Source organism: Sciurus carolinensis, chromosome 8, assembly GCF_902686445.1.
Source record: "Sciurus carolinensis chromosome 8, mSciCar1.2, whole genome shotgun sequence".
Lineage (NCBI taxonomy): Eukaryota > Metazoa > Chordata > Mammalia > Rodentia > Sciuridae > Sciurus > Sciurus carolinensis.
In genome coordinates this window covers 107,351,937-107,640,294 of record NC_062220.1, presented here as the reverse complement: position 1 = coordinate 107,640,294, position 288,358 = coordinate 107,351,937, and the positions used below count along the sequence as shown (strand labels likewise).

General features: G+C 36.1%; 2 protein-coding genes across 5 annotated transcripts in view; one reads left to right on the top strand and one right to left on the bottom strand.

Annotated features, from left to right (window-relative positions):
• Zpbp (zona pellucida binding protein) overlaps positions 1-101,395 on the top strand; it is a 103,924-nt gene extending 2,529 nt beyond the window's left edge. Inside the window, exons 3-9 of one of the 3 annotated variants that reach the window (XR_007109868.1) lie at positions 9,672-9,797; positions 17,383-17,532; positions 34,016-34,234; positions 44,159-44,235; positions 60,155-60,332; positions 68,188-68,302; positions 98,751-98,868. Coding sequence is in view for 2 of the 3 variants with exons in the window: in XM_047561760.1 (XP_047417716.1) it covers positions 9,672-9,797; positions 17,383-17,532; positions 34,016-34,234; positions 44,159-44,235; positions 60,155-60,332; positions 98,751-98,845 (845 nt within the window). In the remaining variant the exon portion in view is untranslated. Of the gene's footprint in view, positions 1-9,671; positions 9,798-17,382; positions 17,533-34,015; positions 34,235-44,158; positions 44,236-60,154; positions 60,333-68,187; positions 68,303-98,750 lie in introns of all 3 variants that reach the window. The other 2 variants (XM_047561760.1, XM_047561759.1) reach the window with 2 other exon arrangements.
• Positions 101,396-117,078: 15,683 nt separating this feature from the next.
• Vwc2 (von Willebrand factor C domain containing 2) lies at positions 117,079-287,806 on the bottom strand. Of its 2 annotated transcripts, XM_047561833.1 has the most exons (4): positions 287,408-287,806; positions 285,350-286,148; positions 259,173-259,302; positions 117,079-118,502 (listed from the first exon to the last, which is right to left on the bottom strand). In XM_047561833.1, the coding sequence occupies exons 2-4, from the start codon at positions 286,043-286,045 to the stop codon at positions 118,351-118,353; spliced, it is 978 nt and encodes a 325-aa protein (XP_047417789.1). In that variant the 5' UTR covers positions 286,046-286,148; positions 287,408-287,806; the 3' UTR covers positions 117,079-118,350. The 2 variants fall into 2 exon arrangements, with proteins under 2 accessions (XP_047417789.1, XP_047417790.1); XM_047561834.1 differs by lacking the exon at positions 287,408-287,806 and having other exon boundaries at positions 285,350-286,694.
• Between the last annotated feature and the right edge of the window lie 552 nt (positions 287,807-288,358).

Below are 288,358 nucleotides of genomic sequence, written 5' to 3'. Positions count from 1 at the left end.
ATTTTGGATTTACAAGACCTTAAAAAAAGTCACGAGACATAGAAAACACAACTTCGGTTTTTGCATTTTTATTAGGGTATAAATCCGTTTTCCGTAAAATTGGTGGGTTGACAAGGTTAGACAACATCCTCCCTATCTTATATCACATTTTCATCACTTTCAATAAAAAACACTATATTCATTAAGCCATCACTTTCCAGCCCCTGGAAACAAATTGCCTTTCTGTTTATATAGATGTGCCTATTCTAGACATAAGTGGAATTACACACTATGTAGCCTTTTGTGTATGACTTCTTTCACTTAGTTTAAGGTCTTTAAGGCTTATCATGTTATACAATATGTAAGCAGTTCTTTCCTTTTTGCAGCTGAATAATATTTTATTTTATATGTTTGTTTTCCCTTCTCTTGGGCATATACCTAGGAGATTTGCTGGAAAACAGATGATCCTATTTTTAACATTTTGAAAAGCTGCCAAACTAATTTTCAAAGAGCCTGAACTAACTTATTTTCACAATCCTTTTTAGAGGGTTCAAACTTTCTAACAACCTCATCAATACTTGTTACTGTCTCTCTTTTTTGTTTACAGCTATCCTAATGTGTGTGAAATGGAATCTTGGGACTTTTATTTGTAATCCCTAATAGCTAATGATATTGTTTGTGGTCACATGGATATCTTTTTGCAGAAATGACAATTCAGATTCTTTGTTGGGTTTTTGAAATTTTTTGGTTGTCTTTGAATTGTAGAGTTTATATATTTTGAATGCTGGACTCATATACAAATGATTTACAAATGTTTTCTCCTATTACGTGGATTGTATTTTAACTTTCTTAATGTGTCTTTTGAAATTCACATTTTAAAGTTTGATAAAGTCTAATTTCTATTTCTTTTATGGTACTTCAGAAATTATCACCTAACCAGTTGTGATTATTAATGGAGCAATAATTTACTCATTTGTTTCTTTATTTGAGTTTCATTGGTTTAGCTCTTATATTAGGTCTTTGATTCATTTTGAGTTAATTTTTGTTTATGATGCAAGAGAAAAGTCAAACTCCTTCTTTAGCATATGGTTGTACCTAATTGTACCTAGCACCATTTTTGAAGACACTATTCTCTCTGTATTGAATGTCTTGGCACCCTTATTAAAAAATGATTATCCATAGTTGTATGAGTTTATTTATGAGATCCATTGATATATATTAATTTCTTTTCTTGATGTTTTGTAGTTTTCAGTATAAGGGTTTTACATTTCTTTTGCTAAATTTATTTCTAATTATTTTATTATTTTGAGGCTGTTGTAAATGGAATAATTCTAGTTAGTTTGTGGATTGTTCATTGCTAGATTATCCTTAATGTCAATACCTTGCTGTCTTGGTTATTGTTGCTTTATAGTAAGTTTTCAAACCATGAAGTGTGAGTCTTTAAAATTTGTTCCTTTACAGATTGTTATGGCTACTCTGGGTCCCTTGCATTTCCATATTAATTCTGGAATTAGTGTCAGTTTCTGCAAGAAACACCTTGGACTTACGTAGGAATTGTATTGAATCTGTAGATCCATTTTTGATATCTGAACAATTTTAAGTCTTTCAATCCATGAATGTGCACTGCCTTTCCACTTATATAAGTTTTCTTTTATTTCCCTTCATGATGTTTTGTAGTGTTCAGTGTGCTTGCAAGTTTTTCTTTTGTTAAATTTAATCCTAAATATTTTATTATTTTTAATGCTGTTATAAATAGGAGGATTTTATTTAGGTTTTGGGTTGTTCATTGACAAATTATAGTAATACAGTTGATATTTTGGTCATATCCTGCCACCTTACTTAATTCATTAATTAGCTCTATTTTTTAGGGGAGGGTTTTTCCTTACAATTTTATTTGACATCTGCAAATGGAGATAATTATATTTTCTTCCTTTTTTTTTAAATTCATTTTTATTGTAAACAAATGGGATGCATCTTGTTTCTCTGTTTGTACATGAAGTAGAGGCATACCGTTTTTGTAATCATACATTTACCTAGGGTAATAGTTTTTTACTCATTCTGTTAGTTTTTGTCTTTCCCCCCACCCCTCTTATCCCTGTATACAGTCCCTCATTCCTCCATTCTTGCCCCCCTCCCACTCCCCACTATGTGTCATCATCTACTTATCAGCGAGAGCATTCGTCCTTTAGTTTTCTGAGATTGGTTTATCTCACTTAGCATGATATTCTCCAATTTCATCCATTTGCCTGCAAATGCCATAATTTTATTATTTTTTGTGGTTGAGTAATATTCCATTGTATATATATACACCACAGTTTCTTTATCCATTCATCCATTGACGGGCATCTAAGTTGGTTCCACAATCTGGCTATTGTGAATTGAGCAGCAATGAACATTGTTGTGGCTATATCTCTGTAGTATGCTGATTTTTAAGTCCTTTGGGTATAGGCCAAGGAGTGGGATAGCTGGGTCAAATGGTGGTTCCTTTCCAAGTTTTCTAAGGAATCTCCACACTGCTTTCCAGAGCAGCTGCACTAATTTGCAGCCTACCAGCAATGTGTGAGTGTACCTTTTCCCCCACATCCTCACCAATGCCTATTGTTGCTAGTATTCTTGATAATCGCCATTCTAATTGGGGTGAGATGGAATCTTAGGGTAGTTTTGATATGCATTTCTCTTATTACTAAAGATGTTGAACATTTTTTCATATGTCTGTTGATTGCTTGTAGATCTTCTTCTGTGAAGTGTCCATTTCCTTAGCCCATTTGTTGATTGGGTTATTTGTATTCTTGGTGTAGAGTTTTTTGAGTTCTTTATATATTCTGGAAATTAGTGCTCTATCTGAAGTATTTGTGGCAAAGATTTTCTCCCACTCTGTAGGCTCAGTCTTCACCATTACTGATAGTTTCCTTTGCTGAGAGAAAGCTATTTAGTTTGAATTCGCTTTTCTTCCTTTTCAATCTGAATGCCTTTTTTTTTTCATGCCAAATTCTTTTAGAATGTCCATTTCAATATTGATGATAGCAAATATCTTTGTCTTGCTACTGATCTTAGGGAAGGGAAAGGTTTCAGTGTTTATCATTAAGTTTGATGGTAGGTATGAGTTTTTTTTTTTAAATAGATGTTCTTAAATTAGGCTGAGGAAGTTCCCTCTGCTCATAGTTAATAATTGAGTTTGTGTGTGGGGGGGGTGGGATTTTGTCAAATCTTTCTACATCTATGGAAATGGTCATTTGGTTTTTAATCCCTACTTCTATTAACATGTTCCATTATATTGATAACTTTTTGTATTTTGAACCAGCATTGCATTCATGAAATAAATCTTAGTTGACTGTGATATATAGTCTCTCTTTTTTTTAGTGCTGCCAGATTTGGTTGCTAGTATTTTGATGATTTTTATACTATATTCATAAGGGAAATTGGTCTGTAGTTTTCTTGTGATATCTTCATTTGATTTTGGTTTTACAGTAATACTGACTTTGTAGAACAAGTTGGGATGTTTTCCCTCCTTTTCTATTTTTTTTTTTTTTTTTTTTTTTTTTTTTTTTTTTTTTTGCGGTGCTGGGATGGAACCCAGGGCCTTGTGCTTGTGAGGCGAGCACTCTACCAACTGAGTTATCTTCCCAGCCTGATCTTCTGTTTTTTCGAAAAAGTTTGTGAAGGATTTTGTTAATAGTGCTTTTGTCTTTTGGTAGAATCCACCAGTGAATCCATCTGGTACTGGGTTTTTCTTTGTGAAAGTTTTTTGAATACTAATTTAATCACTTTAGTTGTTTCAGGTCTGTTCAGATTTTCTGTTTCATTTTGTCTTCTAATGAGAAATAAGCTAGTAATTGAGGACCACTTGTATGTTACTAGTTCCTTCCTTTGTTGCTACCAGTATTATATCTTTGTTTATGGACTTAATTACATATCTGTGTATAAATTTCTTTGGGTTGATTGGAGTTCATTGAGCTTCTTGGATTTGTAGATTCATACTATTCATCCTTTTTGGGAAGGGTTTATCATTATTTTTATAAATATCTTTTGTGTCTCTTTCTACCCACTCTTCATTATTATGTATATGCCAGTAAAGCTTGATGATTTCTCTCATGTCTCAATTCTTTATTCATTTATCCTTATTCCTTTTTTTCCTCAGACTGAAAAACCTCAAGATCTTAAAATTCACTGATTCATCTGTTGATTCCTTTTAGAGAATTTTTTCATTTCAATTGTATTTTTAATGGTTCTTTTATAATTTATCTCTTTGTTGATATTCTTTATTTAGAGAGATATCAGCTCATGCTTTTCTTTATTTCTTTAGACATTGTTTTCTAGTACTATATTTAAAATAGCTAATGTATTTATGCAGTAAGCCCAATATTTGGTGTTAATTTTAGGGTCAGTTTCAGTTGGCTGCTTTTTTTCATTCTGTGTATATGATCATACTTTCCTGGTTTTTATTTTTTTGCATGTTTATGTTTTTAGTTGAGAACTGGAAATATTAATAAGATAACAAAACAACTCTAAGATTCTTTCTTCTTCTCAGAATATGTTGTTTGCCTATCTTGTCTATTTGTTTAGTGACTTTTCTGAAAAAATTATTCAGAAAAAATTATTCTTTATCATGCATAACCACTAAACTCTCTGGAGTTACTTTTGACTAATGACTATACAAAACTCTAAACAACTGGAATAGGTTAGTCCTTCAGTCTTCCTTGAGATCTATGTTTACATGTTGTGGTATATCCTTAATTTTTAGCCAGGTATTTGACAGTTCTACCTTAGAATTCACAGTATGCTATGCAGAATCTCAATTTCAGCCAGAGGTGAGAACATGAGGCTTCTTTGTATTTACTGAGAGGGCACACTGTCGTTTGCATATATACAACGTGGAGCATACATGTGGCCTTCTATTTTCTTAGGAATATGTCAGTTTTCTTAGTTCCTATGGAAATGTTACTCCCCAGATTTTTCTCTTAAGCTTTTTGGTTAACTTATTACTTTCCCTAACTATTCCTCACCATATCAGCTAGTCAGTCACAAAGTCAAGGGAAGACAGCTTGTGAGTGGGGTCTTTCAAGAAACTGCTAGACAAGTCCAATAATGACAGTGACAGTTCCCTGGGAAGGAAGTTTGGGAGGTACTCTGATCTTCTTTGCCCCTTCGGGTGGTTGCTGACCTGATGGTTCTCACTATGATTTAAGACAATTGTCAAGGATACTGCAGGACTAGGGGGAGGGGATAGGAAGAGGGCAAGTTAAAATGCTATTAAGATCACCATTTTTTCACAGGTATCTTATTTTGCTAGAGCTGCAGTAACAAAGCACCACAGACTGAACAGCTTCCACAGCAGAAGTAATCTCACAGTTCTGGAGTATAGAAGTCCACAATCAGTTGCTGTCAGGGTTGGTTTCTCTGAGCACTGTGAGGGCAAGATCTGTTCCTTGCGTTATATGTGGCCATCTCCTGATGTCTCCTCACATTGCCTTCCCTCTATATATGTGTATGTCCAAATTTTTCCTTTTATAATATCATCAGTCATTCTGGATTTGGACCCGGGCATAAGATTTTATTTTTATTTCCTTTGTAGATGCTATCTCCAAAAAAAATTCACATTCTCAGGAACTGGGGATTAAGACTTCAGCATAGGAATCTGAAGTGATAAAAGGAGAACAGTTCAACCCATGACACTGAGATTCAATTGTTTTTCTTGTATAAATCTTTCCTACCTTGCTTAAAGTTTTTCATTAATTTCCAGAGTTCTGAAAATGCTTATTACTTTTATGAAAAAAAAAATGTTTGGAGTTCTTTACCCTGCCATGTTTGTTGATTTTACTAGCTATAACTTTTAAATCTAGATCATAAATAGTTATTTATAACTGATATCCTTATTACTTCTTTTATTGAATAATACTAAATTTGTTCTTTGAATGAATTAATATTAAAATTCAGCAGATAGTGTTTTTATCAGAAGTAGACTATTTTTAGTTTTTTTAGACTGCATTTTTCTAGTAGTGGCTCCATACTATGCTGACTGCCTGGAATTTCTTCAGTGTCTTTTATTGTGCAAGGTCTTAGCATTTGTTTGTGTTGGCCATTTTACTGTTCTATGATCCTTTCTTTAACTTGTTCACATTTTACTTGTTCTATTAATGTCAGTTAGTTTTCTGTTTTTATTTACTCATGTATCTATTTGTTCAGCGAGCATTTTTTAAAATTTTTGTTGCATTTTCAGTTAATTTCATTTCTTGGTACATATGATGAACACCATCATATATATATATATATATTTTTTTTGTACTTGTTCAAAAGTTTTCTGGGCCTATTATATTCAGGAGTAGTTGATAAGCCTCATAGGACCTGAGCATTCTCCATTTCACTAAGATATAGCTCTTCAAAGTGGTTGCACTAGTTCACATCTCCTCCAGCAGAGTTCAGGGGATTCCATTTTCTCTCATACTCTCCAGCATAAAAATATTACCCAATTTTTCTTTTATTTGCTAAGCAAAAGGTTAAGCTGCCTCCATTCATTCTTTTTCTGGCTGTTTTCAAACAAGTTATTTCATATCATTTATATTCCATTTATAAATCCATCTTTGATTTTCTTTGTTGGAATATCTTCTTCCCAAGGTCAAATCTGTTAAGTTTACTTATGTCATATAGGATTGAACAGAAATTTTTACTATTCTCTGAACTTAGTATTTTTATGTTTGTGCTTTTGGCATGAAAATAATTTTTCTATAATGTTAAGTCATATAGGTATTATTTTAACCTTTTATTTAAGTAATTTAACATTTGAACATTTTATTTAACATTTTATTTAAATAATAATTTGTGTTCAGGTTTTTAGTTAACCTGGAATTTATTTGTATTTGGCATAAGGTATAAATCTAAGTTCATATTTGCATATGTCTATATATGTGAATTTTTGCTATTATTTATTAATGACCATATTCTCTGTAGTGACTAGATACCTCTTCTATCAGATGTTTTTATACTTCTCTTTTTTCCCTAGACAATTATTTGTTCATATATGATACTACTGTTTTATTTAGTGTAACCTTATATCTTACTAATTTTTATTGTTAGTCTTTCCTCTTCACTTTTATAGAATTATGTTAGCAATTTATGAAACTTTAATCTTTCAAGTACTCTGTGTGTGTGTGCATGCGCGTGTGTGTTGTGGATTGAACCCAGGCCCTTGAACATGGTAGGCCAATGCTCTATCACTGAGTTACAATCCCAGATCCCAAATATATTTTAGAATCAGTGTTCAAGAATTTCTGGAAACATTTCTGAATTTTTGCTTAAAGTTATGGTGATTATATCATACACACACATATTATGTCAATAAGTTGGCATTTAAAAAATTATGTGTATACTCCCATAATTTTTTTTTAGTAACTTTGTCTTTTGCTAGAATCTGAAAATCTTCCTTGCAGAGGTCTTATTTGATTAGAGAATAGTTTCAATATATCATTCTCTGTTATCTCCCTTCTCATAACATGGTTTAATGTATTATTTTTGATACTCAGCAATATTATTTATTTTGGTATGTTGACATTGCATTGGGAACCTATTTTGGATTCACCTATAGGTGCTGTGATTGAAATATTTACAGGAGTTTTAGTGGGGGTTAGTGGAAAGACACAGTAATGGCATGGGTACTATCAAAAAAGCCAAAGTGGAAAGCACACACTTGTGCTGAGTTTCCAAAGATGATTAGGTAATTACATGAATAAAATCACAAAGGAGTGATATTCAGTACTGCTTTGGTCTGATTAAGGCAGAGGATGTGAAAGGATGTGTGGTGAGATACATGTGAAAAATTAGGTCATGAGGAAGAGAGAAGCCAGTATGTGATGTCCAGGAGTGAAAATTTATGGGGTGAGTTTTTATTGAAGATTAGAAAAGAGAAAAGAAGTTTCAACAGAGAAACATAGGACTGAAATAAGAAAAAAAGAGCAGAAATTAAAGAGACCACAGAAGTGTGATACAGAGGTTAATGGAATCAATAACTGTCTTTGGAAATGTTAATAGATACATTTTTCATAAGTGTTTTATGAGAAAATAATGAAAGTAGAAAAAAGTGTTGCAAATGAAGATGGTGAAATAAAAAATCATTACAGTCTGAATAATTTTATTCTAGTAACTTGAATAACTATTAAAATATAAATTTCTAAAATAGCTTTGATTAAATTACTTAGTAGACTTGTAACCAAATTCAACCTTAATAATGCAAAATTTGTTTTCCTACCCTATTGTGGGAAAAAAAAGTATCATAGAAACAAATTACATATTCCCAAAGGAAAATTTACAGAAAGAAATCTGTCCAGTTCATTTCATGTGGCCATTTTAACCTTAGATGTCTGATGTCTACCCTGATTATAATAAATACCGAATAATGAATATTAAATATGTCATAATAAATGCTTAAAATGGTAAAATAACTAGAAGTATAAAGAAATTATAGAGATTCCTATTTATGAACATATTCGCAAAGATCCTAAGAAAATGTTTGCAAATCATATCCAACAATAAGTAAAATAGCACTACCAATTAGATTTATTTCAGGAAGGTAAACTATTAATGTGAAGCATTCAATTAAATTTTTTCAAGAAGGGAAAAGCTATATGATCACTTCAAACATATAAAATGTTAAAATTCAATACCAGTTTATGATAAACTAAATGACTTAGAAGTTTTCATAACCTGTGAAGGGATATACATATGTGACAGTACTCTCAAGAAACATGTTCTATGGCAAAATATTGAAGGCAGTCTCTTTAAAGTTAAGAAGAATTTTCATTTTCAGAAACAATTTTTAATTTGTTTTATTTATGTATTTTAAATTTTTATCTAGAGACAGGATCTTGCTGAATTACTTAAAGCCTTGCTAAATTGCTGAGGCTGACTTTGAACTCATTATCCTGCCTCAGCCTCCCAAGCTGCTGGGATTACAGGTGTGCACCACTGCACCCAGATAACAATTTTTATTTTAAGGGATCACAAAAATTTGTATATGGTGAATCAGTGAAGAGTTGGCATTTTCTAAAACCCTACTTATGAGTGAATGCAAAACAATTGAATCTTTACAGTGTTCTTTTGTATCCACGAAAGAATACAATTTTTGCTTGTCACGATTCTTTAAATTTTAAAGCAGAATGGGACATAGTGCTTAATTTTTAAACTTAAAAGTATGTATTTGTTAACTTTTATGGGTTAGAGATAGTGCCTGTGGATTGTTTAATCTAATACATTGTGCTGTATCATTGTGAATAATGTATTATTCCTCTAATCTGAACAATTTATATTTAACCTCTGCTCATGTTTTAATGTCTTTGTAATACATATCAAGTCTAGATAAAGAAGCATCTTAATTTCATGTAATGTAAATTATACTCCGAGGATATAGTCAATATATGCGAGCTCTGAATAAAATGTACCAGTGCATTATGTTTATGTTGAGGACACGTGCACACGTGTTCACTAACACACATGTGCCAACACATATACACAAAATATATTATATCGTTTTAATGTCAGTTACATAGTTGCAGTGAAATTCAGCTCTTACCATCAAGTAATAGAAGAAAATAATCCAAAGACATATTGCAAGAGAATATAACCCAATCTATAAAAATATAAGGTATTATACAGAAAGAAAGAACATAAAATATATTTGGAACATTTTATTATTTTATTTTCAGTGAAAGTATATGTCATGCTCCATCAAAAGAGTCCACATGTGCTATGTGTAACCCAACGACTGAGAAATTCCGAACTGATAGATCCGTCATTCCAATGGCATGGGCCAAAAGGAAAAATTGTTTCAGGTAGGATTTTATTTCAGCTATCATAATTAAAGAGAAGTATCTGAAGTGTACTCAGAGTTTAAAAAAACAATGCTTATTTCTCACCTATTTCCTAAGCTATTTTCTTTGTAATTTCTTTCTGGGTAGGTCTACATTAGATGGTGTTACTGTATTTTACTTTCCTTTATTCAACAGAGAGACATACCACAAGATTGAACTCTTTGGAGAGTTCTCAAAACATCTCTGTTCCAAAAAATGTTTTTTCCCCCCACACAGAAATTAATTTATATATCTGAGTTTGCCATTTTGTCTATTTACCTTCATATTTTAGTTTGAAATGAATATTTTACTTGTATTCTGTTTCTAATTTGATAAAAGCTTATATATTTTATAGTGTACCTAAAAACATATAAATCACCTTAGATGGTTTTATTTATACCTTTGCTAGCAGTATGGACTAATGAATTTAATACTAAAGATATGTTCAATGAAGTGCTTAATCATTATTACATATCCTTAGAGGAAAGGTTTTTTTTTTTTTTTTTTTTTTTAATTTACCGGGTTTCCTTGTCTTTCCTTTTTAAAACCATTTATGGATTAGAGATAATACCTGTGGATTAAAATCTGCAGAGTTACATTACTTATCATGGATGAAGGAAAGAAAATTATTATTGAGTCTTCCTAACGAGACTTTTATAGGAAATATTTATTTTTAACATGTTTTAATTCAGATTTTATTTAGTTGAGGGATGTGAGTTTTTATAATACTAATATTCATTCATAGTCCAAACTTTAAAAGAATCAGTCTGCTCTCTAGGTGAGGTGGAGGTTCTTTGAAAGTGAGTTGTCTAGTATTCGTTAGTCAATGACTACTTGGTAGATGCTATTGTTCTAGGTTTTGTGGGAGATAAAAACGTGAGATATAACTTCTGCTTCACTACAGTAACATAGTAGGAACAGTTGTACTGTGTATTCATGGAATTGGAAGGGGTCAGTAAAAGAAATCCTAAGAGGTGTGGTAGCTTGTTTAAATCAGCAAAATGATTAAGGTGTAAAAACACTTGATACTAAAAATATAATAAATTATATTTTTGTTGTTCCCTGATATTAGCATATAATGTAATACAGAAATATAATTTAAATACATTCTGTGTTATATTGAAACTGAAATTAAAAAATGGAAACATTTAAGTGTCAAATTTTTCTGTGTGTTTGTTAGTCCTTTGAATCAGAAATTGAAATTTGAAACATTTTTTTCTCTAAGTTGGCATGCCAGATTTTGTTTGCAGTTTATACTACAAAGTTTAGTATGTAATTCAATTTATCCTTTAAGTAGTATATAATTCAATTTTTCCTTTAAGTAGGAGTAGCAATTTATTTTATTTACTTTCATAATGGAAAAATAGATTCTCAGAAATGTAATTATTTCCAGATAAGGATAAAATCACATTAATACAATGTTTTTTATGTATAAAATCTATTGTCAGGGAATTCTGATATTCTAACTTCATTATTGTGACATCATATGGTTCATTGTCTATCAACTTTTAAAGTTTATTAATAATGCTTGTCACTTTTTATTTCAGAAAGAATTGCTAAATCTCTAATTTTCTTAAAGTTTGTAAAAGAGGAGTGCTTTGGACTGTAGCTTAAAGTACACTGTACTTTAGTTATTTATAGAATATTCTAAAGATAGTTTGACTAAAATTGAGCCAAAGAAATCATATGATTATGTAATTACTTGTACATTCCTTTGGGAAAATATATTCAATTGTTTAGATATGTTATGAAATATAGTGGACAATTCTTAGATTTGTTCAATCTCTCTTATTCAAGTATTTATTTACAGAGGTATTACGCATCTTGTGAAAAGTTGTACTTCCTACTCTAACCCTTATAGTACCAGAGTTATCTCTTTTTGATGCATGAGTTTTCCCACTTTTCTTAATGTTTATACAAATATATATATATAAGCATATATACACTTATGTGTTTTGGTTTTTCCCTATAATCTACCCTTATCATGCTTAAAAATAATATCATAGATTATTATACCTTAATTTTCTATTTTGAAATATATATATATATATATATATATATATATATATATACAAATGTTTATAAGATATATGGAAGTTTTCAAGCACAGTAACACAAACATCCTTGAACCTAAAAGCTAACATTATACTATTACCAAGACTGAACTTCCCAATAAGTTGCTTTAAAATCTCTTTCCTATATTTTCAAACCCCACCAGGTAAACACTGTCCTGAATATTTGCAATTTTATTCTTTTCCTTTTCTTTGTACATTTACCATATAAATTTATACATATGTACATTCTTTTATATATTCTAAAAGTGTATATTTTGACTTGGTTATTGTGAAATTTTTTCACATTTTTCTTTCACCTCCTCTGCCAGTGTTCTTATTAATAATGAATAAAAATATATATATATTTAAGGTATACATGTGATATGTTGATATAGGTACATGTAGTGAAATAATTGCCACAATCATGCTATTAACAGCGATCATTCATGATTGCCTTTTTTTTCTAGTGAGAACACTTAAGATCTTTACTCTATTAGCAGAATTCAAGTATATAATATATTATTGTGAACTGTAGTCATGATGATATACATCATTTCCAGAAATTATTTATCTTATGATTGAAAGTTCATGCCCTTGCACCAACAACTGGTAGTTTATCCCATCTCTTACCCTAATAATGACCCTTCTCTTCTGTTTGTATAGTTTGGCTTTTTTAGATTCCACACATAAGTAACATCATGTATATATGTCTTTCAGTGTCTCATTTATTTCACTTAATAATGAATTTTATAAAATAATATCACTATATAATTGTTACTATGTATGAGATAGTATTCTAAGCAATTTACACATATTTTTTATTTAATTTCCACAATAAGCTTTTCTAGTAAGTACAGCAACTTTCTTTCTCCATTTTATATATGGGAAAACAAAGGTATTGAGTGAATAAGGTATATTCCTAAAGTCAAATGTCTTTGCAGTCTGACTTCAGAGTTTATAGATACAGTCTCAATGAGGAAGGAATAGGATCATCACCAGTTTATGAATTTTGGTAGTTTGCATCTTCAAGGAAGTCATCCAGCTTGTTGGAATTTTTAGCTTGTTGACTTTATGTGTACAAAGTTGTATTAGAAAAGTAGTTGTAATATTTTCTTATCTTTTTAATATATTCAGGATATATGGCAATATGGCCCTATTTCTCCTGATTGTGTTATCTTTGTTTTTGTTCTCTCTGGCTATATGTTCAAAATTGTATCACCTTTTTGAAGGACTGGTTTTTGGTTACATTGATTTTCTCTTGTTATTTTTCTGTTTTCAAAATACTGATTTGTTTTATCTGTATTATTTCATTTTGTTTCCTTTGTGTTTAATTTGCAAGTCTTTTGCTGGCTTTAGAATTCTGGATTGGCAGTTTTTTTTTTTTTCTTTCAACATTCTAAAGATGACACTTATTTTTGCTAGCATGATTTCTAATTGGAAGTCTGCTGTATTTCTTATCTTTGTCCTTCTATAATCGCTGTACCATCTTTTTCTAATATCATTGACTTTTCATTTTTGGTGATTTAATTGTATTTTCTTTCTTTTTGGTATTGGTGATTGAACTTAATCATCACTGAGCTGTATCCCCAGCCCTTTTTATTTTTTTATTTTTGTCTTCAAATACCTTTTTGCCACTCCATCTTCTAAAATTCCTTGATATTCTATCATGCTTACACAGTCCTTTTTTAATATAGTTCTGTAGATCTCATATTTTCCTTTTTTCTTCTTATGTTTCAGGTTGAGTAATTTCATATTTTTTTAGTATTTCTGTTAGATCATTTCTGTAGTTTGAATTTCTCTTCTAAAATTGCTTAACTGATATTGCGTGTTGTCTATTTTCTAGTATATCTTTTATCACACTAATTATTTTAAATTAATCATTGATAATTTTGATACCTATGCCATAAAAGAGTCTTGTCCTCAGCATTCCTTGTTATCTTGTGAATGTGCCGTTTTTTTGCCTTTTCATATGCCAATTTTTTTATTGAAGGTGGACATCTTGAATAGGACAATGGATGTTTTTCTGCTTTGAGATAAACATTCTTTAGTGTTGAGGTTTGTGTTAATTTAGTAAAAACTTTTCAGTCTTTGATATTGGTTGTTGCTATGACTATATTCAGTGCATTGAAAGCTTCAAATACTCTTAACATGTTTCAACTACATTGTGATTCATTAGAAATTTTTTCCAGTGTGTAATCTTTCCTTGGTTTTCTAATTTTGAACTGTCACTCAGAAACTTTCTTGCAGCTCTGCCAGCTTTATTCCATTCCTGGATTTTTTTTTTTTAGTTAAATCCTTGTTAGTGATTGGTAATTCAGAGGGAGGTACATTCTCTGAGCTGATTTAGTTTTAATCTTTGGCAAGCATAGGGTCTTAGTTTCTTGGGAATTTGGCCTTCATGATTGCTGCAGTTCTTCCTCCAGCTTAATCTGACCTAGCACTTCTTCCTGACTTTTTTCAAGGATGAAACATTTCTCCTGTTTCCTGTTTCTTAAGCTGCAACAAGTTTCTGTAGAACTGTAGGTGACAGTTTCTGTCTTCTCTCTCTGTATTAAAACTTTGTTCCATTGGGAGGTGTGGGAAAAATGGGAATAGGTAGAGTTTTGGCAAGGCTTACATTACTCTAGCCAGTCCATATGGAAAACTTGCTCAAGTTTCCCCTGATGTTTCCTGTTAGCACTTGGAGGAGTATGTGAATCAAAAACCTGTAACATTGCACAACTTCCTACTCTGTGATCCCCAGAGGGTTAATATGCTCACATTGGTCTTCACTTGGGTTTTAACAATTCATCAAAAGTTTTTGGCTGAATCTTCTTATCATGTTAGTTAAATTTCTGTTGCTGTAACAAAATGCCTGACACAAACAGCTTAAAAGGAAGAAGGATGTATTTTGATCCCTAGTGTTGGAGGTTTCAGTTCATAATCTATTGGCCTGTTTGTAGACCTTTGGTGAGGCAGGGCATCATGGCCAGGACATGTGGTGGAACAAAGCTGTGCACTGTATGGCAGCTATGAAGCTGAGTGTCACTTTCGTAACCAAATTACTCTCTCCCAAAATATGTTAAACTGTGAATATATAAATGAATTAATTCATTGAGGTCAAAGTCCCCATGACACTGTCATCTCCCAAAGATCCCATTTCTGAACCCTGCTGCACACTGGGGACCAAGTCCTTAACTATGAGTTTTTGGGGGATATTTTGGATCCAAACCATAGCAACTACTTATGTAGAAGCTGAAGCAAATGCTCAGATCCTCCTTCTTCCTTTAGGCCTTCTCTATTCTCAGTTATGCCCTGCCACCTCAATTCCATTATAGATCAAGAAAAATTATTAATTGGCAGGGATTTTTTAGGTTTTTCCTATTATAATCATGTGTTTGATACTCTTACATTCATTTTCCTTTTCTGAGCTGAAACCAGAAGTATAAACCTATTTCAAACATAATTAGCTGTAATTAAGTTACACTTAAATTTTGTTAATTTTAGAATTTCAAGACATGGACTTCTAGAGATCTGGTTCAATTTTTTTAGATAAGCTGGAAAGGAAGAAGTACTAACTTTAATGAAACATTTATTGAATATCTGTTGTTGCATAAGTTCTTAAACTATCTTGTTATCAATGTCAATTACATAGCCCTTAGCTTCATAAATTTCCATTTAGACTTAGTCACTTAAGGATCTATGAAATGATCACTGACAAGCAATATTGAAGAATTGAGTTCTTCTGTGGGATATGACATTCTCTGGATTCCTTGTAAATGGGTGGTTTAAAATTTTTTTTTTATAGTCAGATGACATTTTATTATAGTTTTAATGCTACTCAGTTTTCTGACCTCATAATATTTACATTTGGAGTAGATATTTAAATAGATATTTTGACACATTTATTGATACTTTTCCAGTGGCAAACTTCCATTTCAAAAATTACTGCTAGGAAATATATGACTTCATTGATAATTTATTTAAAATTTACAGGCATTTTTGTTGTATTACTGTGAGGCATTTGTTTCTGTTGAGATAGATGGCAGGCACTTACAAGCTCTTAGTCTATTTTAGAAGCCTTAACATGTTAAAATTAATATGTAATCTTTCTTAAGAGATATTCATGGAAAAAGGTATTACAATAGAAGTGTATTCTAAATTTATATCATGTTTTCAGCTTCATTTAGAATATATAAATGGGAGTTCTCCAGGCATATTGCTCTATGTAAATTGCTTGAGGGTGGATATATCCATCATTTATCCTTCAGTATCTGAAGCAGGGTTTTACATGTACTAGTAACTCAATCAATATTTATAAAACAAATTAATAATGAAAATTTCAGCATTAAGAATACTCATCTTTATCTTAGTTTGAAGAAATTTTTCTACTTAAAATTTACAAATATTTAAACATTTACTTAAAATAGGAAAAGGTAGACAATCATTTCCTGAGGTAATGCAATTCTGATGAATGCAATATTAATTATTAGGTAAATTTTAATGTATGGAAAGTCTCTGAAACAAAACTGTAGTTATGAACTTTCAGAATAAAACCTTATTTGCATAATAATATATAGACTTTGCAAGTACCTTCACCTTTAGTATAACTGTTACATAGAACAATTCTGTATGAAGTAGACTGTCAAATGTCATGATTCTTCATTGTACAAATAAAAGAGCTGTACTTCAAAAAGATCAAGTGATTAACAAAGGTTACACCGTTTCTGAGAAGTGAAAGGTAGTTCTCAAATTCAGGGCTTAATGCCTCAAAGGCAGATTTATTTATTTTCTATTTTACAACATAGCTTTATTCTTGTGTGATTCTTTATAAGACATGTTGAAGCAAAATGCGAATTTATGTCCAAATCTAACTCCCAACATTGCACCTCTGTTATTGTGTGACCTTGGGCAAGTCAGATAATCTAATATCCTATATGTTTTTCTTTTTCACCCCTCAAAGTTATAGTTCAAATTTTGCTTTATATCTGTGTAGTGACAGAAATCTCTGTTAATGATAGTATTCTGTTAGCCTTTGTTCTACTGTTTTATCAATTTCATATGCAGTTTGTAAGCTTATTGAAGTCATACATAATTCATCATTAAAAAACATGTAATATTTTATATAGTATATATATCTTTATGTATTTTGTATATATATTTATTTTATAATATAACATGTATAATACATATGTGTATGCACATATATGTATATATATTTGTGTTTATATGTACTATATTTCTGATAGTGCTCTGCTCAATGCAAAGAGTAAATTAGGGAGCTCATTATATTCATTCCATTGTTAAATTTCTTAACCACACAGTTGATGAACTTTGATTAGTGAAAATCTGACACTAAGAAGGTCATCCTGACACCCACTGTCAACTAGTACTAGAAGCAATATAAACATTGCCCCCCAACTCATTCTAAAGACTATGTAGATAAATTTTGATGGTTTGAATCTGCTTAAAAATTGTTTTGTATTTTACCTGTTTTATGTAATTTAAGCAACTCTATCTTATTGCTTTATTAGAAAACAGCACTGCACAAGTAACATCCACAGGAAGCCTTATATTTCAGAACTTCGAGGAGGCTATGAGTGGAGTTTACACATGTTTCCTCGAGTATAAACCTACTGTGGAAGAAATTGTTAAAAATCTTCAACTAAAATATCTTGTATATGGTAAGAAATGAATTTAATTTTATATCATTTCTTCTCCTTTTTTATTTTTTATTTTTTTGGTACTGAGGATTTAACCTAGAGACAGTCTACCAGTAGCTATATTCCCAGCCTTTTAATTTTTTTAAATTTTGAGACAGGGTCTCACTAAGTGACTTAGGGCCTCCCTAAGTTGGTGAGGCGTACCTGGAATTTGTGATCCTCTTGCCTCAGTCTCCTGAGTTGGTGGGATCACAGGCATGTGCAGCCATACCTGGATTAGTATTTCTTAATGTTTTAAAATACTTTAATAGTTTAAGTTTTGTTTTAAAGGAAATTTGCTATTTTAGTCTTTTTTTATTATTATTGTATACAAATGGGATACATGTTGTTTCTCTATTTGTACATGGAGTCAAGGCATACCATTTGTGTAATCATACGTTTACATAGGGCAATGATGTTTGATTCATTATTTTTTTCCCTTCCCCCCCACCCCTCCCACCCCTCTTTTCCCTCTATACAGTCCTTCTTTCCTTCATTCTTACCACACTCCTTATCCCTAACCCTAAACCTAACCCTAAACCTAATGCTAACCCCTCCCACCCCCCATTATATGTCCTCATCCGCTTATCAGCGAGATCATTCGTCCTTTAGTTTTTTGAGATTGGCTTATCTCACTTAGCATGATATTCTCCAATTTCATCCATTTGCCTACAAATTCCATAATTTTATCATTCTTTATGGCTGAGTAATATTCCATTGTATATATATGCCACAGTTTCTTTATCCATTCATCAATTGAAGGGCATCTAGGTTGGTTCCACAATCTGGCTATGGTGAATTGAGCAGCAATGAACATTGATGTGGCTGTATCTCTGTAGTATGCTGATTTTAAGTCCTTTGGGTATAGGCCAAGGAGTGGGATAGCTGGGTCAAATGGTGTTTCCATTCCAAGCTTTTTGAGGAATCTCCATACTGCTTTCCAGAGTGGCTGCACTAATTTGCAACCCCACCAGCAATGTATGAGTGTTCCTTTTTCACCACATCCTTGCCAACACCTATTGTTGCTTGTGTTCTTGATGATCGCCATTCTAATTGGGGTGAGATGAAATCTTAGGGTAGTTTTGATTTGCATTTCCCTTATTACTAGGGATGTTGAACATTTTTTCATATATCTGTTGATTGCTTGTACATCTTCTTCTGTGAAGTGTCTGTTCATTTCCTTAGCCCATTTGTTGATTGGATTATTTGTATTCTTGGTGTAGAGTTTTTTGAGTTCTTTATAGATTCTGAAGTATGGTTGGCAAAGATATTCTCCCACTCTGTAGGCTCTCTCTTCACATTGCTGATAGTTTCCTTTGCTGAGAGAAAGTTTTTTAGTTTGAATCTATCCCAGTTGTTGATTCTTGCTTTTATTTCTTGTGCTATGGGAGTTCTGTTAAGGAAGTCTGATCCTAAGCCAACAAGTTGAAGGTTTGGACATACTTTTTTTTCTATAAGATGCAGGGTCTCTGATCTGATTCTGAGGTCCTTGATCCATTTTGAGTTGAGTTTTGTGTAGGGTGAGAGATAGGGGTTTAATTTCATTCTGTTGTATATGGTTTTCCAGTTTTCCCAGCACCATTTGTTGAAGAGGCTATCTTTTCTCCATTGCATATTTTTGGCCCCTTTGTCTAGTATGAGAAAATTGTATTTATTTGGGTTTGTGTCCGTGTCCTCTATTCTGTACCATTGATCTACCTGTCTATTTTGGTACCAATACCATGCCGTTTTTGTTACTATTGCTTTGTAATAGAGTTGAAGATCTGGTATTGCAATACCCCCTGCTTCGTTCTTGCTACTGAGGATTGCTTTAGCTATTCTAGGTTTTTTATTCTTCCAGGTGAATTTCAAAATTGCTTGCTCTATTTCTGCAAGGTACATCATTGGGATTTTAATTGGAATTGCATTGAATCTGTATAGCACTTTAGGTAGTATGGCCATTTTGACAATATTAATTCTTCCTATCCAGGAACATGGGAGTTCTTTCCATCTTCTAAGGTTTTCTTTAATTTCTTTCTTTAGTGTTCTGTAGTTCTCATTGTAGAGGTCTTTCACCTCTTTTGTGAGATTGAAATCTACTATGTGTATTTTACTTTGTGCAGTTTATTGGGGTTAGGGCACAGAATAGTTAACAGGGCCTAGAATTTTTTTGTTGTTGTTTTTTAGGGGAATGTCCCCATGTATACAGATATATTTGAGTGCATTAATGAAAGTAGGGGCTGTATAAATCATGTTTCCTATGATGATGATGTTGATTTAGTGTGTATTGCTTTTAAATTCTAAGTACCATGTTAATAGTACACTGCCATTTCCCAAATGAGGAAAAGGTAGCACATTGTACATTCCTTTCCTAAACGTTTGATAATTAATGCATAGAATTGGGAAAGAAATGCACTTGATTTTAGCTTAGAAAGACTCAGTTTAGATTTCTGCTTTCTAGAACTGTAAGATAATAAATGTGCTATTTAGGCAATAAAATTTGTGGTTATGCGTTGCAGTAGTGTTGTGATTTGGATATGAAGTGTTCTTCAAAAGCTCGTGTATGAGACAATACAAGGTTTAGAGGAGAAATGATTGGGTTATGAGAGTGAATTAATCCCTCGATGGGGATTAACTGATTGGTAATTGAAGGAGAGTAGGGTGTGACTGGAGGAGGTGGGCATTAGGGACATGGCTTTGGAGTTTATATTTTGTACCTGGAGAATGTAGTCTTTCTCTCTGCTTCCTAATTACCATGTGAGCTGCTTTCCTCTTTCACATTCTTCCACCATGATGTTATGCCTCACCTTGAGCCCCAAGGAATGAGCCAGCTATGAATTGAGACCTCTGCCTCTCCTGGAGATAATCCTCCAGCTGGGCGCTAAGGTCAGAGATAGCCCTGTGATCTCTTTATCAGTCTGGCGTGGAGTCTTCATCTCTTCTGCTGTGCTGAGAGAAAGAGAGGGAATAGTTTTTGGCACAAATACTTGGTTCATATACTTATTGTTCTTTCTGACTTTTGTTAGATTTTCTTGAATAAATGTTTATTCACTCTATGTTCTTTAAAAATTTATATCAGTTTTGTTGAAGAACAGGTTCATAGAGCTTCTCTAGCTATCATGTCAGGAAATCTGTCTCCTATAGTTACTTTTTAATATAGTTATTGTATTATTTGATTTGCCCTTTATTCTTGTATACATTGTAGAGATTCATATTCTTCTAGAGAGAATTTAATCCAACTCTCCAAATTAATTGACATGAAGATATTTATTGTGTTTTATGTAATTGTGTCTTTTAAAATTGTTTAGTTTTTTAATCATCAGTGTGTAGATTTTATTATCTAAATTAGATTTCTGAAAATATTTCCCTAGTTCATCCTTCTCTTATCTTTTTCTGTTCTTTTCCTTATCTTCTTTCCTTGTGTTGCCATCTCTAACTCGAGTTGAACAGTTGTCTCATTAGGGCGAGTGTATGAAAGATGATGGAATGAGACAAACATCATTACCCTGTGTACATGTATGATTCCATGAATGGTATGAATCTACATTGTGAAAAACCATAGAAATGAAAAGTTGTGGGGCTGGGGAGATAGCTCAGCTGGTAGAGTGCTTGCCTCACAAGCACAAGGCCCTGAATTTGATCCCCAGTACCGCCAAAAAAAAAAAAAAAAAAAAAAAGAAATGAAAAGTTGTACCCCATTTGTGTACAGTGAATCAAAATGCAGTCTGTAAAAATAAAAAAAAATTATAAAAATATTCTTTTTTCCTTTATGTTAATTATAATTCAGGCTATACATTTACTTTCCATTACTATTTTAACTTCATCCCACTATTTTTGTTACATTAATTATTATCATTTCTAAATATTTGGTTGTATCTACTGTGACTTCATTTCTAACCCATTTGTTACTTATTGTTTTATTTGTTTAAAAATTTTTGAGAGATTTTTGCCTGGAACAGTGGTGCATGTCTATAATCCCATTGGCTTGGAAAACTGAGGCAGGAGGATCACAAATCCAAAACCAACCTCAGCAACTTAGCAAGACCCTGTCTCAAAGAAAGAAAAAAGCAGGTGGGGTAGTTCAGTGGCTAAAGTGATTCAATCCTTGGTACAAAACAAAATTGAGAGATATTAATTGTTGCTTTTGTATTTTTACTTCACTGTGTCAGAAAATGTGATTGAACTAAATATTGGATTTTGGGATTTTGATTTGTTGACTTTTCCCCAGTGGAGGACTCTCTTCTTAACATTTCAATTTATTTTTATTATGGTACACTAATTAAATGTATTTGCAGTATTAGGGCTCCTTAATTTATCATCCATGTTTTTAAATTTGTCTTTTATATATTAAATCTCTTTAAACATGATGTGTTTTAGGTACTCTTGTGCAGTTTACGGAAACTTTATTTAGGTATGTTATGTCTGAAATTTAATTTGTCCTGTTCACTTAAATTGTTTACTTTTTAACATTGATGACTTTTTTCTTTTGTATTTCAGTGACTATATTTTCTGTTGTCTTCACTTGTTATTGTTATAATAGTATCTGTTTTTGTTTTATAAATTCTTATTTTTAATTCTTTCCTTTCTTTAACATTTACAGGATTTATTTTTTAAACTTTTTATTACATTTTCATGATGTACATAAACTTGTGTTTATCCTTATTACCAATGCAATAGTTTTACTGTATAGTGGATGTAAAATGTTGTATTACTCATAGTTTGCATTTTTTAATGCTATTAACTCTGAATATATCTCTGAAAATATGTTCACTTTTCCTTATGATATTTTTCTTTTCACATATTTTGTCTGTTTTCCTAAGTTGTAGTGTTCTTGCTTGTTTCTAATTCCACTAAGAATTTAATAGATAAGTTATTTTCAGACAACTTTTAAGGGGTTAGGAAGTTGAAAACTAAGGTTATAAATATTTTCCACTTGTATTATATTGGTAGTTGTACTTATGGTGGGTAAACTATGGACACTTTATCAGAAAGCAAGTTTTTGGTACTGAAATTTACAAATACGCAATGTTTTCTTCACTGAAAAGCAAGCACAGTTTTAAAAAAACCTGTTTTTATACAAAATATCCCATAAACACAGTTTCACTTAGGAGTACCTTTAAAAATGGAGCATGAATACATGTCTCTTGAATACACATATTTTTCATAGTCTGCGAAGAAATGGAAGGTACAAAGTAAGTCTTCATATTACAGTATGATGTAATCTTAAGGAAAACTCTTATGTAATTATATGAAATACACATCACTTTTTTTAGCATAGAACCATATGTAGTGTAAGAACAACTGACAACTTGGTGGTAATTGTTAATAGTGATAACACTGAACTGTTTAAGTGGAAATTAGAATTTTGGAAACCCTGTCCCTATCATCATGAGCTTGATGGCTTCCTCATACCTGAAGACAGCTGAGTTTGATAATAATAAATCACTTGTTTTGACATTGTTTAATGGAATTGGTCAGTATTTGGAAGCTTTATGTATAGTGAACCAACAGTGTTTGAATGACTTGAACATAATATTAAAATCCCTACATGGGCAGAAAATACTCATTCAAAGTGCTAGAGACTTAAGCCATAAAGAAACATAAAATTATGGCATTGCAGGTAAATGGATGGAGTTGGAGAATATCATGCTAAGTGAAATAAGCCAATCCCAAAAAACCAAAGACCAAATGTTTTCTCTGACAAGTGGATGATGATACATAATGCAGCAGGGGGCGGGTAAGGGAAGAATGAAGGAAGGATGGATTGTGTAGAGGGAAATGAGGGGTGCAGAGGAGACGGGGGAAGGAAAGATAATGGAATGAGACATAGATCATTACCCTTTGTACATGTATGATTATACAACCAGAGAAATGAAAAGTTGTACCGCATTTGTATACAATGAATCAAAACATTTAAAACAAATGCTAGAGACTAATGGATGGACGCTTCATTAATATAGTTTCAGATTACACCACACAACAAATTTTTAAGGAATTCCTCACTTGTTGCATTTGTTGTAATGTCAGAAAAGAACCTTCACAGTTATCTGAGAAGACTCTTGAAATGCTTTCTTTCCTGTTACATACCTATGTGAGAAAATATTTTCTTTATGTTCTTCAAATAAATACATTACATCAGCTTGAATGCAGAAAGGAGTGTAAGAATATAGTGGGATTTTATGAAACCAGGCCTTTAAAAAATGGCAAAATACAAAGCAATACTATTTTCTCTTTGATTGTTTTTGAAAAGATATTGTTCCTAAATCGTTTTTATGTTATTTAGTAGATTTATTTTTATTTTTAATGAGTATTTATTTTAAAAGTGTTTCTGTTTTAATTTCTAGTACTGCATATATTGTATATATAATCCAAATGGAAGTTCTTTTGTGATACTCAGTAATTTTTTAAAAATGTAAAGGGAACCTAAGACCAAGAGTTTAGAGGATACCTGCTATAGAATTTAATCACTTGTCATCTATTTAAGATATTGCTTCTTTGACTTATATAATTTCTCTGTTGACTTTATGTCATTTTTATCATTCTAATTTTTTCTAGACTCACCTTTTTTTCTTTCTAAGTTTCTGATTTTAATTAGAGAATTTTAGTGTATAAGCTGTTGGAGGGGTCTCTGCATGTTAGTTGATTCCTTATGATGATGTAGGGGACATAGCATATAGTTGTATCATAGGTGAGGTGAAAGATAAACAGCAGGATCAGCAAGGGCAAAGAGGCATAGGCAGGAGGCAGGAGAAATCTTTGTATAAGATCCTTATACTTTCCTTCACAGGGGAATCACATAGAACCTTCTCCTTTCTCCAGCAGTGAAAATCCAGTAATGAGCCATGTTTCTGCCCAGGGATGCAGTGGAATCTCAGTAGCCAGTGTTAATAAGGAACTAGTCATGTGCCTAGGCATCTTTGGCCTGCCAACTATAAAAAATCAAGTCTCTGAGAAGACAAACAGGTGTTCAGTGCCTCAAGTGAGGAACAGTTTTATGATGAGGGGGAAAAATCCCATCTGTTTAGGGAAATGTTTACTAGCCAAAAGTCAACCCTACAGCCTCTGTTTTGCTATGTTAACTGTTACATGCATGAGTTTATCCTGTAATGTTGTGTGTGTCTGTGTATACTTCGACTGGGCATTCAGAAGAGGGTACTTTTGAGACAGAGTGTTTTGGCAGGATTTTGTCTTATATTCAGACTTCTGCCTCCAGTAATAACTTGATATGCAGCAAATTTCTGGAGAGGAAAAGTTGCTCCTTTAAGTCCACAGACTGAGAGGCATTTGCTTTGTCTCCCTTCATATGAGACTTACTTTATTTTCCAGCTCTGAATCCTTGTGCTCAATTATTTTATGTGATATTTGTACATATTACGTATCTTTGATATTATGAATCATGATGTAGTTTATGGATATATATGATAAATGTGTGCTTTATTTATTATGTGCTATAGTTGAATCAGTAAGCACATGGCAGATTTATAAGATTTATGTCTAGGTGTGATCCTTGTTTTCAGTATTGTTTATTCTTTGATGAACCTCTTTCACATAGTGACATCTTTCTTTTTTTTTTTTCTTTTTATAGAATATTTTTCTTATTTGTCCCTTGGTTAACTTCACTGTTTATTCTCTCCTTCTGCAACTCTTTTTGTTTGGTATTGGTTATCTTGGATCTCTTTTCCTTGTTTTATGTTGCTCTCATAGTTGTGTTTCTTTTTTATTATATGCTATTTGAGACCACTGTATGGTGTGTAAAAGTATAATCATGTTTTGCCTTGTTTTTATTAATTAAATTAAGTTTTTCAGTTGAGTAGTTTAATTTTCAAGGATAATTTTATTATTTACCAATCATTTTTCTTCTATAATAATTTTATGAGTTTTTGTATATATTTTTTATTTACTATTTAGAATTTTAAAAACATTTACTTCTTTGAGGTACATCATTGGGATTTTAACTGGATTGCATTGAATTTGTATAGCACTTTTCGTGGTATGGCCATTTTGACAATATTAATTCTAGCTATCCAAGAACATGGGACAGGTTTTCTTTAATTTCTTTCTTTAGTGTTCTGTAGTTCTCATTGTAGAGGTCTTTACTTCTTTCATTAGATTGATTCCCAAATTTTTTTTTGAGGTTATTGTGAATGGGGTAGTATTCCTAATTTCTCTTTCAGAGGATTCATCACTTACGAATAAAAATGCATTAGATTTATGAGCACTGATTTTACATCCTGCTACTTTAGTGAATTCATTTATGAGTTATAGAAGTTTTCTGGTGGAATTTTTCAGCTCCTCTAAATATAGAATCATGTCATCGGCAAATAGGGATAGTTTGAGTTCTTTTCCTATTTGTATCTCTTTAATTTCGTTGGTCTGTCCATTCATTCTGGCTAGAGTTTCAAGGACAATGTTGAATAGAAATGATGAGCAAGCAATAAAGAGATTCATTTGAAAGAATAAGAGACCCAGAATAGCTAAAGCAATCCATAGCAGGAAGAGTGAAGCAGGGGTAATCACAATACCAGAACTTCAACCATACTACAGAGCAATAGTAACAAAAAAGGCATGGTATTGGCACCAAAATAGACAGGTACATCCTTGGTACAGAATAGAGGACAAAGAGACAAACCCACATAAATACAGTCACATCATACTAGACAAAGGTGCCAAAAACATACAATGGAGAAGAGATAGCCTCTTCAACAAATGGTGCTGGGAAAACTGGAAATTCATATGCAGCAAAATAAAACTAAACCCCTATCTCTCGCCCTGCACAAAACTCAACTCAAAATGTATCAAGGACCTCAGAATCAGACCAGAGACCCTGCACCTTATAGAAGAAAAAGTAGGTCCAAATCTTCATCATGTCAGTTCAGGACCAGACTTCCTTAACATGACTCCCAAAGCACAAGAAATAAAAGCAGGAATCAATAATTGAGATAGATTCAAACTAAAAAGCTTTTTCTCAGCAAAAGAAACAACAATGTGAAGAGAGAGCCTACAGAGTGGGAGAAAATCTTTGCCACACATACTTCAGGTAGAGCACTAATCTCCAGAATCTATAAAGAATTCAAAAAACATCACACTGAGAATACAAATAACCCAATCAACAAATGGGCTAAGGAAATGAGCAGACACTTCACAAAAGAAGATCTACAAGCAGTCAACAGATATATGAAAAAAATGTTCAACATCTTTAGTAATAAGAGAAATGCAAATCAAAACTACCCTAAGATTCCATATCACCCCAATTAGAATTGTAATTATCAAGAATACTAGCAACAATAGGCATTAGTGAGGATGTGGGGAAAAAGGTATACTCATATATTGCTGGTGTGGTTGCAAATTAGTGCAGTCACCCTGGAAAATGATGTGGAGATTCCTTAGAAAACTTGGAATGGAACCACCATTTGACCCAGCTATCCTACTCCTTGGCCTATACCCAAAGGACTTAAAATCAGCATACTACAGAGATACAGCCACATCAATGTTCATAGCTGCTCAATTCACAATAGCTAGATTATGGAACCAACCTAGATGCCCTTCAATGGATGAATGGATGAAGAAACTGTGATACACACACACACACACACACACACACACACAATGGAATATTATTCAGCCATAAAGAATAAAATTATGGCACTTACAGGTAAAGGGATGCAGTTGGAGAATATCATGCCAAGTGAGATAAGCCAATCCCATAAAACCAAAGGTGGAATGATCTTTCTGATAAGCAGATGATGATACTAATGGGGTGGGTGGGAGGGAGTCAAGAATGGAGGAAGGATGAATTGTGTAGAGGAAAAAGAGGGGTGGGGAGGGGTTGGGGGGAAGGAAAAATAACAGAATGAGACAAACATCATTACCCTATGTACAAGTATGATTACACAAATGGTGTGACTTTACTTTGTGTACAACCAGAGAAACAACAATCATATCCCATTTGTGTACAATGAATCAAATAAATTTTAAAAAATAATTAAATTTAACTAAAAAAAATTATCTAATGCTCACTACATTGACTTCTTTTAGGTACTTTTTCCTTGCTTTTTGTTTAATTTTACTTGGCAATCTTGGATTTCCCCAAAGTTGGAAATGGGTGTCTATGTTTCTCATTTATGGTCATAAATGAAACCAGTAGGTATTTCTTCAGCAGTTAGAAACTGTCTACTGTTTACCTAAAGATCAGAAGTAACTAAGAGAGCAGATAGAATCTTAGTTTTGATAGTGTAGCTTAAAAGAGTAGGTAGGAGCTGGGTGCAGTGGCCCATGTAATCTCAGAAGTTCCAGATACTGAGGCAGGAGGATTGTGAGTTCACAGCCAGTCTCAGCAATTTAACAATTCCCTAAGCAACTCAGTGAGACCATGAATCTAAGAAAAATCCAAAAAGGAACCTGGAAGTGTGCCTCAGGGGTTTAGTGCCACTAAGTTCAATCTCAGTACCAAAAAAAAAAAAAAGAAAAAGTAGTAAAGTGAACAATAGTGGCAACATTCATTTCATTGTGAGTTCCTCAGCAGTGTAAACCAGGAGCAGGTAGGGACGCCCCTCTGGTTGACTGAAGAGCATCAGTGCTCTCTATCTTTGAGGTGAACTTTTTTGATCTCTGGGATTGTTATGGATTTCTTGTCACTTTTATATTTCTTGTATCTATTCAGTGAGATTTGGGATAGGCTTGAAAAAAAATTGTAATTTTATAACTTTAATTTGTTTGAAGATGAATACTTAGAGTAGTATTAGATGTAATCTTAGCATCACATTATAATGGTTAAGAACACAGACTCTGGGACCAGACTCCCTAGATTATATTCTTAATTTTTTTATTGGTTCTTGTTAGATATACATGACAGTAGATTGTATATTGACTTGTTATACATGCATAGAATATAACTTCTTGTGGTTGTACAGATGTGTAGTTTCAATGATGGTATATTCATATATGAACATAGAACACTGGAGAGTTATGTCCAATTTATTCTGCTGTATTTCCTATCCCTTCCCTTTATTCCCCTTTGTCTACTCCAGTGAATGTCTATCCACACCCCCTATTGTGTATTAACATCCGTATATCAGAGAGAATATTTGGCCATTGGTTTTTTGGAATTGACTTATTTCACTGAGCATGATATTCTCCAGCTCGACCCATTTACTGGCAAATGCCAATTTCATTCTTCTTTAAGGCTGAGTTATATTCCATTGTGTATATATACCACAGTTTCTTTATCCATTCATCTATCAAAGGGCATCTAGGTTGGCTCCATAGTTTAGCTATGGTGAATTGAACTGCTATAAACATTGATGTGGCTGTGTCACTATAGTATGCTGATTTTAAGTTCATTGGGAATAAAACAAGGAGTGGGATAGCTGGGATAAATGGTGGTTCCACTCCACGTTTTCTGAGGACTCTCCTCCATACTGCTTTCCATGGTGGTTGAACCAATTCCCAACAGCAATGTGTAAGTGCACCTTTTCTCCCATATCCTTGCTAACATTTATTGTTACTTGTATTCTTGATAATTGCCATTCTGATTTGAGTGTGATGGAATCTCAGTGTAGTTTTAATTTGCAATTTCTCTGATTGCTAGAGATTTTGAACATATTTTCATATAGTTCTTGGCTATTTATAGTTCTTGCTCTGTGAAGTGCCTGTTTAGTTCCTTTGCCCATTATTGATTGGGTTATTTCAGGGGAATTTTTTGGTATTAAGTTTCTTGAAGTGTTTATAGATCCTGGAGATTAACACTCTATCTGAGGTGCATGTGGTAAAGATTTTCTCCCTTTCTGTAGGCTCTCTTTTCACAATCTATTGTTTCCTTTGCTGTGAAGAAGTTTTTAGTTTGAATTCATCCCATTTTTTGATTCTGGATTTTACTTCTTGTGCTTTAGGAATGTCGTTAAGGAAGCTGGTTCCTAAGCCAACATGATGGAGAGTTGGTCCTGCTTTTTTTTCTAGTAGGTATAGGGTCTCAGTCTAATGGCTAGGTTGTTGATCCAGTTTGGGTTGAGTTTTGTGCAGGGTGAGAGACAGGGATTCAATTTCATTGTGCTACATATGAATTTCCAGTTTTCCCTGCACCATTTGTCAAAGAGGCTGTCTTTTCTCCAGTGTGTTTATGGGGCCTTTATCTAGTATGAGAGAATTGTATTCATGTGGATTTATTTCTGTCTTCTATTCTGTACCATTAGTTTTCATGTCTGTTTTCGGGCCAATACCATGATGTTTTTGTTCCTGTAGCTCTGTAGCATAATTTAAGGTCTGGTATTGTGAAGTCTCCTGCTTCACTTTTTTTCACTAAGTATTGCATTGGCAATGCTGGGCCTCTTATTTTTCCAATTGAATTTCATGATTTTTTCTGTTTCTATGAATAATATCATTTAAATTTTAATAGGAATTGCATTAAATCTGTATAGTACTTTTGGTCATATGGGCATTTTGACAATATTAATTCTGCCTATCCAAGACATGGTAGGTCTTTCCATCTTCTATGGTTTTCTTCAGTGCTCTTTAGTTTTCATTGTGGAGGTCTTTCCCCTCTTTTGTTAGATTGATTACAAAATATTTCAATTTTTTTTGAGGCTATTGTGTATGGGATAGTTTTCCTAATTTCTCTTTCAGTTGATTCATCACTGTCATAAAGGAACACAACTGATTTAATGGAGTTAATTTTATATCCTATTAATTTGCCGAATTTGTTTGAGTTCTAGAAGTTTTCTCATGTAGTTTTTTGGGTCTTCTAAATATAGAATCCTGTTGTCAGCAAATAGGGATAGTTTGAGCTCTTCTTTTCCTATTTGTATCTCTTTAATTTCTTTCTTTCTTTTTTTTTTTTTCCTAATTGCTCTGGCTAGAGTTTCAAGGAGTATGTTGAGTAGAAGTGGTGAAAGAGGGTACCTTGTATTATTCCAGATTTTAGAGGGAATGATTTGCATTTTTCTCTTTTTAAAATGATGTTGTCCTTGGGTTTAGCATATATAGCTTTTACAATATTGAAGTATGTTCCTACTATCCCTAGTTTTTCTGGTGTCTTGAATATGAATGGATACTGTATTTTGTCCAATGCTTTTTCTGCATCTATTGAGATAATCATATGATTCTTGTTTTTTAGTCTATTGATATGGTGACTTATTGATATTGTATGTTGAACAAACCTTGTATTCCTGGGATGAAACTCACTCGATCATGCTGAAGTATCTTTTTAAAATGTTTTCATATGCAATTTGGCAATATTTTATTAAAAATTTTTATATGTATGTTTGTCAAGGATATTGGTTTGAACTTTTCATTCTTTGATGTCTTTGTCTGGTTTTGGTATCAGAGTGATAGTAGCTTCATACACTGAGTTTGAAAGGGTTCTCTCCTTTTCTGTTTCATGGAATAATTTGAGGAGTTTTGGTGTTAGTTCTTCTTTGAAGGTCTTGTTGAACACACCTGAGAATCCATCTGGTTCTGGACTTTTCTATGTTGGTAGGCTTTTGATTGTGTCTTAAATTTTATTGCTTGAATGTTTCTGTTTAAATGTTCTATTTCATCCTGATTCAATTTGTGTAGGTCATATACTTCTAGAAATATGTCGATGTCTCAAGATTTTCCATTTTATTAGAGTATAAATTTTCAAAGTACTTTCTGATTATCATCTTTATTTCAGTAGTGTCTGTGTTTATATTTCCTTTTTTATCACAAATTTTGGTAATTTGAGTCTTTTCCCTCTTACTCTTGGTTAACTTGGGTAAGAGTTTATCAATATTATTTTTTTTCAAGCAACCAACATTTTGATTTTTAGATTATTTTTGTTGTAGTTATTTCAATTTCATTGATTTTAGCTCTTGATTTTATTTATTATCTATCTTCTACTACTTCTGGTGTTGATTTGTTCTTTTTTCCTAGGCATTCGAGACATAAAGTTAGGTTACGTCTCTGATGACTTTCTATTGTTTTGAGAACAAGTTCAAACTTTCCTCTTAGAATTGCTTTAATAGTATTTTACAGGTTTTGATTTTTTGTGTTCCTATTCTCATTTATCTCTAAGTATTTTTTTCACTCCTGATTTCTCTGCTCTCTATCATTCAATAGCATATTATTTAGTCTCCATATGTTAGATTAACTTTGATATTTTAATTTTATCATTGATTTCTAATTTCATTCCATTGTGATCTGATAGAATGCAGGGTATTTTCATTATTTGTTTGTATTTTCTAAGAGTTGTTTTTGGCCTCAGATATAGTTATTTTAGAAAATGACATGTATGCTGCTGATAAGAAAGTGTCTTTAGTCATTGGATGAAATATATTCTATATATATCTGTTATATCTAAATTATTAATTATATTTTTTAGTTCTATAGCTACTTTATTTAGTTTTTGTTTGGAGGATCTGTCTAGTGATGAGAGTAGTATGTGAAAATCATCAAGTATTACTGTGTCATGGTTTATTTGATTCTTGAAATTATAAAGGATTTGTTTGATGAATGTAGATGCTCCATCATTTCGGGCATAAATATTTACAATTGTTATATCTTGTTGATGTATAATTCATTTAAGCAGTATGAAATATCCTTCTTTGTCCCTTCTGATTAACTTTGGCTTGAAGTCTTCTTTATCCTATATAAGGATAGAAACCCTTGCTTGTTCACAAGATTCATGTGAATGATATGCTTTTTTCCCCCATCCTTTAACCTTCAGTCTGTGAATGTTTTTGCCTATGAGGTGAGTCTCTTAGAGACAGAATATTGTTGTGTCTTGTTTTTAATCCAGTGTGCCAATCTATGTCTTTTGATTGATGAGTTTAGGCCATTTACATTCAGTGTTATGATTGAGAAATTATTACTTTTATTCCCTGTCATTTTGATTTATTTCTGGTTTTTAATTTGAATTAATTTCATCTTTGATTTTTCCTCTAGTGTAATTCCTTTCTTCGCTGATTTTCATTTTTATTTTTCATTTCTTCTTGAAGTATTTTATTGAGTTTGTTTTTTTAGTGCACATTTTCTAGTTGTGAATTCTTAACTTTTACTTATAATGGAAGTTTATTATTTCATCATCAATGCTGAAGCTTAATTTTGCTGGTATAATATTCTTGCTGGCATCCATTTTCTTTCAGAGCTTGGGATATATTATTCTAAGACCTCCTAGCTTTGAGAGTCTGAATTGAGAAATCATCTGAGATCCAGTTTGATTTCCCTTTAAATGTGACCTATCTCTTTTCTCTGGCAGCCTTTAAAGTTCTATCCTTATTCTGTATGTTAGAAATTTTCTTAATAATGTGCCTTGGCGTGAGTCTGTTAGAATTTTGTATATCTGGTGTCCCGTAAGCCTCCTGTATTTGATTTTCTATTTCATTCTTAAGTTTGGGGAAATTTTCTAAGATTATTTCATTGAAAAGATTGAAAATTCCTTTACTTTGTATCTCAGCCTTCGTTTATCCTGATGAATCTTAAATTTGATCTTTTCATATTATCCCATATTTCTTGGAAGTTCTGTTCATGGTCCCTTAACATCTTTCTTCCATGTACAACTTTATTTTCAAGATTATATGTATTTTATCTTCATTGCCTGAAGCTGTCTTCCAAGTGGTCTAGTCTGCTGATGATGCTTTCCATTGAATTCTTTATTTAGTTTATTGATTCCTTCATTTTGAGGATTTCTGCTTGACGTTTTCCTCCAGAGTCTCTCTTTATTGAAGTGATCTTTCACTTCCTGTATTTTCTCTCTGATTTTACTCCTTACATCATCCTCACCTTGCAGATCAGTTTAACTATGAACATTCTAAACTCCTTTTCTGACATTTCTTCCACCATGTTGTCTATGAATTCTGTTCCTGAAGTATTTTGTTTGTTTGGGGTGATTTGTTCCCTTGGTTTTTCATGCTGTTTTTGCATCAAACCATCTAAAAGTACGGATCTGAGACAGTAAAGTTTTGACCCTGTGTACGTAGTGTCCCTGAAGGTTTCAGAGTTTAGGGGCAGACAAATAATAATAACCAATGCAAACAATATATAGCATTAAACCAAATAGTTCCTGCTATGGCATCTACATTGTTAATTATCACAATAAACAGAACAAGTGTGATCATAATTTGCCCTCAGTAAAAACAGAAAGTTTGCCAAAGGGTTCACAATTTCAACTGGTGAATAGGAATACAATAGAAGCAATTTAGGATGTGATAATTATCAGGTGAGAGGAGAGAAAATTGAAGTAAAAAATTAGTCATGTGACGTAATCTCTCAATGTGCCTCATTTGATTCATTATGGATATTATTATAATCTCAGTTTTATATGATGTTAAAAGATTTAATTGAGTCACTATTTGCAAAGTTACTATAAAAGTATTTGGTATTTAATAACTGCTAGGTAAGTATTAAGTAAAAATGAATGTAGCTTTATATGAGATCATGTGCTGAGTTTATTCCAAATCATGAATGGTTGCAATATGTGTTTGAATTATTTAAATAATCATGTTTGTTTCTTTCTCTGCTTAATTTTCTACAGCATATCGTGAACCTCATTATTATTACCAGTTCACAGCTCGTTATCATGCAGCTCCCTGCAATAGTATCTATAATATTTCCTTTGAAAAGAAACTTCTTCAGATTTTAAGCAAATTGGTTCTTGATCTTTCATGTGAAATTTCCTTACTGAAGTCTGAATGCCATCGTGTTAAAATGCAAAGAGCTGGTTTGCAAAATGAATTGTTCTTTACATTTTCGGGTAAGTGTAAAAAAGTCTTAAAAAAAATTAAAACCAATTTTAAACACTTTATGAATTATCAGCAGTATTTTTGGAATGTAAATGTTCTAAATTAAATATATTTCCTGTTCTGTGCTTTCATTTTGGTACTAATAACCCCCAAATAAAATCCTAATTTATATAATGAAAAGTTTGCTCTTTCAAATAACTTAAACCTTCCTGTGATAATTTACTATAGAATGGAACTCAGCACAAGGATCTATTGTGATATTTAGTTACAATGATTTAATTTGTGAAAGCATCTAATAAGGAGGTTGGTTAACATTGTAGACCAGAAGAACCATTTAGCTTCCTCTGCTTTTCATAATCTAAAGCGGAAGCCTAACGACAAAAAAATCGACTTTATTTGTAAGGATTTTAGATTTATAAGTGGTATAAGAATTCTTTCTTAAGAATAACCATCCATGTGTTTTTTTTTTCTTCCTTTAAAAAAAAATAATGTTTTTCATAGTGGGGATTGAACCCCCAGGCATGTTACCACTGAACTACATCCTCAACCCTTTTATTTTTGATTTTGACACCAGTTCTTACTAAGTTGTGATCCTCCTGCTTCAGCCTCTGTGTTACAGGCATGTACCACAGCACTCCACTGAGCTCATTTATATGTTTTATAGGATACTTCCCTTCCCATTTTATATCAAAAGCTATTGCTTGCTATATTCCTTTCATATTCCATCTTTTCCCTTGATTTCTCTGTTATTAGTATTTGATTATACCTACCTACTTCTCTAACTCACCCTCTGTTTCTTTTTCTTTTCTCTGTTATTTACATTTTGGTCACCTAGAATAGAATATCAATTGAAAGACACAATTGAGAGGTATGACATTTCGATTTAAAAGCAAAGGACATGAGATGTTCAAACTAATTTTTAATCTTTTATCTTCCTTGCCACATTTTTCCTCAGAAAATTCCAAAAAACCAATATTGAAATTTTTCTCTAATTCCTAAAACAAAGGACCAGAGGCAGACTGTTTATTTAGATTTTTAAGAACTCAAAGATTTTGTAACTTTTCAGTGTTTTTATGACAGCTTGATGTTGATTACAATTACTTATAAATTTTACTATTTGCTTCTCTAGTTTTGCCAAAAAGTCATTGGAGTTTTGCTAGGGATTGCATTAAAATCTGTACATAGGTTTGGGTATTATTGTCAACTTATAATATTGTCTGTCAGTGCATGAACACAGACTATCTGTCCATTAATTTAAGACTTCTTTCAGAATGTTTCATAGTTTTCAGTATAGAAAACTTAAAGTTTAGTTTTTTTATTGCTATATTATACTATAGTGAATTCATTGTGGCATATTGAATTATTGTTTATGTACATAACATAATTCAGTTTCATTCCTCAGTACCTTTTCTGTCCCTCTTCTTCCTCCCTTCAGTCTCCACCCTTCTGTTTTCAGGAATATCTGCATTTCACCTTCTTGCATTTTTCCTTCTAGCTCCCACATATAAGTCATAAGACTTTCTGAGTCTGGCTTATTTCGTTTAACATGATGTTGTACACTTCCATACATTTACCTGCAAATCATATAATTTTGCTCTTTATGCTTTCATAAAACTCCATTGTGTATATATACCACATTTTGTCTGTTCATTGGTTGATTGAAACTTCAGCTGGTTCCATAACTTGGTTATTGTAAATTGTGCTATTATACCATGCATGTGCATGTGTAACTATAGTATGATGTCTTCAATTCTTCTAGAAAACACTGAGTTCATACATTGGTTCCCATTCCTACTCTTTTGAGGAATCTCCATACTTATTTCTATAATGGTTGCACTAATTTACAGTCCCAACAACAGTGTTTAAGTGTTCCTTTTTCTTCATCCTCACCAGCATTTATTATTATTATTTGTGTTCTTGATGATTGCTATTTTAACTGAGTAAGATGTAAATGCAGTGTTGTTTTGATTTGTATTTTCCTGATTGCTAATTTTTTTTCATACATTTTATTGCCATTTGTATTTCTTCTTTTGAGAAATGTCTGTTTAGATCCTTTGCCCATTTATTAAATGAGATATTTGGTTTTTCAGTGCTAAGATTTTTTTTTTTGGTTCTTTATGTATTTTAGATATTAATTCTGTGTCAAAAGAGTAACTGACAAAAATCTTATATTCTATTTGCTTTCTTTTCACAAAATTGATTCTTTTGCTGTGTAGAAGGTTTTTAATCTAATGTCATTCTATTTATTATAATTACTTTCTAAATTTTAGGGGTCATATTGAGGAAGTTACTGCCTGCCACCTACGTGTTGAACCCTGTGTTTTCTTCAAGCAGATACAAAATTTCTTGTACAATTACTAGGTCTTTGATCTGCTTTAATGTTTATGCAGGGAACAACATTGGGCTCTACATTCAGTCTTTTACATATGGATATCAAGTTTCATCCAGTTCCATTTATTAAAAGACTGTCTTTTCTGCAGTGTATGCTTTTGATACTGTGTGAAGAATCAGATAACTTTACATATATTTGTCTGTGTCCTCTATTCTATTCCATTGATATTTATGTCTGTTTTGCTGCCACTGCCATGCTATATGGCTTTATCTGTGTATTGAGTTCTGCTCTGTTGGTCTGCATGTTTGTTTTTATGTGGTACCAAGCTGTTTAGTTACTGTGTCTCTGTAATATAATTTGGAATCTGGCATTGTAATGCTTCTAGCATTACTCTTTTTCATTAGAATTGTTTTGGTTATTCTGGATTTTTTACTGTTCATAAAGTTGCAGGAGTCTTTTTTGAAAAATGTTACTGGGTGTTTTGATGGGGATCACATTATATTTGTAGATAACTTTTGTTAATATGGTCTTTTTTTTACAATATTAATTCTACCTTTCCAAGAATATGTGCAGTCTTTCAATCTTGTAGTGTCTTCTTTGATTTCTTTTTTCCATATTTTATAATTTTATTTGTTGATATTTTTCAGCTCCTTGGTTAGATCTAGTCATAGTTTTTTTTAGGCTATTATCAATCAAGTTTTTTTATACATTTTTTAGCAGATTCATATTAGCATATAGAAAGGCTTTTGATTTTTTTTGGTTTTGTATTCCACTTTGCTGAATTTATTTATGAACTCTGGAAGTCTTCTGGTGGAGTTTTTAAAGTCTTTTTTAAGTGTAGGATTATATCATCTAGAAACACTGATAAGTTGACTTCTTCCTATAATACTTTTATCCTTTTTTATTTCCTTTGCTTGACTAATTGTTCTGGCTAAAATTTCAAGTACTGTATTGAATAGGTGAGTTCAGAATGGATATTTTTGTCTCATTCCTAATTTTAGAGATGATTTCAGTTTTTCCTTATTCGATATGATGCTGACTTTGAGTTTTTCATATATAGCTTTATGAGGTTGTGGTAAGTTCATTCTACCCCTAGTTTCTTCAGTGTTTTTATCATGAATGGGTCTTCAGTTTTGTCAAAGGCTTTTTCTGCATCTATTGAGATGGTCATGTAATTTTTTCCAGAATTCTACTTATATGATGAATAATATTTATTGATTTGCATATGTTCAGGCAACCTTGCATCCTTGGGATAAGAGCAACTTGATCCTAATGTAAAATCTTCTTAATGTGTTTGAATACAAATTACTAAGATTATTTAAAGGATTTTTTTTAACCTATGTTCATCAGGTATATTGGTTTGTAGTTTTTTTTTTTTTTTCCTTGACATATCCTTATCTGGTTTTGGTATCATGATAAAACTGGCTTCATAAAATAAATATAAGTGTTCTCTCCACCTTCCATTTCATGGAATAATTTAAGGAGCATTGGTTATAGTTTCTCTTTAAAGGTCTGATAAAATGCAGCTGGGAAAACATTTGTTCCTGGGCTTTACATTGTTGGAGAGATTTTCATTTTGCTGTGTTTTATATTGTTTTTTAAATTGCAGCTTTAATCTCATTGCTTATTATCAATTTGTTTAGATATTCTCTATCTTTGGTTCAATTTTGTTTGGGTCATATATGTCCAGAAATCTGTCCATTTATTCTAGTTTTTCCAATTTATTGGAAAGTAAGATTTCAAACTAGTCACCTATTAGTCTCTTGATATCAGAAATGTCTTTGGCAATACCTTCTTTTCCCTCTCTACTTTTATTAATTTGAGTCTTTACTTTGGTTAATTTGGTTAAAGGTTTATCAGTATTGTTATCCTTCAAAAGATCCAACTCTTTGTTTCATTGATCCTTTGTATTGTTCTTTCATTGTCTATTTTATTAATTTAAGCCACGAATTAATTATTTTCTTCTACTTTGGAATTGGTTTGTATTTATTTATCTAGGACCTTGAGACATGTGCTAGTAGTTTATTTAGAATCTTTATGATATTCACACATAGGCACTTATAGTTGTAAACTTTCCTCTTTGATTCCTCATAGTGTCCCAGAGATTCTGGTATGTTGTATATATATTCTTCTTTGCTTCTAAGAATTTTAAAATTTCTCCCCTAATTTCATCTCTGATCTATTCATCATTCAAAGGTATATTGTTCAGTCTCCATGTATTTATGTAGTTTTCATTGTTTTTCTTACTAGTGATTTCTAATTTCATTTTGTTGTGACCTGATTAGTGCAAGGAATTAGATTGATTTTATAAATGTTTTCTGAGACTCGCTTGGTGACATAAGATGTGGTCTATTTTAAAGAGTTTCTATGAGAGTCTTAGAAGAGTTTGAATTCAGGTGTTATTGGATGAAATCTAATATCGATATCTGTTAGATCCAGATAAATATTATTTTTTGATAAATATTATTTGATAAATATTATTTTGATAAATATTATTTTTTAGGTCTCTCCAAATAATTTTTTATTAGTTTTATATTTGGATGGTCTATCTCTTAATTAAAAAGATGTATTGAAATCTTGTAGTAGTATTATATTGGGATCTGAGTGTTTGAATGTTGAATAGTGTTTATTTTATGTAATTAGGGACATGGTAATTTTGGGGCATAAATATTTACTGTCATTTTATCTTCCTAATGTATTCTTCCCTTTAGTATGAAGTAACCTTCTTTGTCTCTTATTAATTTTGTCTTGAAGTCTGTCTTATCCAAAATTAGAATAATTATTCCTGCTTGCTTTAGAGCTCCATTTGCTTGGGATATCATTTTCCTTTCTTTCCCTTCAGCTTAAGTGTCTTTGCCTGTAAGTAGGTAACATATTATTGGGTCTTGTTTTTTAATTCTGTTTACCAGTTCATGTTTTTTAATTTGAGTGTTGAGATGATTTATATTGTGTTAGTACACCTACTTTCTGCCATTTTGATTCATTTCTAATGTTTAATTCAATGCTAATACTCATTTTGCTTAGCTATTTTTCTAATGAGATTCATCTGTTCACAAGCTCAGGGATTTCTCCTTTCTTCTTTAAAAAAAAAAACTTTCTAAGTGTAGTATTTCTTTACGTATTTTATAATGCTGGCTTAGTACTCCTGAATTCTTTTAGTTGGTGTTTTTCTTGGAAGGTTTTTATTTCTTCAGTGATTCTGAAGAATAACTTTGCTTTCATTTATTTATTTTCCTTAATAGAAGCTTTGATTATTGCATTTTTATCTTCTCCAATATATATTTACTTTGTTATAAATTTCTCTGTAATCACTGTATGCCACAAATTTAAATAAGTTGTGTTTTTACCTTTATATAGTTTGAAATATGTGATTTTTTTTAGCAAATCATAAATTATATATTAGTGTTTTAAATTTCCAAGTTCTTTGGATTTTCCAGCTATTTTCTGTTATGGATTTGTAGTTTAATTCTTTTGTGGGCTGAATGCATATACTAAATTGTTTCTATTCTTTTAAATTTCTTAATGTGTTTAATATGGCCCCAAATGTGGTTTCTATTAGTGTGGGCTTCGTGTGATTACCTCTTGTTGGATGAAGTATTTTCTGAACGTCAGTTGAGTACAGTTGATGGGTGGTACTTTTCAGGTCAATTGTGTTATTTTTAATATTTACTTTTTAGATTTTTCAGTTACTAATAGAGAGGTGTTGATGTCTCCACATGTAGTTGTTTCTTATATTTTTCCTTGCAGTTTTATTCGTATTTTGCCTCAAGTATCTGTGCTCTCTAGTGTTAGATACACACATTAGGGATTCTTGTGTCTTTGTGGACAATTGATTTATTCTTAATAATTACTTATTCCTTCATCTGTCTTCTCTGAAATTAATATTGTTACTCTAGCATTTTTAAAATTCATATAAGCATTACATATTTTTCTCCAGCTCCTTGCTTTTTATCTATCCATGTCTTCATATTTTAAAAAGGTTCCTTATGAAAAATATACACTTCCCTCCATGTTTTTTAATGAGAAATCTTATGTTGATCTTATTATAGACTCCTTATATGTGACAAATTACTTCTTACGTGCAGCATTTGAGATTGTCTCTTTCTGTTTCACATGTGAGAGTTTGATTATAATGTGACACAGTGTGGAACTCATTGCATTTCCCCTTGGACTTATTTGGATTCCTCTGATCCTCTTATGTATGCAAATTGATATCTTTTATCAAATTTGGAAAATTTTTGTCATTTATTATTTAGATAGTCATTCTTTTTTTCTTTTTCTTTTCTCTTTTCTTAACTCCCATTTTATGTATATATGATACACTTGATGTTATCCCACAGGTCTCCCTAACTTCATTTTTTATGTTCTTCACTTACTAATTTCAAAGACTGTCTTCAAGTTGGTTGATTCTTTCTTCTGACTGCTCAGTCTGTTGTTAAAAATCTTTTGTGAATTCCTTTCATTTGTTGTAATTTTGTGTTCTAGGATTTTTATTAGTTTCCTTTTTATAGCTTCTTTAACTTTTTTGATATTCTGTGTTTTGTAAGACAGCATTTCCCTGATTTTTTGGGGGGATTCTTTGTCCATAATTTTCTCCAGCTCCTTGAACATAGGGGAGATAGCTGATTCAGAGATTTTATCTAGTAAATAGGCATTGAACTTTTTTAGGTGTTCTGTGGACTCTAATGTAGGGGAAATATTACTAACGAGATGGATGATTAAGAACTTCCATCAAATATTCTTAGTGTTTTGAAAGAATTGTACAGAAAACAAACAATGTATGTATATGGATAGCATAGTATGTATTTTGGAGAATTCTATAATAGCTAATGGGATATGTGGAGAATCAAATTGTCATGATGGCTAGTGACCAAATTATTAATAGCTTTGTTGGTCCAAAGTACTTATGATTTTAATCATAGTCATACAGATTTTAAGGAATAGAAAAAATCACATCATTCAGTCTATCCTTTTTTTAATAATTTACTTAATTTGATTCATTGTATACAAATGGGGTACAACTGTTGTTTCTGTGGTTGTACATGAAGTAGAGTCATACCATTTGTATAATCATACATGTACATAGGGTAATGATGTTTGTCTCATTCTGTTATTTTTCCTTCCCCCCACCCCTTTCACCCCTTTTTGTTCCTCTATACAATCCATCCTTCCTCCATTCTTGCCTCCCTTCCACCCCCTGTTATGTATCATCATCCACTTATCAGAGAGGTCATTCGGCCTTTTTTTAGGGGGGATTGGCTTATCTCACTTAACATGATATTCTCCAGCTGCATCCATTTACCTGAAAATGCCATAATTTTATTCTTCTTTATGGCTGAATAATATTCCATTGTGATATATACCACAGTTTCTTTATCCATTCATCAATTGAAGGGCATCTAGGTTGGTTCCATAATGTAGCTATTGTGAATTGAGCAGCTATGAACATTGATGTGGCTGCATCACTGTAGTATACTGATTTTAAGTCCTTTGGGTATAGGCCAAGGAGTGAGATAGCTGGGTCAAGTGGTTCCATTCCAAATTTTCTAAGAAATATCCACACCACTTTCCAGAGTGGCAGCACTAATTTGCAACTGCACCAGCAATATATGAGTGTACCTTTTCCCCCACATTCTCAGCAACACCTATTGTTACTTATATTCTTGATAATCACCATTCTAATTGGGATGATATGGAATCTTAGTGTAGTTTTGATTTGCATTTCTCTTATTTCTAAAGATGTTGAACATTTTTTTCATATATCTGTTGATTGCTTGTAGATCTTCTTTTGTGAAGTGTCAGCTCATTTCCTTAGCCCATTCATTGATTGAGTTATTTGTATTCTCAGTGTAAAGTTGTTGAGTTCTTTATAGATTCTGGAGATTAGTGCTGTATCTGAAGTATGTGTGGCAAAGATTTTCTCCCACTCTGTAGCCTCTCTCTTCACGTTGTTGATTGTTTCCTTTGCTGAGAAAAAGCCTTTTAGTTAGAATCTATCTCAATTATTGATTCCTGCTTTTATTTCTTGTGCTTTGGGAGTCATGTTAAGGAAGTCTGGTCCTGAACTGACATGATGAAGATTTGGACCTACTTTTTCTTCTATAAGGTGCAGGGTCTCTGGTCTGATTCTGAGGTCCTTGATACATTTTGAGTTGAGTTTTGTGCAGGGCGAGAGATAGGGGTTTAGTTTCATTTTGTTGCATATGAATTTCCAGTTTTCCCAGCACTATTTGTTGAAGAGGCTATCTTTTCTCCATTGTATGTTTTTGGCACCTTTGTCTAGTATGAGGTGACTGTATTTATGTAGGTTTGTCTCTGTGTCCTCTGTTCTGTACCAATGATCTACCTGTCTGTTTTGGTGCCAATATCATGCCGTTTTTGTTACTATTGCTCTGTAGTATATGTCAAGTTCTGATACTGTGATACTCCCTGCTTCACTCTTCCTGCTAAGAATTGCTTTAGCTATTCTGGGTCTCTTATTCTTCAAAGTATATTTCATGATTGCTTGCTTTGTTTCTATGAGGGTACATCATTGGAATTTTAATTGGAATTGCCTTGAGTTTGTATAGCACTTTTGGTAGTATGGCCATTTTGACAATATTAATTCTGCCTATCCAAGAACATAGGAGGTCTTTGCATCTTTTACGGTTTCCTTCAGTTTATTTCTTTAGTGTTCTGTAGTTCTCATTGTAGAGGTCTTTCACCTCTCAGCCTGTTCTTTTGTAGTGTAAAATCATAAGAACTTAAATAATGTGCCTGTGTTTATTAACAGTAGATCTAGGGCTCAAAATAAGATTTCCTTCTATGTATTTAATGAATAGTTGAGAGAAACTAAAGGTTTTTGATCTTTGATGAGGCAAGGAGATTGATGGTATGATTAATAAAGATTATTAATGGAAATCTTTTGTTTCTTATGCCTTCTTTCAGTTTTAAGTCTTAGAGTAGGAATTTTTTTCAGGTGATCTTGCAAAGATATTACTCATTTGCACATTGCTAAATCTGTAGCATTTTCTTGATTTTGTTTACTTATTTATCCCAAATACATAGAGTAATAACTGGCATATTGTTGGTTCCTGGTTGTTATTTGATAAATAAGGACATAATGTATGAGTATGTTTATCATTTCAGTTACCATGGTCACTACTGTAATCCAATCTCATTCTCTTTCCAGTATTGTTAGCATAGTTCATTTTACCTCTTATCATGTCATAGGAAGACATTAAGAATTGAGTTAGGCTAGTGACACACATTATAATATATGGTCAGAGTTAAATAGAGAACTGAATGAATACACACCCACACTTATGCATACATATGCTATACAAGTTGAAATAAATATATCATTAAAATTTTATAGAATCAGAATAGCCAAGCATTATCAAGAAATTTAATTGTTTATTATAGAAGTGAGGTTTTCTTGATTTATATAAAACAAATATTTGGCTTAGGTTCATTCTGAATAGTTATGTAATATTAGAAAAAATTGCTTAAATTTTTAATGGAAGAGGAGTATTAGACAAATGATCTTCATTTTTCAAAATCCAATTTAAATATTGTGATATAGTACATTAGACCCTTGATAAAATATAATATATTTTCTCAGTTTCATCTCTAGACACTGAAAAAGGACCCAAGCCATGTACAGATCATAATTGTGAATCTTCTAAAAGACTATCTAAGGTATGTTATGTGACGCTGGAAAAAGAAAAAAAAAGTTGAATGAACATGCTCAGTGTGTAAGTAAGCATTTAGCTATTTATAAAATCATCTAACCCCCACAGTTAGGAATTTCAACAATAAAAATAAAACTTCATTCAATAATAAAAATAATATAATTTATATTTTATAGAATATTTTCAAATTTAATATTTTGTAACTGATTATATAAAAAGAATGCTTTTCCATTTATTTGGCCATATTTGCCATTGTTAATCAATATATAATTATTATTTATAACATCACATCTTCTAAGGAGGCTCAGTAAGAAGGATCACAAGTTTGAGGTCAGTTGGGGCAACTAAGTGAGACTCTTGTCTTGAAATAAAGTAAAAAGACTGGGAATGCAACTCTGTGCTTGCCTGGCGTGTGGTAGGCCCTCCTTGGTTCAATCCTCAGTACTGGAAAAACAAAAAAAGAACAAATTGCAGTTGTAATTTTCCTTAATTGTTTCAATTTCCAGTAGGCATTTGCATATATTATCCTTATATCATGCCACTTTCTAAATTCACTTGTTACAGTATTTTATAGATTACTTAGGATTTTTGTAATCCATCATGTAATCTCCAAATGGACACATTGTTACTTCTTTCTAGCGTTTATACCTTCTATCTCTTTGTCTGATCTTGTTTTAATGTTAGAATATACAGTACAACATTGAACAGATGTGTTGAGCATTGACATCTTTTTCTTGTCCTAGTCCTTGGGGAAAGCATTTAATCTTTCCCCACTGAGTGTGGTGTTAACTCTAGTTTTCATAGATGTCTTTTATCAGAATGAGGAAGTGCCTTTCTATTCCTATTTACTGGAGTATATTATAAATGGATATTAAATTTTGTCCAATATTTTTTTCTGATTTTATTGAAAAAAACCTCAACATGTCTGCATTATATTTATTAGTACTTTATTTAGGATTTATCCATCTTTGTTTTATTTTTTCCTCTTTCCTACTCTCTTCTCTGAGATAGAATCTGTGGCCATGTTTTAAGACTACTATAAGAACAGTTAAAAAAAGACATTAATACATCAATCATTTCAGCATTTTTAATTGAAGAGTAAGGAGATAATTTTAGATTGATACATAGTTTCAAGAAAAATTCAGAGAGATTCCTTATGCTTATGGTACAGTACCATAATTACAGATATTGACAGTGACTTTTTATAATGCTTTCATATAGTTTTTTCCAGTTTACTTAAATTCATTTGTGTGTGTCAAGTTTATATAGAGAATAGTTCAATACCACCAGAATTCCTTGTGTTGCCTTTTTATAACATCTCCCACCTTCCTGACTCTCTCCTACCTACCTCCCTAAAGCCTGACAGTGATTATCCTGTTCTCCATTTCTAAAGTTTCAATATTTGTAAAACTTCCTAAAGATTCATACAAGATAGTACATACATCAATAGTTTGTCCCTTTATATTTGTATTTCATTATGTACATATCATCATTCATTGTACCATTAACCTGTTGAAGGACCAGTTTTTGACTTTTTCATTTAAAGCTGTAGAATTTTATATATAGGTTTTCATGTGAGAATAAATTGACATTTGGGACATTAATTTTGACTAATTCTGAGTTGTACTCTGGTCAGTTTGTTTCCTACCAGTAATGAATGAATGAAGTTTTTTTCCACATCTTTTTTGCCACTTGGATTTATTTGTATTGTATATGTTATCCATTCTAGTTGTGTCCTAATATCCCATTATGGTTTTAATTTGCATTTCTCTAATGGTTTATTATGTTAACCCTATTTTCATGTTTATTTTCCACCTATAAAATCTTAGGTAAAATATCTGTTAATTGTTTTTGCTCATTTTTTTATTGTATTGTTTGTTTTTTAAAATCGATGCATTAGATAGTTCTTCATATCTTCTTGGTAATGATACTCTTTGCAATTTTTTTCTTTGAAATTTTTTTACACTGTAAACTGTGTAATCCTCATATTCACGTGAATTATTACCAAGAAGAAGTTTTTAATTTTTATGAGGTCTGTCATTATGATTGATTTGCATATATTGACCAACCTTGTATCCCTGAAATGAAACCTACTCGATAATGTGTATTATCTTAATAGGTTTTTTTAGTTTGCCAATATTTTGTTGAGAATTTTTTATGTATGTTTATCATGGGTATTGGTGTATTGTTTTCTTGCCTAGATGTGTCTTTGTCTGATTTTGATATCAGGGTTATACTAGCTTCTTAGAATTAATTTCAGAATGTTCCTTCACTTTCAATTTCATGGAATAATTTGAGGAAGACTGGTGTTAGTTCTTTAAATATCTGGTAGAACTCAGACAAGAATTCATCTGGTTCAGGGCTTTTCTTTGTTGGTAGTCTTTTAATTACTGTTTCAAGTGTATTTCTGATTATTGGTCTGTTTTGGTTTTCTGTATCTTTCTGGACAGGTCATTTGTGTCTAGAAATTTGTTATTGTCTTCCAGATTTTTCAGTTGAGTGTAACTCCAAAAATCAACAAAATTAGATATGAAAAAGGAGATAATACCTTAGACACTTCTGAAATTCAGAAGATCATTAGAAACTATTTTGAAAATTTATACTCCTGTAAACTGTTGGGAGGTTTTTGGTTACTAACTCAATTTCCTTTCTAGTTGTATACTAAGTCTTAATAATGGTTAGTTATTCATCTCACTGTATATGTGTTTTTCAACACTGTTTTAGCTATCTTAGGATCAATGCCTCTGTATACATTTTGAATATGGTTGTAGTTGTCTGAAAAATATTTTCTGGGATTTCAGAAGGGATTACATTAAACCTATTTGACTTAATTAACATACATATTGATTTTTTTCAATCTCAAGACATGACGTCTCTGCATCTTAGGTCTTCTGATACATCTTGTATTAGTATTTTGCATTTTCAGCATACAGATCAAAACATGTTTCAGGAAGTTTGTATCTAAGTATTTCCATTTGTCATGATGTTGTTTTTGGGTTTTTCATGTATTGCATTTATAATGTTGAAACTATCCCTAGTTTCTCCAGTGTTTTTTAACATAAATAGTTGCTGTATTTTATCCAAGGTCTTTCCTGCCTTGAGATGATCATTTGATTCTTGTTCTTAGTTCTGTTTCTCTGATGAGTTACATTATACATATAGGTTCCCCCTTCTCTCAGTTAATTTGGCTAAAGATTTATCAATATTATTTATCTTTTGGAAGAATGAACTATGTTGTATTGATCCTGTGTATTTTTTTAAATTCTCAATTTATTAATTTCAACTCTCATTTTATTACTTCCTGGTCTTCTACTGATTTTGGAATTAGTTTGCTCTTCTTTTTAAGACCTTGAAGTCAACATAAGTTTATTTATTTGCAATCTATTTTTTTAAGATAGGCACCCAATGCAATAAATTTTCCTCTTAGTACTGCTTTCATCCAGTCCCAGGGATTTTGATATGTTGTATCTCTGTCTTCATTTGTTTTTAAGAATTTCTTGATTTATTCTCTCATTTTTTCTTTGATTCATTCTTCATTTTAGATATTGTTTAATCTCCATGAGTTTGTGTGGTATTTTTCTTGCTGTTGAATTCTAGTTTCTTTCCATTGTGATCCAATATGATGTATGGGATTATAATCAGTTTTTTTTTTGTATTTTCTAAGTTTTACATTGTAATCTAGAATATGGTTTGTTAGAGAAGATTCCCTCAACTGCTGAGAAGAAAATAAATTCTGCTATTTTGGGGTGGAATATTCTAATATTTGGTCCATTTGATTTATAGTATTACTTTAGTTAGATACATCTTTATTGACTTTATGCTTTGATGATATGTCTATTGGTGACAGTATTTGTTGTAATCTCCCAGTATTATTGTATTGTGGTCTATCTGGGATTTAATGACAAGGAGTATTTTTTTAATGTAATTGGGGGGTGCATTGACATTTGTTGCCTATATATTATCATTATTTCTTCTCTTTGTATGGATTACCTTTACCAGGATAAAATGGCCCTCCTTGTCTCATCTTTTCTGATTAATTTTTGCTTAAAATCAACTTTACCAGATATGAGAATGGCTATTCTGGGCTTGTTTTCATATTCTGTTTGTATCGAATATTTTTCTCCAATCTTACACCTTCAGCCTGTGAGTGTCCCTACCTATGAGATGAATATATTGCAAAAAGCATAAGGTTGGATCTTTTTTTTTATCAATTTTGTTTATTTAAGAAATATATATTTTGTTTTTTTAGATATACATGATGTAGAGTGTATTTTGATATATACATATGGAATATAATATATTCTAATTAGGAACTCTTTCTTGTTGTTTTACATGATGTTGAGTTTCACTTTCATGTATTCATATGTGGACTTGGGAAAGTTATGTCAAATTCATTCTACTGTCTTTCCTAGTCCCATATCCCACCCTTCCTTTTATTCCCCTTTGTCTAATCCAATGAACTGTTTCCCCCAACCTCCACGCTTATTGTGTGTTAGTGTCCACCTATCAGGGAGAACATTGGGTCTTTGGTTTTTTGGAATTGGCTTATTTCACTTAGCATGATAGTCTCCAGTTCCATCCATTTACCAGCAAATGTCATAATTTCATTCTTTTTTATGACTGAGTAATATTCCATTACTGATCTATTATGTTAATCTCTGTTTTTTAATTGGAAAATTGATACCATTTGTATTTGTTGTTGTTATGGGTGCTGTCAGAGAATGACAGACTAGCTGCTTTAATTTCACTGCTCAGACATGAAAAGGACTAACAAGGGCACTGTGCAGGTAAGGAGGAACCTAGGAGATTTACTCCAGACAGCCCCAAAAACAAAGATGAACCCAGTACCCTAATCAGTTCCGAGGCTTTTTAAAGTTATTGGCAAATGTTGTGAGAAACGTTGCAGTTAGCATTGAACTTCTGGAGCCTGATTGTTTGCAAATTGGAGTTGGCATCCACCCTGATCTGGGTGGGTGGGGATGAGATTGCTGTCACATCATGTGCCTTTCTCTTCCCTTGCCAGAGCAGGGCACATCCCATCTCTGGGCAGCATGAAGGATCTTTAGAAAATCATGTTCTATGTTTCAAGCTGTCTTTCTGTAGTACTTGTGTTTTGGACAGGTCTTGGCCATTTCACTGTGGATTTAGAAGACTGTTTAGTAGGGAAATCTTGACTTTATGAGTATCTTGCATTTTTTCAGGAAATAGTTTATAGTCATATACATGTGTTTATGCTTTGGCCCCCATTAGGGGACACAGCAGGACTGACTTATGAATTGGAAACCTTTGTTTATAAATGTTTAAAAAGAACAAAACTTCCTGCTGGTGATGTCTGTCTGACCTAGTTTGGTGATAAGTAAGAAGTAATGAAGTATTCTGAAGCACTTCTCTTGATGACCACAATCACTGAAAATAGAATGAATCCAGAATATTATCTCAAAGTTTTGTGTAATTGATAGCACCAGTGCTTTGCTTCCATGATCTCTTTTTGTGTTGTGTGTAAGTTAGGAAGATTCATGTCCTGGTTAATGGGAGAAGTGGGAGCACTAAGCTAGGATTTTGTTTGCCAAATTAGATTCTTTGGTCAAGAATAAGTTTGGGAGCTGGGCATTGTGCCATTTACCTTTGGTCCCAGGTACCCAGGAGCCTGAAGCAGGAGTATTATTTTGAATCCATAAGTTGAAGGCCAGCCTTGACAACAAATTGAGATCATGCCTCAAAAAAATAAAATAAAAAGAAGTTTGGGTTTTGGCAGAATTATATCAGGAAAATTATAAGACCCCAGTGTGGCAAGGTCTCAGTTGTAGTATTAGTCTTTTCTGGTATCATGAAGGGGCTAAGCTCTCACAGAGGGGGTGATGGGCTTGGTTTCTGGGGACTTTGTTGATACCTGTCCTTCTTTCTTTAGCACTGCCCCCAACCTCTGGCTATCCTTGGGGACCGTGAACCTCACCAATTTCCCTTTTATTTCCTATTGAATGCAGTGTTTACCCACTCAGAGAGAAAGTATCATTGCTTATGCTTGACTCCTGGTTTTGTTGTTTTTCAATTTTGTTTTGCTTTTGCTTTTGATAATTGGAATTTTGTATTTAAGAGGTTCAATTTTATCAGATTATGAATGGGCCACTTTGCTGCTTGCCTGTTTATGTGCTGCTGGCCTCAGGGGAGTCCCTGTTTGCCTGCCTGTTGTTCACTTGCTTTGTAAATATTTTGGTCCCAGGTTTTGAGATAATTGCTGTGTAAAATAGGAAGAAAAAATCACGATGGGTACTCTTTGTGAAAAGAACTTTCTGAGTGCTTTTACCAAAAACTGTGGAGCCTGCAGTTGAATTGTTCTCACTGATGAATGACAACAATTTTGCCCTGCAAAGATATTATGGTAGTTGCCTCCTATTATAGTAAAGTCATTCTGCAAACATATCATTGAATCATTGAATTCCAAAATGAATTATGACTCTATTTGGGTTTAATGAAATTTCTGATGTTGCTGAAATTTGCATATTTGTATGTTTTCCTTTTCCAAAGCAAGATCTGCTGGTGAGTAGAAATGGTAGTCTGTATTTATTATGGTTTATAAATTAATAAATGGGATATTTAATTCTGTATATAAATTTATAGCAAGTACATACCCTGGAATCAATGAGACAAGCATGTTAGATCAACTTGTCAATCAAAAGACAAAAACAGACTTTCAAGTCTTGATGATACCTTGTAGACATTGGGTCTTCTCGAGGCCATTGCCCTCACCTACTGCTGCTTTGTCACATCAGTAGCTCTGTTGACCTCTCACCCTCTTCACTTTGAGGTTGTACTATTTCACCTGTCAATGATATAGTCTGGCCTGTGACACTAACACTTGTCCAACTCCGTCATTTTAAAAAAGGAGAAACTGAGACTTAGAGGGCATTTTTGAATAGTGTTTAACTATTATGACTTGGTATGGAATTTTTAAGTACCTTATTTTAAGTCATTCATTCTAGGGGAAGTAAGACGCTTATGACAAAGAAGATAAGCCAGGTGACATTCAAATGAGAAACTACTTAATAGTTTCTGACTTTTGCTATGTATCTAGTCGACAGCATTCATTAGATCCTTTATTACCTCTGGGACATAACTAGACCTGAATACCTTACAACCTTAGTTTCTTACAACCTTAGGGATCCAGAATGTTAATTTATTAGACCTGAAAATTCTTAGGGGGACGAAAAAGATTTTCTTCCATGTTGGCTCCAAATATAGCTTTCATATTAAGTTCTGTGAGCCATAGAAAAGTCAGTGTTTGTGTATGTTGTAAAGAAGGGTTGAGGTTAATTTTTATACTGTGAATTTTGGATTGGTGTAGTACCATTGGTTTAAAGTTTGTTCTTTTCTCATTGACTTACTTCTCATTGCACAATTTTGTCACAATAAACTGAGCTTATGTATCTATTTCTGAACCGTCTTCTGTTCCTTTACCACTATATCATCATTGTTCTACTACTAAACTTTTGATTATTGTAACAGTATTACACCAAGTTAATCTTTGGCTTTGGGTCCTCCTGGAGGTGCTGGCACAGGAGTTACATTACTGGTTGCTTTGAGTATCTCACCACCCAGTTCTTGTATGTCAACCCAAGGGCCTGAGATTGCATGTTCAGAGGGTGGTGTATTGCATTTACTGGATGTTTCTATTGGGTCCAGGAGCACAGGATGCTGAGTGCAGGGCCATCTCTCTGACTGCTGTGGGATGCTATGCATTGGTTCCCCTCCAGAATCTTCTTTAAAGTGGCACAGAACCTGTGACCATTTGAATGCATGGAACTTGTGATTGTTGGCTCTCTGTAGTGATCTGTGATGCAGAAGCATCACCCCCTGCCCTGCTGCAAAGATAGGTTGCTGGGGTGCTATTATTCTGACTCTCTCTTTTTCAGCTGTTCTTTCACTGCTTCCTTAATGGGCTGTGGAGGGGTTGGGGATTCCTACCTAGATCTTGTCTGCCATTGTCAGACTCCGGTTGCTTGCTTGTTTACTTACTTGCATTATTTTATTTAATTTATTATTATTTTTTTGTACAGGGGATTGAACCCAGGAGTGCTTAATCACTAAGCCTTTTATTTTATTTTTTATTTAGAGACAGTGTCTTGCTAAGTTGCTTAGGGCCTTGCTAAGCTGCTGAGACTGATTGAACTTGTGTTCTTCCTGCCTCAGCCTCCCAAGCTGCAGGAATTACAAGTGTGTGCCACTGTACCCTGTTCAGTTGCTTATTTTTATAAGTCATATTTATTGCTCCATGTGGAATGGTTTTTACTATTTTATTACATATCATTTACTCTGGTTTTCTGTTCTTTGTGTTAATTATTTTTGTTTGAATTGATCTGAAATAAATTTTTCCCTTATCATCTGTTTTCCTTTTTTTTTTCATTTTTACTCTTTAAATGGTTTGACTTTGTTTTAACAAATAAACTCGACAGTAGTGCTGTTAGTGTATTTTTTCCTCCTAATAAATTTAAGGGACTTAAATACCTTTTTAAACTTCTGATCCGATTTCTTCTTTAATTATTTTGTTTTACTGTATTTTAGTTCTATTGTATTGATTTTTCTACTTGATATCAAAGTTATTTCAGAATGTCCTTGAATCCTTATATTAACCCACAATTTCTTGTGTTTATTTGCTTTCCTTTCCTTCTTGCATTCAGGTTCTTTCTTTTCTAGTCATCCTCTTCTAGAATTTATCATGACTCCTGTTTCTGCAGAAACTTTCTCTCTTCAGGAAAAAATTCAGCCAGAGTTCTTTTTAAATTACCTTTTCACCATTTGCCTTTCTGGAATTTCTTTTTTTTTTTTAATTTCTTTTCTTATTTTTTACAGACTGCATTTTGATTTATTGTATACAAATGGGATGCATCATTTCATTTCTGTGGTTGTACATGATGAGGATTCATACCATTCATGTAATCATAGATGTATATAGGGTAATGTTGTCTGTCTCATTTCACAATTTTTCATACCCCCTCCCTCTCATTTCCTTCTACATAACCTAATGTTCCTCAATATTTTTCTCACTCACCCCCCCACCCCCATCCTCCACTCATCAGGGAAAACATTCAACCTTTGGTTTTGTGGGATTGGCTTATTTCACTTAGCATGATATTCTACAGTTCCATCCATTTATCTGCAAATGCCATAATATTATTCTTTATGGCTGAATAATATTCCATTGTGTATATATACCAGAGTTTCTTTATCCATTCATCTGTTGAAGGACATCTAGGTTGGTTCCACAATCTAGCTATTGTGATTTCAGCTGCTATAAGCATTAATGTGTGACTGCTTTATTGTAGTATGCTAATTTTAAGTCCCTTGGGTATAAACTGAGGAATGGGATAACTAGGTCAAAAGGTGGGTTCATTCCAAGTTTTCTGAGGATTCTCCACACTGCTTTCCATAGTGGCTGCACCAATTTGCAACTCCACCAGCAATGTAAAAGTGTGCCTTTTCCCTCACATCCACACCGACATCTATTATTGTTTGTGTTCTTGAAAATAGCCATTCTAATTGTAAGTGAAATCTTAGAGTTGTTTTAATTTGCATTTCTCTAATTACTGGAGATGTTGAACACTTTTTCATATATTTATTAATCACCTGTATGTTTTCTTCTGTAAAGTGTCTGTCTAGTTCCTTGGCCCGTTTATTGATTGGGTTCTTTGTATTTTTGGTATAAAGTTTTGTAAGTTCTTTATAAATTTTGGAGATAAGTGTACTATCTGAAGTATGTTAAAAAGATTTTCTCCCACTCTGTAGGCTCTCTTTTTACATTATTGATTGCATCCTTTGCTGAGAAAAAGCTTTTTAGTTTGAGTCTATTCTACTTATTGATTCTTGCTTTGATTTCTTGTGCTTTGGGAGTCTTGTCAAGGAAGTCTGATCCTAAGCCAATGTGATGAAGATCTGGGTCTACTTTGTCTTCTGTTTGGTGTAGGGTCTCTGGTCTAATTCCTAAGTCCTTGATTCATTTTGAGTGGAGTTTTGTGCAGGGTGAGAGATAGGGGTTTAGTTTCAGTTTGCAGCATATGAATTTCCAGTTTTCTCAGCACTGTTTGTTGGACAGGCTATCTTTTCTCCATTGTATGTTTTTGGCTCTTTTTTCTAGTATGAGTTGACTGTATTTATGTGGTTTCATCTTTGTGTCTTCTATCCTGTACCATTGGTCTGCCTGTGTATTTTGGTGCCAATACTATGCTGTTTTTGTTACTATTGCTCTGTAGTATAGTTTAAGATCTGGTATTGTGATACTTCCTGCTTCACTTTTCCTGCTCAGGATTGTTTTGGCTATTCAAGGTCTCTTATTCTTCCAGATTATGTTCATGATTGCTTTCTGTATTTCTATGTGGAATGTCATTGAGATTTTAATTGGAATTTCATTGGCTCTGTAGAGCACCTTTGGTAGAATGACCATTTTGACATTGTTAATTCTGCCTATCCAAGAACATCGGAGATCTTTCCATCTTCTAAGGTTTTCTTCAGTTTCTTTCTTTAGTGTTCTGTAGTTTGCATTGTAGAGGTTTTTCACCTCTTTTATTAGATTGATTCCCCAATTTTTTTTTTTGAGGCTGCATGAATGGAGTGGTTTTCCTAATTTCTCTTTCAGAGGATTCATCACTTATGAATGGAAATGCATTAGATTTATGAGCATTGATTTTATATCCTGTGACTTTGCTGAATTCATTTTATTAGTTCTAGAAGTTTTCTATTGGAGTTTTTTGGATCCTCTAAATATAAAATCATGTCATTGGCAAATATTGACAGCTTGAGTTCTTTTCTTATTTGTATCCCTTTAATTTCTTTGGTCTAATTGCTCTGGTTAGTGTTTCAAGGATGATGTTGAATAAAAGTGGTGAAAGAGAGCATCCCTGTTTTGTTCCAGTTTTTAGAGGGAATGCTTTCAGTTTTTCTCCATTAAGAATGATGTTGGCCGGGGGCATAGCATAGATAGCCTTTAAAATGTTTCTACTATTTCTATTTTTTTCTAGTGTTTTAAGCATGAATGGGTGCTGTATTTTATCAAATACTTTCTCAGCTTCTATTGAAATATTCATATGATTCTTAACTTTAAGTCTATTGATGTAATGAATTACATTTATTGATTTCCAGATGTTGAAGCAACCTTCCATCCCTGAGATAAGCCCCACTTGATCATGGTGCACTATCTTTTTCATATGTTTTTGTATGCGATTTGCCAGAATTTTGTTAAGAATTTTTGCATCTGTGTTTATCAGGGATATTGGTCTAAAGTTGTCTTTCCTTGATGAGTCTTTGTCTTATTTTGGTATCAGAGTGATACTTGCCTCATAGAATTAGTTTAGAAGGGTTCCCTCCTTTTCTATTTCCTGTAGTACTTTGAGGAGTATTGGTATTAGTTCTTCTTTAAAGGTCTTGTAGAATTCGACTGAAAATCCATCTGGTCCTGACTTTTCTTGGTTGGTAGGCTTTTGATGTCTTCTTCTGTTTCAGTGCTTGAAATTGATCTGTTTAAATCGTGTATTTCTAATCAGTATATTTTGAATGTTCTCATTGATTTCTGCATCTCTCTTACACTATTCTGTTTTTTCTTCCTAGTTATGTTTTGCATTCTGAGAAATTTTTTCAAATATTTGTTGTATTTTATTATTTTAGCTTATTTGGGCCTAGTTCTGTTTAGTCTGTCCATTGAATTTTTTAAAGAATTTTCTTCAGGTAAACGTCATGATTTTAGAATTTTTATTTTTTATTTGTTATTAAGATCATTTTTGATGTATTATAATTATCTATAGTGGCATTTGTTGTTACATATTCATTATTCATGTACCTAACATAATTTGTTCAGTTTTGTTTGCCAGTATCTCCCTTTTTTTTTCCCCCTCCAGCCAGTGATGAAAGTAAAAGAGTGACTATTAAGGTGTTCATTCAATTTTTAATTTCATTCCATTCATTATTTGTAGTTCGAACATGTTATTTTTCACATATGCTTTTTCTCTCATGGTATAACTTTCCTTTTTCTTGTTTTCTTTCCATTTTTATGTCTCTATATTTGAAACATGCTCTATATCATTTTTATATAACTGATATTCCATTATCTTGGTTTAATCTTGCTGATTGTTGTCTGATTATTTCTTCATTTTATCATGTTCTTCATAATTCGGGTTGATGAAATCATGAGAGTTAGGCCTTTATTGCTAGATAACTGGTTTGGTCTAGGCATGGGTATGTTTCTTTACAGTTTCATAAAGTGTCCAGGTTTCCTTTTCCCTAGTGCTCCAGGGTTTTTTGCAAGCAAAGACAATTTTTATGTAAATTTTTGGCCTGGAATTTCTTGTACAACACAGAATATTCTATAAAAACTTCAAACCCACTTGAAAGCAGACAATTATGTACGACTTCACAGAGGTTTTTTTTGGTCCCCCTACCCCTCTATTCTCCATCTTTCCCCCACCTCATCCTTCTCCATCGTATACCCCAGCTGACACACAGAAGCTTTCCTGTTTTTTTTTTCCAAGTTTGTAACTGAAAAATTTTCTGTGTCCACTGTTTTACTTAGAGTCTTACTCTCTTTTTACAGGCTTAAGGCTTTTCTCCGGTTTTCTTTAGGCTGATAAAATTGTAACACCTTGGAATACTGAGATTGACATCAAATGAATTAGGGACACAGCTACCATTAGGTTTGTAGTTTTCTTCTCATTTATAGCTCTTATCTCCCTTATTTTACCCCCTTTGTCTTGCTTTCCATTTCTTTCTCCCTGCCTCACTCCCTTTCTTTCTCCCTTCCTGCCTTTTTGTCTTCTGCCTCTTTTCCTCTTTCTTTATAGAAATATGTCTATGCAAGATTGTTCTATTGTGTTCAAATAGGTCATTCTTAGCATGAGGATTTCTCAAAATACACACGGTACACCACCTGGTTAGAAATGGAAATAATTTCCTGTATTTTAAAATATTTTTTCTCCATGTCCACTCCTTATCTTTTTTGGTGAGAAATATACTACTAAAAAAAGTTCATATGTCAGTTTAGATCTCTAATAATTTTAAAATATAAATTATAATTTTTCTTTAATCTTTCTTCTTAAGTGCCTTTTTTAAAATGCAAGTTTCAGTTCATGTGCAACAACCACCACTTCAGTGGTGAAGAAGGGATTTTGTTTTTTTGCTTCAGGCTTGTAGTAGTTTCCACATTATAAAGTGGAAGTTTTCTTTTCTGAAATCCTGTAGTACTCATTATACTTTCTAGGAGTAGATTCTAACTTTCATAAAATTAAAATTGTTTCATAATCCTTTATTTTCTTCATCAAATATTTGGTTCTGCTTTCAAACTTAGCTCTGTCTTATAAATCTCTACCCGATTCACTCATAATTGAGTACATTATCCCTATTCTGTTGTTCCTGACATGAGAGGGACAGTTTTTACTTTTTATGATTATTTTTTTCACAGTTCTCCATTGGGATATTCTATAAAATCTGGACACATTACCTCTCATTCATTTCCTGAGAATCAAGATCATTTGTTTTATTTTTATGAAAATCCATGTTTCTTTTTTATTCATAGAAGACACCTTTAAGCTTCCTCTCCTTTTTGCTTTTTAATATTAATTCCAATCACACTTGGTGACTTTAATCATTTCTCCCCAGAGATTCCCAAATATAGGAATTATGCAAAGGTGTCCAAAAGACTCTGTCATGTAGGTTTACTGTCTGTAAATCTTGTTTACATTAGTTCTCCCTTAGTGGAATTACAACTCATTAGACTCTGATCTTATATAATGTATATTTGTTCCCTACCTAGAACTAGTTAATTCTGTTTACTACCTATACTTGGTATGGCCAGTGGAAGGGATTATGACATTTAAAATAAGTTGTTCAACTTCTCCATATTGTTACCTCATGTATGTATATAACTACATGACCAATGTGATCCTACAGTATGTATGTACAATCATAAAAATGAGAGATTACACTCCATTTATGTACGATCTGTCAAAATGTATAAATGTATTCTACTGTCATGTACAATACATTAGAACAAATAAAAAATAAAAAGAATATACATGTTACACTTAAGAAAAAGCACATATATTTTACATGTTGCTCACTTTTGAAATAGAAATAGTTATTTCTGATCATTGACCAGTTGTTGTAGAACATATTTCTTCCATATATGCTTCTATAAAGTTTCTTGGGGGTAGGAAGAGGAATAGAGTGGACTGGGAAATCTGTTGTGTATTTAGTCATACTCATTATCACTTAAACAAGATTACTAGTTTATGGAGAGTTTTTTTTAAATTATGATTATTCTTAAATCATCCAGATTGGTTTAGAAAGTTTACTTTTATATTTGTAATCCTTACCCAACTCACAGACTTCTTTAACTGTATTGCTTATTAACCCTGTGTCCTAATAATTTCTGGTCCTAATTATTAACCCACTCAATATAAAAATGTTGAGTTAGTGATTCATAAAATTTCTTACCTTCTTTCTTTTTATTTATATTAGGAGATCTGTCCTCCTTTTCCTTTTAGAGGGAAAGTAGGGAACAATACTCTGATTTTTTTTGCTTACCAGATTTTCTCAGGTCTAATTTCATTGTTTTATTTTGTTTTTGTACTGGGACTTGAACCCAGGAATGCTTCATCACTGAGCTACATGCCTAGTCCTTCTTATTTTTAAATTTTTTGATAGGGCCTTTTTAAGTTGCTGAGGGTCTTGCTAAGTTGTAGAGGCTGGCCTTGAACTTGTTGTCTTCCTACCTCGGCCTCTCAAGTTGCTGGAGTGCTGAGATTCCAGGGTTACACTACAACACCTAGCAGTTCATTGGTGTTTTTTTGTTTCCTTTTTCTTTTCTTTAATTTTTTTCTTTTTCTTTTTTTATAGGATTTTAGGAAGCTGAATGATTTATGAATGTGTCTCCTTGAAACTTACAATTGTATTTTCACATTTAAATATATTTAGTTAAATACACATTCACATCTAATTCTTAACTATTTATTTAAATAAAATTTGTGTTTGATGAAGTGAAAAGCAACAGATTCCCCCAAATTTATCAGAACAAAAATAACATTTAAATAGTGAAAAGCTATAAAGTAATTGAGTAATAAAATAAGACTTGTGTATTTATAATCAGTTCAGTATATTGAAAAGCTGTTTGTTATTATAGAAGTTTTCATAGAAGGATGTACTTTACACAATATTTGAAGAACTCAGAAAAGTTGAAATCATCTTTAGTGGTTATAAATGAACCCATTCATCTGTACTTCTGATGGGCTGCAAGTGAAAGAAAATTAGTGTGGCAGAATGGAGCAGAAATAACTGTAGAGGTTTTGAATCATAACCATGCTTCATTTTTTTTTTTGCACAGATCTTATCACTCATAGAAAAGTATAATCTTTTTGTTGATTTAGGAGTCAAGCTAGAATATATTACAAACATAAAGGTAATTATAGAACAGAATGATCTTCTAATAGTAAACTTATTTTTTAGAACGCAGACCTAAATATTGTAACAGATGTTGTATTTTCTCTTTTTTTTAAACCTAATTTTCTTTCTGAAAAGAGTGGAGAGGTGTCTGAGAATATGCTTCTTAATGATTCTTAAACTATATTCCTTTATGTTTAATTTCATAGAACATTCAGTTTTAGGGCACTGTATTGATTTTGTTCTCATGCTTTTTATATACTACTGAAAATTCAAAGGGAACAAAGTGTTTGGTTGTATATCCAGTGGTTTCTTTGTGTTAAGAAAATACCTTTGGAAATACTGGAGGCATATAGATAACATCTTTGTAGTTTTACATGTGTTATTATTGTATTCATGACTTATGAATGCAAGATAGACCTGAGACTGTTTTTTCTTGCCTCTGTTTTCTCTGTTCTAAAATGACATTTATTTTGTGACTAATTTTTTTTCAAATTCTATTTTTATTTTAGGCTAAAAATCTCATAGAGAGATTTTTTAATCAACAAGTAGAAGTTCTGGGCAGACGTTCAGATCCATTGCCTGAAATATACTATATTGAAGGTACTCTCCAGATGGTTTGGATTAATCGCTGCTTTCCAGGGTATGGAATGAATGTCCTGAAACATCCAAAATGTCCTGAATGCTGTGGTATGTAATGAACTATGATTTCATGTTGTCTATTGATGAAAATTCACTTACTTCATTACGCCTAAGTGAAAGTCTTATCAGTTTTTTATTGTTAACTGTATATTGCTTTAAGTTATTTAAGGTAGTATGTTTGAGGAGACTGTGTAAATCTAAGAAATAAAGGAAAAAACTGGCTTAATTTTGATCTTGATATTACTATTACAGCAAAGGTTCAGGGACATTAGACAGTTGTCTAGGAAGAAACAAAGATAATAGTTATAAGTAACTTAAGAGTTATTTACCCTAAAAAGAACCAAATGATGTATCTTTTAGAAACTGTTATCAATTTTGTATAGTATAGATAGGTATCTGTGTGTTTTATTTCCTTTTAGAAATAAGCATTTGAATTATTTTATTACGAATTATTTTCTCTAACTTTTGATACTAGCACTAAAGGATCTTAGTCACTCTGACATTCATCTGATCTTCATCTTTATTATAGAAGAGTTCTATAAAAAAGTGGTTACCTTTGGATTCAAAGACTTTGCATTTTTGTTATCAAGAAATGAACCGAGTGGGTCAGTTCATTTCTAGCCTTAAAAACTTCCTGTTATTAATATCACTAAGTCAGTACTATTTTTGTTTTATCTTTTTAAATTCGTTCTTCTCCTTCTCCACGTTAGATTAAAAATCTTTCCATATATTAGAGCACCAAGTATTTTTTTTTTGCTTTAATTTGGTTAGATTTTGCTTTATAATGTTTTTCTTTTTTTTTTGTCTAAATATATGGAATTCGACAAAACTTATTAGAAAGTTATCTTAGAAAATACAATACAAATGTAATCAATAAAATAACTTCCAAATGGAAACTTTGTAACTTTTTTTGACAATAGTAGCTATGTGTATCAATGTAGCATAGAAAAGGATAAAGAAAAGGCTAGAAATAAGAAGGATTGAAAGCAGAACATAGTAGTTTAGCTTTCTTTTTATATGCATTTCTATTTATATTCAGTAAAGACTTTAATGATAAATTAAAATTATTCAAATATTTACATCTTATGAGGAATTTTTAGTTTTTTAAATTTTATTTTCTTTCTACATTATTCATTGGTACGTTATAGTTTTACATAATGGTGGGACTCATTATGTATTGATATATACACACAATGTAACAATATAATTTGGCCAGTATCACACTCCTCAGCACTTCCTTACTCCTTCTCCTCCTCCCACACCCCCTTTCCTCTATTATAGTGTTATGTATAACTAAAAAGAACCAATAAAAATTTAAGAAATTATTGGCTAATGTGAAAAAAAAGATAATCCCAGAGAATGGAAGAAATATTCATAATGGATTTGACTCCCCAAAATTAGTACCCAGAACATATAAGAATGTATAAGAGAATATTTTAAAAAACACAGAACCAAAATAAAGGGCAAAAGATTTGAATAAGTACTTTGCAAAAGAGTTAATTCCCAATGACCAAAGAATATCTGAAAATAATGTTTAACCTTATTTTAAGCAAGTACAATGGAAGAGGGTAGATAAGGGTGAAAAATGGGACATGTTAGGAATTCAGATGGGGAAAACCCTTCCTAGAGAGTAACTAGGTTGAGGTTACGGCTTCATTAATTGGATTGTCAAGAAAGGAGTAGATTATACTGAGAATGTGGACTGAATTTTCTTGGCAGAAAACACACACACACACACACACACACACACACACACACACACACACAAGCAGTACTAAGAACTGATTACTGCCCATAGCAATGGACAGAAAAAATATAACAGAATAAGCAAATGTGATTTGTATGGTTAGGCCTGAGTATGTGGTATATATTGAGATTCAGTTTTTTTTTGTTATATAAAGTTGTAGTCTATTTTATTGGAATACTCAGTTGTCTCAGTGCCATTTGTTGAAAACATTATCCTTTAACCAGTGTTTCATTTAAATTTTGATATAGGTAGATGTGTTTATGGACATCCCTTATTTCATTAAGTTACTGATCTATCCCTATACCAATTGTGAAACTTTTTAATAGGATTCAGTCTCTGGTAAGGCACATTCTTATTCATTACTGAGGTCCTTTGCCTCTTCATTAAAATTTTTGAATGTTTGTCACATTCTGTAAAGATGTCTGTTGTATTTTCTTCATGACTCCATTGAATATATAAATCTTTTTGAGATAATTGACACCTATCAGTATTGAGTCTGCCAATTCATGAACGTGTGTGTGTATATATATATATATACATATACACATACGTATATATATGTGTGTGTGTGTTTGTGTTTATACATCTTCATTTAAACTTATCTCAGTTAAAATACTATATTTACAGAGGTCTTATAGATATTTTACTTAGCTTTATGTTTAGGCACCTGATTAAACTTTCTATTTTGAAATAGTTTTTAAATTCAGAGAAATTGCAAAAGTTGTAAAGATAATTCCTATATACCCTTCATTACACATATCCTAATGTCAGCACCTTGATAACATTATTATTATTATTAAATTAGGATATTAACATTAATATAGTACAACTAATTAGCTTATAGAACTTACTCAGATTTTGCCAGTATTTCTGGTAATGTCCTTTGAGGACCAAGATTCAGTATAAGATATCACATTTATTTTACATTGTCTGTGACCTTGACACACAAGGAGACTTATTCTGTAAGGTGTCTCCCAATTTGAATTGCATTTGTAGTTTTCCCATGGTCAGGTTCAAATTTATGCATTTTGGGCAAGAATACCTCACAAATGATGACCTGTTCTTTTCCAAATGTCTTATCAAGAGATACATATTATTTAAACACCTTATTATGATGTTCACTTTGATCAGTGAGTTAAGGTCATATCTTGCAAGTTTCTCCACTGTGGGTTACTTTTTATCCTTTTTCTAAATGTCTCACTGGGAAACTCTTTGAGACTATGAAAACATATACATATTCATCATACTCAGTCCACTAATTTTAGGATCTATTGATGTTTCCCACCTATGACAATTGTTTATGTTTTATTTACCCTAATGGTAATTGTTAGTCAACTTTCCATCACTCTATATGAATTAAATAATAAGTAGATTCCCCATTTTCTTACCTGCTGTTAATAGCTATTCTACTTTCTGCTTTTGTCAATTTTCTGCTCTACCTAACTGATATAAATGGAATCTTATAGTATTTGTGCTATGAATCTGGTTTATTTCAGCCAAAATGCTTTCAGGGTTCCTCCATTTAGTAGAATGTGTTTGAAATTAATTCCTTTTTAAGATTGAACAAGTATATGCCACACTTTGTTTATCCATTCATCTGTTGATGGATATTTGAGTCATTCCCATCTTTTGGCTCTTGTGAATAATGCTGTTATGAACTATGGTATACAATTTCCTTTCCTAGTCCCTACTTACAAATCTTTGCCTTTATACCTAAAAGTGGATTTACTGGATCACATGGTAATTTTACAGTAGCTGTATGTACTATTTTATATTACCATGAGTAATACATAGCAGTTCCAATTTTTCCATTTCCTTACTAATGCTATGTTATTGTTTGTTTTTAAAACTATCCTAATGAATGGGAAGTGTTATACATTGTGATTTTTATTTATATTTCCATAATTATTGACTAATACTAAGCATCTTTCTGTGTTCTTATTGTACTTTATCTCCTTTGGAGAAATTTCATTTCAAATCTTTTTCCTGTTTTTATTTTTGAGTTTTATGAGTTCTGTATAAGGCCCTATCAAATGTATCACTTGCAAGTATTTTCTCTGATTCTTTGTTTAAACTCTCTTGATTATACTTTAAACCTTGAAATGCACTAAATTATAAATTTTGTTGAAGTCCAATGCATTTTTTTGTTGTTGCCTATTCTTTTGGTATCATACCCAAGAAATCAATGCCAAATCTAACGTCATGAAACTTTGTTCTTATGCTAATAGTTTTAAAGCTTGAGCTTGAATGTTAGGTCTGTTACTCATTTTGAGTTAATTTCTGTATATGATATAGGTAAAGGTACAACTTTATTTGCATATGGATATCCACTTTATTGCAGCACCTTTTGTTGAAAAGATTATCCTTTACCCATGGCCTCTTTGTTAAAAATCAGTTGAAATTATGTGAAGGGTTTGATTTTGAGCTCTCTGTTCTGTTCTACTGGTTTGTCCATATTTACAGTCTTGATTACTGTAGCATTGTAGTAAATTTTGAAATCAAGATGCGGGAGTCCTAACTAACTTGTTCTTTGTCAAGATTAGTCTGGCTATTTTAGGATCTCATCAGATTCCATATGAATTTTAGAGTGGGCTTTTCTGTTTCTGCAAAAAGCCTGATGGTATCTGATAGGAATTGAATTAGATCTGTAGATCGCTTTGGATAATATTTTCTTTTTAAAATTTATTCTTTTAATCCATAAATACAGGATAACTTTTTAGTTATTTGTGTTTTCTGCAGTGTGTTGTAGCATTCAGTGTATAGGTCTTTGCTTGTTTGGTAAAAATTAATTCCTAAGCATTTCATTATTTTTAATGCCATTGTAAATAGAATTTTTTTCTTCTTTTATTTTTTATTGATTCTTTTGAATCAGTAGTTATACATAACATCAGGATTCATTTTAACACAATTATTAAAAAACATGGAATATAATATGTTCTAATTCAGTCTCTAGTACTTCCCGTTTCTTTTGCTCCTCCTTTCCCTCATTTCCTTCCCTCTACTCTATTGTTCTTTCTGCTATTTACTTACAGATTTTTAAAAAATTAGTGTCTTGTGGATATACATAATGGTGAGATTCACTATGGTATATTCATATATGTACATAAGAAAGTTAGGTCAGATTCATTCCACTGTTCTTCCCTTATCCCATCCCTCATTCCTCCCCCTCAATCCCCTATTTCAATTATCTTACTTTGGTTTTGATGGAATCCCACCCTTTAATTTTTTCCCTTGTTTTGGATGAACTTCTGCATATGAGAGAAAATATTGAAATTTTATCTTACTCCAAACAAAATGGCAGTTAACGAGATTATAAATAATACTAAGTGTTGACAAGGATGTGAAGAAAAAGGTACTCTCATATGTTGTTGGTGGGACTACAAATTAGTGCAACCACTCTGGAAAGCAGTATGGAGATTGCTCACAAAACTAGGAATGTAAGCACCATATGACCCAGTTATCCCACTCTTCTATATATATCTAAAAACTCTAATATCAGTATACTGTAGGGATGCAGCCACATTAATGTTTATAACAGCACAATTCACATTAGCAAGCTGTGAAACTAATCTAGGTGCCCTTCAACAGATGAATTAATAAAGAAAATGTGGTATATATATACACAGTGGAGTATTACTCAGCCATAAAGAACTATGAAATTATGGCATTTGCTGGTAAATAGATGGAACTGAAGACTATCATGTTAAGTGAAACTGTTTTCTTAATTTCCTATTGGGTATGAATTTTTAATGTATAGAAATGTCACTATTTTTATATGTTGATTTTGTCTCCTACAGCTTTGCTAAACTTATATCCTAAAGGTTTTTTGAAAATGTTTTAGAATCTTGAGGATTTTCTACGCATAAAATCATGTCATTTGTTAACAGAAATTGTACTTATTTTCCTACAGTTTGATGCCATTTTTTTTTTCTTGTCAGATTGTTCTAGTTAGAACTTCCAATAATAAGTAGCAAAAGAGATTATCCTTGTCATCTTATTCTTGATTCTAGGGGAAAAGCTTTGATTCTTTAATTAATGAGTATGATAGTACCTACTAGTTTTTCAAGTAAAATCTTTACCATGGTAGGAAATTTTTAAAATGTAGTTTGTTTAATATTTTTAATCATAAGTGGGTGCTACTACTGGAAAAAATTGGGTGTTTGTGTGTGTGTGTGTGTGTGTTTGGCATGGGTTTACATAATCATGAGTTTTTCCTAGTTATTTGTTATTGGGATCTATTGTTGATTGACTTTTTTTCTTTCTTTTTTTGTTGAACAATCCTGACATTATAGAAGCAAAATCATCTTAGTCATGGTACCCAATTCCTACATAATATGTTGATGAATTTAGTTTGCTAATATTTGGTTGATGAATTTTGTATCAGTGTTCATAAAGAATATTGATGTGCAGTTTTCTTGTAATTTTATCTTGTTTTGGTGTCATTATCTTTCTGAGCTCATTATAAATTAAGAAATTACTTTTATGAGTTTGAACAGAATTTGTTTTACTTACTCATTAAGGTTTGATGGAATTCCCTACAGAAATCACCTGGACTGTTACTGATTCAAACATGATACTTGTTACAGGTTTATTCAGATTTCCTCTTTTTTTATGAGTAATTGTTGGTATATTGTATGCTTCTAAAAATAGTTCATTTTGTTTAGGTTATATGATTTGTTGACATGATTGTTTTTAGTATTCTTTTTATATTTTGTGTACTAATGCTATTACTTTTGCTTATATTGAGATTTTAGTCATTTGAATTCTCTTTTTTCCTTAGGCTCATTAAAGTCTGGTCAGTTTTGTTGGTCCTGTCAAAGATCTTTTTGTTGATCTCTCTCCACTTTGATTTTGTTGATTTTCTCTACCATTCTTTCTATTTCCTATTTTATTTATCTACACATTTTTTTATTTCCTTGATTTTGCTGACTTTGTTTAGTTTTCTCTAGTTTTCATAGATCCTTAAACTCCAAGTCAGTTTATTAATTAAAGATCTTCCTTTTTGATGTGTCTTTTTCCTCATTGCACCACCAGTTTTAGACTTTTTGTACATTAATCAGTTTGATGAAGGAAATTCTCTTCTATTCCCTATTTTTATTTTTAATCATAAATGAGGTTGAATTTATTTAAATGTCTTTTACACATCAGTTGAGATGATCATATTTTTAAATCTTTTATTATGTTTTTTGAGGTATCAACTGATATACAAATGCTAAAACAATCTTACATGTACTGTAAGCTACAGATGATTAGTTTTGTGTGTGTGTATCTGTATGTGTGCACTAGTGTCATGCTGAAAATAGAACAAAGGACCTCATGCATATTAGGTAAGCACTCTACCACTGGGAAACATCTTTAGCCCAACATAATCATTTTTTATCCCCCTTACATATTGCTTAACTGGATATGCTAATACTGTTAAATTTTTATGTCTACAATCATGAGGGACTTTGGTTTATAGTGTTTCCTTGAAAACAATGTGAAAATTTTAATACTAGGGCACTACTGTTTCAAAAATGAATTGCTATTTTCCTCTTCTTGGTTTTTCTTAAATGGCTAATATAAAATTTAAATAATTCTCCTCTCAAATATTTAATTCTTTCATTGTTTTCCCCATCATAGGTTGGTGATTTTTTTAATCCTATTTCACACATTTGAAATTTTTAACATTTATGCAGATAAATAGTAATTGTTTTGCATGATAATCTGTCAATAAATAAGATTTTACCTGAACTGACTCCTGCAACTGTCTTTGTTGCTCAGCATTGACATACAATTAATTGCACATTGAACTTACACAGTTTAATTGCTTCGAGATATATATGCTGATGAATCAATTACTGTGGCCAAGAAATGTATTATGCCCTGAGTTTTGCTCATGCTTTTTTCATGAACTCTTCCTTAACATTCAGTCCCAGACAAGTATTCATATACTTTGTATCACTTTATGTTTGCATACATTCCTAAATTTTTCTATAAATGGAGTCATGCTATTCTTTGTCTGAATTTGTTCACTCAGCATGATTATTAGATTCATTCATATTGTTACATATGTTAATAGTCCCTCTTTTGCTGAGTAGTATCTCATTGTATGGAGATACCACATTTTATTTATTTATCCATTCACCTGATGATAGACATTTGGGTTGTTTCCAGTTTTAGGCCATTACAAATAGAGCTGCTATGAACATTCCTGTACCAGTCTTTGTGTGGACATATGTTTTCAGTTCTCCTGGGAAAATACCTATGACTGTGATTGCTGGGTCATACGGTAAGTGTATGTTTAACTTCATTTAAAAAAGCCAAATCGTTTTTTAATGTGGCCATAAATTTCAATTAAGTCAGCAATACTTGGGAGTTTTGGTTGCTCAAGATCTTTTCCAAAGCATTAGATTATTGTCAGTCTTCTTAATTTTGGCAGTTCTCGTGTGTATTTGTTACAGTAGTTTACTGTGGTTTTAATTTTCGTTTTCCTGACTATAAGATATTTTGAGCACCTTAAGTTTCTCATGACTCTTGATACTTCTTTTGCACTGTCTCTGTTCAAATAGCTTTCCAATTTTTTAAAAAGTTGATGGTCATATAATTATCAACTTGTAAGAGTTCTTAATATAATATGGGAAAATTCTTTTCTAAAACATGCTATGAGTATTTTCCCCAGATTATTGCTTGCATTTTTGTTTTCAAAAGAAAAAGTTTGAGAAGTCCATTTCATTAATTCCTTATTTTGTAATGGTGTGTTTATGTTCTAATAAATCTTTTCCTACTCTACAATCAGAAGGACTTTCTCCAGTATTTTTGAGTAGTATTTTTGGATTGTACATTTTATTCTGTGACCAAGTTTGATTTAATTTTTGTTTGTCTTAAGAGTCGATGGTGTTTTTTTTAACCATAAAAGTCATCATGTCTTAATTATCTAGCACCATTTATTGAGCAAACTTTCCTTTCTCCATTAAAATGCTGTATTACATCTGTCAGAAATGTAGCTGACCATATTTGTATGTTTTTAATTCAGCTATACTCATCTATATGCCTACCATTTCACAAATACCTGTTTTGATTATTATAGCTTTATATAGTAGCTGTTGAAATCACATAGGTAAATCTTTCAACTTTGTTCTTATTTTAAAAATTTCTTTTGTTACTCTGTACTTTTAATTACTATATACATTTTAGAAACAGCATGTCAATTTCTAATTTGATATCATTAACTCCGGATACAAAATTAATTGTATTTGTCATCTCAGCACATTTAGTCTTCTAACATTGAATATGGTGATCCTCCAGTTTTGTAAATTCTTTGAAATTGATTTCAAGGACATTTTGTAGTTTTCAGTGTGCAATTTTAACAAATCCATTTCTTAGATTTCCTCATAAGGATGTTATATTTTATTTTCTGTACTATAGATGGAATTGTTTTAATGATTTAATTTTCCAGTTAGCTTATAAGAATAGAGTTGAGTTTTTAGTACTAACCTGGATATTATGGCACTGCTTATCAATGATTAAAGCTCATAGTTATTTTTTTTACATAAATAAACCTATCATCTATTGACAGTCTTATTCATTTTTATTACCCATGCCTTTTATTTCTTTTACTTGCTTTATTGTAATGACTATTTCTCTAGTATAGTGTTATACAGAAATAGGAAAAGAAGCCACTCTTGCCCTGTTCCAGTATTGGAGATAAAACAATTCTTTCACTCTTAATCATGATATTAGCTGTAGAATTTTCTTAGATGTTCTTTGTCAGTTCAAAGCAGTTCCCTACTGCTACTCTTTTTCGTAAATATTTATCATGAATAGCAAATTTCCCAGTGCTTTTTCTGTATCTCTTGAAATACATGTTTTGTATCTTTTTTACTATATTAGTATTATGTGCTTTGATTGATTTTTCTAATGTTGAATCAACCTTTCTTTCTGGGCTAAACCCTACATGCTATTGATTATTTTATTTATTGTTTGATTTGACTTGTTAATATTTACAACTTTCTCAAGAGAGTATTTAATTTTTTATAATGTCTTATTCAAGTTTTTCGGATTAAGGTTATATTGACCTTACAAAATGAGTTGGGCATTGTTTCCTCCTTCTGTACTATCTCAAAGTGTTTCTGTAGCATTGGTATTATTTTGTCCTTCTGTACATGTTGCAATTAACCAGTTTAGAAGTCTGTTCCATTGATCTACGTGTGATGCCTTCACTAACAACACACTGTCTTTATTACTATACCTATTAAGTCTTAAAATTAGTGGACTGATCTTTCCCAGTTTTTTTTCTCTTATAGTGCTGTTTCATGTTTCAGCTTCTAATCCCTTTGCTTATAGAAAATTTAAAATAAGCATATCTGTATTCATAAAAAAAGTTCCTTCTGATATTATGATAGGATGTATATTAATAGATCAATTTAGGATTTTTGAAATTTTTATCATTTTACTATCTTAAATCTTCTAATCCTTGAATATAGTGTCTGTCCATTTATTTAGGTGTTCTTTCATTTCTTTCATTAGTGGTTTATAGTTACCATATGTATGTTATAGATTCATATCTAGTTAATTTTACTTTGTACATAGCTGCTTTAAGTTGTGTTGTGGTTTTAATTTTGGTTTGCAATTGCTCAAAGTTATCATTTAGAAATTTTGTTGCTTTAGTTAATTGTCCTTGCCTCTTGCTACTTCGCAAAACTCATGGAAATTTTTGTGTATTTCTTTGAATTTTGTATGTGTACTGACTTTTAAATCTTCCTTTTTAAAATAAAATTCACATTGTAATCATTAAATTTATTTTAAATGTTGTTTTTATATTCATCCCATAATTGCACTGTTATATTTTCACTGTAGTAAAATTGAAAATATTTTCACATATTAAAGGTTATCTAAAATGTTTGAAAACAGAAGTGTTTTGGACTTCAGATTTTTTTTTTAAATTTTGGAATTGTCATGTATACCAGAATGAGATGTCTTTAAGAAGGGATCCAAGTCTAAACACAAAATGTATTTATGCTTCATATGCATTTTGCACACAAGGCCTCAAGTTGATTTTTTGCATTATTTTTGGCGTATTTGTGTTTTAACTGCAACTTGTCATATAAGGTCAAGTGTGGAATTTTCCACTATGGCTTCACATACATGCTCAAGAGATGTTCAGCCTGTATCTCATTATTCTTGATATTTATAATCATAGGATATTTAATTAGATTGGTTTTGTAACCCATCACATATGGTTTATGTTGGTGAAGATACCATAACTGATCCGAAAAAAATGGGTATTTTGTAGTTATTGAATGTAGTGTTTTATAAATATAAGCAGATGAAAGTGATTACTAGTGTAAAATATGTTTACTGATAGTGTACTTATCTACTTAAAACTTTAATTGGATCAGTTTTCACTTCTTCCATTTTAAAAATGTTATTAGGCACATAGAGATTTAACTCTTTAAATTCTCCTGAAAATTGCTCATTTTGACAATATGACAAATTGTTCTTTTACTTGAGTTTTTTAAATATTATTATAGCAGTTCCCAAATTCTTATTCTTATTATTTGCATGATAAGACTTTTCTTACTTTCGTTTACTTTTAGCCTATTTGTATATATTGTAGGCAGAGTGTATTTGCGTCTTGCTTTTTTAAAATTGAACTTTGAAGTGTTTATATTATTTTTGTTATTTTCTATTTGTCTCTTTGTTCTTTGGTTCTCCGTTGCTGCTTTTTAAATATTTTTGAATATTTTTAATATTATAGTTAGTATATTTAATTGCATTTCAGTTATATTTAATCTATTTAATTTTCACTTATATTTTTATATATTTATATAAATTACAGCATACTATAATTTTATTGTCTACTTAGGATTAATATTATACTTCACATAAAAGTAGAAAACTTAGAATCATTGATGTGCCTCTACCCTTTCACTGTTTGTTTTGTCATGTGCATTTCATGTAATGCTTAAAAATCTTCCAAAGAGTATTGTATTTTGGATTTAAAGAGTCTTACTATTTTAAAGGACTTAAGAAGAAAAACAAATAGCCTTCTTTAATTATTCAAAAGTTCACTAGTACTTATGCTCTTCTTTTTTTCCTGAAGATTTTCCCTCTTTTATTTTGTTTTATCTAAAAGAATTTCCATTAGCAGTTATTGTGGAGAAGGTATGCTGGTGGCAAATTGTTTTGTTTTCCTGATACCTCAAGATGACTTCTATTTTTGTGTGTGTTCTTCATTTCTTGAAATATAGTTTTACTGAGTATACTATTCAGGGTTTGATTTTGTGTTTGTTTTTCTCATCCCTTCAAAGTTCTATTCTGTCTTCTGACCAACATAGATTTTGCTAAAACATTCCCAGTGATTTGAATTGTTTTTTTTCCTTGTATATAATTTGTTATTTTCCTGTACCAAATTTCCAAATTTTTATTGTACTCACATTTCAATTATAATGTTTCGAAGTATGGTTTTCTTTAAATTTATCTTTTTTGAGGCTCCCTGAGATTCTTCAATCTTTAAATTTATGGTTTTCACCACATGACATGTTATCATATGTTTGCTACCTTATCTATTGCCCCTCTCCCATCTTTTCAAATTTCCCTTTTGTGAAGACAATTTTACCCATTGGTTATATCTGTTAATAGTATAAGTGCCCAAGACTTGATCTTCTCTGTCCCTATTATTTTTTTAATTTTTTACTCTTAAGTTTGATAAATTAATCAGTCTGTCTTAAAGTGTTTCTTTCTCCTGTTCTTCATTCTTCTATTAATTTTACCAGTAAAGTTTTATTGCAGATATTCTGTATTTAAATTTTGAATTTTTATTTTTTATCGCTTCTGTTTATCTGCTAAGATTTACTATCTTTTCTTTTATTTCAGGTGTTCTTTAATATTTTTCTTGGAATTTATTATAGTTGCTTCAAAGTCATTGTCTGATATTTCAAATATTTGTCCTCTTGAGGTTTGCTATTAGTCTTTTCTCTTGATAATATATATCATTTTCTTCAATTTTTCTGAGGTGGTTTAGTTTGCATTATAACTTGCATCCATGAATGTTACATTATGCATCCTCTGAGTTCTGCTATAATTTTTGAGAGAAAGTGAACATTTTAATTTTAGCAGGAAATATATACATTTATATTTAGTTCATGAATTCTTTTATTCTGTTTACTATAATTAAAATATCCTGTTCAATTCTCAAAGACTTTACTATGCAGGCCTTTCTTGTATACATATGTTCAAGGGTTAGCATGAGACTTATATGGTTTCAAATTTCAGTTCAGTTTTCTGAGTATTTTAATACTGATTTGGATACCTCCTATGTAAATGTAGTTGAAGAAGTTGACTGAGCCTAATCTAGAGTCATACACAGAATAAGTACAGGCGTTTCTTAGTATTTTGTCCAATATTTTGGCTTCATCTGATCATGTCCTCAGGCTTCATTCCTTGGTTCCATTGTCCAGAAAGCTGTCTAACATAGTTTCATGTACCTGCATCATGTTGCTATGAACACAATCCACCTCATGGTTTCTCTGTGAAAGAAAAAAATTTGAACAAATAGGAAACTCTTCCCTTTGTTAGTTTCTTCTTCAACTACCCTTTTAAATTCCCTTAATTTCCTTTGCTTTTTTTCATGTTTTAGTGATATTATAAACATAATGATGGGATTCATTTTTACATATTTGAGCATAAGCACAATGGAACAATATAATCTGGCCAGTATTATCCTCAGTATTTCCCCTTTCCCAGCCCCATGTAAATATTTCATTTTGGTCTGATTTCATAATTATAAATATTTCATTTTTGGACTGATTTCATAATTGTCATCAGTGGAATAAATGGGTATTGGGGGACTAGACCACAATAGCAACATTATAACTCCCAGTGGGAAGAACTTTAATGACAAGTCAATGATTAATCACAGTAGAACTTTTCAGATTTTATGATCCTATTTTGATAACTTGTGCCCATTTTGATGTTCAAATTTATTCTGAAAATTGATCGAAGTATTCTTTTCTCTCTAATGGGTCATAAGATCTATAGTGATATTTTCTTATTCCTAATATCACTCATTTATCTCCCAATAAATTTTATTAATCTTTTCAGAGAACCATCATATAGTTTTTCCCTTATTTGTCTGTTTTCTGTTTCATTAATTTTGGCTCATACCTTTAGCATTTTCTAAACTGGTTTCTTTCATTCTTATCTGGAAATTAATATGTTCCAGTGCAGCATAGAACTTTGATTTGATACTTTTCTTTTTTCCTTATATAAGTATCTAAAGCTACATAGTTTTCTCTAATGTCATTTTAACTGTATCACACTATTTGTATTTTTTTTTTTGGTATTTCAAGTTTTCAGTCAGTCCAAATATTTTTTGTAATTTCTTTTGACCCAGGTCATATTCAGCAGTTTTTTTAAAAAAAATTCCCATATATCTGAAAATTTCCAATATATATATGTGTTTATTTACAACTAAATTTCTTCTGTTTATAATTTTTATTCTGTATTGCTTTAACTCTTTTGAGTGGTTTTGAATTGTTTTGTGGCTCAAAATGTAACATTTCTTGATGGATGTTCATGTTTACTAAAGTTAAATCTTCTGTATTCCTCTTCTTTTTGTTTAGTTTTGTGATTCAGGGTATTGAGCCTAGGGCCTTGCACATGTTAGGCAAGTTAGGCAAGTGCTGTGCCACTGAGCTATATACTCAGTCTTTTAAAATTTTATTTTGAAGGAAGGTATCTTGAAGTTGCTCAGGTTGGTCTCTGATTTGAAAGTCTTCTATGGAAGCCTCCACGTAGCTGGGATTATAGGTGTGTGCCACCATGCACAGCTTCCCTATTGTTTATATTTTCAATTTCTTATATCAGTTTGTGAGAGTTCAGTGTTTGAAGCTTCCAGCTATAGTTGTGAATTTATCCATTGCTACTAAACTACTTGTAGTAGTTCTCTATATTTTTAAATTCAGTAATTAGATAAATAGACATTTAGGATTGATTTTCATGCATGTGATTTGACCGTCTGTTACCAAGAGCTCAGTCCTTGTCCCCAGTGCCAGTTCATGCCAATTTAATAAGGAAGGTGTTGAGAAAATGGAAAAAGAAGATTTATTGCTTTGCTAGCAAAGGAGAAGCACAGGGGACACATGTCCCAAAGCCTGTGGTTCTGCCCATCAGGGAAAGCAGAAGACTTTTAAAGAAGGTCTTCCAAGTCTGTATTCCAGGTGTGTCCAGACTGTGGATTGTGATTCACTTGTTAATTTCAGAGGTAACCATTCCTTAGATCTTCTGACCCATCCCCCAATTATGAATTTCTTGGTTCCTGTGGTGGGTGTGTACTCAAAGACAGATAACTCAGCCTAGGATGGGAAAAGTTAATCTTGTTTCCAGGCCCCAGGTAAGGGAGGGGCAGGTGGAGAAGAGGGAATGAAAAGGAAAACCGTGTTCCTTTTCAAATAAGTCTGAGAACAGGAAGGACTATCATAAGAAAACTGGAGTGACTATATTAATAGCTAACAAAACAGATTTTGTGGACCTCTGTTACACCTCCATCATTGTATAATATGCCTATATGTACCTTATAATATTCCTTGCATTAAAATTTACTTTGTTTGATATTAATATAATCACTCTAGTTTTCTTATGATTAGGACTTACATGTTGTGCTGGTTAGACATAGACCCTATAAACATTTCTACTTTTCCATTTGCACTTTGTTATACACATGTTTTTAGTTTTAATGATTTCCAAATTATCTTTTTCTTTTGTTCCTTGATGTTTTTTGATCATAGCAAAGAATCTATTGCCTTATCCTAAGTTATCAAGTTTTTTCTTTGTGTTTTCCCCCCTAGGAATTTTAAGATTTTAGCTCTTGTTTATGACATAGATCCAGTTTGAGTTAGTAAGGGTATATGATGTGAGGTGCGGGGTTCATTTTTTCCTTCCACATGTGGAATACTAATTGTCCCTGCATTATTTGTTGAAAACACAATTATTTACATAACTAATGTACTTGGAACCCTTATCTGTAATCAGTTCATCATAGTTGAACTAATTTCTGTTTCACTGGTTTATATGACTGTCCTTATGGCAGTATCACACTGTTTTTATTGCCGTAGCTTTATAGTAATTTTTGAAATAATAAGAGATTCGTACTATGACTTTGTTCTATTCAACAATTATTTTGTCTATTCCATATGAATTTGAGGATTGCCATTTCTATTTCTTCAAAAAGGGATATTGACATTCCAAAAGGATTGCATTGCATCCACAGATTACTTTAGGTAATATTAATAGCTTAATAATATTGTCTTCCTATTCATGAATACATAATGTTTATTTAGGTTGTTTTCAGTTTTTTTCAATAATGCTTTGTGTATTTTTCAGTGCCCAATTATTTGATCATCTTGGTTCTAATCTGATTCTGATTATTTGATTATCCTCATTATGGCTTATATTCTCCTGCCTGTATTAGTCAGCTTTCAGTTGCTGTGACCAAAATATGTCACAAGAAAAATTTTAAGGAGGAAGAATTTATTTTAGTTCATGGTTTCAGAAGTATAGTCCATGTTCTGCTAAGTCCATTGCTATGGGCCCAAGGTAAGACAGAACATCATGGTGGAAGGGAGTGGTGAAGGAGTGCAACTTATCTCATGGCAGCCAAGAAGGAGAGAGAAAAAAGGGAAGGGATCATAGGAAATATGAACCATTCCAAGGCATGCTTCCAGTGACTACCTCCACCAGCCATGCTCAAACTGCCTATAATTACCATCTAATTAGTCCAACTAGGATGAACTGATTATGTTACAGTTTTCACAGTCTAATCATTTCATCTTTAAACATTCCTGCATAAACACAGTAGCTTTTGGGTGTGCCTCATATCCAAACCATAATATTTTCCCCCTGACCCACAGAAGCTCAGTTTCATCCCCCAAAGCAAAATCCATCTCCAAGTCTCCATAGTCTTAATGGTTCCAGAATGTCCAGAGATCTCAAGCTCATCGGAAACTCAAGGCAAACTCTTGACTCTGATCTTCATGAAGATCAAAAGTAAGTTATATATATACAATATACAGTGGCACAGAGTAAGCATTCCCATTCCAAAAGGGAGAATAAGGGCATAGGGTGAAGGGATGGAGCCAAAACACTATCAGAACTCAGCTGTGCAAACAAGTCCCATAGCCACATTTGCTACCTAGTGCACATTGTCATGAGATGTTCTCTCCAAAGAACTTAGACAGCCCACCCCTTTGGACTTGCTGGTTGCAGCCATGTGACCTTGCTTTTAGACTGGTGTAATCTTCAGTTAACAGCTTTCCTTAGCAGACAACATTCATGGATTCTTTTAATTCCTGGAGTATCCATTCCAATTTTAGCTTCATCTTTTCAACTTCACACATCACCCTTTTAGGGGCTGCTCCCAGGGATTACAACCCTGCCATACTTTGCCTGACTCCCAGGCCTTACTTTGTAATCTCATGGGAGGCCTCAATGACCCCCTTACTCTTGCACCTTGTATTTCTGCAAAACCAGCACCATGTGGATGATGCCAGGATCTTCTGCTAGCTCTGGGAATCATGACTGCTGCAGCCTCTGAGTGTGGAGGTGACTGAGCACAGGGGAACCACATCCCAGGTTCCCCTGTGCATTGGAATTTTCCCTTCTAAACCTTTGAGCATTCAAAGTATGTAGTCTTGCAAATTTCTAAATTGCCCTCAGGCATCTTTCCTATTGTCTGTACAAAGTACTTAGCATCACTTTAGTTGCTGTAATTTCCTCAAAAAACATGCTTAGAAAATCCAAGATGGCAGACTAGAGGGAGGCTGCATTCCTTATCACTCTGTAACTCAAGTTTCAAGCAGAGGAAAGTCTGTTTCTCTGTGAGGCAGTCTCTGCTGCTCATCAATCCCCTGCTTACCACATTTGTCCACTGCGATCACCCACTGTCTGCCAGCATATCGTGTACTTTTTGAGTGCAGATTGTTCACTGCTGCCTATCATCCACTATTTGCCTGCCTCTTGCCTACCTATCACCTGCATTTCACTTACCCATCACCCACCATGCAAGGTCCGCCTGCCAATCATGCACCATTAGCCTATAGGCCACCTGTGGACCACCAGTGGACCACCTACTGACCGCCGTTGCCTGGAAGTCCATTGTCACAGTACCTGCAGGTTTGTTTATACTTGGCTGCTGCCATTTTGGGACAACAGCCAGGACCTGAGGACCCCGACCCAACAGACCTCACTGCACCTTCTGGACCCATACCATGCACTGCAGCTCCCCATTTGCCAACATGTTTGGAAGGCAGTGCAGCCATCTTGGACTATCTTGGAAGCAGAAGTTACCATCTTTAGAAGGAGCAAATCCTATTCTGAGATGCCTGCTGGAGACTGGAAGCTCATTGTGAGGTACCTCTCATGCATTAGGCTATTGAAGACTGAGAGGTTTGAAGAGTATTGACTGTTGTAGTGTAAATTTTTTTAATCCTTTTCGAAAATTCTAATTTTTTTATTTTTCTCATTCTTTTTCTCTTTTGTTTACCTGTTTCCTCAGTCTCTCTTTCTCCCTTTCCTCATGCTAACAACCAACTTCTTTTGAATGTGCTTTCACTCTTCCTATGATCTTGTACATCTATATATTTTCTTTTTTTTTTTAATTTTTATTGTAAACAAATGGGATACATCTTGTTTCTCTGTTTGTACTTGAAGTAGAGGCATACCATTTGTGTAATCATACATTTACACAGGGTAATAATTTTTGACTCATTCTGTTAATTTTTCCCTTCCCCCCCACCTCTCCCACCCCTCTTTTCCCTCTATACAGTCCCTCCTTCCTCCATTCTTGGCCCCCTCCCACTCACCTCATTATGTGTCATCATCCACTTATCAGCAAGATCATTCGTCCTTTGTTTTTTTGAGATTGGCTTATCTCACTTAGCATGATATTCTCCAATTTCATGCACTTGCCTGCAAATGCCATAATTTTATTATTCTTTACGGCTGAGTAATATTCCATTGTATAAATATACCACAGTTTCTTTATCCAGTCATCAATTGAGGGGCATCTAGATTGATTCCACAATCTGGCTATTGTGAATCAAGCAGCTATGAACATTGATGTGGCTGTATCTTTGTAGTATGCTGATTTTAAGTCCTTTGGGTGTAGGCCAAGGAGTGGGATAGCTGGGTCAAATAGTGGTTCCATTCCAAGTTTTCTAAGGAATCTCCACACTGCTTTCCACAGTGATTGCACTAATTTGCAACCCCACCAGCAATGTATAAGTGTACCTTTTTCCCCACATCCTCTCTAACACCTATTGTTGCTTGTATTCTTAATAATCACCATTCTAATTGGGGTGAGATGGAATCTTAGGGTAGTTTTGATTTGTATTTCTCTTATTACTAGAGATGTTGAACATTTTTTCATATATCTGTTGATTGCTTGTGGATCTTCTTCTGTGAAGTGTCTGTTCATTTCCTTAGCCCATTTGTTGATTGGGGTATATGTATTCTTGGTGTAGAGTTTTTTGAGTTCTTTATATATTCCGGAAATTAGTATCTATCTGAAGTATGAGTGGCAAAGATTTTCTCCCACTCCGTAGGTTCTGTCTTCACATTGCTGATAGTTTCCTTTGCTGAGAGAAAACTTTTTAGTTTGAATCTATCCCAGTTGTTGATTCTTGCTTTTATTTCTTGTGCTGTGGGGGTCCTGTTAAGGAAGTCTGATCCTAAGCCGACATGTTGAAGACTTGGACCTACTTTTTTTTCTATAAGATGAAGGGTCTCTGATCTGATTCCAAGGTCCTTGATCCATCTTGAGTTGAGTTTTGTGCAGGGTGAGATATAGGGGTTTAGTTTCATTCTGCTGCATATGGATTTCCAGTTTTCCTAGCACCATTTGTTGAAGAGGCTGTCTTTTCTCCATTGCATATTTTTGGCCCCTTTGTCTAATATGAGAAAATTGTATTTATTTGGGTTTGTGTCCATGTCCTCTATTCTGTGCCATTGATCTACCTGTCTGTTTTGGTACCAATACCATGCCGTTTTTGTTACTATTGCTCTGTAGTATAGTTGAAGTTCTGGTATTGTGATAACCCTGCTTCACTCTTCCTGCTAAGGATTGCTTTAGCTATTCTAGGTTTCTTATTCTTCCAGATGAATTTCATGAATGCTTGCTCTATTTCTATGAAGTACATCATTGGGATTTTAATTGGAATTGCATTGAATCTGTATAGCACTTTTGGTAGTATATATTTTCTTATCCTATTAACAGTTACTTCCTACACCTCTTCTTTAGCCAACATTAGAAACTGTAGACCTCATTGAAAATCTATTGGTTATACTGTAGATAATAATTGAACTCATCCTCTCGGTTTATTATGACAGTACTGTTAGTATCTTCATAGGAGCTGTTTGGTTTTGCATATTGCCTGTACTGGGTGCTGCTAATGTTGATCTCCCCCTTAAAGTAGAGGTTTTAGAAACCTGCAGGGTCACTATAAGCCTATAGGGGGGAAATGGCAATAGCCCAGATCCATACTTCTAGAGGGGAAGATACATGAGCAACATGAAAAAACAAGGGAAGAAAGTGTTCCAGACAAACCAAGATTCTGTATTAGTAGAGTCCAATGACAGTGTGGTAGAAGAAATGTCAGAAAAGGAGCAGAATACACATAATTAAAATGATTTAAGAAGCAAAGGATGAGATAAGAGAGCAAATGCAGGCAAGGAAGGATAACTCCAATAACCAGTTAAAAGAGCAACTGCAGGAAGCCAAAGATCATTTCAATAAAGAGATGGAGATTTTGAAAAAAAAAAAATCCTTGAAATGAAGGAAACAATAAACCAAATGAAAACTCAATAGAAAGCATTACCAACAGACTAGATCACTTGGAAGAGAGAACCTCAGACAATGAAGACACAATATTTAATCTTGAAAATAAAATTGACCAAACAGAGAAGATGGTACAAAATCATGAACAGAACACCCAAGAATTATGGGACATCACGAAAAGACCAAATTTAAAAATTATTGGGATCGAGGAAGATACAGAGATACAAAACAAAGGAATGAACAAACCTATTGAGTGAAATAATACCAGAAAATTTCCCAAACCTGAAGAATGAAATGAAAAATCAACCACAAGAGGCTTATAGAACACCAAATGTACAGAATTACAACAGATCCACACCAAGGCATGTTAAAATGAACATGACTGACATTCAAAATAAAGATAGAATTTTAAAGGCTGCAAGAGAAAAGCATCTTATTACATATAGAGGGAAATCAATACAAATATCAGCAGATTTCTCAGCCCAGACCATAAAAGCTAGGAGGACCTAGAATAACACATTTCAAGCTCTGAAAGAACTTGTTTGCCAACCAAAAATCTTATACCCAGCAAAACTAATCTTCAGATTTGAGGGTGAAATAAAATCATCCCATGATAAAAGTTAAAAGAATTTACAAATAGAAAGCCTGTGCTACAAAACATTCTCAGAAAATTATTCCATGCAGAGGAAATGAAAGACAACAATGTAAGACAACAAAGGGAGGAACTACCCTAAAGGTAAACACCAAGCCAAGTTAAAAACCAAAAATAAGCCAAAATGATCAGGAATACAAATCATATCTCAATAATAACCATGAATATTAGTGGCCTAAACTCATTAATCAAAAGACATAGACTGGAAGTTTGGATTAGAAAGAAATACCCAGTAATATGCTGCCTTCAAGAGACTCATCTCATACAAAAAGGCATCCACAGATTAAAGGTGAAAGGATGGGAAAAAAGGTACTGTGCACACAAATTCAGTAATAAAGTGGGGGTTTCCATCATTATATCAGATCAAGTGTAAGTCAAGCCAAAGTTAGAAAGGCTCAAGAAGGACTTTTCGTACGCTTAAGGGAACCATAAATCAGCAAGACATAATGATCATAAATATTTATACCACAAACAACAGTGTATCCAGGTACATCAGACAAACCTTTCTCAATTCCAGGAACCAAATGGACCACAACACAATAATTTTGGATGACTTTAACACACCCTGTCACCACTGGATAAATCTTCCAAACAAAAACTGAACAAAGAAACCTTAGCACTCAATAACACAATCAAAAACTTAGACCTAACAGACATATATAAAATAGTTCATCTATCAATAAGTGAAAACAGTTTTCTTCTCAGCAGCATAAGGATCCTTTTCTGAAGTAGACCATATGTTATACCACAAAGAAACCCTCAGTAAATACAAAAAAAAAAAAATAGAATTACTACCTTGTATTCTATCAGATCATAATGGGATGAAATTAGAAATCAGTGATAAAATAAAAAAACAGAAACTACTCCAGCACCTGGAGACTCAATTGCTATTGAATGAAACATGGATAGCAGAAGACATCAGGGAGGAGATTAAAAATTTCTTAGACCTAAATGAGAACGACAATACAATATATCAAAATCTCTGCGACACTCTGAAAGCAGTATTAAGAGGAAAATTTATTGCATGGAGTGCATTCAAGAAAAGAATAAAAAGGCAACAACTAAATGACCTAACATTACATCTCAAAGCCCTAGAAAAAGAACAGAAAAACTCCAAAAGTAGTAGAAGACAGGAAATAATTAAAATCAGAGCTGAAATCAGTGAAATTGAAACAGTTCAAAATATCAGCAAAACAAAAAGTTGGTTCTTTGAAAAAGTAAACAAAGTAGATAAACCCTTATCCATACTAACAAAGAGGAGGAGAGAGAAAACTCAAATTACTAAAATTTGTGATGAAAAAGGAAACATCATGAGGGACACCATTGAAATACATAACATAATTAGAATCTTCTTTGAAAATCTATACTCCAACAAAATAGAAACTCTTAAAGACATTGACAAATTTTTAGAGACATATGATCCTCCCAAACTGAATCAGGAGGACATACACAATTTAAACAGATTAATTTCTAGCAATGAAATAGAAGATGCCATCCAAAGCCCACCAACTAAGAAAAACCTGGGACCAAATGGATTCCCAGCTGAGTTCTAGAAGACCTTCAAAGAAGAACTAGTAGCAATACCTCTCAAAGTATTCCATGAAATAGAGAAGGAGGGAACCCTTCCAACCTCATTTTATGAAGCCAGTATCACCCTGATACCCAAACCAGACAAAGACACATCAAGGAAAGAAATCTTTAGACCAATATCTCTGATGAACATATATGCAAAAATTCTTTTTTTAAAAAATTTTTATTCATTGTACACAAATGGAGTATAACTATCATTTCTCTGGTTGTACATGCAGTAGAAACATACCATTTGCATTTTCATACATGTACGTAGGGTTATGATGTTTGTCTCAGTCTATTATCTTTCCTTCTAATGCCCCCTCCTCACCCCTCATTTTTGTCTATATGACATCCTTTCCATTCTTCCCTTACCTCCCCCCACCCCCATTATGTATCATCAGCCACTTATTAGAGAAATCATTCAGCCTTTGGTTTTTTGGGATTGACTTATTTTACTTAGCATGATATTCTCCAGCTCCGTCTCCATTTACCTGCAAATGCCATAATTTTATTCTTCTTTATGGCTGAATAATATTCCATTCTCTGTGTGTGTGTGTATATATATGTATCACAGTTTCTTTATCCATTCATCAATTGAAGGGCATCTGGGTTGGTTCCATAGTATAGCTATTGTGAATTGAACAGCTATGAACATTGATGTGACTGCGTCACTGTAGTATGCTGATTTTAAGTCCTTTGGGTATAGGCCAAGAGTGGGATAACTGGGTCAATTGGTGGTTCCATTCTAAGAACTTTAAGGAATCTCCATATTGTTTTACAGAGTGGCTGCACCAATTTGCAAACCCACCAGCAATATATGAGTGTACCTTTTTCCCCACATCCTCACCATCACCGATTGTTGCTTGTATTCCTGATAGTAGACATTCTAATTGGGGTGAGATGAATCTTAGGGTAGTTTTGATTTGCATTTCTCTTATTATAGAGATATTGAACATTTTTTCATATATCTGTTGATTGCTTATAGATCCTCTTCTGTGAAGTGTCTGCTCATGTCTTTAGACCATTTATTGATTGGGTTATTTGTATTCTTGGCATAAAGTTAACAAAATCCTGGCAAATTGCATACAAAAACATATCAAAAAGAGTGCATCATGATCAAGTGGAGTTCATCCCAGGGATGCAAGGTTGGTTCAACATCTGGAAATACACAAATAGAATTTATCATATCAGTAGACTTAAGGTTAAGAATCATATGGTTATTTTAATAGCTCTGAGAAAGCATTGAACAAATACAGAACCCCTTCATGCTCAAAACACTAGAAAAATTAGGGGTAGTAGGAACATACCTCAACATTGTAAAGGCTATCTATGCTAAACCCACGGCCAACATCATTCTTAATGGAGAAGAACTGAAAGCATTCCCTCTAAAAACTGGAACAAGACAGGATTTCCTCTTTCACCACTTCCATTCAATATTGTCCTTGAAACACTAACCAGAGCAATTTAAATAGACCAAAGAAATTATAGGGATACGAATAAGAAAAGAAGAACTCAAGCTATCACCATTTGCCAATGACATGATTCTATATTTAGAGAATCCAAAAAACACCAGAAAACTTCTAGAACATATAAATGAATTCAGCAAAATTAGCAGGATATAAAATCAACACACATAAATTTAATGCATTTCTATTAATAAGTGATGAATCTTCTGAAAGAGAAATTAGGAAAACTTCTCCATTCATGTAGCCTCAAAAAAAATATTTGGGAATTAATCTAACAAAAGAGGTGAAAAACCTCTACAATGAAAACTACACAACACTAAAGAAAGAAATTAAGGAACCCTTAGAAGATGGAAAGATCTCTCATGTTCTTGGATAGCAGAATTAATATTGTCAAAATGGCCATACTACCAAAAGTGCTATACAGATTTAATGCAATTCCAACTAAAATCCCAGTGACATTCCTCATAGAAATAGAGAAAGCAATCATAGAATTCATCTGGAAGCACAAAAGACCCAGAATAGCCAAAGCAATCCTGAACAGGAAGAGTAATGCAGGAGGTATCACTATACCAGACCTTAAACTCTACTATAGAGCAATAGTAACAAAGACAGCATGGTATTGGCACCAACATAGACAGGTAGATCAGTGGTACAGAATAGAAGACACAGAGACAAATCCACGTAAGAACAGTTATCTCATAGTAGACAAAGCTGCCAAAAATATACAATGGAGAAAAGATAGCCTCTTCAACAAATGGTGCTGGGAAAACTGAAAATTCATATGAAGTGAAATGAAATTAAATTCCTATCTCTTACCCTGCACAAAACTCAACTAAAAATGAATCTATTTAGTAATTATACCAGAGACCCTTCACCGAATAGAAGAAAAGGTAGACCTGAATCTTCATCTTGTTGGCTTAGGACCAGACTTCCTTAACTTGACTCCCAAAGCACCAGAAATTAAAGCAAAAATCAATAAATGTGATGGATCCAAACTAAAGCTTTTTCTCGGCAAAGGAAGCAATAATGTGAAAAGAGAGCCTACAGAGTGGGAGAAAATGTTTTCCACACACACTTCCGATAGAGCACTAATCTCCAAAATTTATAAAGAACATAAAAAACTACACTGAAAATACAAAGAACCCAATCAATAAATGGGCTAAAGGACTGGGCAGACACTTCACCGAAGAAGGTACACGGGCAATTAACAAATATATGAAAAAGTGCTCATCATCTCTAGTAATTTAGAGAAATGCACTCTAAAATTTTATCTTACTCCAATTAGAATGGCTATTATGAAGAACACAATAATAACTGTTGGCATGGATGTGGGGAAAAAGGTGGTGGGATTGCAAATTGGTGCAGTCACTCTGGAAAACAGTATGGAATTTCCTCAGAAAACTTGGAATGAACCCACCATTTGACCCAGCTATCCCACTCCTCAGTTTATACTCAAAGGACTTAAAATCAGCATACTGCAATGATGCAGCCACATCAGTGTCTATAGCAGCTCAATTCACAATAACTAGATTGTGGAACCAACCTAGATGCCCTTCAGTTGATGAATGGATAAAGAAACTCTGGTATATATACACAATGGAATACTACTCAGTGATAAAGAAGAGTAAAATTATGGCATTTGCTGGTACTTGGATGGAGTTGGAGAATATCATGCTAAGTGAAATAAGCCAATTCCAAAAAAACAAAGGTTGAATGTTTTCTCTGATAAGTGGATGATGATACATAATGAGGGGTTTGCTAAAAGAAGAATGGAGGCACTTTGGATTGTGTAGAGGGAAATGGGGTCGGGGGAGGAAAGATAGTGGACTGAGACAGACATTATTACCCTATGTGCATGTATGATTACACAAATCGTGTGAATCTACATTGTGTATGACTATTAAAACAAAAAGTTTTATCCTATTTGTGTACAATGAATCAAAATGCAGTCTGCAAATATAAAAAAATAAACAACTTTAAAAAGACATACTTTTCTGGCTTCAGTTTTCCATGCACTTTTTTCTGGCCATACTGCAAGTTTTAAAGATTTTTGTTCTCTGCTTTATGTTCCCTGTTCTTATAGTGAACCTGGCTAAAAACTGCCAGGAAAATTCATGACACTGCCTAAGTGCTGTGCTGTCTTGAAATTTCCTCCACCAGATTAATTAGTCCAGCACCTTTAAATCCAACCTTATATAACATCTCAGAACATGGAAAAAAAATTTCCAGAATATAACATGAGTGACATCTAGTCCAATTCCCAGTAGAATTCTCATTCCCCTCTGAAACCTCATGAGCAGTCTTTACTGTCTGCCTGCTGGCCTTCTGAGCTCCCACCAGCATCATCAGTGAAGTTCCACTTGCCTTATTCTAAAACTTCTCCAGTCTGCATCTTCAAACTCTTATTCCTCCCAAACCAGACCCAAAAGTTTCTGAACCACACTATCAGGTTACTCATGGTAACTTCTTGGTATCAATTTCTGTTTTGTAAGCTTTGCATTGCTGGGACAAAAATATATATCAAGAACAACTTAGAAAAAGATAAACTTATTTTGGTTGATGGTTTCAGAAGTTTAGTCCATGGTGGACTATGTCCATTGGTCTGGGCCCAAGGTGAGGCAGAATATCATGATGGAACCATGTGGTGGAGGAGTAGTGCTCACCTTCTGGTAGTTAGGAAGCAGAGAGAAAAGGGGAAAGGGCCATAGGGAAGATGAACCTTTCTAGGGCATGCCCCCAGTGACTCATTGCCTCCAGCCATACGCCACCTACCTGCCTGTCTTAATTATCCTGTTGGTCCATTCATACCAGGATTGACTGATTAGGTTACAGCTCTCACAATGTAGTCATTTCAACTCTGAACATTCCTATATAAACACAGGGTCTGTTTCAGGACACCTCAAATCCAAACCATAACACTGCCTCTTTTCATGCTGGTCATCTTTGTTTATGAATGTTTTGAATTTTATATTATTTGGTTCTGACTGTTTTTGTGTTCCTACAAACTTCTTTTGATCATTTTATGTCTTACTATTATAATTTGGTAGGAAATCCTGGTTCAGTGTTCAGTCTAAAGGTAATTATTTCCTTCTACCCACCTAAGTCCTCTACCCAGTGGCCTGTGAATTATGAGTTTTCCTTTCTGGCTGGTGGGAATAGGCACAGTTATTCTGCATGAATGATTACCAGGTACCATTCCTTCTAAAGCTGTCAAAATAGATGGTTCTTTCCCCAGCCTGAGGTTAGCTTCCTCCTCACACATGTGCTGATTTCTTTTATATATTTGGGAGAGATGTTCTGATCAGCTCCAGAGTTCTCTCTGTGTGCAACTATCTTATCTGTGGTACACGGTCTTAAGAACTCACTGTTTTGATCTTCTTTAACTCTTAGCTTGGTTGTTCTCTTCAATTCAGGGACTTTCTGGGCTTTATCTCAGTGTCCTATACCATAGTTTGGAAACTTGCAGCAGTAATCAATGGCAACTGCTTATTAATTTTAGGCTTACTATTGTAGGACTCATATATTTTTGTTTCCTATCTCTAATGGATCATTCTCCTTTGTGATTCAATAGCCCATGTCTTTTGCATGTGTTTTGCATAGTTGCTATTATTTTTGATTGCGTCAGACAAGATACTAAATTGATTCTGATAACAGAAACTTGTACTTCTAAGAAGTTCAGGCTAAGGAACTTCCTTTAACCTACCTTTGGTGCAGCATTATAATCCTCAATGTCTCTACTTTTTGTTAGAAAACATCTTTTTTTAAACTTTAGTGTTGAAATATATTTTATTAGTTGTACAATTTATTTCTATTTCTGTAATATGAGAGTTCCATCTCCTGCAGACAATTTTTTTTTCTGATTAAAAGTGAGTTTCTATTCATATAAATCCCCCCAAATTCTGCCTGTCATGTTTTGGGTATTTTTCCTATATACCTTTCAGATTTTCTTTTTATTTTGGGTTCACAACAGTTTGATTTTAGTGCCTGAGAGTGGAGACCTTTGTAAATTTTGTATTGAGCGTATCCTGAGTTTCTTTGTCTTATTCTTTTATGGCTGTTATTAAATTCAGGGCTTTTGGGCATTTATTTATTTATTTATTTATTGTTTTCTACATTATTCAGTCTGTCCCCTCTCTTTGTTTTTCATTTACATCTATGTTACACAAATTTATACTGGCCCATGCATCGAATGAAACTCTATTCACTCTTTTTACGGCGTTCAAATTCATATGATATAAAATTGGCCATTTTAGTGTGAAGTTTAGTATCATTTAGTTTAGTAGTTATGCAACCACTATATATAGTTCCAAAATAGTTTAGTTACTTCAGAAAGAAACTGTAAGCAATTATTCCCATTGTCCTCTACCCTGAGACCCTGGCTGTTACCAGTTGGCTTTCTGTCTCTATAGATTTACCTATTCTGGATATTCCACATGAATGAAAACACAAAATATGTATCATTTTGTATTTGGTTTATTTCACTTAGCATGGTGTAGTATATATCAGTGCTACATTTCTATTTATGGCTAAATAATATTCCATCATATGTATATGTATATAAACAATACATTGAATGTATATTTGTTTACATATTAATCCATTCATAGCATTTGGGGTATTTCCAAATTTTGAATATTGTAATTTCTGCTGCTGTGAACATTTATGAAAAAGTATCTGTTTACCCATTTTTCTGTTCTTTGGGGTAAGTACCAATAATGGAATTATTGTATCATATTCTGTGTTTAGTTTTTTGAATCTGCCAAATTGTTTCACAGTGACTGCTACGATTTACTAGTCCCACTAGTAATGTCTGAGACTACTTGTTACATTATATCCTGGTCAACATTTATTATTCTCCTTTAAAAACAAAACAAAAAAACCATCTTAGTGTGTGTGAAGTACTGTCTCATTTAGTGTTAATTTGCATTTCCCAAATGAGTATACTAGGCTTGGTGGCTATTTGTGTATCTTCTTTGGGAATTGCCTATGTAAGTCTGTTGCCTCTTTGTCCAATTGGATTTTTGTCTTTTTATTGCTGAGTTATAAAAGCTCTAGTTATTCTGTATCTTAGACCTGTGCAGGTATGTGTTTTACATATACTTTCATGTATTCTTTAATTTTTCTATTTATATTTGTATTAATTACCTTTATATACAGTTTTTAATGTTTAAGAAACTTGGTTTATGTATTATTTTTCTTTTATTGCTCATGCTTTTGGTTTCATATGTAGGACACCATTATAAAATCCAATATGTTAAGGTTTTCTGTTTTCTTCAAATAAGTCATCAGTGTAATTTGTGCTAATTTTTGTAAGTGGCTTGAAATATGGGTCCAACTACATTCAGTACTGTACAGCTACCTGATAGTCATCCCAAAATTATGCTGAAGAAATGCATGCTCTTTTCATCATTGATGGAAATCAGTTGTCTTAGATATATAAGGTTATTTCTGGATTCTCAATTCTGTTCCATTATGTCTCTCCTTATGCTAGTACAATAGTCTTGATTATTGCAACTTTTTAGTAAGTTCTTAAATTTTCAAGTGTGATTTTGTCAGCTTTGTTTGTATTTTCAAGTTTTGAGTATTTAAGGCCACTTGTAATTCCATGCAAATTTGAGGATCACCTTTCAATTTCTCCAAATAAAAATGATGGAACTTTGATATGGGTTGCATTTGAATATGGAGATTGCTTTTGATAGTATTGCCAACAATAAAAAGAAGCAAAACTATTTAAATATAATTTCATACACACACACACACACACACACACACACACACACACATACACATATACACACCACAAAACTGTTAGAGCTAATAAATGCATTTTCGGTTAAGTTGTAGAATACAAGATCAGCACACAAAAATCAGGTATGTTTCTATACGTTAACAGTGAACATTACCAAAAGTAATCTAGGAAAACAATTACATTTAAAAGATCATTTAAATTATATGTAGATTTAAATTAGATTTAAATTATCAAGTGTAAATTTAACTGAGGAAGTACAAGACTTCCATATTGTAAACTATGAAATACTTTTGGAAGAAATAAAAGATCTATGTTAAAATACTTCTTGTATTTAAAAATTGGGAGACTTAATATTGCTTAATCAATTTTGTTGGGGGATAGTACAATGTTTAATATAATTCTTATTGACAGTTTCATTTCAGAGGAGTTTAAAAATGACATCCCATTACCTCCTGGCTTCCATGGTTTTGAAAAGAAATCATCTGTTAATATTACTGAAGCTCCCTGAGCCTTCACTTTTAAGGGTAAAGAAGAAAGTCACAATGCACTCACACCATTTTAGTTGCCTTTTCCTTGATTTAGTGTTTGCTCTTTTGTTTTAATCAATAGATTTTTTCCACAGGTTTTCTTGAAGTGATTCTGACCCTTGTTTTCTTTTGTTATGTACTAGAAATTGAATCCAGGGGTGCTTCACCATTGAACTGTATACCCAATCTCTTGTTCATCATTTATTTTACCTTTGCTTGATTTAAATTTTTTTTTATCAACAGCCTATTAGACCTGCCTTTCCTACTGCTATCACCCTTGTTATTCTCTCTTAATGTTTTAAAACTCTCATTTCTTTTTCTTTTTACAAAATGTGAAATTTCTACCTGTTTTCAAATTTAGTTATACTGCTTTTTATTTTTGTTCTGCTACAGAACACATCCAACTTTTCTTTCTTCCAGTATTTTAGTTTTTTGTTTAGTATCTTAGAGTTTCTGGAATTTTCATTTTATGTCTTATAGTTTCTATTTCTCTGATTTCTCCCATCTGTTTGTTTATGACTTTTTAACATCTGAATTCATATTTTCCAACCACTTTGAAGTTTTTATCTGTTAATTACCTATGTTATTTTGAATTAGTTTTTTATTAACTGTTCTCTCAAGTGTGTGTCTTAATTTTCTGTATCTTTTCCAATTTAACAATTTTTATGATATACTAAACTTTATGGATAGTGCTGTGTAAAGAAGTTTCATTATTTATTTTTTCTATTTATTTCCTTTATAGGAAAGTTCTACCTACCTCAAAAACAGTGGAAAAAATAATTTTAAAATTTTGTTTCTTTACCATATGAAATATGGATACATACCATATTTAAATATAAACAAGCACACACACATGTAGACACATACACATCTTCCAGAAGGTCTACTTTTTTTGTTTTTTTGACCTGTGGATATTACTTTAATTTTTTTTTTTTTTTGCAGTGCTAGGAATTGACCCCAGGGTCCAGCATATACTAGGGCAAGGAAAGTGCCATGCCCCCAAACTACATTCTCAGCCCTACTGTGACTATTATTAAATATTGTTAAATGTCTTGATGTGTAGAAAAGATAAACTATCTCCTTCAAAGATTTTAAAAATTGTGATTTGAAATTCATTTATCATTCATATTAAATAAGATAATGGTTGATATTTTATATATGATTTTGTTGCATTTGTATATGCTAGTTTTGATAAATTTTACTTCAATAATATACAACTGGATTTCTAAATATCATGTTTGAAAATCTAAGGGTAGGTTATTTTACATATCATTGTGGACCTTATTTGTGAAATTAATACATATATTTGTGAAATTAATCCATACATTTCTTATTAAAATTTCAAATTTTCATTCCTGTGAAATTTTCTGTTCTATGAATATTCCCAAGTATATATTTTATTGCTGGTCAAAACCAATTCTAATTTCTTTTTTTTTTTTTTGCTAGACAGATAATGCTATTATAATTATTTTCTTTGCATAAACTATTTAAATTTCTTCAAGGTCTTTACTTTATATTGGATCTTAAGATTTGCAATTAATTAAGGTATGTCTGATAGTTTTCCACAGTTGTTATTTTTGTACTTTTACAACAGCAATGAGAAATCTTATTTTTCCACATGTATGTCAATTTGTATCATCAACAAAATCTAAATGCTTAAATTTTGTGATATCACATTTTTATTGTGGTATACATAACACAAATTAAGTGAATTTCAATGAAGAATTCAGTGATATTAACTACATTCACACTGTTGTGAAACTGTCACCACACTTCATCTCCAGAATTACTTTCATCTTTCTATACTAAAATTCTATATGCTTTAAAAACACATCCCCATTCCCCTCGCCCCCAACCCCTGAAATATACCATCCTACATTCTGTCTGTATACATTTGACACTCAAAAGCCCATTTGGCACTCTTAAGATCATTTGTAATGCTTATTTCACTTAACATCTATCTTGTAGTATGTGTCAGAGTTCCCTGCCTAATTTAAAGGGTAAATATCATTCCAGTGGGTGCACACACATGCAAGTTTGTGGGTGTGTGTGTGTGTGTGTGTGTGTGTGTGTATGAGAGAGAGAGAGAGAGAGAAAAAGAGAAAGAGAGATAGAGTGAGAATGAGTTATTTTCCATTTGGGCAATGGACAATAGGTTGCATCCACCTCTTGGTTATTGTGAATGATGTTATAGGGAACACAGATGTGCAGATATCTCTTAAGTTCCTATAGTCATTTCTTCTGGATATACATTCTGTTAGACTGAGTTGCCACAATAAAATCCCATAGATTGGTGTCTTAACAGAAATTAATTTTTGCACAGTTTTTTTTTTTATTATTGTAAACAAATGGGATACATGTTGTTTCTCTATACGTGGCGTAAAGGCATACCATTTGTTGTAATCATAAATTTACATAGGGTAATGTTGTTTGATTCATTCTGTTATTTTTTTCCCTTCCCCCCCACCCCTCCCACCCCTCTTTTCCCTCTATACAGTCCTTCCTTCCTCCATTCTTGCCCCCCTCCCTAACCCTAACTCTAACCCTGACACTAACCCCTCCCACCCCCCATTATGTGTCATCTTCCACCTATTAGCGATATCATTCTTCCTTTGGTTTTTTGAGATTGGCTTATCTCACTTAGCATGATATTCTCCAGTTTCATCCATTTGTCTGCAAATGCCATAATTTTATCATTCTTTGAAGACTAAAAATATCAAGATTCCATCCAGTTCAGTTGCTGGTAAAGGTATTCTTGGTTGCAGATAACCATCTCTGATTATGTCCTCACAGACCTTTCCTTGGTGCATGTTTATGGAGAGAAAGACAAAAAGAGAGTATGTGTAATCTCTCTGGTGTTTCTTATAATGATAGTAATCCTATTAGATTATGACCCAGTTCTACTCATTTAGCTTATCTTAAAGGCACTGTGTCTAAATATAGCCTCATCATAATTAGATCTTCCATATCAATTTGGTGGGAGACATAGACATTGAGACTATAAAGTATGCAAATATGTCTTTAAAACCCTGCTTCTTCAGAAGCAGAATTTCTGGATCATATGGTAATTCTATTCTTAATTTTTTGAGGAGCCATCATACTGTTTCCATAGCAGCTCAACAATTTTACATTCCCATTAACAAAGTACAAAGTTCACAATTTCTTCATATCCTCCCCAGCACTTGTTATTTCGATACTTGCCATATTTAATGTGTTTGAAATGGTATACCATTGTGGTTTAGATTTCTGTCTCTAATGTTAAGGATCTTTTCATGTATATTGGCATTTTGCAATGTCTTTTGGGGAGTTTAATATCTATTCAACCCTCCATTCTCCTTTTTTTTTTTTTTTTGTGCTTAGGATTATACAGAAGGACACTTAACCACTGAGCTACATCTCCAGCCCTTTTTAATCTTTATTTAGAGACAGAATCTCAGTAAGTTGCTGAGGCTGGCTTTGAACTTGTGATCTTCCTGCTTCAGCCTCCCAAGTCACTGGGATTAGAGGAATGCACCACCATGCCTAGCCCCATCCTTTTTTAATTGGGTTGTTTTTGGGTGTGTTATTGTTGACTTGTAGAAGTTTTTAAGTATATTTTAATATTAAGTCCTTATCATATATAATTTGCAAATATTTCCTTTTTGTTGTATTCATAGTGTTTTTATGAATAAAAGTTTTAAATTTTAATGGAGTTCAATGCATTGATTTTTGTTCCTTGTGTTTTTAGTGTCACATGTGAGAAGTCATTATAAAATCCAATCTCATGAAACTTCCCCAATGTTTTTTTCTAAATATTTTTGTTTAAAAGCTCTTAAGTTTACATCTTAGATCCATTATATGATGTAAGGTAAGAACCCAACTTTATTCAGTTCTATGTGGATATCTAGTTTTCCCAGTACCATTTGTTGAAAAAAATTGCCCTCTCCTCATTGAATGATCTTCATATTCTTAGTAAAATCATTTGACCCAATGAAAGAATTTATTACTGGGTTCTAAGTTCTTTTTCATTTGTCTGTATGGCTTTCTTTATAGTAGCACTACATTGTTTTGATTACTGTAGTTTTATGTTTTAAAATCATGAAGCATGAGACTTCTTTCTAATTCTGTCCTTATTTTTCAAGGTGTTTTGGCTATTTGGTTTATCTTAAGATTCTAAACAAATTTTAGGATGCAGATTTCTATACCTTGGGGATTAAAAGGTCATTGAAATTTTTATATGAATTATATCAAATCCATAAATAGCTTTGGGTAGAGCTACATTTTAACAGTATTAATTATTCTAACCCAAGGTGATGGAGTGTATTTTCTTTTACTTGTGTCTTCTTTTACTTTATTTCATTGATTTTTGTTTAGACTGTATTTTGCCAACTTGGTTACGTTTATCCCAAAATACCATATACTGATGCATTATAAATAAATGTTGCCTTAATTGCCCTATAGGATTGTTTTATCATTAGTGTATTCAAACAGAACTTTATAACTGAAAATTTATATCCATTGGCTAACAACTTCCCATTGCCAATCCCAGTCCCATTGCGCCTAGTAACTAGTATTTTTCTTTCTGTTTCTATGAGTTTGACTACTTCAGATCTCTCTTTTAAGGGGAATCATAGTGTTTGTCTTTTTTATGATTGATTTATTTCACTTAGCACAAGTTTATTCATGTTATAGCACATGACAGGATTTTCTTCTTATTTGAGACTGAATTTTATTATACATTTCTCATTTTATGTATGTTTGTCCTCCGTTCTGCCAGTAGACAACTTGGTTGCTTCTACCTCTTAACCTCTGTCAATATGTAAATAATGCTGCATTGAACATGGGTGTCTAAATAGCTCTTTCATATCTTGCTTTTTATTCTTTTGGATATACATTCAGAGGTGGGTTTGCTGGATCATATGGCAATTCTTTAATTTTTTGAGGAACCTCCATTATGTTTGTGTTTTTCAGAACAGTTTTATCATTTTATAGTCCCACTAACAATGTACAAGGTTTCCAATTTTTCCACATTCTCACCATTTGTTTTTTTTTCTCATACTAATCAGTATGAGGTGATATGTCATTGTAGTTTTATTTACTTTTCTCTTATGATTAGTGATGTTGAACATCTTTATATGCTTCATCCTGTAGGTGTTTCTTTTTTTTCTGATTCCTCCATATACATGGCTGATATTAAATGTCTTTTTGACGGTTGCTCCTGGTTCTTTTATTAGATACTGTATTCGTGTGTAATCACTTGTCCATGCATATGTGGGTTTGTAGTTATGGTTTTTAGGAACCATACCCATGGCTTAAGATAGGACTTCTGCCATCATCAAGTCCAGTGGGAGGCATCCTCATGCAGTTAAGAGTGCCAATTCAGTCTGCTCTCTTCTACCAAGTATGTGGAGCAGAATTTCCCAGAACTCTGTCAGTGAGAATGTTGAGCACGAATGAGCAAATAGGCCACAAAATTTCCCATCATTTCCCCCCACTATTTTGAAGGTATTATTTTCTTGACTGTATGTTCACTGAATTGCTATAGATATTTGACTTATTTCCAAAGCTCTTATAAAGTTACTTTAGCCTGTCCCTTGTAATTTACTTACTGTTTTCATGAGGAAACTGGGGTCCAGAGCTTCATCATCTTGCTGAATTTTCTCTCAGTATATATTTTGATGTTTATTTGTCTCTTCTAGATTCTGGTTTATTTTAATACTTTCTGATGGTATACCCAAAAAAAAAAAAAAAAAAAAAAAACCTCATAAGTTAACCATCTGTTTTCTCTTTTGGTACCTATTTTTAAAGTAGTTTTTCTATTCTTTCACATTGATTTATATGGGTAGTTTATGTATCCTGAATAATATACCTTTGTTGATTATATAACTGCAATTATTATCCTAAATGTGTTCCTTGAGTATTGTTACTTTAAAAAATTTTTATTAAGTACTTAATTTTTTATCAAATACTTTTATTGTGCTTCATGTATTTACCTTTTTAAGAAATTCCTTATCTAAAAGTTGTGAAATTTTTTTCCAGTACTTTCTTATCATTTGTTTATAAGTCAATACTAAATCACCAATGCATCCTTTTCTCTTTATTTAATAAATGTAGTCCACTTATCTTGTTCTATATGTTTAAATTACATTTTAACATTTTTCCTCAATTCTGCTTAACGAAGAAAAATATTTTAGTTTATAGAGTACTAGGAAAGAGTACTACAGATAAGGATTCTCTGGTATTACACATATCATGAGGTTTATTATTTCTGATAGCTAATGCAAGATCATATTTATATAAGCATGAACTTAAATACCTTTATGCCAATATCAACAGTTCTCTTTGTAACCATCACTGTAAATGATATACGTAATGATAACATGAAGATTTCTCTTCAGTATGTGCTGTGATTTAACATTTCCAGTAATTTTATTTAGTGTTACCATATTTCAGGAAATATTAATTTGTGATTTGAGAGAAAAGGCATTATGATCAGATGCTTTTGAAAAAACATACTATATTAACATCACTGGAACTTTGATTATGTATATTATCAGTTTAAAGTTAGTAAAGCAATACACATCTATTTAATGTTGGTGTTTCATTATGTTTTTCGTCTGAAACATTACAACCCAAATAAAACATCTATTAATACTTGGAAAACTCTTTGAAATATAGTATAGAGAATATTTCCTCTGAATAAGTAGTTAAAATATTTAGTATTTGGAAAACTACTTTTTAAAACTAAACAATATGAAATTAAATAGTGTAGTATAATAACCCAAACATTAATACATATTATTATGATGCTATCATTTATTTGATGGTCTATAATATCCATACCTTATATGTATTATTGACATATTCTGAGATCCTTGTTCAACTACACTTTCAATAGGAAAAGGAAAAACAGGTTAGATACCTCAACCTAGTTGAAAGCCTATATGGCATCATGTGACATACATGCCCTCTACTTGCAGTGGATAAAATGGTGGTCCCAGAGTGCATTATGGTTAGGCATTTATTGATTGTCTCTATACATTGAGTGCTTTTTAATATAAGTGATCTCATTTTAATCCTTATGTTAATATTATGAATTTGGCTATTATTTTACTTGTTTTACAAATGAGGACAGTCAAACTTAGAAACTTGAATGCTTTACCTGGGATTCCAAAGTAAATCAATAACAGATGGTATTTAAACTTTCTTTCTTTCTGCCCTTCTTTAATTTTCTGTCATGCAAAGATAGGTATGATAATATATTCATGGCATTATCTTTATATTTAAGGATTATAAAACTAAATTAGTATTTTTCAAACTTTTATATTTAAAAAGTAGTTAGGGCTTGAAGTCACAAAATTATTAAAAATAAGCTGTAGTCCCTTCGCAGATTTGGAGCTATCTTTACACATCTAAGGTACAGTTATGATGGGCCATCTGATAAGCATAATTTGTTGCACCTGTGATGTTGACCTCTGGTGTCTTCTGCTATAACTGAAAGGAAGATCCATTCAACCTTTGAACTCCACATTGTATGACCAGTAAAAATTATTTTAGTTCATAGTCTTGGTCTGAGCCAGGCTCAAGAGTGAAAAGTTAAAACAAATATTTTATTATATCATTTCACCTAAATGAAGAATGTAGAAAAGTAAGACTCATAGAAACTAGAATGGTAGTTGCCAGTTGCAAGAGGGAGGAGAAATTGGGGAGTTTTTAATGGGCATAGAGTTGCAGTTTTACAGGATGAAAATATTCTGGAGATTGGTTATACATGTGAGTATATTTAACAATGCTGAAGTTACAGTTAAAAAAAGTTGAAGATATTAAATTATGTTATATGTATTTTACCTCAGTTAAAAATAACACTTAAAAGAATCTCTGATGATTTATGATAAAAACAAAGTTAATTTATGTGACATTTTAGGGACATATTACATATTAATTTATTCTTTATTTACAGTGATCTGCAGCCCTGGATCTTACAATCCCCGTGATGGAATTCACTGCCTTCAGTGTAACAGCAGTCTGGTGTATGGAGCAAAAGCGTGTGTATAGGACATTCTTTTGATTTATTTGGTGGTTTATTAAACATAAAAGTATATTTTTGAAATATTAATATATAATAAATCACTATTATGCTAAAATTAAATAATCAGATTTTACAAAAAAAATGGTCTCATCATTTTAATCAAACATGGTATGTCCAAATATTCTGTGTGAACATCCTGTTTTCTTTATCCATGAATGCTAAACCTACATATGATTCCAGAATATCTCTTGTATCATTGTTTTAAAAATAGTTTCAAATTTTTTATAACTTTCATTTCAGCTTGTTTCATTCCTTTGATTTAATTTTATGGAACTTTAGCTATTCTAGTTCACCCTTTCATAGTTCAAAGCTAGTTTTAAAGCCTGTATCTTATTACTGCAGTTGTTAGCCTCTTTAATATAAGACGTGGTCCCATCCACACTGTGGGCTTTGAAAACATAGTTCAATGTGGCTATCTTAAACTTCCATTTTAAAGTCTCTTAAATTACCTTCTTGACATTCAGAATGGAATGGAGAAATCATTATGTTTCCCTAAATTAACATTTGAACTTTCTCAGTGGAGAGACTAAGATATTTCTTTCCCTGATAATTCTTCTAGAAAAATAATCAGTCATTACAACATTTATTTCATTTCAGTATTAAAAAAGAGTATTATGTGATAGTTATTACTGATATCACCACTAATATTTATCTTCTCTCACACAAGAATGCTATATTTGAATATGGAAATTTACCAGAGGTTTAAGCACCAGGAAAATATATAAATAACTTTAAAAGTGAATAGTTTCTCAATTTCCTAATTATTGTCTGACTTATATTTGTATCACCTTTGCTCTGGAACATTCTCTGTTTTGTTCTTCATATTTCCTTTTTTAAAAGGACATAAATATTTGTACATATCAAATAACACAAATTAGATGTGGGAAACACATTAGCAGAAAAAGTATTAATTACATTTTGGGAACCTTTAACCTTGACAAAACAGACCAATTAGTAACTAAGTGTAGTGTCCAGCCATCCTGTGGACATATATTATCCTGGAATTCTCACACAAATAAAAGTGGAAGATAAATTACCTGTGGCTGTATTTTGTTGTTAGCCCTGCTAGTGTTTTTTTTTTAATCCCTTTCATTATCATGATGTAATTGTTTTCATAGAGTTTTTTCAAATGCCTTCTTTCCTCTGGTAAGTAACATATTGAGCATTACTACACTACTGTAGTGAGTTATTGTTCTTTACTACATAACTAGTACATATTAAGTGTATAAAATGATGAATTAGATATATTCTTTCCTTATTTTTTACTCCTTAACACTGACTAACTTTATTCTGTTATTTGAAATTTTAATAAACATAACTTATGATGTTTTTCCGACACATGAATAGTTATCACATAAGTAGTTGGTCAGCCTAGAGGCAAAGTTGGGATAGCAGTGGTAAGTCCTGGAGATCAGAATCTGTCCTGAAGACACAGGTGATCTGGGTAAGAATAGATAAAAAGTAAGAGGAAGATAGGAATAAGTTCAGCATTCTTAGCTTAGACAGGCAGACTGGAAATGAACCTTCACAAATTCCAAAGTGTAGAACAAGATAAGAGAACAGTTGGCAGAAGTTGAAACAGGAAAAATATAGAAGAAAGGGAGGCATTAATTACTTCATGTTCTTGTTTTCTGTGGTGAAATATTTTTGCTTTATTATATTATATTTATTTTTGTTGGTTGTGTACCTTTCTTTCACATTGAGTTATACTAGGATATTCCTGGTTTCATAATCCTCTTCATAGGATATAGTTAAGTGCCTAATAATTTAATTAATACATAGATATTTAAAATCCTTTGAGTAAAACTACTTCAATAGCTAAAAGAAAAGTAACTTGTTATAATGTCAGAAACACTGTTGAAGGTCATTTAAAGTTATGATAATGAGTATGATAAAAATTATAAAGTAACCTAAGAAAGATTATTGTCATAAATCAACTTCTGTTGAATCTTTGCTTTTATCAAAATATTTTACATTAAAAAATACCTTGCATTTATATAATGCCTTAATTTTCACAATATTCTTCAAAATTGTATGATCTGATATTTTTACCAAACTCTGAAGTTAGAAAGGCAAATATTATTCCCATTTTGTATTTATTAGATTTTTTTTCTCACTATAAATATGTAATATGTGTTCATTTGGCAACATGTGAAAAGATCCTTAACAAATTTGGTCCACTAATCTTACCTTTTGAAAACTCTCCTAAGGAGATCAGGTGAAATATTACATCCAGTGGTATTAATTGCCACATTTTATATAGTAATAAAAAGGAAATTAATTTAAGTAACCTACAAGAGAGAAATGGTTGAATAAATTATGTTGTTTTCATATAAGAAAATGTTACTGAGCCATTAAAATCACATTTCCAAATTAAAATAATTAGGATGATATATATATAATTTTTTAATTTATCTGCAATGTTATTATCTGTATTGTTCAGATTTTTTTAAATGCACCAAAATGTTAACGATGAAAGTCTTATTGTAATAGGATCATGTGTGAGTTTTTGACGCCTTCTGTTCTCCAAATTTTCTCCAATGAAATAAATTACTTTCAAAATCTTGGAAGCAATAAATGTAATTTGAAAAATTAAAGTAGTAGAAGTTTATAGAAACATTACTGCTCATCTGTTTAGTATCAATTCACTCCTCCCTTTCTTCCTAACACAGTACCGGGTTTGCTTTCTCTGGGCAGTGTTCTTTTAAGCTAGTCAGCATGAGGTTCCCCTGGCCATTGCTTTCTTGCAGACTTGAGGCAAACCCACTTGAGGAGGGAAGTCTACACTCAGACAACTCCTGAGCAGCTAGGGATTACAGGCATGCGCTACTGTACTCCAAGAATTTCCTACTTTTTATTCATCCTATGTGTACCATTATGGAGCAAGAATTACCTTAATATTATGCTATGTCTTTCCATAGAATTTTATTGATTTCATTTGTGTGATTTGAATGACTTCAAAATTTTTTGTTCAACAAAAATACTATAATAGAGTTAAGCATTTCTAGATGTTAGACAGTTGTGTTGCTTACAAAGTTTCTCTGTTATATGTAGTATTCTAATTGACATCTTTATGAAAATTCTGTGGCATTTTAAAAATTTTCATGATGAATACCCAAAAGTAGATTTACTAGACTTAGATATTTCTAATCCTCTGGATAATTTGACACATTATTTACTAAATAATTATTACAATTTATAGTACCACCAGTGATATATCAGAGCTCATATTTCACTGTTCCTTCTCTGATGTCATTTTAAAGATTGTTATTTAATTTGATAGATGGGAAGTTTCCCACATATTCATTTTTTAGTACTAGTGAAGTTGAAATTTTCTTACATAATAATGCTGTTGCTAATGATAGTATTTATTGAGTGCTTATTATAGTTTTGTTTGAAACTGTTTACATAGATTTTCATTTAGTTTGCCAAACTGATTTTTTTTGGAGGGTGGGTACCTGGATTGAACTCAGGGGCCACTCAGCCACTGAGCCACATCCCCAGCCCTATTTTGTATTTTATTTAGAGACAGGGTCCCATTGAGTTGCTTAGTGCCTTGCTTTTAATGAGGCTGTCTTTGAACTCCCCAGTCTACCTGCCTCACCCTCCAGAACCGCTGGGATTACAGGCATGTGCCACCTCACCCCGGGCCAAACTGATTTTTTAATATTCTCATTTCATATATGAAAAATGAGAGTCATGATAATTAAATTATTTCCCTCATTTATACAGCTGCTAAGTTGTGAAGATGGTTTCAGCTCCAGTTTGATTCTGCTGTGCTTTTCTGAGAGCCCTGACTCCATGGTCTTTCTTAGCTGGTGTGGTGGCTCTGTGTGTCCTGACCTCTGGCCACTTGGGCTCTTCTCCTTCATTGCTAGCATAGTTTCTGTGTTCATGGTTGCAGGTTCTGTTAGGTCTCCAGGCACTTCATTTGTCTTCCATTCAGATAAAAATAAATGGAAATACAAACCCATCATAAGATTTTTATATTACCTCTAGTAGAATAGTGTCACAGGCCATTTGACAATATAAAGGGAGACTGGTTATAGACAGATTAATTTTGATCTCTTTTATACAGAAAAGGAGTAAAAAGGGTATACTCCCTTTAATTAACCTGCATTGATACATACCCTTAACATTAATAAATTCAATATATATTATGCTCATTCTGTCCCCCATGTAATACAACTTCAAACTCTCACTCAGTTACTTCATCCAAATAGTACGGTAGAAACATGAATAATGTGTAAATGTTTCCACAAGCTCCAGGTCTCTCTGTTCTAGGTAGTATGCATCCAACCAACCTAATAGAAAATAGATAGAAAGGAAGGAAATAACTAATTGAAAACTCCCATGCAGGAAAAGAAGGAAAAAGAAACACCTCTTAGTCACCAGCCAAGTGGACAAAAAATAGTGTGATCTTTCTCAAACTGCAACACCTCTTCCACTTTCTTTGCTATGAACTTTCTTGGTACCTTGGGCATAACTTCTTCTGCATCAACTGTTTCATCAACAGCAGAATCTTTGTTAAAGGCTTTGAATATGTTCATGTGTACCTCCAAAACATTATTACAAAAATTGTTCTTGCATGACTCTCCATGCTGCAAAAATGTTTCAGATGGCATTTAGAATGTTGAAAGCTTTCCTCAACTTTTGAAGCATTTGGTCAGATAGGCTCACTTCAACAGTCTGTGTAAAAATTTGGCATAAATAACATCCTTTGAACACAGCTATTGCATCTTAGTGCATGGTTGAATGAGTGTGAATGTGTTATAACCTTTACATTAGGATACACATCAAGGATATGCTGTAGATGCCCTGAAGCATTATCTAAGATCAGAAAGACCATGAGTGGAATGTTTTACATACAATATTCTCTTGCCTATGTAATAAAATGGTTCAGAAACCATTCTTTAGGCAATATTGATATCCTCCAGGCTTTTTGTGGCAATAATAAATGGAACAATATGCTTGCTCACATTCTTGAGTGCTCTAGGGTTCTCTGGTAAATTGGGAAAGGTTTAATTTGAACCCTGCAGTATTTCCACCCAAAATCAGTGTTACACCATCTTTGAATGTCTTGAATCCTGGAATTCTTGGACTCCTAATGAATGTATGTACACTCCAGCATATACTTTCAGATCAAGCTCATTTCATCAAGATCAAAGTATGTGTTCTGGCAAATCTCATCTGCCATAATCCTATGCAGCTCTTCCTGAAAAGCTTTGACACTTTGAGTATTGTTTCTTGCTGCCTTACCATTGACCTTCACATTATGAATATTATGACAACTTTGCAACATGGAACAACTCAGGCCCTGCTATAAGCATTTACATATATGTAGCATCATTTGCTCACTCAGAGTATCAAAGACTTCTTGCCTTACCCTGCTATTAGGTCATCCTCTTCCTATTCTTTGGCTCTTCTTATATTAAGTTTTCTTTTATCTGAGCCTGTTAGTAAATCTGGGACCTATGAGAGGCAAAAAGGAAACAGGGAACTCTGTCATGTACTTCCTCAAATTCCAGGGTCCTAAACAGGTTGCCTTCTTTCCAACTTTCAGAATCTTCTTATGTTGCTTCTTGTGATGTATGCACGATTTTTAGTAGTCAAAGGGAAGACTTGGGAGGAATAGTGCTACACTATTCTTAATAAAATCAGGAGTCTCCCATCATGTAATTCTAATATCTTCTTAATATCTGTAAAGTCTGTAGCAATAGCCCCCTTTCTATACCTGATGTGGGCTGGTTTTGCCTTTTCTTCCCTTTTGTTCTTGACATGAAGATCATTTGGAAGATCATTTACAACATAAGTTGACTTTTTGTTTAGTTTTTTTTTTTTTTTAACTGAGTTATATCAATATAATTGGCAGGAATCTGTAATTCATATACTGTCAGTTCTTTATAATGAGGCTTTCCTTATGACTCAATGTAAAGTTTTTGTTTATATATTTTACATATGCTAATGAAGTATATACATTATGTAATTTTTTCATGAAGAAGTATGTATACATCAATTAGGCCAGTCTTGTTAATTATGTTATTCAGGTCTGTATTGTTTTTATGATTTTCTTTTCTCCTGTACATTCCATCAGTTTCATTTTTAAAAACCACATAAATTACAAGATCTAATAACTTATTTATCAAGGTCTAATAACTTATTTATGCTTTTACCATTTTATATCCTTATCCTTTAAAATCTACAGTTGAGATAAAGATGTTTCAATAAAATGAAAACTGAAAAAATCCTATCAATAGATAATCTCTAAAAGAAATAGCAAAAAGAATTCCTTAGAAATAAAAGATTTGTATGAAAAGTAAAAGGACTAAAACCCAACGAAATGGCAAATGTGTAGAATACAATAATAGTAATAATTTTTTAGATTTAAAATATAATTACATCAAACCAAGAGACATAATTAAAGAAAAGTGGAGATAAACTGTACTATGACTTTTGCATCATCTGTAAAAATTAGAAAAACGCAAAAGTCAACTCAAAATGGATCAAAGACCTATGAATTAGAACAGAAACTTGGCAAATAGTAGAAGAAAACAGACTCGCTCCAACATATTGTCATAGGCATTCACTTCCTTAACCCCTAAAGCTCAAGAAATAAAACTAGGAATCAGTGAAACAGCTTGAAATTTAGGTCTGCACAGCAAAGGAAATGAGCATAAAGATAGAGCATACAGAATGGGAGAACATCTTTGCCACCTACCCCTCAGACTGGGGATTAATATACACAATATATAAAGAACTCGAAAAATTTAACACCAAAAAAAACCCCTGAAAACCCAATCAATAAATGGGCAAAAGAACTAAAGATATCTCAGAAGAAAAAAATAATTGTCAACAAATACATGGGAAAATGTTCAATATCCCTATCAAACAGGGAAAATAAGTCAAACTACATTGGGATTTCATCTCGTTCCAGTTAAAGTGGCAATCATCAAGAATACAAAATATAATAAATGCTGGCAAGAATGTGGGGGGAATTGTTCACTCATATTGTTGGTGGGACTGTAAATTATTACAACCACTTTGGAAAACAGTGTGGAGATTGCTTCAAAGACTAGGAATGGAAGACCACATGACCCAGCTATCCCACTCCTTTGTATTTATTGCAGAAAAACTAAAATCAGCATACTATACTGGCACAAGCACATCCATTTATAGCAACACAGTTCAATACATAGCCAAGTAATGAAACCAACCCAGGTTTCTGTTGACAGATGAATGGATATTACTCAGCCATAAAAAAGAATGTACTTATGGCATTTGCTGGTAAATGCATGGTGTTTTAATCAGCTTTTTCATTGCTAAGACCAGAAGATCTGACAATAACAAATTAGGAGGAAAAGTTTATTTTGGCTCAGTTTCAGAGGTTTAGCCCACAGTTGTGTGACTCCATAGCTCTGGGACATAGGAGAGGCAGAACATCATGGCAGAAGGTTGTGGCAGAGGAAAGAAGGTCAGAACATAATGACCAGGAAGCAGAGAGCTCCACTCACCTGTGATAAAATTTAAATCCCACAGGCACATCACCAATGATCTATCTCCTACAACCACACCCTACCTGCTTACGATTGCCACCCAGTTAATCCATATCAGTGAATTAATCCACCAGTTGTGCTATAACTCTCACAATCTGATCATTTCACCTCTGAACCTTCTTGCATTGTTCTTACATATGAGCTTTTAGGGAACACTTTGTTATCTAAGCCATAACAAATAGAACTGAAGAACATCATGCTAAGTGAAATAAGTCAGATAGTCAAGGATCCAGGGTTTCCTCTCATAGGCAGAAGCTAGATCAAAGTAAGGAAAAAAAAGTGTGGGATGTGGAATTCTATGAAGGGAGATCAGTGGAGTTAGGGGATTGAGGGAAAAGGAGGAGGGATGGGAAAAGAGAGGAACTACTGAATGAAATTGACTAAATTATGCAATGTACATATGTGAATATACCACAATGAATTTCACCTGTATGTATATCTATAAAGCACCAATTAAAAAAAAACAATAAATAAATAGAAGGAAGATCAGTAGAGTAGAGGAAGGGGACCAGGAGGAAGGCATGGAAAAAAAGTACTGGGGACTGCAATGGAGTGAATTTTATTCCATGTGTATATGATTAAGTCAAAATGAACACTATTATGTAAAACTATAACGCACTAATAGCATTTTTAAAAAGCATTAGTAAATATTAATCTTGGTAAGTTACAAACGTATACTATAATAACCTTTAGGGCACTCATTTTGTTTATGGAATTCTAAGTTGATAGTTCTTTTCCTTCAGCATACTGGAAATTTTCAACCAATTTCAGATATCCATGGTTTCCTTTGACATTCATTGTTAGTAGAATTGTTTTGTCTGGAATCTGTGTCCTGTGGCTGCTTCTGGGATTTACATTTTTTTTCTTAACTTCACTGTAGTCTGCCACTTGAAAATTCTTCATTGGATTGTTGTCTTTCATCAACTTTAAAAGATTATCAGCCATTATCTTTTCAACTATTACTTTTCTGTTCTGCTCCATCCTGCCCTTTCTCACCTTCTGGAACTTCAGCTAACTGTGCAGTATATTCTTTTCTCTCATGCATTTTCTGCCTGTGCTTCTTTTGATCTGTCTTCCAATGCACTGTTCTCTCTGAAGCTGTGTCTATTTTTGAGGTTGAACCTATTCACGAGTCTTTCATTTCAGCTCTTGTCATTTATACAATTCTTACTTCATTCTTCTCAGTTTTGCTATGTCAGTTTAGATTTCTAATCCTCTGTTGAAATTTCCAGTTTTTTCCTGTAGTCTTTGAATACATGTATAGTCTAGATGTCATTATCCCATCATTGGGAGATCCTGTGTTTCTCTTCCTTTTGTTCTATTGTTCTTTATTTTTGTTCCTTGCTCCTGTGTGTCTCTTTAGCTTTGAGAATATGTAAGGTATTGTTCTTGGAAAAGGTTTGTAATTAATTTAGGACCAAAGACTATCTTCTTCCAGAGTCGAGTCTGGAGGCACCAATGAACTGGGGTTACTGTGATCTAGTTTCAGCAGTTCAGGTTTTCTGGGGTAATCCACTGATTCAGAGATGGTCTTCTGTTCAGAGGAGGCCTGGTTCACCCTCAGATCACCTGCAGCCCATGGCGGCCACAAACTGAAGTATGGAAAGGTTACCAAGGCTTCATACTTGGAGTACCTTGACTATAAATTTTGCCACTGTTAACTCTTGAAATATCAAAAAGTGCTCTTCAGTTCCTCAGCATACTATTCCAAGTAGAAGATATATTCCAGGCAAAAATGCTCAGAATGCCAGATTGAGCTTGAATTTGGGCTTTTCCAGGTTCTTAGTCTGATGGGGATTTTTCTCCCCTAAATTTTGAGTCCTCTCTTCAAGAAGAAAGGCATATTACTTTCCCGTTTTACCAGGCCCTTGTCAGAAGGATTCTTCTAAATTACCCCCTCTTCCATCTCAGGTGTGTGACATGCTTAGCTTTAAAAAGGAAATTTTTTTTTGTTTTCATATTCCTAAGACTTTCTCTAAGCTACAGCTGAAGAGTGGTTCCATAAAAATAATCCAAATTTAAGATATTTATTTACCATTGGTTCATATTTCTAGAAACATAGTTTAATGATCATTACATTTACTTTTTGAAATGACATTAAAAATGTATGATCTATCAAAATGTATAAATGCATTCTACTGTCATGTATAACTAATTAGAACAAATAAAATTTAAAAAATTTTAAGTGTATTATTACAATACCATGATTATATTATAGATGACTTCACTGTGAAGCCCTGTCCATTTTTCATTTAAATAACAGAAACAAAATTTATATATCTGAGTAAGTCTTAAGAATTCTATGTAAATATAATATATTCAGATATATTCAAAATATTTGAAGCATTGTCAGTATTTTAAGACATTTTATTGATCTTGATTAAAGTACTTTAAAAGGCTAAAATATATCAAAAAGTTCTCTTAAATGTGACTCTACCTGGAAAGGCAAAAGTCCAATTTAATAAATATTTTATTTTGTAAATCAGTTCAACCCACATACCCATTCAACAACACATACAAATTTGACCTTATTATATAAATTCAGCTCTTCATTAAATGAAGGTGTTACAAAAAACATTTTTTCTGGCATATATACCATATAAATGGGATAAAACTAGGATATTATGTAAATCATATTTCATAAATTTAAACATATGTGAATAGAGTATAAAAATGAGCCCTAATTTGTTTACTTGATTGGAATCTTCAAAATATTTTAATTTCAGCCTTCTCATATTTCCAGCATATTAGGTAATAAAAACTTATATAAACCTTGAGTTTTATAAATACTATCTGACCTAGTCTGTGTTTCCAAATAGTCACTTATTTAATCCTCTCAGGAAGTGGTTGAGTTCCTGTTCCCATTTTAAGAATGAGTATTCTTGAACTACAAAGAGGTTGGTAAGGTGCACTAAATAAGCAACCAATAAGTGGTAGAACTGGGGGTAGAACCAGACCACCAAAGGCCAAAATATTTACCAAGTTACATTAAATCAGAGATTGCAAATGTCTGTTCAGAATATTTATGACATAAATGTTAAACAGCCTTTATTTCTGGAGATCATGATTTTATCGATATGGAATAAAGCCAAGGCCAGGGATGGCAACGTTTAGCCTTTAATCTCCTAATCTCTCTACTGGGACCCATACCCATCCATCCAACCAAGAGATTCCCACCATGTTTCCTGAAAACATTATGAACATTCACTTTCAATTAATTCCCTCTCCTCTTTTCTCCAAACCTGAAATTCCTTTGCTATCTTGAACATGAGCCCAATATTCTCCATTGGTCTGATACACAGGAAAAATGGTAATGAGCAATTTATTTATTGTTATCCTTGGTAGATAATATTGATGTTGTCTGATCAACTTGTATAGAATGTGAATAATTTCATCAGTGAACTTAAAAATATATCATTTTCACAGTTGACAGAAAATTGTAATTCATAAATGTAATAAATGTATTCATTTAATATATTTTTCCTATAATATTTAAAAAAATAAAAACAATACTATGATATCTGCTACATGGTGGAACATCACATAGCTGCTAAATCATGCCATTTTAAATGATTTGTTTTTGAATTTTCAAATACTATTATCTATGGAATAAGTATTTAAAATGTTTTAACAAATCATAAATAATAGCACAAATATGTTTGTATATTTATACACATGCTTATAGCTATGTGCAAATAGTTATATAGACTTATGTAGCTATATTTACATAGACAAATTAGAATGACAAAGTCCAGAGAGTATAATCCCCCTCCTCTCCCATGCACTTTTCGCTGCTTAATGTCCAACTTTGATTTCTGACCTAAAAGGAATTTCTAACCAGTGATCCTTACTTCATTTGCCTTTTGTTTTATTTAGATCCCACTATGTTATATCTACTTTTCGATTTCAGTGAATTCAAAGGATACTTGTTTAACCATTTGTATAAATGCATGCATTTATAGAAAGAAAAACTCCCAGCTGGAAAATTTAGGTAATTCTTTTCTCACTCAAAAAACAATTTTTAAAATTATTTTCCTTTTTTATTTTTAAGAAGGGGATTCATTAAGTATTAAGTTTTTTGAGTTTATAAATCAGACTGTTTCAATGTTTCTGTCACACCTCTGAATATCTTCATTACTGTAATTTTTGATATTTCCATATCCAAAATTAATTACCCCATTAACTTTCTCTCTTGATTACCATATAGCATTGTTAGTCCTTTCAAGAATACTTTTGCTTTGTATTGTACTAAATAAGCCTGTTATGTATCTTTTAAAGACATCTACATTCTTGACTTAGAGGACCCATTTTGATTCTCACTTAAGGGCTGTTATTTTTAACACACATGTACATGTGTAGGTGTATATATGTGTACATCTAAGGCATCAATTGGCCATAATTAATCTACAACCCACAGAAAAAGATATATAGGAAATAATATTTTTGTATCAAGCACCTTTATTGCAATGATGCCTTTTTTAAAATAGGAAAGTAGTTTTTGAGAGAAAATAGGACCAGTGGGTATGTGGCCACTGTTATTGGAGGGAAGCTCCCTGTCCACCAGCCATGTCCACCATCACTTTTTTTTTTTTTTGATAGGGGACAGTTTTTGTTTTTGAGAAATAACAGACACTTTGAAGTCACAAACGTATCATTATGTAATATGGTCAGATTGATTTTACAATTAATTTGTATTAATTAAACTGAAATTTATGAATTTTAAAGAAGAAAAAAAATATATATAGGCTATATAAAGTAGGCACTTAATATTTTCTCTTTTGGAACTGGGGATTGAACCCAGGGGTACTTGACAACTGAGCTACATCCCCAGACCTTTTTAATATTTTATTTTGAAACAGAGTCTCATTAGATTGCTCAAGGCCTCACTGAATTGTTGAGACTGGCTTTAAGCTCTCGATCCTCTGCCTCAGCCTCCTAAACTGCTGGGATTATAGGCATGTGCCACTGCTCCCAGTTGCACTTAATTTTTTTAAGTCACTGATACCATCTAACATTAACTTCATAATTTTATCACTAGCTGCTGTATATCAGGAGGTAGCAACATTTGGTTACAATTCTAAATGTCAATATTAATATGTTAATGACTTTAATGCAAAAGTTCAAAATAATATGCAGTGCTGTCACTTTCTTTTATTAGCTTAAGGTCTTCAGTGGGTATGCTAGACCAAGAGCTCTTTGAGCTCTAAGACAGAACATTACTTAATCACCCAGACCTAAACTATATTTGACACTAGAATGTAAACAATAAATATCCGTAGAATGGAATAAATGATTGGATAAGGTTAGCAGCTGCTTATCTAGGAAAACAGTGTTATCCATACTAACCCTGAGTATGCCCCTTGAAGACAGTAGAATTTTCTGGGATTGGAAAATAGTGAGAATTAGCCTCAGTCCGTCACCGAAATTTGGATAAGAAACCCACTAAGTGCAAATTTTCTCACTGAAATGGCAGAGTTGATAAGAGGAAAAAATCAGATAAGAGAATTTAAAATTGTAGTGTTTGTCATGATTATTACCTAATAAATGATAGTTTATTAGCTTCAGGAAGCTAATATGATTCATAACATCATATTTTCTAAGTTTTGTTACAAATAAAAATGGCTAAACAAGAACATATAAAGCACTACTGATGGTTAAGAACAATTTTAACATGAGATCTAGATATAGTTAGGAATCAAAATACATGACAAACATTTAGAGTAGAGAGGTCCACAGGATTTTTGGAGAAGCTACATTTTACTTTAGCAAATATCAAGAGTGCCATGGTTGAATTAGGAAAATATGTTGTTCATTCTGTATATTTCTGGGAATTGAATGAAAGGGTAGTTTTGAAATTCTAATTTCTTGTGTCCCTGATATGAAAGCAAATGAATAGACTTCAAATTAGACTCTGGTGAAAATCAGTCATGTTCTTAATCCCTTATTTACTAGACTGAATCTTGAGGCTGTTTCTAAACTTCCTTGAGCTTTCATTTATTTACCTTTCTGCAAAGGGGACATTGTTACCCAGTATTTGTGGGAATCCTGAAGTTAGAAGAGATATACCATAGTTATTAGCTTATGCTATACATTTATTGATTGCCTAAACGCAGATGTTTTAAAAATATGAAGACATTGCTTATTGGATATTTTTCACTTTTCTTCCATTTTAATTGTGAGAATTACATGCTAAGGAAGTGAATAATCCTTGAAAACAAATAGAAATAAAAATATAATTGTATTTGTTTCAAAATGTAAATATAATGAAAATTAGAAATGAATATTCTCACAAATTTATTTGGAAACAATTCTGTTGAAATTTAAATTCCAGGAATTAAGAAAATAAGAAATATTAATTAAGAAAATTTTCATAAATATTATGAAAATTTAAGTAAAACTTTGGAAATGTTTATACTTAGTGCAAATTGAATTAGAAATTAAGATGGCAATATTTACAATTGTCTTTAGTTATCAGGTTGCATCAATAACATCCTCAAATGACATCAGGTATTTTCTTTAAATAACTCTGTGCCTATATAATGGCTCAGTCATGGAATTTATTTACTTTTGTGAACATAACAGGTAGGGGTGAATGAGTATACATTTCTTAGATCACAGGCAGCCCATGAGCCAAACATTTGGAGCACATTTTCATTTAATTTTTCATGTTTTTAAAACTTTGAGTGAACACTCTCAGCCTGATTGCCAGTGTCACCTAATATTCAATGGAATTTATTCACTTAAAAATTAGGTGTTTGGACTTAGTTTCTTTCTGTGTTCTTTTTTATGTGCGTGTGTGTGTGTGTGTGTGTGTGTGTGTGTGTGTAAGCTAAAATGATAGCCAATGTTTGGCAAAATTCATAGTAAAATTTGACATTTGTGTTGATAACCATCACTTTTGAGTACTTTTCCAACAGGCTAAGGAAACTGCTATATTTCTTCCTAGATAACTCATTTTATTGATTTATTTTATCAGTCCCCTATATACCTATTAAGGTGTTTGCTATATAGAAAAATTACAATATGCAGAAATTTTCAAAATCATAAAATTTAAGATGTCTATTTCGGAAACTGAAAATAAGCAAGTAAATATCAAAACTGTAAACTTGACTTCTTTTATCATTAATAGGTATGTGTCTCTTCATTATAAAAAATTTTCTTCAGTACCAGAACTTTTACTCCAAAACCAATATAGTTTTTCCTGACTTCATCAGAAATGCTCAGTGGTTACCATAGTTCACTCTAAACTATTACAGTGCAACATTGGGGAATTTGTTGTGTTCCAGGTGGTTATGTCCTGGATTTTTGAGATTTGCAAGTTAAGTGAGAGAACAAAAGACAACAGGGAAGGCAAATGATAGTGGGAAGTTATATCTGTCTATCTTAAGCAAGTACCTATGTATTAACAGGTTGAATTCAATTCACCAGGCCTTCAACATAAAGATACTAGGTGAAGTTTGGGCAACTGAATATCCCATAATATAAATTAAATTTACAAATAATAGAGCAAACACATAAGATTAACTATAATGCAAAGTATATATTATTTTTAAACCATATACTAAAGCAGGACACCAAATTAGTGCTGACAGGAACATAGAGTGACAGTTCAGTTAAAGACCACAGACGCTGTATTATAAGCAATGGCACTAATGTTGTACATTGAAAAAATGGCTACCATCTCAACATGCTGAGAAGGATCCATGGAGCAAAATCTGGGGAAGTATAGACTGTTGTCAGATTAGGGTCTGGATATTGAGGACCTTTAGCTAGTGGTATATTGGGTCCTGGTGTAGACCTGAGCTTAATTTTGAAGATATTAGTCTACCATACTGAGGAGGTTGACTGTAAACTTCTGTGTGCAATTGGAATCCTCAAAATAAAGAATTCAATTAAAAATGAGATCTTTGTTTAGAATACTAAAATAGTAAAGAGGTTAGTTTTGAGTTAAAAGTTGGTGTTAAGTATGCTCTTTCATCTCCACTGTGGAACAATGAGAACTAGAGCTTTGGAAGTGCAGCTGGAATGTGAAAAATTATGTACTTTGTAAATGTAAAAATGCATTTATATTAGAATAAATGAATTGCTCTCTAAATATAATTATTCAGGATAAATTACTACATCAGTCATTGACAGATGCTGCTAGTGGGAAAAAATAAATAGTAAGTGAGTAGGTACAGTAAGAAGTTGTTACAAATTATATGGGCCAAAAAAAGCACAGAATATGGCACCAGTGGTGCTTATTTGTATTTTTGATTCTTCCCAGTATTCAGATGGAATACTATCTAAACTACTTTTCTTTATTATGTTGGGTTAGCGAAAATGCCTGACTTTAAACAAACATAAAAGTAGACTTGATTTCTTGCCTACTGAAGCAAATGTAGTGAATTATTAATATTGGTAGCCCATGCTTTATGTCTATAATTTTGTTTTCTCTATGTTGAAAGAGTGTCTATTTAGAATAATGGATTTAATTTCCAACAATGCTTGTTTGAAATAGTGTATATTGTATGTTTCCAATGAATGTATACATTAAAGAAACATTTCACTGCTTGAACTCAAAACCAAAAATAGAAAGTGTGTGAATTTTCTGAAAATTTTAAGATTTTAAAACATTGTATACATACAACATTATGCTGGGAAAGTGGATAGAAGCACTGCTTAAATATACTGTATTTACGATGTCATAAACTTAAAAATGGATGAGAATTCATCCTTAACATGTTTTATTACATAAGATATGATATGTAAATATTAAAAGTTTATGAGTAATCAAATTAAAATTAGGTTCACAGCATATAAACTCCTTGAAGTCAAGGATACTCCGGTCTCTCCATTTATACTAGCTACAATACCACTGGGGAGTCCTTACCACATGGTTCCTACATCTACTGTTTTTTTGCACACAAGAATGACATATACTTTTTTGAAAGTATTTTACCTAAGACCTCTGTGAAATGCATATGAAAGTACTGAAAAGCCCACCCCAAAAGGAAATATGTCCTATGGATGAAAGATACTTGAAAACTTCTAAAATATCAGACATCATTTCCAGAACCATTCTGTAGTTTCCATAAGTAGCTTCATATAGGAGTTTGAAATAAATTCATATAATACATTTGTAAGCACAATTTCCTTTTTTATTTGAATAAACCATCTAACAATTATTCAGTATTTGTAGAGCAAGCCGGTTGGAATTTGTAGAATTAGGGTTTTCCAAAAACTTCTGAGCTTGAATTCTGAGGCTATTTTAATACTATGTTCAAACCATTATATTTTGTAATCAGATAACTTGGGCTTATACTATCCTCTTTTTATTATGTAGTTATTGATCATGCTTATTGAATAGAACAATTTAGTGAAAATCTCAGTGAAGAATTCTGTAGGAACAGAGGGAATGAAAAGCAAATGTCTACCTGAGAGAGCTATGTAGATATGAATTATCTGCAAGAAGATGAGTAGCTTTTATACAACAACAATGCAGATCATTGCATTGTTATTTAGTATGTGCAATGTCAGTCATCCAAATCCTGCCATGTTTGGTGTATGTACTGTTCCTTATGTGAAGAGACAAGTGAGAGGGTTGAAATGGAGACAGGAGGAGAGATACATCAGGGCCATAGCAGCCACTGATCTCCAGCCCCAGGAGTGGTTGAGGCAATTGTGACCCCAACACTTTAGAATGAGTGAAACTCAATTTCCCTATATGATTCTGTATTCACTCTTTATGCAACAAGATACTAGGTTTCCTGCAATTCTCCAAGCATCTAAGTTTCTTAGCACTGCCATTGTTTCGGAGCTCATTGTCCATTTTGAGAGTGATTGTATTCCCAATAGAAATAGGAAGACTTCACTTTGTAGACTGAGGCTCTAACCCCATTGTGTTTTGTGGGGAGGGAAAAGGCTACCTATTTGCTGTTGGACATAGCTCAACAGTCCACCTACCCAAGGGGTATAGGGTCATTTGTTGGCATAATGGTAACTTTATATAACCTTGTCTCAGAAAAACTACCACTGAATAATGGAGGAATAGCTAATATGTAGCAGTCTTTAATAATAAATGTTAAGTTTTAGAAAGCTGATCATACCTGAGAGCAATTAGCTAATAATTCCCCTGAGTATTTTCATGAAATCTATATGCATTTTAATATACTTGGCTTCAGATGTTCTTTATAAACAATACAAGCCTGTGTAAATGTCCTGGTGATTTGGTTAGTGGTGGCTTCACATTTACTAAGGTCTGCAATACTTCAACTTTTCACTGATGGCAGATGTACAAATTTTATTGAATATTATTTTTAATTAATGAATTTTTAATATAATGAGTGCCTTTTCCTTTTTTTTTTTTTTTTGTACTCTACACTCCTTTTAGTAAACTTTTCTAATCACCATTTCATGGTCTTCAGTTTGACTCCTAATACAATAACACAATTTTTTATTCCAGTTATGCCTGAGACCAAAAGCATGTGAAGGTGAGAAACCACTCCTTATTCTTTTTTTTGTAATTGTAATCCTTTGTGCTAAATAGGTGCTTAATTCAGAATTTTGGAATAAATTAATCTATAGAAAAAGAACTTCTAAAGTTTAAAATAGTGGTTTCAGTTTTGCTTTTTTCACCCTACACTTATTAAGACCCTGACTACCTCCTTCATCAAAGTGCCAAGTGCTGATGTGATCCATATATGGAACTATTCTCTAATTACAAAAACTGGTCAGATCAGCAACACTGTGCAGTGGCCTCTTTTATTCCCTGTCCAAATGAAGAGAAAAAAAATTGTTTTGGGATCATATATAAACACAGGAAATTTTTAGAGTACACTTGACCTTCAGCTTTGTTTCAACATAATTGAACAAAAGAAATGCTTTCTCACTCTGCTCTTAATGGCAGATGAATACAGGGCTACTATTCAGGATCTTACTGTGTATATTATGGAGGATGGATGCTTCATTCCCATTAGTAATATGACCACACTGAACTGAGAGTGGTGATATCTGTACCACATTTACTTTTCAATTATAAACTTGTACAGAATTCTCCTTAAATTTCTTCCAGATAATCAAAGGATTCTTTGATTTTGTAGCATGCTTCAGCTTGATAGAACAATCATACAAATTTTCCATCCTAACCTAGTCCTCATTTTAGGAAATGAAATATCGTCATGCTTAGAAGAGAAGGTAACAAAAATGAAAATGAAACATGTATGCATTTATTTATGGTTCACAACATAGGAGATCTGTAAGAAGTGAAAAAATGTGTTATAATCTTTTATACCTGCATTTCCCAAATGATTGAGAATAAACTAATAAAAGCAATATGTAATTATAAGAAGGTAACATTATGTTTATGTGAATTAGACTATGTCTTCTAGGGATGAACATCAGATAGATGTCTGTAATTAAATAGAATTTGGACAAGGTTTCAATAGAAACCAGTCCTATTATGATCCATTAGTGGATGCACTATTCTGTGTGAAGGTGTGAAGGGGGACAGGCAACCCTTAGCATCCCCATGTGATGCAATCAGAACTGACAAAGATATGCAGGTACACAGTGAGGACGGTTGACAACACAGCATTTTTAATCTGTATCTATAGAAAACATTTATATAAGCTCTCTAATAGAGGGATTATAGAAATACATTTATTATATAATAGTGTACTTCAGTGTACTTACTGTGAAAATAGCACATTTATTTAGAGAGGGATTTTATGCCCAAAGTTCGTGTTGCTGTTTTGAAATACATCCATTTCCTTCTCTTGCAGTATTTGTTACCAAGAAAAGCAAATGTACCAACCATTCTCCATGATTCCTTATCAAAAGTCTTCTCCTTTTGATTGTTATTTCCCAGAGTCATCTAGAATGTTCACATCAGTAAAATAGTCTAGAAAAATGTGAGAGTTTTTTATATTGTGAAGTGTCTACATCTGCCTGCATTCATGTCTTGTGCACATGGCCTGCCGCTCAATTCTCCATGTTCCTTCCTCGTAAGTACAGTGACATATGGTGCATTCGTCCGTCTTCACTTCTCTGCCAGCTGGAATGACAGCAGTTTCTGCAAAGCAGTTTGGACCTGAAATGCAGAAGAACATTTCATACTAAGTGTGTGCATAAATATATAATCAATATAATTAGGTAATTAGCATTACAGTATATATTTTTTTCACTCTCTTTTATGAAGGACAGTGAGAAAGTCATAACTTGAGTGAAATGAAGTACTCTCCCTTTTTCTTCTGAAATGAAATCAATGTATTTAAAATTTTATGAGTGACAATGCTGTGATTTTCATTAACAGACTATTCCATTTTGGGACCTTATATAGAGGCCACATTTGCAATCACAGATTTAATTCATGCTAAGTAATTATAGGAAAAGCATTATAATTAACTAAGACGTTCAGAGAAGCAGTCATATTCCTCTTGACATTTTTCAGCAGAGCACAAAGAAGAAAACTTCTTCAAATAGCATAAATCCATTGTACTTTCCATATTTCCTGGAGCATGTTTTCAAACTTTATCAGACATTTCAGTAACCTGGAAGACTGTAAAAATCCTAGTTGCCTGTCCCACCCCCAGATATTCTGACTTCCCAGGATTGGAATGGGGCCCAAGAATTTGCCCAACTAAGTTCCTTAGTTGATGTGGATGCTGTTGGTTTGGAATCACACTGTGATAAGCACATTCTTAGCATGTTCTAGGAGTATACCTTCAACAATCTTCCATAAGAACGGAGGATCTCTGTAACTCAATTAACATTGATTATAACTTTGTCAAGCAATAAAGATGTCACATCCATACTTCACTCCATGAGTAAAGTCAATTAGTGAAGAAAATTAGTATCAGAACAATTTCCAATGTGAGTTGAAACTAATTTAAAAAAATTATCAGCTTTATGTTGTAGTTCATACACCTACAACTGCTCTGCCTCCAAAACCCATCTAAAATTCAAAAATAAGTAATCACTGCAGCCTAAATAAAGGCCCCAAATTTCTTTGCTTCTTAAGTCTTTGAAGATGTGCTCACAACCAAACCATGTTCAATTATAATGGGTGAAATCATCAAAGACATAAAAAAGGTTAATTTGCAAAATTTTTGAAATTAATCCAAAAAGGTGATAGAATAAAAATCATGGCATTTATACTTCTAAACAGTCTAAGTCACACTTTCTTGTTGTTTTTCAAATTAGCTCCAGAATGTTGTGCTTTGGACATACACATAAGTGCACATGGGCACTTGACTCTTTTCTTCTTCAATTGAGACACTACTATGAAGTTCTGCCTGTGACCTCGTCTCTTCTCCCTCAGAAACCTGAAAGCTTTACAGTCATTCATCTGGAAATGACTCTCAAAATTTACTACCTCTTTTGAACTCTGGTTTTGTGCTTCCAGAGAGTACCTGTCAGCACTACCTGCTATACCAGGTTGATCATGCCTAGGCTTTATATCTTTTCTAGCTGACATCTGATGAGCTTTATTTACATTAAAGTCAACCATTCATAAGCTTTGGTAAATTTTAATACTTTAAATTGAAGACTCCTCCCTACCTAGAGCCTAGAGCATTAGGCCCTGAACATAGCCCTCTCCTGGTCACCTCCCTTACCACCTTCCTTGGGCTAGGATGAATCTTCCTCTGCTATGTAAGATAAAAGACATACAGTGCCACAGTGATCATTCAGGTGGGACTTACCTTGTGAAAGTGTTCCTAATTGGTCACACTGCCCCTGCACAACACTTGAGATGCCATTGATTTTAATATTAGGCCTGAGCTCTCTGAAATACTTTTTTCTTTCTGTTTACCATCTTTCTTTGTGGAATTTGAGGACATAATCTGCTTCCAATTCATCAAAATATATGGCAGTGTGCTTTTCACATAGAAGCCACACTTTTATAAATTGCTCAGGAAACCTGTATCCTTAAATATAGTTATTTAGAGGTCTCATCTCTAGATAAATTTGGATTAAAAACAACTTAATACTGCCACTTAATAGTTAACTGTGGACTAAATAATGTTTTGTACCTTATGCCAAAGAATCTTGTGAAATAATAGATTTCTCATATCCTTTTGCAAAGGCCAACGAATGTTCTTTCCTGAATTAATCTATGTCAGTGTTAATAGTCATTTCGAAAACTTTTTTGGTGATTATTAGTTTACTTTTTAATATCACTGTTGAGTTTTGGTGTTTATTTTTCAATGTTTTGCAACCAGTGCAATGTTTATTCTTTTTCATGTTTAAATTACCTAAAATTTGGCTAGAGGGAGGCCTGAACTTCAAGCTGGCTCTTGCTTCTTTTTGACATGCTTCTTTAATCAACAGAAGCATTATCAGAAATTATCATTTCTGAACCAACATGATAATTTGAGATCATATTTTCTAAATCTGAAATTAGCACTTTTTCCAAGGGACCCTGATTCCTTTCAGTGGAGATTACATTTAGACCTAAGACCTGAATATTGTATGCATTTATTGTACTGGTCAGACACCGTTTCCAGGCCCTCATCAGAGATGGGCACAGATAGTAATGTACATACAGACTTTTTGAATTGGGAGTTCATAATATATAGTTCAAAAAGTTTTTCTTAGATTATGTGTGTGTGTGTGTGTATTTCTCATCATGAAACACTAAATTTATCAGCTTTACTTATTTAATTTATCTGATAGATTTTAATTATATATGTATTTCTTTTTCTTTTATTTTCTGTCCTTTAAGCCTGGCTTTTGCTGTGTAACTGGGACTACCAGCAGCCACCATGTTATCTTGTGTGACTCATTTGGTACTGAGACTTTTCTTTATTAAAATCATTGACTGAGGTGGAAGTCCCACCCTTGGCCTCCCATGAGGCCTTATGAAACAAAGAGGAGTTGGAAGCTGCTGGATGTGGGTGGGCAACCCAAGCACTGTCAAGTTGCAGCTCCAAGGCCATGCCCAAGAAGAAGAAATGAAAAAATTATTAATATATTCACATATTTTTTAATACTACAGTTACTTTGGATCTACAGTTTGCATAAGGTAATTTTAAAATTATGCCAAAAATGTTATTTTTAATAAATAATAAATACTTATTCTTTGCAATCTTTACAGTGTATTTTGTTTAAAAGTCACTTAAGCTAGGTGCAGTGGTACACACCTGTAATCTCATACACTTAGGAGGCTGAGGCAGGAAGATCACAAAGTTCAAGGTCAGCCTCAGTAATTTAGCAAGGTTCTAAGCAACTTAATGAGAACCTGTCTCAAAATAAAACATAAAAAGGGCCAGGGGATGAAGAGCAGTGGTAAAGTATCCCTGGGTTAAATCCCCAACTGGGAAAAATAAATAACAAATAAAATAAATAAATAAACGAATAAGGTCACTTGATTTCTCCTCAGTATGGTCATGTTAGCAATAACATACAGAGTTAGTTACGTTTGCTTCCATGTGTCCACTGTACCCACTCCTACTCTGTCTACTCCTACCTCTGGCCTTTATTTTCAATATTTTCATCAATTTCGAGTAATGTGTTCTTCTAGTATGACAACTTTTTTTGAAGAATACGAAAATTATTTTCTCAATTTTTTTTTTCAAAATGCAGGATCTTCTTAGCTATTACATACTTTGCTTTTATTCTTCCTTAAGGACTTTTCCCAGCTGATCATTCTGTGTCGGAACAGAGAACCTCTTTATTGTTTATGTCCACATGTGTGCATTTATCATTGTTCAAAATTAGTTCTACTGCTGGGTAGTTTGAAATTGGTCCCTTGCATCTATGAAATGCATACATGTTTAGTGTGTTTTTTATCATCTGCTTCAGGCAAGGAAGAGATATGCAAATTGTTGGGAACTTATTAGTGAAAATTTATTCATGAAGAAAATCAAAAAGCCAACAACAACAACAAAAATCAAATGTTTAAACAAGAATTAAAATACACAAACCTAGAGGCAGAACACAGCAATTGACATTTTGTTTCATATAGGAAAGCTTCTGTTTCACACACTTTTATAGTTTTATATAAATTTCTCTCATGACAAATCATGGTAAATGAATCATGAGGAGAAACACTGATTCTGAGCCTTTCTCATCACAACTTCCACACTGATTGCACTCGAAGGTACTACAAGCATTTGAGATATCAGATATTAAAAAGTAATTCTTGATAAGAACTTTACAGTGATATGATTTATTAAATTCTAACATGTTTATTATTAACCAGATTCATTAGCCCCTTTTAATAATACCTCATAGAACTACACATGCTGATTATGTTAGAAAAACTTATGAAAATGTTTTCGTCTTATGCAGTACCACTGGGGAAGGAGAGGGGTAACATGTACTTCACATTTAGTGTATAAATGTGAACCACTGTGGTTGTGTGTGTGCCCCAAGGCTTCATGTGCTGGAAGCTTGGTTCTCAGTATGGCAACATGAAGAGGTGCCTAATGGGAGGAACATAGGTCACTGCAGGTGTGCCTTTGGAAGGGATTAAGATTGTTCTGGTGAGACCCTTAAGAGGTAGTGGTTATAATAGCCTGAGCCTCACCCTAAATAGCCTTTCTGGCTTCCTGTTTGGTGATGTGATTGATCTTTCTCCCTCCTTCATGGAGTCCCACTATTGTGATGGCCATCCACCATTTGGTTCTCACAGGGACAAACTGGTGCTGGTGTCATGCCCTTAAACTTCTATGACTGGAAAATAACCCTCTTATTTAAAAAATATATATAAAGTACCCTGTCTCAAGCATTTCATTATAGCAACAAAAAAAATGGATTAATATATGAACTGTTAAAGAATTTATGAAGTAAGCTTTTTTCATCTAAAATGACATCAGCCTGAGTAGAGGATCATTCAGATAATTTTAACATAAAATGGCCATTTTGCATTTTTCCTACTTCAAATATTTAGCTTATTATACAGCTGAGGTTACTGTTCTTGTACTTTACAAATTCTTTTGAATCAAGGCCATATAAAATGTTTTCTAAGTCATAAAAAACTCAATATAAATTGAAAATTCCACAACAATTCAATTACTGACCTTTCCTAAAGCTTTCAGTTACATGCAGAATTCCTACAAATAAACAAAGTTGTAAGACTCTTTCAACCAACTTCCTCTGAATATTTGCCCACACACAAATGTGACACAAATTTATTTTATGAAATAGTTTGTAAAAAAAAAAAAACTTGGATTTTGAAATTGTAGAATTAAATCAAACCAAGAAGTTGCAGAGGGGAAACTCATGCACTCTTCACTCAGTTTTCCCCAAAAGTTAGGTCTTCTATAATTATAGAACAATATAAAAAAGAGAAACTGATGAGATGACATACATATATATATATCTATTTTATTTTCTCACATTTTGTGCTATCAGTACCAAATCAAGATACAGAACTGTCCCATCACCACAGAGTTCTCCCTCATGCCACCTTCTAAGGAATGTGTATCTTCCTTCCCCAACAGAACCATTTATGTATTTTTCATATTTACGGTTGTGTTATTAAAAGAACATTATATAAATGGACTCACACAGTAGGTTGGACTTAAAGACTGGCTTTTTAAGGTCAGCATAATGCTCTTGAGAGTCACCTATATGTTAAGCATCAGCAATTAATTCTTCCTTATAGATAAAGTGATGTTCCAAGGTGTTATGGTTTGGATGTGGTGTCCCCTAAAAGCTCACATGTGAGCTAACTCAAGAAGGTTTAGAGGAGAAATGATTGGGTTATAGCCTTAACCTAATCAGTGAATTGATCCCTGATGGGATTAACTGAGTGGTAACTGGAGGTAGGTGCACTGTGGCTGGAGGAAGTGGTTCACTGTGAGTGTGGCTGTGGGGTATATTTGTATCTGGCAAGTGAGACCTCTCTGCTTTCTGATCATCATGTGAGCTGCTTTCCTTCCACCCCACACTCTTCTGCTGTGATGTTCAGTTTCACCTCAAGGCCTGAGGAATGGAGGCAGTTGTCTATGGCCTGAGACCTCTGAAACCATGCACCCCAAAATAAACTTTTTCTCCTCTACAATTGTTCTGGTCAGGTCTTTTAGCACAACTGATTAAAACACAAGGTATGGATATACCACAGTTTAACCAATGACAAAGAAGAACACTTTTTTTTTTCCAGTTTGGAGCTGTTATGAATAAAGTACTATAAACATTCCTGTACCTGCTTTGTGTAAACAGTTTTCACGTCTAAGGGGAACACCTCAGAGTAATTGCTGAATTGTATGGTAGCTGTATGTTTGGTTTTATAAGAAACTACTAAACTATATAGAGTTTGTGAAATCTACAGTCCAACCAGGGATTCAGTTTATTCACATACTTAATCAGCATTTGACCTTATTACAAGTTTTGTTTAGCCATCCTTTTTTTTTTTTTTTTTTTTTTTGGTACTGGAGATTGAACTCGGGAATACTTTACCACTGAGCTACACCCCCAGCCCCCCTCCCCTTTTTTTTTCTTTGATACATAACCTCACTAAGCTACTTAGGGCACCCTAAGTTCCTGAGTCTGACCTTGAACTTGCGATCCTCCTGCCTCAGCCTCCTGATCTGCTTGAATTATAAGTGTGAGCTACTGTGCCCAGCTTTGCTTAGCCATTCTGATAAATGTGTAGTGATAACTCACATTTTTAATTTGTATCTCTCTACTGGTTGGTAATTATCATTTCATATGCTTATTTGCTATTTTATATCTTCACTTGTGAAAGGACTTCATGTTATTAGTCTGTTTTTTAGTTGGCTTATTTGGGTTTTTTTAGTGTTGAATTTTGAATATTCTTTTTGTATTCTACATACTATTCCTTTACCAAATATATGACTTGCATGAATTTTATCCTGTTTTTAGCTTGTCTTCTACCATTTTAACAGGATCTTTTTCAGAGCAAATGTTTTATATTTTAATATATCAATTTTCTTTTTTATAGGTCACACCTTTGATGTCCTAAGAAATCATCAAGAGGCCTATGTCCTAAAGATTTTTTCCTATATTATCTCATAAAAACATTATAGTTTTATAGTTTACATTTAAGTCCATGATCCCATTATAAGATAATTTATGCATAAGAAATGAGGTTTATGTTGAGATGTATATTTACGGATATTCAATTGTCCCAGCACCATTTGTTCAAAGATTATCCTTTTATTTTCTTTTGCTTATTTTGGATTTAACTTGGTCTTCTTTTCCTAGTTTCCTAAAGTAGAAGCTTTGATTATTTATTTTAGATTTCTTCTTTCCCAATATATGCATTTAATGCCATACATTTCCTAGGCACTGCTTTCACTTATCTCACAATTTTGATAAAGTGTTTTCATTTTCCTTTAGTTTTAAATATTATTAAAATTTCCTTGAGATTTCTTCTGGATCCATGTGTTATTTATACATGTACTGTTGAATCTCCAAGTATTTGGGGATTTCTCTGTTATTTTTCTATTATCAGTTTAACACTATTGTAATCTGATTTTCATTCTTTTCAATATGTAGTGGTATGTTTTATAGTCCAGAATTTGTTCTATCTTAGTGAATATTCCATATGATCTTGAGAAAAATGTTTATTCTGCTGTTGTGAGATGAAGAAGTCAATTGATATAGTATTATCCAGTTGAATTCTGATGTACTTCAAGTCAACTATGTTCTCTGATTTTCTACCTGCTAGAAGCATCCAAGTATAATAATGGATTCATTTATTTAGTCTTGTATTTCTGTCACATTTTGCCTCATATCTTTTGATGTTCTAATTGTAGGCAAATACATGTCAAAGATGCTTTCTCTTTCTGCATAATCGATCCCTTTATCATTACATAATACCTCTGCTAGTCTACTATCATATAATATCCCTTGTAACCCTGTAAATATATGCTGCAAATTTATGACAACCACTAAAACTTTTTAAGAAGGAAGGATAACAGATATGCTAAGGAAACAAAAAAATGGAATCATTTTTCTTAAACTGCAAAAGCAGAAAAAGTGTGGAGGACAAAAAAACAGAAACTAAGAATGAAGTTAATGAAAGTTGTAACAAATATGATTGATATTGGCAAAACTACATTAATAATCACTGAATGTCAATGATCTAAATACACCAAGTAAAAGAAAAGAGTTTTTCAGGGTGGATCACAAACAATGCACAACTATTTATTGCTTATAAGACACATCATGAATAAACACACATGTAAATTTAAAGTAAAGAAATGGAGACAGTTGTACCATGCTAACACAAATCAAAAAAATCCAAGTGTAGTGGCACATCCCTATAATCCTAGCTTCTTGGGAGAATGAGCAGGAGAATCCCAAGTTTGAGGCCTCCCTGAGCAACTCAGTGGGTCCCTATCTCAAAAATAAAATAAAAATGGCTGGGGGTATGTGTGGAGAGCTGTGATTCAAACCCTGGTCTTTGATTTCCTCATGGTTGCATTTGTGCTGGGAGCTGACTATGTAAAAGTGCAGGTCAAGATGCCCCCAGTTGCTATGGTAATGCTAGCCAGCATAGCCACACGTGAAGGTGCACAGCTCTGACAGTCGGAACCTTGGATTCAGACACCAACTTGGGGGGTAGAAAATTCTGGGCATAACAAGATGACCTTGATGTCTCAGAAGTTTTACTGCATCCTTCAGACTTTCTGGTCTGTTAAATTTTTCTCACAAATAACCTTCTGATGACAAAACCTATGTATAATTAAATGTACTGAGCTAGCTCTGGTGTCAGTCAAACCTCACTAGGGCTTGGCCGAACCACCTAGCCCCAGCTTTTTCTCTATGTGTTTCTGTCTTTTCTTCATTCGCTCAGTGCACCTCTAGTTCCTGAATTAACAGCCCTGGCATGAGGCCTCTGCAGTTGGTGCCCGAACAGGAACCAGATACAAGGGAACTTCTTAATTGGATTCAGATGTGGGGACACTCCTAAACTAATAGCCATGGCAGACAACGAGAGGCAAGGAGCGAGTTTTTAGATAGGTGTAAAGCATGGGAAATGCTGGATCCAAAGAGAGGGATCTCTATGTTTAGGTTTAAGTCTATGCTTAATTCAAGGAAGGCACAGTTACCAGTTCTTAAAATTTGTAATTGAAACTTGCCCCTGCTTCCCTAAAGAGGGAGAGGTAGAGATATGTACAATTGGTGCCCTGCTTAAAGTGATGCTTAAGGCTCAAGGAATTAAAAAAAAAAAAAAAAAGTGGGGGCAGGGCTCTCCAGAGAAAATAAACTATAGCACCATGCTTTAAGAGAATAATTTTACAAAAGAAAAATTAGTTAAAATGTCTATACCTGAGGTATTGCCTCTCAAAAAAACAGCTTTCCTTACTTTTGAGTTTCTGTTAGATTTCCATCTCTTCTAGGCTTGCATTTAAAATGTAAATTTCAAAGGCCTACAGAGCCTACCAGATTGGTAAGACTTACAATCAGTTAAGACAAAAGAAACAAGTGTCCCTTTTACATCCAAGCTGCTTGGGGTTGGGCTGGTCTGATAGTAGTGGGTAATCAGAACTTATTAACATTAGTGACACTTTTTTAAAAACAAATTCCTCCCTAATCTACAGCACCAGCACCAGGAGGAAAAATGGAAAGATTCCAAATATACAAACTTTCTTTTTCTTAAAAACCTTTTTCTAAGGACTTCACAGGCTCCCACATTCTTTACATATCTGAACTGACTCTAACCTGAGCTAAAAGTACATGCTGATCTGATAAAGATATTCTACATGTGCTTTTACCAAAGAATTGCTGCCATATAATCTTTGAAGTTTTATATTTTTGAGCTCTTTTTAAAAATTCTATATTTTTGAGCTCATGATTTTAGGATGAATTCACCTTTGATCTTATGTACCTAATTTAATGTATTTTACTGATTAGTCTTATTTTATCTAACTATGAAGGTTTTTACACTGTCTTTGTTCAAAGGTCAACATTTTCAAGGGTTAACTTTCAGATACATTTAAAAATTCTCCTTTTACTAAATCCTAAAAAGAACATAGCCATGGAGCTATTAGGGATAAACCTGATAGCCATCAAGGACAAATGACTGGCTATCTGAACTTTTGCTTTCAGTGTTCATCATGGCTGTGACAATTTGCACCTGATATTTCCAACTATATAAGCCTGTTATACATTTAAGTTATAATATAAAAGCCTGATAGGCTCTATTTTAATTTCTTTTACTTTTTTTGTCGGAGAGGTATGGGGAATTGAACTCAGGGGCACTTGACCACTGAGCCATATATCCAGCCCTATTTTGTAGTATATTTAGAGACAGGGTCTCACTGAGTGGCTTTGCACTTAGCCTAACTTTTTGTGAGGCTGTTTCTAAACTCATGATCCTCCTGCCTCAGCCTCCTGAGCTGCTGGGATTACAGGTGTGCCCTACCATGCCTGGCTCTATTTTAATTTCTAACAGGTTAAATCTAATACAGACCTTAATAAACATCTGTAACAATGCCTACTACTTGTGGAGCTCCACTTAAAAAATCTTTGTTTCTTGTTTTGTACAAAATCTTTGTTTCTTGTTTTGTGTATGCGTACAAACTTGTGTATTGTATTGTTGTGTCCACATGTGTGTTTGTGTCCATGTGTACATGGTACCAAAATTAGCATATAAATAAATGAGTACTCCTAAATTACAATTAAATAAGAAATGGATCCTTATATTTTTTAGTTTATGTGACTTAAAAGAGTTCAGTTTAAATGGGTAAATGGATAAGAATAAAGATATCTTTAAAATTACTAATTCACAAGTTTTTCTAGGTGGTCAAACAATAAAGTGTGTTGGTTTCTATAAAATGTCTAAGATGTAATATTCATCACTTTTAGGATTTTTGTTCAACAGGAAAAAGGTGGTTAATTCTGTTAACTACATTTGTCTGATATTTTGATTTTTACAGTTAGAAATGAGCAAATTAGACTTAACATGAATGGGATTGTTATGTTTTGGATGTGAGGTGCCCCAAAAGCTCACATGTGAGACAATGCAGGAAAGTTAAGAGGAGAAATGACTGGGTTGTAAGAGTCTTAATCCAATCAGTGAATTAATCCCTGATGGGATTAATTGAAATGGTAGGGTGTGGCTGAAGGAGATTGGAATTGGGGTGTGGCTTTGGGGGTATATATTTTGTATCTGGAGAATGGAGACTCTCTCTGCTTCCTGATCAATGTGATGTAAGCTGCTTCCCTCTACCACCCTCTCCCAACATGATGTTCAGCCTCACCTTAAGCCCTGAGGAATGGAGCTGGCCTTCTATGAACTAAGACCTCTGAAACCATGAACCCTCAAATAAACCTTTCCTCTTCTATAATTGTGCTGGTCAGATCATTTAGTCACAGCAGTGAAAAAACTGACTAAAACAGAGATTATTCTTCATAAATATTTTTGTTAAAGTAAATATCTGATTAATTTACAAAGTTAAATTTCTGAAATATCAACTACTAGACATAAAATCAAACACTCCTTAAATTCCATATGGTAATATATTTAAACTTAAATGTGTTTTCTTACATGGGTAATTTTAAAAAAGATTTGAGGTTGTTTTGTTCCTATGTCTTCACTAAAAACAGCATTGTTGAGAGTTGAGATTTTATTAGGTGTCATTTTATATACAAAGAGTATAAAGGGTTTTAGTTAGGTTTCAATTAAAGTACTATAAAAATATAAAGGCATTTCATCTTAAGAGGAATATATAAATTCAAATATTTCATAAAGATTGTTTTAAAATATAAATTTAGAAAGAGGTCAGTGACTAAAAAAGAGATATAACTTTATGATGGGAAAGGAATATAAGGTTTGTGAAGGGAAAGAGATGTAAGGTTTGTGAAGGGAAAGAGATGTAAGGTTTGTAAGGAGTGAGTGATAAAAATGCCTAAGTAAGTGAAAAGAAGGTCTGAGTAAGTGATAAAAATGTTGTGTAAGTGACAAGAAAGTCTGTGTATGTGACAAAAAGTTTTGTGTAAGTGATAAAAAGCTTTGTGTAAGTGAAGGGTAAGTTTCAAAAAGTTTGTAACTAAATTGGTTATATATAATTAACACAAGTAGTTGAAACTATTCAAGGCTTTTTCCTCTTTTAAAAAGAAAAATTCCTAGGGCTGGAGAGATAGCTAAGTTGGTAAAGTGCTTGTCTTACAAGCACAGGGCCCTTGGTTCAATCCCCAGCACCACAAAAAAAAAAAAAAGAAAAAAAAAAGAAAAATTCCTAATATATGTCCAAGGTCTCTGGCATGGAGCAGGCTTATGGAATCAGATAAGAAAAAGCAGCTCTTTTCACAGGCATATGTTACATTTCAAGAGGCTAATTAGGCTTCCTAAAAATAGAGGGCTGAGAGGGGGAGAGGTATTCCTTGTAATATCCAAGACCAGGCCATTGTAAAATGGGTTCATTTTTTCCCTCAAGCTACAATTATAAAAAACAACAAGGATGAAACAAAACCCCTCAAAATTGTTTCAAAATTTTAAAAATAATGATGTAGGCCCATCAGGCTTAGTCTGGTAGAGAAATTTACAACAGGACAATGGAATGGACCAGATCTGGTGATCATGCAGGGAAGAGACCATGCTTGTGTCTTTCCAGAAGATGTAGCTCATCCTATTTGAGTACCTGAGTGTGCTGTAGGTAATGACCATTGGGGATCTCAAGCCACAGTTCAAACAATTAAAGAACCTTGACACATCAAGCTGAACAAATAGCTCAACAGTAGAGAGGTACTAAGTCTCCAGCCACCATGTTTGTAGCTATGCTGGCTTTATTAAGTTGTCAGGTAAGTATATTTCATGGGGAAACTTACTGATCTTATTTCCCAGATCCGTCTTTAGTGCATCTGGCTGTGTGGACTGGAGAATCCATTCCAGTATTTACTAATGATGCACACATGATGGGAAGTTTTTTCAGATAAACATATTACCCCTGTTCATACAATTGGATTTAATTATACTTCTTGTAGTGGGAAACTACCTATATGTTGGTCCCACAAAAAAAATACTGGCTGTATAAAAGTGGCCCCAGAAATAAAGACAGCATATGAAAGAGTCAGAGTAGCCCATATCACTGGACCCTGGGATTTAAAAAAGTATTTCCAGACCATTACAAAAATGGGGACTTCCCAATAACAAAACTGTGTTTCCCACGGAGAATCCACCAATTCCGTATTGCTCTAATGTGATCCTATAATAGAATTAGGTGCCTTTCCTAACTGGGTGGAGTGTGCCAATATTATGCCAGTATGACATAATGTCCCCGGCAGTAGTGGATTTATTCTGGACTGGTCTCCTAGATTTGATAACGAGAACCCACATCAAAAATTTATGACTCCTAGTGGATTTGTTAGTAATATTTTGACCTTCAGTGATGGTGGCATTCAAAAAGATTTGTGGCATTTGATTGCTGTCTTAAATTTTATCAAATATACCAGTAATTCCCAAGCTGAACTTATGGACAAGATGCAGTGTGTGAGCCTGTATAAAATCTCCTTATGTTTTAATTTCTGGAAATATAAAAGTAAACAGGGCAGAAGAAAACTACCATGTGACTTGTCAAAGTTTCAATCTAATTAATTGCATTAGTAGGTATGATGAAGAAAAAATGATCTTGTGGATCCTGCATAGCTTACTAAACAAATGCTTGATGATTTAAATGGTTTTAATCCTTAAAATATATTAAAGCATACAGTATTGTACATTTTTGGAATTATGTGTTTACTACTCATACTCTTTCATGTTGTAACAACAGGATAACAATAGGATACCACATCTTCGGAAAAGGAGTCAAACAACTCCAAATAGTAGCTCATCACTTGCAATTAAAAATAAAAAAGGGGACATGTGGAGAGCAGTGACTAGAACCCTGGTCTCTGATTTCCTCATGGTTTCATTTGCACTGGGAACTGACTATTCAAAAGTGTAGGTCAAGATGCCCCTAGTTGCTATGGTAACGCTGACCAGGGATATTGACAAGAAGAAACTGCTTTTCATCCCTTTAAGACCCTCCACAGTGTGTCTCTGAAATGCAGAGTCTGTCACACCTACTGTTGCCCTATATACCAGCCCAATCCAAATCAGGATAGGTGTTTTAAATTAAGGTATACTGAATGAAGATAAATCAAGCTGGGACCTCCTGGGAGATTTGGATTTAGACACTACTCCCTGCTGCTCCTGTGTACATGACAAAACTGTCTTTCACAGTGACAGTCCTTGGTACCCACAATGTTCTTCACTTATTGGCATCCCCTAGGGGCAGAAGTCACAGTGATGTCATGGTTTTGCTGCAGGGTCCAGTACTGCTTACAGCACAGGGTAAGAGCTCAGTGTATGTATGACTGAATAAAAATTTTGGAATTAGACAATGAATCGACATACTGAAATAAACTACAATGGCTGTATTGATGAGCAAGTTGCCAGTATATTTTAGATTTTTACTACAAGGAATGGTGTATCACAGAAGACAGATTGTTAATAATAAAAGACAAGCACCTTCTTGGGGTCATAACTCTTCCTCTTTTGTCCAGAACTGAGCACTGAAGAATGCCCCCAGCATTCCAGAAAGGCAGAGTGATGGAGCAGAAATCCATCCAGTCCAGGAGCCCAGCAGGGACAGCATTCATTTGTGGCATCACATTTTATTTTGGGAACTAGATTATTGGTGATCTTTGTTTTAGATTCATGAAATTAGAATAAAAACAATTACCAAGTATACTGAACTTCACATCCCATACCTGTTTTGAAGCAGCTGCTTTTTCTCTACCTTACTGTGACTCATATTCCTCAGCAGAACCCTAACTCCCAAGGATGAAATTTCCCACCTGTTATTTGTAGAGAGGAAGTAACAACCATTGCATTTCAATTTACCTTTATATGCCTGGAGTGTTTTAGATTCATAGGACATTGGTCTCAAAAGGAGAGGAAAGACATTTCCTAATAAGCAATCTTGTCTTTATCTTAAGGAAAATGAAGCAACTAAAAGTATATCTGTGTGTCTGCACACTTATGGGTTCATATTCACATAGCTGCCTTTCTGGTAAGGATCTGGTACAAAATTATTTTTAAACCAGAACAGATAAAATGAGGAAAAAATAACAAAGGACACCAAAATAGGCATGAAAAAGAAGCAAATTTATTTCTGTAGGAGAAATAATCTTCATCAAAAGAAAACATTTGTCAGTTAGAAAACTACCCCGCCGAATTAGCATCCTCTCCTGGTGGTTCCCAGGGAGTACTGTAAAGCAGCCTGTTTTTCATAGTTCACACTTTCTTCCAGCCTCTGGAAATACTCTAGATTCCTGGAACCCACTGCATAGCTCCTTAATCACTCTACTCTAATCCTTTCAAGCTACTGTTGAAGGGGAGCAGGGTCACTGACCTAACCAGCTCCATTTTGTCTCTTTCAACTCTATTTGCCTTTTAAATGTTTTTTTCTTTTCCTCCTGAGCAACTTCATTCTCCAAGAGTAAAGAACTACAGGCTTGATTGATAAGCATCTTTATGACAAGGGACTGAAACTCCCCACAAGCAACTGAAGGCCTAGTGGAACAAATCGCCCCACAATAGATGAGATTACTCCCCTTAGCAGAGCAGATACTGAGGCTGTCTCCCACTCCCAAGCAGGAGCACTCATCTTAGGGGAACCAAATTGCTTCCCCCCACAAACAATAAGGACCTCTGGAGCCACCTCACAGAAACAGAACTGAGATAATGATCAACCAGAATAAGTCCTCACCAGGATGACCTACTTGACTAGCTGTGCAAATCTCCCAGCCACACAAATAAGTCCCCAACCCTTGCCTTTGCCTTTTCTATAAAACATCTTTCTGTCAGTCCCTTGGAGAAGGTCTTTGGTCACTATAACCCTACATCTGTTCATCCTTGTGTGGCCACTTGGATTAAAGGTCCTTTCTTGCCCCTCACCACTGCTGGTCTCTTTGATTGGCATATTGGGATGGATGGTTGAGGTGGGTCTGTTGGGATCACAAGAGTTGGAGCCTTCACCCAAGAACTCAGGTAATGATATAATTGACCACATGCCACCCAGTCGCCACCAAAATTCAAGAAATAAAATGCATTTTCATTTTTAGGGGCTAAAGCATTCATATGCTTTAAATTTGTGTAAAACATAACTATATCCACTCAGAATGAAGGATGAGAAATATTTTCCAAAATTTCTATGGCAGAGGATACTCTGTTTAAAAAAAAAATAAGTCACCACTGTAAAGTATATTTGGGACAGTTTTATTAAACACCTTAAGTAAGGTTTCTTAAGATCTTTTCAGAACCTTAATTATGCCGACATGTACTAAGAACATCAGAAAAAAGTCTGGAGTGGGAAATATTTTCTAAATTCATTTGATTATGAAAGCTTTTATTTAAAAATAATTGTTAGCATCTGAGGAACATATTTCATATGATGAGGCAATAAATTATTAGTAAAATATGTGAGTGACCCCTTTGCATATACCTATGCAGAGCTAAGAGGCATACACTGGGAGCATACACACACTGGTTCCTGATCAAGTAATGGGTCTACTCACCTGGCTTACAGTACTCATGATCAAAGTGCCAACACATGCAGGAAACCACCCCAAAATCAAGAGACAGAACATCACCAGGACCTATAAAGTCTACTTGTGCCCCTCTTCTGGCCTGGCCTCTTTTTTTTTTTTTGCGATGCTGGGGATTGAACCCAGGACGTTGTGCTTGTGAGGCAAGCACTCTACCAACTGACCTACATCCCAGCCCCTGGCCTGCCTTCTAATAGAATAGAATGAGTTTGCCTACTTTTGCTACCCAGGAAAATAAGATTCATAATGTATATACACCCTTGGGAGTGAGCTTCTTGTCCTCAATATCTTGTTTGTGAGATCATTCACATTGTTGAATTTACTGCTGATTTCATTCTTAGCACTGTATGGTCCTCCATTTTATCAATGTACTACTATTTATTTACTACTTTTAAATCTTACTTTTTAATATTGATGAATATTTACTGCCAAATATCTATCAATAATAGAAAGCTGCTAGGCACTGTGGCACACACTTCTTATCCCAGCAACTCAGGAGACTGAGACAGGAGGATTGAAAGTTTGAGGCTATCCTCAGCAACTTGGCAAGACCTTGTCTCAAAAACTAAAAATGGCTGGGGAAGGAGCTCAGTGGGTTCAATTTTCAGTACCAAAAGTAAGTAAATAAGTGAATACTAGAAAAATACAGGAGTTTGGAAGTAACTTTTTAAGGAGCCAGTTATGAGGGAAAAAGTCTACTATAAATATACACATCCTTTGTGTGGGTGAACACACACATCTCAGGAATGGAATAATTGGTTGATACTATATGTATTCTTTTAGCTATAATAGAAACTGATATTGTCCTGAAGTGTTTGCAACAATATTGATATCCTGAATTTGTATCTGAGAATTCCAGTTGATTCACATCCTTCATTTAGTATTGTCAGGTTTTATTGTTGTATTTAATGGATCCTGGAGATGTGCAGTAGTATTGATTGGTGGTTTTAATTGCATTTCCTTGATGACTAATTGTTTGGATATTCTCATTCAACATTTGTCTTTTTAAGTCTTAAATACTGAAAAGATTTGTATTAACAATACTTGCCACTGGATTGTGAAGACTTTCTTATTCATTTATAAGAATCTCATATACTGTGAATAAATCCTTTGATGTATCATTGCCAACAAAACTTCCATATATAATCATTGAATTGTTATCCCTCTTTTTCCCAACCTATTTTAAAACTGCACTAAAGCCATTAGGTACACATATTTAGTTGAGTCGTGTCTTCTGGTTTAATGGAGCCTGGTATCTTTGGTCTCTACTGATGTTTCTTGCCTTCAAATCTACTGTTTCACCAACTGCCATCCATTGGTTAGAGTGTACATGGTCCCTCTGTGTATCTTTTTTGCATTCAACATTTTCCTACCCTAAAGTTCAAGCATCTCTTGAAAACAGTATGTAGAGTTCCAATAACTGTGTTTGAAAACTTTTTCTTTTATTGGTATATTTAATTTTAATGTAATGATAAATACATTTGCCTTAAATCTATAGCCTTATTACTTACTGTTTATTTTACCCATCTGTTTCTTTTTGCTCCTTTGCTGTCTTCTTACAAACTTTGTATTATTCTTTCCCCCCATATTAGTTTGTTATTTTCTTAGTACCTAAAATATTCCTTTTACAAAATTTTAATAGTGGAAAAAAATACTCTCAGTTTTTTGTTTTGTTTTGGAAGTGAATGAAAGTCTTTTTTATTGTCATCATTGGTGAAGTTTAACTTCGATGGTCATGGAGGTCTAGATGGTGTTGACAGGGCCCATTTAAAATTAGAAGCCCCCAAATCATTTTTTTTCCTCCAGCCATTTCCTGCCAATATGCTGGTTAAGCTCTATTTTCCACCCTGCCTTTCCAGAAGCCATCATCTTGTACTGAGAATGAAAGCTGAAAGTGCCCCAAAGCCCTGACTTGAGAACAGGAGGGTTCAACAAAAGTTGGAGAACCAGAATCTTAACATATCTCTGGCCAGCTGGGCTGAATCTACATATGTATATTTCCTTTTGTTCCTGTAAACTGTAGTATTTCTATGGGCGTTGCATGAGTTCCTTTCCCAGTTTTGGCCAAACTGGAATTACATTCTATTAAGGTTTTGATGTGAGGTGTCCCCCCAAAATCTCATGTATGAGATGATGCAAGAAGTCTCAGAGGAGAAATGATTGGGTTATAGCCTTATCCTAAAAAGTGAATTAATCTCTGAAGCAATTAATCGAGTGGTAACTGGTGGCAGGTGGGATGTGGCTGGAGGACGTGGTTCATTGGGGTATGGCTATGGGGTATATATTTTGTATCTGGAGGGTGGAATCTCTCTCTCTCTTTCTGCTTCCTGATGACGTGAGCTGCTTCCCTCTGCCACACTCTTCTGCCATGATGTTCTGCCTCACCTTGAGCCCCCAGGAATGGAGCCAGCTATACATGGACTGAGACAGTGAGCCCTCTAACAAATTTTACTCCCCTAAAATTGTTCTGGTCAGATCTTTTAGTCACAGAAGCAAAATAGCTGACTAAACCCCATTCATTTTTCCTTTTTATATTGTTTTATCTTGTTTCTGATGCCCAGGGACCCTGCTTGGCTCCCAGCTGAGTGGATGTGGCTACCTGCCTACCCACATAAGAAATAGACAAAAAATGGAAAAATGAATTGTGAACTTTATACAATTTGATCAAACTGGGGAGAAGAAGCTAGATTGCATCTGCCATTGACAGTTATGATATTCAGAAACAAGAGCAGGTGATATGCATATGTATATTTGGTTAGTCAACCTGCCTTAGGCTGGAGTCAGTAATATCTGCTTCTATCTTTGGTGCCCATCAGGAGTGGGTTGAGGCTGGGGTCTTAGCCCTTTAGCTTCCTCTTTCAGGAGAAGTATGTTCCTAATTTAAGGGTTTGACTCTTAAATTCAGTCTGTTTCAGCAGGAGACTGAATCCAGCCATTAGGGGTCCCAGCAGCCTCTGGCCTGGGCTCCTATAACAGTGGTAATTATATTTTTTCAGTAATTAAAGCTGTTGATCCTTTTCTCTGACCTCCACCATTTTAGGTTATCAGCTGGTTGAGTGGTCAGCATTTTGTTCTTTTGAAGATAATGTTTCCTTTTGTTTCTGTTTGCTTTTAAGTTGTTCATCTTTGTCTTTGGATTTCACTAGTTTCACTGTGATTTGTCTTAGTCTAGGTTTCTCTGGATCTATCCAACTTCAGGTTTGTCAAGCTTCTTAGACTTGTGACCAGATACCTCTTGTCCTTCAGATATATGTCTGTCTCCATTTTCACTCATAAAAGGATTTAAATAATAACTACTTCATACTTTTTCTCTTCCAATAAAATTTATGTTCTTTTTTCCCCCTCTTTATTTGGTATTTTCTGCTAATGAGTCTTCCAAATCATTAGGACTCTCTTCTCCTTTGACTAATTTTTTTAATATACCCTCTCTTGAATTCAGAATTTCAATTATTACATTTTAAATTCTAGAACATTTTCAATAGATTCCAGTTCTCAGTGAACTTCTCCAGTCTCCCCTCTCTTTTCTTGAGTATTCTAATCAGTTATTTTGAAAAACCTGCAATAATATTTATAGTAATAACCTGTGAGTCTGTTTCTCATTTTTTCTTTTGTCTTGGTTTGCAGTGATTAGGTTTTATTTCTTGGTTCGCCTGGCAATTTTTATTAAATAGTAGATACTATATAGACAAAACTGTAAAGTTTCTGGATAATGCCCTTTATATAGGAAACAGACGTGAGTGCCTATACATGAGGTTAAGGGCATAGTTCTATCAAATGGGCCCACTTGTGTTGATTCCCACATGCTTTCTCTTTTAAAAAGCAATTTACCTGCAGCCCTGCCTAGGTTAAGTCAACAGTATATGTTACATTCCTCCACAAACAACCTGTTATCTGCAGGAGAAATATAGGCCTGAAATACCAAAAAGAAAGACACAAATTACCCTGAAGGGTCAGGGAGGACTTTTGTGACTCTTACACAGACCCGATCCCCAAATTCAGGGAAATAAGAATAATTTCTCCTAACCATAAAATCTGTAAGAACAGATTCTAGTTAGAACCTGTCAGTATGGGTCAAAGTCACCTAGAGTTGGCATGTGCAGTGGGGACTTGAAAGTCTGATGTCATCCTGCTGTCAGTCAAATGTCAAGAGGTAAACCTGGAAAGGACTCTATGGAAACATCCCCTAAACTCCTAGAAAACTGGAATGGTGGGGAGACACACCTTCCCTCTCATCTCTGGGAGAAATCCACATTGTCCCTTGAGAGTGCCTGTAAGATTTATGTTTTCTTTTCTATTAAAGTTAAACCTGTAATGCAACACAGGCATGTTTACTTCAACTTAGTTTTCATGTGCATAAATGGAACCATCTTAAGTTAGAAAACCATGTGGTCAGAATGGAGCCATTTTTATATTCCCTAACAGACATCCAATCCCAACTTTATAGCCCTTTTCTGTGCCCTTCCTAATTTTAAATTAGCTGATCAAGTAGGTTGTACCCCTGAATTCTTCCTACCAGAGCGAGGGGCAATGCTTCATTAGGGATAAAAACTGGCAGACTGCTGGCCCAGATGTTCTTGCTCACCAGATTCCTTTTGGGTGCACCCTTCGGCAGAAGTACAGTATTGTCTTGCCAACCCACTTCTGAGCATGTGTTTGATTTCTTGCAGTACCTCATTATTTCTAACAATTTTGGTGCCCAATGTAGGTCTCCATACATCACCTAGGGGTCGTGGGAACTCCCTCCTTAGATGAGACCCATCCCTCTGTTTTGGTGGCCTTCAAGTGGGAAAGGAAACTGTGACCCCTGATGCCAACCTGGGAACCAAAATCGGAGGTGGATTGACAATGCTCAGGGAATGGCCCAAGCAAGAACCAGTGACAAGGTAACTCCATGCATGGACCAAGGTAGGAAAACCTATTCTCAAACTGGAGAGAGAAGTACCTGCTGGTGCTCAGGACATATCAGAGGTTGTATGAGAGTGACTGAGACATGTCTTGGACATGAAGCAAGTGCGAATGCTCTATCCATGGTTCCCGTGGTCCTTGAGGGAGTCAGTCAGAGATGGAGGAAATGGCTTGGGGAAGAGTGCAAGAAGCCTCCATTCAAAAGTAGAGCTAAACTTCCTGAGACTCAGAAACACAAGATCACACCCAGGGGATGGAGATATAGATGTATCTCATATATATCACACGTGTGCAGACCTCCAATAGATAGCTGCTAGTGTTGGAAATAAAGAGTGGAGGAGGTTTTAATGTCCCCATTTTTCAAAAGACTCAAGTAAAATACAAAGATAGATCCAAATAGAGTTCCTCTTTGTGCCTGCAGCAGGGACCAATCTCTTAGGTCAAGACTTAATGTTGAAACTTGAAACAGGATTAATAATCAATCACAGGGGAATTCAAATTTCCCTTAACCTTCTAACAGCTTAAGAAGTAGAAAAAATTCTTCTTGAGGGGACTAAGGGAGATTAAAGGTCACCCCAATACACATTGAACTAATAATTGAAAGTGAATCAGTCAGAAGAAAACAATACCCAATTCTTCTTGAAAGGAGACTAGGATTACAACCTGTTAATAGAGGGGCTACCCAAAGATGGCCTCCTTGAACCACATATATCCCCCTCTAACAGCCAGCTCTTACATGTAAGAAAACCAGATGGATCTTACAGATTAGGATTTTTCTTTTTATTGAAAACAAATGGGATACATGTTGTTTCTCTGTCTGTACATGGCGTAAAGGCATACCATTTGTATAATCATAAATTTACATAGGGTAATGTTGTTTGATTCATTCTGCCATTTTTTTCCCTTCTCCCCCACCCCTCCCAGCCCTCCCCTCCCTCTATACAGTCCTTCCTTCCTCCATTCCTGCCCCCCTCCCTAAACCCAACTCCAACCCCAACACTAACCCCTCCCACCCCCCATTATGTGTCATCATCCACTTATTAGCGATATCATTCTTCCTTTGGTTTTTTGAGATTGGCTTATCTCACTTAGCATGATATTCTCCAGTTTCATCCATTTGCCTGCAAATGCCATAATTTTATCATTCTTTATGGCTGAGAAATATTCCATTGTATACATATACCACAGTTTCTTTATCCATTCATCAATTGAAGGACAACTAGGTTGGTTCCACAATCTGGCTATTGTGAACTGAGCAGCTGTGAACATTGATGTGGCTGTATCTCTGTAATATGCTGATTTTAAGTCCTTTGGGTATAGGCCAAGGAGTGGGATAGCTGGGTCAAATGGTGGTTCCATTCCAAGTTTTCTAAGGAGTCTCCATACTGCTTTCCAGAGTGGTTGCACTGATTTGCAGTCCCACCAGCAGTGTATGAGTGTACCTTTCTCCCCACATCCTCGCCAACACCTGTTGTTGCTTGTATTCTTGATAATCGCCATTCTAATTGGGGTGAGATGGAATCTTGGGGTGGTTTTGATTTGCATTTCTCTTATAACTAGAGATGTTGAACATTTTTGCATATGTTTGTTGATTGCTTATAGATCTTCTTCTGTGAAGTGTCTATTCATTTCCTTAGCCCATTTGTCGATTGGATTATTTGCATTCTTGGTGTAGAGTTTTTTGAGTTCTTTATAGATTCTGGAAATTAGTGCTCTATCTGAAGTATGATTGGCAAAGATTTTCTCCCACTCTGTAGGCTCTTTCTTCTCATTGCTGATAGTTTCCTTTGCTGAGAGAAAGCTTTTTAGTTTGAATATATCCCAGTTATTAATTCTTGCTTTTATTTCTTGTGCTATGGGAGTCCTGTTGAGGAAGTCTGGTCCTAAGCCGACATGTTGAAGCTCTGGACCTACTTTTTCTTCTATAAGATGCAAGGTCTCTGGTCTGATTCCGAGGTCCTTAATCCATTTTGAGTTTAGTTTCGTGCATGGTGAGAGATATGGGTTTAGTTTCATTCTGTTGCATATGGATTTCCAATTCTCCCAGCACCATTTGTTGAAAAGGCTATCTTTTCTCCATTGCATATTTTTGGCACCTTTGTCTAGTATGAGAAAATTGTATTTATTTGGGTTTGTGTCTGTGTCCTCTATTCTGTACCATTGATCACCTTTCTATTTTGGTACCAATACCATGCCGTTTTGTTACTATTGCTTTGTAGTAGAGTTGAAGATCTGGTATTGCGATACCCCCTGCTTCACTCTTTCTGCCAAGGATTGCTTTAGCTATTCTGGGTTTTTTATTCTTCCAGATGAATTTCATAATTGCTTGCTCTATTTCTGTAAGGTACATCATTGGGATTTTAATTGGAATTGCATTGAATCTGTATAGCACTTTTGGTAGTATGGCAATTTTGACAATATTAATTCTTCCTATCCAAGAACATGGGAGATCTTTCCTTCTTCTAAGGTTTTCTTTAATTTCTTTATTTAGTGTTCTGTAGTTCTCATTGTAGAGTTCTTTCACCTCTTTTGTGAGATTGATTCCCAAGTATTTTATTTTTTTCGAAGCTATTGTGAATGGGGTAGTTTTCCTAATTTCTCTTTCTGAAGATTCATCGCTTATGTATAAAAATGCCTTAGATTTATGTGCATTGATCTTATATTCCGCAACTTTACTGAATTCACTTATGAGATCTAAAAGTTTTCTGGTGGAATTTCCTGGTTCCTCTAAGTATACAATCATATCATCAGCAAATAGGGGTAGTTTGAGTTCTTTTCCTATTCGTATCCCTTTAATTTCTTTGGTCTGTCTAATTGCTCTGGCTAGAGTTTCAAGGACGATATTGAATAGAAGTGGTGAAAGAGGGCATCCCTGCCTTGTTCCAGTTTTTAGAGGGAATGCTTTCAGTTTTTCACCATTTAGAATGATATTAGCCATGGGCTTAGCGTAGATGGCCTTTACAAGGTTAAGGAATGTTCCCACTATCCCTATTTTTTCTAGTGTTTTGAGCATGAAGGGGTGCTGTATTTTATCAAATGCTTTTTCTGCATCTATCGAAATAATCATGTGATTCTTGACTTTAAGTCTATTGATATGGTGAATGACATTTATTGATTTCCTGATGTTGAACCAACCTTGCATCCCTGGGATGAAACCCACTTGATCATGGTGCACTATCTTTTTAATATGTTTTTGTATGCGATTTGCTAAAATTTTGTTGAGAATTTTTGCGTCAATATTCATTAAGGATATTGGTCTGAAATTTTCTTTCCTCGATGTGTCTCTGTCTGGTTTAGGTATCAGGGTAATATTGGCTTCATAGAATGAGTTTGGGAGAGTTCCCTCCTCTTCTATTTTATGGAATACTTTGAGAAGTATTGGAATGAGCTCTTCTTTAAAGGTTTTGTAGAACTCGGCTGAGAACCCATCTGGTCCTGGACTTTTCTTTGTTGGTAGGCTTTTGATGACTTCTTCTATTTCATTACTTGAAATTGGTCTATTTAAATTGTGTATGTCCTCCTCGTTCAGTTTAGGCAATTCATATGTCTCTAGAAACCTGTTGATGTCTTCGAAATTTTCTATTTTGTTGGAGTATAGGTTTTCAAAATAGCTTCTAATTATGTTTTGTATTTCAGTCGTCTCTGTTGTGATATTTCCTTGTTCATTCCGAATTTTAGTGATTTGGGTTTTCTCTCGTCTTCTCTTTGTTAGTGTGGCTAAAGGTTTATCAGTTTTGTTTATTTTTTCGAAGAACCAACTATTTATTTTGTCAAATTTTTGTATTGTTTCTTTTGTTTCAATTTCATTGATTTCAGCTCTCAGTTTAACTATTTCCTGTCTTCTACTACTTTTGGTGTTGGTCTGTTCTTCTTTTTCTAGGGCTTTGAGCTATAGTGTTAGGTCATTTATTTTTTGAGTTTTACTTCTTTTATTAAATGTGCTCCATGAAATAAATCTTCCTCTATGTACTGCTTTCATAGTGTCCCAGAGATTTTGATATGATGTTTCTTTGTTCTCATTTACCTCTAAGAGTTTTTTAATTTCCTTCCTAATATTTTCTGTTATCCATTCATCATATAATAGCATATTGTTTAATCTCCAGGTGTTGGAGTAGTTTCTGTTTTTTACTCTTTCATTTATTTCTAACTTCAATCCATTATGATCTGATAGAATACAAGGTTGTGTCTCTGTCTTCTTGTATTTGCTGACATTAGCTTTGTGGCATAATATATGGTCTATTTTAGAGAAGGATCCATGTGCTGCTGAGAAGAAAGTGTATTCGCTCTTGGTTGGATGGTATGTTCTATAAATGTCTGTTAAGTCTAAATTATTGATTGTGTTATTGAGATCTATGGTTTCTTTGTTCAATTTTTGTTTGGAAGATCTGTCCAATGGTGAGAGAGGCGTGTTAAAATCACCTAGTATTATTGTGTTATGGTCTATTTGGTTTCTAAAATTGAGAAGGATTTGTTTAACATACATGGATGAGCCACTGTTTGGGGCATAGATGTTTATGATTGTTATATCTTGCTGATTTATGCTTCCCTTAAGCAGTATGAAATGTCCTTCTTTATCCCTTCTGACTAACATTGGCTTGAAGTCCACATTATCTGAAATGAGGATGGATACTCCAGCTTTTTTGCTGAGTCCATGTGCATGGTATGTTTTTCCCCATCCTTTCACCTTTAGTCTATGGGTATCTCTTTCTATGAGGTGAGTCTCTTGCAGGCAACATATTGTTGGCTCTTTCGTTTTAATCCAATCTGCCAGTCTATGTCTTTTGATTGATGAATTCAGGCCATTAACATTCAGGGTTATTATTGAGATATGATTTGTATTCCCGGTCATTTGGTTCATATTTAAAATTTTTGACACATCTTGGTTCCTCCTTTATTTGACAGTTCCTTTAGGATAATTCCTCCCTTTGCTGATTTGCTTCTTTGTTTTTTATCTCTTCCTCATTAAATATTTTGCTGAGGATGTTCTGAAATGCTGGCTTTCTTTTTGTAAATTCTTTTAGCTTTTGTTTATCATGGAATGATTTTATTTCATCATCAAATTTGAAGGTAAGTTTTGCTGGGTATAAGATTCTTGGTTGGCATCCATTTTCTTTCAGAGCTTGAGAAATGTTGTTCCAGGTCCTTCTAGCTTTTAGGGTCTGAATTGAAAAATCTGCTGATATCCGTATTGGTTTTCCCCTGAATGTAATTTGGTTCTTTTCTCTCACCGCCTTTAAAATTCTGTCTTTATTTTGTATGTTAGGTATTTTCATTATAATGTGCCTTGGTGTGGGTCCGTTGTAATTTTGTGTATTTGGAGTCCTATAAGCCTTTTGGATGTGATTTTCCATTTCATTCTTCAGATTTGGGAAATTTTCTGATATTATTTCATTGAATAGATTGTTCATTCCTTTGGTTTGTTTCTCTAAGCCTTCTTCAATCCCAATAATTCTCAAATTTGACCTTTTCATGATATCCCGTAATTCTTGGAGTTTCTGTTCACGATTTCTTACCATCTTCTCTGTTTGTTCAACTTTGTTTTCGAGGTTAAATATTTTGTCTTCAATATCTGAAGTTCTGTCTTCCAGGTGTTCTATCCTATTGGTTATGCTTTCTATGGAGTTCTTAATTTGGTTTATTGTTTCCTTCATTTCAAGGATTTCTGTTTGGTTTTTTTTCAATATCTCTAACTCTTTATTGAAATGATCTTTTGCTTCCTGAATTTGCTCTGTTAACTGTCGATTGGTGTGATCATTCAATGTCTGCATTTGCTATTTTATCTCCTCATTCAATGCCTGCATTTGCTCTTTCATCTCATCATTTGCTTCCCTGATCATTTTAATTATGTACATTCTGAACTCCCTTTCTGTCATTTCTTCTGCCATGCTGTCATTGTATTTTATTGATGTAACATCTAGATTTGTTTGGGGCATTTTCTTCCCTTGTTTTCTCATATTGTTCAGGAATCAGTGGGTCATTAAGATATTGCAGATTTCCTCTATCGACTTATAATGTCCCTGAAGATTCCTAGTATATCCCCTCTCATCCTTCAGTAGCCTGAAGTCTTGGAGGAAGTTGATAATGCAGAGCTCCACGAAGAAGCTGCCTCTCTAGTGGTGGTGACCCTCAGGTGGTGTATATTCCCTGCTAGTGGGCAGAGGTGCCTCCACTTGTTGACCGATGGTCATCCAATGGGGAACTAGGCTGTGGGCTGAGGCAAGTCCTGTTTGTGCCTGTGTCTCTGGTTTTACCGTCCCTGTGGGAAAACCTCCCCCAACAGGGAAGACTCACTCGGTGGGGAGGTCTCGCTGGTCAGTTGCCCTTCTAGAGGTTCCCCTCAATCTACAACTACCGCCTGGGCTGGGCTGCCTTCCTCTGCAATGTTCCCAGGGGCCTGGACCTACCTCCTGGGCCTGGGAGCCTCACCCTTCCCAGGCGAGTCTCCTTAGGCTGCCTGTCCCAGAGAATCTGCCCGCAGTCCTGGAAACTTCGCTCCATCCCTAGGCATGTCTCTGTGCGGCTCTTCCAGCAAGAAGCCACCTAGCTCCTGGGACCCTGCTCTGCACCAATCGCCTGGCTATGCGGCCCCTCCTCCGAGCTGCCACCTGGAGCCCCGTACAATAGCTTCGAGACCCAGAGACCCGCCACACACCTCCTCCTCTGGACAGCAGCCCTGTTTCCGACGCAGTCACTAGGAGTCCAAGCAACTCACTTTGAGTCTCCTCCTCCCGCCAACCGCCCGTAGCCCTAGGCAGTCACTCCGAGTCCAAGTGACCTGCCCTGTTCCTTCTCCTCCTCCTCGGGGTAGTCCCCCGGGTGTTCAGGAGCGGTGGCTCCCAGACCAAGTGACCCACTGAGCTCCTCCTCCAGGCAGGCCACCGGTGTTCAGGAGCGGTCGCTTTTAGTCCAATCAACTCACCACTCGCTTCCTCCTCTGGCAACCGCCTGTGGCTCTGATGCAGTCACTCCTAGACCAAGCGACCCACCGCGGTCCTCCTCCAGGCAGGCCACCGGTGTTCTGGAGCGATCGTTCTGAGTTCAAACAGCTCGCCACACAGCTCCTCCTCTGGCAACTGCCTGTGGCTCTGATGCAGTCACTCCTAGGTCAAGTGACCCGCTGCGCTCCTCCTCTTCCTCTGGGCAACCCCCTGGTGTTCAGGAGTGCTCGCTCTGAGTTCAAACAGCTCGCCACGCAGCTCCTCCTCAGGCAGCCGCCCGGAGCCCCAGTGGTTGCTCCGAGTCCAAGCGCTGTGCTGAGCCACCTCCTCTATGATGATCCCAGTTGTCCGTGTTTACCGCTCCTGTGGGGGAAGGGGCGTCTCGCCGAACAACTCTACTTCACAAAGTTCCCTGTGTTCCGGGGCTACCGCCCCATCCGGGACACCTCCCCAATGGGAGAGACTCACCCGGCGGCTTTGAGTTGGTCCCAAGCCTCTCACTATCTCCTCTTTTGAATCCTGCGTCCTGGAGCAACGTGAAATGCAGCCACCCTCTAGTCTGCCATCTTGAAAACCCCCAGATTAGGATTTGAGGGCTATAAATCAGATTATTCAAGACAGACATTCTATATTCCCTAATCCCTAACTGTTCTTAGCAAAATACCTCATGTTCACCAGTGGTTTAGTGTTGTAGATTTAAAAGATGCTTTCTTTTTGTTTGATGCTTTCTTTCTTTATTTTCTTTTTTCTTGCGGTGCTGGGGATTGAACCCAGGGCTTTGTACTTGCGAGGCAGGCACTCTACCAACTGAGCTATATCCCCAGCCCTAAAAGGTGCTTTCTGAGCACATCCTTTACATGGGGATAATGGAGATTTACATTTGAATGATAAGATCTTCAGACTGGATGGAAAAAACAATATCAATGGACAGTCCTTCCCCAGGAGTTTACAGAGTTCCCCGATTTAGTTGGACAAATTCTTGAACAAGTACTAGAAAAATTTAAGATCCCACCACAAATTAAGCTCCACCAATATATTGATGATTTTTTAATCTCTGGAGATAAGAATGAAAATGTAACTGAGGGAACTGTTGCTGTAACTTCTTGGGACAACAAGGATTAAGAGTTTCAAGAACTAAATTATAATTTATAGAACAAGAGGTCAAATATTTGGAACATTTAATTAGGGAAGAGAAATGGAGATTAAATCCAGAAAGGATCGCAGGGATAACTGACATGCCAATACCTAACACTGAAAGAGCTTAGAAAAATCTTGGGACTAATAGGATATTGTAGATCATGGATAGACTCCTACAATCTTAAAACTAATGGGTTATTTCTTAAACATTTAGATGAAGAACCTGATTTTCTCTTTTGAAAACTTGAGGAACTTCAGTCACTACATACTCTTAAACAGGTCCTTATCACTGCTCTGGTGTTGACTCTGCCTTCATTGGAAAAACCATTCCACTTTTTTTGACAATGAAGATAAAGGGATAACTCTAAGAGTTTTGACTCAGGATCACATGGGTCAAAGACAACTGGTAGCTTATCTATCTAAATTCCTAGATCTGGTTTCCAGGAGATGGCCTGAATGTATTCAATTAGTGGCTGCTATTACCTTTTCAATCAAAGAAAGTAAAATTTGACCTTTGGGGGAGACCTAATAATGAGCACAGCCAATCAGATCAGGACCATCCTCCACTAAAGAGTGGGGAGATGGCTATTGGGGATTCCTGACTTGTAAAATATGAGGCCATTCTCATGAAAAGGCAACTGATAGCTGATAGCTCACAATTGATAGCTGTTTAAATGCAGCTGAATTCTTAATTGCAAAAAAAATCAGACTCCACTGAACACCACTACATGGATCTAGTAGGATACCAGACCAAGGTTGGGCATAACCTTAGAGAAATTCCCATCTCAACAGGCCTTAGAATCTATATAGATGGGTCCTCTTGAGTTATTCAAAGAAAGAGACATAATGAACATTCTGTAATAGACAGAAAACAATCAAGAATTATAGTCAGGAAGGCTACCTGATGGGTGGTCTGCCGAGACCTGTGAACAATTTGGTTTTAATAAGGCACTAAAATTTCTAAAAGGAAAAGAGGGAACTATCTACCACAGATTCTAAATAGGGTTTTGGAGTTGTCCATACTTTTGGAAAAAATTCGGAGTGAATGTGGCTTAATTAATAGTAAGGGAAAGAACTTAGTTAATAATTATTCAAATCTTGGAAAGCCTATTATTACCAGAAGAGATAGCTATTATACAGGTGCCCGGGTATCCAAGGGTCTATAACATGAAGGCCCAATGCAACAGACTAGCAGATGAAGCAGCTGAAGTGGCTGCTCTCAAATCAGAGGCTCCTATTTTCCATTTTACCCCTGTTTTATCCCCTCCCCAATTATCCTGATATTCAACCCACAGGAGGAGAAACATCCAATAAAATCGGAAGCCTCCAAATCTCCCAACAGAAATTGGCTTTTACCAATGGCAGAGGGATGCTAACAAAACCTACTATGAGAGGAATGATGACCCACTTACATAAAGGTAGCCACTGGGGCCTATAAACCATGTGTGATAGTATATTGAGTGTATGGATGCATGGGAACTTATACCATGGCCAAACAAGTTAATAAGATCTGTACCACTTGAAGAAAGTTTAATAAACAGGCTTTGACAATCCTTAGCAAGAAAAGTGATGAAGGTGTCATTACAATACCAGACATTAAATTATTCTACAGAGATATAGGAACAAAAACAGCATGGTATTGGCACCAAAATAGACATGAAGACCAATGAAACAGAATAGAGGCCACAGAGACACACCCACATAAATATAGTTATCTCATCCTGGAGAAAGGCACTATAAACATACATTGGAGAAAAGACAGCCTCTTCAACAAATGGTGCTGGAAAAACTGGAAATCCATATATAGCACAAATGAACCCCTATCTCTTACTCTGAATAAAATTCAACTCTAAGTGGATCAAGGATATAGGCATCAAACCAGAGATTCTGTGTTTACTAGAAGAAAAGTAGGCCCAACTCTCCATCATGTCAACTTAGGAACCAGCTTCCTCAATAAGAATTCTGAAGCACAGAGTAAAATCAAGAATCAATAAATGGGGTGGTATCAAACTAAAAATCCTCATAGCAAAGGGAACAATCAAGAATGTGAACAGAGATCCTACAGAATGGGAGAAAATTTTTACCACCCATACCTCAGATAGGCATTAATTTTTAGTATATACAAAGAACTCAAAAAACATAACACCAGAAAAATAAATTACCCAATCAATAGCTGGGCAAAGGAACTGAACAAACAGTTCACAGAAGAGGAAATACAAATGGTCAAAAAAATACATGACTACATGTTCAACATTTCTAGCCATTAGAGAAATGCATATTAAAACTATACTGAGATTTTCTCTCACTCCAGTCAGATTGGCAATTATCAAGAATAAAAGTAGAAATAAATGCTGGTGAGGATGTGAGAAGAAAGGTACTCTCATACATTGTTGGTGGGACTGCAATTTGGTGCATTCACTCTGGAAAGCAGTATGAAAATTTCTCAGAAAACTTGGAATGGAACCACCATTTGACCCAGTTATCCTACTCCTTGGCATATACTCAAAGGACATAAAATCAGCATACTATAGTGACACAGCCACCTCAATGTTTGTAGCAGCTCAATTCACAATAGCTAAGGTATGGAATCAGCCTAAGTGCCATATAACATTTGGATAAAGAAAATGTACTAAGAATGTTCTCAGCCATAAAGAATAATGGAATAATGGCATTTGTCAGTAAATAGATGGAACTGGAGACTATCATGCTAAGTGAAATAAGCCAAACCCAAAAAACCCAAGGCCGAATCTCTCTGATTTGTGGACGCTAACTCCACACAAGAGAGGTTGGGAGGGGAATAATAGAAATCCATTGGATTATAAAAAGGGAAATGAAGGGAAGTGGGGAGGGGAACAGGAAAGACTGTAGAATTAGTTGGACATAACTTTCCTAGCCTTGTATTTGAATACATGACCAAGGTAACTCTGCATCATGTACAACTACAAGAGTGGGATCCTAAATAGAATAAGTTATACTCTATGTATATATAATTTGCCAAAATACATTCTACTGTCATGCATAACTAAAAAGAACAAATAAAAATAAACAGCCTTTGAGAAAACAGCCCCTAGAAGGGAGGAACCCTGGATTAAGACCTTTCCAAAGCATCCAGATTGACTACACTGATATACTCAAAATAGGATGCCTAAAATATTTGTTAGTAATCATGGCTCATTTAACTAATTTAGTAGAAGTTATTCCCCTATCCAATGTGACCAAGGTCTTATTGGAATCTATAATCCCTTGATTTGGTTTGAGAAAAAATATATATTCAGATAATAGAAGTCACTTTACTGTAACCATTATTAAAGAATTTAAAATGAAAATATCATAATCCCTAGCACTCTCATTCCTCAGGAAAAGTGGAGACAATGAATCAAATTCTAAAGAGACATATTGTGAAGCTAATATTGGGGGGAAAATAAAACCTACAAGAAGCAAAACTCCCCTGGACCAAATGCCTCCTCATTGCTTTCCTTTGAATTAGAACAGCTCCTTGGAAAGATGTAGGTTTATCCTGATATAAACTGTTATATGGTTTACATATTGTTATTAGGAAAAACAATGGGTTTCACCACCTTTGAAACAAAGGATCAATTTCTTACAAATTGTATATTAGGTCTTGCTTGCACTTTGTTATCACTAAGATTACAGCGCTTTCTGGTGCAGATACTACCTCTGGAATTTCCTGCACACCAACTTTGGGCCAGGTGACCACATCCTGATCCAGGTTTAGAAGGAAAAAAAGCTTGACTCTGCTTGGAAAGGGTCATACCAAGTCCTGCTCATGACTGAGACAGCTATTTGGACCACAGAACGAGGTTGGACTCACTGGACATAAGTAAATGGAGCCTTAACTTCAAATAGGGAGAAACAATACTCCTCACTTCAAGAGCCAAATTCCACCAAATTAACTTTAAAAAGACTAAAATTTCATAGTGTTATGAAACACTATGTGTGGACAAGCACATCCTGAAAATTGATTATTAATGTAAACCATACCATCTATGCTCTGGTTGTTAAATTTGATGCCAGTCAGACACTAGCCTGTGGAGATTTATATAATCAGGGACAATTATCTGGGACAAACAAATACCATTGTCCAGCATATCTAGGGAAATTAATCTCTGGAAAACTAATAATGATGTTACCCAGGTTACCTTAAAAATAAGAGATTTACAACAAACTTTTAAAACTACAATTTTGGGTACAGTGAGACAAATGCCTGAATGTTTGCACATTAAATGAAAGAAACTGTTACTCTTGCACAACACGGAGGACAGAAGCTCAAGTTGTCCCATTAAGGCTAGGGGGCAAAAGGACAGTCAGTCAGTGTAAGTAATGAATGATCAGATCAGATCAGGAAGATGGGGGTTGGCTCAAAATAAAGTAAAATAAAATGTAAATACCTTCAAGACACTTTCCCTCCTCCAACCTGTTGTCAAGGTCACCTGCCTCCAGGGGATTGTTCCTCCCTGCAAGGAGTTGTTAATGAGTATCCCTGGGTGACTTCCTTCCTATCTGTACCCCTGGGTGGCTTCATTCTTGCCCTTGGTCACTCAATCTTTGGGGTTAGGTAGGCAGAATGGGAGGAGAGGGTATGAGATCAAAGGAAATCTGAAATCTATAAAAAGGGGAGAACATCCCCACTTCCTCAGGCACCAACTTGAACGCCCTCTTCTGCAGAGGAGCCTCCGACCCTCTCTCTCTCTTTCTCTCTCTCTGTTCTACCCTTTAAATTAAACTTTTTGCTTTTGCCTCAGTGTTTCTCAGATGTTCAAGTTTCAATGCTGGGAAAACAGGCATTAGCCCAGATTGTCATCACAGGTGTCATCTCTGGAGGTTCCACTGAGATTGTCACCAAGGTAAGTTCCTTTACATGCACCTCACATCTTTCTGAGGTGTGCCTTCCTGTCTCTTTCTTTTTTTCTGGAGAACAATATTGGGCACCCATCAGCTAATTAAATGCAGTTAGTGTGAGCTGCCATTCTACAAGACTTGGGTGACAGAATTCACAGTCTAGGTGGCTCCTGAATCACATTCTGCAGGTTAGGCATGTTGGGTTCTGCCAAAGCCATTTCTCACTATCCTATCCAGGCTCGGAGCACTTTTGGTGTGAGTAAACAGTGTCTAATCCTGGTCTGCTTTTGGATGCATGGAGATGAGCAAAGGTTGAAACAACTGCAAGATTCTGGACAGGGTCACTCCTCAGTAAATCTCACAGGTTTCTCCTCCACCCCTTGCCCGTCTGCCCCATGGGGTATCCTGTGGCAACTGATCAATCAAGTGGCACTGAGCAAATGCCCTTTAACACAAGCAACCTCTGAATAAGCCATACTGAAATCTCTTGTGCTCACTCCTCCTGAGCAGCCCTCCCCTCACCAATCAGAAACAAGCCCTTGAGAGAGGACACTTTGCATGGAGTAGTTCATAAGGAAGTATCTGATTTCCCTTTGTTTACATATTAAGTATTTACGAGCCTGTAGGGATTCTCCCCGTTGTTGCTTCTGTGTTCCAATGTGCTCCACAAGCTTCTTTGGGTGCAAAAGGGAGACAGTAAACGCCTCTGGAAAAAGCACCTTAAGCATCTAACAACCACTAGATGTCCTCCTTACTCTCTGGAGATTCCTTTAGCTCACAGCAGAGAAATGTACCCCATCGTAGGTTTTTTCCCTGTAGGTTATCACATTTGGAAATTTATAGTGGCAGGAGAAGGTCAGACATGCCTCTAAGTCTGAATTCTCCCCTGTCTTCAGCATGGGGCAAGCAAAGACCCTCATATTATGTCATGATGCCAGCAAAAATTGGCAGAACCATGTGGTGAGAGACAAGTTTGCTGGACTGTTAGAAGCTCATAAGGAGAAGTCCCTAGTGAAATGGACAGTTTTCTCCAGCACAGACACCTGAGTTCTGCTTTTTTCTAACTCAGAGGGAGGTTTGTTCTCAATAGTTATGCCAGGTTCACCACTAGCCTGCATACTGAAAAACTGGGATAAGTTTGACCCACAGACACTCAAGGAAAAGTCTCATTTTCTTCTGCTGCCAGGCCTAAGACATGACCTAATCACAGTTGGAAAAAGGAGATGTCTCATAATTTTCTGCATCCAACCTGGCCTAATTACCAACTGGGGAAATAAAAAACAGTCTCTGGAGGAAACATAGATTATAGGACCACACTTTAAGAGACTGATTTTATAAAAGAAAAAAATGGTTAAAATGCCCCACATGTGAGGTTCTGCTTTTCAAGCTCAAAACAGTAGTTTCCCTTACTTAGTTTCTGCTAGATCTCTATCTCTCCGAGACTTGCATTTAAAATGTAAATTGCAGAGGCTTACAGAGAATGCAAGACTTACAAGGCTTGCAGAGAACCAGTTGAGACCAAAGAGGGAAAAAAGTGTCACTTTTAAATTCAAGCTGTTTATCTCCTCTTGCAGTCTATCATCCTGCTTTCTTAACAAGTTCCTCCCTAAACACTATAGCACAGGGAGGGAAGACGGAATGCTCTCATATATACAAGTCTTCTTTTTTTTGAGAATCTTTACCTGAGGTCTTCAGGGCTCTCACATTCTTTGGATATCTGAACTGACTAAACTGAGCTAAAAAGTGGACCCTGATCTAATAAAGATGTTCTGCATGCTCCATACTATAATAATTATGACCATGTCATTTTTTAGAAAACTTGTTGCTTTTAAAATTCTATATTTTTGAGCTCATGGTTTTACGGTGAATTCATATTTGATCCTACACACCTAAATTAATATATATATATTCTGATTAGTTTTATTTTATCTAACTAGAGATGTTTTATATTGTTTTTATTCAGAAGCCAAGTTTTAAGAATTCATTCTCAAATATATTGGAAAAAATCAACTTTTATAGACTCCTAAGGATGTAGACCTGATGATGTTGGGAATAAATCTGTTAGCCTGAGGACAAGTGGCCACCTGGACCTTTGATTTCAGTGTCCACCATGGCTGTGACTTTACACCTAGTATTTCCAACTATACAGGACTGCCCTATATTTAAGTCATAATGTGAAAGTCTGATAGAATCTATTTTAATTTCTAACAGGTCAAATCTAACAGAGGCTTTAATAAACACCTCTAGTGTTGCCTCCTATATGTGGAGATCTACTTGAAAAATGCTACAAGATCATTGTTTCCTGTCTGTTTTATGCATATGTGCAAACCTGTGTATATACTGTTGTGTCTACATGTGCTTATGTCCATATATCATGTACATGGCATCAAAATTGGCATATAGATAGATGAACACTCATAAATTAAAATTTAAATGAGAAATAAATTTAAATACCTTCTTCTTAGTTCACATGACTTTAAAAAAAGAGAAAGGGTTCAATTTTAAAACAAATGAGAATAAAGATGTCTTTAAAATTACTAACTCCCGAATTTTTCTAGGTGGTCAGACAATAGAGTGTTGGTCTCTATAAAATGTCTGGAATGTAATATTCATTGCTTCTAGCATTTTTCTTCAACAAGAAAGAGATGACTAATACTGTTCACTGCACTTGCCTGATATCTTGGTTTTTGCAGTTAGAAATAAATTTAGGGTGAACAAGGTGGAGGCTGCATTCTTTATTGCTCTGTGACCTGGGACTCTAGCAGAGGAAATACTGTTTCTCTGTGAGACAGCCATCAGTGCCCAATGAACCCCTATTCATTTCCCCCCAAATTGTTCACCATGATTACCAGCCCTTTGCCAGTATATTGCCTGCCTTTTATGTGCAGATCACTTGCTGAACACTGCAGTGCCTGCCAGGTGACCATTTGCCTCCCTTTCACCTACCTGTCAACTGCCACATGACATCCAGCCACCAACACCTACCAAGTGCCCATTGTTTGCCTGCAGACCATAGCAGGCTGCCCACAAAACACCCACTGCCTGTTGCTGCCTGGATGTCCATTGTCAGGGTAGCCACAGGTTTGGTTGCTTGCAGCTGCTGCCATCTTGGGACGCTGACCAGGGCCTAGGAGTTTAGGGCCAAGGGGCCTGCAGGTGTGCTGCAGCCACCCCTGCCATCTTGGGGCATAGCTGCCTCAGCCTCAGGACACTGGCCAGGGCCTAGAAATACATTGTCGGGGTATCTGCAGGTCTGGTTGCACCTGAGGTCTTCCTGCTGGGATCCTCTTTGAAGGTTCACTCCTTTGTGTGAGCACATCCCTGGTGGTCCCTCTGCAAGTTGAAAGAGCATAGAGATCATGGGACTGAAGCAAGGCAGAGCCTGAGGACTCTGAACCCCAGGTCTATCAGATTGCAGCTGGGTTTTTTGGGCCAGTCTGGGTCTGGCAAGCCTGTGGAAATATGGAGACTAGGGGCCATTTCCTTGGGAGGAGCACAGGTTGGATAAACTGGAGAAAACTGGGCTCTCTCCAGATCACTGAGTTCTAATGGGTGCAGGGAAGCAAAGGGTCAGCTACAATGGGTGGGAAGACTAGAAGAGGGCATGAGGGCATCTTGCTATTAGCTCACCCTACTAACTGGATGAGCACCCACCAGACTAGAGCTACTATCAATCTTCAGACAAACCCACATACCATGGAGAAGGAAGTTGAGAAATTTTTTGAAAGTCAATGGAAGCAATCAGCAATTTTCCACAGAAACTCTCCTTCCTCCTCTCACATCCCTACCATCTTTGAATCCAAATATTTTTCATGCATCAATTTATTGAAGAGTGGAAACTCTGAATAGTTTATTATGGTTTGGTACACAGTCTTATATTATTATATTTTTTAAAAATCTATATATATTTTTTCACTCACTTATCTGTCTCCCTGGATTCTCTTTCTCACTTCTCTAATGCTTACAACCAACCTTTATTAATTCCTCTTACTATAATTTTTTACCTCTATCCTCTCTACTTCTCCCTCATAAATATTATAGCCTACATTACTTCTGTTCCCTCTTTGTCCATCATTTGAAGTGGTAAACCCTTTTAGCAAACATACTGTTTATATTGTAGACAATAATTGAACATGTCATTTCTCTTTATTGTGACAAAACTGTAGATGTCTTAATAGGAGCTATTAAGTTTAAGGTTGTATATTGTTTACATTGGGTGCTGTTAATATTGGTCTCCCTCTTAAAGATGAGGTACTGGAAGCCTTTAGGGACACTATAAGATTACAGGGTAGAAACTGTACTAGCTCAGATACATACCACTAGATTGGAAGACACACACACACACACACACACACACACACACAAAAAAAAAAAAAAAAAAAAAAAAAAAAACCAGGAAAAAACAAGGAAACAAAACACATCAAACAAACCAATATGTTCCAACAACCGAATCAGTAGACAAACAGTAGAAAAAATGTCAGAGAAGGAATTTAGAATGTACATAGTTAAGCTGATCTGCAAAGTAAAGGATGTATAAGGAGTGAAGTTAAAGAGAAAATACAGGAAATTAAAAAGCACTTCAATAAATAGAGATTGTGGGGAAAAAAAGCAGAAATTCTTGAAATGAAGGAATCAATAAATCAAATTTTAAATTCAATAGAAAGTATCACCAACAGATTAGACCACTTGGAAGACAGAACCTCACACAAATGAAGACAAAATATATTCTCTTGAAAATAAAGCTGACCACACAGAGAAGATGATAAGAAACCATGAACAGAACTTCCAAGAACTATGGGATAACGTGGAATAGATAAAGGCATGGAGATACAAACCAAAGTAATGCACAATCTTTTCAATGACACAATACCAGAAATCTTTCCAAATCTGAAGAATGAAATGGAAAATCAACTACAAGAGGCTTACAGAACCCCAAATGTACAAAATTACAACAGACCCACACCAAGGCACATTATAATGAAAATGACTAACATATAGAATAAGGATAGAACTTTGAAGGCTGTGAGAGAAAAAAAAAACAAACAAAAAAAATCCCAAATTACATGTAAGGGAAGCCAATTCAGATTTCAATCAATTTCTCAACCCAGAAACTTACGGCCAGAAGGTCCTGGAAGAACAAATATCAGGCTCTAAAAGAAAATGGATACCAACCGAGAATTTTATATCCAGCAAAACTAAGCTTCAGATGTGAAGATGAAATAAACAAAATTTAAAAGAATTCACACCTAGAAAGCCTGCACTACAGAACATTCTCAGCAAAAATATTCCATGAGGAAATGAAAAAAAAAAAAAGAGAGAGACAATGAAAACCAGCAAAGGGAGGAAATGCACTAAAGAGAAAGTTAATCAAAGGAGAAACTAAATCAAGTTAAAAACCAAAAGTAAACCAAAACATAACCAGGAATACAAATCATATCTCAGTTATAACACTGAACATTAATGTCCTGAACTCATCAATCAAAAGACATAGACTGGCAGATTGGATTTAAAAAAGACCCAACAAATATGCTGTCTTTAAGAGACTCACCTCCTAGGAAAAGACATTCACAGAATGAAGGTGAAGGGTTGGGCGAAAACACATCACTCACACAGACTTTGTAAACAACTGGGGATTTCCATCTCATATGGGACAATGCAGAATTGAAGCCAAAGTTACTCAGAAGGGATAAAGAAGGTCATTTTATACTGCTTAAGGGAATCATACATTAATAAGATATAACAACTGTAAATATACATGCCCCAAACAATGGAGCATCTACATATATCAAACAAATCATTCTCAACTTCAAGAGTCAAATAGACCACAACACAATAATATTGGGTGAATTAACATACCTCTCTCACCACTAGATAGATCTTCCAAACAAAAACTAAACAGAGAACTATAGAACTAAATAATACAATCAATAATTTAGACTTAACAGATATATAGAAAGTTTTTATCCACTGTCGAGCAAATAAATTCTTCTTAGCAGCACATGGATCCTTCTTTAAAACAGACCATATATTATGCCAGAAAGCATCTCTTAAAAAGTGCAAAAAAAAAAAATAGAAACACTACTGTGCATTCTATCAGATCATAACAGAATGAAACTAGAAATCAATGATAAAATAAAAAAAAAGAAATTATTCCAACACCTGGAGACTAAATAAATGCTACTGAATGAGAAATGGATAGCAGTAGAAATCAGGGAGGAAATCAAAAAGTACTTAGAAGTAAATGAGAACACCAATACGACATATCAAAATCTCTGGGAAACTATGAAGACAGTGGTAAGAGCACTCATTGCACTGAGTTCATTCATTAAAAGAATAAGAAGTCAACAAATAAATGACCTAACATTACATCTCAAAGTCTTAGAAAAAGAACAAATCAAAACCAAAAGCAGAAGACAAGAAATAATTAAAATCAGAGTTGAAATCAATGAAATTGAAACAAAAGAAACTGAAAATTTCACAAAACAAAACGTTGATTCTTTGAAAAAATAAGTAAAATTGATAAACCCTTAGCTACACTAATGAAGAGAAAGAGAAAGAAAACTCAAATTACTGAAATCCATGATAAAAAAGGAAGTATCATGATGGACACTATTGAAATACATAAGATAATAAGAAAATATTTATCAAGAGAACATACACAAATTAAACAGGCTAATATCAAGCAATGAAATTGAAGATGTCATCAAAACTCTACCAACAAAGAAAAACCCAAGACCAGATGAATTATTCTCAGTTGAGTTCTACAAGACCTTCAAAGAGGAAATAATACTGATACTCCTCAAATTATTCCATGAAGTAGAAAAGGAGCAAACCCTTCTAAACTCATTCTATGAGGCTAGTATCACTTCGATACCAAAACCAGACAAAGACACATCAAGGAAAGAAAACTTCAGACCAATATCTCTAATGAACATAGATGCAAAAGTTCTCAGTAAAATTCTGGCAAATTGCATACAAAAACATATTAAAAAGATAATGTACCATGATCACGTGGGATTCATTCTAGGGATGCAAGGTTGGTTCAACATACAGAAATCAATAACCATAATTTATCACATCAATTGACTTAAAGACAAGAATCATATGATCATCTCGATAATGTAGAAAAAGCATTTGACAAAATACAGCACCTCTTCATGTTCCAAACACTAGAAAAACTAGGGATAGTAGAAACATACTTCAACATAATAAATGTTATCTATGCTAAGCCCAAGGACAACATCATTCTAAATGGAGAAAAACTGAGAGTATTCCCTCTAAAATCTGGAAGAAGACAGAGATGCCCCTCTTTTACCACTTCTGTTCAACATAGTCCTTGAAACTCTAGCCAGGGCAATTAGATATGCAAAATAAATTAAAGGGATACAAATAGGAAAAGAACTCAAACTATCACTATTTGCTGACAACATGATTCTATATTTAGAAGATCCAAAAAACTCCACCAGAAAACTTCTAGAACTAATACCAGACTTTAAACTATACTAAAGGGCACAATACTAGATCTTGAACTATACTACAGAGCAATAATAAAAAAAGGCATGGTATTGGCATCAAAATAGACATGTAGACCAGTGGTACAGAATAGAAGACATAGAAACAAACCTACATAAATATAGTTTTCTCACACTAGATGAAGGCGCCAAAAACATATATTGGAGAAAAAATTGCCTACTCAACAAATTGTGCTGGGAAAAATGGAAATCCATATGTAGCAAAATGAAATTAAACCTCTATCTCCCACCCTGCACAAAAATCAAATCAAAGTGGATTAAAGACTCAGGCACTAGAACACAGATCCTGTGCTTAATAAAAGAAAAAGTGTGACCAAATCCCCACCATGTTGGCTTGGGAACTGACTTCCTTAACAAGATTCCTAAAGCACAAGAAATAAAATAAAAAACCAATAAATGGAATGAACTCAAACTAAAAATCTTCTTCTCAACAAAGGAAACAATAACATGAAGAGAGAACCTACAGAATGGGGAAAATCTTTACCACACTAATCTCCAGAATATATAAAGAACTCAAAAAACTTAACATAAAAAAACAAATAACCCAATCAATAAATGGGCTAAGGAACTGAACAGACACTTCACAGAAGAAGAAATACCACTGATCAACAAATATATGAAAAAATGTAAAAAAATCATCTCTAGCAGTTAGAGAAATGCAAATCAAAACTACTCTAAGATTTCCTCTCATTCCAGTCAGAATGGCAATTATCAAGAATACAAGCAACTATAAGTGTTGGCAAGGATGTGGGCAGAAAGGTACATTCATACATTGCTGGTAGAACTGCAAATTGGTGTGACCATTATGGAAAGCTGTATGGAGATTCCCCAGAAAACTTGGAATGAAAATACCATATGACCCAGCTATCCCACTCCTCGGTTTATACTCAAAAGACAAAATCAGCATTGTACAGTGACACAGTCCCATCAATGTTTGTAGCACCTCAACTAAAATAGCTAAAATATGGAGCCAATCTAGATGCTTTTCAACAGATGAATGGATAAAGAAAATGCGGTACATATACACAATGAAAAATTACACAACTTTAAAGAAGAATGAAATTATGATATTTGCTGATAAATGGATATAGTTGGAGAATATCATGTAACTGAAATAAGCTAAACCCAAAAAAACAAAGGCTAAATGGTTTCTTTGATAAGTGGATGCTGATCAATATGGAGGAGGAGGGTAGGAAAGAATGAAGGAAGTTTGGATTGGGCAGAGTTAGAGGAGGGGAGGGTCTGTGGGGATGGGAAGGATGGTGGAATGAGATGGACATTATTATTCTATATACCTGTATGATTACACTACCAGTGTGACTTTGCACCACATCAGCCAGAGGAAGAAGTTGTGCTCCATTGGTGTACAATGTGTCAAAATGCATTCTACTGTGATTTATCACTAATTAGAACAAATTAAAAAATAAAAAGTTTGGGTTGGGGATATGGCTTAGTTGGTAGAGTGCTTGCATTGCAAGCACAAGGCCCTGAGTTCAATCCCCAGCACCACACACAAAAAAAAATAAAATAAAATAAAAAATAAAAATAAAAAGTTTAATAAAAAATAAATAAATTTGATTTAACATTAATGGGATTAATCATAAATATGTTTGTTAGAGACATCTGATTAATTTTCAAAGTAAATGTGCTAAAACATCAACTGCCAAATATGAAATCAAGTATTCTTACCTTCTTAAATTCCGTAATCTATTCAAACATTATGAGTGTTCTCATAAGTGGGTAAGTGAAAAAGTTTGAGATTCATTTGTGTCTTCACTAAAACACAGTTACTAAAAGTTAAGATTATATCAGGTGTAATTTACATACAAAGAGTAAAAGAGGTTTCAGTTGAGTTTCAATTAAAGTAGTATAAAAACAAAAACAAATTCCATCTTTTTATTGGGAGTAATTTTCCTAAATTCAGAAATTTTATAAGGGCTGTTTCAGAAAGTGAATTTTAAAATGGGGTCAGCAACTAGGAAAGAGACATAAGCAGGTTCTAGGTATGAAAATATATTTTAGTAGAAAGAGAAAGGAAATGTTTCTGGATGAGAAAAACTTGGGTAAAGTAAAAGCTGTAAAATGTCTAAGTTACAGGAAGTTTATGGAGGGCAAATTTCAAAAAGTTTGAGTGTAACTAAGTTAGTAGCACAATCAGTTAAATTTATTTAAGGCTAAGGTCAAATATTAATGTACTGATATAGACCAAAGTTTAATCCTCTATGGGTTGAAGTAACAAATATTTCTTAAAACATTAATCTGCTCTTATCTATGAAGATAATCTCTTATGTCTGTTAAGTTTTATTATGTGGAGAAACTGGTCTTAAATGAATTTGTACAATTCTGGTTAAACAACAACTATTATTTTAGAGTATATACCACATTACTGAGTCTAAATTTTTCTTCAAAAGCTAACCTTGGTTAATATAAGAATATCAGTTTATTCATGGTACTATTACTGGCCTCTCAACATAACTTCCAAGTATATAAATCCTTAAAATGTAAGATTTAAAAGAACATTTTACCGAGATGGTTTTCTTCAAAATAAGATTTAAAGATTTGAAATTATAAAAAATATTATGTGTCTTGTTTCATAGCTATTATACAAATATGTTTTTACTCTTGTTATTTTCATTATATATTCTTCTTGTCAACTTTGTTATCTGTTAGTACTTACAAAAGTATAACTTCTAGTACAATAACCTAAGTTAATTTGAGATAATAGGACATCATCTATTGGACAGACAGGATGTAAGGCAAACTTCCAGTACTAATACAGACCCCAATTAAATAGAAGGGGTAAATAACTCTAAAGTTATAGACATTAAAGGTAAAACCCAGTACTCTTAAGACTGGTGAAACTGGCTTTCTGGATGTTTAAGACCAAAACTTGGAGACTAAAGTTACTGAAATAAAAGGACCAAGAAAGAAGAGCCAGTATTTGGCTCTTGCCCTTTGAGTCTTCTTGAACCCAGGGAATAAGGACTTTGCAACTCTAGGCCACATGACCTCCCAGTCAAGGACATAAATGAGACCTTGGAGAACAGAAAGCAGACAAATACACATGATGCAAAGAGGAAGGTCATTGGAGAAGGGAGACATCCCCAGTGCTTCCAAGGGAAGCCCCACTGTCAGGGAGACCCCCGACCCATCCTGGCAGATGGCACTAAAGTTGCTAAGAGTCTGATCTCAAGTTCCCAAGAGTGACCCCCTGAGGGAACTCAGTTGACTCTTAAAAACAGGAACAAGATCATTTTAACCAGCTGGATCTTAAAAGCCTAGTAAAACAAGTTATAATCAAAGTACAGCTATACCTGGGCATTTGAAAAGAAAGACAACAGTTCTTTTAGTGTAACTTAAGTTGTACACTTGTGATAGCCCCACCAAGAGTAAGACTTGAGGCTACAAAAGAGGGATTCTTAAGAGTGTCTACTAACTATCAAAAGAGACTATCAGAGTGAGAAGTTTTTTTTTGTTGTTTTTTTTTTTTTGTTTTATTTATTTATTTAGTTAGTTAGTTAGTTAGTTTTTGTCAATAGTCAATTTAAGACCTACACATCTTCCTAACCTCCTTCACAGGTAGGCTTTATCTGTGTTTGTTAATATAATTATTTAGTAACAGAAATAAAGGGATCTCTATGAAACAGTGGTTTGCCAATAAAAAGGTATTTTACAAAACTCAGATGACATTAGATATCTTAACTACATGGTATGGGGGAATCTGTGACATTATAAAAACAAAGTGTTGTGTTGACATTCTTGATAACTCTGACAATGTAACTAATATCGTTAAAGATTTACACTCCCGAATAGAAGCTATGTTCTCGCCAGCCTTGTCATGGGAATGATTTCTTAGCTTTTGTACCTCCTGGTGAAAAAGTACAGGTCTCTATCATCATCATGACATTCATTGACATGTTCCAGATGCTATGACATTTATTTTGTATTAATCGAATTCCAGTACTCACATCTTGTTTCTTTCATAGAAGCACCCACCTCCCAGGTGACTTAACTTGAGAACTTACCCACCAATTGGAGTGGAACCTGTACTTTGGTTCAATTGGCTATCTCTTTCACCCTGGCACTTCTCAGATCAAATCAATCCCAGTTCCTAGGAAGGAGAGGGATGTCTCTTCCCCAGAGTACTTTGACCATCATATTTACATAGATTCAACTAGAATTCCTTGAGGGATTCCTAATGAGTTCAAAGCCAGGAATCAGATAGCGGCAGGTTTTGAATCAATTTTGTCTTGGTGGTCTAGATAAATAAAAATGTGCATTGGATTAATTACATTTATTATAATCAACAAAGGATTATTAATTATACCAGAGGTGCTCTCAAGGGAATTATAGAAAAATTAGATGCTACTAATCAAATGATATGGAAAGAACTAATTACATCTATTATTATCCCATTAATTGTTGTATTGGGAGTCATGACTACAGTTAGATGTTACATAATTCCATGTTTGAGAGGTCTTTTTCAATGAATGATGGAGAAACTCCAGTCTCATATCAAAATAATCCTGTATTAGATATAGTTGAACATGAATGTCAAAAGATGCTATCCAAATCTGAAGAAAAGAATTTATGTGGATCTTATATTTATATATAAGAGGGGGAAATTGTCAGATTTATGTTTTCGTACGTGAGTTAAACCTGTAATGTAACACAGGCATGTTCAGTGTAACTTTAATTTCATGTGTATAATGGAGTCATCTTAAGTTAGGAAACCATTTTTAAATTCCCTAACAGGCATCCAATCTCTGCTATAGCCCTTTTCTGTGCCCTCCCCAATTTTAAATACTCCCACAGGGGAGTACCCCCAAATTCTTCCGATCAGAGCAAAGGGCAGTGCTTCATTAGGGATAAAAACTGGCAGACTGCCCACTCACTGTGCTTGCTTGCCAGATTCCCTTTTGGGGTGCATCCTTCTGCAGAAGTACAATTTTGCCTGGCCAAACCACTTCCAAAAATGTGTTTGATTTCTTGTGGCACTTTGATATTTCTAACATGTCCCCTTTTCTCCTTTCATTTGTTTTATCCAGTTTTTTCACTGCTATGACCAAAACACCTGACAAGAACAATTTTAAAGGAGGAAAAGTTCATTTGGTGCTCACGGTTTCAGAGCTCTAGTCCATAGATGGCTGACTCTGTAGCTCTGGGCCTGAGGGGAGGTAGCACATCATGGTGGAAAGGCATGGCTGAGGAAAGCAGCTCAGCACATGGCACTAGGAAGCAGAAAGACAGTTTTGCTCACCAGGGACAAAATATTAATCCCAAAGGCTCACCCTTAGTGACCCACCTCCTCTAGCCATATCCTTCCTGTCTATAGCTATCATCCAGTTAATCCATTTAAGTGGATTAACAGCTGACTAGGTCAAGTCTTTCATAACCCAATCATTCCACCTCTAAACCTTCTTGCATTTTCTCACACGTAACTTTTGGGGGACACCTCCTATCTAAACCAAAACATTATCCCTTCTAATAAATGCATGTCTGTTACTCTGAGCATCATGTCTGAAATCTGTCTGTCCTAATCACAAGAATAGGGGTGAAGAGGGGCCCTTGTGTTGCCTCAGTTTCACAGAAGGCTCCAGTCCTATAACATTAGGACTCGCAACAGCAGCTCTTCTCCAGTATTCTCTCACTGTGCGGGTATAACCCTTGCAAAGTGCTGCTGGACATCACCTCAAGTCCCGTAGGGCTCTTCCATCCTGGAAGGGCTCAGGTTCTGATCTCTCTTTAGCACTGTGATGCTGGCAGCATCTCTGCTCAAGTTTTCAGTCTCCAGGGACTGCTTTCTGCTGAGTTTCTATTCGTCTTTACTTTTGCACATGTGTAAATTAGGAGTGTGGAATTGATTGGATACAGACAAGAGTGGTGGACATGAAGCTAAGAGGATAATTCTATAAGCTGGGCTCACTGTGCTGACACTTATGTGTTTTCTTTTAAAATGTAGTTTACCTGAGGCCCTGTCCTGGCTTAAATGAAGAGTATATGCTATATTCCTCAGCAAACAACCTGTTATCAGCAAAAGAAATGCAGGCCCAGAGACTCCTCCCTGCTGATAAGAAGGACAAAAGTTACCCTGAATGGTTTATGGGTGTTTATGACCTTTATATCCACAAATGCTTCCAGGATTCAGGCAGGCAGGATTTCACAGGTTTTGGCTCCTTCCTAGTGCCTGGTGCCTTCCTTATCACATCAGAAGGGAGCTAGATTTCCTGGGGCAATATCAACATTTCATAAGCGGGGGAGAGCTTCTAAATATTCAGCTAATTTCAAACCCCTCAAAACTTCCTGGATCTGTGAAAAATACACCATCCTCTCCAGAGGCAAGAGGGGAGTACTTAGCAGCCCTTACTGTAGGTTTATCTTTTGTTTCACTTTCCCAAATAAATTCATGCTTGTTATTTTGTGCCACTCACTGGAAGGAAATCCTTCCTGCAAGTTCATGATCAACTGATACCGATCTTGGAAATCAAGATGGGGGGAGGTCCTTGTTCCCCACCCCCTGTGTTGAAGATTAAATACCCAAGAAACACTGAGGCAAGCGTAGAAAGCAAGCTTTATGAAGAAAGAGACAAAACAGAAATAGCAGACTTCTCCAGAAAGAAGTCAAGCCCAGAGCTGGGTGCCCTCAGGAGTGGGTGTGTCTTTCTTTTTTATAGACCCCCACCTTCTCTTTCTTCTCAGCAGTTACCCAAGAGCAAGAAGGAGCAGCCTAGGAGTAATCCCTTGTGTTGGAAAGTGCAAATCTTTGTAGGGCGTTAGCAACCCATTTCCTTTTTTGATGATTGGTCCTCATCTTTCTGACCAACCCATCATTTACCATCAATGCTGACTACCTGTTCTTTCCCGATGTCTCACAACCACTAAGAATGCAGTGAGACAGTAGCTTATTCCAATGATGAAAAGTTCTCAGCTTTAACTTAAGCTGCCTATGTAATACCCTCACCAAAGTACTAAGCAGGGTGATTAACAATAATCCTTGTTCTCTGTTTACAAAAGTTATTCTAACTCCTTTCTTCTTTAGAACACTCATTCAAAACAATTTGAATATGTACTCCTGGGAGTACATCTCTCATATTTGGCTCAGAATAAATTATTTTCTTACTTCCTTTTAAAGCAGTTATTATTTTGGCTCTAAAAGTCTATGAATGCTTTAAAGGGAAATTCCACTCAGAATTCGACCTCTCTTTGTAAGAGAGCAATTTGGGGAGGGGTTCTTTTTAAAGTATTTTCTTGAAAATATGATTTCTTAGAGCTACTTCCTTATTCCCCTTCCCATCTATTTTCCCAATCTATCCATCCATCTGTAATATTCTTTTTTTTTTTTTTTTTTTTTTTTGCATTGTAACTTCTTTTTTCCCTGACCTTTTTTTTTTTTTTTTTTTGTGCTGGGGATTGATTGAACTCAGGAGCACTTTACCATAGAGTTACATGCTCGGGTCTTTCTATTTTTTATTTTGAAGCAGAGTCTCACTAAGTTGCTTATGACCTTGCTAAGTTGCTGAGGTTAACTTCAAACTTGCAATCCTCCTGTCTCAGCCTCCTGAGCTGTTAGGTAGTAGTTAGTAATGAGCAGTGAAATGCATGGCAAGGTCATGGGTTAGCTTTCAGTTACTTTTAAAGTTTTCTTCAAATTTCTTTTGAGGCAAATGGATAATCAGGTAACTTACAGAAAAACACCAAATGCATAAACCTTAAGAATGAACAGATCGAAAAAAAGGGAGCCAATTCAAGAAATACGTCAAGAAAAATGGGATTAATTCCTGACAGGATCTACTGAGGTCATTGTAAAGGTAGGATTCATGGCCAAAGGTGTCTCCATATATCTCACAAGAGAGGTTTCTTCAGGAGTGCAGGCAAAATAAGGTAAATTCTGACCAGTTATTGATCTCAATACCCACATTGATGTAGGATTCACTTGTAGATGAAGTCCCCCTGAATAGGATGGCTACCAAGACAACTCCCAAGAGGACCAACTAGGGTCAAAAATTCCCCTCCCCAACATGAAGGAGGACTTACCACCTGATTGGTGCCGAAGGTGTACCCCAGGTCTCAAGACAAACATCAAATACGTACATTTGGAAGCTGCACTGTTTCCTTTTTTGGTCTTTGTTCTGAGAGGACTCTCTCTGGAAAGTGTCCTTTGCTTGGACCTCACTTTATTGCCACTTATAATAATGTTCTCTTGCATGGCTTTTAGTGTCTGACTTTAAATTTTCTTTTGTTGGAACACAAGAACGGAGATTTGGAGCTTCAGTTCCTCACTTTCCCATCACTGAGATTATAGGCATCACCATTGGGAACCACTGATATCTTAAAATTGTAATGAAAGCCCTCTGCAATGTGTCTTTCCTCTCATTTCACAAGGTAACATGTTTATCTGAAAGGAAGATAGAGGGCTGAGGATGTAGGGCCAAGGCTCAATGGCAGAGTTAGCATGTGCAAGGCTCTTGGTTTAATATCCAGCATCACAAAAAAAAAAAAAAAAAAAAAAAATCAGGTGCTGGTCCCAGGAGGCTGGGATTCCCCTTGATTAATAAGGAGGCACCCTTCACAGGACTTGGAAACTTGTGAAATTTCTGTCTTTTGTCCTAATCCACCCCTTTCCCCCTCAAGAAAGCATTCAGGGTCCTTAAGCCCACCTAAGAGAGTTTTGAGATAGAAAGGTCTCTATTTTCCTAAATGATGACTTTGAATGAGACTATTTTCCTGCTAACCTGACTCCTGAATCCTTTGTAATATCCTCTATATTAAAGCAGTAAACCTATTTCCCTGAGTTCTGAGGATCACTTTATCAAGTTAATCAAGCCTGAACAGGGGTAATGAAAACCTCAGTGTATGGTTGGTCAGTCAGAAGTACAGGTAAAACAACCAGGAGCTTGTGATGGACATCTGAAGAAAGAACAGTTTTGGAGACAGCCCTCAACCAATAGGATCTGATGCTTTTAGGTAGCTAATCATCCATGAAGAGATGGGTAAGAGAAAGGAAAATGAAGGGCAACTAAAAAACTATAGGGGGCTTTAACTAACAGACAAGCACCTGAAAGATGGGGGCCTGGTATGTCAAAACCTCCCCCAGCCTTAATTAAGAAAAACTAGTTTCCAGACTATGTTATCATGGTCTCCAGGACTCTTCCTTCACCACAGACACTATGTCACAACACCCAATCACCTGGATAACTAAAACATCAAGACCCTCATAGTAATAAACTGAGTAAGGGAACAGAAAATGGGGCACTAAATTTCCTCAAAAACATTTCTCTGTGAATAGCAGACCATCCTCTCTTCAGGGAAGTTCCTATACTGTATGTTATACTAGCCTCTGACCCTCTCTATTAAACATTTGCTTACTATTCTGTGTTTTGCTGGAATTCTTTCCAGCAGTCACAAGAACCTGAAGGCAAGAACTGCAGAGGCTGTGGGGCAGGCACCAGTCCTAAAACCATGCTATCTCCAGCCAAAGAGTGTCAGAACTGAATTGAATGAAGGGACACACAGCTGGTGTCTGGTGCAGAATTAATTGCTTGCTAGCAGGAGGGGAGAAATCTGTACACCCTTTGAAGTCACAGAATTCTATGTTGATTGACTTTAGAAGAAGCTACACAAAGTTTTCTTGTATTGTTTTGGTGTTTTAATGTGTTTGCATTCTATGCATTCCTTAAAATTGTTCTCAATGGGAAGGTTGCTCTCATATACTCTATTCCATCATGGCAAAGAGTAGAATGCAGGAATTTGATTTCATTGTCACAGTATATTTGGCCAATAACTCCCAAATGAGAAGGCACAGATCTAAAGCAGCCTTGGAAAATAAGAAGTTGCAGAAAGTGGCAGGGTGTCACAGCTGTACACTCCTATAGGGATGTTAACGTGTTATGAACTTATTGGTCTGTAAAAAGCCCAAAAGCATGCAGTCTAATTTAGCATTTTTACATATGTATTCCTTTCTCAACTGACTATGTAAGTCCCTGTTTCCAAACCATTTCTTATGTCTCCTGGCTGTTGCAGTCATAAATAAATTAAATATAATTTTGAATATGTTTCCTCATATTACAGCATTTAGGTGAGAAGATAATTTATAAAATAATGGAATTTCAAAGTTGATAGCAAATACCCTTGACCTGTAATTATTAGGATGACATATCACCTTGTATTTGTGCTATTCATGCAGCTCTTTCTTGCTATGATCTCTGTCAGTTCCTAAGAGATACATGGGTGTTTACTGCTAGGTGGGAAAATGAAGCTTAGAATACTCAAACCACAAAATATTATACCTTGGGGATCTTTCCTTCTAATTCCTTCGACATTCAAATGGGAATCTCAAAGCTCTGGTGCCCTGAAACACCAGAAGATTTGAATTGGGATTAGATTTTAACTTTCTTTTATAAAACATGTATTTGTTTCTCAAACTTTCTGTATGACCTAACATGCCAGATGGTCTCATTGTTTCAAAATTTCGATTGTGAAAGATGATACACAGGAGCATCTATTTGTTATGGCCAACGACCAACTGAGGGCTTTTGAATTCAAATAGAATATTTAAAAATATGCTAATTGAGTTTGTTATTCAGTTGGAGTAAGTTGGTTTTCAAGTTTTAATGATCACTGCCAAAAGCCAAATGTGGGTGCCTTGAGGAGTTTCTGGGGTAAACTGTCCACTCTTAGAAGATCAGAAAGAGCCTTTGGGGTGACAGTTGTGTGTCCCTCAAAATTGTGTGTGGGCCATAACCCTATTGCCTCTTCTCTTCTTCCCTCATCTTCGATGGGTCTTGGGGATCAGCTCCTGGCACTCCCTCTTCCCGCTGACCCATTTTAATGTCCTAGCTCTGAGATGTTGCTGTCACCTTCTGCCTTCTCATGAATTCCTTGCTCTATTCTCCCACAGTCAAGGCACTACAGTTTCAAGTACATGGGAATACATTGTGCTGTCAGTCTTTAAATTAGATCTTCTAATTTTGTAATTTAGATCTGGCTTTAGTGATAATATGACCTTTCATCAAATTTCACCATTAAAATAGAAACCTAAGTAGCCAACTGAAAAACTTCCAGAAAAACAGATTCCAGGAAATGATCCTTTTCCAAATTCCATTAATAAATTTAATAAATATAGCATCATTAATATGAAGTGTATAGTCAGTTGTTTTGCTGCTGTGACCAAAAGAACGGACAAGAACAATCTTAGATGAGGAAAAGTTTATTTGGGGCTCACCATTTCAGAGGTCTCAGTCCATAGATGGACAGCTCCATTCCTTGGGGCCTGAGATAAAGGAGAACATCATGGCAGAAGTGTGTGGTGGGGGAAAGCAGCTGCTGTATATGGCACCAGGAAGCAGAGAACTCTGCTCACCAAGAACAAAATATATACCCCAAAGGCACGCATTGCCCCCCAATGACCATCTCCTCCAGTCAAATACTACCTGCTTATAGTTACCACCCAGTGAATCCTTATCAGAGAATTAAGTCATTGGTTGGGTTGAGGCTTTCATAACTCCATCACTTCCCCTCTAACTTTTCTTCCATTGCCTCATACATCAACTTTTTGAGGACACCTCACATCTAAACCATAACATAAAGTGAATGTGGCATGGGTCAAATAAAGGAACAATCATCTATAATGCACCCACCAGAGATAAGAGAAAAAATTCCCTCTGTCTGATCTCACTTGAACATTATTCTCAGTGATACCCAAACATGATACTATTAGGTATGTTCCCAGAACCCACATCCCACCTGACCAATTCCATATGTCATCCTAGCTTCATCTACCCACATACCCACCCATCCATTCATCCATCCATCTGCCCATTCATTCATCCTTCCATCCATCTCTGATCAGGGTGTGAGGTAGGATGTCAGGCTACCTAAGTCTTCCTGAAAGCCTAGTATGATCTCAGTCTTTTCATTTTAATAACATTTAAAATTAGTCCCAAAGCTGGGTGCAATGGCACATAGCTATAATCCCAGCAGTTTGGGAGGCTGAGTCAGGAGAATTCCAAGTTTGAGGCTAGCTTTGGCGGCTTAGCAAGACCTCACCTCACAACAAAAAAATAAAAAGGTTGGGTATTTAGTTCAGTAGGAGACCACACCTGGGTTCAATCCCCAGTACTTCAATTAATAAGTAAACAAACAAATAAATAAGTAAAATAAGTCCCAATGATGTCAAAATCTTTGTTAGTCATTCTTGATGACTAGCAAATGTTGTTTTCATCCACAGAGGTCATGTGAAACAAATCAATTTTTCAAATGACAGTGAATATCCTCTACTCAAATTGGTGCTGATGGATTATTAAGATCTCACACAAAGTCACTTGATAAATAAGTGTATGTCAGAGCTAGACCTCAAATCTAGCTTCTTTTCAGTAGAACTGAGATTATTGAAAAAATCCAAACCCTTACAAAAGTTTCTCAACAACCGGTTATAAATCATTCCTGAATTTAAACTATTCAAATCCTCATTGATAAAGAATTTTATAATTATTATATAGAAAGACAAAGAGGAATTGGGGATGATTTAAAATAACTCTTCTGCAAAAATAATTACTTAAAATTCCCCTAGAAAAAAGGTAAAGACAAAAAAAAAAAAATAGGCAAAAGCAAATAACTCAAAAGCAAATAAAAAGAAAAAGACAAACTAACAGAAGATCCATAAAATATAAAGTAGTAGGGAAGTCTTACAAGTTCTAATAGTTGCAGAATATCTATTCCCCTACTTATTCTAGGCTTAATTTTTTTTTTTGTTAAAAGAAAAGAAGCACCAAAACATGGTTATCAAGGAACATATGTAAAAAAAAATTCAAGTAATGCATCACTTCTTTTAGAAAACTACATCATAATGGAATTTATAAACTTATAAAAAATAAATAGAAATATTAATTTATTTTTTTAATTTGTTCTAATTTGTTATATATGACTAAATACATTTTGACACATTTTACACAAATGGAGCCCAACTTTTCATTACTCTGGCTGAACATGGTGTAGAGTCATATTGGTAGTGTAGGCATACATATATATAGGGTAATAATGTCTGCCTCATTCCACTGTCCTTCTTCCACCCCCTCTCCTCCCCTCACTCCCCTCTTTCCAATTCAAACTTCCTTTATTCTTCCCTACCTACCCCCATTATGGATTAGCATCCACTTATCAGAGAAATCATTAGGCCTTTGTTTTTTTGGGTTTGGTTTATTTTGCTTAGCATGATATTCTCTAGCTCCATCCATTTACCTGCAAATGCCATAATTTCATTCTTCCTTAAGGCTGTGTAACATTCCATTGTGTATATGTACCACATTTCTTTATCCATTCATCTGTTGAAGGGCATCTAGGTTGGTTCCATAGGTTAGCTATTGTGAGTTGAGGTGCTATAATCATTGATGTGGTTGTGTTACTGTAGTATGTTGATTTTAAGTCTTTTGTGTATAAACTGAGGAGTGGGATAACTGGGACAAATGGCGGTTCTACTCCAAGTTTTCTGAGGAATCTCTGTGCTGCTTTCCATGATGGTTGCACCAATTCGCAGTCCCATCAGCAATCTAAGAGTGTACCTTTTCCCCCACATCCATGCCAACATTTATTGTTGCTTATATTCTTGATAATTGCCATTCAGACTGGAGTGAGATGAAATCTTAGAGTAGTTTTGATTTGCATTTCTCTAACTGCCAGAGATGATGAACATTTTTTTATGTATCTGTTGATCAAGTGTATTTCTTCTTCTGTGAAGCAATCCTTAGCAAGAAGAGAGAATCAGGAGACATCACAATACCAGAACTTAAACTATAATACAGAGCAATAAAACAAAAATGGCATTGTACTGGCACCAGAACAGACATGTAGACCAATGGTACAGAATAGAAGACACAAACACAAACCCACATAAATATGGTTACCTCATACTAGACAAAGGCACCCAAAACATACATTGGAGAAAAGATAGCTTATTCAACAAATTGTGCTAGGAAAACTGGAAATCCATATGTAGCAAAATGAAATTAAAACTCTAACTCTCACCCTGCACAAAAATCAACTCACAGTAGATTAAAGACTTAGGCACTAGAACAGGGAACCTGAGCCTAATAGAAGAAAACGTAGGCCCAAATCTTCATCATGTCTGCTTAGGACCTGACTTCCTTAACACAAAAACGACAAGAAGTAAAATCAAGAATCAATAAATGGAATGGACTGAAACTAAAAAGCTTCTTCTCAGCAAAGGAAACAATCAATAATGTGAAGAGAGAGCCTACAGAGTGGGAGAAAATCTTTACCACACATACCTCAGATATAGCACAAATCTCCAGGATATATAAAGAACTCAAAAAACTTAACACCAAAAACCAAATAACCCAATCAATAAATGGGCTAAGGAACTGAACAGACAGTTCACAGAAACATTCATTTTGTAATAACAAATGAAATTAAAACTGTAAGTAGTTAATAACATTTTAAACCTCAAGATGCCAAAGAGCACACCAACGAACTACTTAACCAAAACTCCATTTGGAATCAAAATTGAAAAGTAGTAATGCCTTTTCTAATTACTTAGTATATGGCATTTTAAATGATGTTTTAGAAGTTATAGGAAGCTAAATTAACATTATAGAGGTCATAGTGCATTTGCACATTCAAATGTCTAATATTCAAGGTGTTTTTATTCAAAGTAGTTTAAAGACACACAGATAATTTCAATGAATAGTATGAGGTAACCATATTTTTGTCTAGTATGAGGTAACCATATTTATGTGGGTTTGTGTTTGTGTCTTCTATTCTGTACCATTGGTCTACATGTCTATTCTGGTGCCAGTACAATGCCATTTTTGTTTTATTGCTCTGTATTATAGTTTAAGTTCTGGTATTGTGATGTCTCCTGGTTCTCTCTTCTTGCTAAGGATTGCTTCACAGAAGAATAGAAAAGCAATTTTACAGGGTTCCCTTTTCCCCTCAGCTCAGTTCATGGTGCCTTAGATTCAGTGTGGGTATGCTTCTTTATCTGTAGTTCCCCTGTTTGACATTTCAGATCAGATGAACGCCTACAGGATATATCCAAAAAGGACCTCTCCTCCATGCCCAGATTCCTGCACAAACTGCTAAACTGACTTCTCTACCCAAACATCCAATGGGCACCTCAAAGTTTCAAGTCAAAACTCCCAATCTTCTTGAGATCCTCCAGTTGTAGGAAGAGGTGGGGTTTCCCATTACATGGGTTAGATGGTTCCATTACTGATAACTCAAGTAATCAGGTATTTTGAAGTAATCAGGAGAAAAGGTTTATTTTGGCTCATGGTTTTAGTCCATGTTCTGTTGGCCCTATTGCATTTGTGCCTGTGGCAAAGCAGTTCATCATGGCAAAGAACCTGTGGTAGAGCAATCTGCTCACCTCATAGAGGCCAGGAAGCAGAGAGTGGAATGGGTCTGATCCTCACCATATCCTTTGAGGGCATGCCTTCTGAGACCCAAGATCTCCCACTAGGCCCCACCTTTAAAAGTTTCAACATCTTCTAACAGTGTCAGGCTGGGGACCAAGCCTTTACACATGGGCCTTTGGAAGACATTTTAGATCCAAATTATAACAGCAGCTACCTCTGCCCCTCCCCTTTCTCATACAAGGATGAGCCCATCTCACCAAGTTCACCTTTGGAGTCAGGGGCTTCCACTGCTTCTCAAGACCTTCATTGCCACCTATCTGGTCCTGAGGGTCCCCAAGCATCTTCACTAATGAATTTAACCACATTTAAAATTCAGACAAAATGATAACAGACACCCCCTCAAACTCTTGTAAATACTCATGAAGACTATGTCAACATCTTTATTTAATTGGATTAGGTAGAACTTCTAGAATAAAATGAGAAAACTTATTTTCTTAAAAACGCGTGATTTGCTCTTAAGATAAGGTTAAATTGAAGTAGATAGTCTTTGTGCTTTAAAAAGGTGGTTAGGAAAGAAACATCCTAAATATTTATGGATTATTACCTTTTTGAATTTCTTTTGATAGTTAATTTGCTGTTATATCTATAAGTATTTTTCTTTCTAGAACTAAATTTTTTAAATCATGTTGTGGTTTAGAATTATCCTAATAACATGAAGTTTAGTGAGAAACTTCCACTTTTTGTGTGCTAATTTTAAGTAGAAAATATTATTTACTAAATCTCAAAAACTTCCAAAAAGTCACCATTAAAACTTTTCTGCAATTAAATTATTTAACAAGCATTTCAATTTTTTATATGCATTTTAGACCATTCCATTTTTCTATTTCTCCTTTTGAGACACTTTCAGTAAACCTGGAAAATAGTCCACTTAATTGAAGTTTTAATATTTTATAAATAAAAAGTTACAATTGTATAAAACATCTTTTTACAATTTTATATTTAGTTCTACAACTATTACATCTTCCTTATTTTTTCTAACTTTACAAATTGATGCTTTTAATCTTTTACTTTAGCTTAAAAAAAGTCTTTATTGGTTTGGTCAAGTATTCATTTCTGTGTTTTGTGTTTTCTTATTATTTTTATTTCTTATTGTTTATATTAGCTACTAATCTCTAAATTACTTTTGTTTTTCTCTCCTTTGGAACACTAAGTTAATTTATGTTTGTCCTTGTTTAGAAGTGAAAATATTTAATGCAGTGTATTAAAATGAGTGGAGTTTGTGCTAGAAATCTCAAGGATGTCCACTCACCCACTACCTGTCTCTGCCCATTCTTCTTTCCTTCCTGCATGGTGGACAGCAGCTCCCGATGGAGCAGCCGGGACCCTTCTTCCCTCCCGGACCCTGCAGAACTGTTCCCAGCACTGTGACTTCAAAGCCTGCCACAGGAGCCCTTTCCTCTACTGTGCACTGAATCTGGGGCTCAGAGTTCTCAGATGGGCCACGCTCTCTTCACTTGGGAGTTTTCTCCTAACTCAGTTGTCCCCACACCTACCGGTGTCCATCCTCGGCGGGATGAAAATGTTTTCCCATCATCATGCTTATAAAGGATTGCCCTCCACTGCCTTCTGTTCTTTGATGTCAGGGGACAAATCCAAGGTCAGCATGACTTTTGCTTCTTTGTTGAATATTTATTTTCGTTTTTCCAGAAATTCAGATATTTCTTAATGTGTGTCTATGAATTAGGTTCTTTTCATGGATCTTAACTTGATGAGATACTTACATTTTTCAGTTAGAACTTTAAAAAGAAATTCATTCAACCTGTTTGACCTGTTCTGATGTCTCCTTTAAGAAGTGCCACTGTAGGAAAGCAAGATTTCATGTTCCTTTCTCCTTCTCTGTTAACTTTTCCCTTTTTATTTTTACATCTTATACCTTCCCACAGCACTGGAAGAACATGTGCAAGCTACTCTCTTCACCAATCCTATGTGTGCAGCTAGTGTTGCCCACTGTACACTTCAAACACTGAAAAATATTATTTTAATTTTGCAGTGGGCTTTCCTAGTCTTCCTGCTATTTTAAGCCTAATTCCACAGATATATAATTCCTTTTAATGTTTATTTTGAGAGTACAATCACATTTTTATAAGAATTTCTTCTTTTATTTTAATAAATGGAAGCTACTTTACCTGGCAGATAATTATGGTTATGATTATTATTGTACTGGGGATTGAGCCCACTGATGCTCTATCACTGAGCTACCTCCTCTAGTCCATTTGATTTTTATTTTTATTCTTTTAGCAGTGCTGGAGATCAGCAAGGCCTTACACATGCTAGGCAAGTGCTCTACCACTGAGCTAAATCCCCAGTCCCCTTTTTATTTTTGTTTATTTATTTATTTATTTATTTATTTTTGAGAGAGGGTCTTGCTACTAACATACCCAGGTTGGTGTTGAATTTGTGATTCTCCTACCTCAGCCTCTAGAGTTTCTGGGATTACAGGCATGAACCATCACGCCTACTGCAGTTCTGAGTCCACAGAACAGTCTCAGAGCTGGTGCCCACTGGTTTTCTCAGCTTTTTCATGGCAGTGCCTGGGACTGCTTCTTCTGGCCACTGCTCTGGAAGGGCCTCTCCCTGGGCATGGTTTCTCTGGTTAGGTTCAAGTCCCCTAAAGTTCCTTTCTCTTCTCTTCCTCAAGGTCATGCCTGCTTCTAGATCTGACTGCTCTCCCAGCTTCCCTCCTCATTTCCCCTCAGAGTTGCTTCTCGGGATGGCATGGCATTTAAATTTGATTTATTTATAGGAAATTTTTAAAACTCAGTTGACTGTGGGTAACTAAACCTGTGGTGAGTGAAACTACAGATAAGGAGGGAACTATTGTAACCTTAATCCTATTGTTATTTATTTATTTATTTTGCAATGCTGGAGATTGAACCCAGTAATAAAATGAAGCCAGATAAACTTTAATACCAAAACCTAAAAGAGATTATAACACAAAAGAAACCCAAATTCATCTATAAATACAGACATTAAAATTTAAGAGGAAAATATAAATATGGGTAATTCAGCATTGTATAAAAAATGACATGTGGAGACATGCAAGCATGGCTGAGTATTAAGAAATATATCGGTATATTTTGTATCAATACTTGTGAAAGAAAAACCATTACAATACAAAAAGATTAAAAAAAAAAGACATTTGATATCTATCCCTCCTTTTATTTTGAGATGGGATCTCACTAAGTTGCCCAGGCTGACTTTGAATTTGTCAATCCTCCTGCTTCAGTCTCCTGAAAAGTTGGCATTACAGGTATCTGCCACCACACTTGGCTTGACAGTATCTTTAGTCTCACATTATTCCTACAAACTCTTGCAAATGAATATCTAGCAAAAAATTTTTTTTAGAAATTAATTAACACATGAGAATAAGGAAAGAATAAAACAAATGCTTCACATTCTGGAATTATCTGAAAAAAATTAAATTAAATTTACTCACTATACTCATGAAGATAAAAGACAAAAATTTTAGCAAAGAACCTGGAGACTATAAAAAAAAAGAAAAAGACTTAATAGAAAAAAATATCAGAATGAAGCACAATGTGACAAAAGATTAGAAAATAAGAAGAGCATGTAATAGACATAAAGGATATGGCAACGAGATTTAACCTAAGGGTTGGTAAACCTTTCTGAAGAGGGACAAAGAGTAAATTTCAGAGAAAACAGTCACACTAGAGGAACAGATTGAGAAAATATAATCTTTAAGAAGAAAGGAGAAATACAGGTTCAAATGAACAAGTTCCGAAAAAAATTCATCACCCTCTTTACTAAAAGAGGGTAATCTTAAGGCAGAAAGGAAAAGTATCCCAAAAGGAGTTGTTACTGCACCTCTCATAAATATATGAGCAGATCTTGGTTACTGATTTCAACAGTGATGACATTAACACAGTGCTGTATATTTGGTGGCAGAGAGAGCAGAAGCCCTTGTGCTGTCCAGGCAGTTGACAGAAGCATGGGTGGACATCAACAATGGGAAGTTAGGGAAGACACTGAAACACCAGTGTCCATCACTAAAAAATGTCATTATCTTTTGAGCCAATGGAAGGGAGAAAGTGAATAAAATACCCTAATCATCAAAACATCTCAAGAAAAGAGTGGACTCCTAACCCTAACATGAAGGACATAGGATGCTGAACCCAACAATAGAACATAATTCTTCAAATGCACCCAGAATGTCTAGTCCAAATTCAAGGGCAGGGGAATCAGATGACCACAGCAGGTGCTCACAGCAGGGTGAGGAAATGAGGGTGGAGCCTTTGACAACTGCTATCCATTCCAAATAATAAGCCTCAAAGGCAGCTGACACCAAAAGAGTGACAATGACTGTTCGGGATGTGAAATTAGGACTAATTATGAAAAGCCATAACCCCCAGATCAGGGCTTTCTGCCTTCTACCACCTTCCTCAGGTAAATCAAAGCCATGACACATCCATGAGTCTGGGTTTCAGTCTTGGAAATGATCATAAAGATAGAAGGCAAAGGATGCCTAGGTGAACAGTGACTGATGAATATTTCTGAGCCCTGGCTACATGCCAGGGAAGAGGCACGTGTCTTGCAATGTTTTTTCTCATTTGACTCTTGCAACACCACAGTGGTGGATACAGGGGGTGCCATCTTTTCTCCCCATCTCTCTGGGTGTCAGTCGTAATTCTGGAAGACTGACAATTAAGTAGAAAGCTCTGCACCTCCAGACTCTCCTGAGGAATCAATGTGGCTAAATGTATGTGAACCTTGAAGACCTGTCAACAGAAATTGGGCAAAGCCACGATATTGTGAGCACATCAAAAGGATCACACCGATAAATTTAGACTTTGTGTTTTAAGTCATCTTGGCAGGTTGTGTCACATTCTTTAGACATGAAGCCTGAGCAAATAAAGCAACTCTACAACTGTAATTACAAGAATTGCTTCCAAGCTCATTATGCCATATTTATTCATACTAAATAAAACTGTGTTGACAGGTAATGATTGAATACAGATAAAGGCTGTCAGGGAAAAGGGAGGAGGAAGGAAGGTCTTAAAATAGGATAAAATGCCAGCCCTCCAGAAAAGCAATGAGGAGCCTCTTTCTTGATCTCTTTCCAGAGATTGCTCTCAGATAAAACTCATGGAGTTGCTCCAATTAGGTATTTAAATGAAGTACTACATTAAGTATGAATTATGTCAAAAGCACTTCCCTGAATGCCACTTGAGAATAATATTTATATCTGAGTTTGTGGTCTTAAAACAGTTTTCACATATTGTTAATTATTTTCTGAACTGAGACAAAACTGTTTTCTCAACTATTGATGTGGAAACTGAGGCTTATAGATATGAAGTGACTTTGGCAAAACTTGTCAGTGACAAAGTGGCAGGCAGAAAGATCAAAAGGTTTATTTATTTTCCTTTGAAGCAACCATAAGTACTCCTCATAAAGAAAAAAGTTGCGATTATTTTCTCATCATCTTGGACAGTATATTTCAGTATCATATTCTCCATAGGGACATGACTTCTTCATGTGACTCAAAGGACAGGTCCCTAGAAGTTCTTATGTAACCCAGCGAAGCTTCCACATAAGTCCTGATTACAAATTGCATTCTTTTCTTAGGATAAGCATATAGAAATACAATTCCTAAGCCATAACAAATTCTGAACATTTTAAATACTTGATACACATTGCCAAGTGGTTTTCCAGAAATATAAAGATTCACATTCCTAGTACAGAATAAGTGTCAGCAAAATCCAGTACTGATTTCTTCTATTCATTCTTTCAGAGACTACTCATTGAGCATCCACAATTGGCAAGATACTGTATAGATGCCAAGGACACACTGGAGCATGATTTCTCTCCTCATGGAGCTGGGGAGACAGATACTAACAGGAATAAGATGAACACTAGTAACAAAAAGCTGCTTTTCGCTGTACTTACTATGTTTTGGTATTGTTGTAAGGACTAAAAAATACATATTCAGCAACATAAGTCTCCTATAATCTTATCAAACACTATCACATATTGAGCATCCTTATTACGAAGATCTGAAATTCAAAATGTTCTAAAATCCAAAACTTTCTGAGCACTGCCATATATCACAAGTGGAAAACTCCACACCACAAAGTTTCTATTTTATGCATAACATTTTAAAAAATATTATATAAAATTACATTCAGATTCTGTGTATAAGTGCACAAGTGAAACATAAAAGGAATTTTGTGTTTAGGCTTAGGTCTCATTTCATTAGAGCTCTCATTTTTTATATGCAAATATTTCAAACTCTGAAGACACAAAATCAGAATCACTTCTGCTCCCAAGCATTTCAGATAAGGGATACTCAATCTGTAATTGCTCTCATTGCACAGAGCAGGAACTCGAGAGCCAGTAAAGTGAAGTGGTCACCAGAGGCCTCTTGTCACTAGTGGAATAATCATGCAAATGAATGTCAAGCCACAGTCCAGGGAAAATGGCTTTCCTTGCGTGTCTCTATCTTAGCACAGGGATCACACCTTGGGAAGGGACCTGGATCCAAATGATATTTACTTCTATCCAATCATTTATGTGGGAAACTCTTCTTTTTTTCCCACAGAAACAATATCACAAACAGTTACCAGTTCTGTTTTGAAAACTGGTTTTACCCATTCAAAATCATATTATAATGATAAAACTATTTCAACTACATTTCTGTACAATTTAAAATGCACTTCCTTGGGAAATTGTTAATTTGAGGAATTCATCACCCACCTACAAAGAGGGACAGCCCAGGGCAGCTCTGATGTTTCCTATCCATTCAGAATTAGGAAGAGCAGCAGGACACTTCAGGAAAAGTTGGAAAAGGATGGACTGACAGGACAGGAGACTGTCCGTGTCTCATCACCTCACAGGAGTTATAACTAGTGAGTTCTAACCTGCGGCAGGCCAATGTCACCTTGCCATTTTTATAGTGAGTTTATAAGTTCCAGAAAAGAAAAAAGACAAAGGGAAATGAAGGGAAGGGAAAGGGCCAAATCCTGTCACCTAAGAACTGTATTAGTGTCTAACAGATGTGTGGGTGTGTGTCTGTGTACATGTTTTTAGTTTTACTTTTTAAGAATCTAGGCTATAACACACAGCAAGGGTCTCCTCTGCCTATCAACACTTGCCCCATTCTTTCCTGTTTTCTAGGGAAAAGGTCTATCAAAATATGCTGTGTCCACCACTATGCCTCCATTAAACACACACACACTCCAAAAAATAGAATGCATTGGTTTCAGTTTGATTTTTATATTGAGCAAATATATCACAATATACTAGTATTGTTTGCAAAAGTTCTCATGTTCCCAGCACATGTTGAAATTTAATTCCCATCTTAAAGCATTGTGATGTGGGATCATTATGAGGCAAATGGTTTAATCTACTCATGGTTTAATGGATTTATGGATTAATGGGTTATCTTTCAAGTGACTTTTTTATAAAACTGAGCTCTCTCTATCACAGTTTCTCTGACTCATCATATGATACCCTTTAACATGTCAGAAAGGTCCTCACCTGATGCCAAGCAGATGCTCTTAGAGCTCCAGAACTGTGAGCTAAATAAACCTGTTTTCTTTATAAATTACCCACTCTGTGGTATTCAGTAATAGTAACAGAGAAAGAACTAGAATGCTATTGTATCTTGTTTTTATTTTTCTTACTTGTTTATGTCTTCTGACATTTCTCCATGTTGATATAAATACAATGGTGCATAGCAGTACAGTACAGTAAATGAATGGATCGTAATGAAATTACTCATTCTTCTCTTGATAGCCATTATTTAGGCTGTTTCTAACTTTTATAAGGTTATTAAAAACAAAGACTTAACAAATATACATGTTCCAATTTCCTTGTACAAAATTCATGAGAACTTTTCTACCCAGAAGCAAAAATTCATAATTACTGCAAATTGTCTGCCGGTACATATTTAGAGTTTTTAAATCTATGGTCAAATTTCTTTTTCCAAAGTAATTCATGCTCATGGCAGCTGTGTGTGTTGCACAACCCAATAGTTGTGCAGCTGAGTGCTTGCTGCAACCCCACCCCCAACAAATTCATGTGGATATCCATTATAACTCCCAGGTGCTGAGATGGAAGGGTGGTGCCTTTTAGAAGTGATTAGGTCATGAGGTGTAGCCATCCTGATGGGGTTAATATAATTAATTACCCCTCTAATATACATCTGAAGAGCTCATTTCCCCCTACCATAAGATGGGCACAAGAAGAACCAGGGAGTGGGCCTTCATCAGACCTCACGTGGGCCAGAGTCTCCATCTTGGAAGTCCATCCATCTTGGACTTCCAGCCTCCAGAATTGTAAGAAATAAATTACTGTTATTTATAATTCATCCCATTTATGATAACTTGTTATAGGATCCTGAGGAGACTAAGACAAGCTGTTACTCTCACAATCTTTCTTTTTTCAAAAGAATGGGTCAGAATTGGCTATCTTCAGTAGTTTTAAACAACAACTAAGATTGAATGAACATTTTTTTTCATATAATTCTTTCATCAACATTTCTGGTTCAATTTTTACTTCTCAAATAGTGTTTTCTTATTAATTTGCAATTTTATTTATTTGGATTATCAAATTTTATCTTCATGGTTTTTATTGTATCGTATTGTAGAAATATGTTATATGGTAATTTTTCCTCTTTATTTTATATTTTATTTTCTATCTTAAAGAAATTTTCACTCCACAAGCCATAGATTCTTACAAATTCAATTACTTATTTTTCACATTTAGAGTTCTAAACCACCTGAGATGTATTTTTGCTTATACTGTGATGCAGAGATCTAATTTAATTTGTTTCCATATGGAAACCCAATTTCTTGGTATTATTTATTGAATAATTCCAGTGAAGATTAGGCTTGTCTGCAAAAAACAGGTTTAAACTGAATTTTCTTTCATGTCACAAAGTCAGCAGGCAGCAGCTCAGGCCTGGCATAACACTTATATGCCCACCAGAGGCTCAATTTTTTTCTGAATTTCTGTTCCCCAAGTCTGGTAGCTCTTTCCAGGTTCACCTCATGTGCCTAGTCAGCTGTTAGAGTACAAACCCACACACCCATTTCCAGAAGGGAGACAATACTGAGTCTTCCCATTCATAAATTTGGTATGTGCATGGATCTAGAGTGCCCTGTTTTTCATTTTTAACTGAAACTGTGTGGACTTATTTGAAATGGTTTTATATTAGTGTGGACATATTTGATAAGGTCTTATTGTTACTATTTATAATGGTATATATCTTTGAGGAAACAGATTTTGTTGAGGACATTTTAAAGGGATTTTGTTTAATTAGTAGGGTAAACTTTTAGATTAACTGTGACAAATGGTCTCTTTGGATTTACTTTTGTGATCTTTATGTTTGTTTTGGGCATGTTTCTCTGCATCTGTTTTTCTCCCCTTTCCTTCAAATGGTGGTGATAATTTCTTGTGCTCTCTTTACTAGTAGACATTAAATGATCTGTGTATACTTCATTGATGGCTGCCCTTAACTATTTAAATAGATAAATAGCATTTCTTCAGAAAAAGATAAATTATGGTACCTTAACTTTCCTCTGAACTTTCAAGTAATTGTTTGCCATTATTTTCCTAACAAGAAGATTCTAAACATACACAAAATCTACTTTCCTTCTATTATTATTTTTACATTAATACTAGATTTGCCATTGTGATTTCCTTTTTTCCTTTCATTTGCTTTTGGTTTAGGGTTCTGTATCCCTCAGGTTCCTCTTGTATCCTCAGTTTTCCCTTGCCTGCTGTGTGCTGGAGATAATGGAGATTACAGATCTGTGCAGAGGGGTCCTAAGGTTTTTGGCAGAGTTTACCCTAGTGATGTCCAGCTTAGATCAGAGGAAGCAAGAACAGAGGATAGGGTAGTGACTCTCTGTGCCAATTTTTTCTTCCACTGGAACACCAAGCAGCTTTTTCTGTTTCATAGTTTCCCTCCCCTGCCCTTCCCTTTCTTTTCTGAGACAGGATTTTGCTGCGTTGCCTAGGTTGGTTTCCAATTTCCAGGCTCAAGTGATTCTGCTACCTGAGCATCCCCAACTGCTGGGACCTCAGGCACATGCCACTATGCCTCGACTCCTACACTCCTACATTCTTTTCTGTGGGGTTTCTTTCTTTTTTCTTTTCTTTTCTTTGTTTTTTTTTTTTTTTTTTTTTTTTTTGGTACTAGGGATTGAACCCAGGGGTGCTCAACCACTGAGCGATATTCCCAGCTTTTTATTTTTTTATTTTGAGATAGAATCTTGCTAAGTTGCTTCGGGCCTTGCTAAGTTGCTGAGGCTGGCTTTGAACTTCTTATCCTGCCTCAGCCTCCCCCATTATGTTCATTCTTTAAATGTATGTTATGCCTACATGTTTTTAGTTTTGTCTGGATTATAGGCCTGTACCAATATATTATTATTTTTTATTTGTTTGAATTAGTTATACATGAATGTAGAATACATTTATGCATTTTGATAAATCATACATAAATGGAGTATAATTTCTCACTTTTCTTATTATACATATTGTACGAACACATCCGTCAGGCAGTCATATATGTACATGAGGTAATAATGTCTGTTTCACTCTACTATCCTTCCTATCCCCATACCTCCTCCCCTCCCTTCATTCCCCTCTACCTAAAGTACCTCTATTATTTCCTAGCACTCACCCCTCTTATTGTGAATTAGCATCTGCATATCAGAGGAAACATTCAGGCTTTGTTTTGGGGGCATTGGATTATTTCGCTTAGCATGATATTCAACTCCATCCATAAAACAGCAAATGCCATAATTTCATTCTTCTTTAAAACTGAGTAATATTTCATCATATGTATAAGCATATTATATATATATATATTACATTTTCTAAAACATTAATCTCTAGGATATATGAAAAACTCAAAAAATAACATAAAAAAATAACCCCATTAATGAAAGAGCTAAGGAACTAAACAGACAATTCACAGAAGAAGAAATATAATCAATCAACAAATATATAATGTTCAACATCTCTAGTAATTAGAGAAAAGCAAATCAAAACAAAGATTTCATCTCACTTCAGTCAGAATGGCAATTATCAAGAATATAAGCAACAATAAATGCTGGTGAGGATGTCGGGAAAATGGTAAACTCACACATTGCTGGTGGGAATGCAAATTGGCGCAACCATTATGGAAAGCAGTATAGAGATTTCTTAGAAAACTTGGAATGGAACCATTTGTCCCAGCTATCCCACTCCTCAGTTTATACCCAAAGGACTTAAAATCAGCATATTACAGTGATGTAGCCACATCACTGTTTATAGCAGCTCAACTCACAATAGTTAAACTATGGAACCAACATAGGTGTCCTTCAACAGATGAATGGATAAAGAAAACATGGTATATGAATATATATATGTATATATGTATTTGAATATATATATGTATATTCATTCTTTAAATGTATGTTACTCCTACATCTTTTTAGTTTTGTTTAGTGCTATTAATTATTTCCATATACTGTTTTATCATTCTTCCTTGTCTCTCATTTCTCCCTCCCTCTCTTTCTTTTTATTTATTTATTTATTTTTATTGTTATTTGTTCTAATTAGTTATACATGACAGTAGAATGCATTTTGACACATCATACATAAATGGAATATAACTTCTTATTCTGGTTGTACACAATGTAGAGTTACCCAGGTTGTGTAATCATATATGCACACAGGGTAATAATGTCCTATTCATTCTACTATCATTCCTACCCCCATACCAACTCCCCTCCTTTTGCTGCCCTTTGTCTAATCCAAAGTACCTCTATTCTTCCCTAGCTGCCCCTCTTCTTTGGGACTGGTCCCAAAGAACCAATTCCTCTCTCTTTTATATACTCATACATGTATATGTCAGATTGATTGGTGTATAATTTCCCGTACATCAGATTTAAAAATGCTTGACTTTTCTGAGAACGATGCATTTTAAGTATTTGTATAATATTTTTCCCTTACCTGACCCCACCCTATCTCACATTTGTATATACCAACAGAATCACCCCAGTGTTTCCTTCTATAATATTCCATTCTCAAATCATGAAACAATAGAATGAATAAAAACACAGAAGTTTTTATTTTGTTCAATGTTTCTCTTAGGAAAAATAAGGTACTACATCAACTATATGCCATTTGTTTTTGTCTTGAAAACACATCATGGAAATCCTACCAAGTCAACTCATCTCCAACTAAGTCATCACTTTTAACCACAGTATATTAGCTCATGAATATGTACAGCATACTTCATTTAGTCATTCCATTACTGATAAGTGTTCATCATAATTCCACATTTTTCCTATTACAAGCAATACTATAGTAAAAAAAAAAGAAAGAAAGAAAATCATAGCATGTAACTTCTTCCAATGCCGAGGTTTTAATTGCCCTGTGGTTTCAGGAATTGGATTGGAGTGCAAGGGCACATGAGATTCAGTTTTAGGCAACACTGCCCTATTATTTATGCAGAAAACTGCAAGAAGTCTCATTAAGATACCAACAATGGATATTATCACTCATTCTCATTTCAAATTTGACTTTAAATTGATATCTTATTCCTTTATCACCTTATATATTTTAAAAATATTATTTTGAAGTCCCCTTTGAAATGCTGCATTATTTCCAATTTGTTGTTCTATGGAATATTTTCATGACTTCGCCTTCTTCATTTTGTGTAACATTTTTAGTTCTCATCTCATTTTGTAAAGGTATCTTCTAAGAAAGTACCCACATCTATCCTGGAGTTGATTCATTGTTGCTTTACCTAGGACCTATGGTGTTTTGCTGTTATTAGTAAGTTTTTGATAGCATCTTGAATTGTGGGTTACCTTTTCCAGTCATGGATAACCATGCATAGTTCCATTTTTGACAGTCCAGAATAGTGGGGAGAAATTTTCTTTGATATATTCCCATGATAATGTCATAGTGTTCCAATTCTTGTTCCAGAAGGGGAAACTATTTGGGCCTTTTTGCTGCACATGGAACCTGTAGCTTCAACACACCTCTTCAAGTACAAAAATCCTACCCAAGTAATTGTCACCACTCTTATTTATATGTCTTTAAATCTTTTTAGTTTTATATGCAGGAAAGATAAAAAATCTTTTAGGTTGGTGATATTACATATGTGTATACTTTCCCAGTTATGAGATAGAAAGACTTGTCACCCTAGAAAGTTTTCTCATTCTCCATTCCAGTAAGTACTACCATTCTGTCTTGTCAGACATTCACCTGTTCTTGATCTTCAAATAAATAGAAATCATATGCATACTTTTGTTTAGAGTTTCTTTTACTTAGCATAATATTTTGAAGACTCAACTATGTCTTATGTATAGCAAGTAGTTCATTCTTTTTGACATCCAAGTAGTTCTATGGTGCATAAATATGCCACAATTTGTTAATCCATTCTCCTCTTGATGGGAACTAGGCAGTTTCCAGTTTGGGGCTATTATGAATAAAACATATATGCACATTTTTGTAAATGTCTTTTGGTAGACATGTGCACTCATTTCTCTTGTATGTACATCTAGGCATTGAAATGCTGGACTAGGCAGGGATTTAATTTTGTCATCTCAAGTTATGAGAGCTCCAGTTGTTGTTGGGCTTTGTAATTCTAACTATTCTGTGACCAACATATCCTTTTGTTAGATATTTTTTTATTTTAACCCCTTTGACTCAAACATAGCAAAATGAGAACTTAAAAATTTGCAAAAGAATCAATCTACAGATCTAAGATTTTTAAAGTTTGGAACTATCATGATACAAGGACTTTTACAGCACACACAATTTTATTTTTGTCAATCTCCAATTTTGTTATCCTATTATAGACCTTGATTTGTTGAAATCCTTTATCTGTCTGAAATAGTCCTCCTTTACTCCTCCCCTAGCCAGATGAACACACCCTTTCAGAGTCTGCTCCAAAGTTCTTCCTCTACTGTTCTTCCCTGGATCCCTGAGAGGAATTATTTCCTCCATTTGCTATGAACTTTGCAAATGCTTAATTTATAGAAATTGCCCTCATTGGAATTACTGGCAATGCCAGCCTATTCTCCCAAGCTGTGGGATGCCATGTTTTATTCATATGTATGCCCCTAGCCTTATTGCCGGGTTTAAGCACATAGCTAGTGTTCTGTGAATATTTTGGGAGAAAAATGAGAGTGTATAAATGCTTCCTCACTTGTAGGGGTATCAAAAACTCCTTACAATTCAGAAAGTTAAACAAAAACTGGCATTTTCTTAATTCATGGCTTATCCTTCTGGAAATTATTTCATGAAAAATTATACATATATCTGAGATAGAAAAACTTCTTCCCATATAACAATCCTTTAAGACCTCCCTATGTGAGAAAATTTAAAGGATGGACACGAATGTTTACAAAAATTGGACACAGATAGAATCATGTGATGATCCATGTATGGAAATATGTCAAAGCACTTTCTCTACTTCTAAGTGATTCAGATGATTTTATAAAATATAAACCCAGTCCTAGACCAGTGGTTCTGAATTATATGTGCTTCATCTCACAAACACTAAATAAGTGTCATCATTGACTTATTTATTTTTAAGATTTCTTTTTTTAATTGGTTCTTTTTAGTTATGCATGATCAAATGAACCATCAAATTGGATCTTTGGAATATCTGTAAAGTTAGCATGGCAAAACAGAACCAAAACAGTTCTAGGACTCTGCTTTAGAAGAAAGAACATATGCCTCTTTCCTGCAAAACCTGATCTATCTCTCAGCTCTTAGGAAACAGTACTATTAATGTTACCTCCAGAAAACAAGAACACAGTTATTATAGAGAGAATGAATTATTCACTCATATCTTTATTAACTACAATGTCATTTTCCTTCAATAAAATCCATGCTACTGTAGCCAGTGTGCACACTGAGAGAACCCTACAGATATACTCTCTCTGCTTCTATACTTGTGTTAGGGGAACACCCCCATTCCTTCAAGTTCATGGCTGAGTAGTGAGTGAACCTCAGTATCAGAATCCTCTTTATGCTCACAGTTGCCGGATTCTGGTGAGTGACTCAGGCTTTCCATATCCTTCTAGCACACTATAGTGCCTGGTTACTTTAGTTATCTGTTAACAGTGTGAAAAGTACATGTCAGAACATGGAACATACTCTACTTAGTATGGGGCATCATTTCCTGACATTTCCCCCCTTAAATTTGGATACACAGCACCACTTCTCCATTGCTTGACATTCCATTACAGATACTGTTAGACTAACGATGAGGTTGTGGTCCAATAAACCCACAGTGAGCTGGAAAGATTACAAATCAAAAAACACATTTAATACACCTAACCCCCAGAGGATCTCAGCTCAGCCCCATCTGCCTTAACTGTGATCAGAGCACGTACATTAGCAGACAGTTGGGTGAAATCATCTAACACAAAACCTCTTTTATAATGAAGTGCTCAATGCCTCATGTAATGCATTGAATATATGTATCCAAAAAATGCTGGCAACACACTATACTATCGAACGTTGGTTACTTTCCCACTTGATTACATGACTGACAGGAAATTGGAGTTTGCTGCTACTGCCTAACATTGCATGAGACCTGTGATGCAAACTACATCATATTGCTAGCCAGGGAACAATCTGGATTGAAAATGTGAAGTATGGATTCTACTGAATGGATATCACTTCTGTACCGTTGTAAAATGGAAAAATTAGAAGTGAAAACTTTTTTGGATTGGGACCATCTTTCCTTCCTCTCTTATTCTTCTCCTGTCTGAATAACAAATTTTGACAATGAATGAGTAAATAAGAAGACCACATTTCTGTTTTCTCATGATTCCTTTTCTTCCAGGCAATCTTTAGGAATGAACCCTTTTTAAAGTGCATTTTCAGAATATTTGGTCAATATCATGTCCCGCGACATTATTAAAGAATAACAAAGTTTAAATCTCATCACAGGAAGTCAACTAAATGGAAAGACATTCCTCACATGTTACTCTGTGTATGTTCCACTCTTGAGAGGCAACCCCACATATTTGCAGGAACTCTATTGCTGCTGCTGGCTGAAGCCTCTTTAGGTGTGCTACCTTGCGCTGTTCAAGTTGAAAGGAAGCAATTGGAATCACAGATCCAATTTCACAAATATAGGAACCTATATGCCATAGAGGTGAGCTACACTGTGCATGTATTTCCAGCCTGCCAAGGTCATGTGTGATCATCTTAAGAGGAAGCTACATATATGTTCTTACCTTCTAACAAACAAGGATGTGGTGGCTCACCACAACCATACAACCTTGAAACATTGGATAGATGTCAAAACTGATCATCCCTTTTATGATGTGACTCTGCATCTCTTCCTGTCAAGAACTGGAGTCTGATTTTCCACCGTTAGAGTCAGGGGCTTGCTCATGTGCTTGCTTTGACCAATACACTACTTGTACTATGGACCACTTGCACATGGGACCTGGTTCTCTATCTGTACCTGCAATCCTGAAACCACCATGGAAGAAACCCACCCTGTCCTGTGGCATTCATCTTAGGACTAAGCAGCAGGCAAAGATTAGAAAAATAGCTGGGAAATGGCTATTCAGGGTAGGAAAAATGGCAACCAGTGTTAGTTGGTGGTGAAACAGTTGGCACAACTGACATTTGCAGGGAGTTCAGGGGGAAATAAAGAACTGATGGACTGCTGGATCTGGCAAAGTGTCAGTTGGTTCTCCCAGATATGTCTGGTATGCTACTGGCAAGAAAAGGTAAGCCAAGGAAGAGAATGTTTAGCTGAGAAGTGGAATTTAGAGAAATACGGAGGAGCCAGGACTTGCTGGGTAGAAGAATGAAACAGTTTCACATATCTCAACCCTTCAACTGGCAAACAATTCTCTAAGGAAGAAATATGGTATCTCTCCTATAAAACTTGTATTGAAACTCAACCCATGTGTGAGAGTGAAACCAGATGGGACTTATAAGAGGTGATTACGGCTTTGTCCTCATGAGTGGATTAATCCATGTGATTAATGGATTCATGGGTAAATGAATTATCTGGAGAGTCTGCTTTTATAAAAGTCAATTCGGCTAGGTTTCCCAGTTGTACCCCATCACTCACACCCTGTGAAGTCCTGTGCCACCTGGGGATGCTGCCAGCAAGCAGGCGATCACTAGATATGACTCCTTGACCTTGGGCCAGAACCATGAGTAAATAAAACTCTTTTCTTTGCAAATTACCCAGTTTGTGGTATTGTGTTATTAACAACAGAAAGCAGACTAAGACAGGTTGTAAGATCATATATTAAGGTTTACAAAAGATTTAAGACAGTATCTAGTTGAGTGTACTCAACGGGACAATAGGGTTTCTAATAGTCTTCAGGGCCTTGTCCCACTTTATTATGAAATGCTGCCTAAAGTAGAGAGACATCTAGACTTTGAGATTACATGAGATGAGAATTCTGGGGTGAAGGGAGGGGGTGGATTCAGCTTACATTTTAGATATGAACAGATGATTGGTGCTGGACAGCAAGCTGACTTGGGCTATGCCATAGAGGAACCCCTTGTTTATATGTGCCTCCCTGAACCACTTCCTTAGGTGGCCTGCCTTACAACTTGATGTGCAACACCATGAGAAAACACTAAAGGGCACACACACAATTTGAGTCTTGAAAAAAGATCTGCATACTGCAATCTTCTCTCTCTTGGTGTTTTTGGAACCCTGAACCTATTTGTGAGGACCCATGGACTAGCCTACTGGAGGATGAGGGGTTATGTGGTGAGAAGCCTCCACCAGCACAGAATCATGGGCCAAATAAAACAACTGGTTACTCGGAGTCACAGATTTTGTAGTGGTTGGTTTTGCAAAGCTACCTGATATAATTCTCATGTTATCCCCATTTTTTTTGCAAACTGAGGGTTAAAGGTTTGAGTAGTTCATCAAAGATTATAAAATTGATCAAGTCATAGATGTGATCCAAGGTAATCTGATTTCAGAGCCTAGCTCAATAATTACCCCCTCTTTCTTATAGATTGTATTCTTATAATAAAATCCATTGACAAAATTAATCACATTCCTATATAGCAAAATTCAGTTAGAAAATATGACATTAAAATATTTCATCTATAATTGTTTACAAAAATATAAGTCTTTCAGAATAAATATAGAAAGATGTCGGCAAAATAAGAGTATGCAATTCCAGTGTTTCATCTATTCCACAGAAACACTGAGAAGAAAGTAGGACCTGTCAGAACCAACTTTGTTAGAAATGTGGAAAACAGACAAAGACTCACAGCAACCATGCAAGTGCTGAATCAAGAACAAGGCAACTTAAAAATGGAAGGAAAGCATTGGGGCGTTTTATGTGCCCTGGCTTCACCTCTCCTTGGCTTGGCTTGGAGGACTGCAGCACAGATTTCCAGTGTGGACACTTGGTACTCGGTTCAGAAAAGCAGACAGCATCATCAAATCATTGATTATTTTTGTTTGACTCTGTCTGGGGCTACCTGAAGGGCTGACAAAAGGAGCTCAGATCTGTTTTGCCTAACTCAGAAGCTACTCAGGGTGGACAAATAGTGGACATTACTCAAAAATACTGCAGGACAGATAAACAACCTGACATCAGGGCCAAAAGATGACTGTGGAGACATTCAACAGACTACCCACAGTGAGGGAGAAAGAGTCTGCAAAGAGTTTCTTTACGACCTTAGAGCATTCAAAAGCATCCTTCTATATGGGTTAAACTGAAAGCCTTGCATGTGCCCCAGGCAAGAAGCATGCTTAGAAAAGCCTGCACAGATCCTAGTTTTCGTCCCAGGCTGAGCCCTAGACTTAGTGGAAGCCTAGGTAGAAGTTGAAGGAGGGTCCCAGCACAGAGCAATCTGCAAAGGACATAAGAAGGGGGCCTTTCTCCCCACTGCTCTTCCCCGCCTTCCCTTTTCCTCTTACCCTCATCTTGACCTCCCAGTTCTCCCTTGTCAAACCACTAATTGAATGATAATAGCTAAATGACACAGATGCCAAGGAACACAATACACAAAAATGCTTGACAAAAGTCCAACAAACCAAACTTCAACAACCCTGAAAAACCTCAGCAAATCTGCAGAAAATGGGAAATCTGATTTTCAATTTTGCTACATTGTAATAATCATATATCTATATTTTGAAAAAAGAATTGATGGAAGAAAATACAACATATCAGGAAACAAATACAACACATCAAAACTTATGGCAAGGAAGTTCTAGGAAGGTAATCTATGGCTATAAAATTTTATTATAAAAGAAAGAAAATAAATCAATGACCTAACTAATAAAATTTTTAAAAAGAGAGCACACTAAATCCAAAGGTAGCAGGACAAAGGAAATAATAAAGACTAAAGCAGAAATAAATGAAATAGAGAATAGAAAAACAAAAGAGAAAATTGACAAATCAAAGGTTTGTGTTTTTAAAGATCAACGAAATTGATAAACCTTCAACTAGAATTACAAAGATAAAAAGTGAAGACAGAAATGATTGAAATCAACAACAAAAATGGAAACTGACAGAAATAAAAAAGATTATATGAGATTATGATGAACAAGTATATATCAACAACTTAGATAACCTAGATGAAATGAACAAATTCCTAGAAATGCACAAATTACCTGAACTGATAGAAAAAGAAATAGAAAAATCTCAAAACACCTAGAACAAGTAAAGACAGTGAATGAGGCACCAAAAATCTCCCATCAGGAGAAGTTTCAGACCAGAAGATTTCATTGGTGAATACTATCAAATCTTTATTTGAAGAAGAATAAACACAAATCCTCAAGCTCTTCCATACCATAGATTTTTACCTTACTATAAAAATCTAGCATCACCCTGATACCAAAACCAGAGAGAGCCATCACAAGAATGCTACAAATAACTCAATGAATATAGATGCAAAAATCCTCAGCAACATACTAGCAAATTGAATCCAGCAGCATATTAAAAGGATTATATATCATGTCCAAATGGGATTTATCACTGGAATGCAAGAGTGGTACAGTGTACTAAAATCAATGAATGTAATACACCATGCTAACAGCATGAAGGGGGGAAAATTATAGTCATCCCAACTGATGCAGTAAAACATTCAACAAAATCCAATACACTTTCATCATTTAGAAAAACCTTTAGCAAAGCAGAAATAAAAGGAAGTGATGGGAACTTCCTAACATGATGAAGGGCTTTAATGAAAAACCTAGAGCTAACACTCAATGGAAAAGTAGTGAAAGCTTTCCCTCTAAAACAGAAACAAGACAAGGAGTTTCAATGTTGTACTGGAAGTTTTAGCCAGAATAGGTAGGCAAGGAAATGAAATAAAAGGCATCCAAGTTTGTAAAGAAAGAAGTAAAAATACCTCTATTCACAGATAACATGAGTCTGGATATAGAAAACTCCAGAGAATTCGCAAGAATGGGACTAGGGCTCACAATTGAACCCACAAAACTTACAAGTGACAAGATCAACTCCTCAAAGTCAGCTGTGTTTCTATATATCAGCAATGAATAATTCAAAGAGAAATTTAAGAAAGCAATTCAATTTACATTAGATTATAAAAGAATGAATTACCTACAAATAAATTTAACTGTTGAGGTAAAGGACTTCTACATTGAAAACTATAAAATATTGCTTAAAGAAACTAGAAAGGACACAGATGAAGGGAAAAACTTTCCATTCTTATGAGTAATACTTGATATTGTTAAAATGGCAATAATAAAAGCAATCTGCAAATTCAAGATGATTCCCATCAAAATTCTGACTACTGCTTTTTAAAGAGATGGGAGAGTCTTTCCTTAAACTCATATGCAATTACACAGAGCTCCAAATAATCAAACTAATTTCCAAGAAAGAGTCAGAAGACATACACTTTCCAATTTTGGAACTTACAAAACTACATTAACACATCGTGGTGCTGTGGCAAAGGACAGACATGTAAACAATGGAATAAAATTCAGAGAACAAATACATCTATGGCCAATCGGTTATGGACAAGGGTGTCAGGTCCAGTCAATGAGTGAAGAATAGTCCCTTCAATAAATGGCTTTGGGACAATTAGATAGGGGTGTGCAACAGAATAAAGTCACATCCCTATCTCATACCATATACAAAAATTAGTTCAAAGTGGGTGTATAACCGTAACATAAGAGCTAAAATTGTAAAATACTTAGAAGAAAACAAAGGCATAAATCTTCATGACACAGGAATTGGTAATGGATTCCTAGATGTTACACCCACACATGAACAACCAAAGAAACAATAGATAAACAGTCCTTCAATAAAACAAAAACTTATGTGCATCTGAGGGCATTTTATCCAGATAGTGAAAAGATAGCCAACAGACTGGGATAAAATATTTGAAAATCATACATTTGAATATATTCGGAATATAAAGAACTTTAACAACTCAACAACAAAAGCTTCATGATTTTTTAAAAAACAGACAAAGACATGAATAGTTATTTCTCCATAAAGAATGGTAAATAAGCTTATGAAAAGATAATTATGGTGAGTCATTAGGAAAATACAAATCAAAAGTACAGTGAGATATCACTTCATATAAGATGGCAGTAAGAACAACATGGAAATGAAAATGAAAGTAAGAAGTGTTAGGATGTGGAGAGATTGGAACTCCTATAGATTGGAACCCTTGTCCATTTTTGCTAAGAAGGTAAAACTGTGCAGGCACCATGGGAAAGTTTGGTGGTTCCTCAAAAAAAGTTAAACAGTTATCCTATGAATAAGCTTTCTAAGACTACCATGTAAAATACGAGAACATTAGTTGCTTAAACAACAGAAATATGTTTTCTTACAGTCCTGGAGACTGGATATATATAATTAGGTGTTGGCAGATGTGATTTCTCCTGAGGTCTTGCTCCTTGGTCTGTGGATGGCTGCTTTCTTGCTGTGTTCTCACATGGCCTTTTCTCTGAACACATGGGTCTCTGGTGTCTCTTCTTATACAGAAATCAGTCCTCTTTTATTAAGCTTCATACTTTTGACCTCATTTAATCCTAGTTATTTTGTAAGGGTCCTATCTCCTCATACAGCCACACTGGGAGTTAGGACTTCTACATATTAATTTGGAAGAGGGATAAAATTCAGTCCATAACACCTACTGTATATGATGGCAGTTCAACTCCTAGATATCTACCCAAATGAATTAAAAATGGGCTTAGATATTTGCATATCAATGTTCACCCTCCAGCATTATTCATAATAGCCAAAAAGATCAAAGTAAACCACATTCAGGTATGGATAAACAAACTCTGGTACATAATACAATACAGTATTATTCAGCCACAAGAAAGAATGAAGTTCTGATACATGCTACAAAATGGATGAAACTTGAAAACATTAAATGAAATATACTAGCTATGAAAGGTAGAATATAATTCCACTCAAATGAAGTGATTAGAATAGGTAAATTTATACAGATGGAAATTAGATTAGAATTTAGTAGGGATTTGAAGGAGAGAGGAATGGGGAGATATGACTTGATTAAATGACTAAAGTGGCATAAAACTTCTATGGCAAAATTATGGAAGTTTGAAAAGCTGGTAAGGAGGATCTAATTAAATAGATACATATTCATATCTAGATAGGAAGACACCTTGAGGTAAAGTTCTTTATTTCCCTTAAATTGATTCACACATATAATGCTATTGTGATAAAAACCCCCAACAGAGTTTATTTGTGTGTTTGTTTTTAAGACATGTGAAGACATTTTTTAAGAAGAGAAAGAGGGAGAAAATAGTCAAGGTCATCCCGACTTGCCTTGCCAATGTCTTCACAGAAGAGGATCTACAAGCAATCAACAGGTATATGAAAAATGTTCAACATCTCTAGTAGTAAGAGAAATGGAAATCAAAACTACCTTAAAATTCCATCTCACCCCAATTAGAATGGCAATTATCAAGAATACAAGCAATAATATGTGTTGGCGAGGATGTGGGGAAAAAGGTACACTCATACATTGCTGGTGGGGCTGCAAATTAGTGCAGCCACTCTGGAAAGCAGTGTGGAGATTCCTTAGAAAACTTGGAATAGAACCACCATTTGACCCAGCTATCCCACTCCTCGGCCTATACCCAAAGGACTTAAAATCAGCATACTACAGATACAGCCACATCAATGTTCATAGCTGCTCAGGTCACAATAGCCAGATTGGAACCAATCTAGATTCCCTTCAATTGATGAATGGATAAAGAAACTGTGGTATATATACACAATGGAATATTACTCAGCCATAAAGAATAATAAAATTATGGCATTTGCTGGCAAGTGCAAGAAATTGGAGAATATCATGCTAAGAGAGATAAGCCAATATCAAAAAACCAAAGGACAAATGATCTCACTGATAAGTGGATGATGACACATTATGGGGAGTGGGAGGGGGGCAAGAATGGAGGAAGGAGGGACTGTATAGAGGGAAAAGAGGGATGGGAGGGGTGGGGGGGAAGGAAAAAATAACAGAATGATTTGTCTAAGTGTTTTTCTTCGTGGTCCCCTTCTTCTCCCCACCTTCCTCCATTCTTAACTCTGCATTCTGGCTTCTGTATGTAGTATTTTAAAATGAGTTAAAATAGATTTAGGAATATCGAATTAATTTTTTACGTGTGTAGATGAGTTTTTCTTTGTTGTTTAAATATAAACAGAAGTGTACCTTTTATAATAAAAAAAGAAGTTGAGTAAAAAAAAAACCATGATGACACATAATGGGGGGTGTGAGGGGTTAGTGTTAGGGTTAGAGTTAGGGTTAGGGAGGGGGGCAAGAATGGAGGAAGGAAGGACCGTATAGAGGGAAAAGAGGGGTGGGAGGGGTGGGGGGAAGGGAAAAAATAACAGAATGAATCAAACAACATTACCCTATGTAAATTTATGATTACACAAATGGTATGCCTCTACTTCATGTACAAACAGAGAAACAACATGTATCCCATTTGTTTACAATAAAAAAAAAAAAGAACCCAAAGGGGGGCGGGGAAACCACAAAAAAAAAAAAAAAAGAGAGAGAGAGAGAGAAAGAGGGAGAAAATAGTCAAGGTCATCCCGAGGACTTGCCTTGACAATTGTCAAATACCACATTTTCTTTATCATTCATCTACTGAAGGACATCTAGGTTGGTTCCACAATTTAGCTATTATGAATTGAGCTGCTCTAAACATTGATGTGGCTTATCACTGTAGTGTGCTGATTTTAAGTCCTTTGGGTATAAACCGAGGAGTGGGATAGCTGGGTCAAATGGTAGTTCCATTTCAAGTTTTTTCTTTTTAATTTCTAAAAAATATATATTTTTTAGTTTTAGGTTGACAATACCTTTGTGTTATTTTTATGTGGTACTGAGGATCAAACCCAGGGCCTCACACTGCTAGCTGGGCACTCTAACCACTGAGCCACAACCCAAGTCCCCATTCCAAGTTTTCTAAGGCATCTCCATACTGCTTGATGATGGAATTTTTAAAGCAAGACTCAAAATATAAATCATAAAATATAGACTTTGATTTTGTCAAAAGATAGCATAAATAAAAGTACAAAAAGGAGTCCACCCAAAATGGTAGCTCAAGATATTGGTAACTTACAGAACCATTAAAGAAGATAGAAGAACTCCTAAAAACCATTTTGGTGTGGAGTAAAGTTAAAGGCAAGCATTCTGCTCACACCTGTGTTTGGGGGATAAGCATGTACCCACGTGTGCTGCAATGCAGAATCATGCCAATATCACCTATACTCACCAAACACTGTCAGAAAGCAACACCAATGTCTAATAAGCACATAGCTGTGACATATTCAGAGAACCACTGTAAAATGATGAAATGAATAAATACCTTCAGCCCTCATCCATGTGCATGAATCCCAGAAAAATACTACTAAGCAAAAGAGTAAGTTTTAAGACAATTTATATGACACAAAGGTTTGAATTTTAAGATCATAAAAAATAAATAGTATTCATTTACATGCTGGGAATCAAATCTAGGGACTCGCCCTTTGTGTTACTCAGTTTTCTATCACAATGACAAACACTGGAGATAATGAACTTTTGAAAAGGAAGGATTTATTTGGTTCACTGTTTCAGAAACTTCAGTTGATGGTCCTTTGGCCCCACTGCTTTTAGGTCTGTGGCAAGGCCGCATACCATGGTGGGAGGAGGTGGTACTGAAAGGTGGTAATGAACGGAAGCTGCTCACTTCATGGCAGTCGGAATGCAAAGATGAAGGGGATGGGGTTCCAGAGTTCTCTTCAAGGGCACATCCCTAGCAACCTAACTTCCTCCCTCTAGGCCCCACCTCCAAGGTCTGCACCATCTTCCCATGGTATCAGAGGCCGGAGACCAAGCCCTTAACACAAGGGCTTTGGGGGACACTTATCAAAACCACAGCATGTATGCTAAGTACACACTCTACCCCTGAGCTATACTTTCAGCCCTAAATATTTTAAAGAAAACCTACATAAAGAAAATTTAAAAAAAAAATGTGTAATAAATACAAAATCCGCTATACATTTCCTCCAGGAGAAGGTGTACCCAGGGATTCCAGTTGTATCTTTAATGCTCTACTTCATAAGAGTCACTGGTTCGTACTTGCTCATCTTTAAATTTTATCTGAATATGTTATACATTCTTTCACAGTGATGAACTATTTCATGATAATTTTTTTAAAGGAAGATCTAGAAAGCCACGCCCTCAGATCTGAACAACCGACATAAGTGTACAACAAGCCTTACTTCTTTTCTTGGGCATCTCTGAACTAATTTCCAAACTCTAAAATGGGAATGAATCTGCTTCATAGGGTAAAATAAAGCCCAAAAACTACATGTATGGAAGTATTCTAAAAATTGTGGATCATTGTTAGTGCCAGATAGCACTATTAAGGTAGCTTCCCTGCATGTGGTTTGCACTTTTGAACAGTGTTCTCACTGATCTAGACAACCAGCAAGGGCAAATGAGATACTCTTTCCAGGAGCAGTAACTTGGTCAGCAGTCATTATTTTCTGTCATGCCCTGAAAGCTGATGTTACCACCTGTGCTAATAATTTATTGATGATTAAATCAAGAACATGGATACTAATAGTTCCTGCTTTTCATTGACGTAAGATTGCAGGGCAACCCTAGGGGACTAAGGAGAAAGAATTGGAAATTTATGAGAAGCCCGTGTGAATTCGCCTCTATGTGATAGATAACCGCCAACAGGCTTATAGAAACACCCAACAGAGGTCAGACTACTCACCACATTTTCCACAAACTCCAGCCCAGAGAGAACCATGCATTATGGTAAAGGCATGGTAACTCTGATTTCACTTTTAAAAAAACTTATACTCAGAAATGGGTTTGTTAATCTATAGGTCTATTTTAAACTTTTTGAGGAAGTTTCATACTATTTTCCATACCAGAGGCACCCATGAATGGTCTATGAAGTTTCTGTTATGTTATGTTGCCACCCATGAATGGTCTATGAAGTTTCTGTTTTCTCCTCATCCTCACCAGCACATATTAGCTTTTGATATTTTTATAATATCTACTCTACTCTAGTTGGTGTGGGTTGATATCTCGTTGTGATTTTTGATTCATGTTTCCCTGATGAGCAGCAATGCTGACCATCTTCTCTTGTTTCTGTTGTCCATTAGCATGTCTTCTTTGGAGGTGCCTGTACCACATGTTCATAGAAGCATTAATTCACAATAACTGAGATATGGAAACAACCCAAAGTCATGGACAGATAAATGGAGGAAAAAATGTGGCACATGTACACAATGGAAGGTTGTTCGGGTTGATAAGAAAAAAAATAAAAAGGAAGTCCTGCCATTTGTAATGATACAGAGGAACCTTGAGGATATAAATGAAATAAGCCAGTCATAGAAAGACCAGTAGGGTATAATGTCAATTCCATTCACACTGCATGATTTATGTGAGGTACCTAAAACAGTGGAGAGCAGAATGGGGGTTACCAGAATGGGAGAAAAGGGAGAGTTGCTGAATATATATAAAAAGTTTCAGTTGTTAAAGATGAGCAAGTACTACAGATGTGCTATATTTACTAGTACTCCTAGTACCAGTGTCTAAAGTTAACGATATGGTCTTGGGCACTTAAAATTTATTATTAAGAGGGAAGGTATCATGTTACATTTTCTTACCAAACAAAACAAAGGGACACAAGGAAACTTTTGTACGTGATTGATATGTTTATTTCTTGAATTGTTGTTATGGTTTAGATGTGGCGTCACGCAAAAGCTCACCTGTGAGACAAGGCAAGAAGGTTTGGAGGAGAAATGATTGGGTTACAGCCTTAACCTAATCAGTAAATTGATCCCTAATGGGATTCACTGAGTGGTAATGGAAGGCAGGTGGGGTGTAGCTGGAGGAAATGGTTCATTGGGGGGCATGCCTATGGGGTATATATTCTGTTGGAGAGTGGAGTCAGTCTCTCTCCGCTTCCTGATCATCATGTGAGCTGCTTTCCTCTGTCACACTCTTCCACCATGATATTCAGCCTCACCTTAGGCCTTGAATAATGGAGCCTGCTGTCTGTGAATTGAGACCTCTGAAACAGTGAGCCCCTGAATAAACTTTTCCTCCCCTAAAATTGTTCTCAGATCTTTTAGTCACACCAGCAAGAAAAGCTGACTAGAACAATCATGATGGTCAAATGAGTATATACATATGTCCAAACTTACCAAATTGTATGTTAATAATGTACAGTTTTTATATATAAATTATACCTCAAAAAAGCTTGGGGAAAATCTAGAAATGGAAGCCCAGCTCTCTTTGAACATTCTTATGCACTGCCTCTCAGTGAATGGCATCTAACAGTCAGGGACCCAATCTTGAAAGGCAACCTTATATACCTGAACAAATCAGAGTTAAGCATTTTTCCATCTGGCAACACAAATAATTGAATAAAGTCATTGCTCATAGAAGCACACTGTGTCACCTGATTTGAAAGAGCCATCAGCCTTCCCTCGTCCTTACTCTGCTTTGTCCTCTCACCAAATCCCTAGTGACCACCACAGAGCTAGACGCACAAGTTTACCCATGTACTCTGGGAATGAGTGTGTACAGCAGGGATCTGGTTGACAGAGGGCAGCTGGGTAGGCTGGTTGGTTACATAGCTGGGGAGGCAGAGACCCTGGAGACAAGAACTGAGCTGTCTCCTCAGGAGATTAGTCTTGGCTTCATTTACTGCTCCCCATCTGCCAACACAATGCTCCCAGAAATTATTTTGGAGAACTGTCACATTTTAGAGCACCAAGCACAAAACTTGTCCTGACACAAAGGAACACAATCTCTCTGCTGCCCAGCTGGTCTCTTCCTTCTCTCTGTGCCTCAGGCTCATCCTAACTGAACTTGCCTCACCTTGATTCTGGAGGTCTGTCCTCTTTCACTCCAGAACAAGTCAGGCACAATCGCACCTGCCTGACTCTGTTGAATATTCCTGAAGTTCACTCTCTAAACATTAAACTACCATTCAAGAATGCTGACCAGATCCCAATAAAGATTTGTACCTAATAACAAGCAATATGGTATCAAAATGAATCTAAGCTGTCAGTGATGATAAGAAGGATCATTAAACATCATCAAGAAAGAAAAACTGTTGTCCGTATAGCCCTATGTTTTCCTCAGCCATTGGTTGCAAAACACATGCCAATTTCAGAGATGATACCATGTAAGAAAGAAGTGCCTTTGATGGACAAAGAAATAAGGTGTTTGCATTAATTATTAAGAACCTAATGTGAGCAATCTTTTCACATACATGATCTCATTTATTCCTACGCGGATGGCTTTACTGAGGAACATGTTGACTTTAAAATATGGAAGCTGAGAATTCTTCATTTATCTCAAATAGGCATGATAATAGAGTCACATAGCGTTTGGTCAGTGATGCACCACATATACCACAGTAGTCCATAAGATTATGAAGGAGATAAAAAATTCTTACCACCTACTATTTTTACTGTATCTTTTCTATATTTGGAAATATATCACTGTGTTACATACAGTATTCAGTATAGTAACATGCTATAGAGTTTTGTAACCTAGGTGTGGTAGGCTGTACCATCTGAGTTTGTGTATACTCTGATGTTACTACTACAACAAAATCATCTAATACAACATTTTTCAGATTGTCTTTTTATTAAGTGATGCATAAATTTATTTCCCCTTGCACCTTCATTTTTGGTACTCCTCTTATTACAATAACTAATATTTATCAACCAATCCACCCTGATTCAAGTCGCATGATATTAGACAAAATTCTTGAACTTTCATGTTCTTATCTTTAAAAAATGTGGATAATAATAGCTATTCATCCAGATGTTGTGTACCTACAGCAGGTAGCACAATGTGTGGCTCATGTAGAGGGTGCAATAATACATGACAAATAGGAAGACAAATGTTCCATAAACATTTTATATGTTCCTTCAGTTAATTTCATCATAGGCTGTATACTTTATCATGATCAAAAATAATTTGAGTGACTGTCTTTCCCCACTCTGTCTCTTGAACTGTAAGATGTCTAATGTCAAAGTCTGGGTTTTGGCTCAGCAGAGTTCTTGGCAAAGAGCAGACAGGTCGTCAGCATCTCCTGAGGCCAGAGGCCAGTCTGGATTCCCAGCAGGACTCTCTGGGTTCTGGGGAGGAACAGAATGGAGCCTCCATGGGCAGCAGCTGGCAGTCAACAGACAGCTTCAGGTCCCTGAGGGAAATCTCCAGTCCTCAGAAAAGAGCCTGCACTGCAGAACAGCCCACTCCACACCCAGCATGAGCCTGACCACGAGGCGCCTCACCTTCAAACGGTGACCCAGAGTGAAAACAAACCCTTCCTCACAGTCTATCAGTCCAGCTATCAGGCCTCGAAAGAGATTTGGGTTGTATTAAGTTCCTGTGGCTTTTACTTCTGTTCTTTGTTATTGCTTGTTATGGTTTGGATGTGAGGTGTCCCCAGAAAGCTCATGTGTGAGAAAACAGAAACATTCAAAGGCAAAATGATTAGATTATGAGAGCTGTGACCTAGTCAAAGGATTATCTATTTGACAAATTAATAATTCAAATGGATTAGTGGGTGGTGACTGTAGGCAGGTAGGGTGTGACTGGAGGAAGTAGGTCTCTGGGGGCATGGCCTTAGGGAGTATACTAGCCCTAGCTCCTTGCACTCAAACTCTCTCTGCTTCTTGACTACCATGTCCTGAGCTATTTTCCTCTACCATGCTCGTCCACCACGATGTTCTGCCTCACTTTGGCTCATAGCAATAAAGCTGGCCAATCATGAACTGAACCTCCGAAACCCTGAGCCAAAAGAAACTTTTGCCCTCTTAAATTGTCTTGTTGGGTGTGTTGACCAGAGCAACACAAAGCTAACATACTGCTGTTGTTGTGTTTTAATATGTAGCATGAGGAAAAGGAAAGGACACAGGATCACAGGCAATCTGTGGTAATAAAGGTCTGGATTCTTAGGGAAGCCTGGTTGTCCTTTGCTCAATCTTATTGACCAATTTCAACAGCAGACTTAATTTAACAGGTGTTGGCCTCCATTGGAACCTGTAGTTCAAGGATTCACACACTAGAGGGCGCTTCAGTCCAAGTCATGGCTGAATGTTTGAGGGAAAAGGGATGATGACACAGTCTTGAGAAGAGTTAAGACCCTAAATCCCCATGAATGTGGGGCTACAGGAGCAAGGTCTATCCCTCATCCCATTAGGGTTCCACCTAAGAAGAGGTGAACCCACCACCCTCAAGCCACCCCTATCATTCCTCACACCATAAAATAACCTTTTCTCGAAGTCATGACAATAGGAACAACCACTATATAATGATCTACAGTCATTCACCTCAATTTTAAGAAAAATTATAAAAGTTTGGTTTAAAGATGGACTAAAAATCATCTCCCTAAAGTTCTGGGCTACACATCAGACTTTCAGCAAGTGTCAAACAGCAGGAGCTGTTGTTAAATCAATGAGCAAACACATCAAGGACAGCCCCTGACCCAGGCCTAGATGGATTCTTCTTTTCTTTTAACTGGTCCCCTTGAGGTCATAAGTACATATATCCTTGGTCCTCAGAAAGCATAATCACAGGGCTGGGCTGCTGTGACCCCAACCCCCCAGGCTAACTCCCTTGGGAAAGGAAGAACTATTGAGGCTGGCCTTTTGATTCTTATCCTGGTGGTAAGGGTTAGAGATGAGGCAGTGGTCACAGAGCAGGGAGACCAGCCACAGGCCTGATGACCCATTCCCCAGGAAGTAGAACAGGTGGTACCAGTCTGTCTCCCTCTGATCTCTGCCCAACTACTGGCTTCCTAACTCTTCAGGGCAATTTGAGGTTTAATGATAAAATCTTCATCCCTGTCTTGCAGCAATGACTTATAGGGGATAAGGCTGTCACATGTCCTCATTGCTTAAGAGGACAGAAGAACAGGAGTGGGAAGGAGACCCTGAGTTGCGGCAGTGAAAGCCGTGGGTCTGGTCCCTTTGCAGCAGGGTGTCTGGTTTCAGCTCTGGGCCCAGGCTGTCTTCATTCACACACCATTAGGTACCACTCTCAAAGCCATTTGAACACTTTTAGAATAATGGTAATGCTAAATACGCATCCCTTTCCGGAGGGGAGACCTCCTTAAATGCCCATCTGCTGTGAGAGGGCTCTGTCTTCATGAACTAAAATGAGTTGAATGGCCATCTCCAAAGGTTATTTCTACTTAGAGTCTGTGAATGAGGGCTTCTTTAGGAAAGGTCTTTACAGGTATAATGAAGTAAAAGATCTTAAGATGAGATTATCCGGGATGACCCAGGTGGCCCTAAACCCAATGTTCTTATGGGAAAGGGAAGAGTCACCAAAAAGACCACATGAAGATGAAGGGGACTAAAATCAAAGAAGCCAGGGATTGCTGTCAGTCACAAAAAGCCAGTGAAGAGACCTTGAACAGACTGCCTAGAACCTATCAGGACTCGACCTTGCTTACACCTTTATTTCATACTCTGACCTTCAGAACTATGAGAGAATGAATTTAGGCTGTTTTCAGCCACTCATGTTGTGGTAATTTGTTATAGAAGCCCTACGAATCTAACCAGGGACTTAGTTTATCTCCATTATTTCATGCAGCCCTTCACAGGGAGTTATCCGCAGGTGCATCCCCTGTGTCCAGCTGAGTGCCAGTAGATATTTGCTGAATGATATATGAACCCCATTGTACAGATGATGTAACTGGGAGTTATGCAGAGCAGAGCAATTTAGAAAAAGTCCCAAGGATAAGACATTTTGGATGCAAGTTGTTTGACGTTAGCATTTTCCTATAAGACCATACTTCAGTTCCTAAGTACAAACAATTGACTGTCTATCTGATATCAAATTGGATATGACTTGGTTCAGGAAAGACTGTAGAGGCTGGTGTGTAAATGTGTGTGCACATGTGTGTTTCCACAGGCTTGTGCACACACGTGTGAGCAAGCATACCTTTCATTATCAGGACCTCCCAGCAAGCCCTCATTCATCCCCTGTGTGGATGCCACCACTGTTCCCATAGGTCCAGGAGCACTTGGCTCATGAGGCAGGAAGATGACAGGCCTCCTACACTGATCTGAAACTTCACCACAGCACAGGCCAGTTTTCTTCATCTTGAATTCACCAGGAGAACTCCTCAGATAATAGGAGTTGAATAAAACAACTAAAGTAAAGGACAAATTCCTAGGTGCTTCTGTCATTCCAGATCCTTGGTGTAAAGTGAAGGTGTTCAGGTAATGCCACTCCAAAATATACTACTTTGATGTACTCATTCCTTCAAACAGAAGACATCTGTTGAATAGCAAATGCAGGGAGGGGTTTGCTCTGAGCTCCACTTGGCTACCCAAAGACAGACCCTCCAAAAGGAAGGTAGTTGTCATGAATCCTATCTCTGGGAACTTCATCAAACAGGGAAAATTAAACTCATATCATAGGAGGGGAGACTGGATGTCAAGTTCACATCCAGACAGACTTCTTCATTGACAATCACCTCTTCTGATGAGGGTCCATTCATCTTTCCCAAAAGCCATCCACTCTTCCCTAAATTAATGATATCCCCCTCCACCCCTGAGAAGAGAGTATATGTGCATCTAGATCTCACTGGTTTGGGAGTATTCATTTTTTTCATGCAATGCTCCCATGCACATAATAAATCTTTCTTCCTTTCTCTTGTTTAAATGCTTGCAGTCAACTTATTTCAAACAATTATTAAACCCTCAGATGGGGAAGCTTTCCCTTACTTACAGTGGTATGAAGAAAATGATTTTACACCATGCTACAGTAATGTGCTCAGCCTTCCTTCAGCTAAGCCATGGTCCTGAAGTCTATTTCCCTGCATACTGTAACATGGTATTGTACCCGCTCTTCCTGTGCACTGTGCTGTGATAACATGGTTAGTCTTCCTGGACACCATGCTGCAGTACTGTGCTCAGTCTTCTTGGAATCCTCTCAAACCCATCACATGGACCCCAATGCATTTATAGTTTAGAAAATGAGAATTGATCCAGTATGAGCTAGAGCCATACCTGGTGAGCCAGACTCAGAGCAGAACAAACTGACGCTGGCTGGTTGCCCATCCTCCAGGCGTTATCTAAAATCCACAATCTCCCTGAAATAAGCAGGCAGCTACCACATGGTGAAGGTAAACAACCAGCATCAGACCTGATCTAATGGCTCATGTTCTCAGAGTCTCGGTTGGGTAGAAAGGGACAACAGAAAGTAGGGTGTGTATTTACAAGCTGAAATTGCATGTAGCAAAAATCCTCCTGCTAATGGTTCACGCAAAATGTGAACTTGAAATCCAAGCCCTACTTACAGATTTGTGAGGAGCCCTCCCTGTAACTCTGGTCTCAGTTTTAGCCATCACTTTCAGAGCCTTCAGGAGCAGAGTCTGGACATATAACGAATTAAACTCTTTTGTGGTCATTCGATTCCCAGGGCTCCTCCAGCCCAGTTTTCCTAAACAGTAACTTTGAGCAGATAAATATAGTTATAATTCAGTCTTCCTCTTCTCTAGAGCAAATTTGTTTATAAAAGATGAGAGTATTGCCGAATCAAGGTTTGATGATTGTATGTTATTTTCCCTAGTGACATAGATACCTATGGTTGGCTTCATGGAAATCAGTTTGAGTCCTGCCTGAGTCTGTGGAGTATGACTTATTGGGATATGTAAGTCAAACTCTGAGAAACAAAATATTGTACAATAGGATAAGAAATGACAAGATTATAGCTCCATGTTATTTGCCATACATAAAGCAAGCAGGACCTGAAGAGAAAGATAAACAATTGGCTGGTTTATAGAGCAACATGCATTTTCCAAATTTTAGGCAAATTTATTTGGTATTATAAAAGAGATGTGCAGCCTAAGAAATTCTAGAAATAGGACTATGGGCATAGCTCAGTGATAGAGAACTTGCCTAGTATGTACAAAGTCCTGGGATTGAGCCCCAGTATCAAGAAACAAACAAACAAACAAATAAAAAAAGGAAGAAAAAGAAATTTTAGAAATATTTCTAGAGATTTTTTTTTGCCAAGATTCCTTTCTGATCTAGTGATCTAAATAAAACACAATCATTTTGGCTATATTTTTAAAAACGTATTTAATTTAGAGCATGAAAAATAATTCTGGGGCCAGATAACAATTACCAAATTATCAAATTATACCATTAATATATGAAAAAAATGATTCATACAAAATGTAAAAAAGTGTTTGATTTTGAACATATTAGACCTAAGGATAGGGGAAAAAACAGTCACTGATTCACAGATACTCAGTTTTCACAGGGTTTTGGTCCCAGGATGTTCTGCAAATACTAAACTATGGATGCTCAAGTCCCTTACATAAAATGAGGTACTGTTATCCTTTATTATTTATGGAATAACAGCTAAAAAACATCTGTGCATGTTCAGTACAGACATGATAATTTTTCCAAATATGTTCTATCCACAATTGGTTGAATCTGCAGATACAGAACCCATGGACATGAAGGATGTCTTGCCCATATTTTTGGCAAGATTTTACATGCGGGAGAAAGGGAAAAGATGGCTCCTGAAAGCAGGTGGAGAGGTGGATGATAAATTGCAAAACGAGAGCGTAGTGCAATTTTTGAGCCCACTGGGGGACATTTTCCACTGCCCAAATGTTGCCCCTGGGCCAGGCCCTTTGGAAAGAGACTATATAAATATGTTGGGATGCTTTGCCCAGAGTCAGTGCCCTGGCTCCTGGGGACCACAGGGTGTTTCCTGCTTCTATCTGTGCAAAAGAGGACATGAGGGACTGACACAGGGGGAGAGAGTCCATCCTGGACAGATCCTGCCATGCGAGGCTGTGAGTAGAGGTGAGGGCACCACCCCACCTCAGCAGCCAGTGCTGTGTCACAAACTGTTCCGCAGGTGAAAATTCATGTACCACTCAACCCTCCACCACTGTCTTCCAGCCTTCCCAACTGGTCAGGCAGGACATCCCACACAGAAAATGGACACTTGTTAGATTTCTCCCTGGGAAACTGGGTTTTAACAAGTGACTGACAGTGGTACAGAGGACCCCTGAGGACTGACAGGTTGTATCTCTTGTCCTATATTCTCTGCATCCTGATGCTCTGACATTTGGAGCATTGCTGACCCTGGGAGGGCCTACCCTGCCAGACTTAGTCAATTCCTGGAGGGTAAAGGACTCTCCTTTGAGCATGCTGCTTTTCGTGGACAACTTGATCCATCCAGAACCCACCCAACCCCACCTCCTCCATGGGGCTTTCACACTGGGGGCCATTCTCCACTTGCCCTACTCACCCCAGGTCTGAGTAAGAGGCAACTAGGGACAGTCCTGTGTCCCAGAGCCTGAAGAAATTATCCAAACTAGCCAATTCTAAGACTTATTTGTCCTGCCTTGCCTGTTTGTTCCTTCCTGGGAAAATCATAATCAAGGCTTTTCTCTTGTCTTCCTCTGACTCCTTCTGTTGTTTGACTGACACATGCTTCCCTCTGTTGTCTACCACGTTTATCCTTTTCATTGGGGGATCTGTGAGTAGAATGGACCATCTTTTCAAGGGCACTCATCTCATGATCTGTTGACCTTGCTGTTTGCATCAATAATAAAACCCATCTTTCAAGCACATGCCCTCAGTAGGGACACAGTGACAGTAGGGACCACCAGTCAGGCTCTGTGCTCTGGCAGCATAGCATCAGCTATCTGACCCTCACTACAATGATTCTATAACACAGGTAACATACTTATCCCAATTTAAATATGAGAAAAACTAAGAATTACAAATGATACACAGCTTGTCAAAGTTCAGAGTTGACACTAGTCAGATGTGGCATTCACAGTTCATCAGTTACATGTTATAAAATGCTCCAATACTCCAATATTCCATTTCCTAATGTTACATCCCACAGAGGATTCATATACCCTGGCAGTGACCCTTTTAAGATCTATTATTTTAAAAACAATGCCATCTCTGCACTGTTCTCTTAAAACACTTGGCAAATAACAAGCCAACATTTTCAAAGACATCCACACTTTAACTCAGACCTTCTGTTCACTGCAAGCTAGAGTTAAATTATGCAGGTAGGAAATTTACAGCCTCACACTGAATAATTCACATATGCAAGCTGTCAAACTGCTAATTATTCCTTCAAAGAAAAACAATCAGATATTTGTATCATAATATTTTACCTCATCTACACTAAACTGCCAAGGTGTCAGAGTGATTAGGAAACCTACTTTTCTGGCTGTCAAATGATTCTCAGGGAAATTTACATATGTATCAAGAACAGAAAATGTATGCATTCCCATGTCAGGAAATTATGAATTAATTCAACCCATATAGTACAGGGACTTAAGTGTCATCTATTCTTCAGGCATCCTGCATACTAGGATGAAAAAGTCTATATGGTACTTACAGTTTAGTGCAGGAAATAAGTAAGGCAATGATAATACTCCAGTGTAAAGGAGAAAAGGAGAAAGCCATCTGTCCTGGTCAACAAGGCTTTTACAGCACTAAGGCTTGGGCTCAGTAGTGCAGGGCCACAGCTAAATGAGGAAGCCGGGGAACCACCCAGTATGTGGGTGAGGAAGTGCAATCACTGAGGTTTGGTAGAGGCCAGATCACAGGAGTGCTGGAAGTTGAGTGTGAATGTTGGGTCTTGTGCTACAGGAAGTCATAGAAGGACTCAAGCTAGGTAGTGATATCAGAAAAATTTCATCTTAGAAAAATCTGTCATGCAGAGGATGGGTGGGCAAAGGAGAGTACAGGCTGAGACCATAGTCCTGGCAGATGAAGAGTTTTCAGAGATATTGAACAGTTAAAAAAGGTGAGATTTAGGACTAATTCAATTGTGTTCGGGAGCTGAGTTTAAGAGAAGGGAAAAAGGGAAAAGGCCAATGAAGACTTCTACTTTGTAGTGGAACTGGTTAGTTGATGATCTATGGAGGTGGGGACATGGGAGGAGAGTCAGGAGTCAATTTTGTTATGGAGGGGATAGCAAAAGGAGAAAGAACTAGAGGTGTTTAGGTGCATGTGGCACTGCCAAGTGGAGAGGTCTACTTGGTTGAATACGAATCTCACACTCTTAATGGGCTTTGGATTTTGGTGTGGAACATTTCCACATCATTATGGATGATGATGAAGTAAGAGCACTTTGAGGTTAGAACACTGCTTCTAACCTCTTCACCTTTAAAGTAATTTAAAACACTATGATATTTATATTTGGGAAGTCTTGTTAAGTTATTAACCACCTTATTTTCAGTTCCATATAAGCCAAGTTAAGGTGGTCAGGAAGAGTGGGCTTTGGTCTGTGGTCAACTATATGATACACTTCTAAAAGACTGTTCTATCAGTACATCCCTGGGCAATATTTATCCTACATTACTCAATTAATTGCATGTCCATTGCTGAATATAAATTTCTGCTTATCATTAGGTCATGAAAAAGTAGCAAAAGTAATCCCTAAGACAGGAAGGCAGCATGGAAGAGTGGTGGCCTTTGAAACCCTCTGGTTCTGGCTCAATGAACCCAGAATAGGGCAGCCACATTACCTTGGGCAAGAGACTTCTGACCCCATATCTGGGCCATAGTTTTCACTTTTATAAAGGGAGATGATTAAAATACACATCTTCTAGTACTCTACCCAGTTGTTAATCATCTCCGATTTCTATAGAAACTTGCCCCTTCATGTACAACCTATAATTTCAACCATAGCACCTGTGATTATGGCCCTCAATCACCAGTAAAATAGCAAACTCTTGACATCTTATGGTTTGTCTATTAAAATGTATGAAATATAGAATAATGTAGGAATATATCTAAGATATTCAGGCAAGGTATCTATGAAATTAGTCAGATATTAAAAAAATAGAGAATGTTCATAACACAGAGGAATTCCCACAAAACAGAGGGCAATCTTCAAAAAGACAACACTTTAACTTCAAGAAACCAACCCTCACTGATACTTTAGAGACAAAGTCTCACAAAATTAAGCCCAAGAGCACTTTCCAATATCAGGAAGACATCAGAATGACAGTGTAGGTTTTCTCTGTCTGTATGGTGCCTTTGACTGGGGCCACAGACAGTGAGTGTCATGTTGGGGTAGCAAATGAGAACATGCATACAAGAAAGAAGAGTGAGTGAGTATGTGCATTTGCATGTACACAATTTCTTTAATTATATATTGACCATTGAAGATTTTTCACTAAAGAATCTTTGAAACTTGTCACTGTGGATATTGATCTAAATACTTCCTCGGCAGTCATAAAATATGGTTCTGCTCCATGAAATTTATCTCTATTATCCATCTTTCCAAAAAGTGTTTGAGGTGTTTCCAAAAATACACATTACGCTTTTGGACAATACCACATTATTTCTTTAGAGTAACTATCTTAAGAACTGAGGCAAGTTAACTCAGTCCACCCAAGATGAACGAAGCTCTTCTAGGATGTCCTATCCCTGCATGGAATGGCCCACTGCTGTGCCCGGGGCTCTCCCATGACTGTTGCTCCAATCTTGCATCACTGCTCCTTCTGTAGTAAAAAACAGAAGGAAATTGACTAAAACAACAGGAAACACAGGTGTTTACCGAAAATGGAGTACCACAAACAGACAGCCTTTTCTGTACTTAAACTGAAGTACGATCATTCATTGAAGAGTAATTTTGAGTGTTGGCAGTTTTGGTTTGTTTGTTTACTTAAGTGGCTGTTTCAGTAAAGAGCTAGGTCAATGGTCTGAACTAGAACATTGCTGGCTAAGATCATTAATTGAACATCCTTCATCGCTTTGAATGAAAAGAAATTGCACCTGCACAGAATTTCTAAAAATATTTGCTTAACAAAAGTGATGGGCCTCATTGAACTGTGTCTCTTCTTCACTCATTGAAGTCCTGGGTCTGGTATCTCTAACCCGCAGCCAGAAAGCTTCTTGTGCCTAGGGCACTGGATTCTAAGAAAAGTGACTCATCCATAAAAAAAGAAACAATCCAGAATTTGAATCTGGATTTCTATGAATATGGAATAATACTGGAATGACCGTATTTGCCACTTCCTATTGGTTATAGTAAGAAATAAATTTTCAGCCGGGTGCATTGGTGCACGCCTGTAATCCTAACGACTCGGGAAGCTGAGGCAGGAGGATCATGAGTTCAAAGCTAGCCTCAGCAGAAGTGAGGCACTAAGCAACTTAGTGAGACCCTGTCTCTAAATAAAATACAAAACAGAGTTGGGGATATGGTTCAGTGATTGAGTGCCCCTGAGTTCAATCCCCGGTACCTGCCCGCCAAATAAATAAGTAAATATATATATGCATGAATGAATAATATATATATATATGTATACATATTCAAAGAAGAGATGATGGATAAGGCCATTAGGTATCATTCATTAGGCCATGAAAACAAGGGGAAAGATGACTACTTTCTATAGGGTTGCACTAGCCTTCATAAACCAGGCTCCATTCTTGTCTATGGTGAAAAGATGGCATTAATGTTTATTCTCAAAAACATTAATGAAAATTATTGTGCAAGTGTACACACTATTCCTGATGTGAATTGTCTTACACTCACTAATGCACAATTGGGGTAGGGGGTTCTTCTGGAAATCTCCTGCAGGCAAGGGTGTAGATTTGCTGTAATGTCATTGAGTCTCAGAGGGAGGCCTTTCCAAACATCAGTTTCTTTCTCACTTTTGTTCTCTTATGTTATTCCTAAGTTTTTAGGTTCTTCCCTAGACTGACTTGACTAAATCATTATATTCGATGTTCAATTAAAAATGATATAAATGTAAGACATGACATTTAAAAAATTTAAATACATTAAAGTAGATAGATTATATAGTTTTAAATTTCTTTTTATTTCCTGAATGATAGTATTCTTCTATGAGCGATGGTGTTGTGATGGTCATTTATTCATTCATGCATATGCACTAAATTTTAGCATGCATTTATTGAATATTTATGCAATCTTAATAACATCACTTAAAAGAGTTGAATTTAAAATGTTCTCATAAGAGGGATTTATTTTGTGTCACATATCATATGAACAGTTATTGTGGTACATGAACAGGCTCTACTCACTCAGAAACTTGAGAGACGTTGCTATGGTTTGAATTTCCCCACCAAAAATCTGTTGAAACTTAATTCCTATTTGTGAGTCATTTAAAAGGTGGAAACTTAATCTGCTTATGGTATATGGAGGTTGTGAGACCTTCGGGAGGTAACCACTGTTGAATGAGAACATGAGGGTGGGACACTGTTCCATTGGACTGTGGCTTTGTAAGAACAGAAAAGACCTGAGCTCAGGCATTCTGTCTTACCATGTTATGACCTCAGTCACTTCAGGAGTCTTCAAAGTCTGTACATAGGAAAGAAGGGCCTCATCAGATCTGTCCAATCCTGAACCCTCCAGCCTTCAGAATCATGAGACTGAATAAACTTTTATTCTCTATAAATTATACAGTCTGTGGTATTCAGTTATAGCAACAGAACACAGAGACAAAATCTGATTTCCTACAAAAACAAATCTCTATGATATATTATTATACATTATAAGAAATAAGTGGACAATGACATCAAATAGAATAAAGAATCAGAAAAAAAAAAAAAAGAATCAGAAGAAAAGCATTCTGTGCTAAGTAAATCTTTATTGCAGGCCCTCCTAGGGTGTCACACAGGATATCTGTCCCACTAGAAATTCAAAGGGAAAAAGCTCCAAGTCCAAATTATAGGAAATTTTCTCTACTTTTCACAGAAATTTACAATATGCACTATAGTATAAAAGTTTTGAGGCATGAAACTTCCAAAGAAAAGACACTCGTTCAGATGTTCAAAAACTTTTAAGTGAGAATCGAATATCCAAATTGAAACACTACCTTAAATTCCACCAACCCATTTAATTTCCTTTCTTCACTGTGAAAAATACATTTTTTGCTTAACTACAGTACTGTGAGGTGATGGTCTCCTTACTACTACTTTTGCCTGATTTTCTTACTTAACAGACAAACAAAAAGTTGTGAACATCTTAGGTTCTATCAGCAAATGCTAGTTTTCATAGCATGACCACAGCTGAATTAATTTGTAAACACGGAACCGTCAGCCCCTTCCTGGCCTTGGTTACTTGACCTGGAGCACTAAGACCACTTGCTATGGGATCCCTCCTGAGCCAGAACAGACAGCTTCCTTATATGCATTTGTCTCAAAATTTAGACACACATACAAAAAAATATATTAACCTGCACTTGTCCATGCATCCAAATAGAACCAAGTATGTTAACCCCCTGTCCTTTTGAATGGAATCCAATGAAGAGAAAGGTGTTACTTCTAGCCCTCCTCCTAATATCATTTGGTCTGTGCTTTGCACACCCATGAATTCATTCATTCTAACCAATTGTAGTATTGACCAGCTTGCACTTAATAGACAGCTTGGGACTGAGCTACTGCTTTGCCTCAGGGGTTGGAGAGAGATTGGAGAAAAAAAAATACAGGATGGGCTCGACTCATTGTGAACCTTAAGCACTTTGAACCTGCAACTGGAAAATTTGGAGAATTTTCCTGAAAGCCTGTCTCACATACGTGAACAATAAAACACAAAATCAGCAACTTGGTATGCATAAAGCTCTTGAAACTGCATTAAAGCAATTTGCTAGTGATTCAGGAAGGAAAAACAGTCATACCAATACCCCTCCTGCTCACAAAATAAATAAAAGCAGAAGAGTTTCCAAACATTTACTGATTTGGAAACCTAACTCATTGATTTGGGCTCACTGATCCAAAATCACTCCCTCCCACTGCTAAACATTATTACACAGCACTTTAGTTTTCCTAAATGGCTCCCCACCAAGTTGTGGCTATCAAGCAACAGCCAGTACATTCTGTTAAGCCAATGTATCCATCCAGAATCAGTCACTGATCAAATATGATGAGCTCCATAAAGCAAACACTACATGACAATTATAACCTCAATACTGTGGGTGTATGTGTCACAAAAAGGTTAGAATAGTTAACACTCTATGATGGGAGTGCTCACTTCACCCCATGTTCTCCAGAGCTCTAGATTATGATAATCATTTCAGAGAATGCTATTTATTCTTAGCAAGCCATTTTAGCAAATTGCTTCCTAGATTTTCTCTATCACTAACCAAAGAATAGTCACCTCATATAGAATAAAATGTGTAATGTGACAGGAGGAAATGGACTTCTACTGAGGAAGTACAGCACCTGCAGAAGCTGGGGTGGCCTATGTAGGGAGAGGGAGTTGCACCTGTCCCCAAGCTCTTGGGGCCTCACCACAGCTTTTACATGGAAAGATATGATTTGGTCCTAGAAATCATTCATTTAGGGAAAACAAATACAGCAAAAGCTTCATTTGGATCTATGCAAACTTCGGATGCCTGTAACCTGCTTTAGTCAGCTTTTTCACTGTTGTGATGAAGGACCCAACCAGAACAATATAGAGGAGGAAAAGTTTATGTGGAGGCTTATGATTTCAGAGATTCCAGTCCATAAAAGTCACCTCCATTCCTAGGGGCTTAAGGTGAGGCAGAACATTGTGGTGGCAGAGAGAAGCAGGTCAGGAAGCAGAAAGAGAGAGATTTCACTCGCCAGATACAAAATATATATCCCATAGCCATACCTCTAATGAACCATTTCCCCAGCCACACCCCACCAGACTCCAGTTACCACTCAGTTAATCCCATGAGGGTTAATTCACGATTAGGTTAAGGCTATAACACAATCATTTCTCCTCCAAGCCTTCTTGCATTGTCTCACACATGAGCTTTTGGGGGATGCCACACCTAAACCAGAACATAACCTTAGATCTTTCACAACTTGAAACACGTGGTTCAAATTCCAGTGTTACAGTTGGCTCATGTCAAATGTCCTATCCTTTGTCAAGTGACATTGTCATTCTCAGGACATTTTCAAACATCACCATGCTACTTTTGCACTGATCCAACATATAGAGTCCTGGACCTTCTGACTGTGGACACCATCCAAGGGACTTTTGGCATCAAAGAAAATCTCTTTCTGCTCTTGCTCAATGGTATCTGTCCTCCACCCATATCTTCTCCAGATGGAACCTGGAGGTTTTTCAATAATTACTTTGACTTCAATATTGAAATTTTTAAAATAATTATTCTAGTTTCTCTCTGCTTTAGTCATGAGACTGTGCAACATAATTTAGTGCAAACAGAAAATTCTGGTGGTATTACAGACATTTTCTGAGTAAGCAAATTCCCCCCAGTTTTGATGGCATTAGAGCATGTTTGTAAAGACTATGTAACTAACATCACACATTGTATGTTAACATCACTGCCTGAGAGGTTCCACGGGATCAATTTGACCTCAAGCCTTTGTGCTCTTGTATTAGTCTGTTGGGCTGCCAGTAAAAAATGTCACAGACTGGCACAGGAGTTTTTTTCTAACATTTCTAGATACTGGGAAGTCCAAGACCCAGGTACAGCTGGATTGGTGTATGTTGAGGGTTCTTTTCTAGGCTTGCAGAGTTGCATTCTTGCTATGTCCTCACAAAGTAGAGAAAGCAAACTTCAGTGTCTCTTCCTCTTTTAAGGGGCCCAGACTTGTCAAAGCAGGGTCCCACCTTAATAACCTCATTCCAATGTTATTACACCCTGCTAGGCCTTATTTCCAAATTCTATCACATTGAGGGTTAAGGATTCAATATGAAAATTTTAGGGAGTGCACAAATTTCAGTCTATAGCAATCTTAATAATTGTGAGACTTTGGATGACTTCTATATTACTTCTAGGCCTTGTTCTTTTTTATTTATTTATTTTAATATTTTGAAAGACCTTTATTTTATTCATTTATTTATATGTGGTGCTGAGAATCGAACCCAGTGCCTCACACATGCAGGCAAATGCTCTACCACTGAGCCATAACCCCAGCCCTAAGCCTTGTCCTTTTATTTTATGAAACGTGTATTATATTCATTTTACAGAGTCACTGTGAAGTTTAAGTGATAGATTAAAAGTTCCTAGAAAATCATGGAAACTTAGAAATAAATTACAATTATTACCATGACCACTACAACTTTACAAGGATGCTGGTTAACCTTCCCTCAAAAAACTGCTTGTACACTGCTATAGTCTCCTCTAAGGGCAGTAAAAAGCCCCACACAATTTCCATCCCTGAATTCTGTCCACCACTGTGGGTCCTCCTCTCCTAGCCACTGGAAGAATCCCTGCTGTGAGCATCCACATCCCCAACCCCAGCAGCCCCTGGACTCAGCTGGCCTCACTGACCAGATCTGCAGAGACACCAGTCTGCCTGAATCCTCTCTCACCTGACACTCCTTGGTCCGCCTCCAGACACCCCTTCGAAGTCCAACCAGTTATTCCTGGTTTATTAAAAATACAGAGCACTAATCTGATGAAAAAAAATAATTGAGTAAAGAAATTATAGGTAAGTCCCTTTATAAGTGTTTCTCAAAATAGTATTCAAGAATCACAGGTGAGAAATGTTTCACATTCATACAGTGTTTTCTCTTTCATGGTTTTGTCTTCCTAGCACACTCTGACCAGAGATCATGACCCCTAATTATGCCTCTGAAGTCCAATCAGAGAGTTGGTATATTTGTGAGAGTCACAGAAGAAGGCCTTCGGGATGTTCAATCCTCCACCCCAACGTGGTTGTGAATTCAGTATTTAGATTAAGCCAGACATTTGAGACTGGATACTCTGGAAGGCAATGACTTCCCTTGGAATTGCTTCCACTGAGCTGCACCGGCACCATTCCATCAATGTACATGGAAGACACTTTTTATAGGCAGTGTTTTAACTTTATGCTTGTATTTTCTGTAAAGATTGGAAAGATTTTTTTTTATTATTTTACATCTAATGGGGACATGTCTCTTGGGCCTGAAAATGAGAAATAAATATGGTCTTCCTAAGCAAGACATTTTAAATTTTATTACCTGCACAATGAGTCATGCAATGGATTAGATTTCTATCCCCATGTCTATGAGAAAATTCAAAATAAAATTTGTGTCTCATCTCTAATAAGTGTATATGACCTTTGGACAGCATTTTGGATCATAATCTTGCTACTGGATTTATCTTCTTCTACTCCCTCTCAAACTATATTACTTTCGCAATTTAAAAAAATCTCTTTGTATTCCATATCTTGTATTAGCCTGTCAAGTTCTTTTTGAAATGAAGTGGGGTGAAATGAATAAAACTGGCTTTCATGTATAATTCCCAATTTTGATCTTCAAAGCATCCCTCCTGATGCACATGACTCTCCTCACCACTGCTCCTCCAGCAAATTCCAGGACCCATCAGGTGGTGCAGTACAGCACTCTCTCCATATGACACACATTCAGAAATTCCAAGGAAAAACCTGAGGTTAAGGCTGGCTAATAAGAGGGGACCCAAAGGCTCTTAACATGTCCTAGGGATATCCAGGCTCCATCCTGGCACAATAAGCACATAATTCAGGTCACTTGCTGTTTTGGTTTCCTTGAATATATCTTTTTTTTTTTTTTTTTTGCAAAAGATAGTAAAATCAGCAGTAGTTACTCTAAGAATGTCTACATTTAATTAACTTCTATCACTCAAGCCAGTATGAGAAATGCAAGGTCCATTGAGTCCCATGGAGTGGTGGTTAGTTAAATATTCCCTCAATGTTTATCACAGTTGCAACTCTTAATTTAAATTGTCCTTACCTCTGTGGAATATGTGTAATAAAAATGTTTGAAAAGGACTGGGTCTTTCTGTTAAGGTTTTCAACTCACTTCGATGGTTGCCACATATCATCTTCTGTGAAGCCAATCTGTAATGTCACACAAACCAAATAACTACAAATTCCAGTATTTAGTGACCACAGACTTCAGAAAACGGTTGTGTACACATTGTCATGACTTTAGGCATTTAGTTCAAGGGCAGGGAAGGTGATGTGGAGATCTGACTTGACTATGCTTCATCAAGGGAGGATTCCATCCATGAAGAAGACAGATACATCTAACAACTAAAGAGTGGTTTGGTTTTTTGGCCATTGTGTTGTATTATCTGCATATAAAACTCAGACAGACTTTTGCCAGGCCTCAAGAAAATTTTTTTTATAAATTCTCTGCATACCTTAATATATATTTTAAACATGTTTGAATGTTTAAATATGAATGTAAGTCATAGATAAAAACTTGAATGTAAAATACATTAATGGAAGCCATCAACTTAAACGTTTACCTCTCAACTTAAAATGCTAACTTATTTTAGTAGGAAAAATTATCAGTTTGTTTTTACAAATATAAATGTAATTATTGAGTTTATCTGCCTATAACATTCTAGCCAAATTAAATTTGGTGGCGTAGTGCCATACTGGAATAATCTGAGAATTGCATCCCAGACTTCTGTTTAAGCCTAGATTGAAAAACATTAACTAAGTCCCTTCATCTGGCTTCCTTTCATTATCATCTACAAAGTATGAGTCAACATCCAGAAAAGGAGAAACAGGAAATGGCTTTTCCTCTAAAGCTATTTAATTTATCCTTGTTTATAGTATAAGGACTTAGTCATGGTACCATGACTTCAATTTTTTTATATGATACAAAAAATAATGGTGATTATAACAAATGGAGAAAACATATAAAGAAGGTGCAATGGTTTGGATAAATGTCCCCCAAAGATCAACATGTTAAAGGCCTGGTCCCCAGCCTGTAGTGCTATCAGGAAGTGGTAGAACCTTTAAGAGGTAGGGACTACTGGGAGGAAGTCTGATAATTGGGGATGTGTTCTTGAAGGGGATCTTGGAACTCCAGCCCCTTCCTGTCTCTTTTTTTTCTCACTTCCTGGCTGTTCTGAGGTGAGTGCTTTCTCCACCACATGCTCCTTTTATGATGAACTCCCTTAACACAGGCACCAAATTATAGGATCATGCTATCATGAACTTAAACTATAAGCCAAAATAAGCCTTTTATCTTTTTAAGTTGATTATCTTAGCATTTTGTTACAGTAACACAATGATGACTAAAATAGGAAACAATAGTGAATCAATAACTTTTTATGAGAGATAACTAATACCAATAGTTTGTATATTTCTTTCCAGTGATATTCAATCATCTATTGTATTTTCGAATTAGTTGCTCTTGATATATAAAAAATGCTACTGATTTTTTATCAATAATTCAGTGAGCTCCCTTTAGTTCTAATGGCTTATCCATACATTTTTAGGATTTTCTATATATTCTATCTTCGAAATAAAACTCTTCAAATTCTTATTCCTTTTGTGTCTACTACATCTCATCATATATGTTAGAATTTCTAATAAAGTGTTGAATTAAAAATGGTGAGAATAGGTATTCTTTCCTTTTGGTTTGACAGAATACTTACCCTGTTTCACCTAAAATATATTTGCTTTATTGTTTTGTTTGCACAATAAATCAAAAATTTTAACTCTGCTTCTTATTCCTTTTTGGGGAAGGCTTTATATTTTTGGTCACGACTGGGGACTGAATTTCATCATATTATTTCTTCTGAATCTATTGAAATAATCACGCACTTTTCTCATTTAACCTGTGAAAGTGATCACTTCAACTGACTTTCTCATTGAGACTATCCGAATTCATGAGTAACCTCTAGTTGATCACAATCCATATTGATGGATTTAGTTTGATGATATTTTCTGCAATAATTGTTGTATTTATGACTGAGATTGAGTTACATACACTGTCTCTAAAGATTTTGGGGGTCTCATAAGGAGTCCAGATGGTTCCAAATTCCATAATCACCAAGTAATTCTTAAAAATGCAAGGGACACTTATTTCCAAAAAGCTGATGAAACTTACCTGTGAAACAATCTAGACTTTTTTTTATGAGCAGATTGTTAAAACTTAACTAATTGTCCTATTTCGTTCATGTTTGCATGTCTATTTAGGTTTTTATGCTTTACTAAGATCAATTTTAGAAATTTGCATTTCTCAAAGAATTTTAATTTCACTTAAGTTTTCAGTATTTTAGTATAATTATTCACTGAGTTTATGAGTTTTATAACTTCAACTGCAGTTGTAGCTAGGTCTCAGATCTTTTCCCCCTTTTCGATATCATTTGCTATGACTTTAGGCTCATCAGTCTTGTGAGCTAGCTATAATTTTTCACTGTGATTTTCCCTAATCACACACTTATTCTTTTAGTGGATTTCTTTGTTCCCTACTTGTGAAAATGTCACTACAGAGTGGTTTGATCATCCCTCTGTCAGAACTCTACTTGTCAAGATGTTGTTTTTCTGTGCTGTGGACTCCTGGGCAGCACTGAGCACTCACCTGCACACTGTGCTAAGAGCCCTGAGCAATGCTTAGCCTGGCTCTCTGGACACCATGCTGTGATAGCCCCAGCTCCTGTGATGAGTCTTTGCTCAAGAAAACACAATGCTACCAAACTGAAAAACCTGCCCTGACTCCAACCATGTTACCCAGTCGCTTTCAGTAATGCTCCACTCACTCCATGCTATAACTTCCCACATTCCCAAAGTCCCTGAGCACTTTTTTTGCTCCCTTTCCCTCAGTCTCAACCACCTTTGTTTTAATTGGAGTTGAGTTCAGGGTATATGGAACTTTCTGTCCTATGGCAGTTGTCTGAATAAAATCTGTGTTGCCATCTTTAACAAGTGTCCAGCTCTGCTTCTCTCTGACAATTTCTGACCCTGGCCTTTGTCTCCTCCCTAACACAGGTGAGAAAACTTGAACTCCAAGCCCATACAGGGGTTTAAGAATCTTTTCCTTCCACCCCTCCACACACAGTCTAGATTAAAAGTTGTATAGAGAAGATTGTGTTAGGTCTTCTTACTTACGTGCATTTACACCCAAATTTTCTGTTCCCACCTGGGATCAGAACTCCAATGCATGGGGCCTCTGGCCAGCTCCAGCCTCCCAGAATCTCTGTGGTATTGATGATCTGATATTACTTTGAGTTTTACTTTTCTCCTTTTAGCACAGAGGGGATATTATCACTTTTTTGTTCAAACAAAGCTATAGGTTTCAAATATCTTTCTATGTATCTATCAGACAGACAAAAAGATAGAGATGTACAGATATCCCCAACTTTCAGTATTTTCAGTAGGATGATTTCATGAATCTCAGCTCTATTAGCCCTGTGTTCCTAAACCCTATTTTCCTAAGCATGTAACCCAGACATTGACACATAGTAGGACTAACAAATCTGTCACACCAAAAACTTGCTGATTAACTTCCTGCAGGAGTATATATTTACATAATTTTAATCCTACTCTTAATAGGTTTGCATCTTGTTTATTCCAAGGACCTCTTAATGTATGATGAAAACTCTCTGTTCAGATTCATTCTCCATATAATGAAGTATTTGATTCCCACAGAGTCCCCTGGGAGTGAATTAGCCACTGGGCATAATGGATAGAGGACAAAGGAACATACCAATGAACTGCATCAAGTCAACATTGAAGTTTGCCCCAAGGCCCACATAATCCACACAATGTTATTCAACTAATCAAAATATCCCTGCTCATAGATCAGAGGATTGTTTTGGAAAATAGTAGGTCTTCTTCACTCCCAATTCCAAGCCATCAGTCCAGAACTCAGTAGCATCACTGTTTATCTCAAACAACCACTACATGGTCTCCAAGTGCTTGGCCCATTTTATGAACCCTGAATATGATAATCCAAAAGTCACATCCACATTCACCTGTCTGGCCCAGATCCCACCTCTAAATTCCATACTTCAAGCCTCTATTTGATCTCTTATAGGATTATCAAATTTAACACATTGAAATTGAACTTCTGACCTCTCTCCTCTCCTTCTTGCCATGCTCATATTTCCATCAGTGAAAATAAAATAAATATCAATTCCATTTATCTAGTTGTTCAAACTAAACTTTTTTGTAATTAAGCTTCATGTGTCTCATGCACAAATGCAAATTGTGGCAAATACTGGCCTGTCATGGTAACCTTCGATGAGTCTCCCTTACTCTGGTCATCCTGACTTCCTGGATTTTACACATATCCAATTCAAGGCACACATGGTCCATGGCTACAGTTCTAAAGGTGTCCTTTACCACAGAATACTGTGACCTCCTTGAGGTAGGTTGAATTTTTAGTTCAGACTTTTAGCCATGGGGTCTAGTGGAGTACCCAGAAGGAATATGGCACTTGACCAGGGAAGCTAATTGACATATGGGCACATTAATTTCTTAAGAAGCTAATAAAACTTGAGTCCTAGCAACATTGAATTTTATACCTGAGGGTTGTTACACAAGTTTATGGGAAGCAATTGTTTTGGACTGAGCTCCTGGGACACAGAAGATTAGACAAAACCAAAATGGAGTCATGTTATCTAAGTACCAGATCATCAAACAACTTTGGAATGGGTCAGTTTTCCAAAACCCAAGAGACTTCAGTAAATCAAGTCAGTATAATAAAGAAGTCTTTTCTGATATAACCATTTAAGAAAAGTAACTTTGAAATAACCAGTTCACTTATTATTATCTCTGCTTTTCTCAGTCCTTTTCAGCCTATAAAGTCAAACTCCTATGCTGAGCTCTACAGAATATTAATTCTATTTGGTAGAATAATGTTTCCTGATTCCAGAATCACAAAAATAAAGCCAACTGTATCATTAAACAATTTGTTACAATTTTATCTTTTGACAAGATCAAAGAAACTCCCACCCTTTTGCATTCCTGAAAATAGCTAACTGCAAAGAATCACCCTTCTCCATATGACTCAGATAAAACTCATGGTGCCCTTTGCCTACATAAGTCCAGACACAGAACCTACAAATTCCCATTCTTTGCCACATACATGGTTAGTCGAAGTGTTTTGTCCCCATTGCTCAAATGTAACAGAACATTTGTTAACCTTCCTCCAGGCCCCTGAGCCATGGCCCACTTGAGAAAGGGTGGCCTTAGGGAAAACATTCATTGGTCTAAATCCAATCATGTTTCTTTTTCATCCCACTTCCTCACACCTAGTTCCTTCTAGTCTTTTTTATTCCCATTTACTAAAGGGAACCACCTTTTCCCTCCTTGGTTGTTTGAAGATATTTTAGCCAAGGTGTTCCCCCTATTGCAATACACACCTCCTTCTATTGCAATAAACCCCTCTTGCTATTGTAACAAGCCATCCCCTTATTACAAAAGTCCATTCCCCCATTGAAATGGCCCTTTCCCCCCACTGTAATAGTCCTTTCCACCTTGCAATAATCGTTTTGAATAAAAGTCTCTCTAAATTCAGATTTGTCTTTTTATTTGACAGTTGATCACCTCATTGATAGAACACTTTTTTCCTTTTTTTATTGCTCAAGTTAGTTTCTCTTCTCACAATAACTGAGCCCTTGTACACCTGCTTCCAGTAGCTGACACTCCTCAATGCCAATTTCAGTGCAGGTTATTCCTCATTATTAGGAGTTTTTCTTTACATGGAGCCAAAATCAGTCAATTGTATATTCTATCTATAAGGTCCCTTGAAGTTATGTAGAATAATTGTTTTCCATAACATAATAGCATTCCTAGCTGGGCACAGGGTGCACACCTATAATCCTAGCAGCTCAGGAGGCTGAGGCAGGAAGATCTCGAGTTCAAATCTAGCCTGAACAAAGGTGAGGTACTAAGCAACTCAGTAAGACCCTGTCTCTAAATAAAAAATACAAAATAGGGCTGGGGGTATGACTCAGTGGTCCAGTGCCCCTGAGTTCATTCCCCAGTACAAATAATAATAATAATAATAATAATAATAATAATAATATAATTCCTGGCACCCCTGGGTCATTGGTTTCAGGACCCTTGTGGGTCAAAACCCATGGATGCTCAAGGTTTTTATATAAAATGGTACAGTATTTTCATCGTCTCATATACTTTATATCTTCTCTAGATTACTTATAACATCTTACGCAATTTAAATGCTGTATGTATGGGGGGGAGTTCAAAACAGAGGCAAACATCATAGGCCAACATTTTTGATCCATAAATGTGGAACCACATATATACAAAGAGCCAACTGAACTCAATTATTATAAAAAATACAATAATTATAAGAAATAGTATTTCTAACCCTGAATCCCCAATATCTTCTCTATTCAGGGTAAAATAAGTATCTCCTTGTTAAATAACTATGCTAATAATACAACATTTATCATAACATTCCTAAATCCTGGGGTCTGGACAACACAAAATGTTTCTCTTTATGAATGCCACTGAAATACTTTTAAATAATAGTAATAATTTCAATCTCAAGCACATTCCAGGTAACATTTCAAAAAAATATAAAAAAAATTCACATCTAAATTAGTTAGGACTCCAAAAAGCAATGAGGAATTTTGAAAGAAAGAGCACCACCACCTGCAGCCTATCTGGTGACACAAAGAAGAGCAGGCAGCTGGACACCGGCTCACTTGGTTCAGGAGCCGCATGATGTTCTGCAAGAGTTTGCTCGCTTCTTCAGCTAAAAGAAAAGGACAACACACAATGCCTTAGAAGAAGCAGAGGAGCACACACCATGGTGTCCTGCAGCTAAAACAGCCAAGTATCAGGAAGTGGGGATTAATGAATTTTTCAGAATTTGAACTGAGCAGAGACAAATAATGGAAGAGTAATGTCAGGTAAATGCTATCCCAGAAAAAAAGAGTACTGAAAAATATAAAAAAGAATAACAGCAACAAAAACAAACATGAACTCACAAATTTCGAAATCATATTCCAGAATTTCAGCATGTGATGCAACTAATGCTCCGGAGAAATCAGGGTGTTCTAACAAACTAGAGCACCCTCGACCCATGGAAGAGCCAATGTGTAAAGAAACGACCTGTCTTCTGCTTCAGGACTCCTACTTGTTAAGCAGTTTCCTTGTTCAAACACTAAAGAGAAGATGATACCCCAAGGACAAGAAAAAGGAGAATGCCTCAGATTTCCTCCTGGAGATTTTGAAGAAAGGGAGAGTAGCAAGGAAGAGCCCAGAATAGCCTAAATGAAGGCTGTTTCAGCTGTGATGACTGAACCACTAGGTCTGACTTCTCTTTGTTGTTGTTGTTACTGGCCATTGAACCCAGGGGTGCTTTACCACTGAGCTACATCCCCAACCCTTTTTATTTTTAATTTTGACAAGAGGTTGGCTAAGTTGCTGAGGGTCTCTCACTAAGTTGTTGAGGCTGGTCTTGAAGTTGGGATCCTCCTGCCTCAGCCTTCAGTTGCTGGGATTACAGGTTTGTGCCGATATACCTGTCTACCTGACTTTTGAAGGCAAAATAAAAATGTTTCAGTAGCTCAAGGACAGGAGAAAATTCTACAAACACAGTTTCATAGTTGTAAAAATCATTACAAGCAGGAACAGAGATCTTAAGCAGATTATCTAGAGAGAATGACAATAACCCACAGATGGGTAATGATATATCTATAAATCAATATGAAGTCCTGCTTCCAGTTAGCATACAAAAGTCTCCAGAGACTGTCATGCTCACCTGAACAAGAAGAAGCTATACCAACCATAAAATCACAGACTTCTGTTGTTATTGTTATCTAGCTGTTCATTGGAGAACTTAGGACACAAAGGCGCTCAAGTGGACTAAACCCAGAAAGGATAAGTTTCTCTCTGAAAGCAGAGACCCACAGCTGCCCTCATCACCACAGACAGACAGGAGAGAAAGGAGGCTGTTCAGGGAGGGATAAAGTGATCACAGATTTCAGTGGAGAGAGTAGACTGGCATCATGTCTTACCCACAAGCATAGCCCAAGCCAGTTGCAAGTCTGCGCCCAAAACTGGTCCTTTTGCCATAGTTTCCCCAAGTGAACAGGGGACACTGGGGAAAGTGCAGGGGTGATGGGACACCCCAAAAGGCTGTGAAGTCTGTAACTGAGAGTGCTATGGAAATTCTCCCAGGGCATCAAGGTGAGATGATAGACCAGAGACACCATGAACAGAGCTAGTGAGAACAGTGCATTCCCTTGGGGTGGAGTAGGGCTTAAGATATGGTTTAATAGGAGAAATGTGAGGTAGAGTAAGGCTGACAGATCAGGAGACAATTCTTACAGTTCCTAAGAGGAGGGGTTTTGCCTCCCTTGGGAGTACATTGGGAAGAACCAGTATCCATCACAAGGCCACAGAGGGAGGATCTATGGGCAGGAACCATGACTGTGGTTTCAATGGAAAAGAACAGTGAAGCTGTGCAAGTCGGCCTAGGACCTGCTGGTTTGAGTCATTTCAGCGGTGCTGGTGTAGGGGCTGTTCCTAATCAACTGGCACTTGACCTTAGTAGGACAGGTGGACAGGGGTAGTGGCCAACAGGGTTAGAGCCCACTGCAGAGGTGGATGGAGCAGGGGCTGTGCTCTGGATTGGTTGATTGATGTTTGATGAGTATGCTCCTGAGCAAGTTGTTCTCTATTTCTAGACACTGGTCAATACTTGGAGGGACCATTCTTCCAGGGTCAGCAATGCCCTATATGTCAAAGCATCAGCATACAGGGGGAAAAAAAAAACATAGTAAATATAGATCCAAATTCAACTATGCAGCAAATAAACCTAGACCCAGCTCAATAGACATGATACCATCACATACCCACAAGAATTGATAAACTTAGAAAGATTGACAATCCCAAGTGTTGGTGAGGATGTTTAGTAACTGGGCTCTCATACATGGCTGATAGGAGCTTAAAATAGTACAACCCCTTTGAGAATTGGCAATTTCATATAACTTTATACAAGCCTAATCTATGACTCTCTCCTTAATAGTTACTTAAGAGAGATAGCAGACCAGTGTGAAAATGTTCATAGCAATTTATTTATTATTGATCCAAACTGGAAAAAAACAAAATGTCCATCAGCAAAAGAAGAGAGTTACAAACTGTAGTTTATTTGTACTATGGAATTATCACTCAACAAGGAGAAGGAAAAATATACAAGTAAGCACAATAATATGGATGAATCTCAAAAATGTTACAGTGCATGAAATAAATAGTCACAAAACATCCTCTGTAATTTCTCTTATAGAATATCTAGGAGCTCCCAAAATAATTTACAGAGATAGAAATTGAGTGAATTGGGACCCATGAAGTAACATGCATGAAGAACTTTCTGGGGTGATGGTTAGGTGGATGCATATAACTATCAAAATTTAAAAGAATTATTAGAATCTGTGCATTGTATTATATGTAAGCCATGTCTTAATAAAAGGCTTAACCAGAATATAGAAGTGAACAAAATTCATTCTGCATTATGTTTAATAGTAAAAAACTAAACACCTAAGTGGGGGTGAGGAGATAGTTCAGTACATACATGCATATTTGGGTTCAATTCCCAGTATCGCAAAGCAAAATAAGATTTAAAGGGATTTCAGAAGAGGATGCTCCTTGTTAGATTTGCAGAAGTATCCCAGAGGACAGGGGAGCCCTAAGCTAAGGCAGCATTACACAGAAGGGCTAGAATTGCTCTTTCTACAAAAATGGACCTCTTAAATGGTGATTCTATTAATAGGTATAATGGTACAAATGGCAGAAAACAATAGAAACATCTTTATTGAACATAATTAAATCCTAAAAAATAAATTTAATGACATGCAATTTCCTTCAATCTGATACAAAGAAAAATAAATAATTATTGTTCCATATAACATAGGAATAAAAAAGGACAAAACTAGCAACTCCCCTTACAAGTTAATGTTTGTCTCTGGGACTAATGCCAATTCCAAAGAGACTGTTCCCAGGACCATATAATTCCCTAATAATCATTTGCAAGCCCTCAAATCTGTCTCCCCTTCCCTATAAAAAAAAGGGTATATAAGATTGTGGAGAGTATTAAGTATGTGACACATTCCTGTGATTTCTCCGGAGCTGTGATTTCCCCCTTTTGCATGTTATTCCATTGGTATGCTTTTTTACTACTTAATCTTGGTCAGTTTTTCTTCCAATGAACACTGACAGGGAATAGGAGAGATTTCCCTTCACCCCTACAGAGTCTGATATTAATAAAATACTAAAATGGCCAGACAACCTTATAAAAAAAGACACTGGATTTAACATGAACAAATAGAATCAAAAGCAAAGAACATGTTGACTATAAAATTAAAAACCAAAATATATAGACATACTAAAGAATGAGCAAAAGGTCACTCAACTTGCATAAGTGTCAGAATTAACTATAAAACCCAAGAATAGGAAAACTACATAAAATCTAAACAACACAAGTCCCATTCAAAAATCCAATTGCAACCTAAGATATTTATGTATATAGAAGATGAAAGTTATTTGTGTTTACAGAAGGCCAAGTTAAGCAAGAAATAAACTCAAAATTTTGAAAGTATTATAAATATTATATTGAAATCTGGGAAGGCAGTAAGGATAAAATATGCTTATTTATAACTGTAGATAAGCCCAAGAAAAAACCAATTGTGAATACACTGGTTTTCCTTGCTTGGAAAACCTAACATGCTTAGGATGAAAACTTTACTTAAGAAAATATATAGAATTCATATACCATTTAATTTATTATAAGGCAAATAATACAGAGTACTTGCTGAAACAAAAATATAAAAAAGTGTATTTATATAGTATACCCATCCAATGCTGGAGTCAATTAAATGATGTTGTCATCTTTTGTATAGCATATTTCAAACTTTCAAATAGTGGAATCTATATTGATGTATAAGAGATTTCTTAAAACTTTTTAAATGTAACTGTTAAAAATTTCCTACCATATTTGTAGTATATAACAAAACATTAATGCACAGAAATATAACTGGTTTTGTTATGTGATGCTTACTTATTTCCTTAATATCTAAACCCATCAAAATTTCAATATATTGTCTTCTTTAAGCTAAAAATAATCGAGGATGTTTTTTAAAAATTGGATATTTATAAATAATACATTTGTGCACTATGAGAGACAGATTGGCTTGTTAACTCCACATCTTATACTTAGAAGCACACTAGTATATATAAGAAAACTGATTCTTAATTATTGAATGATTATGAGTTACATTTTTTGAATCCACTCATATTTTTTGGGGGGAGTACCAGGAATTGAACTCAAGGGCACTGAACCACTGAACCACTGAACCTCATCCCCAGCCCTATTTTGTATTTTTATTCACAGACTACCTTGCTTTTGCTGAGTATAGCTTTGATCCTCCTCCCTCAGCTTCCCTAGTCACTGGGATTACAGGCGTTGCACCACCACTGAATCCACTGATAATTTATTTGTGACATATTACATGAACTTTTCTAAAAAAAAAAAAAAAAAAAAAAAAAAAAAAAAAAAAAAAATTTAAGGCGTTTAAAAAAGTTTATTCTTGGGTGTGAGAGATAGCTCAGTTGGTAGAGTGCTTGCCTTGCAAGCACAAGGACCTGGGTTTGATCCCCAGCACCGCAAAAAAAAAAAAGTTTATTCTTTTGGAGTCACAAGATTTCACAGATAAGAATACTGAACTGAGCTTGTTAAGGCCTTCTTGGATCTTCATATTGAAAACTCAAAGTGGAAGACTTCTGACAACAGTGATGGCATAGTTCAAGAACCTGCTCATTTTAACAATGATGAAAAATAGACAAAAAAAATAACTATTGGGAGATACAAGAAAAATCACCCGGAGCAGCCAGAAAGTCTAAGAAATTATTCTGAACGGCCACAACCAACAAAGGGTAAGAACTGAGAGTTTGTGGCTTTTTTTTCCCTGTACTGGGTGCTCCCAGTACCCCTTCTACTTCAGTCACAGAATATCACAGTCTCTCTGTGACAGAGTTAGGGTTGGCAGAATAGCTGGGAATATGGGGGAGTGTACGGCATGAGAGAGCCCAAGGAGGGGCACATTCCCAAATCTGAGTGCAAATTACCTGTATGCCTGGCCAATCCACAAGTAAGCATGTAGTGTGGGAAGGATTCTAGAGGACTAACCAAAGAGTAGGTGTAAGGACAGAGAAGTCAATCTTTGAAAGACAAAGAACACCAAAACAGATCTGTGAATTTGCTGCTTTTTTGCCCATGGGGATTTTCCAACATGAAGAGCTCAAGCAAGAGAAAGATGACTTACTGGCTTAAGCTGTCAAAGGAAACAGGTGGGATCAGCAGATCAGTGGAAAACAAGGAGAAAAACTCAGAAGCAAGAAAACATAGAAAAAGGCTGGATCCAAAACAGCAGTAAAAAGTGCAGGAATTCCAAACCAGTCACTAAACTACACAGGCAAAATGCAACCCCAAGGGGCCCAGGCTAAAAAAGATGAAGGTGTTAGCCAAAACAAACATCCCCACCCCACAAAGAAACCCACAGGGGCAAAACTGCATGCTACAAGGATTTTCCACATTCACACTGAGTTCAGGCAAGCCAAGTGCCTATAGGAGCAGAAAACCATCAATCTCAGAGGAAATGACAGAATTCAGAGTTACTGCAGCATATCTACAATGAATACTTTTAAGCAAAAACTTGTATTCAGAAAGGTAAGCAACAACAAAAAAATGTTTTCCCCATTACTGGAAAAAAAATCTTATAAAAACTGAGAAGATACAGATATTGGATTCGGCAGACAAGACTTTAAAGCATCTCTTAAATACATTTAAAGATTTTAATGAAAATATGGTCAATGGGGTCTTAATGAGTCCTAGTAGGTGAACATAGAATCAAAAAGAGAAATGAAAATTACATAAAGAATTCTGTGGAATTCCAAGAGCCAAAAGTACAATGACTAGATTGAAAAACTCACTAGATCAATTCAACAGAAGATTGGAGAGGGCAGTAGAAAGAATCCAAGAACTTGAAGATACAGTAATAGAAAATTTCCAATTTAAAGAACAGGAGAAAGAAAAAGAAAAAAAATGAATAGATCCTCAAAGATTTGTCAAACAATAAAATAAATTTCCATGTGTAATTGGAGTCCATGAAAGATAGCAGAAACAGAGATAGAAAAAATAACTGAGAAGATGGTAGTTTAAAATCTCCCAAATTCAGTGAATTTAGTAAGATTTACCATCTTAATATTGTATTAATAATATAATATTAATAAGCAAAAATCAAATGTATTTCTATACTAACATTATAAAGAACTGGACAATGAAATAAAACATTTTATTTAATATTAGAAAAATAAAATATTAAAAACCAAATTAATAAAAGATGTGTAAGACCTGCACAATAAACTATAAAATATCACTGTGATAAAATAAGATATCTATAAATGGAGAGAAAGACCATGTTTATGGATTAAAAAATTCAATTCATTCCCTCAAAATTAATCTATAAATTCCATGCAATCCCATTCAAAATCTAAACACAGGTTTTGTCAAAACTGATATGCTGATTTTAAATTTTTATGACAATGCAAAAGTCAAAGCAACTTAAAAAACAATGTTTGCCAGTTCCTGATTTCAAACTTCAAATAATTCTAAAGTAACAGAGTCTGACATTGGCATAAGGATAAACATGCAGATCAATGCAACATAACAGATGGTCTGAAAATAGGTCCATCCTTACATGATGATTTCATTTTGACCAAAAACAGTCAAGGGGAAAAGATCATCTTTTCAACAAATGTTGATGAAACAACTGATATCAAAATGAAAACAAAGCAAACATCAACCCTTACTTCCCTCCAAACACAAAAATATAGGTCAACAAATCTGAGGGCTAAACTTAGGAAACTTCTGGAAGACAACAATGGAAATTTCTGTTACCTGGGTTTAGCCAAATATTTCATAAATAGGGCACAAACAGCATAAACCGTGCAAGAAAAATTGACAAATGCAACTTCATCAAAGTTAAAAACTTGATATTTGAAAGATACTATTAAGAAATGAAAAGGTTATCTTAGATTGCATACACATACATACACACACACACAAGACAGAGGATTTGTATTAACCTCTTCAAGTTAATAACAAAGATCATAAAACTCAATAAAAAAAGAACCAAAAATCTGAATAGGCACTTCACAAAATAAGCTGTACAAATGGCCATAAACCATAAGAAATGATGCCCATCACCAGTAATATTGGAAATACCAATTAAAGCACACTGGACCATCTAGTATTTCTAAAATTAAACACTGTCAATACCAAATGTTGGCAATAATGTGGAGCACCTGTGTCATATCACACTTCACAAGGGTTGTTTTTACCCAGATTCAATGTCATGACTGCAAACTCTCAATTCCCTCCACAATTTCCTAAGTCACTTCACTATTTCTTCCCTTACCAGACTCTCACATTGCTTTATTTAAATGACACACACACTCAACCACAGAGGCCCCTGGGTACCTAATACCCAGGAATGGCCCCTTCTAACTTGTAACTTCAAAATGCCCAGTTCCAGGAACCCCAGTTCCCCACCAAACCCCTCTACCCCACTTGCCATCCACAGGTGCCTCCTGTAGTTCTAGATTGCTGTAACTGTCCCTGGATGCTTTGGGCTGTGAGCCTTGAGCGGCAGTCCTTTCTTTTTGGAGCTATAAGTAGCAAAGGCTTATGCTTTTCACTATCTAAGTGCCTTTGTGTTGTACCCTGCCATCCAAAGAGCCTGCAATCATACCTAATATATAATTATGAAACAAAAGAGAGCACTCATGCACCACCGAAGGGAAGGCAGAGCAGGACAGCACGGCAGGTAGCCGTTGGGCAGTTCCTCGCTCTCGCTGCCAACAGTTCCATTCCAAACAATCTACCCGAGAGAAGTAAAAACATGTGTCTACACAAAGGCTCGTTCAAGAATACTCCTAGCCACATAGTCACGGTAGTCAGACTGAAATAAATGCAAACTTCCATCAGGTAGGATAAAGCGTGATCCATATAACGAAACGAAGGGACTGATACAGACAACGACATGGGTAATTCTCAACACCATCATGGTAAGTCAAATGAGCCAGACGTGAAGACTCGTTATTACTCCATTCCTACAAAATTCTATGGGAGGCAGTTTAAAAAGAATGACAGTGACAGAATGCTGATCAGTAGTTGCCTGGGGCCAGAGCAGAGAGTGGGGAAGGGAGCTGAGAACTTACCTAAGCAGTTACAAGGGAGGCTCTTTAGTATATCTAATTTTTACCTCAATAAATCTGATATTTAAAAGAAGAGGTTAAAAACACTACAATATATACAGGATGTCACAATTGTTTTGACAATAGCAACTTTCTGAACCTTCAAAAGCTAAAGTTTTTTTTCTATTTGCTAAACACTGAGATTAAAGATTTCCAACTGATTTTGAAAGAACCATGTATCCAAAATATAAATAATTCACTCTACTACAAAGCAATAGTAACAAAAACAGCATGGTATTGGTACCAAAATAGAAAGGTGGATCAATGGTACAGAATAGAGGACACGGACACAAACCCAAATAAATACAATTTTCTCATACTAGACAAAGGTGCCAAAAATATGCAATGGAGAAAAGATAGCCTCTTCAACAAATGGTGCTGGGAGAATTGGAAATCCATATGCAACAGAATGAAACTAAACCCATATCTCTCACCATGCACGAAACTAAACTCAAAATGGATTAAGGATCTCGGAATCAGACCAGAGACCTTGCATCTTATAGAAGAAAAAGTAGGTCCAGAGCTTCAACATGTCGGCTTAGTACCAGACTTCCTCAACAGGACTCCCATAGCACAAGAAATAAAAGCAAGAATTAATAACTGGGATAGATTCAAACTAAAAAGCTTTCTCTCAGCAAAGGAAACTATCAGCAATGCGAAGAAAGAGCCTACAGAGTGGGAGAAAATCTTTGCCAATCATACTTCAGATAGAGCACTAATCTCCAGAATCTATAAAGAACTCAAAAAACTCTACACCAAGAATACAAATAATCCAATTGACAAATGGGCTAAAGAAATGAATAGACACTTCACAGAAGAAGATATACAAGCAATCAACAAACATATGGAAGAATGTTCAACATCTCTAGTAATAAGAGAAATGCAAATCAAAACCACCCTAAGATTCCATCTCACCCCAATTAGAATGGCGATTATCAAGAATACAAGCAACAACAGGTGTTGGCGAGGATGTGGGGAGAAAGGTACACTCATACACTGCTGGTGGGGCTGCAAATTAGTGCAGCCACTCTGGAAAGCAGTGTGGAGATTCCTTAGAAAACTTGGAATGGAACCACCATTTGACCCAGCTATCCCACTCCTTGGCCTATACCCAAAGTACTTAAAATCAGCATATCACAGAGATACAGCCACATCAATGTTCATAGCTGCTCAGTTCACAATAGCCAGATTGTGGAACCAACCTAGATGTCCTTCAATTGATGAATGGATAAAGAAACTGTGGTATATATATACAGTGGAATATTACTCAGCCATAAAGAATGATAAAATTATGGCATTTGCAGGCAAATGGATGAAACTGGAGAATATCATGCTAAGTGAGATAAGCCAATCTCAAAAAACCAAAGGAAGAATGATATCGCTAATAAGTGGATGATGACACATAATGGGGGGTGGGAAGGGTTAGTGTTGGGGTTGGAGTTGGGTTTAGGGTGGGGGGCAGGAATGGAGGAAGGAAGGACTGTATAGATGGAGGGGAGGGGTGGGAGGGGAGGGGGGAAGGGAAAAAATGGCAGAGTGAATCAAACAACATTACCCTATGTATTTTATGATTACACAAATGGTATGCCTTGACGCCATGTACAGACAGAGAAACAACATGTATCCCATTTGTTTACAATAAAAAAAAATAATTCATTTACAATTTAAAAAAGTCAAAAACTTTTTCAACATTTAGGTTGATGTCAAAGTAGCAGTTCCAAGATTCAACTATGAAAAGAAAATAAGTATGAAAGAGAAGAAACAATAGTCAAGCCAAAATTGTTTTTATTCACAAAAAGATTATTATTTTTTTAAATCCAGGGCCTCATATATGCTAGGCAAGCACACTACCACTGAGTTGTGCCTCCAGCCCAGGTTTTAAAATTTTGACAATTACAGCTTCTGCATTTATTTCTAGGATGTCACAATTTATTTGGATGCAATTATGAATAATATGTGCAATTTAATCAAGTGCAATTCTGCTGTTGCTTTGGTCAGTCAGGGAGATCATGGCTTTTATTATGATACTGTGCTCTACCAAACATTTATTTATAGTATCAGTCAAAATATTACTTTCAACGTAGAATTTTTTAAATGAACTTAAAATAGAGATAGCAAGCTGGGTGCAGTGGCACACGCCTATAATTCTAGTGACTTGGGAGGCTGAGACAGGAGAATCACATGTTCTTGACCACCTTGGCAACTTAGTGAAACCCTGTATTAAAATAAAATATAAAAGGGCATGGGGATGTAGCTCGGTAGCAGTACAGCCCTGGGTTCAATCTCCAGTGCTTAAAATAAAAAATAAAATGAAGTAAAATCAAAGTAGAAATAGAAATAGGATTGCATGTTTAACCTTTGATTATTCATTTTTTTTGCTAATTTTTTTCCATTTGCTATTGGAGTCAACAGGTCAACAGCAGTTGTCTCGCTTTATACAAGTACAAAATACCTTGCAGTTGAAAATGAGTGTTGTTCATCTAGAGTATGAATCATTTGCTCTCAAAGAAAATTCACAGTTCAGAGAGGGACAAGAGAGAATACCTTCCATTTCTTCACAGGCTGGCTCTATCTTTAGACAGTCTTTAGACAAGCTTTTTAGAGTGACTCCTAATCTTTGAGCTAGATGCTGATGCTTTGTAAGCAAATGTATGTCACTTTATTTGTACCTGGTCAGTGAGTTCACTACAGACCTCATCAATGTTGGGACAAAATTTGTGCAAATTAAACATTCATTGTCAAGGGGCTGAAGTCATAGCTCAGAGACAGAGTGTGGCACTTGTGAGGCACTGGGTTCAATCCTCAGTACCACATAAAAATGGATAAGATAAATAAAGATATTGTGTCCATCTACAACTAAAAATGTTTAAAAAAAAACTCATCATCAATAGCACTGAGAAGTTGAAATTGATACTAAATATTCTAAATATTGGCAAAATGTTTTCCCCCTCCCATTCCTTCTGTCTTCCATTCTCATTGTTAATAAAATGATTAGTAGTAAAAGGGAAAAATCTTTAAAATGTATTACAATCATCCCTCCATAGCAGTGGTTCTGCACCGTGTATTAAACCCACCTGAGTGTTAGCTTTCTGCTATTGTAACAAATACTTGAGATAATCAAATTTCAAAGAGGTAAGATTGATTTTGGCTCACAGTTCTGGAGGTTTCATTCCATGATTAGGTGAACCCATTGCTTAGATGGGGGTGCCAGATAGCAATGGTAGAGAGTATGTGAGGAAGCAAAACTGCTCACCCCAGGATCAGGAAGCAAAAAAGAACTAAGAAGAGGCCAGATCCCACAATCCCTTTCAAGTGACACACCTCCAATGACCTAAAGACCTCCCACTAAGCCCTACCTCTTAAAGGCCCCGCCACCTTCCTACACTGCCTCCCTGGGGACCTAGTCTCCAATGTGGGTTCTTATGGTTTGGATGTTAAATGGTCCGAAAGGGTCGGTCCCCAGGTGATAGTACTATTGGAAAGTGGCAGAAACTTTAGAAGGTGGAATCAAGTGGGAAGAAGCAGGTTATTGGTGTCCTGACCTTAGAGTATATTGAGAACCCAGCTTCCTTCCTCTCTCTTTTTGCTTCCTGGCTGCCATGAGGTGAGAAGTCTCCCCCATTAAGCACTTCCACCATGATGTACTATCTTCCCACAGGCTCAAAAGACCACACATCTCTGAAACCATGAGCCAAAATAAACATTTCTTCCTTTTTAGTTGTTCATCTCTGGTATTTTGGTCAGGGTCATGGAGCACTGATTAACATGTGGGCCTTTGGGGGGCACATTTAAAATCCAAACTATAGCACTCAGGTTGAAAATATTTTTAAAAACCTACATATTTCTACTGAACATATACAGACTTTGATTCTTGTCAATATTCCCCAAACAATATACTAAAATACCTATTTATATAGCATTTATATTATATTAGATATTATCAGTCATCCAGAGATGATTTAAACTATAGAGGAGATGCAAATGTTACACCATTTTACATAAGGGACGTAAGTATCTGCAGATTTTGGGATCTGTGAGGGTCATAAAAATCTCCCTGCAGATACCAAGCTACTTTTGTTGTGTGCCTAACCAGAAAAGTCAGCCCTTAATTCGGAATCCAGTCTGGGAGGGTGACTCAAGTCAGCTCCAGGCTGTGGTCCTGCCTGGTGTTTGGTGTGGGCTGAAGGACAGCTCCTCTTTTCCTATTCTCACCATCACACTGGACTCCTGTCCCTCCAGGTTTCCTCAGCCTGCACTTGTGGAGTATGATTGTCAATTTTTACCTGTTCAGTAGGTTTTGAATAACAAATTATTGCCAGCTTACTTAGGGGTCACAGAAACATTGTGAGTTTAAATGATGGGGAGAGACAATATAAGTGGGAAGCATTTTACTTTCTGGACTTCCAGTGGAAATGATAACCATATTTGTATTCCTTTAGAAAAATGAAACAAAAATCAAACTCTTCTCAGTCGATTAGAATTGTGGAACAAAATGCTACTAATGAAACATTTCAGGAGTAGCTGAAAGACTCACTTGCAGTAACTGAACATCATTCTAACCATTTTTTTAAAATAAATGTACACTCTCTACAAAGTTCCTTTAAAGTAAGAATAGACTGGACAGAAATGAATTTCTTTAAAACAAATATCCTTTTATTCTCGCTCTGCTTATAAAATCTTAATGAATGAGCCCTTCCTTCAGGCTGTCATTACTCATGGGAGCCAGAGGGAAGAGTCTTTAGCATCTTCATTATTCCGATGCTGTATTTTAAATCATGACCGTCAAGTCGCCTTGGGGATCATTGTTCATGGAGCTTGGAGTGCAGCCATGGTTGCCTGCAACTGGCACTCCTGATGGGCTAAGAGCTCCAGAGAAACTTCAGGGTAAAAGCATTTCTTGGGCATTTGTAAGAGGTGTTGAGGTATATATATATCATCACCATTTTCTTCAAGGGTTTCAAGGAGATTAGTAGGGTCATCTCTCCTGAAGTAAGGACAGGAAGTTTGACATCTCTAACCTCACTTTATTTAGAAGGGACTGAAACCTTGGAAATGCATTATGAGAGACCAGAATATGCCTTCTCAAAATTTTTTAAAAATTAAGACAATCTCACATATTGTGGTTTATATACTAGGTATCCTTCAAAAACTCATGTGTGAGACAATGCAAGAAGGTTTAGAGGAGAAATGATCAGGTTATGAAAACCTTAACCCAATCAGTGAACTAACCCCCCTGATCGGATTAACTGAGTGGTAACTGAAGGTGGGTAGGGTGTGGCTGGAGGAGGTGGGTCATTGGGGGCATGCCTTTGGGATATGTATTTTGCAGCTGGCAAGTGGAATTTCTCTCTGCTTTCTGATCATCATGTGAGCTGGTTCCCTCTACCACATTCTTCCACCATGATGTTCTATCTCATCTTGAGCCCTGAGGAATGAAGCCAGCCTTCTATGAACTGAGACCTCTGAAACCCTGAGTTCTCAAATAAACTTTTTCTCCTTAAAATTTTTTTGTCAGGTCTTTTAGTCACAGTAATGAAAGAGCTGATTAAAACACATATAGTCTCTTTTACTTTATTGATTTCACCTGCAGATGTGAAAGCAAGGTCCACGCATCACAGGTGGCTCCAGCAGATGGGACAGATTGAGCAACCCTGCTGGAGGCTTTTATCACTTAACTCTCCCCAGGTAATACCTTAGGTACCCCTGCCTGGAGTTGATGTATCTTTCTCTTCTATTTCAGAGGAAGGTGATATGGTATAAAAAAATAGCAAAAAATAAGAAAGCCTGTAAATTAACCAGAGAAGAGAAAATTGATCCAAACTGGATTACAAATAATCACATCTGAGATATTTGTGCATCAATGTCAAGGAAGAATAGATCTTTAGTGCTGAAGGACTATTCGAGTCATGTGAACCAATCTGGGAATGACAACTGCATTTGGTTTCCTATCCTCTGAACACTTAAGAGGAATAATTCAAGTGATAAAAAATTTCTTCCTTTTACTGAATCCCAATCTACCTTCTTTCAGTTTTCGCCCATTTTTAGTTCTTGCCTCTTAAGTTAACCTGGATGCAGACATACCTCACATTTGGTGGTTCTCCTTCTGGTGAAGTCTAGCATGTTCCTTTCTACCTACCTTACTCGGCTCCTTAAGTAATTAAACAGTTGTTTAAACAACTGCTATTTTAACCAGCATTATTAAGAATCAAGTTACAGCATAAGCTGAAATATATATGCTCATTCCAGAAGCATAAGATTCTTATTGTCTAAAAAATTTCAGCATTCCTAATTAAAGAATTGGCAATGTTTTTCCCCCATATGATAACACTTTACTCAATGATGGCTGATGTGCTTTCAAAAGACACTCAGTGAATGTGTGATTAAAGATAAATTCAGTTCCCAGCTGTCAGGATTAGCAAATTGTAAGCGCTCTTAAGTGGAAGGCATTTGCTTTCAAAAGATGAGATGCAATTTTCAGAATTGGAGGTTTATGGATACCTCCTGGGGTAATGGACTCTTTTATACCTGAAGTTTATCTTCCTGAAAGACAAATAAGGTTTGGGTTTTGCTGTTAGTATAAGAGCAGAATGTGTTTTCTGATCAACAAAGAGGGTATTTTATATTCCCTGGAAGCATCCACTGAAAATCCTTGCTAAGAATATTCATTGGCTCATTCTTCTGGAGACGGAGACAGATTGGGCAAGTCATCCACGGGGTTATTTGTCTTCACACTGTCTACCCCTGACAGATCATTCTACCACAATGTGTCCCATGTAAGTGTTTTGGATGCAATTCAAGTTACCTCTGGTAATGGTGCCATTGATCATCCTGTGGATGTGGTAAAGTTATCTGTCTTGGGATGAATAGCTTTATTGTGTATTGTGACAATTGATTTCCCTTTTGCCGAGGACACAAGGCGGGAGAGATTTTAGACCACTGTATTAATGACCAAGTGGCTTTTAACAGATGAATAATGGTGAAGAAGCATGAATGGATAATCTCCAAGAGGGCCTTGCCTGTAAAATACAGCTGGAAATTTAACCTCTTCTGCAGTGTTTGTCTGCCTGTCTCAGGCTGGGCAAATTGCCATGGTGCTTGTGGAACAAATTTTAGAGATAGATTGAGAGAAAATCTGGCAATGTGTGCTGTATTTCTTTTTTCTTTTCTTTCTTTCTTTTTTTTTTTTTTTGAGATGAAGTCTTATCATTATGTTGGCCAGGTTGCTCTTGAATTGGGAGTTACTGTTGAAGTTCAATTTTGTGGTAGAGCCCTTGACTCACAGTAAGCACTTGACTTAATTATCATAGTAAACCTGCAAGGGATGTATGAAAGATTATCTCAAAATTGCAGGTGAAGAAACTGAAGAGGATAACTCAGTTAGATAAGATAGCAGGGATTCAGATGGACTGTAACATTTGTCTATTCCCAAAGTCAGGTTTTTTGTACCACTTCAAGGAATTCAGCCTATAGCATCCATGGGCCTTTGCCTTCCATCAGGTCTACTCTTCCTCCCATTCTTCCTGTCTCAGAGAACATACCACCTCTGCCACTGTCCAAATCTGAACCAGATCCCCATTCCTATACTCTTGATCTCTACCTCTACCCTTACACAAATGGCCAATGAATGCAATTGACTTGACTTCTGAAGTATCTCCATATGCATCTGCTTCTTCCCATGGCTACAGCTCATGTGCAAGCTGAGGCCACCATTATCCTTCTCTGATACTGCAATGGTCTTTATTTTGAATTCTATGACCAAATGACTTTGTAGGATTCAAACATAATAGGACCACTCCTATCCTAAAATTGCTTCTTTGGCTTCTCATAGACTCTGAATTAAATCTAATTTCATCAACAAAACTTAAGAATCCTCTCTAGGTTAGGCAGTGATCATCATATGCCTCTGTATCCATTTCCTGACTTGGTCTTCATCTCCAGGCTTACAGGATTATTCTAGTTCACTAAAATGGCACAACTTCACCCACAAGACACGTCCTGGGCCCTAGGGCCTGCTCACTCCTCCTTTGTTCTCACCTTCTATAGCCCCACAGGCAGTCTCCTCATGGTGAAGAGAACTTCTCATACTCTTTCTTTTGCCTAATTTATGTTTCTTGGGGTCTTACTATTTGCCATTTTATCACCTGAGGCATACAGCAAAGGGTAAGTCAAAATCTGCTGGATAAATGAAAGAAGGATTTCAAAATCCATCATGTCATTTGTCACCAAATATCCACTAATATAGCTACATTTCATATCTCCATTTTACAGGTACAAAAAGGATGCAGAGAAATCAAGTTACTTAATTAAAATCTTCCTCTGTAGCCCTAACTATATTATAGGGCAGTTCAACAATTGGTTTTCCTATCAATGGCCTTCATTCATCAAGAACCATTTAAATTATGTTAGAAGTTACTTTGTTAAGAAGGTAGAGAAGTATATTAAGAAAAATCTCATCCAGGATATTTTAAAGTTTAGGCTCTCAAAATTGAAATAATGAGGCACCATCTTCTATAGATTAAATTAAAAAAGGATACCAAGGTTATAATAAAACCAGAGGCTGTATAAATGCGCTCAACCTTTTGTAAGATGGCATGGCAATATTATCAGAGTCATAAAAATGTTCCAAGTCTTTGACCTAATCATATCACTCCTGGGAGTTTGTCCTAATGAAATAGTTCAAAATCAAGGCCACATACACAGTGATGTTACTGCAATATTACTCACTCCCCCCTCCTCATCTTTCATCATAATTCAAGTTGAGCAGCAAACACAAGTCATTCATACGACAACCTCCCCACTCGAACATGAGCTCATTAAGGGCAAGCACCATATCTTGACTCATCTTTATGTTTGCAGAGAAATAAACAATAGGCCTTAATGTTTTATAAAAAAACAATAAAAATATGTAAATCCATGCATACTCCTCTTCAAAAATCTACAAGGAGAAGCTCAAGTTGAACAAATGAGAATGCTGAAACACAGTGTCTCCACAATTCCTATACTCAGAATCAATGTGATTAGAGTTGTAGGTTCTAAGGACAGCTAACAGTGGAACAGGGTTGTTTAGAAAGTAGGTCACTGGAGCTTTCTTAGAACATTTGAAAACTTGTCGTTAGAGACTTAAAGTGCTTTATTAAAAAGTGGAAATGGGAAAGGGACTTCGGGCTGGTTCTCAGAAAGGTCAAAGGGCATCATGTAAAATGGAAACGGCCAAAGAGGAGACTGGTTTCTGTTCTGTGTTCTCAGAAACATGCACAAAACCGCTGCCATATACCTTTTGACAGGAAGGTTAGACGCGAACTTAACTCAGAGTAGCACTTCATCTTAATAAACTGGTAGCAACTACTGTGGGGTGATTCGTCTCTAACTTTTTGTTTTAAAAATAAATCTCTGGCCGGGAGAAGTGGTGCACGCCTATAAACCCAGTGGCTCTGGAGGCTGAGGCACGAGGATCACAAGTTCAAAGCCAGCTTTAGCAAAAGCAAGGCACTAAGCAACTCAGCAAGACCCTGACTCTAAGTAAAATACAAAACAGGACTGGGGATGTGGCTCAGTGGTCAAGTGCCTCTGAGTTCAATTCCTGGTACCCAAAAAATAAAAACATAAAAATAAAACTCTGTATAAATGTTTGCAAACAAACCATTTTGGGTTGTTCTCAAATTTACAAAAAAGAATTAATTCAAGGATCTCAGGTGGAAATGAAAATTTAAGAAACCATGCTTTGCTCCTCTCTTTATCAGGTTGCCAGAAATAAGAAGATCCAAGAACTAGCCGAGCTCTCTTCTGACAATACTGAGTAGTGAAGCCTGGGACGGGTACCAGTAAACTCAGAATTAATATTAGTTAAGGAAGTGATGAGGAACAGAATAAAAATACATACTACAGAGACTGGGACATTCATGTGCTTCTCTAAATAAGAATAAATAATTGATGCTCACTGGGCTTTATGAGGATTAATGGGATGCCATCTGAATCATTATTCTTGCCAAAGCAAAAGGCAAATAAATTAAGACACATGTATAAAAAGTACCTTAGCACTTTGGAGTTGGGTTCTTGACTTATATTGAAGAATACAAGCAGAAGGAGTTGAATAAAGCTTTTAAATATTTTAGAATTTATGTATGTACTTATTTTTAGGGAATCTATTCAATAGAAAGTCATTTCTTCTAGGCCTCAGCACCAAGAAAAGCATAATTTTGTGTTTCTCTTTGTAGTTAATATTTATTATTATTCATTATGGTTTTCTTTTTTGTTTTGGCTGCTAGAAAGCTCATAGTCAAATTTTATGTCCACCTTTAATAACCAGCTTTATGGGATGAGACAACGCATCATTTTCTGGCCTAATTTGCCATTCAACATTCATTTTCTCTCTGCCCTGATATTTTCAAATTTTAAAGTATTATTACATGTAATATACTTCTATAAACTCTAAAGCTTCTAGAAAAACAACAAACATAATTAAAGCATTTGCAAATGCAGTTAAGTCTCAGAATGATCTCACTCCATGTTTAAAGCCTACTGTGTTCTCTCACTAAATTTGACTGTGAAGAAATAAACAGAGAAGAATGTGGAAAAAATGATTGCCAGAAAACAGTGATCTTCACAGGGTAGTCTCCAGACCAGCAGTGTCAGGAACACCTAGGAGCTTACTAAAAGTGCCCATTTCAGGTCCCAACCCAAACCTTGTGGATCAGGAACTTCAGGGCTGTGGCCGTTGGTCTTTGTCTGAACCTATCCTCAAGGCAATTCTGATGCCCAGCTGGCTTTGGGAATCACTGGAATGAAGGTGCAGATGGAAAGTGCATCTTGCAGTCAGCAACCCAGGGGATCATGGTGCCTGCAGGGGACTAGGGGGCACTTCCTGGTTTTCATTCTTCTTGCATTTTCAACCACACATTCTGGGAAGTTGAATCATAAGAAGGAAGATCCTAGAATGACATGAGGAAATGCAGAACTTGAAGGAGAAGTATCTGCCCTGGAGAGAAGAGTGACCTAAGAAGGGGGATGTGTGGGGAGCTGGACATCCACATTCTTCACAGGGGATCTAGAGCATAGGAATCTATAGAAAGCCACTGACTTCTATTGAGTTTCTATGTGTGTTATTCTTTACAATTTCCTAACTTTTACAGGTATGAAAATAAACAAGTAGGAGGCAGTTAGCCAGAGGCTGTCTCCTTACTCAAAGTTTCTATTTAACAAACTAAAACTTAGAAGTTGATTTTTGTAACAAAGAGACAGACTTCAGCCAATCACCAATCTGAGCCTGTCAATCACAGGCAATTGATTGATCAGACCACAACCCAATAAGGCAAATGTCTCATCACACCATGCCCAAATAAGGGCATGTTAGTCAATCAGGGGATTCTTCTACTTTACCCTCACATTCACTCTATAAAATCTTGTTGATCAAACTACTGGGTGGACCTCTCTCAACCACCTCTAGTTTTGAGTGTTGTTCAGTTCATCAAGCTTTCTTTGTTCAAATAAACTCTCTTTAATTTACCTGAAGTTTTTGTTTTAATATGGGTAAATAACAGTATATTCTTAGAAGGATTTTGGTTTTGTTAGGCTTAAGAAGGAAGATTTCACAAAGGTATCAAGGACATCAGAACTGAGATAGAAAAGTTTGTCTGAGGAAAGATGGAAGAATATGGAGTCAAGATGAGCCTTGACAGTTAGTCAAAGGAAATTACAAAAAAAAATTACTTACTTTTGAAAGACATTATCAATATTTTTAGCATCACACCATGGTATACTTTACATGCCATAAAACTTACCCATTGTAAGTGTACAGCTTAATTTTTAGTAAACTTATTGAATTATGGAGTCCTCATAGCAACCCAATCAACAAATATCACCTCAATAAATTCGCTCATGCCTATCTGCAGTTAATTCCAACTCTTATCTCAAAGTTCTTTTGCAAATGATCTACTTTCACTTAGAATAATGTTTCTGAGGTTCATTCGTGTTGTAGCAGGTATCCCTAGCTCATTTACTTATATTGCTAAATAGTATTCTACATAGGAATTTGCCACATTTTGTTATCTATTCACCAGTTGATGGACATTCAGGTCTTTGCCATTCTTTATCCATTAAGAATAATCCTGCTGTGAACATTTGTATACACATCTTTGTGTGGACATATGCTTTCAATTTTCCTCGGTTAGAATCCTAGCATAGACTAGGTTGGTTGTGAGGAACTAGTGAAAGACACTGTGTTTTAAGTACTCTTATTTCCCCAATATATGTAATAGCATTTTTACTTCTGATGTGATTTGAACATGTACTCCAAAGTTCATGTGTTAGAAGCTTGATCCTCAGTGCTAAGTTGATGAGAGGTGTGGTCTAATGGAAGATATTTGAGCTGTGGAAGCATCACTCTCAGGAATGGAGTAATGCCATTTTTGAGGGAGTCTCTTCATTATGATGGAAGTGCCCCCCCCAACACTTGCTTTTTTCTGTCACCCTCTCTCTCTTTTCCTCCTGACATGGGATGATGTAGCAAAAAAGCCTTTGCCAGAATCTGGCACCTTGATCTTGGTTTTCTCTGTCTCTAACTTTGAGAAATAAATTTGTTTATTATAAATTAAAAAAAAAAAAGAATCCTAGCATAGAATTGTTGGGATGTATGGAAGGTTTTTGTTTAAGTTTTCAGAGAACGTCAAATTGTTTTCCAAAGTGGACATACCCTTTGACAATTTCACTAGCGATGTTGTAGGGTTCTAGTTTTTGTTGTTGTTTTATGGTTCTGGGGACGTAATGCAGGCTTTTACTGCCCAGGCTGGCCTCAAATTTGTGAACCTCCTGCCTCAGATAACTAGGTAGATGGGAAAACAGATGAGCACTCCTTCACCTGGCTTTGAGGCTTCTGATTTTTCCACATCTTTTCCAACACTGGTTTTGTCTGTCTTTTGTATTGTAACTAATTTGGTGGAATATGGTAGTGTCTCACTGTGCCTTTAATTTTTATTTCTCTAAACATTACTGAGGTTGAACATTTTCTTAAGTGATTATTTGCCATTTGTTCATTTTCTTGGCTAAAATGTGTGTTTAAATTCTGTGCCCATTTTTTGTTATAGTTTTTGTTTTCTTTTCATGTCATGCAACTTCTATGTATGTTCTCAATGAAAATCTTTTATCAGATACATGATTTGAAAATGTTTTCTCACAATCTGTAGTTTTTATTTTCATTTTCTTAATAGCGTATTTTGAAATGCAAAAGATTATACTTTTCATGCATTCAAGTTTTTCTTTTCTCCTTTATTGACTATGATTTTGATGTTGAATCTAATAACTCTGCCCAACCTGGTCAAGAGAATGTTTTCCTTTCTTTTACGACTATGGTTCATCTGCAGGTAACATTTGTAGATGGTATGAATTAAGACTCTATGATTATCTAATTGTCCCAACATAATTTGTTGAAAAAAATGATTTTTCTCCATTGAAGTGCCGTTTTACCCTAGTTGAAAATAAATAAGTAAAGATTTATATCCTGCATTTTTTTTCTGAATTCTCAATTGTGGATTATTCAAGAAAATATACATCAAGTATTATATAAATATAACATATATAAAAAATAGCATATATATGTATATCTTTGCAATACCGTAGACTATTATAACTTACTAATATGTTATAAAATTAGATAGTAAAATAATTCTAACTGTACTTTTTCAAATCATTTTATCTATACTTTATGAGTTATGAAGTTTAGAATCATCTGTTCATTTCTGAAAAATATAAAATGTGTTCAGATTTACATAAGAATGCATTGAATTTACTGCTCAATTTAGGAAGAACTGCCATCTCAACAACATATTCTTTTTTTTTTTTTTCGCACCAGGGATTGAACCCAGGAGCACTTAAGCACTTAACCACATCCCCAGTCCTTTTTTGTGTTTTATTTAGAGACAGGGTCTTGCTGAGTTGCTTAGAGCTTCACTAAGTTGCTGAGGCTGGCTTTGAACTCACAATCCTCCAGTCTCAGCCTCCCAAGTTGCTGGATTACAGGGGTGAGCCACAGTGCTAGACTAAGATACACATTCTTATACATTTGAAATATCTATTAACATATCTCCTTTAATTTCTTGCAGCAATATTTTATAGTTTTGGCTCCCAGATCTTGCACATCTATTGTTACATTTATTCCTAAATATTCTATGTGGATGGTATTCCAAATGGAATTTTTTATTCCATATTTGTGATCTATTACAGGCTACAGGAATTGACTTTTTTGTATATTCAACTGGTATCATTCTTTATTAGTTCTAATAATTATGTGTGTGTGTGTGTGTGTGTGTGTGTGTGTGTGTGTGCGTGTGTGCATGTGTGTGTGAGAGAGAGAAAGAGAGGGGGAAAAGGAGGGAGAGAGAACGGGAGATGCTTGGAACTTTTCAGTTTTATGATGTCTCCTTATAAATACAGTTTTACTTATAATTTTTCCTCCCTCCCTTCTGCTCTCTCTCTCCTCCACTTCATTAGAGGATTGAAGATGTGAAAATGGATATCCTTGCCTTCTTCCTGATCTTAGGAGGCAGCAGGACTTACTCAGTTGCCTTTTATCAGATTGAGAAAGTTCCTTTTTATGCCTGGTTTATTGAGAGTTTGAATCACAAATGAGTGTTGGACTTTGTCAAATACCTCTCTTGAAATCATGTGTAGTTTTTGTTTCCTTTATCTTATGACTATGGCATATTTCATTAATTGATTGTCAGATATAAAGTCACCTTTAAATTCCTGGAAAAAAAAATCTCACTTGTTATACTGTTTAATTCTTTGGAGGGTGCTAGATTCAGATTGCTAATATTTTGTTAACACGTTTTCCATTTATGTTCATAAAAGAAAAGTGTATGTAGTTTCCCTTTGTGTCTATGAGATGCCTACCTTAGTATCAGGGTCATAATTAATGCATAAACTAAATTGAAAAGTGTGTTTGTGCCTCTACTTCCTGAGTCAGTTTGAGAAGAATTTGTGACATTTCTTCTTTAAATATCTGGTAGAATTCTCTGGGGAAGATACAGAGGCCTGGGCTTTTATTTGTGGAAAGTTTTGAGTATCAATTTGAGTTTTTATTTTTGCTTTCCTAGGAGGTTTTCCTTTTCTTCCTGCTTGTCTAATTTGTTGGCGTACAGTTGATCATAATATTGTCTCATATTAATTTTCATTTTTAAGGATCATTGGTAATGCCCTCTTTCATTCTTCACTTGTGTATCCTCTCTGATTTGTTCTTGGTCAGTTTTGTGAAGGTTTTGTCAATTTTACTTCTTCCAAAGAACTTTCAAAGAACTTACTTAACTTGGTTATGATGTATATTTTCCTAAGCTTTTCTAATTTATGCTGCATTGATTTCTGCCTGCATTTTTATTATGCTCTTTCTTCTGCATGCCTTTGGTATAATCTGCTCTTCTTTTACTAGTGCCTCAGAACAGAAGCTTAAATTATTGATTCAAGAGCTAAATTTCCTTCTAAGCACTATTTAGCATCATCCCATCAACGATGATATGTTCTGTGTTCATTTTATTAAAGGTTCAAGATATTTTCTAAAATCTCTGTGATTTCTTCATTAATCCATGAGTTATTTAGGTCTGATATTTAATTTCCAAATATTTTCAGATTTCCCAGTTTCCTTCCACTGTTAATTCTGATCAAAATCTGTTGGGCTCAAAGAACATATTTTGTATGGTTAAGCACCTTGAGTTTAGTGAGAATGTTTATGGCTTAACACTTGATCTGCCCTAAAGAATATCCACCTGCACTTGGTAGAAATAAGTATTGTACAGGATGGTGTATTATATATCCACATCAGTTAGGTCAAGTTTGTTGAGAGTGCCATTCAATTCTTCTATAAGCTTGCTAACTTGCAAGATTTCTTTAGGTTTACAATGAATGATTGAATGGTTTGACACTTCCAACTCTAATTAAGTTTCCTTTTATCCTTTGAATTATATCAATTTTTACTTCATGTATTTTGGGGCTTTATATTTAAGACCATACACATTGTTTTACTTGTTTTTTATCTGTTTCTTTAGGAATTTGTTTGTGTCTCTGTTGTATGTTGAATGCCTTTTTGAAACGTATACATTTTTTTACTGTACCATGCTTAATTCCTTTGTTGATTTTCTTAGTCATTGCTCCAGGAATTACAAGATGCACCTTAATTTATAACAGCCTATTCCAGGTTAACACTAATTTAATTGCCCTTAAAATAACATTTTTTTCTATCCTATCTGCAACAATAACTAGCCCTATCATGGGAATGGAATGCAATGGAAATAGTGGTAGACTAATACCTAAAACTCAGTGAGAAAATGCATCCCTCTCATAAGAAGAATCAGAAGGGGGTACCAATGTACAGAGTTGGGAATCTACATTGAATTTCTCTCTTATGTATCTCTCTGCTTTATTTTGATGTGTTAAAATTGCTTAAATACATACTTTTCTGATATATCCATGACATAATTTCTCCAAATATGTAAGCTACCTTGCACTTGTTTAATACTATGGTTGGATGAATGAAGCTTCTTAATTTTAATAAAGTCCAATTTATTAATTCTTTCATTATGGTTAATATTTTTAGTGTTTTTATTTTTTAACTAGAGATTGATCTCAGGGGTTCTTAACCACTAAGCCACATCCCCATTCCCTTTTATTTTTTTATTTTGAGAAGGATCTTGCTAAGTTGCTTTGGGCCTTGCTAGGTTGCTGAGGCTATCCTTGAACTTGCAATCATCCTACCTCAGCCTCTGAAGTCATGGGATTATAGGTATGCGCCATCACCCCCATCATTTTAGTGTTCTTTTAAAATTAATCACCACCTATGCAAAATCATAAAGATGTTTTCCTCTAAAAGCATTATGTATTAACCTTCATATTTAAATCTATAATCTATTGGGAATTTATTTACTTGTGGTTGAACACCATTTATTGAAATGACTACTTGTTTGCCCACTATCCTGCAGTACCAGCTTAGACATACAGTTGCTGATCTTATTTACACAGGTCTTTCAACTCAATTCAGCTCCATTTGTCAGTCTTTTAAACTATATTGCAGTGTGTTAATTATTATGACTTTGAGTCTTAATCTCTCATCATGTACACTTTCCAGGCTTATTGTTCTTCAGTAGTTCACTGGGCTATTTTTAACTTTTGTATCCCCATTTTGAGTTTAGAACCAATCTGGTATTTTCCAGGCACAAATAAATAATCATTAGATTTCTGACTGGACTTGCATTCAATCAATAGATACATTTGAGGCAGCTTAACTTCTGTACATTATTGAGTCAGTCATGAATATGTTGTATGCCTCCATTTACTCAGGGCTTCTTGAATTTCTCAAAAAAATTTTATGAGAAATTTTAACTGTAGTGATCTTACAAAATTTAGTTGAATTTATTTCTACCTAATTTATATGTACAATGTTATTGAAACTGTAGTTTTTAATTCATTTCTATGTTTGTTGCTGGCATTTAGAAATACAGCTTTTTTTAAAACACTGACCTTGCTAACAACCTTACTACAATCAACTATTCATTCCGATATTTGGAAATTCCTTGATTTTTCAATGGACACAATCATATCATCTGTAAAATAATGACAAGTATTCCCTTAAGACTGATACTCTTTCCTTGGTAAAACTTTGCAGATATTCAATGGTAGGCTTTTCTTCCCGAGAGAAACTTGTGAAACAAACCCACACTTACACATAAGCTTCCCATTCATTTTGGTCAAATTTCACTCCATAAATTTTAACTATGAACTTATCCTACTCTGAAATACACAAGAAAACCACCAACCAAAAAAAAACTCTTGCTTAATTCTCAGTCAGTGCTTCTCACATATTTTTCACAGAAGTACATGTAATCATTTGAAATCTCATTGGTCATCTTATCAATTTAATAAATGTTTTTCATTTTCCTCCCCCCAAAGCTATATTTATTTTCCTATGAAAATAACTATCATCAAGTAGCAGTGAGACCTCAGGGAGTTATATAATCTTTGTATCTGGTGCCTTTGTGCTACTGGTATATATCACATGCCCCTTAGGTACCATCTTCCACCTTTGAGAAGCACAGCTAATTCCAACAAGGCGCTCATACTACACGGCTGATTCCTACATTTTATGGGTTATCTTCCTTGGTATCCATAAAGTAAGATATTGTACTCATGCAGAAGGGAGGCCTCCTGATCACTAATGGGAGCCTCAGGCCTACTTAATGCTGATGAGCACATCAGAGACCAAGGGGCTTAAATGGAAAGGGTGCTGTGAACTTCTGAAGTACATCAATAACAGAGAAAACCTAAATCCTTGAAAGTCAATATAACGCTCGCTGTTTACATCATTGTGGGGGAAGAAAAGGGAAATAAAACAAAAAAACAAAAACAGCTGCAGAACATCCATTTTATCAAAAGAAAAACCTTGGGAGACTGATCCACACAAGTCAGCAAAGTGAATATATTAAACTGTATTTGATTTGTGATCATTTATTTATATTCAAGACATTCTTCATTTCAAACTTTTGCTCCTTTAATGCAAGGGACTTTGGCAGCTCACAAGTGAACTGTAATTTTCCGTCTATTGGGAGAAAAAGATATTTAGTGCTGTAGGTCAGGATGTAAGGAGGAGAGGCTGGCCTGCAGAGATCAAGAGTTAGAACCTTGGTACTTCTCCAAGCTATGTCTATCCTCACATTTATTTTCATATAAAGTATTTATTTTTTATATATTCTAAACTTCAATATATCAGATAGAATCTTTTCTTACAAAAACATTATTTTTGTGTGTGTGGAGGGAGACTTGGACTACTGTAAATTATTCATTAACCTCAGTCCATTACTGCAGAGCATTCACTTCTGACAGAAACGGCTTTCGTTTTTAAGCAAATCACTTTTACTCAGAATTCTACACCTGATTTGCCCCATCAAAGTCAGAGAATTCGACAACTGGATACATCTTTAAGCCAAGTTCTCTCTGGTAAACAGAACAAAATTTCAAAGTATGTACATAATTAGACACATTTCAACTTATTTTTAGTTGTAGTCTTGAAAATAAAAGTTGATGTTTTGATAAAATTGGCTCAAATCTCTTAATACAAAGCCTTCTGTGATATAAATCTACTTTAAAAAAATATTCATCCTTCTAGGAAATCTCTCAAGTGCCACCACAAAAACCATGCCTAAGTTTGACCTATGCTGCTTCTCAAACTATAGAGGTGAAGGGTGAATGTTCAGAAGTTTACCATCAGGGTGGACTGTCTTCTACTTTCTTCCTAAACCATCAGTCCAATAATAAAATGTTCTCTCTCTCAATCTCTCTCTCTCTCTCTCTCTGTCTCTCTCTCTCTGTCTCTCGCATAATCTTTTTTTATTATTATTATTTTTATTTAGCTTTTCATTTTTTACAGACTGCATTTTGATTCCTTGTACGAAAATGGGGTACATAATTTCGTTTTGAATACACTTTGTCAACTCAAAAAATAAAACATTCTAGGCATGGTATTGCAAACCTATAATCTATAATCCTAGTGACTTTGAGAAGATGAGGAAGTATGATTCCAAGGTAGTACACACCTATAATCCTAGTGACTTGAGTTGCTGAGGAAGTTTGAATCTAAGGTCAAGGCCAGTATGGTCAAATTAGCAAGACGCTCTTTCAAAGTAAATTAAAAAAAAAAAAGACTGAGGATGTAGCTCAGAGATAGAATGTCCCAGAGTTCAATCCCCAGTATCTATAAATAAATTAGATTGTATCTTAAATGATGAAGAAGTTGAATGCAAACAGATATAAATTACATCTTTATAAATTTTAACATATCCACACATGACAAAGAATTAATTTGAATATTTTCTAAAGGTTATTTTCTGACTCTGTCCCTTAACTTGGATAAAAAGAACTGCAAAGAACTCTTGATCTCTACTGGTTAGGTTTCATGATGGTGGTGGGATAAACAGAAGTTACTCAGCATATTATGGGACAGAACAAATGAGTCAATACACTGATGGTGCTCGGTCATGTATTTTCAGAGCTGGGTTGTGAGGGGGACAGACAAAGGAAGCAAATATGGCTAAACGTCAACGAGAGGTAATTATAGAGACGGGTTTGTAATTACTCATTGTAGAATTATTTCAACTTTTTCACTGGTCTGAAATTTCTATACTGGGAAAGGCAGATAGATCAGACCCAAGGACTGAAATTCTGACTTCCAACCTGTTGTCCCAAACTAGGATTCCATCTGTGACTCTCTAATGCCAAAATGGGTTTCTGATCATAACTGACCAAGAAAAACATGAAATATTTTGTGAACTTAAAATGCCAAGTATTTTGGCCACCAATGTTTAAATAATTAGCTAAATCTCATTTGACTCTATGAGGGATTATCCTCCAGTACCAGCTCCCCACAGAGGGAACTGCGTGAGAATCCTGTCCTCACCATCTCCTAACAGTCCCAAGGTGCAGATTGCCTCTTTTCTTTTTTAATTTTATTTGTTCTAATTAGTTGTACATGACAGTAGAATGCATTTATACATTTTGATAGATCATATATAAATAGAGTGTAATCTCTTATTTTTCTGTTTATTGACTCTTCACAGTGCTACTGTATTGCCACACCCCAATTCCAAAGAGACTCTGCTGGCCTCTATCTGCTTCTCCTTCCCCAACTCCACCGCACCCCATTATTCCCAATTTGCACTAGCAATGTAAATTGTATTGGTTTTTTCCCTCCACCTTCCAATAGTTTTTCAACATCATTTTCTAAAAGAACATACTCCATGTCCAGTGGTTTACATAATGATTTCTTCATAATAAATATGCACTAAAGAACAGCCAACCCCTTGTGAAACACACTCTGTGACATTTTTCCTTGGACAGTGTCTGCTTGTGTTCAGAGGACTAAACACAGCACACCTGGTAATTACTGCATTTCTCCTACTACGCTTTGTCAAGCTTATCTTCAAAAGATACTTCATTTCCTTTTCTGCTTACATATTTGAAGTGTGTTACAAATGTTTTCTGGTGCAGTTTGGGTATGTGTACCCAGTCAAAGGCATCCATGACCCACGTATGATTGGCATGACTGCAGATTTAGAGAATTGCCAGGGACACCATTAACACCTGGGTAAATCATGCTCCCAGAGCTTGCCTGCCACTTCCACAGCCTATTATCACAGGTCATCAAGACTCAGTCCAGCAGGCAGAGTACACAAGTTAGTCCAAAATGCTCCCACATGGAGCACCAGAAGTGTATGCCATGTGGTGACATCTAGAAAACCCAGTCCCTCTTGTCAGGGACAATACTCAGATCCTCAAGATGGCAGTCATGTTTCCTGATTCTGTTTTCTTCCAAACTACTCTGCTCTCTTTGCCAAATTTCCCTCTTGAGCCCTAATTCTCACCCATTCTGGCTCTCATCACATTCCCTTGTAGAGAATGATGCCCAGTGAATCAGGTAAAGACAATCCTAGTTATTCAGAATAAGAAATCCCTCTACCATGGTAACTCAGGACCAAGGACTTCTTGCCATTTCTTTTCATGAAGCAGGCATGGGTTTTGATCGACCACTAGCTCTTGCTGAGAAGAAGGGTCTCTCTCCCTGCCTAATTTGCTTATGAAAAATATTCAATTATGTTCCAAGTTTAATTCACTTAGTAATGAAAAGTAAATGAGCCCAACCAGTGTGTTTGATTTGTCTTGGAAAGAGAGAAACAGCTTTGCAAGAACAAACAAAGCTAAATTAAAATAAGTGACTATCCTCGATACTGGAAATTGAATTTCTTCCCTAAGAACTTCTTAACATCCATAAAAATGGGGCTGACGCCAATAAGATAGGGAATACCTTGATACACAGCAAGTCCCAATCATACCCTGTGGCCTGAAGGTTACATAAGTGCATACGTGCATGTGTGTGGACACATCTATTTAAGTTCATATATCCATACATGCTACACACTCCATCTACCCTTAAGTAGAGTGTAGACTGCATGGTGGACTCAGAGGTTCACCCAGTCACCAATGGGCATTCCACTTACCATTTTTGCAGATGGGGCAGCACTGGTCAGGCTCATACACGGGGTCCACACACTCCGTCTGAGGACAAGCCGACACTGTACACAGCACTTCACCGTTGGCTTCACAGCGGCACCTCTCACATGGAGACACCTGAAATACAAGCCCACTGGTCAGGTCATACCTCCCACAATCTGTGCTTTATGAGGTCATATTTTATGCTTCTAAACTTTCTGGAAAGACACCAAATGCTTTAGGAATTTTTTTTTCATCTTTTGTTTTTTGTTTTGATTCCAGGGATTGAACCCAGGGGTGCCTACCCACGGAGCCACATCCCCAGTCCATTTTGTTTTGAGACAGGGTCTCATTAAGTTGCTGAGGCTGGCTTTAAACTCATGATACCCTTGCCTCAGCCTCCCAAATTGCTGGAATTATAGGCTTGCACCACTGGGCCTGGCCATTTTAGGAATATTTAAAAAAAAAAAAATTGACCTGGTCAGCAGTTTTCCAAGTGTGGACATGGATGGCTTGGGTGTTTAGCAAGTCATTGTAGGTACACATCCATTCACTGGGGACCCAGGGATCTACTCTCCCTCTCACATCCAACCAGAGCATCTTGAGTGCTTAGTCATCTAATGACTGGGTTTCTTTATTAGCCTTCTTTTGAAGAAATGATTTTGTTTTTTTAAAGGATTGATCAAATAATAAATTGCTACTGATTTATCATGCATAGTCCCTCTTCCATAGCCCTGGTCCATCACCACCCAGCCTAGCATGGAGCATTCCCAAGGTTTCCAGTTATGAACACACTAGAACAGGTAAGACAGAGAAAGGGTGAGAGGAGGAGAAAATGAATCAGGCCTCTTCCAGGAGCTGTATGAATCTAACACACCTCTACTACCATTACTGGCTCTGTGTTTGATGAGGAAACTGAGACTCAGAAGTATTAGGCAACTTGCCAGAAGCAGAAATTCCCTAAGGGACCAAACTCGGATTCCACCTGGGGCTCCTGACTGCATTCCCATGGCAGTTCCACTTTCCTTCAAGGCCCTGGGTGGTATTTCCTTCCAGTATCCAGTGTTATGATGTTCTAGATACGGGGCTGCCATCTGCCTGTGGACTCTCCAGGCATTGGCCTAAACTCTACCTTTTACAGTCATTTAAGTCAAGCACAACAGCCAACATTCCTGGAAAAATTGCACAGGGCCTGCAGTGCACTGTCTACTGAGTTCTGCTATAGTAGTGCAGGGTGTGGTGTGCATAATTTATTTCCTGGAAACACGGGGTGATATCTGACCTGGGTTGACTCAGGACAAGGCAAAAACAGCACATAGAGTCCCAGCCATCAGAAGCAGAAACCACACTTTGAAATATAATGGAGATGTGGGACAGGCTTGTCAAGCCAAGCTTCCTGTCTTCTCAGATACAGGGAGACACCATTCAACTTGTGTGCACCACAACATGATATAAAGGCCATTCGTGGGGTGAAGACCACAAGCAACACTGACAGATGCTTCCTCTATGCAATGCAATCAGAAAAAAAAATGAAATCTCTATTGCATGGAGGAGAAATTGAAACAGGTACAGTTACGTGCAGGCAGATAATTTCAAGCTTTGAGTTTAAATGTAAGTTTGCCCTAGGTTACAGTCAACCTGCCTGAGAGCTAGGATGGATATGTGTGTATGTGTGTGTATGTGTGTGTGTGTGTTTGTGCATGTCTGTGAATGTGTATTTGTGTGTACGTGCACACATGCATGCATGCTTGGCAAAAAAATGAAAGAAGAAACTTTGCAAAACTTCAGCTCAGGACAAAATATTGACTTGGTTTACAAAACAGTCTTAGAAGTTAAAATTGACCTTAACACAGCATAAAAAAAATTGGGGGAATATTTTTGACACAATAAAGTTTTTGGGGTTTTGCTACCACAACAAGGGTTGTTCTTGGTTGCTGTTGCTCTGCTGTTCCTTTTTCCCTCCACCTCCTACCATTTCCCTCATTCAGATTGCAGCACCTCTGTCTCCAGGGAAGACATACACAGCAAACAGCAGGAGGAAAAGATTCTGAGTGTTAAAGGCAGAGACCTTGAGTTGTCAGAGGCACAGGTTATTGCACGTTGGAGCCTTCAACCAGAAGGACTGCAGGCACAAGCCAGATAGCTCAGACGGGTGTGGATTAGAAATGGAGAACCAGATCCCACAGAGAGCAGTAAAGGTGTCAGGGCAGGGGTGAAGAGGGTCAGATATCTTGATCTGTCCTCAGAAAGTTGTACAACCTGCTTCTACCCTCACCTTGGTGGTATTACAGGGAGGGAATAAAAAGTATCATATCAGGCTATGAATTTGAAGGGAGGGGGAATGGACCTTATGTCATGTTCCTAGGGATAGCTCCAGGAAAACAGCAGGACCACATAGCAAAGTGTGCAACTACAAATCAAAAGACCCCAGGTAGCTCCGCAGGAGGACCTGAACCAGCAGCAGTTTCCCATGAGGGTTATATCCTGGCAAAGTGGGCAGGGACCTGGCATATGAAGGATACCCTCCTCACCACCCCAGAGCTGCAATTTCACTGCACCATGCTATGGAACCCACTCAAATGCAAATATTTGAAAATATTTAGAAATCTTTTTTTTCTTTTCTTTTTTTTTTTCTGGTACTGGGGATTGAACCCAAGGTCATGTGCTTGCCAGGCAAGCACTCTACCAACTGAGCTATATCCCCAGCCCTAGAAATCTTAATTCAATTATTTAGAGATTTGTTCACTTCTCAAAAATCAGAATTAATGCTTGGAATTAGGGTCACCATGTGTGTGTCACCCACTCCCCAGTCTGCCTTCCCCGGCTCTCCTTCCAAGTTCCTATTTATTCTCATCCCAGGCTCATGCTGCCCAATTCTGGTGAAGGAAGCTTGGTGAGAACAAGTTACAAAATTTTGTAGGTTCCCTCAGATGCCAACACATGCCCTTCTAGTCCTAGTCTTACCTGGGCAAAAGCCCTTCTGTTGATCACAGGGACCTGGATCACAGAAATCAGAACTTCTCATCTGGTAACAGGCTCTCACAGCCTTTGCCCAGGACTCAGGTCACATAACAAAGTCTGCTTTCATTCACTATGCAGAAGCTCCCAGCTCTTGTGAGAGAGTGCAGTCCTAGGGCCTAGGCAGCCCCAACCTCAACACAAACTCACTTCCCAGTGAGACCTGCCTCACAAGCTCAGAGACACTGTTCGGACTATCAGGTAGGCCTCACCACCCCTCTGTGTGGCAGGGGTTGGTCATTGATTGGAATTCACCCAACTACCCAGCCCTGCACTGACCTTCAAGACAAAAATAATGTTGGATCCTTGTCTGTAGAACTCAGTAATAACAATCTACTGAGCACAACTGATCGGGTCTTTGCCTTACCTGTGCTGCGCTATCTATGTTACAGTCACAGTTGTTTCATTGAAAAAAAAAAAATCCCCAAACATGTCTGTTCCCCATGCTGATCTGCTGCCAGTAAAGATCACATCTGATAAACTTCTGTTCATCACAGATGGAGTTAAAAGGAGTCCTCCTCTGGGAAGACATCTTGTCTTTCCAGAGAGCTGGGGCTTTCCCCTCCATGAAGGCTTCACCTGTGCTTGTATCTGTGTCTCCCTTGACCTTCAGATGGTGTAGGGAATGTTGCTAAGTTAAGAAACAAAGCAAAATAAACACACAAGTCAGTGCTCATGTGAACTCAAAAGCCAGCAGAAGAAGATGCAGTTGTGCTTTGTCTCACCATGTGGCACATGGAGAGTTCCACTGAATTCCAAGCCTTGAGTCCTCCAGGGCAGCCCACGAAGACACAATGGGACCCAGCCTGCCCTCCTTAAAGCTCCAGGTTCACACAGTTCAGGTACCCATCGTTCTAACTCAGGGTCTGCTCAGCGCCTCAGAGCACCTACTGTGTTGGATGCAAGGGATAGTGTTCCTCCCAACTGGGAGTGAGAATAAAAACGTTTCTTGTTCATTCATTTATTCTACTCCTGAGGCGAGTCCTTTGCCATTGATAGGGGAAAGGTGAGAACAGGGATGATATATGAGGTTTAAGGGAGAATAAGGAAGATGTGCATGCTGAACCTGGCCTCCACACACAGAGTCTCTAAGCTGAGGGTGCAGTTCTTTCTCATTCATTCATGTGACTTTCATAGCTGCCACACTGACTCTGCCTACAAACAACTGTTCTTTAAAACGGATCTAAGAAATACACCCTCAAATCTGAAGCACAACAATAAAGAACAGAGAAGTTTGGGAATACTTTTTTCAATGAAAAAACTATGTCCTCAACATGGAGATAGCACAGCCTCCGTAAAGATAGTAACTCTATTGTAATTAAAATAGAATTGCTTATAATTAGTTAATTAGTTAGACCCTTACAATGCTTAGTAATCATATATGTCTACAATATATGTACATAAGCAGCAGAAACTGTACCATAAATATTGACTCTACTTCTGAACAATGAAGGAGATATGGGTAACATAGGATGAAAGGATTCTTAAATGTAAAATGAGAGCTATAAAATGAATACTGTTTAAATGAAGTGCCTTAAACATAAACTAAGTGCCCGGATATGACCTAACCACTTCCGGCAGAAGCCACCCACCCGCCCCCCACCACCATCTTAAAGACTTCACCTCCTCAATTTTGCAATAATGGGGACCATACCTCCAATACACTCCAACACATGAATCCCCATATGATGGTAAGTGGTAGAGATTTGGGGACTAATAATTTTATATAAGTTAAAAAATTTTTATATTCCCTCACATACATGTTACATTAAGGAACTGAGGTGCAATTAAGCAGCCATCTGTAGGAAACTTTGCCTTGGTTAATTTCTTTTTTAAAAAAATATTTTTAGTTGTAGATGGACACAATACCTTTATTTTGTTTACTTAGTTTTTTAATGTGGTGCTCACAGGTGCTAGGCAAGTGCTCTACCGCTGAGCCACAACTCCAGCCTGGTTAATTTCTTAACTTTGATTATAATCATTTTAACCAGGAGGACCAGGTTCTGAAGTATTCCAGAGATGGGTAAATGTTAATCCTATTCTTGTCTATGTCCCAAATCTCTTTCCACTGCAGGAAGTAGGAAATCTTTTCCAGCACTTCTTTCTGCTCTGTCCTGTATGCCCAGCAGCATTCCCTAATCACCATCAGAATGCCCATCTACTTGAGAAAGCAACATAACTTTTTAAATTCCATCTTAACACATCTTCCTGTTGTATATCATCAGGAAAGGTCACTTCATGGAAGAGAAGTAAGAGATGCTCAAGTCAACAATCCTGTCGCCCATGTAGTGACCCCCATTGCACTTCCTTCCAAACTGGAGATGTTGCCAAGAAATCCCACTGCTGCAAAATGCACGGGTTGTTGGTAGCTAAGGAACAATTCCTGGCTGAACACTCAAGAGCAGACAAATGCGAGGCATAAAAATCCCAGAACAATTTCCCAGACAATTGTAATGATTTCATAGATGGGATTAATTTAAACACAGAGAAGAAAGAGAAGTATAAGCTAACAGGCTCTACTATAGATCCTTCTCAACTAAAACTATTCAGCATGAAATGAACTCTTCTCCCCATTTTCATCAGTAGAGAAGTGACATTTATTTTTCTAACCTCGGAATTGTCTGATTCTGCAATGACACAAAATAGGCGACAAAGAGAAACATTGGAATCTGCCCTGCCTAGTTTCTTTATTTCCTCCTTGAAACTACTTTGGTCCCTGAACCCCCTGAAGTCTGCCAAGCCTAGAGTACAAAGCCTCCATCTTTTAGTTCCCTATTCCCAGTCTGTGCAGCATGGTGGCCAGCTGGACTGTGCAACTCAAGACTCAAAAGCCAAATCTCAGTCATGTCTGTAAATGTTGCAGTACTGGGACAGTGAAAAATGCTGATGGGCTTGCTACATTTTGCATATGGTTTACTCCCCAGTGGTTCATGTGTTGAAGACTTGGTGCCCACTGTGACAACATTAAGGTGGCAAAACCTTTACAAGGTGGGGCCTAGTAGGAGGTGGTTAGGTCATTTGGGGTGCTACCTGTGGAAAGGATTAAGGCACTTCTTGTGGTAATATTGCTAGTTCCCTTAAGAGTTGTTAAAAAGAGCAAGTGTGGTCCCTGAATTTCTCTCTCTGACTCTCTGTGTCACCATCTGATCTCTCCCTCTCATATATGCTAAGGCCATTGTGATGATAACCTCTGTGAGGTCCTCACAGGAAGTCAGACAAATGAGGTCATCCAAACTTAAATTTTCAGCCTCCAAAACTGAAAGCTAAATAATCCTCTTTTTTTTTTTTTTTTTAACTCAGCCTTAGGGATTTTGTTACAGAACTGGAAAACAGGCTAATACAGTCAATAACTATTGACGGAATCAAGAAAGAAATGGTTGAAAACACAACAAAGCTAAGATTAACTTGCATAGTACATGATGAAGAACAAAAAAATAAAGTCTACAGCTTTGCTTCAGAAATGGTTGCCCAGCACTTCACAAAGTGCTCAAGGATTAGATGCCCACACCTAAGGAAAGGGTGGGTGGTGGGGGGGTAGGGAGGAGATAAAAACAAATCTTTCCTTTGAGAGGCATTAAGATTCAGATATTTAATCCACAAATGGAATAGAAGATATCGATACTAGTATGAAAAAAACATTGAAGCAATGACTTGAAAGAAGAGACCTGATTGCGGGTATAAGGTGTACGTAGAAATAAAGTAGGTAAACTCAAAGCCTGAGAGCAGACAGCAGAACTTCAATACTGTTTCTAATTCTGAATCTTCTATAGCAGCCACAACACAACTTATCTCATTCCTGTGTTTTAACCCTCTACTGTACTCTCTGTCACTGTTCTCTTTAAACAACTAAAAATTCATGTTGAATAAGTGGAGATTCAAACGTTCTTACTTACAAAATTGACAAAACTATTTTTTTCAAATCCAAATATGAAAGAGAAATGTATTCCATCTTGCAGAATGGAAACTACATGTGGGACCTGCAGCAGCAGCCCAAGGGCAGGGCCTCCTCCAATGGCATCATGCACCCTCCATCCCTCCATCCACCGATTGTATAAGACCACTACAAACCTTGCTAGAAGTCTTCTTGAGAATCTGTTCCTCAAAGAAAGGGTACAAAGTAATACCTCAATCTTTCACCTCAAATACCCTGTTGGGTAGGGAGATGAGATGGCAAGATCTGGAAGAGAAACTAACATAATGGCAGAAAATGGCAGGGGCTATGTGCCTATCAAGAGACCCAAAGGCAAGTTTTCACTTCTGATGGAATGACTGGGCAGAGAACAAAGTAGAATATGGTTAAGTTAGGTGAGAAAGACTGGGAAGGTAGAGAAGAGAAGAGGGTCATGTAGACAAGAGGTTGAAGGATGGGGACTGATATTCAAAGTATGCTGCCTATTCTAGACTGACTAAACAAACGTAAAGAAGAGGTGTAGTAGTAGATCAGATGTAGCAGGTAGAGAAGGAAAAGACTGGGAAAATATCCTATACATGCTGAGGATGAGGGGTGTGGCGATGGATATCCTGTGCCCATGGTCCTTGCATGATAGAAACAAGATCAGTATGGATCTTTGCTAACCAACAATTTCTTGTTCAATTATAAGCACCATTTATTTCACTGACCTCTAGTTCCAGCACCTGTAGCTACCTGCCTGCTGAGCTCACCACATACTGTATCACAAAAGCCAAAGACAGTGCAAGCTAACCAAAGTGGGTTTAAATCCAACATACTTATTAGCATAATTATTGGAAAGTAACTTAACATGGCTGTATTTCAATGTCTACACCTGTGAATTAGAAATCATAACTGTTATAGTTTGGATCTTAAACATCCTCTAGAAGTCCATGTGTTACAAGCTCAGATTCCAGGGAGGCACTATCAGGAAGGGATGGAATCTTTAAGAGATGGAACCCCATGGGAGGTCTTTAAGTCACTGGAAGCATGTCATTGAAGAGAAGTGTGAGACCTCAGTTTCATTCGTGCTTTCTTTTGCTTCTTGGCCACGAAGTAAATGGTTTTGCTCCACCATGTACTCCACCATGATATGCTGCCTTCCCACAGACCCAAAAACAATGGGTCAAATCAACTGTGGACTGGAACCCCCAAAACTATATGCCAAAATAAACCTTTTCTTTTGATATGTTATCTCAGACATTTTATTATCATGATAGAAAGATGACTAATACAATAACAGTGTTTAGCTCAAAGGACTGTTGTGGGGGGTGAAATGAATTAAGACATACAACACTTAACAATCACCAGTTGTCACTGCTGTAGTTATGATGGAACTACCAAATATGGATATCCAGTTTGTGCAAATGAAAAATCCTGCAAATCATTTGTGAATTATTTTTTAAAACTGAAAAGGAAAATAAGCAAAGTCTATTATGAGGCAATTTACAAAGGAGACAATCTAGATAGTCAATTAATACCTGAAAGCATGTTCCAGCACATTAAAAATCAGGAAAAATCAAATCAAATGAGAGTGTATCATAGGTACTACAGTTGCATGAGCAGAATGTCTGATGACATTAAGCTTTGACAAAGAGGAACTCCTTAGTTCTTATGTTTGCTAGTATACAAATAGACACAATGACTTTGGATCCTGTTACACAGGAGGTCACAATGGAAGGGTCAAGAAGGCAAGAAACCCTCTGTTTCTCTTCTTGTTTTCAGTCCTCTCTACGAGTATTCAAGGAAAATCTGCAGCCAGCTCTGCTTGGCCCCTCTGATCTTGATATCTTTGGGTATCAGCTTGTCAATGGAAGATGGCATCTTTACCTCACTTTTAGTAAGCTTGCAGGTGCTATGCCATATGTGGGCTCTGCAGTTGCTCAGACTATGGAGATACAGATATGCTTCTGGTCTACTGGTGATATGCTACCCATTTGGCTGCACATCAAGTCTAGGATCCTGATGCCTGACTTGGTGTCATTTCTCAGTTGGTTAAAAATTTGGAAGTGAAATAATAGGGTGCTGTTTATATAGACAACCTAAAACCCTAACAACTTGGAATAAAGAAAAACTTAGTAGCAAGTGACATTCATTAGTAAGAGAACAGATAAGCACACTTATCTGGAATACAAGAAAGTGGCAAAAATTAATGAATTACTATGCATGAAACAAAATGTATGAATATCAAAAATAGTTTTTTCGTGCTGGGCATGGAACCCAGGGCCTCATGCATGCCAGGCAAGCTCTCTACCACTGAGACACATTCCCATTCCAAATCTCAAAAACATAAGCTGAAAAACAGTGATTTGCAAAATAAATAAATAAATAAATAAACAGCATGTGATCTATAAATGCCAGTCCTTGAGAACACATATAACAATAGGTATTATCTTCAGATGCAGACTCACAAGGAAAACAAAAATGTCCATATAGCAGGTGTATATGGGGGTGATGTACCAACCTCACTACAGCAGGGACTTCTGAAGAGAAAGGAAAGGAAAAGGGGTTGAAAGGAATATTTAGGGGTTTTTTTGGTCAGGTTTTGTTGTTGTTGTTGGTTTTTGGTGCTAAGCCATATTCCCAACCCCCCTCCCTTTTTTTTTTTTTTTTTTCTGAGACAGGGTCTTACTAAGTTGCTTAGGACCTCACTGAGATTGGTCTCAAACTTATGTCCTCCTACCAAGTTGCTGGGATCAACAGGCATGCACCTTTTGCACCTGGTGAGATTTAGCATTATCTGTGTCTTTTTATTTCATTAAAATAGGACACTGGAAAGAAATTTGACAAAATAACAGCATTGAGGGAACCATGTGGGACCTGAACATCTGTATATTATTTAAGCACACTTGATATTTTGTACAAAAAAATGTTTAAGTATTCATTCTGTATCCAAAGATAGTTGGTAAACACCTAATGTATGCCAGGAAATAGCCTAAATCCCACTTATTACCCCCACCTAGTAGACAACTGATAGAGGGGTGTGATGATGCTCCTCTGGGCTAAAGCACTTCCATTGGGATTCAAAGAGAGTGCAGAGAATGTCATTGCCATTTAACACTCCATCAGGACCTCTCAGAGGGTGTCCCTGGCATTAACTGCCAAGGTCTGGACTCCAGGATGCACTCAGATCTACAGATCCAGACAGGTGGTAGCAGTCACGATCTGGTTCCCTAAACTGCATGTGACTTCAGGCCAATTCCTGCAGGTCTGGCATCACAGTCCCAGGATGAGTTGCACAGGCAGAATTCCATGTGCCCTTCTATCCCAGAAACTTCCTGAAGAGATCCAAAAGGGAAGACGCTATAAGCAGCCTCACATTGGCCTCCCCTACTAAGCCTAGGGGAAATGCAAATTTGAACACCTCATTGGTGGGGAGACCTCTGACCACCAAGATGGGAGGTTTCTTGTCTTCTCCTGGAAGAGCAAGGGTCAGAATGCACCACCAAGGAGACAGGTGGAATCCTCACATTGCAACAGGACAGAGATTTGGGAAGAAAAGTTGCTCCAGAGCTAAAAGGCCCCATCTCAGGCCAGTCCCTTCACCTTGCTGAGCCTCAGTGTTCTCATATAAAAAAGGAGGATGATGTCTGAGAAACAAAACAGGGCACAGCCCCAATGGGCACATTGCCTGGTGCACTTGGGTGCAAATCAAAGTGTCTAATGCAGTGTAAAAAGTGTGTGATGGGACTGGACACAACTGGACTCTGGGTCCAACCCAATTCCGCCACTGATGGACTATGTGACCTTGAATGAGTTACCTTGAACTCATGCCTCAGTACCCTTATCAGGAAAATGGGTATGATCAAATAATGCTCCCAGTATGCTTAGGCACTCAACAAGTGTGAATTACTAAGAGTCACGGCAATTACAGAGGACAGTGCAGTCATCCCTCAGTATCCAAAGGAATTGATTCCAGGACCCTTATAGGCACCAAAACCCACCTATGCTCAAGTCCCTTACACAAAATGACTATGAATTTGCATATAACCTATGTATACTCTCCTCTGCACTTTAAACCTCTTTAGATGATTTATAATACCGAATACAATGCAAAAGCTTTGTTAATGTTGTTTCACTATATTGTTTAGGGAGTAACGACAAGTCTGTACATGTTCAGTATAGATACAAGTTTTTCTCCAGTTATTTTCAATCCACAGTAAGTTGAATCCATGGATGCAGAACTCACAGATATAGAGGGTTGGCTGTATTCCAAAATAATGTACAATCCATATTACTTTCTCATTGGTACTTCCCCTTCAGCTGTTCTACCTCCATATCTATGCAAAGAAGCCAAGCCTGAGTTTTCTTGAGAGCAGATACAAGCTGGAACAAGTAACTCACTACTTATATTTGAATTTTTAAGTATTACAAGAGCATGGCTTTCCAGAATGAAAGTGGTCATTTTCAGTACTTGTTAAGCTGGATTTTTCTTACCAAGGGTCAAAGCCTAGAAGTTCAAACCATGGAGCAGGAGCAGAAAGAAGACAGATATGACTCAAAGCATGTGTTTCAGGGAAGGCAGGATATCTTTGGTGTTGGAAAAAAAGACTTGAGCCAGGAAGGAAGAAGGGCAAAGGGCAAAGGCAAGAGGTCAAATGCCACAACCCAGACTTGAGAAAACCTGAGATTAGAAGAGGGGGCAGTTAAGAACATCCCCCAACTGTAGTGAGGTCTGAGAAGTTAAAGCTGGTACTCCACTGTCCCGGACAGGTTCTGGATACCATGCAGACCTCTGAGAGAAAGGTGGTTTTCAATAGGTTTTAGGACCCCTGAGGCTGGGAATAATCTGAGTGTTCTTAATGCCAGGCACTGAGATATTTTGACCCAATGATGATGGAAATGAAATGAAGTCAGATGAGCAAAAGTACAGGAAGAGCTTTTTATTGGGGCTCTCATTTAGGAAGGGTGACACAGATCCAATAAGAAGATGCCAGGCTTCCTTCCCGAATGAAAGAAGGGAGCTCATTTCATTGGTTACTTTCAGCAGTGGAAATGTTAATTGGCTTTAGGTGTACTCAACGCAAACATTTTGCAGTGTATCCAAGAAAAGTTACTGCAGCTGTTCAAGAGAGCGCCTGTAGGGAACCCCGACCACAATGATGCAAAGCTGACGCTGGTTGAGGGTGGCACACACCAAGCCTCCAGGGGTCTACCATCAGGCCATGAACCAAGGTGCAGAAGAGCATTTGCCCCTTTTCCCTGTGGTGGTCCCTGTCCCATTTTGGCAGGGGACACACACTAACAGGAAGACCTAACAGGCACTGCCCATCTTCTCCTGGGGTGCAGAACACAGCAGGGATCCCAGGGGACCAGTGGTGCAGAGGGCTTTAGGCAGGACAGCTGCAGGGAATAAAGACCCTAATACCAGGGCTCTAAAAAGGTCCATGACCATAGCCATGGGAGCTAGAAAAATGTCCCCATAAAAATGCAGGACTGGCAGCACCCTGGCATTGTGGGTTGAGTTCTACCAGGAACAAGAAGCAGGAGATATCACAGGATAAGGTGTCCTTCCCAGGACCATAATACTACAGGAGTTCTTCCTACTTGGAATAGAGATAAGAAGGTAAAGATGTCTTCAGAGCTGAGAATTCTGGAAATGCTGAGTAATTACCAAAAGTAATGAGATTTCTGATACCCCAAAAGACAGGGATATCCCAGAGGAGACTTAGCAAAAGTTGCCAAGCACAAATGTTTTCAGCCATCTGCAGATGTGAGGAGTCACAAAACTAAAAGAAGTGCTCTAAAACTAAAGAAAATTATCTCCACACTCCCACATCTGAATTTTGTTGTGTTCATTCTGACTCCGCTGTGGATTATTGTGATGAGCTCAGACTAAGAAACAAGTTGCCAAAGGCAGGAACTAAATGTAGCCTCTCCACCTGGCCCAGGGCAAGCAGTCTCCCAAAGCCATTGTCACAGTTTTGTCACCAGGTGGCGAAAGTGTCCTTTCTAGATTCTCAATTGATCTAACTTGTGTCCAGCTCACACTCTTAGCAAGATGCACAGAGACAAGTCACTGAGTTCCTGTCTATGCAAACAACTACATCTTATTAGCTTCTGATAACCTGGAATAATTGTGTTATTTCAGAGCTGGAGGAAAGGGCAGAAGTGATATCTTTTGACTCTGCTTTGATAGAGTGAAAACACCCACAGGTCTGGTGAATTGCAAAGACAGGGTCTGGTCACAGAACCCAGTCACCAGTGTAAAAATCTTCATTACTGAGTGGTCAGAATCCACATGCATCCTGAGCCACAAGGGGCCCTGCCTACTTTATCAGTCCTTTTTAGTACCTGCAAGATTCCTGGAAGGTGACACACAGGTCACACTACCTTCTTCTCCATCATCGCCTGGAATTGAATCTCATCTCTTCCAAGCTTGGCTTCAGGTTTCCTTCCCTGAAATTGTCTTATCAAAGCATTCCAAGGCATTATCACATGCTCCCTCCAAACTTGACCAGAAGCAAGACGCAGCTGGTCAGGGAGTATCCTGCCCCACAATCTTGAGGGTTGGCCAGTGCCTCTGCTGTCTGATGTCCCTTTGCTCACCAGGGCCAGCACAGAAAGGTTCCACATCCCCTGACATGCCCCTCTGCCACTGCTCCCACGAGAAGGGAGTGATTTTAAAATTGAATGAGTTTGATCCACAGGCCACCCTTTAACCTCCAACACAAGTAGCAACAGAAAGTCAGTGACAGAGAGACTGCTTCTGCCCTTCAGAGAAGATTTTTGTTGTTGTTGTTGCTGCTGTTCTCTTTGCCTTTCCACGCTCTGTCAGAGAATGGATTTGCACACAAAGGGACTTAATTAAGAACTGTCCCAGAAGCTGTCAGCTTCTGAGTGTCAGGAAAAAAACAACTCCACCGACCGACCGCATGGTAGAGTCACAGCACACCAGCCTGCCAATGAGAGGTGACACAGCTTTCTTCTCAGGTACCAACCAGCAGCTTGGCCTTCTTTATGCTTTAGCTTGAGGCAAGACCCTTGTCTACTAATGTCGTTCCAATTCCTCTTCTGAATAATTCTCTCAGATGAACAGAAATCGTGCAGGAACTTGCTAGGTCAATCATGAGAGAGAAAATGTTGGCAGTATTTACACAGGACTTATATTTGGTGGCAAAGAGTTGAGAATCTTAGAGAGCAGGAGGAAGACCCTTTCCTCTCTGCTAGTGGTGCAGACTTGAGGAACATTCTGGAATCTGCAGGCATGACTGACATATAGAGTTAGAATGGATGCACCAATAAACATCCTGCTGCCTGCTTCCTTCTCTGCAGTGGAGGCAGGTGAATGTGCCTTCTCAGGCATACCGGCCTGCTCTAGAGTGCTGCAAACCTAGGTAGAGTGCAGGGTCTGAGGGCCACAAGGCAGTGGGTTACCAGTTTTGGGGCACTATCTGGGTACTATGCCTAGGGTAGGGAGGGGTCTCTCGCCTCCCACCTGGGAGCCTAGGTGATGCTAAGATGCTTGTGGAATTCCTTTAATAGATAATTTGCTCATCCACAGAGTCCTAAATCAAGTGCTTAAGAAAGGGAAGTGATGTTACCTTGATATGACCAACTCCTTTGGACTACTGGAGTAAATGAAGTCCCTCTGCTAACTTTTGTTGAAAGCAGAACCATTTTTTTTTCTTTAAAAAGAAAGAAAGAAAGAAAGAAAGAAAGAAAGAAAGAAAGAAAGATCCAAACCCTTTTGTTTTAGAATGAGAATAAAGTTTTAAAGGTAAGTAATCCCTGGGAGAATGAAACAGATTAGTTTTCACTTTCCCTATAAATAACTAAAATCAAATGTTTTCCAAAGAGTGGGCTTTCAAAAGACAACTGTGGCAAGGGGACTGGTTCTCTCTTGAAGAACACAAATCCAGTTCTCTCAGGGATCAGTCAAGGAAGTAAATGAAGTACAAACTACGTGCAGTCATAAGAAGTGGTAGGGCAAATGAGGAAAATTTAATGCATTGAAACCAGTATATGAATATCACACACACGCACACACACACACACACACACATTGGAAAGAGAGCCATGTTGCTCCCTTTTGACATTCCTCACCCTAGATGGTGGCTACCACAGACACTTTAAGCAGGGAGCAATGACAACAATCAAAGGGGTATGACATTTTGCCTCTGTACAGAGCTGGTATGGCCCCAGCAACGGGGATCACTCCCAGCCATACAATGGCCTGTGTGTGTGCTCTCTGACATCAGTCTGGTTGTCTTGTTAAAGCTCATTCAGGGTACATCAGTTGTCAGTCACTCAGGAAGAGCTACAGCACAACCCAGCCAGCAGCAGACACACCACTGGCTCACACCCCTGGCCCTGTCCCTCTGCCTGGAACTAAGTGCTCTCAAATTAGAGCAGGGCACCACAGCAGTTTTTCCAGGTAATCAAGTCCTCTTTCTGTGGGGTTTTAAGCTCAGGTAGAGAGGAGCCTGGAGGGTTCATTCAGTCAGAAAGGGATCCATCTTTGCACTCAGACACACTGGTGTGATGGTCCCTGAGACCTGACCATTAAATTGTATCCTTTGTCCCTTGCTGTTACCCAGAAGCCAGATGAATTTATTTTCTTGGCTTCCTGGAGGGTACTGAGAGCCCAGAAGTGAACTCTGCCAATGGCAGGAGGTTACCCTGAGCTGAGAGGCGACTTCAGAGCACAGTTTATCCCTCAGGCCACCTCTGCTGCTCTTCACGCCCAGGGGAAGGAGCAGTCTTGTCAGAATTCTTTTTCTTGTTCTTTTTGTGACATGTCTGCCTGTGTGACAAAGCTGCTGCATCACCAGCAAGTGGTTGCACAGGTGCTGAGGGCAGCCCTGCCCCACGTGAGAAGGGGATATGAGCTTCCTTCTGGCCACCTGCTGACCACAGCCAAGGGGGCCAAATGTTGTAGTCACAGCTGATTCCCTGACTGGGGTACTGTGTCCCCAGAGTGTGGCTCTCAATAATTCAGAAGCATAACCAGGAGGAGAGGTTAGCTTCTGATACTCCAAAAATAGTAAATAAGTAAAAGTGGTAACTTGCTTCAAAAAAATTTTGATCATATTTATTTGTTTCAAGTCTCCTAAAGAGTGAGATATCTTTGTAAAAGGCAAACGATTCCAGAATAAAAATCAACTGCTTTAAATTTGGATGTAAAGAAAACAAGAATACAATACAGAAGGACCAGTCTGTTTCATAAGGTTAAAAGGATTATTTCTAAGCAGCCTTGTGCCCTAAAAGTACAGGGACAAGTGGAAAAGAAGATCATTTTGAAGTATTCTGACATTCAGCAGGAAAAATTATCCATGGTCCAAGGGAGCTTGGTGGTGTCTGGAGTAGGAACCCCCGGGAAGCAGGAGGGGCCTTTGAAAGTGTCCACTTCTATCATGATTTGCCCTAAAGCTGAGCTGGCCCCTACTACCTTTTTTCCAAGAACACTCAAAAGTTTTATTTAATGGCCTGCCCTGTTTAAAGTCCCCAAATCAAACTAAAGTTTAAGACAAATCAACCCCTTCCTGCTGAAGACACATTTCTCTACCCAGTGACTCACCAGGGTCCTAGAGACTCACATCACTCAGTCTATTCTGGGGCTCCTCACCCCATACCCAGGCATGGGTTGTCTAGGACATGGACAGCACATCTCGCCTCCACTCAGGAGATGTCAGTAACATCCTCCACCCTCACACCAGTATGACAATCAAAAATATCTCCAGGAAGTGCAAAGGTCCCCCGGGGAGAAGGCAAGTAAGAGCCTTAGGCAAGAACCACTGATATACAGTTTAGTAAACAAAATATTTTATTCTCTGCTTCCCTATGACTTTGATTCTGTGATCATTTTCCTTCTTCCTGAGCTTATCCTTTAGATTCCATTTGTAAGTTATCTCAATAGAATTTCTAGAAACAAATTCCTTTTTCCTTTTTTTTTCTTTTTCTTTTTCTTTTTTTGGATAGAAAGTCTCACGCTGTGTTGCCCAGGCTGGTCTGAAACTCCTGGGCTCAAGGCAATTCTCCTACCTCAGCATCCCAAGTAGCTGGAATTACAGGTATGTGTCACAGTGGCTTATTATTGCTGAAAATTATTTTTGTTCAGACTCGTTGGTGCATACATAAATCAGATTAACACTTGTTTCTCTTTATTCTTTAAAGATGTTATCTTAGTGTGTTGTGTCTGCAGCTTTTGACCAGACATCAGAATTCTGAGTATATTTTGTCTCTGATGGCTCTGAGCATCTTTCTTTGCCTATGGTGTTCTGCAGTGTCACTATGACGTGGTTAGGTATGATACTTCTTTTATGTGTCTCTTTAGATTTATTGGGTTTTCTAAATCAGACAGTCTTTCAACTAAAAAGTCTTGGACACTTCTCTCATGTACTCCACTATCTTCCTTAGAATTCTAATCAGGTGTATGCTAGATTTCTCATTCTCCCCTCATGTATGGAAATATCTCATTACTATGTTCCACAATATGACTGCATTTCATATTGGCTGACTTCCTCAGAGCTATCTGCTGTTTCCCTAGATTATCTCTTCATCAGTATCTAACAGACTACTGTTAAGCGCTCCTCATGTTAATTCCCATTAATTAATTCCCATGCTTTTATTATGCATTTATTCAAGTCGTATTTGATTTTTCTTCAAAGCTGACTAGCATTCCATATACATTTTGAATTTTATTCCAACATATTTCTTTATTTATATTAAACATACCCATTTTACATTCCAATATCTGGGTCTGAAATGACATCTTTTATCTTGGCTGACTCTTGCTTATTGAAGCCCTTTCTTTTTGAGTGTAATTTTAGTTTTGAGGTCACAGTCCCTGAAATGCTATTTGTAGGAATTTTTTGCAGTCTGGTTGGAGGGTGTATTCCATCTCTACACATTTGCTTAGGTCAGATACCTGTAGATTTTGCAGGCTATACAGAGAAGCATGATTTGACTTCTTATGAGTATAACAGCATTTGCACGTTAGAGACTAAAACTATGCAAAGAAAACATTTTCTTCTTTGCACAGTGCTGCGGCCCATTGAGAGATGTTTGCCACACTATTCTTTTGCAGGACAGGCTATTCAAGAGACATTGGATATATGAGATAGACCTTGATCTGATTCTTTCTTAATGGGGCCCTGGACTCATCATATACCCAAGTCTTGCCCCATTACTGCCAAGAGCACAGGCCCAGGGGACCAACAGATGTCTCCAGACAACCACCACAGCAAGAACTCCTTTGTTCTGTGAATTATAATGTCCCCTTCTAGGAATTAATTTAACTTTCTTCTATCTTAGCTGTGTTTTCAAAACACACTCTGTAGTTGGGATTGCAAATGTCTTTCAAAGGCCCATGGTCAAGGTTTGGTACCCAGTGGGGTGCTACTGGAAAGTGGTAGAACTTTTGAGAGGTGGGGCCTAGTGAGAGGCCCTTAGGTAAGCAGGGATGTTCTTTTGAAGGGTATTGTGGAACCCAGACTCCTTTCTCTCTCTTTTTGTTCTGTGGCTCACAATGTGAGTGGTTTTGCTCTGCCATGTGCACCCAACATAATGTACTACCTCACTGTAGACCCAAAACAATGGGTCCAATATACCACAGGCTGGAGCCTCCAAAACTGAGCCAAAACAACTTTTCTCTCTTGTAAGTTCATTATCTCAGATATTTTGTTGTAGTATGGAAAGCCGACCAATATGGATATTCAGGAATTCATGGATTTTGTAAAAGGTGGGATTTTCAGGCCATCTTCCATATTCCCAGGAAAGGAATGGTCTCCTTATGTTTAAAGCAACATCATTTCTGCCATAAGTAGAAATGTACAGAGCCACAGGACATTTTAATTTTCAATTCTTATGCTTTCCACTGGCTAGTGCTTCTGAGAGAACGCACAGGGCCATCGGCAGATGCCTGACATCATCTCTTTCCACAGATTCAAAAGGCAGCCTATGTCCTGGCCGCACCCCAGTGCCTGACAGAAATAGAATGAGAAGTGAGATCCAGCTGGCAGGATCTCAGCCTTGGAGCAGCTGAGCAGCAAGGAGGATTTCCAGTTACGTGGTCAGAAAAGTAGCCATGAAGATGGTTATAGGGCATGCAGGCTTGGGCGAAAAGCCACATCCTTTATTCAAACTCACAATTGTTATATTTGAGAAAAACTCTTTTTTTTCCCTAAGAACATCTGCTCCAGGACTCCTCTGTCATTCAAAAATGAGCAATCAACAAGAAGAGTCTATTATTAATAATAACAATAATAACAGTAATAAACATGACTGGCTCCCAGCTGCATACCCACTCACAGCCTCCCAACAAAGTCCTCAGAATACGTCATGCTAGTATCCCTGCCTGTCTATTGGAGGGACCCATTTGCTTCTCATTGTGTCTCCTAAATCTAGTCCAGTGCCTGGCTCATGGTATTCAAATTATTATGAACAAATAAATGCAAGAATATTTTTTTTCTGTTGGAATTTACCATATTTGGATAAGAAATGGTTGGTGGGGAAACCTAGCTCCATAAAGCCAGTGCTGAGTTAGGCATGGTGGTATGCAACTATAATCCCAGTGATTTGGAAGACTGAGGCAGGTAGATCACAAGTTCAAGGCCAGCCTCAGTAAATTAGAGAGGCCCTAAGCAACTTAGTGAGACCCTGTCTCAAGATTAAAAAAAAAAAAAAAAAAAAAGGGTTAGGGATGTGGCTTAGGGAATGGGTAAGTGCCCCTGTGTTCAACCCCCAGTACCACACACACACACACACACACACACACACACACACACAAAAAGATAGAAAAAGCCAGCACTGAAGATGAGGGTATCTACAGCTATTTCTTCTAGAGCCCCAGACTGCTAGGGTGCCCTTACTTCCCACAGATACACATTCTCTTAATCCTCCGTGTCAGATTTAGGAGTGATCTTTCCCCTCTATCTGTTCTGAGCTTCCTAGGGTGAAATTGTTATGTATATCTCATTTACTTCTTATAATGTGAGAGATATGCAGGTTTTACCTATGTTATACCACAAGAAAACAATGAGAACAATGAAGTTCTAAAAATTTTCACAGAGGCACAGAATGATGGAGAGTGATATTTTATACTGAGATCTCAAGGGTCTAAGTGCCTTGTGCTTGAAGTCCCCAAATTCACTCTCTAAAGTCTGTGAAGCTGACAGGACTTCACAGCATGGTACCTGGAGCTCCCAAACTTCCTTTGCATACCAACTGGTTGTATGATTTGAATAAGACATCTAAGTTCCTATTTTCTAGGGTGAAACTTCAAAGAGCCAGGTCCAGGGGTGAGTCACATGCCCACTAAGTGGAGATGTGGTCAGCAAGGAAGCAGATGCCCTCTCCAGGTGCTTAACTCTGGTACAGGGCTGCCATCAGGGAGTCATTCCATTTTCACAAGAAGTAGACAATCTGCATATTTATATGAACCTCCCACTTGGTAAATATTGGCCAGTTGGAATACCTTCTCAGGCTGGATATGACTCTTGGGTCACAAGTTAGCCCCAGTTGGGTCTGGTCATCTCTAAGATCCTATCCACCTCTCTAGAGCTCACGGTCTTGTGCATTGCCCATTGGAACTTCCCACTGTCCTTGAGGAACACCCAGGACTAAATATTTTTGTTCTCATTACAACTCAATATTTCACACTTTGAAGGATGTAGACATTTATTTTATTTTAGATGGCCTGAGTCAAATATGACATAAGTCCACATAAATAAACCTTATTCAAATAGATTGAATATTTGTTGGGCACAAACATGGGCCAGGTGCTCCAAGTCTATGTAAGTATTCTTTTTTCCAGGTACCTAATATTAAATACCACTCTTTCTGCCACACACAAACTGCTGCTTCATCTACATATGGTCACAGAGACACTGTGCAACAGCTGGAAGTGCATAATTATCAGAGTTGAACAGACTAGGACTCAAATCCTGGCTCTACCATTTACTAGCTCTATGACCAGGATCAAGTTACTTGACAGTTTTTTGGAACTTAGTTTTCTCTCCTTCAAAATAAAGAAAACACCACCAGCACATCAATCTGTCATATAAATAGATAAAGGGGGAAAAAAAGCAATGCATGAAAAATTTTAGTTACATATCGGCTTCCCCTGCGCATTATGAAAGAGTAAACTTTTATAGTGTTGATTCCACCATATTTACAGAAGTAAGAAATAAGAGTTTTTAAGATTGTGATGCCCCCACCTGAGTTAGAAACACGTTGAAAAGTCCAAAGAAGCCATAAGGACTCCTCCTTTAAAAAAAAAAAAAAATTGTTCTTGTTTAAATGGCTTTAGGCAGAAAGGCGGAATTTGCAAAATCATACCAGAACCAAATCAGAGGCAGCAACAGTACATATATTAGACTGACTCACAGAAAAGGGAATAAACAGAACAAACTGATTCATTTTACTTTAAAAAGGTAGATAATAACAACATTGTTTTTGGTTAAGCAATATCAGTCACAAAAATATAAAGACTGAAATTGTGTCTTTCTCTTTACTGGCATGATCTCAAAATTTTAATAGAGATCTATTTAGATGAAGGTTTTGGCTTCAAATTTCATATGAGAATATTTTTTTCATTGATGAAAGTCCAGAAATGAGATTTTGCAATGAGGTTAATGGCAAGTCAGACACTGAAGCCGTGGGAAAGCAATTGGCTTAACTCTGTGCTCCCAGATCAATTTGTCTACAAGAACCCCTTTCAACATTTCTCAAGCTTTGAAAGATAGTCTAGCAAGCAGCACTTATTAATAATTCATTTTCTCTTTTTCTTCAAAGTCTTATACAATTCTCAATCAAGAGCTTCTGGTCAGCTCTGATGACCAGAGTTGACACCCTGAACTGACACCACCCCAACTAAACACAAAGGAACATAGCGATTTAATTATCCTGTAAGGTCTTATTTCAGAAAGCATAGATTCCATTAGGTTCTATAAATCACTGAAACAAGGCTGAAGGCTCCCTCTCAAACTTCACAGTCCAATAGGAGACCCTAATTATCATAACAGGAACAACTTGTTCTGTTGATCACATAGAAGTACTTTTATTAATGAATTTCAAATCTGATTAGCTCAAGAAATGAATGGTAATCATAAAGGGCAGATTTAAGACTGCTCAATAGCCCCCTCCCTCCTTTACCTTTTAGCTATCTATGATAAAAGGATTCACTCACATAAGTAATATAAGAACTCCAAAAGGGGCATTCAGAATGGAATAGACGCAGAACCTGAATGTGCACCGCAGGCCATTCAGGTGTGTATACTCAGCATTGAGTTCTTATTACTCACTTTTTGCCTTCTTTGTAAACACTTTCTTCCTTCTATTCAAACTTAACTAGTGCATCCTTCCCCATACCAATGCTCCTTGGGTCTGTTTCAATAAGCTCAACTTTGGTCACAGATACCCGGTGTTATAGGCAGAAACTGTGTCCTCCCCAAATTCATATTTTGCAATTCTAATCCCCAATACCTCAGAATCTGAATGTACTTGGGGACAGAACAGGTTATTTAAAGCTGTGATTAAGTTAAAATGAGATCATTAGAATGGGCCTCAATCCATTAGTATTGGCGTCCTTAAAAGAAGAAAAAGAAATGTGGGGTTGGGCATAGTTCAACGGTAAAGTACTTCTTGCCTAGCATGTAGCATGCACAAGGATCTAAGTCTCAGGGCTAGCAAAAAAAAAAAAAAAAAAAAAAAGTTGAACACAGGCATATGCTCAGGGGGAAGAACAGGCAGACACTGAAAAGTCACCTACAAAGGAAGGAAAGAGGACTTAGAATCAAACATGCACATACCTTGATCTCAGACTCCCAGCCCCCAGGACTATGAGACAATGAATTTCTGTTGCTTAAGGCACCTGGTTTTTAGTGCTTTGTTATGGAAGCCCTAGAAAGTCAATATACTCTAGGAAGCATAAATATTAATTGTTTATAAAAACATATATAAACTAATACACAAGTTTCCTCAAAGTTGGATGTCTGGTGGCACAGGTTGAAGATTAAGATACTTCATATAACTTGAGAGGTAGTAGGCAAAAAACTCTACTACTAACTATATTTTTCTTTGGACTCACAAATTAAATTACAACCACTCCCTAAGGAAAGAGAATGCTAGGATGCTACACTCATTATTACTAGCAGCTTCATGGTATTTTGTTGTATCAGTGATGCTTTCTACGGACGTGGTGGCTGAGATTAAACAGACTGTAAGGAATAGGAGTTTTGATGGGTAAAAGAATCCAGAAAGAAGAGGGAAGACAGGTTTGGAATCTATAAAATACTGGTCACAGAGTGACAAGAAAACATGTGCCCAAGGACACAGAATCACAGGAAGCTAAGGAGAAGCCACTTTTGCTGGGGCCAAATGCCCCACACATCATAGACAACAGCAGCTCTGGAGTTTTATCTGATGCTCACTTCAGTCACCATAGAGGTGGGTCCAGACACCATCAGTAGTAATTTCCTTTCAGGAAGCAGAGAATAGACTATTGCAGGACTGTGCATCTCCTAGAGAAGGAGAGCCAGGCACCATTCTCCTTTCACTTCCTTCTGTGCCAAGGTAAATGCTGTTCCAAGTATGACCTTATTGTGCCACAATATCCATTTGAATTACATTTTCTTCAGAGAAGCTCAAAGCACTTCTGATAGAAAAAGCTTTCCTTTTTCATTTTCCATATACTTTGTGCTGTGCAACTGCAAACTACAATTTATCTCTCTCTGAAAGGCACGATACCCAGAGCAGGCATGTTACCAATTGCTTTGGTTTAGCCTCAGCATCATAACAAATCTCCATTACTGCACCCCACGAACCCCATGGACTTACAGCTGACTCTGCACCCTTCTACATATGTCCTTTCCACACCTGCCACTAAAGTGCTGGATTTTCCTTTGGACATTGTAGGAAAAAACAAAAACAGAGACACTATATGACATGCACAAACCCAATCTAAGAAAAGGAACTACCTAGAAATTTACCTGATTATAAGAAAAATGAGCAAACATGATACTACACACAAATATCTTTCTGTAATGTACATAAGAGAAAGCAGAAAGCATATAATTAAAAACTCATAATAACTTTTCAGCATTCAAGCATGTGTGAGTCTTAGCATCTGATAATTGCATGAAAGTTAAGAATAAAATGTCATTTGAAGATGGAAGATGCCCTTAATATTCTAAAAACAGCTTGACTGGTTTTATAAGATTGTGATCTTTCCATTCCCTCTTTGGTCAATATAATCTTCTATCCCCAGAGTGTGAAAAAACACATTCTATCTATTGACTACCAGTTTTTGCAAACAGGAATCAAATAAGAGATTCTTTTCCCCCAGAGGCAAAGCTGCTTCAGGGCTGTACTTGGCCATGAGTTAAAAAAAAAAAAAACAAGTTTCAATTCTTCCTTCTACCTGGGATGAATGGCCCCTCTGGGAAGTATTTGGGTTCTTTAGATCAAAGTGGTAGTAATTCCTCATTTTATTTTATGAGAACTTTCTAAGAAAGAACTGTGGAATACTAAATAATGCAAACAACAAATGTTATTAATTTAAAAACAGATGCCTGTCTTTGACCTTATAAAAGTTTGATTATATCAAATACTTAAGAGAACTGTTTTGTTGGGCCACATTCCCACACCAAAATGAAAGACCCCTCTTCTGGGCCCCTGAGCATCCATGGATGTTTTTGCTGTACATTTTGTGTTGTGACCAAAACATCTGAAGAAATATACACCAGACTTCCCAGCTGACAGGAGGGATTTGGAGGGAAGAGTTCCTGACTCATTCATGTGTTGATTAGGGATGGTTCATAAAAAATTCTCATCAGAGTTGTCCTTCTCCAAAGAGCTGAAACCAAAGACTGTAGGTAATTAAATAGTTTATGTCTGAAACTATACTTTGCTCATAAGCCTTTCTAATAGCTGACCCTCACCCTATAGGGGAGACAAAAGAAACCCAGAGGGGCATGTGCTTTGTTTTAGAAACGTAGTTGGGCAGGGTTCAAGCCAGAATAAAACTCATGTTTCCTGACTCTAAATTCCATACATTATCTATGGTCTGTCGTTTCTGCCTTTACATGTTTATACAACTCTATTACACATTGATACAACTCATTAATGTGCCTTTCACATCCTGTGCCCTGGAATCAGCAGCTCTCACAGATTCCGAAGGGTTCCTCCCTTCTTCACTTCCAAATTCCGCTTTAGGGGCTACAGGTTCCAGTATGCCCTCTGCAGGCGGGAAAAACTATCTGTGGCATGTTCAGTCAGTGGGCCCAGACCTGGATGAGCCATGGGTTGAATCCACCTTGGGGAGTTTGGACATGCTGAACATCTTTTGAGTTCTCTCTGAGGTCCCTAGTGGAGAAGCAGAGTTTAATCCAAGGCCAGCGCATGCGTGCTGGGCTGTGTCTCCATGCAAATCCACGCCCCAACAGGGCAGGGCTTTTGGTTCAGAGGTGTGTAAGGGTTAAAAGCATGAGCTATGAAGTAGAATTGTTGAGTTCTGACACATGGATCTGCTTTCTAATAGCTTCATTGCCTTCAGCAAATTATTTAAATATTCTGTGTCTCAGTTTCCTCTTCATAATATGGAGATGATAGATAATAATCTACCTTCGAGCATGGTGTAAGAGATTTAAGTGAATTAATGCATATGAAAAACATTGCCTGAAGCCCAACACAGAAGCATTAGGGAAAGGACCTGTACTGTGAATATTACTGTTACTCTTCTGAAATGAAACCGTTTTTAACCAAAAACTGGACTTCGTGATTTTGCCATCATGTTTTGGGACCTAACGAGTCAATGTTTTCTTCTTTTAATTTTCAGATGCCCTGAGCAAATAATCTAGGGAAATGGCACATAAAATATGGGATAAATATATCCATCCTCCCTTAATCTGTTCTTAGTTTAAGAGTATATATCCCAAATGCCATGGTATATTACCCTGTTTGAAAACAGGTTGAGCATTTCATCTATAACACTTCTGAATTAGAAACCACACATTCATGTTGAAAGTACAATCAGTAACTTGGAACTGCTCCCTTCAATGTCTTGGGCTTCATTCTAATGAAACCCTCTAATAGTGAATACCTAAGCACTCAATATGGATTAGCCTTATTGCTCTTTGAAGGATTACCTCTACACTGAAAAAGAGATTGTTTAAGGACAAGAGAACCAAAAACTGCCTCTTCTTAATAGTGGGGAACCATAGAACAAAAACTGCTTCACCCCCTTCCAGGAAAGTGCAAAGTCGCCTGTCCTCTTACCACGAACTCCTCCAAAGTCTGGTAGGTCTTGCCCCGGAACTCGCAGTAGTTCTTCCTCTCCTTGCACTGCGGGCAGCACTGGCTCGTGTCGACGTGGATGCAGCGCGGGTGCAGCCTCGGGCACTCGGGCTGTGCGCACAGCGGTCCCTCCTCGGTGCACAGGCACGGGCAGGCCGAGGGACCCGGCGCGAACTTCTCCCCAATAGCGTACACGAAGCCACTCTCGTCCACGCAGCCCTTCCCTCGGTAGTCTGGGTACGCGTACTCCTCAGGCAGCTCTGGCGTGGGCGCGAGTTCCCGGCTGATCGCGTCCTGGGCGGCTGCGGCCAGGGACTCCACTTGGGGAGTGTCCCCGCGAGGTCGGACCTGCAAGTCCCCGGCCTTGGCGCCCCCGCCTTGGACACCCCAGGCCTGCTTCTGCTTGCTCCACGCTTCCCGGCTGGCGAACCCACGGCTGCTCTTGCTCTTCCAGTCCCGGGCACTACTGCCCTCGTCCCTCGCTGCGCGCCCGAGCTCGCTCACTCGCCCCGGGCCGTCCCGAGACGCGTGCTCGCGCTTCTCCTGGCCCTGCTGCTCTGGCGCCTGGGCCAGCTTCTCCAAAGGGATGCTCGGACTGCAAAGAGCCACCATCAGGCAGCAGGTGACCAGAAGGGAACTGGAGAGCGCGCCAACTGCCATCGCAGTGGAGCTGGGCATCCCCTACCACGTCCCGGCGGGCGGGCGGGCGGGGAGCGCGGACACAGGGAGAGTCGCATTCACAGCCCGGGGGCGCGCCGCCGCCAGCCGGGAGCCGCCGTCCCTGCGGAGAGAACAGCAGCACAACTGAGCCCCACGGCCCGCGCGCGCCCCGGCCCGCCGCGGCCCCCACCCGGCCCGGCGCCGCCCGGACTCCAGCATAGCTCTAGATTAAAGAGCTGGACGCTGGAGACTGAGGCAGCATGCCCAGCGTCAGTGCACAGTTGGGGTTCTTAGACATCACAAATTGTGGAGGAATACACTGGAAGCGAAGTCCAAGAAATACACCGGCTGGCGGGGTCTTCTGTAGTGGTGAAGAGTGTCGTTGAGATGGTCACCGGCGGCTTGAGGAACTAGCGAATGCAGCGAGCCGGGCCCGTGCCCGCCTGCAAAGCTCGTACAGAAACCACATAATTCAGGCAACCTGGTTGTCTCTCTCTAGGTCCTGGCTATATTTCTCCAAGGTTATTAAATGGAAAATTCTGCAGTGGAGTTGGACAGTGAATGGGCAAGAAGATTAAAGGGGAACCTTTCCTCGCGTGTCCTAAGGGCTCCTGCTGGGGAAAGGGGGGAGGAGCGGATAACAAGATTTCTCCTTAGACCCCGTGACTCATTCGTAACTTCTTAAATGCCTCCCGTCCTGGGAGCACAAATTATCTTTTCTAACCCCTGCTGCCCTGAAGGATGCTCCTGACCCTTCCAGGAGGTCGGAGTAGGGGATTCCCGAGGTATCTGTTCCTTCGCCGGCCCCACAGCCCCGGCCCGCCACTGGCGACTGAACCGGTGATACGATCGGGTAACCAGCAGTAGCACTCAGTCTTGGAATTGCTTTTACCCGGGAGGGGTCCTGGTGATGGAGCATAAATGCCCAGCAGCACTGAGGTGGGCGGTGGGGGAGGTTCGGGCTTAAGCACGCAAAGTGGGGGTAAGAATATTTCACTTGGAGGGATGCCAATCAGCCTTTCTGGATCTCAAAGTTTCTGCCACCCAAAGGATCAGAGAAAGCCCCTATCACCACTAGGCAATTGCAATCCAGCCTGGGTCCTCCTGGTTCCCCCAAACGACCACCCACTCGATATGCTCCAGTGCGCCTGTCCCCCTCCCCCTCAACCCTCTCCATTAGGGCTTCGGCCAAATCCGCCCTCTGCTCATTCCTAGCTCGGGTTCAACCGACCTCAACCCGGGGCGAATCACCCATATTTACAAACTTGGACTGCGGGAAAGTGAGGGTTCTTCCCAGCAACTGGGCGTCGTCCCAGCGCGAGGGGCGCGGACACCGAACATGCACCCTCATCCCTGAAGACAGGCGCCCAGTCTACATACATGAGCATGGGACGCCAGCCTGACACCGGGCTCGCGGCGGGAGCAGCAGCGGCGGGCGAAGCCCTGGGGCACCAGTGCCCATCCTCAGGCCGGCAGGGAACCCGCGCGGGGCGGACCACGGAGAGCGCAGTCCCACCTGCGCGCTCCGCCTGACGCGTGCACCCGGTTAGGTTGTCTGCCAGGGCTGGCGCATCCCCCTGCCAGCAGCGGGTTGTCCTGGTCCCAACTCGCGTCAGTGCACGCGCCGCCCTCCTCCGCTCATTCCGGGGTCTTGTCCCCGCGTCTTCGTGACAAAGAGCACCCAGAGGGCAGCCAGACCCCTAGCCTCGCTCTTCTCCGCGGTCGGGTTCGGGAGCTCTCCAGACCTAGCAGCGATGTCTGGGCAGCCGCCCAGCGTCGGAGGGAGAGGAGAAGCTCCGAGAGCGTCCGGCTGGCGAGTGGTACGCAGGCTGGCGTGGAGCCGGCGCACCCGCCTCCACCCTCCCGCCTCCTGTCGCAGCCGCCTTCCGCTCAACTCGCGCCCAGCTCCCTGGCTGCCCCTGTTAGGGAGGCGTAGCCGCGATTGTCTGCGAAATCCCTGGGCGGGAGGACCTCCCTCCGCACGCTCTCTCCTTTTGCGCTGCTCAGTTCACCTCTGGCTCTACCGCGAGGTGGTCTGCTCACCTCCCTGGCGGGCCGCCAGCGATGCCCAGGGCTGCCATTCTCCTGGCTCCTGCCCACTCACCCTCCGATGAACCTTTCATCTTGGCATTTTTCTTTATTCTTTAATTTCTTCCTCCCTAATTGGCCCCCTTTGGCTTTCCTCTCTGTGGACAGACAGTTGTTTTTGCCACTGTTGAAAAACGCAACCAAATTGTTCAGTTTGGGATGCGAAGGCCATATTGACTTAGACTGTTAGGAAGTTTTTAATCCTTCTTTACATTCAGAAACCCAGAGGTAGAGACGCATAAA

Excerpts from the sequence above, each read along its gene's own strand:
- Vwc2 (XM_047561833.1), bottom strand. The coding sequence starts at position 286,045 with ATGCCCAGCTCCACTGCGATGGCAGTTGGCGCGCTCTCCAGTTCCCTT. Across the intron at positions 259,303-285,349 it reads AGACTTTGGAGGAGTTCGTG|GTGTCTCCATGTGAGAGGTG; the intron begins GTAAGAGGACAG and ends CTTGTATTTCAG. Across the intron at positions 118,503-259,172 it reads CTGCCCCATCTGCAAAAATG|GTCCAAACTGCTTTGCAGAA; the intron begins GTAAGTGGAATG and ends TCTGCATTTCAG.